The sequence below is a fragment of the Anas acuta genome, chromosome 5 (assembly GCF_963932015.1).
Source record: "Anas acuta chromosome 5, bAnaAcu1.1, whole genome shotgun sequence".
Lineage (NCBI taxonomy): Eukaryota > Metazoa > Chordata > Aves > Anseriformes > Anatidae > Anas > Anas acuta.
In genome coordinates this window covers 14,980,907-15,269,264 of record NC_088983.1, presented here as the reverse complement: position 1 = coordinate 15,269,264, position 288,358 = coordinate 14,980,907, and the positions used below count along the sequence as shown (strand labels likewise).

Here is a 288,358-nt window from a genome sequence, read left to right as displayed (position 1 = left end):
TTTTACTTCCTAAACACAACAGTTGCACCCATGCACTAGCTCTTCATGCAATGAGGTGGAGAACATCTCCTGCTAGTAACAGCCCAGGGAGAGAAATCACACAGCCTGAGCTCAGCTCTTTAAGACTTCAGAGAATCCACACAGGAAAGAGCCACACTAAATGCTTTAACGGCAGGAAAATGTAGATCACAGTTAATGTTCTATTAGACATAAAAATCCACCTATCATTCAAGTTGTCTTCCCTAAATGAGGTACATATCCTGTGTGTAATAAAAGGTAATTCTGATGAAGCTTTTTCCGGTGCTAAGGGCATTCATAAAGTCCTCTCTCCTCTCACAAACACATGCTGTAGCTTCAGCCTAACTTGGTTAAAAAAAATAAAATAAAATGACCTGCGAGATGCAGATTCACCTGAAATCAGGATTTGCTTCTTCTGCTGCTGAGAGACATCCTTGACTTGCTGGGCGATCTGACTGCACCATACCCAGGTCCAAAACAAGACTGGAAGGACACAGGAGTTACAGCTAGACACAGCTACTGGGACACCACCCGTTGGGGAAATGCTCTTTAAAAAAAAAAAATAATAAAATGTTTTCCTACTTTGAAAACAAGAAAAAAATTTGAACCAATCTGCAGAAACTAAAACAAGCTGGAAAAACCTATATTTTATCTGCTGTATTCAGATCAATGTTGGGAGCCTCATGATTAGTTGTTAGAGACTGCATGATCCAGTAAATCTGAGGCTCTTGAACATTTCCTCACAAGTCCTTTCCTGCAGAAGCAATGGGACTGCAGCTCGCTTCCTCCAAGTGAGCCCAAACCAAGCTTTTGCCTGCTGCTGGGAGAGCCACAGGCTCTGGCACAGCAGAGGAGGTGACCAGGAGCCATCCCGGGCACCTCTGTCCCTAGAGCATGATCTGCATGGCTCCCCGGGATGACGTTGGTTCAGGAGGGGTGCTGGGCTCAGGAAAAGCTCTCCCACCTTCAAAATTTGATTTCTTTTGAAGGAACCATCACATCAGCCTTGTCATGCTGATCCTTGAGCTACTGGGTAACTCCAGGCACTGCACGAGGTCGCTTCTTGTCCCTCTGTCAGTGAGGACAATGACACAAACCTTGAAGATCTTCTGTAGTGTTCCTTATTGTTTGGAGAACATGAAGTATCTAACATAAATTCACACAGAACAGAGTAAGCCCATCCTGCTTCAAGCTAGAGTTTGGGGAAACCACAAAATGACAAGGATAATGTGCCTTCCTCCAGGCTCCACAGACCATTAATAGTCCTGTGAATGTGGGACACCGAATATTTCAGCACAGCTGGGGAGGCTATCACAACTGATAGGTTCTAACAAGAAACATCTTTTAAAAATTATCAGAACTACTTTCTGCATTTCTGTGACTCTTTTGTTGCAAAGCTTTTAGTTTTCTTTCTTTTCTTTTTTTTTTTTTTTTTTCCCTCTTGTTGCAAATGTGCAGTTGGAAGATGCATCACACATCTTGGTGTGGTGTTTCATACCCCCGTGGGGCTGAAATGTCTGAATGTTTTACAGTAAAAATATCTCCCCCCCGTAACATTATAGTTGACTAAAATGTGGGACAAAATAACAATAGCAATTTTAATATTTGTTAAATGAAAGCGGGTAGCTATAATCTTAAGGGCTCAGCTCCCATTTATGAGTTATTTTAAGCAAACAAAAGGCTCACTCTCTAAGCCAAAAATAGTGGATATTTTTTTCCACTCTTAACAGAACTATAATCTTTTATTAACGTGGCACTTAATGTATCACGAAGCAAACTGCTCAAATCCAAATTTAGGTATCAGAGACCAACACATGTACCTGAACCTGGGACTCTGAACTGTGTTTATGTAACATCTTTCTGCAGTGACCATTCCCACCACTTGTTCTTTTGTGTCCAGAACATGTTGAGATGCCCTTAGGCACTGGGCTACAGCCACCTGCTTTCATGCTTGGCTGTGGCATTGGCCTCAGTGCCAGAGATCTGTCCTGCAGACATTTCATTTGCTTGTACAGACACAGTCAAAATGCTGAGAACGTTCAACTTTGAAACATGGGCATAAGACCTTTTGGGAACGATGGCTTCTAGTGGTTTTTTGTTTGTTTGTTTTTCTGAAATTACTGTTACCTGACTTCAGTCTAAACTTACTCCCTATCAGACACCAAAGTTTCATGATACACAAGTTGTGCAGTGGTACAGCCAGCTGGGATGATTCAATTATGTTAAAATTCTGCAGACACACTTTGTGAGCTGTTTCAACCTTTTTGAGGTGTTTTTCCTGGAGTTCAATTTTCTTTTTGCTGCTGATTTCTTGCAAAAAGACACTTCAGGTGGTGTGAATTAGCCTAGCTCCAGAGGGGCTTGGTCTCAAGACATGTTGTTTGGTGCCTTTGTGGCCTCCATGAAATCAATAGCAAACCTCAGATGTGTTTCAGAGAGGGAAGGAGCAAGTCCAACACCTCCATCACTGGGGAACAGGAAAGCAATTCTGAAAGAGCTCTAAGTTTTGCTTACTGAAGAAAATTTGACATGAACTACTGAATAGGCAGAGTCCCATGACTAAAGGCATCCTGAAATGTGATAAGGCAGTCGGAGGAGAACTTGCTGCTTTTCAAAAGAGCACACTGGAACTATACAAGCAGAAAATGTATTACTTGATAATGGATACGCTTTTTGGCAGAAATATCGTGCGAGTCTACAAGGTCATTTATGTTCTGCAATAGTCGCTTTATAACGAAGGGGAAAAAACAGTAATTAGATCCCCATGCTTCAGGAAGGCAACAGATCCCTCTTTACTGGCAGATTTCAGATTCCTTTATCCTCCTGTGAGTCTCCAAAATCCTCGCATTTCTGTTATATTGAGATTCTTCTTGTCCCTTCCTCCTTTTTGCTCACAGAAAAAGGCACACCGGACTTTTATCTGCTTTTGTCCGAGCTGAACCACTCCATTTCATTCTTGTGCAGCACCAGCAGCTGTGTGTGACATTGGGTGGTTTCAGAGTGCATGGGAAATGAGGAGTCCTTCCCACAGATTATCTGTGACACTCTCAAGAATTAAAGTAAACACTGCTATTTCAAACAAAAGAAGAAATAGCAGCTGGTTTGGGCTGGTTGAAGCAGAAGAAGTTTTGCAGGATGTGATGGAATTTAAACACAAGTGTTACAGGCCTTGGTGTGAGAGCGGTGAGGGAAACGGAGCATGTCCTTGTCTCCGTAGGAGCACTCTCAGCCCTGTGTGTATCCACGTGTGTGCCCCAAAGATCTTCCTGTAGCAATGGTACATGCTGGAGGTATGAACTGGGAAAGTGACTGCTTGCACAGTCAGCAGCCGGGCCCCTCCAAGGAGGTCTGACCAGCCAAGTCCTCTAAAAATAAATAAAGTAATAACATAAATTTGGATAGCCTCTTATTCCGCAGACTGTAGTTCAGTCCCAGCTGCTCCTTTTTACTGAGTGGATGGCCTCGTCACAAGGGTTCCTGAGGACCACAGCTGCCCCTGACCAGGCCATGGCTTGTGCGTCTCGTGGGCTTCTCTGCTTGTGAAGCTGCCCAGTTTTTATTCCTGTTGCTTGTGTGCCTGGGCTCCTTAATAAAATAAAGTGTTAACAGTGTATAAAGATACATAGAAAAACAGACATTAATCCATTACTCCTTGCATGAGTTTGAGCAGAGAGTGAGCAGCATGGCATGCACGCTAAAGTGTGATGTTGTTAGATGTTAGGTGGTTGTTAGATTCCAGAAAAAATGCTCTGGTTCTCTTCCCTCTCCAATACCAATGGATGTGCATGAATACAAGCAAGAGCTGCCTGTGCCCTAATGCAGTCTTGACTTTGTAACTTGACAGTTACAAAGCTGCCACTCCATTTGTCATTTACCCTTTTGCTATCCATGTAAATGCTATTATTTATTTATTTATTTATTTATATATATATATTTTTTTTTAACCTTGCTGCTGCATCTTTCATTTATTTCTATTTCCTCGTTTTCACATTGGCTAATTTGGGTTTGCACTGATTTTTGCTTTTCTTTTAATTTCCTGTAAGTTGTCTGGGATCAAATTGTCACCCTGTGTAGACAAAGTGAAAATCTGAATTGCTCATGGGTCTCATCAGCTGCTCCAGCTTTTTGAAGTGCAAGGAGCAGAGCCAAGACAGAGAGGGGCAAACCTACACGGCTTTTATCTAATAAAATAGCCTAGTGTCTGTGTACATCAGGAGTCTCATGGTATATATATATATAATATTATTATAATATATAAATAGTATGTATGTATATAGTATATATATAAATATATATAGGTATGTAAAAAAAAAAAAAGCTTGTTGCATAGATATGGTTGTCCCAGTAAAAACATATTTCTGCCAATATGTCTTAGTTCTCTACTGTAAAAATAAATGCTGTTGTTATAAAGATGCAGTTTTGCTGGTATAAACCGTCTCCTGTCACTGAAGATTTTGCCAGTAACGTATAATCTCAACCCAAAAGCTACACTCAGCACCATGGCACTGTGCAAGGCATTTTGCCTGCTATCTATCTGAAGTCATGAGCAAAAAAGCAATACAACCTGCAGCAACTCATCCCTAATGGGCTGAGATGCTGTTGTTGAAAGCAGCAATGTAGGGGTGTGAGCAGTATTAGGCTAACTTCTGCCCCCAAACAGGCCCACCCGGCTTTCTCTGTGTGGATGAAGAGCTGCGAACCCTCCTTTGGGGGCTGGGGGCTGCTGGCACTCGCCGTGCCTGATAGCCTCATGCTGCTCCCCAGTCTGTGCCCTGTGGCACCTGTGCAAGCTGTGGGGGCCTGATGCACTAGGAAGAAAGGGCTGGTGCCAGCAGGGATGTTTGCACCATTTTCCTCTTCTACATGATACCATTTTATGAAGGAGCCTGGTACCTAGTGCGAAACACAAAACCTCTCTGTGGGTACCTACCTCATGGTCAACATAAAGGCTGGCCCTGCAGGCTGAACTGACTCCTGCTGCAGCACGGCCACCTCCTGAAGCGGCCCGGGGAGGAAATCCGGCAGCCACAGAACTAACAGGCTGCTCCTGGGGCCTGTTGCTAATTACCATTACTGGATGTTAACAGCGCTGGAGAAATATCGAGAGTGCTCTATATATAAAAATATTTTTGTAGCGGCTAAGGTCATAAATGACTGTACTAATTTCAGCTAAAAAGCAGGAGCTGAGGACCTGTAGGTTTGCCTGGGGGCCCTGTGCAGTGCCACGCAGATTGGGCCAGGGCCGCTGGAGCCTCGAAGGCACCGTTTGGGGAAGAAAGGTAAGTGCTGGTCCCAGCCTGCCCGGCCTTCCCCTTGCACCTCCAAGTTATCTGCAGCAACCTTTCTTCCAAGCTAAACAAAATCAGGGGCTTTTAGGAACTTAGAAATGTCTGCTTAATTTCAGCGCCGATAAGCCCCTGCTCCATCTCATTCTTAATGTATCAAAATTAAATATTTTAAACATATTTATCTAGTTGCTATGGCTTTGCCCGGTGTGTCAGACACTTTATCCATCAAATACGACAATTGAATAATATTTTTATTTTTAGATACGGATCACAGATCCTTCTCATCATCCTGGTCCCTCCCCCACCTCAGCCTCAAGTTTTGAACTCACTGGAAAATCTGTTCCATAATATGGTGGGTAAATGAATTACAGTCACAGATGGCCTCTGGAGATTTTCATACATGCTGCAATTCATTTGTTCAGGAATGGAAAAAAAAAAGACCCCTGTCTTGTGAGGGTATTATCGGAGACAGCAGATCAGACGCTGTAATGCTGCCTTGCACTCTGGATTCTCCCCATTTCCTAGGCTTTTATGACTCGGCATTTGCTATTCTTGGGTTTGAAATTTTGTAAGTGGAAAGTCAAATTCCACAATGAAAATGATTGAATGCACAGGACTGCAGCATTTAGAAGTTAAAATTTATTTTTACAGTCCTGAGTGAAACTATTGTGTGCTATCGCAGAGAGATGCTCAAGAACTGCAGCCTTCTGCTGGGCAGTAGCAATTAGTAAAAAGCACTTAATTCACAGGTGACTGCTGAGAATTAGTCAAACTCTCAGCCTGCCTTGAGATCCCCAGGAAGAAAATGATAGAAAAAAAAATATAGAAAGCAGTATATAATTTTACTGCTTGAATGTCTTGTTCAGTGTAAGTCATGAAGTGTGTAAGTCATATAAGTCAGTGCACACTTTTGCCTCAGAATTGAGGCCAGCAGTAGCAGGAAGAAGGGATGGGATGTCCAATGCATCAGGCATAAGGAAAAAATTCACCCCACAATAACTCCAGAGAATTCAGCCCCAGAGTGAAATCAACAAAAAATTCTGTTTATGCAATGATAATATATATATATATATATATATATATTACCACAGTGTAAAATTTAGTATGTTTAAGTCTCTGTGCTGACACACTGTCACCCTCTTGCGGAGGCAGGCTGGGAGTGGGAACACTCACCTTTTCTGAGTATTTAGCCTTTTCTGAGTGACATTTTGTACCTTACAGCACCTCTCTCCCCCACCCCCTCCCACCCCCTGGGTAAGTCAGCCTGATGGGCAGCTGCGGGAAGCCTAATGAAGACATTTTACCAAACATCAGGTAAAACAGCTGATGCTGCCATTGACGCGGAGAAGTAGCTGAGAGGCCCCTCCCTGTGCCTGGGCTTGCTTTGGATTTGGAAAAAAACATCTAAGTCTTAACTTTGGTCTATGTATCTACAAGCAGGTGCCTATGGGGAGGCTGCGCACCCCAGAGGGGTTCCTGGCCCCCTGTGGACCCTGCACAGGGACGGACATGGGGACAAGCTGCCTATGTACTGCTCACCTTTGCTTAAACACCTCGTCCGGATTGGGCAAAATGGGAGGTTAAAATGCTGGCAGAGGTTAAAGCCACCGTGCTTCCAGCCAGAGACAGCTCCCTGGGCAGCTGACAAGCAGTCAGCGTCTGCTCCCCATCTCTGTTTGCACTTCATCGAGTTATCTCCTCACAAGCAAAGAAATCCCAGCTGATCGAACAGCATGTTCATCATCTGGATTTCCCCGGTATCTCTTTCTGTATTAATGGTGCCATAAAAAGCCCACCAGAAAAGCTGACGGAGATCTGCTCTATCTTCCACTAAAAGCTTTTGCAGAGCCACTTTTAGATCTGAAGTGAAAACCAAACCAAGCCAAACCCAAAACAAGCACAACAACGACATGCACAAACCCAAATCTTCCCTCCCCCCCCCCCACTCAAATGTCAATCAAGGAACATTAAACAAAAAGATTAGTTCTGCCCCTATTTGTTTGTAAAACACAGAGCATGAAATATTTAGCAGCATTGTAATGCAAACCAGATGGGAATAATGTAGGCTTTCAAGGCTGCAGCCGAGCACCCCTTTCATGCTGCTGCAGCAGCAGGACGGCGCAGGCAGCCCATTAGGACAATTTATGAACTGGACCGCCACAGAGGGAGTTCTAGCAAGAGGTCCACAGCTCGTACAGAGCAACCCTGATAACATCTGTTAGGGTTATTCATCGAAGAGGATTATATTACAATCCTTCTTAATACCACGAGTGCTACAGTAAAACCGGATGAAACTTCAGTTTCATTTGCCCCAGCAATATGTGTTTATCAGGGTGTTTGTCTGCAGCTGGGAACTGAGGCTGCATTCATGGTATGTCAAGGAATCAAGTATAGAAAGTTTGAAATATTAATCTGGAAAACAAACAAACAAACAAACAAACAACAAACCACAGCTTGTAATTTCTCATGACCGTAACACTCAGCTTGGACACACCATCAGCCCTTTTTCCATAGAAAGCCACTCCCTGTTAACTCTCCAGGGCTGAGATTGATTTTATTTAAATAGTTCTCACTCAGTAACCTTGCTCCATCCTCTTTTATTTAAGACATTGCTAATGATGTTTTTCTTTCTTTCTTTCTTTCTTTCTTTCTTTCTTTCTTTCTTTCTTTCTTTCTTTCTTTCTTTCTTTCTTTCTTTCTTTCTTTCTTTCTTTCTTTCTTTCTTTCTTTCTTTCTTTCTTTCTTTCTTTCCTTAATTTACCTAATCGTGTAATGAACGCTCACATCCTAAATGACCTCATTATACTGGTGGGGGCTTTTGTGAGGATACAATTTAATGCAGAGGCAGAAGGCAGAGGAGAGCTCTCTAAATGGAGAGGTTTTAAGCATTCAGTAAAATCCCTGCTGACCACAAGCCAGATTCTTACTGTTGTAAATTGACTTAGTTCCAACAGCTTTAATGCAGCTACCCTGATTTACTCCACTTAAGGGTCTTACCTTATTATTTTTATTTATTGAACTTGCCACCTTTTGCGGCTACAACCTAAACAGATATTTCTATCCTCCAGCAGTGGGGTTTCTATCTGAAACAGGTGTTTATCTAGTAATATATGACTTAGGAGATTTATAACTGCTCAGAGTATTTCACTGTCCTCTAAAAGTGTTTATAATAATTCTCATTGACTGTACCAGCTCCCGCTGATCAGCTGTAAAGTTGTTTGCAGCCTGAACCTGGTCAACAAAATATTCATTCACCATACAAGAATGAGTTATTTTATCTATTTTTAGGCATTTTTTTCCCCTCCCTGCTGGAAGACAGTCTTCCCTGGTCTATGTGCATTGTCTGGGGCAAAATCAAGTGATTCCAAGTTTCCTTACCGGTACCAGAAGAACTGGCCTAATGTACACAAAGAAACCTCCACAAAACAACAAAACAAAGCAAATCAAACAACAACAAAACCTGCAAGATGAAAATATATTTTGCAAAGGAAAAAAAAAAGAAAAGAAAAGAAATTCTGTTTGTGCACTGATTGCAGCCCTTAGAGCAATGTAACTGACCCCCCCCTTCACAGTTTTCACCTGTTTTACCCCACTTTCTTCTGGGAGGAATTTGAGCTGCTGGTCAGATCTTGACACAGCTATGGTCAGCTGAAGTGTTTGCATGTTTGCTTTTGGTGGCTTAATGGGAGACAGCTCATAGGAAGGCACAGGACCACATTGCACAAATACCTGAGAGACGTCACGAAGACCTGGATAAAGATCAGTGTGTTCATAAAAGCGACAGGAAACTGAGCCCATAGGTTAACCAAAAAATCGTAGCGGTTTCCCATTCCTCCAGAAGTAGCTGCTTGTGGAGCCCTTTCATGTCAGAGAACTTGGCAGACTCTGTCTCATAAAGATTCAGGAAAGAAAACAGCAATTACTCGGATGCTAATGAGAGCTGTGCATCCGCACACACACGTTGCGGTGATTAGCCTTCGGAGAAGTCAGCAGCAGCTAAAGTAACACACTGCTCGCTCACTGGAGGTAATTCCAGGTTTGAGGTCCTGAAAAAATTCCCCTTTGTCTTACCAGGTTTGGGACTGAGGGGAACACCATAGAGAGGAAATGTCAGATGCTAACTCTGTAAAAAATTATATTGAATCATAATATGATTTAGCAAATTCACTTTTTCTTTGGGTTCCGAAGAATTCTATTCAAGCAGCATCACAGTCTTATAGAAAAGGTGACATTTTCTATTAAATTTTAGAGGGCTAGAATGAAGCAGGTACTTTCAGCACAACCTTCCTTCAGTGGTACCTGAGCAGAGAGGCAGGCAGCAGCAAATTTTATGCTTGCTTCACTTGTTCTGGGTGTTTCTAGGTCAGTCCAAATACTCTGAAAATAAGAAATAAGCACAGTGAAAACGTAAAACTGCCCCCCAGAATGATTTAAAAGTCCTTACAAAGAAAAACGTATTTTTATTTATGGCATTATAACTGCAACACCTTTTTTTTTTTTTCTTTATTACAAAAAAGAATACATGCAATAAAATAAAATATTCTGATGTTATATCCAATGCAACATAGTTCACTGCAAACAGTGGAGTGTCACAGAAGTCACAAGGCGAAGGCTTGGGGTGATGAATTTCCAGTCTCTTTATCCCCCTTGCCAACAGCAAAGCCACGTCGTATTTTATTTGTCATCAAGGGATAAGCTTTCAGAATAATGTGGCCTGATCACAGGAGGTCGCAGCTGCCTTCCTATCCAAGAAGAGTACCGTGGTATCAGATTCTTTTACTGTTGAAAGTATGCTTCTAGCAAGGCAGAGGACTAGGCAGTGTTTTTGCAGGCAGCGTGCAGGAATCCTGCCATGTTACACCACGATCACAACACACACCACGGGTCTCTGCTTCACAGGTGCACAGAAGCCCTGGCTGCAGGTGACTTGAGCCCCCACTGCTGCCCTGAGGAATGAAATCAGGTCATTTTCCACAATATTGCACCGTAGGTTTCTATTATGTTCATCTACATGTGCAGTTTCAACTGATTTAATCTGGTGTTTCAGCTGTGGGGTAAGCCCAGAGCACACAGGAGGTGCCCACAGCCCAGGAGGGAACCCAAAGTGCTGTCCTGAGGTACTGAGAACTCAACCTCCTCCTGGTGAAAAGGCCCCATCCGTTGTTAGAAAAGGGCCTCGCTCTGCCACTGCTATTCACACATCATAGGCTCTTATTTTTAATATTTCCTGTGAAATTTCACGGGACTGCTTGTGAAATGAGGTTCTGAACGGTGTGAATGAACTACAGAGTCAGGCCCCGGACTGGCACCATTTCTAGGATAAACTCCCTTGACTTGCAGTCAAGGCTTTTTAGGAAGTGCTACATAACGCAGTCCAGGCTTTCGAAAAAATGACCTGATTTCTTTCCGCACATCTTGCGTGGAATAACACTAAAGACAACTTAGCTCCAGCAATTTAAACAAAAAATAAACTCAGTCTTTTTTATGCAGTTGCATTTTTATATGATTTCATAGAGAGTCAGCATACAGAAGCGTCCAGCTCCTTGAGATAATTCTAGCAAATAGGAGGACATGTATGAAAACAAAGAGCTTCAAAACTACATGGAAATCTGTAGAATAAAAAATATATTTATATATACTATTTTCCAACACAAGCAATAGGCAGTTTAGAAAAATATGAGTGTTACAGTCTTTCTGAGTCAACAGTTGTAAAAAGAAAGGATTTAAAAAATAAGTTTAGCTTTTCAAAAAGCCACATTTTTAATAAGAAAATAGACTGGTCCGCATTTCCCTGAATAAGCCAGAAAGGTTAAGGAAAGGTCCAAGCAAGACGAGGAGTCTGACTTGGACTTGATATCAGCTGTGATAACATGCACATGTACAGAGACAGCTGCTTGGCTCCAGTATTGTTTACCTTAGAAATGAGCCTAATTTATCACAAATGTATTTTAAAATCATAAATAACATGACAAAAGTGGAACTGGTCCCTGCAATGCAAATAATTGTATTCATACAAGCAAGAAGTGACATCAATCCAGTTATTTTTTTGTGACACTTAAAAGGTATTTTGCAGGCAGCGGTTACATTGAACAGCACATGTATAAACACAGATTATTATTGCAGACTCTGCTATCAGCTACTACACATAAACAAGAGGAGATGTTCGTGCTGTAATTGCCTCTAACATTTTTGTTCTACTTGGACATTAACATTTACAAGAAGCTGGGCTGGGAAGGGGGAGGCCTGAATTCAAGCCAGGGTTTCAGCAAGCAGAATGCACAGGGTTCACGGGAAGTTGTCTGGTCCTCTCCACTACCAGCCCTGGACCCATGGAGGAGCTCTGAAGAATTTAAAGCCATTCACAACTTGAGTTCCTCTTGTGAACAGCTTTGGTTTTCCTCAGGGCCCTGGGGCAGGTGATGTAAGATGGGACATAATGGTGTAATTCAGATCTGTATCAATAAGCCTCTAATTCTGGACAATTCCCATTTTAGTTCCATGTCACTTCTAACAGAATACAATATTTGCTGACTTTTATATTAAAAGCAGAGAATGGTTCAATTACAGAAAAGTTCACTGCAGGCTGTTCTTAATAATTTGAATACATTCATTAGAAGTTCTTATTAATTTTATTCAATGTGAGAGTAAATCCCTTCATTTTGCCATAATTTTTATGATGCACATGGGATATTAATGCACCCTAAAAGGGTGTCTCAGCACATTTCTTTAAATTTTCCTCTAGCTTAAGACTAAAAAAAAGCACAAAAACTGATGGAAGCAAGATTAATGGAGTGCTGGTGAAGGGATCCAAGAGTGTTTATAATCCAGCCTTGTTAATGAAATTGGGCCCAAGACAGCCAGCTGTTTTGAGAAGTGAGGACAGGTCCTCTGCAGAAGCACTGTACGTTGGTTATATTGCTAGTAAACAATAATGAGGTTTCTGGGTCTCCTACCACTTTTCAAAGTCAATGTGGTGTTACGTCTTACAAAAGCAATGACAGAAAAATGCAACACCCGCATTATTGCTTGTGTAATTGTTTCACAGTGGTCCAGCACAGCCTGGTAAACAGAGAAGAAGGTAGGAGGCTGGGAAGGTAGCTTGGAGGCTGGCGGGGTGGAGGCTTCCAGGATGCTCTCTTGGAATCACCCCATAAACTGGGTAAGCACTAATTACAAGGAAAACATTTAAATAATGACACTGATCAAAAGCAATACATCCACTGAGACAAAAACAGTCAGGGTCTCAGAGAAAGACAAAGAGGGGTCTTTCGATTTCCAGTAAACTATGTGTACAAAATGAGGGTAGGTGTTTGAGGTGTTTGTACGTTCAGTACCTCCAGCATCCAAATACCTTCAGAAACCCCAGTGCTCAGTCCATGACTCCCAGGTTAAACTCTTAGTGTCTGATCTGGGAAGTTGATGGGAAAATAATCTTGGGAGGTTTTCACCTCAGAGGCTGAAGCTCTAACTCAAAGCTTATTAAAGCTCATTAAAGCTTATTAAACACATACCTCTAAACTTTCCCAGCTTTCTTTCAAGACAGAATTTCTTTTAAAAGCTGCACTTGAGAGTTACATTGTGAAGTGGAACGTCACTTTTCTTTAAGCAGAAAAATAATTACACTTCCCATTCCATTCATACACAAATACATACGTGTATTTCTTAGCAATGGACAGTACCATACAGAGGTGTTCATAGCTATAGCGAAACCAAGCCTGTGGTGTTTGATGCTTGTTGGACTTGACAAAAGAAACAATTTGATTGTGAAGGTGGGGACCACTTTAGGAACAGTACCAGCTCCTAACTCCAGATTTGAACTGGAGGCCTCACTGCAAAGCCCAGATAATTGCGGGTGGCAACACAGCCTGCCCTCAGCTTCCAGCCTCTCCAAATTTCCCTCCCTTTTTTAACATACAGCTTTTGATTGAACTAAATGGAGCTAAAACAAATAGTTTGCTAGAGGGCTTGATGAATGAGTTGTGAAATCAGCTTGCTAGAAGTGACCATTTTCTTTTTTTTTTTTTCTTCAACTCAAAAAAAAAATAAAAAAAAATAAAATAAAACAGTGTCCTGGCTTATTTTGATGCCTAACAGCAACACTCAAGCATTCTGGGCAGCTCTGGGGCAGACACCAATGAGCACGCAGCCCTGGGCCCAGCGGCACATGGCAGTGTTCATAGAGGCAGTGGCAGCACAAGGGTAACAGATCCGAAAATACCAGCCCTCCACGCTGATTAAGGGGCACTTTTCTGCATGCAGTAATTGGATTACCCACCAAAACCTGCTTAGAGAGAAGGAGGAAAAAAGGGTCTGGGCAGGCTCTGAACAATGCTAATGGCAGGGCTTTCATCACTAATAACTGTTTGTTAAGCAACACCTTGCACTCTGATCTGCAGGTGTGAATATTAATGATGGTCCCCGAGTCAATACAGAAGGCAGGTAAGGGCAAGACATGGGCAGAAGACTCCAAAGAGAGAGCAGCAGGGGCCAGAGCTGCCTCAGATGGGTACAAGGAGCCAGATGGCTGTTTTGCTACAGGGTGTGGTAGAAAAAGGCAGAGCATCTGCAGGAGGAGCTGCAATGGGGGAATGACAGGGCTGGCTGTTGTGGGACCAAGACTCTGGCATGAAACTTTCCAACAACCCTTGGAAGGAGGGGCTGAGGACGAGCAGAGTTTGGCAGACAGAAAGACAAGCCTAAGTGCTGCAGCAGGACTGCTGCAGGGAGAGAGGGAAGCTGAACAGGATGGAGAAGTGGAGGAGTAAAAACCAAGAAAGGTGGCCAATAAGTTTTTCATTTCGTTGAAACTAGACCTTAATTTTTGCTATGTGTATCAATGAAGAATTGGCTTTGGAAACAGTTAAGAGAAAGGTGACAGGAATGATCAAGTTCATGGGTGCCTTATGAAAAGCAGAGAAGACTGGGTTCATTTACTTTGGAAAGTAAACAAAGAAAGAAGACATGATAAAAGAAGTGAAGATGACAAACGGTCTGGAGAGGGTAACAGTGGTCTGTCTCCTTCCTCAGATTCAACACACGGGCCAGAGAAGGAAAATCAAGCAACCCCCACCATTTTGAAACCTAATTCAGTGGAATACTTTTTTCATGTGGCAGAAAGATGTGGAACTCATTGCCCTGATTGCTTAGAGCCAGACAGTCCCTGGCATTCAATAAGGCATTGACTAGGCTCATCCCCAAACCCAGAAGACTGAAGGCCACACCTTGCATTTACTTGGAAAGGAACAAAAAATCTCGCCTACCTCAGATGTATAATGAACCCCTGATTCCCAAGGATGGAACAGAGACCCTCATTATCTTTCTCTCCACAATAGCATTTCCTGTGTCTTTTCCTGGCACATCAGCACCTACCACCTACAATTAATCTGTCACTGAGGCATTTGAATTAGCAGTTCCTTCTGTCTTTAGTGAGGAGAAAGAAGCACCCCCAAGGCTCAGATCTCAGCTAAAGTGAAGCACCCTGAAGGAAGCCTCTTTCACAGTCAGCAAGGTGAAGCTGGACAATGCTGATGGCCACTGTCACAATTTTGTCTGGCAGAGCAGTCTGGCAAACCCTTGTTCCTGTGTCATTAGTCAGGGGCTGCTCCCATTATGCCAATCCAACGTGTTCACTTCTTGCACTGAGATACCAGGTTGCCTTTTGAAGACTTCATGTCTCCTGCTGCTGCCATCATGACTTTGTACCTTCAGCACAGCAGCTTCAACTCACCCATGGTTTGACAGGAGGAGGGGGGATGGCTCACTGATACAACCAGCTCACACCTGGCACTTGCTGAAGTAGGATAGGTAACAGAGGTAGGTAACAGCTATTCAGGCTGCTGCTCAACTTGATATATTCCTGACGTCTTCATTTTCTTTTCAGATCTACTGATACCTATTAGATGCATTCATATTTTAGTTTGGATAGACAAATTAGAAAAGAATTAGAAAAAATAACTGTATGACAGACTATTCCATCCTGCTTTATAGATGTATATTTAAAAAAAATAAATAAAAAAAGCTATATTCAAGCATCTCGACTTTGTTTTGTTTTACCATTGATCAAATGCAAAATGAACCCCTAATTCTTATACATACTTCTGCCAGTCAAGTGACTAAAACCTTCTACACAGTTACCCAATATCTATGACTATCTATGATCTGAACCCAGTATAATCCATTTATAATTATGTTTAAAAATGGCAAAAATAATAAGATTGGTTTCTGAATGAATCACAATGTCTCTACCAACAATGTTATCTTTAGTATTTTAATAAACTGCCTTCTGAGAGCTGCTGAGCACTGACAGCTAGATTGATGCAATAAACTTGCAATGGCTCAGAACAGGTCAATGATCTGAGCACTACTAAGAATATCCTTGCCAGCCCCCAGCAACTCTGGAAGAAGCTGATATAGTTCATTGAGTAGAAGTGTTTTCAGCTGCAGGATAGCAAATGATACTATCCAATGGGCAGGAAAGATTCCAAAAGCAGCTTTTACAGCCAGCTGGGTACGTAACCTATGACTTGGGAGACAGCTGTAATGCCTGGTGAAGATATATTTGTTGGGATATTTATAATAATATTTCTTGAAAGGCAAAATACTGTATACTAGGGTGGATAATAAATCAGTTTCAGTCTGTAACCTTCTGTTGACATGCAGAGGCTACCATAAATGCATTTAGTGGTGGCCATTTTTTTGGAGACATTTGTTCTTTCTGAGGTGTTTGACTCCCAGTGAAAAAGACTATGGAGAAACAGAAATTCTAAGGGTATCCGGCAATCATTAGCTGTTTTTACTAGCTAGGTTAATATCTCAGTCAGGGCAAATAAGCTGGAGCTTGGTAGAAATGATTATCACTCTGCAGATTCTGTGCTAACAAGTGAATATGATGATTTTTATATGCATATAGAACTGAACACATTTTTCATAAAGAGATTTCTGGAGAGGGCATATATAAATAATATTTAGTATAATCTAAATTGCTAGTTGAAATCAGAGACATGTGGCACAATAGCAATTTTCTACTTCACTGTGTTGCAGTCATGGAAAATTTTGTTGAAAGCATCTGGCTACAAAATCAATTACAATTTATAAATTAGGCTTGCTTTCACTCTGAAGGCTGGGTTTGAAGTATGCCCTTGGGGCTGTGCAGAATTCTTACTTTAATGCTTTGGCATCAGACTGTAGGATTTTGCCTTCAGCACTGATGGGTCATTAATGTGGTTAATCACCTACTGGGTCCGATAGGGCAGGCAAGAAAGCTTGGACAGAAGCACAAAGACTCTGCTCTGAGAACAGGCTGCGGATCTACGTGCAGTGTAGGCTACATGGTCTGAGTCAGATGCACAAACAATTTAAAAGCTCAATCATTTTCAGTCTATTTTATAGGGCTTTCACACTCTCCGACAGTGGCTGGATCTGCATTAAAGCAGTGCAAGCACTCAGGTGTAGACACTTGTCTGTTTTGCACATCCCAGGTTTTTGGCAAGGGATGTTTTAAGACAGCAGCCCCAATATGAAGCTGAACTACAAAACATCACAGTTAAATAGATGTCAGAGGTGCATGAGCGTTTTATAGGCACTGAAATAGGATATAATCCCCAAATCATCTGTGATCAATGATTCAGACATGAAGAACAGTGCTCAAGATTTTAAGGACTGATTTAGAAACACTATGATTTATTTTGTGTTTTGAGCAATCTGGCCTTTGCTCTGTTCCCTGGAAATTGAACTGAGCATTTTGTTTTCATTGTTCCTACTACTGACTTAGTTAATATTTATGCACACCTCCAGCTATCGGTATCTTAAACTTTTCAGAAAAAAACAAGAGAATAAAAAAGAAAGTAAACTTTGAACTTACATTTCAAGCTTACTTTTGCTATTTCTAAAATTCCTTAGAGAAATAAAGGGAATAAAATTCCTTAGCAAAATTTTAATCTCATTGGACAGGTAAGGTCATTAAAAAGAAGTGAAATTGTCCTAAGTGAGATGGAAATCAAAGTCTTGTGCTTCAAGGGGATTCCATTGTAAAGATGTAGAAAGATATCTCACTTAAGTGAGATATTTAGATAACACACGTTAAGGAGAATAGATTTGCTGTGATTTAAAGCAAAAAAATGCAAGATAACAAAGGAGAAGAAGAAAATGAATGTAACCCAGCAGCACAAGAGTGTTTCTCTCTCTCTCTTTTTTTTTTTTTTCTTTAGATCCTGACACAACACTAAAACATCAGGGTGATGATGCAGTTTTCTGCTGTGGTCCTTCGTGTAAGTTTTCTTTATCCAGTTGCATGCTTACGTAAAAATCATCCATATTAGAAAGGCTGGGCAGAAAGAAATGCGATGTGAGATTATGTGCTTTCACAGTGGAAATTTGTATATGCCCCTTTTGATTTTCTCTTGTGGCTATATTTTCACTCATTATTTTAAATCTGTTTTTTACTGGCATTTATTTTCATCACATGGAGAGGCTCAGCAAAACTCAGAGAAGTGCAACGTAGCTACACCAGAGAAAAGTGTGTGCACAAGCACACGTATACACAACCCCATACAGCAGGTTTTGTCGCTGCTCCTCTTCCCTCACACTTCTTTTCTGTTGAAGCATTTCATTAGAAACTGAGCTGTGCCTGATGATGATTAGCTCCTTGCTGCACAGCCACTGGGTTCTTCCCCTGGGGCTGGCAGCAATGCTTAGAGAAGCGTTGCGGGACTGTGTATGGCTCCTGAGCAGCTAATCGGGGGAGAGGAGGAGGCATGCCCTCTGCCTCCAGAAAGAACAGTTGCAAAGAAGGAATTCATTCGCTCTGCTCTCTGATGAATTAGAGCTCCTCTCCATCTGGCTCCTCCATGGAAGAAATGACAGGCCTTGCCTTCCCTCGCTTCCTGTTTAGCTGTGAATAACTTTTAGTTATCTCTCAGCATACAGCCTGTCCCCTCACCTCTCTGCTGTCAGTGCCCCCTCTGCCTGCTCTCTTCCTCTCTTCTGCTGCCTCCTGACACTCAGGCTTTAATTTGCTTCAGTTCAGAACCTCCTCACACTCCCCTTGCACTCTACCTGAATACCTTCACCTTCCCTGCTATCCTTTGCTCTTTTTCACATCTGAAATCTGATGTTTTTATATAACTCTAGCAAAATCACTGCAGTTGGAAGCATTACAGTGCAAGAGTGCTGATGGCAAAAAAGCCTCCTCAGAATGCTGGCAGACTCCCTGTTACTTGCCCCATTTTAAATCTGACTGAAGAAAGGGTGTTTAATATGCAATAGTATCAATACTTGAGCAGGGAGAGGGAATCAAAGATTCAGAAATGTTTCTTCTTTAGAGACTGTATTCTTGTCCTTTCTGTTATTCAAAAGACTTCCTTTCTTAGGTTTTATAAGTTGTTGGACCCCTCTCTTCTCTATCTACTCTTCTTTGACATCTGCTTGTTCCCCTCCACTCTATGCCCATAATGAGCTCCTTGCTGCTCTGCCTTCCTACTCTACTCGAGTTATTTTTATTTAACAAAACATTCATGGGTTTGTTAAAGAAAAATGACTTCCTCCTCCAATTCCTCAGCTATTAAATAATTTACCTGTGCAACAGATTTAACATTATTTTGAAATATATTTGGAAAACACCAAGTACCACATGCTGGTATGGACAAGGCAAACTTCTCCTGCACCAAAGCCAGGATGGGAAAAATAATTGTTTCTTCTGTTATTTTTTTTCTTCTTCTCCCCCCTCCTCCCCATGACAATTACTGAGGCTAAAATAAAGGTTGCTCTCAGAAATGGCATAGAATTTTAGAAATTGCCCTTTCTTTCAGGAATCAATTAGGTAAAACACCACCAAGAATGGTTTCATCACACTAAAGCTGAGGTTTTGCATTAAAAGGCAATGTTAAAATGTACATTCAGAAATTTGATAAATCAGGCATAAAGCTAGGTAAATAAATGATAAGTTGTTATCATCTTGGCATTCAGCCTATATAAAAATCCATGCTTGCCTGCCTTTGATACAGTCAGTTCGCATCACAGCAAAACATTAAGACATTAACATAAAAATAGACTATGAAAGAAGTTTGTTTTCAAGGAGGTATTATTAAAGTAGTTCTGACTTTTGCAATGATGACATTGAAGCAGGTTGTATCCCACTGTTCAGGCTTTATAATCCATTCCCAAATGACTCTTTATAAAGTTATAACAATAATAATATTAATAATAAAATCTCCACCATTTTTTTCAAGACAAAATCACTAATATAAGGTTTTGTTCAGTGCTCACAAATTTGTTCAGAAAATTATGACCTGATTTTACAAATCCTCTATATAGATGTAACAAAAAAAGTCTTTTTTTTCCAGCTTTCCTCCTACTGTATTCTACCTCTCTTGATTCAAGTGGGCTGGAGAACACAGTAATTGGAAAAGAAATCTGGTAAAAAAAAAAAAAAAAAAAAAAAAAAGAGAGAGAACGAAAGAAGGCCCACCCCCACTTCTATTTAAGTCAGCGGAAAATTTTCCATTACCTTCTGCAATACCTGCATCCAGATACTGAAAAAACAGTTCAAGATTTTAAATAGAATTGTCCCAGTTTTCCTGAGGCTGAATGTCAACCACTGTCTTCCAACACAACTCTGTTCTACCTGCTCCCCAATTCACGCTCTGGTGCATGTTTGCATCTTTGCATACTTGCTGACTTTGGTTGCAAACATTAAAAATCTGATTAAAAAAAAAAAAAAAAAAAAAAAAAACAACCACAAGAACACCACCATTCAGTGTTCTTTGTTGAAAGATGATATAAACATAAACATTGCAGGATTATCTCCAAACAGTGGATGAGTGGATGGAGATGTTAGTTTGACCACAGATATGCATTTATACTTTTTGTATATATATACACACATATACAGAGTCTCTATATACACTTTATCAATGTTATAACAAAATATTGTAAAAATAATATTTTTGCTCAAATACTTGATTAATGTGGACTAATCTTATGCTGCATTTCTGTGATATACCCATTTGATAAGATGGCCTTGTTAGAAGCCCTAAAGTCTACAATACTTGCAGTTGTTAGGAAAAAAAGAAAGAAAGAAAGAAAAAAAATAATTTAAAAAAAGAGTCTGTATTTCTGAGTCACCTCTTGCCACGCCAAGAAGTCAGGTTGGAGGTGGGGCCTCGTATCTCAGCATCAGGTTGAAGGACCGAGCGAAGTTGTTTGCCAGCGTGCAGCTGCGCTTGTCCTTTGCCAGGGGCAGGAGGAAGGCCAGGAGCAGAAGCAACAGGAGGAGCAGTTGCAGTGGCAGTGCTGCCCAGCACACTCGATGCAGGAAGGAGCACACACCTCCAGAGCGCTTCTGAAAGACATAAAGCAAACAGTAACTCAGACTGCATTGCAGTCTGCCTCAGTTCTTCTTACACCTACCCAGGCACATCTTAAACTTTTATGTGATGCAGAAGAATTGGAGAAAACACAAAACATTTATTGCTGAGCAGCCACAGAAGAGATGCACACAAAAAAGTCAGATCACTTTTCCTTATGCTGATGCATGTCAGGAGTAGTTTGGTTAACCTCATCAATTTAATCTGGATTAGCACAAACAGGAGGGAACATATCTGGGGCTACAGAATTCCAGAAATATCAATGAAGAAGCAAGATCTCCACTGGCAGAATTCCTGGATCTCTCCTGTCAATAAGCAGAACTGTGTGTGCTTTGAAGAAAAAAAAAAAAAAAAAAAGCCCAAATATCAGCAATCTGTAAGAGAGTCCTGAAAAATATGACTCAATAACCCATTAATTTCATCAAACATGGATTTATGCTTAGACCACAGAAATAACACTTAGTGCTGCTACAGCATTAGGTATCAACCTACATCACAAGTATCAGCACAGAACATCCGCTGCAGTGGGATCTGTGTTTTCCACAAAAGGAAGTTAATTCGAAGGAGCTTAGGTTGTGTTCAAGCCACAGGGGATATCAGTACTACAGCAAAATCAGGGCTCCTGGCCTCTGCTGGATGTATTACTTAACAGGCAATGCCTTTGTCCCATTAAAACCCCATCAGGAACAGCCTGTGGGAACCATCAGCAGAGAAGATAAGGAGCAGGATGATGGTAAAGGAAAGCAATTACTCTTTGCTATTTTTAAGGGTCTCTTCTACTGCTTTTTAAATTTCCCAGTCTCTTGCAGCTCTATACAAATGTTTACAGAATTGATTATGAAGGCAAACGTATCATTGTGGTTCCAGGTCACAAGACACTTGTGTTGTGAAATCCTCCTTCAGATGCAGTTCGTTTGCTTCCATTGCATCAAATGGCTGATGAGATTTAGTTGCTGTATTAGGCAGAGGTAGAGGCAGCAAAGCAGGAGCTGCTTGCTCATTTCAGACCTGCACAGTGTCTCAGCTGGAACTTGCTCATTGAGGCCAATGAAAACTCAGGTCCCTGAGCACTGGAACCACCAGAAGGCAACAAGTAAGTGTCAGGGTGCAAGTGGGACTCTGACTGTAAGCACGCTTGGGAACCTTCCTGGGTCCAGCTAGCATTTACCCACCCAATCAAGGCTTCACCATCCTGTCTGGATCACAGGAGTCATCTGTTCCTACTGTGATCTGTTCTCAAAAACTAGCCAAAATACAAGGCATAACTACCTGTACTAGTGGCACTTTCCCTTTTTGAGTGCTGGAGCCCAGACCTGAAATCCTTCATCTTCTCTGGATTTTTTATTATTTATTTATTTATTTTTAATTAACAGTTGTAGTTCTGTTGATGTAAGATCAGACTGGAATTGCATCTGCTTTGGGACAATACAGACCACACTCCTTCTTCTACCACGAAGATGTAACAAAGTTTAATGCTGATGTTGTTAAACCCTGTGACTGACTGCTCCACAGCTCATTATGGCTAGGGGTCTCAGAAAGGTCCTCACAAACTCAACCTGGGAATTGGAAGCTCATCTCTAAATGACACTCAGCTGTGATGAAGATAGCCAATCTTCCTAACAACACCTAAAACTTTACAGCTGTCCATCCACTCAAGTTTGTCTTTGTCTCCCTACAATGGCCCCACTGCCAAGGCCACTCACGTTGTTCCTACCCCAGCTCTTTTCCTTATCCAGTGTTTGATTCAGAGCAGGTCACTGATTCCACCCTGGGCTCTGAAGCAAAGGCTGTTAATGCAACTCTGAAAAAATAAGATGAGATTGAAATGTTATTTGTCAAGTGTGCTGTTCTAAGATCTATGGGAAGGAGCTGTAAAATGATCCTGCCTTTCAAAGTTTATCCTGCAGAAAGAATTAATACGAAATGGCCTTATTAGCAAGCTATCATTTACTCCCCTTGGAGCTTTCTGCAGGGTAAGATACTCAGGCTAACCACAGCATATCCTAGCATTGGAAAAATCTGTGGAAAAACTTGTGCCTTGGGGCAGAACTTCAGAGAAGTAGAAATATATTGTCTTTATCTGCTGTTTCTCTCCCATCTCTTTGCTGGGGTTGTAGGCACTTGCGTTTGATGAACTTTTGTCTTTGCTGCCCAGCTTCTCTGTTTTGTTTGATCACACAGCAAGGTCAGAATCTGTATTTTTGATTCCATTTGTTGCCATGGAAATACCTCTCCTATCACACACATGGCATTATGATGGCTCTGCAGGGCTGAAGATGAGGCACACAAGAGCTGTGAGCGTTTGGTGGTTACAGCAAATTTGCAATGATAAGCCCTTAATATATGAGGGCCCCAACCTGCACACACCGAAATCCATGGGAGATTTACCATTAACGACAGTGTCTGCAGCAGGATTATGCACAGAGACAACTAAATAAAGTCGGGATTGAGAACTACTTATTCATAGAGTTCAAATGATACCCTTACAAATGGGTTCATTACTTACACATCTGGGTTCTGCTATTGTGCACATGAATCCTACAGTAATTCTGTTGCTTTGGGCTGGCTGGAACAGTTTGTTTATTTATTTATTTTTATTTTATTTTATTTATTTATTTTTTGTGATAGCACTGCTAGAGGTGTAATAATTTAAGGACAGAAAATTTTGAGAGACACAGTAACTTTGAAGAGGGGAGACGATACAGTTGGAAAAAGCTCAGAAGTTTTCAGGCACTGATTCCCTCTCCTGGGTGTGAACAAAGCAGCACTTCAGTTTGGCTAAGGCTTTTTAGTGCTATACTGTGAGAGAGATGCTTTCAGGCTGCAGTGACCTGAGAATATAGCACCAATGAGGAACTGAGGAGGCCAAAGTGGAAACCTCTGCTATGCTGGACTTGGAGTGATCAGGAATGTACAAGTCTACCTGGAGTCAGGACCACAGTCCCAACCCGTTAGCACATCATTCTGTGTTAGAAGAGGACAGTCTGCGCAGTTCCACCTTTGCAAAAGCCAGCTTGATCATTTCATTTCCATGTCAGATCAAAGGTGGGAACCACAAACCTTGCTACACAGTGGAATTCCCCTTCTCCCCTCATTTCAGCGACTGGCATCGGTACATCTTCTACCCAGCACCCACGGTGTCTGCAGAGTGTGTGTCAGATCTAGGCTTCACAAAATACCCTGAAACCAAATCCTCCTCTAAGCAAAACTGGCAGAACTCCACTGAAGTCAACAGAACTTTAATTTCCACCATCTTAGAATAACAGCTGGAATACCTGGGTACCGAGCCAAAGAGTTAAGACATTTTTGAAACACACATGGAAAAGGAATAGACCGATATGTAAAATGAAAATATACTTTTAAAGTTCACCATCAAAGATAAGTGCCTGTTCTCTGCCCCTTATCCCTTGACGTATCAGGAGAAGCACGGATTGTCAAGAGGCAGACAGCTGTGTTTTGTGTAATGCTAAATGCATGCTTGTTACCAAATGAACTGCACTGGCTGTGAACATTCACATTTGTACTTGATTCGTGCTGGGGTGTTTGAATGACAAGCACCGGTTTAGATCTAGGGAGTCCTCAGCACTTAAATCTGTTTGCAGTTAATAACTCTTTACCCAGCACACCATGAAAAATCGCTTGGATGGGAAACAGCAGAAAAACACTTTAGAACTTGCTACAGAATATTCCTCTATAAGTTGCTGAAGTGCTTTGCTGAAATTCAGTGCACTCTCTGGTTTGCTGTTGACCACATTCCAGGACGTGCAGAAACACACAGTTAATCTGGCTCTATGAGGAGCAGAGGAATACAGCATCTGATATCATTCTCATTAGTGGGTTTTTGCTGCTGCTTATATGTCACCAGCATGTCCGATAAAAGTCATACCCGCACCTCTGAATCACTGATTCAGTAGAGAAATAAAATCAGCTCTGCATTTCTTCCTCTGACCTTAGAGCATTTCACTCTGAGAGAATATCTGAGGAGATGTATTGCTATCTGAGAACTCCTGCTCTCCCCATAGATAAAGGAACCAACTCCTTCATATTCTCAGCCTCCAACTGCTTTCAGCTCTGGCACTCTCCTGAGCCTGTGTAGCTTGTCTACCTAGTTAACCCTCAGTAAATCTTCCAGGTACCTTACCCAGCTTCTCCTTGAACCTACACAGACTTTTAAAGTCCAATATCCTTTCACAAGGAGTTCCATGGGTCAACTATTAGGGACATGAAGAAGTCAGCCTTGAACCTAGCTCTTGGTTCTTTCCTGTGGAGAATCTGTCCCCATCTGTACTCTCTGCACCATGCACGACTTGAAAGCCCTGAACCCACTGCTCAGACAGGATGAATCCAGGCCTGTACCTCCCCAGTGGGCAGATCACAACACAATGGGCTTAATCTGCAGTAGCAACGGCAGAGGAAGAACACCTTAATAGGAAGAATAGACCTTGGAAGGGATTCACAGAATCACAGAATTTCACAGAATTTTCTAGGTTGGAAGAGACCTCAAGATCATCGAGTCCAACCTCTGACCTAAAACTAACAGTCCCCAATTGCCTACATGAGTGTCATTTCTGCCACCTCCTTATTCCTTTGAGTACAAGCAGAACAGCCAAGAAGGCAGGAACAGCAGTTTACCATACTTCTAAATAGAAACATGTCATCATCATGTTCAATTGTCTTTTTTTTTTTTTTTTTGGTAAAGCAGTTGCCTCTGGGAGGCCATGGCTTTCTGCCGCTTGAGATACCACTAGAAACAAATGTAGTTGCCACTTACAGAGGCAGGTTACTGCCAACCAGAATAGATCAGCTCCAGGGAGAGCAGAGGCTCCTCTCTCAAACCAAAGTAAAATGGACTTTTACCTCTGTGTGGGACCATTTATAGGTGGGCTCCTCATCAGTTCTCAGTTGAGAGCCATGAATATCCCTCTCTGAGATAAGCAATACTGCAAATCACAGCTTTTCTTTTCAAGAGGGGAGGACTTTTTGATTGCTTGTTTCCTTGCTGAGGTTCTAATGTGGGGGAGTGGGATGCCACTGCCCCTAGAGCTGAGCATCCAGCAAGCTGTAAGAAAAAGCGCTGGCTCACTCCCACACACCAGAGCAAAAATCAAGTGTTGAACACTGTCGATCAGGCCTCTGCAAAAGGACAGTGAGCCACTGGGTTCAGAACCATGCTTTCCTAAACATAAATACTGCCCAGGGTAGGAAACCAGCAGTGAGGAATGAGTGAGGATGGCTGGGACCCCTCAGAGTCCTGTGCTTATCATTCTCCATCTAACAAAGGTCTACCAGAACATATGTGCTGAAGGAGGTTAACTGAGGTCACACAAGCAATTTCAGTTCTGACATTTTCTATCTTCAGTTTGCTTGACTTCGTAACCTCAACGTTCTTCTCAGTTTTGAGGAGGATAAGTGTATGCATGTGAATAAATAAGTATACAGGCAAATTACAGGCTTTTGTTTTCTCCCTGAGGGGAAATGCTGAGTACCTCAACACGGATGGATGGTTAACTAGAATCTTTGATGAACATTTGATTTAAAAGGAATGAAAAACATGGAAAAGCCAGCAGTTCGGATCTGAGATTTCAGCAATCACACATGGCAGATATTTCAGATTTTCTCCTGCAAAGTTGCTTAGAACTAAGTCCTGTGCCATATGCCGCTGTGACACAAACAGATTTATAAAGGTTAGCTTCTGCATGCATAAACAACATGCCATGCTTTTAAGATAAGCATGTCACAGGACAATGGCTACAGCCTGATCCATTAAAGGAGCAGTCATTTCTATAATTCTCCAGACCTCAGCAAGCACAAAAATCTCAGTTTGGTCCCAGCAGTGGAAGCTGATTTCTCTTTACCCAGAAAATGTTTTATGTGGGATGAAAGACAGAAAGCACTACGGAAGACTAGTAAAGCAGTAGGTAGGATGGGTCATAAAAAATTTCTTTTCTATGTTATGAGAATATGGAGGGCCAAATTTCCAGCCGGGTAATTTTGAAGCACTTTTTCACACCCAAAAGCAAGGCAGTGAGTTACACCAAGTCCCTCAAGTATCACAAGGGAAGCATTTGCAAAAATTTCAGAACATGGTAACAGGTTTTTAAACCAGTGCTACACAAATCCGTGCTCTGGAAATCCAGTCAATATCAAGGAAGGATAGTGGTTCTTTACTTTCATTTCAATTGCTGACAAAAAAAGTACTTCAAAACAACTTTATTAAAAGGATATTTAAATCAAGGCTTTTAGCTTGCCATTTAACATCTTACTTAAGGTAACTATTCTAAAAATCAGCTAGCAAGATACTTGAGGTAATCAATTTCAACTTTTTAGAGCAAGCTTTTCCTGTTTTGCCAAGTAACATTGATTCACAGTGATTACTAACCTTTAAGATACATTTATTGTCATGGAAATAAAATCTTTGCAGTTTAATTGTTTTATTTTTCCTAATCTCAAAGGTCTTTGTTAAACTATCATTAAGCTAAGTTGTTTTTATTTGTATGCTTCTGCTTGTATCTATACAGAACATATATAGTCAGTTTTAACTTTGATGTATTAAGACGTTGGAAAATGGTGAACAGTAATTCATCTTTACTAGATGATACATATTTTAATCATGATTTGTGACAAGTAAATCATGAAGGGAAAATGGAATAATTAAAACCACAAATATACCACTAGCTTAAATACACTCATAAGCAACATGATTTATCCAAATATATCACAGCATCACAGAATTGTAGGGGTTGGAAGGGACCTCCAGGGATCATCAGGTCCAACCCCCCTGCCAAAGCAGGTTCCCTAGAGCAGGCTGCCCAGGTAGGTGTCCAGACGGGCCTTGAATATCTCCAGAGAAGAGACCCCACAACCTCCCTGGGCAGCCTGTCCCAGCGCTCCATCACCCTCACCATGAAGAAGTTCTTTCACGTGTTGGTGCAGAACTGCCTGGGCTCCATTTTGCGGCCATTGCCCCTTGTCCTGCCCCCACAAACCACTGAGAAGAAGTTGGCCAGATCCCTTCACAGATGACTTTAAGTTTAACAGGATCTTTGGCTGCGTCACGCTGCAGAAAACACAGGAGCACGCCTGGTTTGGTTTGTTACCTCCACATATTGAAACTGGAACGAGAATGTTGAGCAAAGAGCATTAAAGCAAGGCCATTTCTCACAGCTTGGCTTCCACCAGATGCTCCCTAGATAGATAAGCAGCCTTTAGGGCTCAGCACAGCCCTCAGAGCTACTCCCTGGCCAACCTACCTGCGGCCGGGCCCCTACGACTGCACTACCCACACCCACCCACACCCAGAGGCTGCTCGGGGGCCGTCTTCCCTGACTGGAACGCTGTCCCTCGCCCCTCAGCGAGCCCCCAGGTTGCCCTTAGAGTCTCCCCACGGGGTCTCAAGACAACAGGCCCCAGCCGCTCAGTGCAGCACTGCCCCCCGGCCGCCATCTTGCCCCTTCCCCATCCCCATAGCAACAGCGCCTGTATTTTGTACTTAAAAACAATTCTCTACTACTTTTGGAAGAAGAGTCTTAGACAGCTAGTAAACTGGATTACATTTTTGTTATTATGCCTGAAATTTAGTATTAGACATCAGTATCCTGCATTTATACAGGAAGGTAGATAAGTAAAACAACTCCTAGTTTGCAACTTCCACTCAGCCTTGCAATATAAAGTTAATTAAATTTGGCATAGAAAGAATAAAAACTGAAATAAAGACAGCATTTATCTGAAGCTGTAGAAGAGTTACTAAGGTCAGACATTGGTCTATCCCATCAACAATGCATGTTTCCAGATGCTTTACCAGTGACTTCCCTCAGTTCAAGATTAAATTTATCTTAAATTTCAGTCATCATACACAGCTTGAATATTATTTGCATTCTATTTAAATCACTTAACAATGTGATTGTTTGCTTTAAAAATTTGAGATGTTATTATAATTTCTCTTACTGTGCTTTTTACAGTAGTTTAAAAATATTTCTCATGTGTCTAGTGGAAACTGGTTTTATTCTGCTGTTGTCAATAAATCTCTCCCTTGATACCTTTGAATTAGTAAGTAAAATTATATCTGCTGAGAAAGAAAATCATTCTAGGATATTTGCTCAGTGAAAATCTGCAAATAGTCCACAAAGTGGTAGGACTCAACATTTTAACAAAGAAGGGGCCACCAATCACATATTCAGCTATATTAACGTTAACACAAGGTGAGAACTAGGCGTCCTAGGAAGAAAAATGTCTCCTCCATCTTGTACCAGCACCTCTTTAGAGGGAGAGCATCAGCATGGCACAATGGAAGAACCAGGCAAGAGGCAAACAAGGAGTCCCTCTTTTCCAGCTTTTATGAAAGTCTGCAATGTGGATTGTTGAAAAACCCAGAACCTACAGAAACAAGTGCAGGCAGGCAGTCTCAGTTACAGTAACCTGAAGGGAAGCTTGTGGACCTGTTGGAGAAAGCAGGTGATGATGTTGTTAGGCCAGCACACTGAGTAGCAGGTCAGAGTTAGGAAGAGGAATGGTCAGGATTCTTCAGTTTTTTGGTGGTATTTTTTTTTTTTTTTTTCCCTTTTTTTTTTCTTCCCCTTCTCCCTAAGAAGTTTCCTTTCTGAGCAAACACCACTGCTGAGTGATGTTAGTCCAACCGGAATTGTTAATCTGAATGGTGAGATGCTCCTCTCCCTGTGTTTGGGCCATATTATAATTCCTACAGCAGGCAGGTACAGCTGTATAGACACAGTGATGGAAAAAATATGGGCCATTTCTTCAGAGAACGAGAAAGCAAAGTGTCACAGCAAAGTTTCAGTGCCTGACTGACAAGCTGGGCTCTAGCTCTTGGCTCCGTCACAGCCCTGAATTTGAAGCATTTTGGCTTCATCTTGGCTGACACCTAACCTTTTTTTGTTCAGCACAAAAACATTTCCTTCGTCAAAAGAGATAAGAAAAGCTGAGGAAAAGATACTTTTTACCAAGTCTTTTCTATTTTACTAATAATGTACCTGCACTGAAGGTTTCGAGTGATTAAAACCCAGCAGGACTACAGGAAAATAAACAGTCCACATACTTTCAATAGAAAGGCACCATTAAGACAAGCATGTACATATGATGCTGAGCATTTTTGTAATATGAGTTTCTGCATGAAGAATTCCTGTTGTATCTGCACTTGGACAGAGCAGAATGCATTACTGTTTTCTTCCTGACAAGCTGTGGCAAGCTCTTGCTTTGCACAGTTTCCTGAATGGCTGCATTAATTTGATTGACTCCAGATCAATGGTGTTTCTAAATAAGATTAAATTACAGGCTCCTTCTGTCCATGTGTTATAGGAGATTATTCTTAGCAGAATCTCAAAGGAAGCAATTAGTTGACCACTGATGTAATGAATTCTAATTATTTTGTTTGTACAAACAATAAAGCCAGAATCATTTTGTGTAGCAAGGAAGTGTAATTACTCTGAGCACTTGAGAAAATAAATCAAGCAGTGCTACCTAGACCTGTAAATAACGAGCTTTTGACTTCCTATTTCTGTTAAGAATGTCCGTGGAATATTTTCAGTTAACTCAGAGCCAACCTTTGAATGTAACATTTATCATAGTTATTATTAAGCATTTGCTTGATTACGTCCTTGAATGTGCTAGGTGCCCTGCAGAAATATCCATCTACATTGCCCTGTCAATGGCACCTGCTAAAAATTCACTACAGCCAGTGCAATTTCCTGCAACTGTTTTTTGTTAATCAACAAGAAGCTGCTCACATCCCAGTCATTAGGCCATACTGTTCCTTAAGGGCACCGGTGGCTAGGGGCATGTCCTCAGCGAAGGATGAATGATCAGAAAAAAGCCCGTTAATAAATGTGGAGAAGACTCTATTCTGGCCAACATTTTGCTGTGCAGGCTAGAAAAGGAAATAAAACCAGAGGGCAATGGAATGAGACTAGCTGCATCTGGGTCTTCCCATTTTTCAGGTTGATCTTTTTCTGCTGCAAAATATTCTTAACTCAAACTTGGAAAACAAGCAGAGTCACTGGGGACCTCATGTTGTAGAAGCAGAGATCAGTCCAAAATACCTAAATATTTGCCACCTCCCACTGCATGCCAGCTCACTGGATATTTCAAGTACAGTGAAGCAGTCCCCAACCAGGTGTCCTTTCTGCAGATACCATATCCCAGGATCAGCCACTCCGAGCGGTTTCCTTCATCATGGATTTGAAAGGATAGTCAAAACATGCATGTACAAAAATACTTTGCTTTATCTTTCATTTCTAATCACACTTTGAGTGTTACATCGGATTTTAAAATAAACTGCAAAGCTCTCAGTTCTGCAATTGGTTTGCTTTTCCTCTTTTCTCAGCCTGAGCAGTGATGCACCTACAAGGGATCAACATTATCTTCTGGTTCTCCTAAATGGTATTCAACCACCTTATGTCAAAGCAGGCTCACATCCTGATAATAGCCTTAGCCTGAATGAAAGAGACACTTCTGCTTACAGCACTTGGATTCTGACTGTAGACACAGTTTAAATCCAGAATGAATGCTCTGAAGTCTGCAGAATCCCACTGAAGTGATTAAGGTGTAAGTTACAACAACATTTGTACTGGCTGGGGGAAAACTGCACATAATGGTGGTGCAATGGGAGCCATTTCCTTTGTGCTTATGGGTTATTTCAGTTCTACAATCCTTCTCACCCCGAGCTGTTTCTCTTTGTGTTCAGTAGCTATTAAAAACTCAGAGAATGTTTTTTTGTCCTCTTGCTGTAGACCTAATTGAAAAATGTTTGCTGTCTGCCATTGTTATTTCAGTATCCTTGAAAATTAATAGCAGATTTCAGTCTCTTTTAGAGAGGTTGGGGAGAAAATACCACCTACCCCAAGGCAGGTGGGACAGATGAATTACAAAATGACAGCTAATTGCTCAGTGAAGATGGGCTGATGCCCAAAGGGATTTTTTGTTTGTTTGCTCATTTGCTTTGGTTTGTTGTTGTTGTTGTTGTTTTTTTTTGTTTGTTTGTTTGTTTTTAACTGTTTATTATTATTATTATTATTATTATTATTATTATTATTATTATTATTATTATTATTATTATTATTATTATTTATTTTTTTATTTTTTTTATTCCTCACTCCACTCCTCCCCAGACAACTCTAGCCAACTGAATCATATGAAAGCAGAGAATTCCTTGGTCAGTCTTCTGGACTGTCCCTCTAGGGAAACGCAACACTACTAAGTGTTTGCTTCAGTCTACACCAAGTATTAAGATGTCACATTGGTTTTCCAACCTGCAAAATACTGTCAACTTTACTGCATTACTAACCAACTAATGCTGAGCCAGACAGGCAAAAATGGAAAGTCTTTGGGGGTTTTCGGGAAGGCTGAACTGTAGCCAAAACTATTCAGGTGATGTGTGAAAACTACCAGGAATAAGTCACTATTTCACCAGGGAAAAACATCAGAGTTGCTTCTCCACATCTGAGCATCAAAGGAATATCTCTGAATGAAGAAATCTCGACTTCTCACCATACTAGAGCTGCACTGTATTACACTTTAAATATTGGTCTTTTCAAAAGAGATGTTGCAACAGGGGAAATCAAGGGCTTGGGTTAGTTTAAGATAATTATGTGATTATGTTCATGCAACACATTATTCATCCAATTGACCGTGTATTGGGCAAATAGAGCCTTATTCTATTCCTTCTAAAAACACAGGGAAAGTGAGATAACAGTGCAAAGTAGAAGCTATCTCTCTGTAAACAGAGTAAGGTCTGACAGAGAGAAAGGACTGTTCAGCACTGTCCAGCTCAACAGAAACACTCCCCGACTTATGAAAAGTGGATCAGAAAAGCTTCTTAGGTTAAGTAAGAAGCTGGCAGTATTTTGTTTTCTTTAAGCTTGTCCTTATCATCTGCTGTACTGCTTCTGTTTCTTATGTCATCACTTCCAAAAGAAACTCTTCACAGGAGGAATTTTGCTGCTTAGAGTAAGGATTTAGTCTAATAATATTAGGCAAATCTCTTTACTTTCTGTTTTTCTGCATTAGTAAGAAAGTCAGCTCAATGATCCAAAGCAATTTTTCTGAAGTGTCTAAAGGAATCAGAAGTCCCAATTTCAAAATTATTTAGGCACTTAGTCCCTAAATCCTTTAAAGAAGGATATTAAGTCTTCCTTAGTATCTTTTGAAAAAATGAATAAAGTTCATATAGCATAGCATATAGGAGATGGATTCTATGGATAAAGAAAAAAAGAAGAAAAAGAAAAAAAAAAGGAGAGAAAATTTTTTAAGAGACATTCTTGAAATTATTTGGTTATTAAGAATCTTGAAAATAAAATTTAAAATAATTATCTGTGAAATGTCTGGTAAAATATACATACATATATATATATACACACACACGTATATATATTATTTTAATGAAAGGAAACTCTCATACCTTTCTGAATCTGTCTGGTTCTTCTGAAGATCTCATACTCTGTTAAAAAAAATAAAAATAAATAAAATAAAATGTGAACTTAAGATCCCAGTGGAGCCTATAAATGAGTATTCACCTCACATGGGATGTTTCTTTAAATTCATGGTCATCTGGATAAAGTGAACCAGCAGGTGATTTTTTTTAACGACTTTTTTAACACATATTAAGCAGAAGGCTAAAATGCTTTTAGGTTCTCAACTATGAATCAGATGAAATGTTCTCCTACCAATAAGTTTGATTTTACTGACACCTATTGACTATGCTTATACTTACATGAGGTTTTGGTCAAAAAAAAAAAAAACATTACTCGTTATAATCAGTGGCAATGAAATCTAAGAAATATGTTTTTGTTTAACAGAGGTCATGAATATCTTCTGTGAACTATAAAGGATTTGTGTTTTAAGTAATTTCTGGATTTGAAACCAAGGTTTCCTAAAGCAGAAAATTTGCTGGGGTTTCATTTTTTTCAGTTGTTCAAGTTCTGTATAGAAAGTGTCAAATGTACAACTGGAAAGTCAAGTCCTCTGATTAAGGTATTTTGAACAGACAACGTTAAGTTAGAAAAAACTCTTAATAATGATGTATGTTTATGCTAAGAACATAGGAATACCTTTAGCATGACTCAGAATATCTTACATATTGGGATGAATTTTGCCATCCTTAGTATATCTGAAATGTAATAACTCTATAAAGTCTTTAAACATTTATCTCACACATTAAAATATATTGCAGTTGTTCTTTAAAAATACCTGTCCTTATCCCATTCTACATCCTTAGCTCATGAAGACAGTTTCAAAAGGGACATACATAGCACAAGGTCCTCCTGTGCATTGTTACTTTCTGAGTTAGTTCAGTCAGTGGCTATTCTGATCACTGTCTTCTAGCAGGAAAGACACAAATAATGAATATATTCTTACCACAGGAACTGTTCAAAAAAATAATTCAAGAGAACATGTTGTATAGAGAAAGGGCAAAAAGCTAGAAACCCATTTGCCCAGAACAAGGTATATAACCAAAATACTCACATGCAAAAACCTCACCATCCCCAATTGTGTGCATTTTTGACAATGGCTAATTGTTGGGAATTGGCACAAAGGGTGTGGACATGAGTCCGTGGAACAGTTGTTCTATCTGAACTTGTTCTAAACAACCAGGAGTAGGCCTCAGCAAATACCATGGCTTGCTGTAGCTGAGCAAACCAAGCTACCAGGGTAACTATGAGAAGTTCCCATGACAGTGTTCCCACGACAGTGTTCCCACGTCGCCCAATCGAGAAACTCAGAAAAATATTGTTACCACCAGCTGGCTTCAAGGACAAGGTCTACGTGACTGCTAATCACAAGGGGGTTGTTTTCTTGCAGGTGGGGTTGTTTTCTTGTAGTTGTTTGTCTGAGTGCTTTTGACCAATAATCTTGTGTGAAACACTGTCCGCCCCTGTTAAGTTCACTATAAAAGTTAGACTATTCGGGCAATAAAAGAGAGCATGATCTGGCTCTGCTGGTGTCTGTCGTGCTTTTGGCCGTGCTCCTCTAACAGCTAATTATTGTTCTGTTTGGAACCTTCCACTTTAAGAAATATTCTGAGCATTGCTTATAAAGTGAAAAAACTAGTGTGCAACTTTTATTTTAATACAAGAAGGTTCATGCTTATGTTTACAAATACATAGCTATATTTGCTCTGTCTTATATGGCATTTACTAAGGAAGGTTTTAATTAAGCAAACATAACTGTGCTGGTGATTTGGGACTAGAAATTTGCAGCAAGCTGAATGAGCAAAGGCAGAGATCAGCAAATTGAGTGCTGTCACCTACCGGCAAACTCGTGTAATCTTTCAGGTGAGATTTGTAAAGCATCCATCGGTAACGCAGGTCCTCCAGACCTTCAGAGTCACCAATGACAGGATGAAGCTGAAGAAGGTCCTCAAAGCGATGCTGACCATCAGGCACACGAGCCTGCAGTTTCTGCAGGCAAAGTTACACCAGTAACTCGGAATTCAAGAAGATCTTACTTTTAAAGTCTAACACTTAAAAAAACAGTGGTACTAAATCAAACTACTGGGTATTCTGGAACAGCATATTTACTTCTATCCTTGGTTTTGTTTTTGTTTGTTTTTTTTTTTTGCTTGAATTAATGGTTCACTCATCTGCAGTACCCATGCAGCTTTGGATATCTTTGTTTCATTTCTTACAGCATGCTTTGTTAGTTCATTCAAACAAATCTAAAACAGTCATGTCAAATACCAAACACTGATTTTAAATCAGCTTATTTTAATGAACATCTTTGCTGTACCATGCTAGAAATGTTCCATCTAATATCTACAGGCCAGGCTGCTCCTTTCCTTTCTACCACTCTGGCTCTGGCAGATCTTTCTTATTATGAGCAAAATACTTGTCCTAAAGTCCTGAGCTTACTAGTTCCTCTGTAGCACTGGAGTCTCCTAATGCAGGAAGTGTACTTTTTTTAAATAACATTCTTTATGGAGATGCTTTTATTTCAATCTCTGTCTGGAAAACTAACCTCCAGTTTGTTACGGCGTGCCTTGATTTCCTCTGTGGAAGATGAAGTTGCAGCAAGAATTTTGAACAGTTTGATGTTTTCTCCTTGTAACCACTCTTCAAAGTCATGTAGGAGCGCAAGGTGGCTACTTGTATTTTGTCCTTCTCCTATCCTCTCCTACGTTACAGAACAACAGCAACAAAATAATCCATTACTGTTAAGTCAGATGTTTCTTCTGAAGGCCGGATTGCAAGATCTCAACCTCCAAGCTTATAACCCATAGTATCAAATGAAGTCAATTAAATTGTTCTTGTGAAACTGATAACAAAGGCAGACTCAAAGTCCCCCTCTCACCTGCTTATAGGTGGGATCTAAAAGACGGGATGCAGGTCCTGACATGTGTCTGCTGTCCACAGATGCTATTTTCTTCTTCTTCTTATCAGCCACTGGTCTATTTAACCGCCGCCTTTTGAGAATACTTGAAAACACAAAATCAAAGGTATCAGTTCAGTGAGACCTCTAACAGTGAGATGCACACATTTTGACTGGGGTGTGGGGGATGTCTGTAGTGAAATAAAACTATTACAATTTATTAATGTTACAGTTATTTCCATCATCTTTTTAACAAAATAAGATCAAGACAGAATTGTCTCAAAGCAGAACCAGTCAATTTTCATTGGACTGTTTTATTTTCCTTCACTGGGTGAAGTGAGTGTCCAAAAAATATACTTCCTCGACAATACACCTCCCAGTCTGGAAACAGCAAGAAGTACAAGTAGGCCTTCCTCAATTTAGGTCATTTTTATGCTTGTCCTGTCACTACATGTGAATACACACACACACACACTCACAAGTAGCACAGTATTCAATTTTAATACAGACTAACAGGCCTGAACAGCAGTTTGACATTGCACAGCGAGGACAAAACAAGTAAATCCACGTTTGCCAGCTAAGGGAGGGTTTTAGCTCTTCTTCGACTCCTGCAGGTTTGCAAAAGTCACAAGCTAGCACAGACATAGCCTCCTTTGAGATAGCTCTGGACCAGACAGCAAAGAGAATGGACAGGTGAGGAACAACAGCAGATATCACCCAGTCTATGTCCTATTTCCTCTGACATGGGCTGCTGCACAAGGGTGAGCCAGACCCTAGGGAGGCACTGCCTGCTCCAAGCACGGAAAAGGCAGCTTCAGAGACTACTCTGGTCCTTGGATTTTCTAAGATGATTTTCTTCAAAGTCATGATTTCCAAATTACAAACAATGAAATAAAATCTCATCTTGCTCCCCAGTGTTGCAACATAGTTGTTCACTTTTACAGCACAGAGCATAAAGCACCAAGTATTTCTGGTCATACAGCAGTAAGGAGCAGACCGTTGAAGGGACTTGAAGAAAACACACATGAACACTTACCCAGCTGTCATTTTTTTCAGTGATCTCCAAGACTCCTTCAGCTGATCCAGCTCAGCCTGGATATGGGCGGTTTCCTCTGGGGAAGAATTCTCCATGACCGGCTGGCCATGAGCTTCTACAAGGTACAGCTGGATCTCCTTATCTGGAAACTCTGCTATCCATCTCTGAAACGCACAGCCCTTACAGTTACTTCTAGGTATCCTGGGTAAAGCAGAGGCTATGTGAGACTGAAGGCCATGTTCAGTCCAGGACTATGCTGGTTCTGTTGGCACTAGCTAGAACATACCTAGCGGGGAAAAAAGATATGCTGAGGATTCTTGCAAAGAGCCAACATAAGTAAAAGAGCTGATGGCAAAACTTAAAGGGCCTAAGCTGTCAGTACATCCCTTCTCTAGCCTTCCCTTGAGATATTTTAGTTTCCCATATGAAGGCAAAAGCTGACAGCTGAGGTAAGCTGGCAGAGTGAATCTAGCATGCAAAATACTGCTACATAGGGGAAAAAAGAAAAAAAAAAAAAAGAAAAAAAAAACACTGTGGAATTGCTTGTTTCAACACAGTAGAAGGATAGCTAACATGGTAATGTTCAGTGTATTGATGCATACATACAGACAAAGACAGGTATAACATTTCAAAACCACTAGTCCTTTAATAAAATTTTATTCATTTCTACAGTTCTTTGTCTATTTCTCACTGTTCTTGTCTTGTACCTAGGTCCATATCCCACAGCACAGGGCAAAGCAGGGAGACAGCAGCAGCAAAAGTTATCTCAGGAAGAACAAACATCACCACTCCCCTCAGCTTGGAGCCCCTTGCTATAAAACCCCTTCTCATAATGTCTGAATGTTACTTATTCACTTTGCAGCATCTTACACTAAGACGCCTTTCTCACCTCGAGGTCTGCCATCCTGCTCTCAGTGCTCTGCTCTCCAGCAGCACCCTGGTAGGAGCTGATCTTCCCTGTGGTTGCTGTGATCCACTGCTGGAGGTCAGAGAGTTTGTCATTAAATGCCCAGTGCTTCTGAACATGGTCTTCAGTCTGCTGGATCATCATCTGCAAATGATAAAAATATGTCAGCAACTGAACACAGACAAAAAGCGCTTTTACTGCTAGATCTAACACTGTGACTGCTAAGACAGAATCTCACAGGCAGAAAGGAAACAAACAGCTGTTAACAAGACACAGAAATCTTTTACTATCAGTGGCATGACACCTACAAGCTCATGCAGACCTGAATTCAACCACATGGGGGCATTAATCACTAGAATAGCTCCCTTTTTTTTTTTAGCTGAAACAGAGTAAAGAATATGGCTTTTTTATACTTCAATCAATATGAAATACATCTTTTACTATGACTGTACAGAAATGACTGTAGAGATTTTTATTTTTTTTTCAAAAAGTCCGGTTCAATGATAAATGGGATTATCGAGATTGAAACTAAAATTCAACAGTGCATATTAGGGTAACACTTTATGATAAGTTATTTTATGGTGCTCTCCATAACTATAAGGTCATTTCATAAGCTCTTCCTCTGAGACTGTTTTGAAAGGTCGTTTTATAACTATGTTTACAAGCTACAGAAAGTCTCAGGTCAAAACTAGTACGTGTGAAGCTGCAACACATCAGTTTTCAGGTCACAAAGCTACACAAGAAAAAACTATTGGCTTGGTACGATAGCTCTATCAAAGAAAAAGTGAACAAGTCCAAGCACCGCTATAATAATGTAACTATCAGATCTATTTGTCAGAAATCTCAGGCCCTCTCCAGAAATAATTTATCTATATAAAAAAATACATGTGGAAGGTAATCCCTCCTGAAGGGAAATTACATTACAGATAACTAGAGAATCCTGGAAGAGTTATCAAAGTCATAAGAATTTAGTGCCTTCTTCACCTGAAATGAATATATCTGTCTTAGTTTATAATCTCATATGCTCAAAGATCTAAGTATTTATTTATCTATTTATTTTAAATGGGGCAACTGGTAACTCCTCCTGCAACCAAAAACTCTTCCATGTGTTACCTTCAGTGATCTTTCTATGGCTTGAGCATCAGATGAAAGTTGATCCATTTCATGCTTCTGTGTCGGGTTTGACTGAACCAGGTTCTCTACCTCTTCCATTTGAATTGCAAGCTCTGCCAAGTCATCTTGGATCATCTGCAGTGGAAAAGACAGACTGTGTAAAGGCTATGTGCTAGATGTGGTGTGCCCTTTACCAAATATTCACTAAAGAAAATTCCAGTTGAGTGTGAGGGCACAAAAACAAACAAACAAACAAACAAACAAAAACTGTCATTAAGAAAATTAATTGTTTGATGTCTAGAAGTAAATGGTTCTGAAATAAATGGCTGGATGTTCTTATGTGTCACCTGTTGATAACAAAGACAACAAGATGCTGAAAAGCTGCCAGAGGATACATAATACAGTTGGGTAAGTACTGACAACTGTGCAGTCACCAAAGGTGAAAACGCATAGTATCACCATACCTCACCATGGCCAAAAGGAACGTTGATGCCCCCCTCTCTCTTTCCTTTCATCCCTTCTCTCCCCTTTCCCAGCTACCTAGTCCCACTGAGCATGTTGGACCCTTTGCTGAACAAGTTCAAAACATTAAACATTGTAATTTACCCTATTTTAGCCAGCGGAATTAGGTCTTGGTGTAAATTGGGCAAGTGTCAAAGCTGAGAGAAGGTAAACAGCAGGAAGCAGGGATGTGAAGGGAGGTGGGACAATGGAAACTCCCTGCTTATGAAGGGAGGAAGGTACAGTTTATCTCATGCAGTTTCATTCTCAGTATGTAGCAGAAGGATACCTTTTTTTGGTGGAAAAACTAGCTCTATTTAGGGGACACAGTCCTGAGTTTCTAACACTAATTAAACAGGACCAGGAGCACATCAAGGTCAAGCATTGCTGTAATGTACCTGGAGTCTCTGGAGCTGTGTCTTTTTACCCAAGAGGTCTGGCTGTTGTTCATGCTCCAGATCTAATTTGGCTTTGATGGCAGATAATTTCATCTGCAAAGGTGCAAAATCAACATCAAAGTCCTCATGTTGTGATATCAAATTCTAGGAGAGAAAGAATAAAAAAAATCAGCATTCAGTATCCATCCCTTGGCACTATCTTTGTTAATGTCCATTTCAAACTCAGAACAAATACTATGCCACACTATGCAACAGGCCATACATTTATTTGAATATTTGATTAGCCTAGGAAAATAGATTGGGCCCAACTGATTCATACTACATTTATTTCTATAAAACTGGCTTAGTAAAAGATTGATCTTTGTCACAGGCAAAGTCTGCATATGTGTTTTGAAGCTCACCTGGAGTTTGCTTTTGGTTTGTAACAGACGTTTGTGTAGTATTTCTCTCTCCTTTGAAGCTTCAGCTACTTCTGACAGGAAAGATTTAGCATTTTCCTCACCAAAGATACTGTTTAGCAAATCTTTCTTCAACTGTAACGTCATCAACTTTTCTTTGAACTGGGAGCTTTCAGCTAGAGCAACCTAAAGGAAAACAATTCTTCCAGTGGAATCATAACAAACAAACAAACAAATCATAACATAAGCGTGTTATTCTCACACAAGTCACACAACCAAGGCAGTAGGACAAATTCAGGTAAAAACAGCATGCTGGGCCGACAAGGGGTAACAGAAGGTACCTGGACAGTGCCCAGTTAAAGGAAAAGTCTTCCTGATAATGTTAGAAGCACCAGGGCTGCATCCATTTTGTGAACAGAAATAGAGGAAAGCTGTGCTATGGAAAGAGTTGTCTGTGCAGAGGAGAGGCCTAAACAACCAACAGAAAGGACAGCTTGAATGCTCATCCCAAGGGTAAACTCCACCCCTGTTCACAGATACAGCTATTCTGGAGATTACAGGGATGACAAAGTAACAAACACACTTTCCTGGGTGCACGCAGAAATCATGCATTTTAATCCCACAACTACATCACTACACACATTACAGAGTCCACAGACTTCCCATCCAGGACGATTTGGGTTAAGGCTAAACAGTTTTATCAACATTGTTAAAGACACCTAGCATTTCAGCCTATTCAGCTGACAACTCCAATTAACCAGGTAAGGGCAGAAAATAAGATATTCTGCTACAGCTTGAGTTGAACTCTGTGCTGTGGGGTTTCATATCATACAGGAAAGGCCCTTCCAGCTGCTGCTGTTTGGCAGCTGTACACAGGCAGCTGCTGGCATAGCTTGGACAAACACATACCAAGTATTAGTTTCTGAATTTAGTAACAGGTTTGCTACCTCAATCTGAGCCAGCGATGGCTCTGGAGACTCCAGGAGCATCTGGACGGATGGCTTCCACTGTTCAAAATCTTGCAGGGGATTTTGGAAGACTTTCCTCAGTTGAGTTTCTACGTCAGTACTCAATTTAGATGTCTTCCTTCTAACACTGCAAGGATAAAGTGACAGCTGTGAGAAAAATTACAAAGAAATCCAAGTCCAAATATCCCATTCATTGAGGCATGAATTAACACAATCTTTGGGTGTAAACCATATCCAACACAAAAGCCTCAGTCTTTTTTACTGTCTGAGCCTGGTGTTACATACTGACAGCTGTTGTGTCAGTCAGAAAGGTCTGACAAAACTTCATTTAGATGTCCCACGACACATTTTTATTTTTGTACAACTGTGTATCAGGAACTTCTTTGTGTTTTTAGCAGTCATTTCCCCTTGCATGTCATCTTTCTTGGCTGATATCAGCAGCATGATTTACCAGATTATATTACCAGAGCAGTCTCATTGACTTTTGGGAGGAACAAGCCAAGGGTATCTAGAATTTAACTACAGTTGTCTGTAGTTTTACATATAAAAATTGTATTAAGAAAGCTATGATCACTCTAACTTACCTATAACAAAAGGAAAATATGTAATCATTTTTTGTCTTCAAATCTAGATTTTTAAAATTTTGAAGAACCACATTTGCAGAAGCTCTTGTATTTATATACATTTATATATATGATTCTGGAAAAATATAAATAAATATATATATGTATACACATACCTATCTACCTCTGTGTGTGTATATATATGTGTATACATATGTGTGTATGTGTGGATATATATAAAAAAATAAATCAGCACACATTTATTTAGTATCCAGGCTTCTCTTACAAAGGCTTATCCAAGACACAGCTGAGTAACAAGGCCTAGCAGAGACACACCCATGCATCTGCCTCCTGTTTTTCTAAGCTTTCCTGACAGTTTGCTGAGTCCTATCGAACATGGCAGAATGCAGCCCAAACTGCGGGTGCACATGGGAACTGTATCATGAGAATTCACGGGATAAGTAGTCAAGAACAATGCCACAGGCTTCCAAGGTAATCATGATTAATTCTGCCTGTCTATAAAGCCAGAAAGAATAATCTTATTTGTGTCACCGCGACATTACAAAGCTAAACAAATACAGGTTTGCAGAAGCTGAAAGCTCCGCAAAAGGAAAGCACTGACATTACTCGTACCTTGCCATTTCCTCTGCTGGCCCTTCCGGGCTCAGCATGAAGCTGCCAGAATTTGCGAAGAAGCTTTGGAAGAAAACTAGAGGGAAAAAACTCTCCCAGCTAGGAAGCATACTCTGCACTTCATAGAGGAAAATAATCTTGCGTACAGTTTAAAAAAACATGTAACCAAATATTTTTCCTAAAAAATAAAAACAAAACAAAACAAAAAAAACACACACAAAAAAACTTTTTCTAGTTGCAAAATTCGCTGCAGCTTCTTTACTTCCTGACTTCCTGATTCCAGACAACCTGGAAGTGGAAACACTGAAGTCTAGGAAGAGGCTAAACTTTCAGAATTTAACCCCATCCAAGGCAAGACAAAAACAGGAATTACGCATGCATGCAGTCAGAAGGGGAATAAACTCTGCCAAGTAATTGCTAAGGCCGATGAGTCATCACAGCAGCCTCAAAAAGGAAGGGCCATAATGGTTCTGAACTACTACAGCTCCTGTCCCGATTTTCTAGTTGCTGTCATGAAAGGCAAGCAAAGCACATGAATTATTATTATACAAGACTAAGAAGATCAAATTAGCTGCCAACAATCTAATTTTCTTCGAACCATACACGACATCAATGACACAAAATCACTGCATGAAAACTTCCAGAAACCTACAACTCCTAGCAAATGGCTAAAATTGCAGGCTTATTGAAATGTGGAGGCAGATTTAAGTAGGAAAAAAGAAAAAAAGAAAAAAGAAAAAAGAAAAAAGAAAAAAGAAAAAAGAAAAAAAAAACTTATTTTCCACCTGTACCCTACAATTGTATGGCTTCTCTCTTTTTTTACAAGGTCCCTCTCAATCCCTTCAATTCCTGAGAGATTGCTCCCCCCCTCCATAGTCAGACTTCTCTCTACCTTTGATAGTCCCGTATGGCAGAGACAACACTCTCAGCGTGTGGCTGCACATCTTGGGAAAACTGTAGCAGATCCTTAAGCTGAGCCTTCAGCCTCTCAATCTTCGATTCTTCTGCAGCCAGAACTGCTCTTGTTGCCTTAATCACAAAAATAACAAACAGGTCACACCATATGTACTGTCTGGAACATGAAACGAAGTGCTAAGGCTGTCTCTCAAGGTATTCATGTTGCTAACCAAAAGTCCCCTTTCCGATGCCTTTTTTCCCGGCTGTAATGAATATGAAATTTGATAAAGTGGAAAATATTCTCAGGAACTGTTTTGTTCCTGCAGGTGATCTCTGCTGTCCTCCCTCTCTGCCCGACTGCCTACCCTCTGGCATCTGATCGGTGGGGTTTGCTGTTTGAACAGTGAATCACAGCTAGACCCAGTTTCAGTTCACTGATTGCACTGTATAACAAGATGCATGTCTGGAATAATCTTAACCACCTCTGTTTACAGGAACACATCTTTCTGAAACATCCATAAATATAGAACGTTAATTCTATGCTGATGTAAGGAAACTAAACCAAGAAAAAAAAATGTAGCTGTAATTGGATCGAACCAATCTGTATTTAGTGGATTTTTTTTTTTTTTTACATATAATTTTCCCCATCTAGTCCTGCTGAGTTCTGGACATATGAATAGCTATGAAAAGTATTTTGGAAAGAGATGATAAATGCAAAACCAACCTTTTAAGATGAAACAACTGGTAAAGATTCTTACGTACTTTATGTGCAAATAACTTTGCACTCCTTTTTCCAACAGACTGATTTTGCTGTAAATGTTGGATTATTACAAATGTGGGACTTAAAAAAGATAGTTGTGTTTGATGGTAGGGGAATACACGTAATACACATAATACATGTACCCACCTTACACAGATGAAGGATGTAACATAAAAATGGCCTTCCAAAAACCCCCAAGGTATGTGTACTTATAAGGACACATTTGTATGTATGTGAATGTATGTATATATTTGTACATACAGTGAGGCATTATTTTTCCTACTTCTTTATAAATAGAGCAAATTATGTGTTTGTTCTGTATTGTTCTCCTTTTGCATATTTTCCCTATGGACTCAAAATACAAAACTCCAAATCATCTTCCAGTCCTCCTCCCTACTGTGCAGTGAGATAAAGGTTAGAGTATTTGATTCCATGGCTGGTATTCACACTTTCGTCCGTTTGTCTCATATATACTACTACTCTTTCCTTATCATCTGTAAACAATGGGGCAGGCAGCTGGATGTGACTCTGTGTGTTCAATCTATGACTACATTTGATACCTGCTATTGTTAAGCATTCAAAGGACAGCAACTTACATTGCATTTTCTCCACTGAGCTACAAACGCATCTTCAGTCTTTTCCCTTTCCCCAGAGTTCAGGTCATTTTCTAGTTTCTGTAGGTCTTTTTTGAATTCCTGGATATCTGCTTCTAATTGTCTGACCTGGGACTTGTAGGCACTTTCTGACTGTTGGATCTTGAGCAATCTTTCCTCCTCCTCACTGCTCAGCAGTTTCAACTTCTCCAGGGCTTTTTTCAGCTCTTCAAGTTCATCCTTCATTCTCTCAGCTCCCAGTGGGGAGGTATTCTGAATCACCTCTGCACATTGATTTTCAAGGTACTTCCATTTCTTCCCACCACTCCTGATGTCTTTGGTAATTTCCTGCAGAAAGAAGTTACATAAACATTATCTGTAGGAACTGGAAACTAGGAAAAAGGCAAAAGCAGTAGGAAAACAAGACCACCTCTCCTAGTTGTACATATATCATTCTTCACTTCTTATTTCAAGAATAAAATTCTTTTTTTTTTTTTTTTTTTTTTTCAAGTGACCAGAAGCCAGGGCTGGTCATCTGACTGCCTTCTGAGTAACTACCTGCCATAATTCTGAAAATATTGGCTCGATTTTCAGAAACGCTTGTCATCTGAGGTCCCTGATGGAGAAAACAGGAGCTGCAGACAAACAAATCTATGATATTTAAAGCTGAACAGTTTAAGACATAGTACTAAAATATTAAAAATTGTTCTCAAAACTGTTATTTTTATCACCAGCTCTATACACTCAAGACCTGTGTGCCTTCAGGCTCTATTTGGAACATATTTACCAAATATAACTTCACTTAAAAAGTTTAAAAGGGCAAGATGCTCGAAGAACCACATAACTGTAGAAGAGCTGGCTTTAAGGAAAACAAAATAAAAAACACCACCACAAAACAAAACAAACAAACAAAAACAACAAAAAACAGACTGAAACTCCTGATACCATCAGGAGAACCATATATACTAACGATTTCCAGATCTGCAATAACTCTTCACCAACATTACAACAACTACCGCCTTGTTTTGTTTGTGCAATTCTTGTCTTAAGTACATCCTTGTGTGGTTTGAGAAACATATAAAGGTATGGAGAACACACAGGCCTGCTTCATTGTCAGAATTATTTCATTTAAGGACCTTCAGTGCCTTTAGCTTGTCCTCTGCTGAAGACTTGGTTGCTTCCCCAATGCAGCAGTTTAATCTTTCTGTCACACCATTCAGCCACGATTGAAACTGGTTGACGTTAGCGCTGTACCGCTCGTGCTCGTTGGTTATCTTTTCAAGCAGTTTCACTCTGCTCTGTAACAAGAGACATCAGAAGCCGTGAGGACAGTGCTTATCTGACTCTTTTTCCTTTAAACTGTAACCCAGAACTTATAAACGAGAGCCCCTTTCCACGAGCCCCAGTAGCACTTGGGACTTCATGGTTCATCTCAGAAAGCAGGACATGAGGGTGCATGAAGGCTTGTCCCAGCTGTCCTGTAGGGTCTTTCAGTCCTGCAGGCTTGTACCCAAGGACACAAACTACAGGTTCCTCTCTGGTAGGAAAATAATCCCTGATCTTACAGTGGCCTGCACTTCAGGAATTGCTCCCCACTGATCCAGACTGGCACCACTCACAGGGCAAAATTACATTGCTTAGTCTATCCTTCTTTGTTAGCTGAGGTTTTGTGTTTGCTGAAGGATATTATACATGAATCATAAGCAATCTTGTTCTGTTGTTCCAGTAATTTAATATCCAACCAAGTACTATTTCCTACAAATCAGATTGATGTTTTTTTGCCCTTTACCAGGTGGCATGAAACGCAATTGTGTTACGCTAAGGTGGAAAAAAAAAAAAAAAGCCCTCTGTGGAATATACGTGGTGCTTGTAGCAGCACCCTTGACAGGCTGTGCTGTCATTGACAGTAGGGTGAGTTTCATTTTGTGTAATATGGAATTTGGAGTGGTGGTCCCACTGGGCCTTTGCCTTTAACCTTGGGACAGGTTATGCCCACGGCACAGTACAAAGCTGCCACTCTGCAGGTGGCAGCACAGCTCTCTCTTTTCCACGCTGACTTCTCATTTCTGCTGACAACGCAAGCACAGGTGTGGGCAACAGACCAAAAAGCAGAATTATTACTACAGACTTCTGTGGCCGAGATGTATCCAGCAGAACTCTGCACCCATTTGCTGTGTCCCCTTGCCTTGGTTCTCAAGTCTGCAGATGTGCGTGGAGGTGAAACTTTGACCTGAGTTAGGGACCTGAGGAGTGCAATCATTATAATGGTGTGCTGGATCCAAACATCAAACTGAAGCACATGAGCCCAAGTTTATTGTTTCCAGGGCATTAGGCTAATTTAGATAGAAGTCCGAAAGGGAATGAACCAGAATATCAAAGCAGAGCTATTATTAAAATCAAAGGCCTGTTTTTAACATATAGAGGGTTAAAAAGGAAGTAGAAATGACCCACCCTGGCACAGGCTATTCAGTCAAAACAAAGGAGTGCACAGTCTGAATACAGCTCGTCCATAAGGAAGAGATGACACATACCTGGATACACTGTGCTAGCTGTCAAGCAAAAGGCTGACAAAATACTGTCTGAATTTCCCCCACCAAGACATTAGGCAGGGAAAGGATGGGAAAAATGATGGGAAAAAAGACATCACTTGCTTCTGTTAGATTAGCTGTTTGGGAAGTAGGGCAGTGTTAAACTCCATCTCCACATGCACATGGTTAACATGAGGAGGTATATTCAGCAAGGATTTGGCCCTGGAAAAAATGAGAGCCTGGCAGGAAAAGAATGGGTCCACCATGGGCTGCAAGAGGAAGAAATGTGTCTGGGCAGGATCTGCTCAGCCCTGGGTACTCACAGAGGTTGAACGGAGGCATAGGAAACACTCTCCCCTAAGGTCCCCTAACAATCAGCAAATGCAAACAAACCTCTTTTGGAAGGCAATTTGGAGCATATAAAGGAAGTTCCTGCTCTAAATCCCTCCCCCAGGCCGAGTGCAGAAAGCTCCTGTAGCCTCTCCTGCTGCATTCAGTCTTAGTAGCTATGAGGTACAGGAGAGCTGGCATTATAAATATCTAGGCTTGAGTTAACAGAGACAACATGGATAAAAATCGGTGTGCTGAGGCATATCTGATATATTTGACTACCTACATTTTCTTATCATCTTCAGTCACAATTTATGCTAAATCCCACAACCATCTACATCTGCATATTGATATTTTATCAGGCAAGGGAAAGCATTTAGGGAATGGCTGCCACATCTAAAAATAACTCTATTGATGTAATTAAAAGAAAATTTTCTAAAATTTGAAAATAAGGGCACGTTAGCACTATGAGGAAAAAAAAAAAAAGGTTTCCGCATACCAGAGAAGCAAAGCAATGTCACAAGAAAACCATTAAACTGTTTAATAATCTCTGTCCAAGAGCTTGTACTCGATAGGGCTGGACAACTGCACGGGATCTAAAAATGCTCTTCAACACAAGTGTAATCTACAGAAAGCAGGATTCCTCCTGTGGCAGGCAGCTCAGGCATTCAGCTGGCGTCTGCAATTCACATTTAGCCTGGACTCTCATCATGTGAGGGGCTGGAGCAATCCCCTTACAACTCCTGTCTCTCTTTCATTCATTCCTCTCTCCTGGTGGGAGAGGTGGCAGGGCTTCCTTAACTATTTTTCTGCTTTCCAACATGTCTGCAATCTTGGCATTACCTAATGAACTCTGCATTTACCTCAGCTGCAAAATCCGAGTCTTCCCAACCCCCTTCTTTATTTCATACCTCCTGAAAGGGATTTCTTAGCTGGATTTTCTCACCCCATCTTTCTGTGAAATGTGGTATTTGTAACCAATGCCAAAGAAAAGCTTTTTCTGGCTTTACCAGCATACTTCCAAGTCAGTCAGAGAAATGAAACTGTGTAAAACCAGCCTAGAAAGGTCACATTCAGGTTCTGAGTACTTAAATCACTTGTTTGAAAGAGTGGCCTTATTAAAATGTCTAATGACTGTCTCCTGCTTCCAAACTAAACACAAATCTTGGTTAAAAGGGACTGAATGAGAATTTTAAATGGCAATCTAGATAGAGGGCATCTGAATTCCAAGAAACCATCTTATTCATAAAACCAGTTGCCTCATTATGAAGAGACATACCTTTACAAATAAATAATCAACATTGACTTGCAGTTCTGCTAGTGGTTTTACAGCCTCTCTGCAGCAGCTGCAGATACAAAATTTCTTAATATTCTGTTTTCTAGAGAGACTTATTGGTAGCAGTTTTAACATTTTTATTATATAAAAAAAATAAAAATATCATGTTCATGAAAGCTGCCAGCTGTTTTTTTTTTCTTTCTGTTTTTTTTTTTTTTTTTCTTTGTAAACAGAAGAAAGTATCTATAGAGCAAGCAGAGCAAATGGTGTGAGCACCCCAATGTTGTTCTTCCAGTGTGATCCGAAACTAACCTTTGTTACAACAGCACCTAGGGACGGATAGCATACATTGCTCCAGCTCTGAGTTGTGATGTGGGAACAAATAGAAGGCAACATTATGTCGGGGCCAGATAGAGCAAATGAGATGGAAATTATTTGTATTTGCATCACTTAAATCAAGCCTGAGGGTTTGTTGGAAGCCACTATGAGGCACAAATTAGATTTTAAGAAGCTCTATATCCTATATGAGTTTATATATATTTCAAATATTCTTTTGGGTGTTTCTATTAATACAAGTTAGTAAGCAACTGAACTTTTCAGCCCACTTGCAAGTTTCTACCCCTCAGCCATGCCACATGCTCCAATCCTGTCTTTATCCTACTTTCTTTACCCAGGAACAGGGTCAAAGGAAATCACTGGCACTGAAAGATAACTACAACATCTTATACCAGCCTAATAACTGGTTAAGCTGGAAGATTAGCATCAAGCACAAATTAATATCTGTGTTTAATGGAACTCGTACTGGGACTGGCCAGCTGAGTTCAGTGTCGGACTGCAGCTGACTCCATCCCAGTGCTTCCCAGTGCTACAGGTGGAGAGCACAGCTCTGGATCTGAAATTAATTTAACAACCACCAATTAGTGCGCAAGCTTGTGATATTCCCTGGCCCTGTGATTGGATGCTTTGCACCTGGCTATACAAAGATCATCAATGTTACAGCCAGCCCACTGACTGAAAGAAAAGGGATCCTCAGCTCTGCTTCTTTTTGCAGTCCTACCAGGTAAGCCCATCAGCCAAGAAACACGGATAGTAAACGATACTGCATATTGATGAAATCTGAACACCTCCCATTGTTAATCGGTGTACCTGGGCTTCTTCCTTGATTCCTTCATATTCCACCCTCATTTTCTTCTGAACATCCTCATCAACGCTGGGGTCACCTATCCTGTTGAACAAGGAAGCAGCTTCTTCTAGCAGTCTTTCCAGCAAAACTGACTGATTTAAGACATCATTCAGCAGAACCTGGGCATGGCTCAGCTGCCACTGCTTCTCCTTTAAGCCAAGCTGCAACTCAATGTCAGGCTCCAAGGTCACCCTCATGTTGTGAATCCATGCATAAAACTCATCCTGGGCTTTCAGGTACTCACTCCAGTGCAGCCAGACCCATTCAATGCGGCTGTTGGGAAGAGCAAGAGAGATGAGTTAAATGAAATCATGGTGGGACCAGTGGAAACTGGCAAGCTCAAAAGGCATTCAAAGAAAAAAATGCTGAGAGCCTTGTCCTTTAAGATGTTCTGATTTCAGAAGGTCACAATTTACTTCCCAGGTCCTTCCTACTCTGTGGAGGAAATATCCTGTAAAAGGAAGGTATCTATGCCAACAAAATTCATTGCTGAAGTCCATAAGATGGGCTGGCTATGAAGGGAGAGTGAGCTGAGCTTCCACCAACTCTCTCCCCACTACTGCTCTCCAAACCCCCAAATGTTCATGGATTAGCAGCAACTGTGGTTAGCAGCGACTGCTACGTGCAATCCAGGCAGAAGACAGAGACACAGTCACTTTACAAAAGCACTGGATGAAATAACTTGCGTCAACCCAAAAAGCAGCCTTGTGCAGAGTACACTCGTCTTACCTGTGACAATGAGTGATGTATATGGCTGTCTCTTCCCACAAGGCTTTAATGTGTCTCAATTTAGATAATACTTCATGCTTCTTATCCTCACTGATGCTACGAAGAGCAGCATCTGCCTTCACAAGAATCAGGTCTATTTTCAAGCTGCCTTCTGGTTCCAGAGCACATATTTTCTGTGGGAAAATCAAACGAGACTGAAAGTTTGAAAAGAAAGAAAGCATAACTGATGAAATTTAACTTTTGCTTTTTCTAGCAATCATATAGTCCCTGCTGCAAAGCTTTTCCTGAGTGGAAAGTAAGAAATTTTCTTCAGATTTGTTTTTTCTTAAACATCCTAAAGGACTGAATTGAATTGAAAACCGTGTAGGAATTGAAAAACATTTTGTTAGCTAAAAAGAAGCAATCTCCACATCTCCATTCTAAGCTGCACTATAAGAAACCATGCAGTGTATTTGAAAGGCCTCCTAATGCAAATAAAGGTTGGCTCCGAAAATAAACCAAGAGAAGCTAACTAATAGAATTTCCCGTCTGCTACCAAATTTTGCTTTGACCCTAAATTGCTAAGTTATGAATTGCTGAAAAAGTATATCTTGAACAAATCAGAAAGCCAAGAACTGAAAGTTAAGCCATCTAATCTGAGGCAAACTCTCTTTCTTTACCTGAACACAGAAAATCAGCACGACTTTGTACAGTATTGCAGAATAACTATATCCAAACTTGGATGCCAGCTTTTAGTGTTATTTTAGCCAATCCTCTGATACCATTGGATTGGCTTTTCCTGCTGTTCTTCCACAAACTCCTAACACACAGCAGGCTTTCAAGCTTGAGGGAAAAGGTTTCTGTTTTGAAAACATGGAGAGGTTCAAACTTAGCAACTACTTTTGGAAAGATAAGGCCCATGGGATTTGTTCAAAGGAAAAAAAAAATAAACCAAGTCAGTTATTGCAAAGGTGAGACCAAATCACAGGCCTTTGAACTTCCAGCCTCATATTCTGGGAAAAGACTGGTCTGGCATGAACAAAGCACATCTGCATGTTACTTACAAGCAGGTGTTTTGACCAACTATTTGATTAAAATAATCCAAGAAAGAAGGTCAAAGGATAGGGTAGGAAAAGAAAATAAAAGCCACATCTCTCACCCAACAGGAAAAATTTAGAGGAAAGCTGTGTTAAAAGCTTGACATTTTTCCAGCACTTGAAGTGAAAGTAAACAACAGCCAGAGAGAAAGCAGTGGCTGTACGGGCATTTTTCAAATCTGTTTAAATGATTGCTATCGTTGGCTGACATTTTCATTAATAAATTAACAGAAGGTAAACCACAGAAAGGAAGCATGAAAAAAAAAAAAAAAAAAAAAAAAAGCAATCCACATGCAAAAAAGGAACTGAAAAATGATGACAGGATTTAAAATCAGCCAATAGGTGAAGCAGTGAGCACATAGTGAGGAGACAGGCAAGCCAAGCCCATCAGGAAGGCGGGATGAGAGAGCAGGAGGTGGATAATGTACACACAAAGAGAAAATAGACACTTGTTTGTCTTTAGAATGATGCATTTCTGAAGTCTGAATTAACAAACTCTTCTAACCTGATTTTGTTCATGTTGCAAAACTGCTCCAAATCCCACAGAAGTCAACAGGCTTCAGTTCAGCCATAGTAAATCACCAAAAACCTCTAAACCTTATGTCTCTGCCATGATTACACCCCCTTTGCCAAACTACCACTCTCCTTACTCAAGTTCTTGTGCTTCCTGCATATTTCTAGAGACTGCAAATATCAGTTTCCCAGACAAAAAGAAAGAATGGAAATTATTTAAGGGCAGAAATAAATCCATAGCCCATGAGGAAATACTGCAGATTCTCATGACTGACATGTAAATCTAGCCATCATCCATCACTCCATGCAGAGTCTCTATATTAGTCCAGAGGCAAGATCCAGCCTTCAGTGAGCCACAGTTAGGAAAGAAGACATTGCTATGCTATGGTATAAGGTACCTCGCTCTCCGTGTATGCCTGCTAGGTTTCCTTAGAGCTGTTAAACTTCAGAAGATGCTGTCCAAACATTAGTAGATACAAAACCAAATACTGTTGGGTAAATAACGATGGAAAAGATATGGCTGATTGATTTAAAGAACAAACTAGTTAGAACTGAAGGTAAGTACAAAAATAGTTTCAGTGTTAATCATAGAAATACCACCACTCCCTCTAATCATGAATGCTATTGATGGGACAAACAGGAGTGTTTCATTTTTTGAGATTATAAGAGCAAGATAACATCTAATGAAACTGAACTTAATGAATGTGAAATCACAGTAAGAGAACAGGCACAATCTGCAATGGGATCTCTGTGAGGGAGTTATATAAGAGATTAAGTCAGAACAGAAAAAATGAAAACATTTGCCTTTTCATTAGACGGATTATGAAGAGGAGCTGTAAAGCCTCTTATTACCAGGTCTTATGGAAAAGGACAAGTAGATTACTCTAGAACAGCCATTGCTAGGACACTTGCAATCGTTCTTTACCAGTCCTGGAGGACATGGAACACTAATATCATCAAATTCTCTTGTATGATACCCAACTTTTGCAAGCGGCCACTCAGGTCTGAGCATGCTCACAGAAGCGTGCAGACATTTTAACCTGCCAAACCTGCCGCTCATCTTCCAAAATAATCTGAAAAGCTCAGAAGCCTGTGATAACAGATTGCTCTCCTCTTTTTCTACAGTGTCTGTAAACATTCTGCAGATGGAAAATTAGAAGCCCATCCACACAGGAACAATATTACAGCAGCCGCGGGTGGCTGAGAGTTTCTTAACAGAAAACTCCAGAGCTAGCAGCAATAACTGCAATTGATAGCACCTCTGACCCATTACATCACTCTTCCCTTACCTCTGTCTCTCTTAGTCTGGCTTCTAGGGCAGATCGAGGTCCCTTGGTGTTGTCATTGATCCTCAGTCTCTCTTGGATGGCCTTCATCCAAGCTTCTGCATTCTCCACGCTACTGTCAAATTCATCCTGTAGCTGCTGAGTCATTGCATTCGAAGAAACTGAAAGGATAAGAAGCAGGAAAGCTGTAAGTTTTTAGGTTAAAATCCAAACAGGATTGCATTCAAGGGAATCTAAGGAAGCAAAAGGAAAAAGCTAATGATCACGTGGCTTTCCTTTTTAATAATAATACAAAAAATTCACCCATGTAGCAGTATCGTGATTCAGGAGAGCACAAAGACGACATTTGCACTGCAACTTCCCCAAATGAAAATCTACCAGGAAACAAAAAGAGGGCAGGGAGTTGTGGGAGGCTCCATTACAGTAAACAGATTTAATTCAAAGCTTTCAAATGAGATGAATCTGGTATTTGTGGTATATTCCAGACTGGCTACAGAAATCACAACCACTGTGTCTCTTCGCAGAGCCTAGTCAGTACAAAACTCTCCTGATACCCTTCCTAGTTCGTGTATGGTGCAGCCGACAGACACCAGACTAGCACAGCACTTGGCACATGCTTAACTTGTATGCATATAAATCTTCTAAAGCTGGTGAAATCAGCATCAGACACTTAGATGAAATCAGCATCAGTTAACTTGTTCTGCTGAGACCACAGAGAGGTTATCTGAACGCATGCTCAGTGTCTGGGAAAGATCCATACATGGGGAATGAGTGAGCACCTGCAAAGCCAAACCACTAACAAGCCATCACCTGGGAATCTCAGCACTCAAGAACTTTTTGCCACCTCTCCTATTCTGTAACAGGTTCTCGTGTGCCGCACCGAGCTTCTCATTTTCCCCTCCCTCCCTTGTTCCTGTTCCCAAACAGCAACGAGATGCACAGATTGCTGGCTCTGTTGATGCATTCTCCTGTCTTCTCTGTTCAGCCTGCAAGATCTCTGCTGCCCAGATGGCTTACCTTGTGCCTGTGCAACAAGGGAGAGCCATCCTCAGCACAGCCATACTAAAACTTGACTAATAAGCACGAATCATAATGAAGCCCCCAAAAGTCAGCTCTACTGAAGTGAACAGAAAGATAACAATAGACAATAAATGGTTTTGGATTGCATCCTACAGCTACTGCTAGCCAAGCGTTCAATGTTTCTTGTAAATTAAAATGTTCTTCCTCTTTGTTATTCAACACTGAAATATTTTCTCAGCACAAATCATGAGGGTTAATTGTTGAATCAAGCTTGCTGCACAGAATTCAGTGCCAGAGCAGCCCCTTCTGTTTCCATGAGATGATTCATGTGGAAGAAACTACTCAGCGTGAGCTGCAGAGTATGGCTCTGGATGAAGCTGGACCAAGGGAGTTCTGTAACCATTTTAACTCTTAGCAGTTTCATCTTTACACAGGGAAGAGCCGTCCAGTTCTTGTCCACTTGCAGAAAGCTTCTCACCATCCTGCTGATGTTCTTGTCTGTGATGTAAAAGGACTCACACCATATTAGATGTCTTCCCCTGTAGCTCCCAATGTATTTTGTTCTATGCTAGAGTCGGGGAAATGAGCCATTTGTGAACACAACACTGAGGTCTGGCAACAGAAACAATCCAAATTGTTGCTCCACAGCCTTCAGTGGGCTTTATGCTCAACAGGTCACAGTAGAGAGAGAGAGAACTGTGCCTATGGACCAGGGCAGGTGCCCTACCTGCTACCCTACTCTTGGGTTTGCTGGAACAGAGGATGGTGCAGACAAGGGGAGCTGCACTGACATGAAGGAGGGAATTCCTCTTGGAAGGGGAGATGGCAGACAAGGCAAAATCCAAAGCTCTAACTCTCACAGCTAGAAGGCAATTTAAAAAAACAAAAACAAACAAACAAACAAGAGTGACCTCACGTTGAAAAGATTAAAGAATAGAACAGGATGTACTGGATTTAGTGAGGGTGGTGTGGTATGGGGCAGCTACTCCCTCTCTCAAATAAACCGTATGATAGGATATATAATTAAAGCTAAAATCATCGTCTTACGTCACAAGAGTCCTAAAGGATGAAGCAGGTTCATGGAGTAATGTTATTTTCAGAGGCTTGCTAGATTGCTGTGCCTTTCTCCAATGCCTGGTCCAGAGCTGCTGTTTCCCAGCTGTCTAACTCACAGACAAGATCGCACGTCTCTGCAGCTGACTGGTCAACTCATTTGCACATTAACATTTCCCATTATATCCAGTAGCCATACAGGGAACCGTCCCCTAACACTTTGTTAAATACATACGTTTCTGGGCAAATGGTGTCTGAATGCTGGAGTACAAGCGGTGCTGATTCCAGGTAGAATAGGTTGTGAAATGAAATCTCCCGGTGTGTTTGCTGGAGAGGCTCTGATGAGGACTGGCATTCATTCCCTAGGAGAGGATCTATTCTTGGTAACATCCATATCATATTTAAAATTGGCTTCAGGACTCCAGTCAGGGACTAGCCCATAGAGACCATTTTGTTATTCTAGTCCCACTCCTTACACAAAGCACAGAGCAACCAAATAGGCTTAAGAAGTGCTGGAAAACCTACTGTCGTCTTACATGAAGAAAACCCTACTCACACTTTCCCCTCGGGCTGCTGTCCTCTGAAAGCGAGGATTTTCTGGCCAAAACCCAGAGACACAGACCCCCATCCCACACGCAGGCATTCCTTGTACGTAGCCAACAGGAAGCCATGGAAAATGTTATTTCCATATTAAGATCACCAGTGTGCAAAGGAAGAGAAGCACTCCAGCTACTCCAGTTACTCCAGCTGCCTGCATAACATCATTTACTGATTTTTACCAACTAATTCATATAATACAGCACTGCAAAGACAATTAAATTTAGCATGAACTTTCACCCAGTCTGCAGGCAGATTTTATGGTGGTTATGAGCTGCAATAAGGGACAGGTCTGGGGAATGCCTGTGGAGATTGTGCCCTCCTGCTTCCTCCACACTGGGCGGTCTGAGCCCAGCTGAATCAATCGGCTGCAGTGTCCTGGGGACTTCTCTCTCGGAAGCCCTCACAGGCATGAAAGGCATGGATGAGTTTCTACAGAGAAAGTATGTTTTCTGACTTGGAAGGAAGAACAGCTACCTGAAATCTGGCAATGCCTGTAATTTTTTAAATTGTAATTATTTTTAATTGTAATTTAATTTTTTTTAATTGTAATTATTTTTGCAAGTAGTCCTAAAGTTGGATGATTACTGGATGTAATGGATCAAAAATATAGAAATCCATTTCTTCTGCATCATTATGACTAACTGATTGAGCAGTTCTGCAGATGAAATACAGGTCAGTGCAAATACTACAAAGCAGACATAGCAGCTCCTGAAGCAGTGGTGCCAAGCCAGCACTCGCAGACCAGCCTGCAGCAGCAGCAGGCCACTGGGGCTCCCTGCACTACAGCACAACAGCTCCTGCCCCAGGGCACAGGCACCTGGACCCGCTGTGCCAAGGAAAGCCTCCGCTTCAGCACAGGTGCAATCCCCTGAGCAATTTGTACAGGACTATTTTTATCACAGTCTTTTACAAACGCATGTAGTGGCTCAAAACAGCATTTAATTTTAATGCCACTTGAATCACTGTATTAATTCATACTGTGGAAGGCATATTTATACTGCAACAAGCATTTAGCGTCTCTATACATATGCTACTAAATGAGGGTAATAACTAAGCATAAGAAATTCTGGCATAGATAATGAGACACTGAGCAAAATCCAGTTTTATTTCTCCAAATGCAATAATGCAGTCACATAGTAGAAGTAGGGAAGAAGCACATTTCCAGGTGCTGAGCATAACTGCCTGACAACAGCTCCTACAGACATTACATAAAGCATGTTTGTGCTTCAGGAACAGGAAAATATAAGGCACAGATCAGCTCCAGAGTCCTTAAGCCCAACCTCTCCCACAACAGCAGGCTTCCTATTTTCTCTAATCTCCCTGCATGGCCCCAAAGCACAGCTTGGCAGTGCCCAGACAGGCACACGTGTTTTGGTGCTGCAGAAGGCACAATGCCTCAGCCCAAATATCCCAAAGCAAAGGCAAGTCGCCAATCTGCTCAGCTCCTGAGCTGTGGCCTGCCTGTGTTAGGCTCAGCTAATGGTGAGAGATATGGAGGCAGCCTTGCAACAACCACAATCCTCGAGCTGTCTTGGGGAGGACAAATTGATTAGCCAACTCCTCGGCATTTGTAGGTTCTTGAGCCTCAGGTACATGGAGATGCCTGGGTCTCCACAACAGACCTGAACCACTGAAAGGCACAAAGCATCCTCCGCGTGATCCATTTGGGGGGCCAAATTCCTCTGAGCACTTCCTCCTTAAGTGCTTTTACTTCAGCAGTCTTTCCAGTGCATCTAATCACTCTCACTAGGGTACCATGAGACTGACCTATTTAACATTTGTAATTCACCACCAAGAGCTGTTATTTTGCAAGAGCACTGCCTTTTTGGTGGTATTATCCTACTATTTTGCAATGTTTCATAGCGTACTTTTTCTCTCTGCCAAGTCATGAAGCATTTTTTTTTTTTTTTTTTTTTTTTTTAAGACTAGTTTCCAGAACCCAGTTCTTACAAAAATAAAAGAAACAAACAAGAATGCTGCAGGAAATTCAAATCACTCACCATTAGGGAGACCGTTTCCCAATTTTTGAAATACTTCAAATTTATTATAACCCTTTCCATTTGGTTCCGGGATTGCACGTGAAAAAGATTTGGAAAAAAAACATGTGGAGTGTGTTAGATTTTATACAAACGCATGAGTAGGGAAGCAATTGCTGTTCTGGGAATTGTTTGGATCCTGGGATAATTTAATAACTCTTCAGGTTCTCTGGATATTGTAAAAGGAGCTCTGAGAAGGCGCAGAGCTGGGACCTCTGGCTGGCCTTCCCAGAGCTGAATTACTGGTGGTCTGCTCCGGGAGGTGCTGTTTGGAAGCAGGACACCGGTAGCAGATGCCTTGCTAGGGGAGGCACACCCACGCGCAGCAGAATTAACCTGCCTGAGTAGGTGCGGATGTCCTCCAGGTTGTAAATAAAAGGTGTTGTTATTTCCAGCATAATCTTTTAGAGGCTCTAAACATTAATCCTATCACCTTGGCCATCTTCCAACACAGCCTTTTCCAGTGTTATTTGCCGCGAATGTTTATGACAGACAGCAATTGTTTGCCCTAATTAAAGAGCTAGAGAATAAATAAGGATTATTATTTTTTTGAATAAACAAAAACATACACAAGTTACAAGTATCCCCTTCAACCAAGGAATGTAAACATCATGAATGCATGCAGTGTTCAAGCATATCATAAGCATTTCTTTTCCATAGAAATCCTAAGGCTAATTCATAGAATTCAGCTTCAACATGATCACACCAGAAAATTTTCTATTTGATCAAAAATTAAAAAAAAAAAAAAAAAAAAAAAAGGAGAGGAAAAAAAAACACTGTTTGTCAGACATGTTGTGAACCAGGCTAACTCTGAAAAAGCCTATTTCTTTTCAACCATTTGTTTAGAAGATCAATTTCAGACTTTGGTGAGAGCCAGTGCAAATGGGATATATTTTTGCTTTACACAGCTCTTCTGGAAAGTATAGATTCCCAGATCTAAGAAGTTATTTCCTAAAAAAATGGATAAAAATTTTAAACTAGTTCTGTTTTTGAATAGAATCATCATGTGCAAGTCAGGCAGATCTAGGTGCTGGGGCTATCCTTCCACATCTGGTGCTTTCCTTGTTCACTAAGGGCATCTGCAAGAATGACCTGCAATAGATCTGACCAGGGCTCTTTTAATTTTGTTATTTCAATCTTCAAGTCATATGGGATGAAAGAGATGTCATAAGAGATGACTCAACTGCAACTCTTTGCCCTCTCCCTACACTCCATACCCATGCATTTCTGTATTCCCAGGTCAGTCTAGGAGACAGGCTGGTCTTCCATGACTCAACTAGATTAGAAAGATACAGCATTTATTCCTGGTCTAGAGTTTATTCTTATCACCACGGAGAGAGAGAGAGTATCTTTATGAGGTATCTGTCCATTTTAGATTTTGATCTCCTAGCCCCACATTACTGAGGTATTTAACCAACCAGTTGTTCAGTCGGTACTTCATGCCCTTTATGTTACACCTCAGGTTCAAAGGTTTCTTGCCTACAGGCAATAAGGAAATCCTTAACCAGACAACAATGAAAATAGTATTTCAGATACTAGGCCAGTGGTGTAAACACTGAAGAGAGTGGCTTCAAGCTTTTCTCATATATATCCCTAGAAGTTCATCTACAAAGAAGCAGATCTCTGTTTAGTGACTTCAGACCTCATGGCAATAGGCTTGCTTCTCCTGGTCATGTTTCACAGACTCTTTAGTCTGGAAAATCACAAGTTAAACACCTTCAGCAGAGATTCTTCAGATAAAGGGTACCTGCTTCTGAAATTGCCAACAGAGTGCATCTGCTGCTCCGCGAGTAATCTCCATCTTGTGAACCCCAACCCAGCTAGTGGAATAGGCTCAGTTTAAGCTTTGCTCAGCTCCTGAAGAGCTTTACCATCAGTCAGCCAAAGAAAAAGCACTACAAGCCAACAGCATTAGTCTCATGGTCTCTGGAGGCTGGAATTTATGTTTTTAATTATTTTCCATTTGTCTTCTACAGTCCACACGATCCCGAAATACCAGGTGCCAGTCACAGCACTGATATACCGACTAATAAACCTCTGCGATGTCTGGATCTTGGCTAGAGGTTGGTGAACAATTCAGAGTGAAAAATATACCTGATAAATTGTTCCTCTTTCACTGGTCATATACCGTGTACAGACAAAGTAGTTTTCTCAAAGCTATGGCTATTCTTTACCATTTGCCAAATAAACTGTAAATTAAGTTTGCTCTGTAGACTATTCCCAAGTAATTCTTCCTTGAGACTCTTCATACCCCAGCTACACTGCTAAGTTTTGGTTCCCCATCAGAACCCTACTGAGAAATTGTCATCTTCAGCTGGCTAGCGGTTGCTCATGTCACACAGAAACTCCCAAGGGTCATTTCCACCGTCAGGACCCAAGTGGGTCCTCAAGCCTGGGTTAAGTACAACCAGCATGCTTTCACAGCATCCTGCAGTGGCCAGAAACACCCCACAGTTAGAAGGATAGCACCTCTGTCCAAAAGAGATCACAGACGACATGTTAGAAAGGGATCAGCAATGAAAGCAGGGCATCAGCGTGTACTTCAACTGTAGTTCGTGGTTTGACTCAGCCTTCCCCTGAAGGCAGAGATCCTCAGAGATCCTCTGGCCTTGCTGGGGCAATCAGCCTCAGCAAGGGTCTGCAACATGCTGGGGCTCTGAAACGGTGCTCACACCACAAGAGAGGATTCATGGCACCGAACCTCAGGCTGTTTTATGGGACACCCTGAGCTAGGAGCGTCAGCCCTGCAATTCCCTGGGAAGCCAGGGTGAGAGGGGCACTTCCAGGCAAGGATCCATGCCAGAGATGGATGACTTCCTTCTGCAGGAATCCTGTGTCCTGAAGAGGCCTACAGTCATGATGTGGGTGCTCAGGGCTAGGGACTGTCAACCTGTCTCAGAGTCTACACCCTTTTCTGCCTCCTTCCCTCTTTCACATAACTGTTTCCACATTTGGCTCTAGGGGTTTGGTGCCTAGAATTTCACCCCTCAAACATGTTATACCTTATTCAACCATCTGTCAGATACCTCTGCTTCCGAGTGATCAATTGTGTCCAAACTGGGAGCACTAGGCATAAGACCTTAAAACTAATAAACCCTGTATGTCAAGTATTTAGTAGCAATATTTGTTAGAAATAAAGTTATTTGTAAATACTAAACAAATATAACTCTATGGGCATAATATCCATAATCCACTTCAGAAGAACAGCTGAAAGGCTAACCCCAAAACATAAAATTTGTCTGATCCACTTTTCAAATAGAGTTTGATTATTTTCAGGAGTTGGACTTGATGATCCGTATAGGTCCATTCCAACTCGGGATATTCTATGATGCTATGAAATCATTATCACCAGGATGATGTTAATGAGATATAAACACAGAAAATGTGAGATTCACTGGAATAATAATAATAAAAAGTAGACGAAAGTAATTAGGACAATCCTACTTTTAAATACTGAAGTTGATGACTAAAATAAATGTGTGATTTCCATAGGATCAAAGTAAATGACAATGTAAAAAACTTCCTATTTTAATTTTACCACACAAGAAGTGCTGTTTATATAAAGAAAGAGAAAAATGGTCACTGCAGGAGCTAAACCATTGAAATGCTGTCAAAGAAACACATCAGGGTAAGTAAAGTTAGACCCAGCCCGCCAGCATTTTGGACATAATTTGAAGTAACATTTGCACTAAGCTGATAATGCCAGGCTTTATACTGCAAAAAGACACCGGTTTGTGTTCAGACAAACCCCAGCTCTGGGGCAAACAAGGCCTGCCTCTGTTCCAAACAATACACTGTCAGAACTGCCAGCAACCTTATCCCCAAGCTTGTTACTCAGAAACAAAGTAGACCACTGCAGATCTGTGGCTCTAAATTAATTCGAAGTGGTTGAGAACATTTTGGGAATTGAATAAAACAGGCTGTTTTCCTGTGACTCATTTTTGCCTGAACTCTTGCAGTTTCCATGTCTTCGTCACCCTCCCACCGCACGCATTTGCCAGGCACTGTGGGTTACAGACCAAGAACGCATCTCTGCTTTCAGCTGCAGGGACCACTCCTAGAAGCTGCTGGAGCTTTTGTTGCTGTGAGGAGACCAGCACCTCGGCAGCACACGTGGAAACCAGGGTTTCACAACCAGGAGGAAGCATGCCTCCTAGATGAAGCAGCGCTGCTGTTTTAGCAGTCTTGTTAGCCTATAGGACTGAAGTCCTATATTTATAAACCTAAAGGGGATTTCAACCTCCTCCTACTGAGGTTAATTAAAAACCAAACTAAGTGTAAAGTGGCAGCAGTGCTCAGCAGAAAGCTGTGTTGGTCAGCAGTCCACCTCCGGTGAGAAGGACCTGTGCTTATGTAAAGCTGCAATCACAGGTAATTACCTTGCTGAGCAGTCAGGGTAAAGCCAGTGCTTATTAGCTTATTATTCTCACTCTTACATCACCCAAATTTAATCACCTTTTACAAATGTAATATTAAAAGAAATCAAGGCTTTTTTTTTTTTTTTTTTTTTATCCCCTTATGAACATCTGAAAAGATTAGGCAGCTCAGCTCTATTTAGACTCCACTGGGACCTCAGGGCCTACATCCTTGTGGCAACTTTGAAAATTTCACCCTAAGTACGATGGGACACATCTGTGGCTGTCACCACCAGACATCTAACGCAGATATACATTCAGAGCAAGTGGTCACATCAGCAGAGGATGTACACGCACACGCTGGCGCATTTGACACACACACGCTTCCTGAGTGATGTGTCAGAGCACTGATGATTCTCAAACACTTAAAATCAGGAAAAGAGTAAAGATATACATTTTTATAACCCAAGTAATTTATAATTCTTCTTCAAGGAGTAATATACATCATGACACAAACTCAACTTGGATCTAAAAGAGTGAATCTTTCCTCAGAAATCTCCAAGGCCATCTTTTAAAGATGCTATATTTTAAATACGTTCCTTGTCATTTAATTGTCTCCTCACACACACACACAGTTTGCCCTTTGAATGCATAGTTCATGGTGCAGCAGAGCATTACTAAAGGTTGTTTCAGGAAACATGGGGAGCAAGTTATCACCTTCCCTGAGGAAAATGCACACGACTGCAACGGGACCACAGCTAAGTTGCAGCCCAGCAGACTCACAACTATCAGAAGGTTTGCACAAAGAGCTCAATGAACATAACACAAGTGACCCTGCAAGATGGGAATTATACCTCCTACTTAAAAAATAACATTGAATTTCTTTAATCACTTTTTAATTTATCGCATACACCCAGGCCATGATTCAACATGCCAAATACTGTGGTCTTTAGTTCACAAATTTCAGGGAAGGGATCCCAGCAGTCCCAATGTTGGTGAACATTTTGAGGCTGTAAAACCTGATAACACGTCCTGCATGTCAGCAACAGTCCTAGCAGATATTCTCTATTAGCTCCACTGGCTTCCCCTTATCTCCAGCCCCTGGCCCTGTGGTAGGTCCCTGCCCTACACGAAGGAATTCCACATCCTGGTCTTAGAATATTATATTCAGGCACTCACAAAGCAGTTTATCTGGTTGAAGTTCATCACATGGTGCTCTTGTCCTCTCAGCCACCGCCCTAGGGCACTTCCACCCAGCAAAAGATGAAGCCTGGGCTTTCCCTGGAGACAAGTGCACAAATGGGCTGGGCTGCGTGAGTCACGGGCAACCATGCGGGTGTTGCCCAAGTGCTCGATCATCGCCCTCCCCTAGCAGAGTATTTCTATCTCCTTTTCATTGCAATCCACATCCAGGAAATGTCACGGCACTTAGTAACTTTGATGCTTCTATCTCTCTGGCAAATTTAATGGAAAGAAGAAGTCCAAGAAGTTACTAGGAATCAAAAGAGAAACACATAGGCAGCATGGGCTCAGCAGTCACACTTCCTTATGAAATAAAAGTAACAAATCCTACAAAAACCTTACCAAAATCCCGTGAGTTCTGCCAAAATGATGCGTAAAAGTCTGCGGAGATTTCCCCGGCATCCCCCTGCAGGTTTGCAGCACCTCAAGCTCAGCCTGTCTGCTGCTGGGCATTCAGTGAGAAGTTCAGCATGGCTGGCAACAACAGCGGGGCTGGTGCAAAGAGAAACCAGCGGCTTCCTCCTCACTCATTTGAGAAGCAGCGCAGGATTTCCTCTCTGCCTTCTGCCGCATGGTAGGAGTGAAAGAGGGGATGAAAATGTAGAGATAAAACAGTCCAGAAAAAATAAAATTAAAATAAAAAATAAAATAAAATAAAATAAAATAAAATAAAATAAAATAAAATAAAATAAAATAAAATAAAATAAAATAAAATAAAATAAAATAAAATAAAATAAAATAAGGGAGAAAACAAAAGAAAACCATCACGGTATGCTGCCACTGTTTCAAAGGTAATATTTAAATAGCAATAATCCCCAGAAACTATCAGGAGTTCAGATCATCAACTAATAAGCTGGTTAATTCTGGAGGATTAATGCTTGAAATTATTATGCCTGACAAATGTTTGCTGAACAGGAATGAGTCCGGAATACTTGGCATGAAAACAAAAAAACAAAGCAGCAAGAAGCAAATGTGCAGACAGGTACGGGTCAGCGCCAAGATTTTTTAGAAATCATTAGCTCAACCTCTGACATAATTATAACTTTGTCTTCCACTTCTTTTTTCCTCTTAGCTCCCCAGTCCCTTCACAGACTGACACTAATCTGGATTCTGCTCTCAGTTACAACCGTGCAATGTAAAGAAGAGGCCAGATGACATTTTCAGGCAATCCTGCTGCAGGCAAAATTTGGCTGAACTGAGTACATTTTGTATGCATTAACCATCATCTCTTGTGCTGGAGCACATAATGAATTCCCCATTCCTGATTCTTCCAAACTGTTGGAAAATATTAAGCAGCATTTTCCCTCAATTGATTATGATTCATCGGGGTATTCCCGCTGTTAGATATCATATGAATTAAAACCCACTGCTGTTTAACCATCCTAGTAGTGTCAATCTAGTTAATATATGACAATGCCAAAACAGATCTTGCTTACACTCAAGCTAGTGTAAATCCTAAACGAGTGCACGTGGCCAACAAATCTCTAGTTGTACAGTTGCTGTGCATCCAAATTTGTACTACATTGATCGGCATTCCTGGGAGTACAAGAAACATAAAGATGAAGGGTGGAGAAACTGGTGAAAATGAAATGCAAGAAAAAAAGTTGGTCCAAATTCTACTTCCAAACTACAAGCTAGTCACAATTATGACCCTCTCCATCCATTTCTGTGGGCAGAATCAGTCACTTCACACATAGCATGGGGAAAAGCTGAAGACAGCAAAAAAGTTGGAACGAAAATCTAAGTAGAAGAATAAGAGTGGGATAGAAACTGTCCATCGGGCTCAGCCTGTGGAGTTGCTAATACAGAGGATTACCTGAGGACCAGGGGCCCAAGCTAGGCCACATCCATCTGCAATGGTGACCACAATGTAGCCAACTGAGACCAAAATTTTGCCACCAATGATAAAACATTACATGAGACACAAGTGGAGGAACATCGTAGGAATTAGTGATGATGCCAGTGTACTTCAGAGAGGAAACTGATACACCAGTGATTTTCCAACTGGCTTGTTAGCCTTTTGCTATACTAAATAATCCTCAAAAATTATAAGAACATCTAAAGCCATGTCAGCCTGCAGACTAAATGGTGTAATGGATGAATGTGAATTGAAGAGCAGGTCCACATATCTGAAAGTCAAATCAGCTGTACACAGTAGCTTCTAAAACGTAGTAAGAAGCCTTCTCTTCAGATGACTAACCTAGAAAGCAAAAGAGCCCAGCAGCTACCCTGGTGACTACAAATAGCCACAACCCGGAGGCAGCAATGAATGGATTAAACTAACAGTCCGAAATGCAGCACTCCCTATAAAACTTTCAGTAAGTTAGATCAAAACATAACATATTTTGAAAGGAAACTGCAGCTTCAGAAAAACACACCAAATGTTCCTACAGCAGCTAACTTACCATTCCCTTCCTTCCCATCTGAAGGATGCTACTTTCAGTTTAGCAAGGGGTGGAAGAGTCTTTCCCACCCCTCAGACCAACTATGGGTTTTGTTGTGTTAGGAAAAAGCATTTGAATGGCACCTTCTGTAGCGAGATGTCTCTGTCTTAGGTCATGAATTTACTCATATCATATTAAAAAAAAAAAAAAAGTTGGAAGACTTTAGACTACCTGACAGTCTGTACACACTGCAAGGAGAAGATTTTTGCAAATGTAGCATAACCCATGGAGTCAAAGGCCTGCACTGTCCCACTGATAAAGTGACAGTCCTTACATGATACTCCCTGAACACCGAGACTTTGCATCTTGGAACAGTCAGTGATGTACCAAGACCACCAACCAAGGATTACAAACTACCAAGTGTCATTAGAGACCTGACAAACCTATGAAACCCCTGAGGAAGGAAAAGGAGAAGCAGTGTGAAAGATTTTCTTCTAAGAAGACCAACATGACTGTGGCAGATGTTCCTACTATTCTACAGGGGCTGAGGTCCTGGCTGTAGGCAGCACACGTAGAACAACAGTGGGATCCCTGACCCACAGAATTTACCACCGAAGCAGAAGAGGCAGAGCTTGGGTACAGACAGAGGAAGGCACTGGAGCAACAAGGCAGAATTAGTTGGTGTGAAGAGTCACAGGCAGAGCAGCAGCAGCTTAAATGCTGTCAAATTTCCATAGACATGAGTTTTAAGGAAAGATCTCGGGGGTGGTCATGACATGATTTTAGGAATGATTACACATGAGGACAAGGATGTGAGAAAAAGCAGGGAAGTGCTCCAGTGAAAATCAAACGGCCATTAATTAGTTAGGCTGGCCAGAAGTGGAAGCTTGTCTCTCAGTAACAAATGGAAAGTAGCATGGGGACATATGGGAATGACAATTTCTGTCATGTGGGAACAGCCTCTTTTTAACCGTATTTTAATTCTGAATTACGGGAACGTTGGGATAAAAGGACTCTTCATGCAGTTGATAGTCCCCAAGGAATCTGTTTTGGAGATGCTGTGAAAGGACTTTTCAGAAAAGGAACACCTACACCGAATATTCAGGTTGTCCTAAGGGCTCGGAGGTCCTGGTGGGGTGGCACAGGCAGGTGTCGGGTTGTTGACCTCTTTCTGGTACAATTTCCCACTGTGTAAATAATGAATCACTAAGCAGAAGCTAATCACTAGGCAGTGCCTAATAATTCAGGTGTCCCACCTCCAAGCTGAGCAGCTGAAAGATGAGGTTAAGGGAGGCATTACACTTTGCCCCATTCAACAAGAAAAGAAGTATTTTGACTTTATTTCATGGCATAAAAGACAAAGAAACAAAATACAACAACCCTCCCTCCCCTTTCCCCCCCCCAATACACACACCAAACCAAACCCTGAAAAATGCCAGATCTGATCTGAGGAAGATGTGGGTTAGCTGTTGGTATAGTTGCTTAACTGAAAAACTCATCCATTAGCAAATCCCCAAATAATTAAGGTGTAACCTAAAAGAGCTTCACAAATACCACGGTGACAGACAGCACAGGAAAGGGACACTGCAGAAAACAATTCATCTGGAGCACCGAAGCTGCTTATTAGCATTCAGATAAATTCCAGAGCACTGACTAACTACAGCTATTCAACACAGGCAAGACTCAAAAAAAAAAAAAAAAAAAAAAAAAAAAAGGATGTGACTTTTAAAGTGTTGGGATTAAGAGGGTTTATGTAACTACTTATAGAAATGTTTATAAACATCTTCAGCTCTTTCATCAGGTATCAAATGCTTGCTCTGCAGCCCCAAACAACACTAACAGCTAGCCGCTGTAATTAAGTTTTCTCACAACACCCAACAGCCGGAAAAGCAAGCAGCAGAGGTGTGAAATAAAGTGATGCTGAAAGCAAGAGCATCTCTGGGGCTGCTGGTAGCCCCTGTCCCAGGCAGCCCCAGGTAAGTCGCATCAGGGTTAAGGGTTTACAAGCATTACAAGGGATGCCTCTAAGGGAACATCTGAAGAAGAGAGATTTTGCAAACAGACAGGTGTTCCTGCCCATCTTCTGTGGCTCTGGAGAAGGCACCTGGTGTTGCAAGTAAATCAGTGATGTGGGCAGTGAGGTCCAGGCTGATAGGAAGGTTGCAAAAGCCAGCCATGCTGCGGACAGCCAGAGAGGGCACAGCTATGACCACACTGCATGACCCTGCATGCAGGCAGCCTGCCAGGCAATGCCAGCGACACGCTCCTGCACATTACTTCGTATGGCCATAGTACCACAGAATATCCCGAGCTGGAAGGGGCCCACAAGGATCAGAGTCCAACTCCTGGCTCCACACAGGACTTCCCAAAAATCACACCATGTGCGTGAGAGCACTGTCCAAATGCTTCTTGAACTCCAGCAGGCTCAGTGCTGTGACCACTGCCCTGGGCAGCCTGTCCCAGTGCCTGACCACCCCCTCGGTGCAGAACCTTTCCCTAACACCCAGCCTGGCCCTCCCCTGTCCCAGCTCCATGCCCTTCCCGCAGGTCCTGTCGCTGGTCACCAGAGTCTACATTCCCATCATTCTCTTTTTTCTTTCCTCTTTGTCTCCCTACTCATTAAATTATTGATTCTACAATTATACATGAGCTTCTCCTCAGGCAGGGAGCAATCATTTTGGGGATCTCCCTACCAGGACCATTTTTCTGACAAGGACTTGCAGTACAGTACTAGGAGCTTGGTCCCATTGGCATTGCATTCTCACTGAAGTGAGAAGCAGTCATGCCTGGAGCAAGATTTGAAAAGCCAAACAATCTGGGTAAAGAAGGTATTTCTACACTGTAGAAAATATGCAGTAACTAAAGACCAAGGACACAAGGAGAGGGAGAAAGGTTCTGTAATAATTTGAAGCTTGAACAAATGAACAGAGAGGCTTGAATTTATTTTCCTTTCTATTAGGTCAAAGGTGTTTTCTGTAACCTAGTGTCTCACACCAATAGTACGCACCCACTGCCGTAACAACTAAGGCAGTCGGCATAATCTGCGAACACAGGGGAAAATTCAAAGCTCTGCTGAAGCCAATGGCAATATTGCCACAGAGCCAAGATTTCTCCTGTGAACTTAAAAGACAAGCTAGCAAGACTTTTTTTCTTTGGGTGTTCTCTTTATCTGGAGATCTAAATTAACGTGAGCATTTCTCTGGCATTTACTGAGCTAGCACTATTAGCTATGTATGTTACAAAGAGCCCGTGCTCAGCCTGCTCAGTTCCACCACTGCGGCTATAGAGCGTTCTTGCTGACTTAAACAGAGAAAATCACCCATATTTGTCATACTCTGTCATCTGCCATTCATATAACCGCTACCACATTCCCACAGGGCCTCGAGAGCACTTAAGCAGAGAGACATGCAACAGGAGAAATCAGTCATCTAAGTTACAGGAAACGTACAGCTTGGGGAAGAACCAACGGCTTCAAAGATTGGTTTCTTTCATTTACTCACAGAATTTCCTCACATGATGCTGCCTTTCCATATGACAGACTTGAAAATACAGTGAGTATATCGATGTCTGTTCACTTTCCATCTTCAGCTTCCCTGAGCTTCTTCAGGATGGGGTGCAAAGTCTGGATAATGACCAGATATTACGCCTCTTAAGCTCTTCCTCTATCAGAGACATGTGTTTCTGCTAGGATTGCCTCATTATAATGGTTGGAAAATAAATGACAAGCATGTAATGCTTTAACCATGTGTCACTGCTATATAAGGTGGAGGGAACAGTCAAAAGTAACCCTTATACTTTTTTATAGTTTAACTTTTTATTGCTGTTGTGTTCATCCAATGGAGTGAGTAGGTGAGTCACAGAATCCCAGAATGGTTTGGGTTGGAAGGGCCCTTAAAGACCACCTGGTGCCAAACCCCCTGCCATGGGCAGAGACACCTCCCACCAGACCAGGTTGCCCAAAGCACCTTCCAGCCTGGCCTTGAACACCTCCAGGGATGGGGCATCCACAGCTTCTCTGGGAAACTTGTTCCAGGGCCTCACCACCCTTTGAGTAAATAATTTCTTCATAATGTCTAATCTAAACCTACCCTCTTTTAGTTTAAAGCCATCACCCCTTGTCGTATCACTGCAGTCCCTGATAAAGAGCCCTTCCTCAGCTAGTTCCTCCCCAGAGTCAGTGTTCAATGATCTTGTAGAGTAAAAGCTTTCATTTGGGCTTTTAAATCCACTATGGGTCATTTACTCTGTCCTACCCAAGACACCTCTGACCTAGACCTAGCTCTCACAACACAGGTGCCACACGTGCTGGATGTGCCCTGTTAGATGTTAGCCTCCCCTTTCACAGATGAGGATACCAATGCTCTCAGTAGGGTCTGTCTTCCCAAAGTAGTCTCTAACAGGTGGTTCCAGACCCAGTGACACTTTAAGCACCCAACATCATCGGTCCCACTTCAAACCTGACTATATGTGCTCACCCAACACCACAAAGCAATCTGTGGCGTTTCTGAGTCAGTCCAATGTATTAAGAGGAGAAGGATGACTGTGTGCTCAGCAAAAGCCAACTCGTACATTTGGGAGTCATGAATTACAGCCTTGAGGTCTGCACTTCTCACTCAGCAGAACCACGCAAACGCTTTTAGGAGAATTCATGAGAATTCAAGTTGTATACGCCGGTCTGGATCAAAACGATACTTACAGGTAAACTTGTTCTCTAAAACCAAGTATTGTCAAGGAGTTTTGAAGAATATTTCTCACTTCACTAAAGATGACTTCCCAAATATTCTTTTAGTCCCAAGAGGCATGACAGTGAAGAAGATTATAAGCTGCTATTACTCAAGCAGTGGGAAGAATGTGTCTAGGAGAGCAAGCCAGCAAATTGGGCTACTGGTCAGACTTGTCACGGCTCCTGGTGAATTCCAGCATCCCTGGGCAAGCAACACAGCACTGCTCCAGTTTGCTCCGCTGCCCCCCAGATACAACAATACTCACCTGTCTCAGAGGAACCCAAAGGTGGGTCCGATCACTTTTCTACTAAAGCCAGTGTTATTAAAGCAAAATTATTATTATTAGCTAATATAATAGGGGTAGCAGCGTGAGGTCCTACATATAGTGTGTCTAGGATTCACTGGTGACAGGCACTATATTTGTATAACAGAGGTACTAGTGCTAAGTATAACCCAGCACAGGCTACCCCACACGGGCCTCTCATTCATCTTGTGCTCTCAAGTATTGCTGTCATCATTCTGAAAAGGCTTCCTGCATATGACAACAGTAAAAAATAGTTATTTCATCTTTTTAATACCACTAAAGAAGCACCAATCAAGAATAAAACAAGCAAGCCCCAACTCGGTATCTGATTTCCACACAAATTTCAACCTCATGGTTGTCCTTGTTTCTTGCGATCTCCTTCAATTTCTCCCAGCACATTATTCCATGCATCTGTTCAGTGAAATCCCAAGGCTGAGATGGCAACTTAATCCTCAGCCTTTTAAAGTCAAAGCATGAATCCCCCTGAAATCCCTTGCTACGAAGGACTTCATATCAAGCTCATGTCTTCAAATATAACATATAAAAGATCCCTGCATCAACAGACATGAAACCCGAGTCCTGCCAAAAGAAAGTAGCAAGTCCACATCACTTTTAAAATCACCACATTTTTCCCTTGTAATACAATTAAGCCACGTCCAGACAGATAGCGACATCAAAGATTGCTTATTAACCTGGCATATGGGGTCAATGTGAACGTCCTTCCCTATCAAACAAATTTACTATCTTTATCTTGACATTGAGGTGGGGCAACTTTGGGCAGCGCAAGTTAAACACCCCAGAACTCACAGCTCCGTGAGTCACTTCAGTTGCAGGTCAGTGTGTTGCTGAGTCATCAATTCTCATTGACGCCAATCACTTACAAGATGCACGTGCACGCAAATAGTAAAGGATAGATAAAAATCTTGTTTCCAATAGAAATTATGTTGAAAGTTGAAGGCCAGTTATCTTTATGGAAGATGTAGGTGCTAGGCCTAGAGCATCTCCCCAGGTAGGGGCACTGGTTTGCAAAGTCACATATGTGGAAGTGCAGCTGCATCCCAAGACTGAGCACCTACAAGTGTCCACAGAGGTTTTTCAGGATGATTTAGGAGACACAGAGAACTGGAGGGAAGAAAAATGGCTTACACAAAAACAAAGGGAAGGTGCTCCTTTCCATGTGGTCAGCGCATGAAGGCCAGACAGAGGACATATGTGCTGTGAACTAACAAACATAGTAAAAGTCTTGACCAGGATGGGAGGGAAGGAAGGAGCAGTGAAATACGAGACTAAAGGAAAGAATTGAAACTAACTTATGAAAGGGCAAACGCCATGGCCCTACACCCTGAAAAGCAGCAAGGTCTGCCTTCCTTGGGAGCTTGAGAAGGCCCAAGATCTGATACCTCATGAGGAACATGAAAACAGTGCCGTGTGTAAGGGAAAACTGTGGTTTTTTTTTTTTTGTTTGTTTCTTTGTTTTTTTCTCCTTTTATTTGTTTGTTTGTTTGTTTTTAATAGCGAGACCATCAGCTTAGTAAGGTTCCACTTCCCGACAGACAGTTTGCAGGGAACAATGCTCCCGTGACTCACTGCAAGTTTGCTTCTGCTTGAAATAAAAGCTGCCAGGGGACTGCAGCGGATTACATTTCTTTGCTTGCTCACACACTAGGCAACCAGAGACCATGCCAAGCCAGCGTATGTTTCAACGGCTCATGGATTTGAGACACTTTTAGAAAAAGAAAGCAAAAAAATGAAAAGCAACCAATCAGCTTTTAAAGCTTTGCTACATTTTTTAAAATTCCTTCCCCAAAACCCAGCCACTGCGTACAAAGGTTTTCAGATGGCACGCAGCGTGCCAAAGGCGAACAACATCCAGAAGTAGCAGCAAGGGGCTGGTAAGACTATAGCAGTGATACCGTTTTTCATTAATGATATAAGACAGCAAAGCTTAAATTGTAGGGAAAAGAGAGGGGAGGCATTCACTGCTTCGATAAACTTGTAGAAGGGAGCACAGCCCTGCAACCCTCGTTTGTGCAATTAATCCTTGTGTATACACGAGCGATTCCTGTCTGTGAACATGACATGAGCAAAGCTCTTCCCAGGAATTGAGTATTCCTGGACTAAGACCTGAGTTCATGCGGGTCGAACCAATAAACGTTTGGAAACAAAGTCGATGGCGGGAACAAGCCCATGAGGAACCGAAGCCTTACTGCACGTTGGGGCTCGGCGGTCATACTACATACTCCATGCTGTCATACTCCATGCTGCCATGCTACAGCGGTGCGGGGTCTAAAAGCAGGGTAGCAGCTCTCAGCCAACCCGGGATCCCTTCTGATCACCCAGGGAAAGGGAAGGGGGACGAGGGCAGACCTAGGGGGTCGGGGCAGACCTAGGGTACCTTTGACAGATGCGCAGAGCACAGACAGGCGGTCACAAACCGCACCGGCGTCCTGGCCGCGGCCACCGCACGCTGCCGAAATGTGTCAGCGCCCAGCCCGGGAAGGAGAGCCCGACATCTGCGGGGCAAAGTTGCGAGCCGCCGCCGGGCTGGCGCTCCTTTAGGGCCGTGGAAGCTGTTACCGGGGAAGCTGTTACCGGGGAAGCTGTTACCGGGGAGCCCTGTGCCGCCGGGGGGCCGTGCCTCCGGACCGTCACGGCCGCCCGGGGAGCCCCACGGAGCCCCGTCCCCCCGCTCCCCCCCGGTGTCCGGGCAGCGCCGCAGGCCCGCTCCCCGCTCCCCGCTCACCGCCGCGGCGCCCTCCGCGGGCAGCCCCCGAGCAGGGCCGGCGGGGCTGCTCCTCTCCACTCGTCCTGCGCCCGCTTCGCCCTCGGCCGGGCCGCCCGGCCCCGGCGGCCAGCGCGGAGAGAGCCCGCCCCCGGTACCGCCGCCACCAACACCGCCGCCTCGGCTCGCCTCGGCTCGGCCCGGCCCTCCCCGCCGCCGCGTTATATAATGCGGGCTGCGGGGAGCCCTGGCGGCGGCTCGGGCTCGGGGCTCGGCCCCGGGGGCAGCTCGGCGGCGCTGACAGGGCCCCCCCCGGCGGTGCGGGGGCCGGGGGAGCGGCGGCAGCCCGCCTCGGGGACCCTGAGGGGCCGCGACCCCGCGCCCACCCGGCGAAGTTTGACAAGTCGAGTAGTTGAAAAATCAAAGGAGATCGGACCCCTTCGCTCCCCTTCTTACCTTTTAAGCTGACAGGCTTCGTGCTGCTCGGCCAGCAATAGGTGAAAGGAAATGAGCGAGAAAATAAACAGGTGAATTTCTCACAAAATCGCATTTTGGAGCTATGAGAATCACCAGGCTCCCCAAGGCTCATCACACAAACGTGAACGTGCATTTCGGTGCAGGGCAACCCACTCCAGCTCCCCGAGAAGACCCCCGGAGAAGACCCTTTCTAGCGAAGGCAGCAGCACGGCCAGCACTTTGCCAGCTGCTCCTAACCGAAATAACCCCAGGCAGTGCAAACAGGGATTCACCTGGGTGCAAGGACAGCTACAGCTGGAATCCGAAAACGAAACAAAGCCCAGGGAGCAAAAACGTGTGGGAATCGGGCGATTCTGTCTTCTGTAACCAATCCAAGGAAAAAATCTACTGCATATGCCCAAGTTAGTCTGGAAAAATCAGTTAGAGCAGAAAGCAAGCAGTGGTGGTAGGCTGCCAGCCACGGAGCAGGCTCTGAAGCCAACCGCAGGCAGGGGAGTGAACGTTTTGTACTCAATCTACAGCAGCACAGCAGTCATCACATCAAGCATGCACTGAGCCACGGGGAGGGAGGAAGAAAGAATGAACAGCTTCTTCGTATTTGAACAATAATATAATGTAAACAAACTGAGCGCGAGGCTTTTCTCTACTTCACAAGGCACAAAAATGCACTCCTTGAGAGAGGCTATCTTACTGCCCTCTGCTGCCCACACCTCGCACAGTTATCTGCAGAACGAGCAGAAAAACAGGCCAGATAAACGGCTCTGAGCCACACACAGCGTCACTGCGGCCAGGAGCCTCTAGACACACGGTTCAGAAGTGAGAAGCGGCTGAGCTCCGGGAGTCAGCGGGAAGTAAAGGCTGAGAGCCCTGCCGTGCTGCCAGCCCTCCTGATGCCGCACAGGTTCAAGCAGGCCGGCTCACACCAGTAATGATCCCTGCCAGGGCAGCCTTCTGGGGCTTGCTTCTACCCACAGCCAGGGGTCTGGGAAGATCAGCCAGCCACGTGTCAACACAACCTTTCTTGGAATAACTCTGTATTTAGGTTGCTCCCAAGCCATCAGGAACCCCTGTCCCTCAGTGGAAGGGTTAATGGAAATTTTGTCAGAATTTTATGGTGAGACTTTTTTTTTTTTTTTTTTTTTTTTTTTTTTAATCTGGTTCTGACTTTGAAGCACTGAATCACTGAATGCCTGGGGTAGGTCCGGTAGTGGCATACTTTGGGGTTATTATTAATCTTTCAAATTGTCACTGAGGGGGAACTGAATGCTGTAATCGCCCTATGTTTGCAGACAAGCTTGTCACCCGATGTGGAAAATCTCATTTATTTTGACTTACTGTTTACTTGTAGGTTGTATCACCGGTGTGTAAAATTGCATCTGTGCAACCACTTGCCTCACAGTACATTCAAAGTTGATTATCTCTTAATAAACTTTAGAATACTGAGAGGGATTGCACACAGTCCAGAGGGCTGAACTCCACAAGTAGATGATACAGAATAGAAAATCTTATCTATGACTTTGCCTTGGGAAAACTGGCTGTCGCTAAAGTACATGAGCAATCCTTACTGGCAGCAATACACCTGTAACAAAAAAACACCCCCTAAGAAATGACTTTGTGCACCTAGATCTTTTGAGTCCAAACTAGAAACAGTCCCTTGTGTTCAGAGAGCCTGCCGATAGTGGACAATGCATCATTATACTTAAAAACACTGCTTGCATTAAACTCCCCTTTTGCATTTCCCCATGCGGAGGCTTTCATGGCTCTGATTTTACTACCTTGAAAAGCTTTGTACGTGCTGAGTTAGAGAGACCAATACACACAGGCAAACAGCAGGCATTAGGGAAATGAGCATTCAGTGCATTACCCAAACAACATAAAGCTGCCCACACACCTCACCTAAACAACAAAGGAGAGGTTAGAATGCCTGAAATTAGAATGGAAGGGTGGGGAAGCTTCTGAAAAGGAAAGAGCAGCAGCTCTTTTTCCTTAGAAGAAAGGACTATGCATTTAGAAGCCATTTGTTCAGCCTCAAAACCAAACCGCAAATGCTTGTCAGTGAATATGCAGCGTTTTCAGACATTTCCTGTGATGTGCAAAATGCCCATGAGACTGGGTGGGAAGCACCAAATACTGCTACTGACATGCAAAAGCAACAATGGTGTTGGCATGGTTTACTCTGCAGGAAGAACTGCACAATATCTAGGACAGCAGAGAAGCAATTATAATGCTGCAGGGTAACTGCTCTCTCATTACCGTAACACGCCCATTTATCCCTACTCATAACTGACGACAAACAAGTACTACAAGATATTAAGATGTTTCCCTTTATGCTTGCTTGGGTACAGCAACATAAACTTGTTATTCAAATAATGAGTCATTTGGCAGTCCTGTGGTGGGAGGAACAGCATTTGTTGGGAGAATAACATTCGTGTGCAGCATACCAGTGACATGTGTCTTTGGGATGAAAGGTTTTAACCCTAGTACTTCTCAGTTATTTTGTTTCTTAGTAGTTACTAGAAGTTGCACTTTGCTTGACAGAAAGCTTCACTAGGTGGTAGCTGCTACAGAAGATCTCTTTCCTCAGTGGGTGACGAATGAAGAGACATAATAAACTCCAAACGCTGACATCAAAGCAATGTATCTTCAGGAGCACCAGTGGAAGGATCCTATCAGTTAAATATGCTAACTTTGCACTCTGAATTCATGCAGACCGGGCATTTCATTCTCCCAGCTGAATATTATAAAGTTTATCTTTTGTAATGTAAACTGCAGGGAAGTGGGACCTCTGTGCCCCTCACTCCCTGTCCTGATCTTTTTTCTAAAAGTTGTCTGTAACATTTAGCCATGGGCAAGATTAGCAAATACAGTTTCTAAGTTTCCTGCTGGGACAAAATGTAGACGAGATTGAATATACTTTGTTTCTTTGAGACATCTTTGCAGTTGTCAACTACTTTCTTTGCAATACGTTTTGAGACACGCCATTCTGTGGTTGCTGGTTTTTCTCTTCCCCAAGTGTCTTTTCAGAGCTCGGTGACCTATTTAAGTTAGGAAGAAAAGTAAATATGGAAACAGGAGGCTGCAAACTGGAGGAAAGTATGAAAATGTATTTTGAGAAAGGAGGGGAAGTAGGGGGTGGAGGGAAGAGTGGTTTTCCATTTGTAAACAGAAAGAGAAGCTTGCTCAAAACATATGCCTTTCCAGGTGAGATAAGAGTGGGATGAAGAGGGAAGTGGGAAGCACCCACAGCTTACTGTGTACAAGCCAACTGCAGGGCTGCTCAGGCTTGTACGCTTTGGAGCGCTGCACTCAGGGAGCACATGCTATTTGTGAGTCCCATGCAATTCTCTAAAAGATGAGAAAGGATTTGGAAATCAAACAGATTAGTGTTGTTATATTTAAACCAGAAGCCATTTTTTACCTGTAAAACTTCACGTTCTTCATTTAAGAGAATTTGATTAATTCATCTCATTTAAGCAAACAACACAGGCTTGACATCCATGATAAACTAGTGTAGGAGTAAAGACTTCGACAAGTCCAAATGTCTTCCCACAGCTTGAAATGAAAAATATTCTCTATTTAGCATATGCTTCATACTTCATTTAGATAGGAAAAAAACAATACACAGATTTCTTCTAAACAAATGCATGAAAAATCATTAGGTTTATGATTAGTCCTATATAAAAACAGCATTCAAGGGACTGGAGCACCACTTCTATGAGGAGGGGCTGGGAGCTGGGATTGTTGAACCCAGAGGAGGATTGGGGAGGATCTCATCTATGGGTACAAACACCTAAAGGGAAAGTACAAAGAGGATGGAGCCAACCTCTTCTCAGTGGTGCCCAGTGCCAGGGCAACCAAGACAAGAGGCAGTGGGCAGATGCTGGGACACAAGAGGTTCTGTCTGAATGCCAGGAAGCACATTGTCATGTGGGTGGCTAAGCACTGGCACAGGCTGCCCAGAGACTGTGGAGTCTCCCTCCTTGGAGAACTCCTAAAGCCACCTACATGTAAGTGTGGTCCTAGGCAGCCTGCTCTGCATAGTCTTGCTTGAGGAGGGGGTTGGACCAGATGTCCTCCAGAGGTGTCTTCTCACCTCAACCATTCTCTGCATGTTTTTTTTTTAACCCTCAGATTTTATGTAATTACTGATTTATGTTGTGAAGTTGCTGCAGACCAAAAAATGTCTAGTGACAGTACTGTAGTACCCAAAGACCTTCAACCACAGCCAGATTCATGGTATGCTGAGGAATCTCAATGCACCTAGAAAATCAGGTGACCTGGAGAAGCATCAACCTAAACACATCAGAACGCAGAAGAGGGGTATGTTAACTTAGGTTTTGAAAGTGCAGAGAACACAGCACCAAAATGGAAGTTTATGTTTAGGAACATGCATCGTTAACTTCTTGCAGTTAACTAACAGCAATGACACTGACAAAGGAGACAAGCCACTGGGAAGAGTCAAGACCAGTCAGGGATGCAACAGGACTGATCTGAAGCCAAATCTCCTACATCCAACTCAAGTGTGATGGATTATTTCCTTGCTCCTCTCCCTGCTCTGTGTTTTTAAGTTAAATGGGGATGTCAGAAGCTGGTTTAAAACAAAAAATCTGAATTCCTCAGTATAAACAGCAAAGACAGTGGAAATATAACATTCCACAAACTTAATATTAAAATTCACCACAAGTAACTACATTTGGCTCTCCTTGCTTCCATTCAGACTACAAATGCAGTTCTGCTATTTTGATTTCCCTCTGACTCAGCGGTCTGGAGTTACACTTTCATCAGTTCTGGTCTCTTTGCTTCTAGACATGCCAGCTTTGTGAAGCAGTTTGTATCTGGTCTTTTAAGGGGCAGGAAACATGCTAGGCAAAATGATTCTTGTCTACCAGTGTTTAAAGTAGTTCTAGAAGTCCTTAATTTTACTTCCCTCCCTCGCACATGGACCTTATAGTAGCCTAGCATACAACTACAACAGAGCACAGATCAACTTTCTGCCATCAAGTGTCTTAAATTCAAGTACAGAGATAGAAAGTAGCTGCTCAGATGCACCTTCATCTCTTCAAGCTTCCCACAACTTGAAACAAAAGTGAGTATCGAAACCAATTTCTCGACGAAGAGCCAAAGGGCTACTGATCAGGAAGGGAGCCCAAGGATGACTCAGATGCATGCTCTACTGCATTCTGCAGAACTGCACTACCACAAAAAAAAGTGATTTTAAATATCAGGGCTTTTTCCAGGCTGTTACTCATAGGATGCAATGTAAAAAAAAAAAAAAAAAAAAGAAACGGCTCATTTCTGCTCAAAGAAAACAGGCCTCTATATAAGCCCAGTGAGTGCTACAATTAAATATCACATCTTTTCAGTGCACTTTTTAAATCCTGTAATTCCATAGTTATGTCCAAGGAAGCGGCTAAACAGTGTGCCACTCATGTTTAGCCCTTTCTGTCCTACTCCCCTCTAGCTTGTTCATGGAAGAGCCTTTTTTTTTTAAAAAAAAAATAAAGCTCTTCTACTCCTGATTTTACCCTGCACTGCTCCAGCAGTACCACCATAAACCCTCTACAGGGGTTTATGGAAGCAGACCCTAGCCCAGTCCACAAAAAAAATTCAAAACCCAGGGACAATACCACAGTGGGAAAAAGTAAGCTTGGTTTAGTTTGCACATATACAAGGAACGTTCCCAGAACAGCACATTGCAGGCAAACATGGGCAAGTTTCCAGGCACACTTCTTTCAGAGAGTTCTCAGGAAAGTCTCAAGCCTTCAAGTTCTGCACCACAGCTGTCTTCTGAGAATCACCGTATTTATCATTTACCTCATCCAAGTTTAGGTTCTTTAGTAGAACAAAGAATTGTTCAACACCCACACGAAACTTCAGTCAAATTAATTCAAGCTGACAAAAATTCAAATCCACATGCAGATGTACACAAGTGAGGGAGATTTTTTTTCTTCAGGTAATAGTGGAGCTAGATTTTTTATAATGCCATTGATCATATTGGTTCATTTTAGTTTCTCATTTAAGCCTCACTTTCTTCATTCCTGCAATGTCCCTTCTGCACTGCCACAAATGTATACAGCTGAGAAGTAGCCTCAGCATTTCCAGAGCTGAGAATTACCCTCAATTACAGAAGTGAGCTTATTTATGCTACATCTAACAAAGTTACATTGCTAACAGTAACAACTGAAGACAAATGTTTAAACAAAAAGCTTCCACACTCCTCAGAATACAGATTTGTCAAGCAAAGATTAAACAGCAATTCACATGATTTAGGCTCACAACACGGATTAGACTGCAGTTTTTCAAAAGGGAAGTTATAAGAACTCAAATCTGTTAGAACATGTAAACACATTCCTAGGAAAAAAAGAGACTGAAGGGTGTGTAATAAAAAACAAATCTTTATTGAAATACCATAGCATCAAGTTTACATTGCTAAGAAAAACATACTTGAGATTCTCTATAAGAATTCCATGCAAGCTGCAGAGTTGCACACAAATGTGCTGATGTGTGCAAAACACTTGAATTTTTATTTGGAGAAATTTCTCATACAGTTGAGATCCCCATGTGATGACAGTTTTGGTAGCATCTGTCCTCTCCCATTGAAAAGATCATTTACCCACTGCAGTTGAGACATGTTTTTCTAACAGATACAACATTTTTTACAAGACAGAAAAGTACCTTGTTGTATTTTTTTTTAAATTTGTATAGAAAGATTTTTATAGGAATTGAAAAACAGATTTAAACACCCCAGGGGGCAACAGGCATCCAGTTACTACAGCCTGCCACTTTAGTGAAGTAACTCAGTTGAGGACCTTGGGCATTCAGCCCCGACCTGCCAGAGCCCCCTCGTGGACAGTAAAGACACGCACATCAGAGCTTTCCTTGCCTCTCTGCAGCTGCACATTCTCAAACCAAACCAAGCCAACAAAAGCACTCCTATCACAGTAGCTGTGCCATGAACATGCTCTAGGACTTTACTAGGGAACAAGAATTCCTTACAGGCAAAAGATGTCCTAGGGTTTTCCCATGCTTAGGAAAGACCAGAAGCCACTTCCAGCATTTTAAGTACATCACAATTTGTAAAGATTACCATACGTAGTTAAGCCTGATGCTCAGGGCCCAGGACCCCGTTCTTCAACACTGGTCAAAAGTGAACACAAAGAACAGGAGATACATGTATTAGAATCCCAGTCTCTAGCTTTCTATTGCTCAATTCCAAAAGCAGACTTAGCAGGAACTGACATATCTTCATAAGGAGATGATCCATGTGGGCCCCTTCCAACTTGGGATGTTCTATGACTATCACTCTGTATCTAGCTTCAAGGTCTGCATTTAAGCTTGAACATTTTTCATCATTAAATGCCAGGCTCAAAGGTTTTTGCTTTGATTACCAGCATGACTTCTCCCTGCTAAAGGCATTCTTACCTTGATCCAAATCAACTCACCCAGATCACATAGATCATCCATTAAAACTGACTTATGCAACTTCATGTATATTCTTTGCCTCTGTCAATTATGAAATGGACTGATAAATTTTAAAGCTAATGCAAACACCCTCTTTGGACTATCCTATGAATGCATAAATATGATTCAATTATTCATCTAGTTCAGAAACAAACTTGCTTATAGGTCTCTTGGTTAGATCCAGGACAAGTTAGATACACCTCAGATTCTAAAGTGTCCATTTCCCATGGAGCTTGAGTTTCTACAAGAAAAAAACATAGTATTTCAACAGTTCTGCTTGTTAATAATCAGGAACTGTTCACAGCTGCTTCTTCAGCATTCACAATTTAAGCACGCCACACAGATTTTAACTGTGCAGGCCAGAACTGTAGGTACATTTTAAACATTCTTAATGCTCTCAGAATTTAGGATATGTTAATGCTGCCAGATGCTGCCCTGATTGTATGCCTCAAATTATTTACCTGACATGCAGAACAGGAGCTCAAACCATCCCAGTTAAAAAGCTTCAAAAGAAAAAAAACTTAAGCAGAGCTCAACTATTTACACACATAAGGGGCTTCATTTCCAGCCCCTGCCACAAGTCAGGAAGACAAGTATCTAACTTGGACATGAAGAAAAAGCTCTCTAATAATATTTTTAGATGTGTGCTTGCATACTACATAAGCACATCAAACCACTGACTCATAACTACTGTTTTTGCTCAGCTGCAGAATGCCTGGAAGTAACCTTATTTGTGGCTGACCATTTAAGCCCTGTAATTTGAATATCAACTCCTATTGCTCTTCTCAAAATGAGGTGATAATACATCTTCTAACAGGAAGATCAACCGTCCTAGTTTCAGTTAGAACAGAATTAATTTTCTTCCTAGTAGCTGCTGGAATGCTGTGTTTTGGCTTAGGATGAGAAGAGTGCTGATAACACCCCGATGTTTTAATTGTTGCAGAGCAGTGCTTATACTAAGCCAAGGACATCTCAGTTTCTTGCTCTGTCCTGCCAACGAGCAGGCTGGGGGTGCAGTAAAAGCTGGGAGGGGACAGACCCAGCTTACAGGTGACCCAAACTAGCCAAAGAGGTATTGCATACCATCTGACATCATGCTAAACAATATATAGGGATGGCTAGCCGGGGGAGGGGGCCGGACTGCTCAGGGGTTAGGCTGAGCATCAGTCAGCAGGTGGTGAGCAATTGCATTGTGCATCACTTGTTTGTACATTGCTGTCAATGGAAGGAAGACACAGACGCTCAATAAGAGTGATCAGTGAACTTCAATTTATTGGATAGCTCAGCCGTTTTTTATATGATTAAATATAATTAGCTCATACATGTTGCAAAAGCTAAGCTCACTATTGGTTAGTGCAACTTTCCCTATCTTATCAGCTAGCTCCTCATTCCCTCAACCGTTATCCTGTCTTAGGTACTTTCCCATCCACACACTGACACAATGCCTTTGTCCCTTGATTGGCTTCCCGCCATCTGCCAGACTCATATGAGCTGCGTTCGATACTTTTTTAGCTCGCGACCTCCAAGTAGGTTATTCACATGACCTACTTCACTTAACCATTCCTCCACAGTACATATTATCAGTGGTAATACTATTGTCATCATCATATTATTATTGTTATTATTATTTTCCTGTCTTATTAAACTGTCTTTATCTCAACTCACAGGCTTCACTTTCCATTTCTCTCCCCCATCCTAGAGAGGGAGGGGGGAGGGTGAGCGAACAGCTGTGTGGTGTTTAGCTGCCAGCCGGGTTAAACCACAACATCAACAAAACATCAGCAGTCTCAAGGAAGTCCCATTAATATTTCTTCTGAACAGGTGATTTAAATCATTATCTGGAAAATATAAGAAGTTTCACTTAGACCAACAGCAAACTGAACCAGATAACAAATAGTTATTTCTGTTAGTACAGAGTACACAGGCTAATTGTTCAAGTCTTATCAGCAGCGAGAACTGTTTATTCCCTTACACAATGCTGCATATTTTGCAATATAAGAACATTTGACAGTGCTAAATGTTTTCTTTAAAATGCATTCTGTTAAGCTTAGCATCACCTCACATCACTACAACAAATAACTACGAGTTCAGGTACTTCTGTTTAACCAAGCACACAGACATTGCAGAAGCTTTTCAAAATTTATAGCAGTTTTTAAGTGTTCAGCAGAAGTTGCTCTATTTGCTAAACAATATCAGACTGCAAAATTGCTCTTACTGTTGATAGATCGATAATGACATGGGATGAGCCATTATCTCCGTGACAACAGAATGCGAGCTGTTAGAGGAACATTGCACATGTTGCTGCCACTACTCTTACAGGCATGCCTCGGCTTCCTCCCATCAGTGCTCTCTCTGCAAGCCTGGTCTGCCCAGAGTACCAGCAACCAAGGGCATCTCTTCGACTACAGAGGATTAAGCTGCAACTTAGAACTGGCTATGTCATTCCCAGGGGAACACGTCCTCACAAAGTTTTATGACACATGAGTTTGATGTCCTTATTCTACATTCTATTTATTAACCATCTGCTTGGAGAAACAGCTAAAATAGTATACAGGAATGCAGATAGTATCAAGTTCCTTCAACTTATTATTTTTAATTGAAAGCTTTTAGTTAGCTTTAAGAGTAGAAGCTTTTTCTTTTCAATCAATTTTTATTTATTTCCCTCTGGAATCTCCAGAAACAGAGTGGCAGGAGTGTTTCAGCTAGACTAAAGGTGTGAAAGTATACCACTAAGCCTCTTACACTTAAGACTTAAGGCTCTGATTCTGTATAACATAACCATATGACAAAAACCTTTGTGGAATTTACTAGTTTTATCCAGCTCACACTGGATAGTAACACATACATAGTAAACAACCCTTCTGTGTTTTATGCATTACGATTAACAGGCAAGCATTGACTTCTCTGTCTAGATCAGAAGAAAATAAGGTGGCTGAAAAACATACTGCCATATATACAATATACTCCCAATATACAATGCTCCTTTGCAGTGCAATATGTGAACTTTGCCTTCAGATCCCTGTTAAGGATTTTTTCATAGCTTCACACACATCTGAAAGCTGCAGCAGTGCTCCATACAACGCAGGCACAGAACCCGCTGCCTTCTGCGCTGCAGCTGGCACTCCCGGAGGAGCTGAACAGCACGAGTTACTTGGGGAACTCCTTTTCTTAAGGCCTACGAGTGGCCGTTAATACACCAAAAGTACAGGTGCCAGATCCATACCGTAAATTAACGGGAGATTAAAGGTGCATTTAGGCCTGCTATTTGCGAGCCGTGCTAATTCATTTCCCAGTAGCGAGGAAGGTTTCGCTGTACCTCTTCCACTCACCGCCCGGCCGCCGCTGAACTCTCCTGCACTGCGCTCCCAGCCCTCGGAGAGGCCTCAGGGCCTGCCCCGAGGCTCCTCGCAGACCGAGCTGCTGCCGGGCGCAGCCCCGAGCCGGCCCCGAGCACCCGCAGCACAACCAGCGCCATGCCCGCCCCCACTCACAGCCCGCCCACCGCCAGCACCGGAAGCGGAAGAAGCTCCCCCTTCCGCCCTGCCCCTCTTAAGGCAGCGCGCCGGGGGAGCCTGGCCAATGGTGGCAGGGAGTAGGCGGGGTTAACCCTCCGGGCGCGGATTGACGGGTGATTCTACCAATGGAGTTGCGGCAGCGCCGTCCGCTCCACAAATAGCCGCACAGAGCTGGTGGGCGGGACAAAGCTAGCTGGAGCTTCACGCTACTGGCTGTCAGCGTTGATTGACAGCTGTTTTGCCTATGAAAAGGCGTAGATCCCGCGCGACCTCTCGTTGTCTCTACCAATCAGCGAGTAACGGTGACTCTAGGCCGGCGCAGCGGGGCAGGGGCGGGCAGTTGGCGCGGGCGGTGGGGGCCGAGGCAGGATGAGCGGCTCGCTGCGCGCCGGCCTGCGCCTGGCCGGGGGCGGCTGGGCAGCGCGGGGCTGGGCCGGGCGGCGGCGGCTGAGCCAGGCGGCGGCCGAGGGCGGCGGGGCCGAGGGGGGCGGCTCGGGGTCGGGCACGGGGTCGCGGGAGGCGGTGGAGCGGCTGGTGCGGGCGCACCCGGTGGTGGTGTTCATGAAGGGCAGCCCCGAGCAGCCTCTCTGCGGCTTCAGCAACGCCGTGGTGCAGATCCTGCGGCTGCACGGCGTCGAGGACTACCGCGCACACGACGTGCTGCAGGACCCCGACCTCCGCCAAGGTCAGCGGGGCAGGCCGCGGGGGGGGGGCTTTCAGGCTCTGTTGCGTGCTTAAACTTATTTGTCTTAAGGTTTACTAAAGCTATTTAAAAAGGAGAAAAATTAATCTGAAATTCTACTGAAACAGACTAAAATCCTCGAAGTTGAGCCATGTGTGTTTCTCTTGGTTCCATGAGCCCTCAGGCAGTGCTTCTGTCAGTGTGAATTTATTGGGATTTGTGTGCACAACCAGCGCTGTTTGTTAGCAGGGTTGCAGCTGGGCCTGGCTTGTTGTGTGGTGAGGTGGGTGCCAGAGCCAGCAGCAGGGATGGACCTTGGTGTGAGCAGCTAGGGAAGGACACATTGATCCCAGAGCTGGTGGGCTGTTACCTTGCTTCACTTACATTACCTGCTGCCCCCTAACCGGCCAGCCCATGCTTGTTCCTGTGGCTGGCGGCCTCTGACAGGAGAGGGCTGGGCTGCTGGAAGCTGTAGTTTGGTGGGTTGCCAAACGTGATCCAACAGCAACTGTCTGAAGGCCGTCTTCATCTCTCCTGGCCTCAGGTGCTGAAAAGTCAGGTACCCAGCCTGTCACACTTCCCTGAGCAAGGCGAATATGGCACGTGAGCTGGTCACCAGCGATGTACTTAGCTGAGGATAACGTAAATGTTTGCGTATATTCCTCTTCACAGCACTGGTACTAAGAGTTGGCTGCTAGCAGAGATGGTCCTTCAGGCGTATTTGAAGTGCTGGTTGGTTTTCCTGGACCTAGTGGAACGTGGTATTTTGAGGTTGATATAATTCAGCTGAACTATAACTGACCTTGCTGAAGCTTGCCCTTTGCTATAATAGGGCAAGCTGTAAAAACAGTTCCATACCCTTACTTTTCACCTAACAGCACTGTCAGTTCTGTAAAACTAGTTACTAGTGCTGCTGTTAAGTGATTTATTTACCTAAATGCAAGCTGAGGATATGTTTCTCTGACACAAATCCTTCATTACCAAAGCTCGTTTAAGAGACCTTAATGTTCTCTCTTGGGCTGTGGTTCCACAACAATTCAGAGTTCTCTGAGTTGTTTCTGCCATAAGTGATCCTACTCTCAGCTGATACACGTGCTTGGGCTGGTTCAGATCTCTAAGGTGGTAGAGAAGTTTGGGAGTATGTATGGGGAAAGTGGTGGTTTAAACCAGTTAGAACTGCTGTAGTTCACTCTCAGATTATACATTACCTAAGTACTGGATTCTGCCATGAGGATGGGCTTGATCTTTCCTCTCACTCTTGGGCTAACTCTTCTCCAGCCATGCTTGCACCAGTGCTAATGATGTCCATGAAAATGTGTTGCTTTTCTGGAGACAGTGTGGTAGGAGTGAGACTGGTTGCTTGAATCATCTCCCTGATGTGGTTCCTTGCTCATTAGTGCTAGTGCTGGCAAGAGAGGCTGAGATATGGCCACTGGAGTTGGGGAAATAGGGGGAGTGCTCTTGGTACCTCTTTCAGTAGTAGTTTGCACAGGTTGTGGCTTCACAGTCACCTTATGATGTGCTAGTTCAGCTGTCAAGCTTTTAACTGGAGTAAGGTTTCACAGAAGTGTTTGAAAAGAGAAGCCTGCAGCTTCTGAAGTGCAGAGGGAAGCCATAACCTCCAGGGAATGGGAAGGAAGCTCCTTGCAGTGTCTGCACTTCTGAAGGGTTCATCGCTGAAGTGCATCCTCAGTGCAGTAGGCATAGACCAGGCTGACTTGCGTTAATGGTACTGAAGCAGTTTTGGTAAATGTCGTGTTGAACTAAGGGTTTATTTAACAGATCCAGTTTGTAACCTGGTTGAGCTCCAGCACACAGACAGTTAAAGCAGCTTGTCTCATATGTGAAGGGCAGCACACAGGGCAGTCCAGCTAGACTGTGTTCATGTTTTTATCTGTAGTTGAGTAGAGCCTTGAAAGTGCTATCAGTGCCTGGTCCTTGAAGAAGATATTTCTGTAAAAGAATAATGTTACCCTGGAGTGTTTATTAGCAATAGACATTATATAGTGCCCTTGGGTCTCAATTCATGTTTAGCATTGCAATATCTTAACAGAAACAAACCTTGTTTCATATCTACAGTGGCTCTTTTGAGAAGGGTTATCCCTGAGTGTGACTTTGTGTTGGGACTCAGTTCTTTATTGCAGCTGTTATGGGTTAAAAGGTTTTTAGGGTAAAAAGATTTGGGGGATAGTTTGAGCACTTCGGAGTGCTCAAAGGCCAAGGAATGTTTGAGAGAAGTACTACTTTTCTTGAACATTGAAACACAAGTTCACACCAAAACTTCCAATTTCTGCAAACTGTATCTGAACAAACAAGAAAGGTATTTGTGAAGTGCTAAGGAAGAAGTTATAGGTGGTGATGCCAGAGATAGGGTTAGATGGTTATGGATTAGCTGATTCCTTTTGCCATTGATATGCCAAACTTGCTATTTGGGGCTTTTTAAGCATTAGATGTCCATGCACAAAATATTAAGTCAAAATAAAATCTTTTAGCTGATGTTGCACTTTATAGTTAGAGACACTTTGTCATAGCAAATATTTTTCTAGATTACTGTTATTTTTTTAGAACGCTTATGTTACTTACCATCTTTTTAATCTTTTATGAAATAGTGTAGAAAACCTTTACACAACCTTTGTGTAAAAGGTTGTTTTAAAAGTGGCAAACTAGGTATACTGATTCTTCTGTATATTTTTTCCTGATGTCTTTCAGTACAATTTGGGATTTGATTTATATCATCTGATCAGTTAATATTTTTTGGATGACTTTGTCTTTTATGAAGTATGGTTTTTAACTTCAGTTCTGTACTTCATAACTGTGACTGTAGCTAGCTCTGTTTGATATAGTGAGTTCTGAGAGACTTCAACCTTTGTGCCCCTCCCTTGGGCTGTAAGGTCTGGCACTGCAAGATAAAGCAATTTAAAATTTCTTAGGCTTCCAGAGGAGTGAATGCATCTTCTTATTACTGCAATTTAAATTATAGCTGTATGAATTCAGTAAAACATGAATGCTTTAAAGTTCCTTAGAGAAATGTAAAAGGTAAAGGGATATAAACATTTCTCAGTGGTTCTCAAGATTTCCCACCTCTTTGATTGAATGAAAACAGTACTGCTTGTTTCCTGGGTGGGAAGGGAGACACCATGTTTTTCCAGCATGTTTGAAGTCGCTGTAGGAGCTGACTTCATATCTTTCAACCCATGTCTAGAGTTGGAATGGGAACAAAAGCTAAATTTAACGTAGTTTTTCTTTTAGCATTACTGTTATTTGTATGAGTTACTGCCACAGTGGGGAAGAAATGAAAATATTAATAGTTCTGTCAGCTTGAAGCAATTGTATTCCATTTAAAATTCCATTGTATTTGGAGGGAGAGGGGAAACATTTAACGCCTTTGTTTTTCTTAATGCAGGAATAAAAAACTACTCAAACTGGCCCACCATCCCACAAGTGTACCTCAATGGTGAATTCGTTGGCGGCTGTGATATACTCCTCCAGATGCATCAGAATGGAGATCTTGTAGAAGAGCTGAAGAAGTTAGGAATCCGCTCAGCACTTCTGGATGCAGAAAAAGACCAAGACAAAAAGTAAAACAAGCAAAAAAAAGATGCTGTGATAGGAATAAGGAAAAACTTCAATAAGAACTTGTTACCAGTAAAGCCTTATGTACTTCAGCTCAAAGAAGGCATCTTCTTTGGCATTTTTTCACTAAGGCATCTTTTCACTAAGATTTATCAGTGGCTGTCTCTTAGCTCATGGTAAATGTAGTGATCTCAGTATTTTGGTTTATGGATATTGTTGTGAAAATGAGTATAACCACTGCACTGTAAAGCATACATTTGTGGAAATCATGTTTAAAAACAAGTACACTTCTGAAAACATTCTTTTGATTGAGGGCAGGAGTAAACCAAAAGAATTAATAATTTTATTTTTATGAATTCTGAGTTTGTTTCTTTGTTCTTTGTTACATGAATCTATGCAAACACTGTTTGCATTTCCTTGTTCCTTTTAAAAAAAAAGTGCAAAGTAGTATTGCATCTTCTTTTGTATAACTCCTGATAAGACTTCCTGAGAGCTTGTAAAATTTCTCATATGATATAGGAGAAAACAGTCTTCAAATAATATAGAAGAAAAGACGATATGAGAGTGCATGAAATATACTTTTATTCTAAAGGGTAAAAATAAACACACTAGTATGAATAAGTGTATAATGGTCATTATTACTTTGTAACTTTGTTAGCTTTTAAAGGGTTGCTAAGAATTGTGCCTAAAGATTTTATAAAAAACATTTTCTACCTCTTGTGAAATGGCTTTCCCCCCTGGTTATGTGTGTTGGAGTTCTTCTGTGTCACAGCAAAAATGTGGGATTTTTTTTAAGACTTCAGTATTCTAGTTTACATCATTACAGCAGAATACTTTAGTAACTACTGCAGTATTTGGTAGCTACTAAGTTATCTTTTTAGATTTGTTGTAATTCCAAGTGTTCCCTCTGGAGTGCTGTTCTTCAGGGATTATGGTCTTCAAACATAGGATAAATAGGCAACATGTTTCATGGAGATCAGATAAAAAGTGCAGCAGAAAGGCTACTGAATAGATAAGTATTTGTTGGAAGCTCTCTGAAGTCTTCATATAACTGTATAACCCTGTAGTAAAAAAAGTAAAAAAAGTAAAAAATTGTCATAAGTAAAAAGAAATTGTCTTAAACAGTGTAGCTTCATCTGTATAGCAATACTGCTAAGGTTAAAAGCTAACAAAGCTTTAAAATAATAAAATGCAAAATAAAATTTACTTTAAAATAGCAAAATGCAATTTACTTTTCTTAATACAGAGCACTAAATGGTTTGCATGTGAATTAGGCAAGTGATTGGAAAAACTATTATGTAGAGTGTCTCCAATAATTCTTTTTTATTTTAAGTGACTAGTGAAGCTGGTACTGCTTTTGATGTGAAACCTAAAATGCAAGTAAGGAAAAACTATCAGTGGAGGAGGTTCAGACTGGAACTGGTAGATGAGATTTAATGCAAGTTCCAGTTTTCTCTCTTGTTCACTTGAGCAAGCGGTCTAGTAGGCAAGCTATACTTGTACAGCCTTCACAGAAATTTTGAAATGTGCTGGTTGCAGTAAATGCTGTGTATAGTGCAGTCACTGTCTCCTGGATTAAATGCAGCGTGTATGTTCTCTGTATTCTCTTGTTTATGAAAAAGCTGCTCAGCTCCAGTACCAGTAGAACTGACTTGAGAATGAACTCTGATTATGAATAACCTATGCTCAGAGGCAGTCATTTGTGATTGTTAGTTATGTGTATGAGTGCAACAGGTTTTTTGTTCATACACAGTATCACATTCATGAAATGCATATCTCAAATTCAGCTTTGTCTCTTGGAAATCTGGTTAAATGAGCTTTCTTACAGCTAATCTTTCATGTTTTTTTTGGCCATTCTGAATGTAAAATAAGGTTTGGAAAAATAAATGAATTTCAAAAGCTTCTGTTTTTTCATGTCAAAAGACCAAATGAAATGGACATACACTGTAGACAAAGAATAAGGTAACTTGAAGAAAAGCCACTTATTTTCTACTTCAATGTTTAATTATTAGTCTGGCTACTAAATCTATTAAAAAAAAAAAAAGGACCCCCCAGTCTGCTGTTTTGTGGAGCTTTGTTCTTTATTATTCTGTGAAAGTTCAATATTTCCAGTATTATCTGGTACTAGTTTAAGATAAAGGTAATTCTAGCTTTGTCAGGTCTTCTTTCTCCTCTGAAGAGCATTTCCCCTCCTATCCGCCACAGGCTTCTGCTGTTATTGAAATTATGAATAGTTTTTCTCCCTTTTTGTTCTTAATTACTCAGTTTAAAATTTGTATAATGTGCAGTACTGTTTATATCAATCCTTTGCTTAATTAGCATGTCTTGTAATTAGCAAGTAGAAGGAAGAGCAATGCCAAAATGTGTGTGTAACGAAACCATAGGAGTAGGTACATAAAATATGGCTTCTGCCTGCATTCCTTTATGTGCCAGGCTCTGTGTGCATGAGCACTTTTTACATGTTGCATCTTATCTATGTAAATATTCACGTTAATCTCATTGCAATAAAAAAATCAACATCAGTAAAGCTTCAGATGCTCACAAAGACACTTATTTTGGGAGTTGATTGAGAATTTCCCCTAACAAGCTAGTTCTCAGGTTGATCATTTTAGAAAATTGGCACTAGTTTGTTCTCCGCTTAATCAGATGGTGATTTCAATCAGTGGGTGCCCTAAGCTTGTAGTGGGGGTCTTGTGCATGAGGAGTTCATAGCTGGGAGGATGTGATGGTGACCTCCCTACAGGAGGAGTGATTCCTCACAGGAGGCAGCAGCTGGCAGAGCACCACTGGGCATCGCTGCTTGTGCTTCCCTGATTGTGGAAGAGGTGATAGTGCTCAGGAGCATGTCTTGGGAAGGCTGGCTGGGAAGTTGCTGAGAAGACAGCTGAGAGCAGGCAGGGTGCTGACCTTGCCATCTGTCTCTGGTGAAGAAAAGCAAGTCTGCCTTTTCCTGAGGTTGCCAATGTATGACTGCATCTCAGCACAGCAGGCATCAAGGCGTGAACGAGCATTACCACCTGAACGGCGTCTCCTGATCAAGGTAGGTCATACTGAGCTGCCAGCTCTAGCAACACCCCGTGAGCCCCATTACTTCTCTCTCCTGTGTCATACCAGGTGGGTGTCCTGGCTGAGTGCTCCTAAGGTGAGATGCTTGTGGACCCAGTTTGGCTGTGTTGAGCTACTGAGGGCTTGCGATGAGATGGATGCATGTAAACCATTATCTGTTATTATCATTCTATTAGTATGGGACTGTAGTATGAATGATTGACATGCTGGAGTTCTCTACTATGATTGTAATTACTTGTATGGTCCTCTGAGGATGCCTGTGATACTGCTGTTGGGGTAAAAGGCTGAGCTAAGTGAACCAAGCTGTTCACCAGATCATTAATTAAGGTAATCCTTTGCATCTTGTAACACTTCTCACCTGCTGCATATACAGCAAAGTGGTTTGATTAAAGCAAATGAGAACAGTTATATAATACAAGCAGTCTGATTTCAGAAAGGTTAGGCCTCCACCAAAGAGGGGTGGGTTTCTTTGCTCTTGTTGAACTGATGGGGCAGACAGAAGCCAGTTACAGATGTTATTTTATTACCTTGCTAATTTTTATTTGGAAGAACTCAAATCAGTTAAGCCAAGAGTTGTTTCCCAGAGAAAACAAGTTGCTACTGGCTCCCAACACCCTAATGGGTTACGTGGTAAGTGAATTTTCTGGCATCAGTGTCCTTTTCCTTGCTTTAACAGTGTGGTCAATGTTTTGTTTTTCTTGTCTATCATGAAAAGAGAAGTGTAAAATGTCCTGAGGTGTTTCAAGTGCCTTTATTTGGGTCTGTTAATATAGAGCCTTATTTTCTCAGTGTATTCTTCAGAAAGGTGGGCTAGAAATTTATTTTTTATTTTTTTTAACTTCCCAGGAGACTGTTAATGATAACAAAACGCATAGAAAAAGTGTGGGAATGTGAAATCAGAGAATCATACTAAGGGAAACCTCTCCCAAACTGGCACTAGTAATCTAGTCAAGGCCTTTTCAGTGCCGGCATCTAAGAATGGTAATATTAAAATGTAAACCTGGCAGACTGAACAGTAAATCCTTGTCTAATCTGGTTTGTGTCCTTACCCCCAACCTCCCCCCCCCCTACCCCCCAGGAGAAAAACAGATCTCCTTACAACAGGTTTTTCAACATTCATAATACAGGACTATGTAAGCAAAAAATGCTCACCTATTACGAGACAGGCAGCACTTGTTTATGTCTCTGTAAGCAAAGGTGGAAAGACAATGAGTTAAAGAGGGTTTGAAGTTTTGGAATTGTCTATAGTGCTGCTTGCTTTTTTTGTGTGTTACATCTTTTTGCTGGGAGGCTGCTTATTCCATTGAACAGCGCTGTCTTAGTGCACCGAGATCAATTATGTGGCGTGCTCCTGGATACAGAAGCTGCTAATTGATTTAACTGCTTGGGGCCTATCCCCATATATCATTTATGGAAAACAGATTTTAGTTAGAAAAAAAGGATTAAGGTAGTGAAGGGTTCAGTTTCTATTTTCAATAATTTGCCTTGAAAGGTATGTACAAAAATTCACATTGTAGATTCAGGCTTTATTTGATTTAAGCTAAAATAAAAACAAGATCTGCATTGTTGGCACAGAACCTGTGCTGTTTCGCCTGTGTGTGTAATTTCCAGGTAGTCTTTACTGCTTTTTTAAAAAAATGTTCCTTCTTGGAAAACATCTGAGTTCTTGTACTAGAAGTATCAAAAACAGAACTATGAATTTATATCCTAATTGATTTAGGATTGGGGGAAGATCTTTGGATTTATAAACTCTGCCTTACTGTCTAGCTTCTCACAAGTGTCTAGTTTCCCTGGAGGTAAGGGAGTTGGCTAGGAGCAAAGACAGTTTTGGTTAGAAAGACCATTCTGTTGTATAAAACTTTTAGGGTGTGACTACAAGTTTGTTTTATAAAACTTGTAGAGTGTGAGAAAGGTGTGGTGTTGTATATAAAGAGCAAAATTCATGTCTTCCTGGTTTTGAAGATTTGAAGTTTTTTTCTGATTACTCAGACACTGAAAATGCTTGCAGGATTGCTACTGACTTGTGCTCCCCTATAAAGAAGAAAACCTCATAAAGGCAACTTTTTTCCCCTCAAATATTGGAATGTTTAAAGGCCTTTCAAATCAGAGTATAGTAAATAAACACACTGTAGACTTCTTTAAAGACAGAGGGAGTCACTTGAAACTAGTTTCTCTAACATTTGAAATATGTGCCATAACTTCTAAAGTATTTTGTGTAACTGAAATACATGCAGGTGATGATTATTTATGGGGCCTAAGAAGAATCCAAGGGCAGAGTTCAATATTCATATTGAAATAGCTTTGTAAATTAAATAAGTTAACTGTAACAAGTCATGGATGGGTCACTTTTTTGCACAGTTGCAATTGTTCTACACAAACAAACAAACAAAAAAACCACATGAGACTTCTCCTGCACATACACTGAGACACTGGTATGTATGTTTTTGTAGTTAGACTTCTTTCTAATGTGAAGCTTGCACATAGGGGACTGATTGACTATTTTATAAAGATTAATAAAATGTCAAATAAAATCCTTTAAAATTTTACTTGACATTTCATGGTAAATTGAGTCAGAAAGGCTTTGGAGGAGGATTGAATTAGGAAGAATCATTGAATTACACTTTTTATTTGTTATATAATCCCATTCTTCAAAGCCCAAAGGATTCTTACATGCAATTTAGCCTCAGAGCAGTGAAGTAGGGCACTCAAATGTTCATTTAACAGGCCATTATAAGCTGCAGTACAGAGAAGTGATTTGCTAGTCATACTATGATAACTACAGAGCTGAGAATAAAGTTTTGGAGTCTTTTGTCTTAAATCTATGATCCGGTGAGTGAAAATGCATGCTATTAAAGGGTATATTAACAAGCGTTTTAGAGCTTTCATGTCAAATCCACACTACAATAAGTATTTTTGAAATACTACTTGTTAGCCAAGTTCTTCTGGTTGAACGGTAATACTATGAAACCTAATGTTTCAGGTCTTACTCACTATTTCATTTGTCTGAAATCTAAATAGCTTTTCAAGTAATTTTAGTGTTTTTTTGTTTGTTTGTTTTTTCTTAAAGCAAATGTAAGTAACCTTTGACAAATGGCATGTCTTTATTACTGCAAAGAGAACGTGGTCCCCACAGACTGGGTACATGTTTAGACCTTCAGAGCTTAGAGGAGACCACTTTTAGGGCTAGTTTTCAGGAACACCTGGTGCTGGTGGTTTAAGGAGAGGCAGGGTTTGGGATGTGCTCTCCTGCAGTGCTCTGTGCGTTGAAGAACCCGGCTCTGGGCTGGACTCCCATCAGCCGAGCACCGAGGCCACCCAGGAGATGGTGCTCTTGAACCAGCAAACGGCACAGCCCTGACCCAGAAGCATCCTTCAACGCAGCCCTCCCTGTTTTCTTTTTGTGTTGCACGTTATTCTTTGGGATTCCCGTTTTCTTTGGGGAGAAGAATGTGCTGGTGTTGAGCCCGGAGTGTATTCCCCTCCGATCCATAATGCGATTCCCAGGCAGGTGATCCTATGCCCGCGTCTGAAATGACGCTGGTGCTCGAAGGAGGCGTTTTTTCCCTGGACTGCGTGGCTGGCAAGATGCTAGAGCCGAGCAGGGAGCAGCTTCGTGGCTGATTGCCCTGACCGGAGCCTGGGACGTGCTGCACCCAAGCCAAACATCTGCTGGGTGCCGGCTCCATCGCTACCAAGGGTGGTGAACAGCAAGACTGGGTGCAGGGGCTCCCCACGGCCTCCCTGCCATCCCACGGGACAGCCTGTTCCTGCAGACACGTGTCTCGGAAAGGTAAGGGTGGCTCTGTTTTGGCAAGGACCCAGGTAGGGGGATGTGGTGCCATTTGGCTGCTGACTGCCTCTGACGCGTGATGTGCACGGGGACACGAGGGGCTGAGCTGCTGCCGATGCCACGCGGGGGTGCTCAGCTGTGGAGCTCACCCTCCCACCCAGGCTGGTGAGGTGGGAAGAGGGGATTTGGATGGTCTGTTGAGCCCAGAGTAGCAAGAGGTCAGGTGGTTGCGGTGGAGTTTTCTGTTTTGCCATCCTCTCATTGCGTCCAGAAGCTATGGATTTGGCCAGAAAAGACCAGAAGGAGCTGGATGAGAGCAGCAGTGGTCACTGGGCCTTGGCAGAATATTTAATAGAAAAGTTCAGTAAAAGCCTCTTCCCCCACTACAGGAGGGCAGGGTCTCAGTTTTCTTTTTTGCATATGTAGCCATTGGCCTGGGGTTTCATGCAATATAAATCCACCAAGACTTCTACCTGTTTTCTGTCTGGAGTTACCAAAAACAGGTCTCTGTGCATTCAGGCAGGCAGCAAGCTGGTTGCTGGTATGTGTATGGTTTATGAAGCCTGGCTAAATGCTGCTGTGTCCTGCTACAACAGCATTTTGAGTTTGCTGCACCCACAGCTTCGTGGCTGAAGGGAGCATGATGGTGGAGGAGGATCATGCCACCTGTGTGGGATGGCTGCCCCAATGGGGAGTATAGGCTGGGGTGTGAGGATTGCCTGTGCTGCATGCCATCTCCTCTTGCTAAATTGTTAACAATTCAGTGTTTGGCTTTAGCAGCGGCAGGCAGAGCAGTGTTAATTCTCATTGTCTTTTCCATGGAGTTAGGCTGATTTCTTTTTTTATTCCAACCACTTGCTAATAATAAATGATTTAAAGCTCTGCTGACACATCTTGGTCTCTTGCTGCCTGAGCGATCATTTGGCAACTTGTGGAGGGGGAGCTGGGCAGGGGTGTGGTGGCCAGGCTCTCATGCCCAGCAGTAATGAGGTGTGGCAGCAGCAGGGAACCAAAAGAAAACTATAAAGAAGCATCTACCCATTTAGGAATAAGCATAACAGAAATAAAGTAGACTGAAGCAAGTCTGATCAGACACCTTTACTTCTCATGTGGGCTTGAGGTACAGTTCAGCATGCTTTGCTGAAGAGCTGTCAAGTTTTATGGCTGGGACTGGGTGTTGCTCAAGACCAGGCCTTAGGATTGAGTGCAGGAGAGGGTCCAGGCCTCAGACCACAACTTTAGCTCTATCAGCATGGTCCTGTGCATCTCTATGTCAGAAAAATAACCTCTTCCTATGTATTACAGGGGTGTCTTGGCAGGAACTAGGCTGTAACAAGTTTTGTTTTAGGGACTGTGCGTCTTGCACTAAACTCTCTTGGATAAAATAAAGCACTGAGGATCAGCACAGTGACTCAAACCTACGTGACCTCTCTACTCTGAGACTCCAAATCATCAAGCTATAATGTTTCACCCCAAAAACATTGCCATTCTTCCTGATCCAGGAACCCTGCTCCAACAAGAAGGGAGATTGTGTGCCCTCTTTCCTGGTGTCTCAGTGCTTCCTGCATAGTGGGCAATACTGGCTTGGTCTCCCTCATATGCAGCCTCTCCATGTCTAGAAGCAAGTAAGGCAGCTTCTATCACAGGCTTGTTGCTGGTGTGGGTTATGTGCTCCAGGTCTGCCTAGTTGTTGCTTTTGGCAGACCTAAGAAAGGTGTAGGTACCTACCTACTCAGCCTGGATCAGTGTCATAAGCAGATATGAGATTTCAGATGAAAGTTCCCTTTTTAGGTGCTTAAATACTGACATCCTGAATTTTTTGGTCCTTGATCTTAAGCAGTGTGCAGGAAGGAATTCAAGACAAAATTGTATCTGAAGCTGCTAGCAGTCATATTAACATAATATGGTCCAGTAACTCAGTGAGAGATAAGGCACTGAAAAGCGATGGTGAAATTTGAACTTCAGAATATTAATATTTTGATAATGTTGACAGGGTTTGTCAAGAAAGATCCTGATGGAAGAAAAGTACCAGAAGAAAAACCCTTAAAGATGCCATGAATTGAACTTCAGAACAACAATAGAGTCTGGAGGGCACATACATTGCTAACAAAAAATAATACTAGGCAGGCAAGGAGTAAACCAGTACAGCTGAATGGCAGGCTTGAGAGGTTTTATTGTTGTTTCTCTCTTTTCTTTTTTTTGTCTGATGGGAATCCTTTCAAATTTGAAAACGTAAGCTTAGATTTCCTATACATCGGTGCATTAATTAGCGTAAATACTAGATGAGGGAATTAAAAGGAAATACAAGTACACTGCAAAATGCTAGAGGTATGAAATAAAAATGCTTTAGGTTTATTATTCTGTCAAGAGATAATTAATTAGTAGTTCAGAAACTGGATCACTGAAGATTAAAGATAGAAATTAAAGAAGATAAAGACATTGCTAAGAATCTAAATGATTTCTTTGCATCAGTCTCCAGCGCAGAGAATATTAGAGCCATTCCTACTGGGACTTGCTCTTTTCCAGTAATCAGGATGTGTCAGAAGAAGAGTTGGAACAAATCAATAATTTAAGAAGCAGTAAGTCACCAGCTCCAGATGGTACTTTGAAGAGTTCTGGAGGAACACAGTATGAAATAGCTGATCTTTTGCAAAAAACATGCCCTCCCTAATAAAAATAGCTATTGTGTTGGAGGAGTGGGAGGTAACAATTACACCTGTGGTTACAATCAGGATTGAGATAATCTGAGGAAGCATACCCTCTTTACCCAGCCATACGTTTATACTTTATAAACTGGATGAAAAGAGAGTGGGAAGTGGGGAAAAAAATAGTAAAAGAAAAGGGAAGATGTTAACATGTTAGGATCTAAAGAGAAATATTTCTGTAAATTAAAATTGTGCCTCACCCATTATCTATTATAATTTCAATCAGTCTAATCTAGTTACGGATGTGAAAGAAGCAATTGCTGAGGAGCATCAGGTACCGTGGCTACTCTGCAAGATGTCAATGTGCTTGGGGGATTGGAACCCCCCAGGCTGGGTGACAGCACTGCGTGGTGACCCTTCCTGCAGGTAGCACCAACACAGCAGCTTTTTGGTGAACAAATGCATGGGGCAAGAAAAACTTCAACAAAACTATCACCTCCAATTTGTTGGGTAAAGCCTGGGTCTGGTCACTGAATCCTCCTTACCTCTGTCAGTTGCACCTGATGGAAGTGTGTGTGTATATATATATATTTAAAGACAGATTCAATTAGCTGTGTAAAAGGAGGCATTTGGTGCTAGGGAAGCAAAAAATGAACATGTCAAAATAACTTCAGGGAAAAAAAGACGAGAGACAAAATACAATGACTTTCAAATTCCAGACATGAATGAATTAAATAAGTTTTAATGTCAAGGCTTTGTAACAGTACCCTCATGTTTACAAGGGATGATTGGGATGAACTGAGAGGAAAATGTCATCAGAATTCTTACATTTACCCTTAATCACATGTGTTGTTCTTTTTTTGTATTTTAATTTTATGCAATTTGTGATGATCTGTGGCCTCCTCACTGTGTTCTTAGATCCCATACACTGGTGTAAAGGCACCCCCCTACTTTCATGCTGTCAGAAGGTTGACTAACTGCCCATGTTACTTGGGGAAAAAAAAAAAAAAGCGAGTTAGTGGAAAACAAGCATCTTTTTACAATATAGAAATGATGCTTTTACTGCGTGATAGAATGGTTTGGGTTGGAAGGAACCTTAAAGATTGTCCAGTCCAGGCCTCGTGATGGCAGAACAGAAGGGGACAACCGCCTTCTTCAACCTGCTGGCTCTGCCTGTAGGATGGGATGTTTTTCTGCTGTCTTTTTCTGCTGTGGTTCCTACCTGTCCCTCCAACAGGATAGATCACAGGACTGTTATGTCCTTGTTTTTAATTCTTGTCCTTTGCTTTTGCCCATGTGAGTTCTCCTACTCCTATTTCTTCCGATTTCTGTTTCCATGTATCCCTCCTGTACTCATAGGATCTCTCCTTCCTTTCCTCCCTGTCCCAGTGTGTGAAGCTGCTGCTGCTGCCCCCCATAGCACTACCAGCTCACAGCTGTACTGACTCTGGTGTAGATCCAGAGTCAATCAGGACAGCACTGCTAATTAGAAGGCATAGGATGATATGCCTTGCTTTTGAGATCTGTGCATCTCAATTGATGTGTGCTCTGTCATTTGGGAAATGCTGATTTATAGTAACACTAAATGATACATACTAAAAAAAAAAATGGATTTACAGGCTTCTGGAATAGCCCTGCTGCTTTCTCTGCTCTGTTCTGTACAATTATTTTCACATCAGTAGGCTCCAATCTACAGCATTTCTAGTGTTTCATTGGGCATTTGGTAGGGAACAGTGTCAGCCACAAGATGCCAGGAGAAGCATTATATTTATAGGTGATAAACTAGGCTGTAGATTTTAAGAAGTATGTGTTTCACCCTTTCATTTAAATTTTCTGTGCAGAGTCACAGAAGGGAGGAAAGGATGGTGCAGAGGTGCTCAGAACACCTTTAAATTAGCTAATTTAGATGCAAGATCAGTCTAGCCATGGTAGCACAGAGCAGAGCTGGCTGATTCACTCAGCCTCCCAAGTCCCGAGGGTCCTGCTGCTCAGCTGTTCCAGGGCTCTTCTGTTGGAAAAGTCTCCCTTCTGTTACCACAGGATGCTGGGGCTGGTGTTGTCACACAGTAATTCAGCTGCTTGGCACAGCAGAAAAGGTGCAGGCTTGTGAGCTTTTTCCAGATTCAAGATCTGCAGTAGAGTTAAATTGCTAACCCTTCAGGCTTGTTAAGTTTGGGTCACTCCTTTTCATTTATGAAACACCCATAACTGTCATGAGCTTGAAAGAACTAAAACCTTGCAAATATGATCTGCTTGTGTATCAATACCATCATCTAGTGCTTTTCTCGAGCTGGTTTCCATGTTGAAGTCTCAGACGAACCTGCAGTCATCTTGTTCCCTCTGCATCAGCAAAACAGCAGGTAGCTCTGACATCTCTGCCCACAGCCAAAACTGCTCTGGGCTGGGTAACACAATAAGGTGTCAGAAATTGTGATGATCGAGTGATCCTCAAAACCACTTTATTGATCAGTAAGACAAAGAAAAATTTCCTCCTTAGTAGGAAATGACAATTATAGCTATAGTCTTGGGGGAAATCTTTGTGTTTGTTTTATTATCAATAACATCTGAACTCTCTTGAAATGTCTAAGTTGTGAATATTTGGCTTTGCTCCAGCTAGCAGAAAAACACAAATGTTTTCTGATAATCCTTACTAGAATACGGCAAATGGTAATGATGTATGTAGTGATTTCCCACCCTTTTCACACCCATAGTGGAAGTTTGGGTCTTTGAGTTGGTGGAAGGAAGCTGCAGCTATTTTTTTTTTTTTGCATGGTCAATTTGATTTCCAGAACTGCTGAGTTCAACAGCAACTGTAGGTGCTTGATTGATTTTAAAAATCAAGCTCAGTTTCAAAATTCAGACAAAGGGCAACAATGGTTTACGTTGTAATTTTAGCACTGAAGATGAAAGTTGTTCCACCCTTTAGAGGGAACCTCTTATTTTAGGGGTTATTAATATCAAAATTTTGCTGCTTGAAGTCCTTTCCACTTTGAGGTAAACTAAACTCCACCAAGAATCACAGTGCCTAAGTTCAGCATGAAATGAGACTGAATAGGTGTCTCAATCTCTAGAGATTATTTTTTCATGCTTTTTTTTTTTTTTTCATATGGAGATCATAAACAGCACACAATGGAGCTCTACAACATCCTACCTAAAGAGTACTGGGAACTAGTGTTCAGAGAGGACAACACAAACTGATCTGAATTTTACTTGGTAGGCAAATCTTTGTTTCGTGATGTGAGTAGTTGGGTTAATGCTTTCCTTAGTTCACTGTCTTGCTTTGATTAGTGTTTGAAATTCAGAAGTCAAACTGATCATAATTTTACTTTTTTATTTATTTTATACTTCTACTACCCATTGACCTTGTTCAGTTGCCATCTTTTTTTTTTTTTTTTTTTTTTTCAATCTGGATGTCTTCATTTAGGTTGGAAAATAAGTTTATCCTATGCTGGTATACAGAATAGTTCTAATACAGAATAGTTCTAGGGAGTCCTGGAGACTGATTTCTGGGGACTTACTTGACTTTGAAATCAAATCCTGGAGGATGGATGTATAGAACTATAAGTGGTTTCTCAGAGTTGTTGTTGTTGTTTTTTTTTTTTTTTTTCTCCCCCCTCCTATTAGTTGACTGCAGCTGAGCGATTCACTCAGTTAACTTTAGATTGGCTCATGAGATTTAAGAGCCTTCAATACACTTATATTTTAAATGTCTCTTTTTATTCCTTTATAAACAGACAGTTGAATGGTAATGAGTTTGAACCCGAAGTACCTATTTGCTTTACCACATTGAAGTACAACTGAAAATATCCAAAGTTTTGTGTAGCTGTTAGAAAGTGTTTTACTGTTTTTCAAGCAGTGCTGCTGCTTTGGATTATATATTCCATCGGAGCTCAACAAATGTGCATTACTTTTATAATAATAATAATAAAAGCCTGTATACGTTTTCTGATTAAAATCAAAACGAGTCTTGCATTCTTTTGTAATTAGGGTAGAGTGAGCAGTTCGGGAGGAGACCCTGACCTCCTACAGCAGTTTATTGTGGCTGCAATTGTGATGCCAGAGCAGGAATTGGGAGACCCTTTAGACTCCATTACAGATTCTGTTGGAAATAATTCCTTGAGCTCCAAGGCTCAGGTTCTGTATCCTGTTGCATCAACAATTTAATGTGTGTGTTTGTTTTTAAATCAATGAACTAACACTGATTAACCAACTGAGTAGGGTTTGTCCTTGATTGTGTTTCATCCACTGTGCTCCAATTAGAGTGAGCAGTGTCATTTGGTTTGTTTTTGCTGTCTGTGGGTCCTCCTTGAGAAAAGAGGCTGTAAGCGGTGGGATTCAAGGTAGAATGTTCTTTTGGTGTGCTTCTGTGTCACAGCTGGCAATGGTCCCCTGAGAGGAGAATTGGGAAAACCTTGGTGTCTTCATGGAGGGGTCTACATGTGAAACAGCATTCTGTGCTTTGATTTTAGTCAGTGATAATTAATCAGTACTGCCAGTGGGGTTCAAAGAGGTGTGCAGGCACCTGGGGAGCTTGGTTCAATTGCTTAAGCAATTGTGCCTGGTGCCATTTGAGATACCTTGGAGTAAGTGGGACATTCATAGAGCATTGCAGTGTTGGCATAGGACTTCTGTTGTTTTGGAGTGGCAGCTATGGGCTCTAGCAGATGCCTTCAGATGTCAATTTACATGTCCTGTACCTACATGACACCTTAATCAAGGCTAGGTGTCTGCTTGAGGGAAAGAGGTTCTCAAGGATCTGCATATGGTACTGGTAAAATCTTACAGCAGTAGGAACCTGAACATATCACTCACTTATAGACACCTGGGTGAACACATCTTCACCTACAAATGAATGTGGTCCCTTATGGCTACAGACACAGATCTAGTTCCTGGAGACATTTGGAGATGAATATCTAGGTAAGCAGATCCAGAGGGCAATCTATTCAGCCTATTTTTAATATCTATTACAGGATGAAATGAATTACCTTCCGAAAGTGACTTTCAATCAAATTGACTACAGAGAGACACCAGGCATTTTAGCTGTTTAACTCACAGGTGGCTGAAAGACAATAAAGAGTATCCCACCTTTAGTTCAAATGTAATCTTTTTAACTCACTAATTCAGAAAAAAGTGTTATTCAGAACAGCACAGGATAGGCTGTATGGGAAACCCATTAATGATACTCTGAATCTCAAGAGCATTTTAATTATTTCTAACTTTTCAAAATGAAATTGGCTTCAAGTCAGTTGGAATGGAGATGAGCATATGATAAAGGCTGTTTTCCCTTCTCCTGATAAAACTTTACACCTCAGCACAGAAAAACTGTGAAAATAAGAATGCTTCCTTGCTCTAATCCTCTGGACAATTCTAGTCTTCACAGCTCTGGGTGGTGATATCTTATCTTCTTCCTCTATATTTCTCCTTTCTGAAAAAATGAAAATACCACAGCTTCACTAAGGTTGGTCTGGGAGACGTACAAACTATGAGGGCTGCCATGGGATTGACTGGAGAACTTTAGTGTGGGAGTAATGACATTTTCAAATTAAGGCTGGCTGGCTCAACACTCTTTATAGGCTTGTATCTCATTTAGAAGCTTCTGTGAATTATATGGTCAAAGTTTTAAAAGGAGGTGGGAAGGAAAAAACTGGGACAACTGAAAAAGTGCAACGATAAAGGTCTGAAAAGTGCCACAGTGACAGTATATATCCACATGTATATCCACCCAGGGGACATGGGGAAGTCATAGCAGCAAACAGGTAAATACTTAGTGGCTGTGAACTGAGTTAACTCCAGTGGGATGAATTTTACTTATACCAATGAGAATCCAGTTCTCCCTAGTGTAGGCTGGTGGATTTTGCTGAGATGGCAATGGTGTCCATCTTTAAACAATATTATTTTACCTCCCTAGTCCGGAATGTAACATTCCACAGGTGCTTGGATTAGTTTGTCTATATACAGATAAAAAGATAAAGAGAAGGATTTGAACTTTAAATGGACCTCAGTTATTTATTCTTGATTTGCGTATACATAGAAAAATGCACATTTATTTGTCACGTAGTGTACTTAGAGCTGTTGGGATGAATGAGCCAAGCAGATCCTGGCAGCCAGCAATTTCCTGATGGTCACTGTTCTACGCTTCACAGAATCACAGAATCTCTAGGTTGGAAGAGACCTCAAGATCATCGAGTCCAACCTCTGACCTAACACTAACAGTCCCCACTAAACCATATCCCTAAGCTCTACATCTAAACGTCTTTTGAAGACTTCCAGGGATGGTGACTCCACCACCTCCCTGGGCAGCCCGTTCCAGTGCCTAACAACCCTTTCAGTAAAGAAATTCTTCCTAACATCTAACCTAAAACTCCCCTGGAGCAACTTTAGCCCATTCCCCCTCGTCCTGTCACCAGGCACGTGGGAGAACAGGCCAACCCCCACCTCACTACAGCCTCCTTTAATGTACTTATACGCTTAGCCATGTGGAGGGGCATGTGCTTATAAGCTTATCTGTATGGACTTCTAAGGGAACTGAGCAACAACATGATACTACCAATTTGCTCTCTGTATTACTGTGGTGCCTTGTTTATAAAGGTCCTAAGTGGTTCACAGCTTGTAATGAAAAGAGGGTCACGACAAACATGATGCCAGGAACTGTGCCAGGCTGCTGAAGCCCAGCACTGGCAAGGGATTCGTACAGCAGCTCTCTGGCAAAATCAAGAACAGAATCCAGATTCCTTGGTCACAGCTCTACACTGCAAAAACAAAGCTCTGTAACAGTCTTGCATGTACACAGGAGTAGGTAGTCATCTAGGCAGTCCAGGTTTACCACTATACTTGCTGGTGGTTATTGTAGCCAAGAGTGCAGTCTACTAAAGCTATTATCAAGGTTCACTCTGCAAATAACTGTGATGCCAGCATTTCTAGTTGCTCTGGAGATCTGCTAGGCTGTGGTATGACTTCAGCACAAGCACACAGCAGAACTCCTCTTTTCTGGGGCCACCTAGGTACTGCATTCATGCCCAGTTCAAGGAAACGATATAATCTGATACCTCGTGTTGTGGGGAGCTACCCTGGCATCTAGTGGTCAGCCACAAGTGGTGGTTTTTGATCAGCTCTGTTCCCTTTATCTAGCTTCTTATCAGGGCCTGGAGCCTGGAATAGAGCAGAAATCATGGTACTGGCAGAACGCTTCTCAAGGTCCCCTGGGGGAACAATGGGGATGATGGGTCTGTTAAGGACAATATTTCACATCAACAGCCTGTATCTCAAGCTTGAAATACTTTGATCTCAAATCCAAATTTGCCTCCTGTATGAATGCAGGAGAAGGCTGCGTCCAGCTGTAATTTTGAGATGATCTGTGGCCCACTTGAAAGGGTTCATCAATTTTCAGATGCATTTTTCAGTGTAATTTTCAAATAGGTTTTTAGTCAGTTCAAGTTTTACTACTTCATTTTTATGTTTTTAGTTTAAGATTGAACCCATTCCCTTAAATTGCTGAGATCTTCAGTCCATATTCAGTTGCAAATGTCCTTAACATGTAAATGCTCATAGGAGCCTGCTTTCATTTTCTTCCTTCCCACTGAAAACAGCATTTTCTTCTGCTAGAGTAATGTAAACGTAGCTAGCAGGGTTTTGTTGAGACTTAAGTTTTGCACTATCATAAACAAAATCAAAGAACTTTCTGACAAACTCTGGATGATGAAGTGTCAGGATTAGCCCAGGATTAGTGAGGACATGCAGTGCAATGACCTTGTTGTTTGTCCCAGCACCATCCCCACTGGATGCTTTCCTGGTGGGCTTTGGCATCCCTTGCAGTCTTGCTGAGCCTCTCCTCTAGACTCGTGCAGCTGTATTGAGTTTTTTTCAATATTCTCTTGAATATTAGGAAGTTTTGTCCTGTTTAATTCCTTCCTCCTGAGGGAAGGTGACCTTAATTTTCCTCCCCCCCTTTTTTTTTCCTTACTCTGAGTATTATTAGATGTTAGCACAGATGTGTCAATCTTACCAGCTTATTTAGCCTTCCATTTAGTTCTTCCAAATCTTTAAGGTGCCTTTCTTCCTATTTCCACTCTTCTCTATCCGTATATTATGTTAAGCTTCATGATTCTTCAGGGTACAGTGACATAAACATAGCTTAAATTGTAATAATGAGTTGAACGACATTCCTGTGGCCCCAGGTTTTAGAGAGAACAAGTTCTGCATCTGAAAATAGACAGATTATGGCTTTGGTTTTGCCTTAAAACATTCAAACCTATTTAATTTTTGCAGTTATTTTCAATTTTCAAAGTTCATTGCACTCTTTCAGATTATTAGAATCTGGAAGGCAAAACTCCTAGAATTTCATTCTTCATTTATTTATTTTTCACTGAAAAGACGCATCTTCCAGTAAAATAATTTACTGTTGTTGTATGTTACTAGTGAAGCACGTGCTGCTGTTGCTGAAACAGCTAGAAGAGAAGGTCTGGTGAGCACTGTGAGAGGGGAGCCCCAAGTCTCCCTGGGTCTGTGCTGCCTTCACTGTCCTGTGGGATGTGACATGGGTGTCTGCCATGTGTGACAAGCAGGGCAGAACAGGCACATGATAGGATGTGAACTCTTTTGGTCTTCTCTTGTCTGCAGATTTTTTTTTCCTGTCCTAGAGAAGCTGTTGAAGGTAAGCATGCAGAAGGAAGGTGATGATGTTTTTGGCATCCTGAAGTGGGGGAAGATGATGTGACAGGATTGTGCAGTGTAGCTGAAGGTGTGATGCTTTCTGATACTCCTGATGAATTCACAGCAGTGGTTTCCCTTCTGTACCTCTGTGTCGGTGCCTTTGTCAGCTCAGCCCTCCAAGCACTTTTTTTTTTTTTTTTTTAAACCATTACAGAAATCTCTTGCTTGTAAAATTCCATGGGCAGAATTAGATTGAAGCTGCCCAGAAATAAAGCGCCTCTGCCTTCACATCTGCTTTTACTGCTTCCTGTAATTCTTTGAGTTGATTTTTGCCATCCCTTCACTCCTCCAGGTGCTGTCACAGCTTTCATACATCAGCACAAAGCTCAGGCAGCCTCATCAATCATCCGGCCTGCTGCAGGGCAGCAGGTTCCTCGGCAGGCACTCCTTGCTGGAAGGGGAGATTTCACTCAGTTTGGGCTGGTGAGAAGAGCAGTTGATGTTGGCAGTGGAAATAAAGGAAAATCACAGTCCTGTGCACACTAGGGGTGGCCAGCTCTGTCACTAGAAAACACTATCGCTCTTTTTGGAAAAATACTTCTAACAAGTGAGCCCATTCTTACTATTAGTTTGGATCATGACAGGAAAATAAACTCTCCTGTGCAGAAGATGCTGGTTGTCCTTCAGTTATGTAAGTTAAGGCTTTGGCTTCTGGGCTCTCACTGATTGCTGAAAGCCTCCTTTTCTCTGTACTTTTCCAGCTCATTTGATAGAGGTATATATTTTTTAATATACCTTCTATTAAAAAAAAAAAAAAGTATTAATTACACAAATACTTTGTGCAGAGGAAGGTCCATGTCAAAAGGTTTAAGCTTTGGGTTCAATTTGGATGAGTGCCTGAAATACAGTTCTGAACCAGTGACAGCCTTTGAATTTATAAATATTAATGCCCATCTGGGATTCTGGTCCGAAGCAAGAGCAAGACTTTTATTCTGTTCAGGTTTCTGCCTCTCTGCTTGTCACCACAGCAAATCAGTCCTCTCCAGGCAAGCAGCAAGTGGCTTGACTAACAACCATGTAGCCTTTATTCTTTCTTCCCAGTGGTTTTGGTGAGCACGGCCAACGTCTGTCATTCAAGCCGATGACTTGAAAAGGCATTTGATGTTTTTGAGGACACTTGCAAAATTTAATACAAGTCATAATTCTTTGGAAATCTGTCTGTTCCAAGCTGGCCCAGGTTAATCAAGGTGGGGTGAAATTTCAGCATCTGCCAAAAAACTACACAGGGGCAAGTGTCCAGCCATACCCAAGCATTTATCCAAAGAAACCAATGCCCAGGATCCAAGTTCTCAAATTGGACAAATTACAGTCTGCAAACAGCTGAAGGTATGACAGCAGGACAGGAATAATGCTATAGTTACAATAAAAAATGTGGAAAAAGGCTAATGTATTAAAATATTCAGAATTTATTTTTTTCTTGACATCTCCCTAGAAAAACGCTATAGGATTTAGAACTGATATTGAGCAGATGAGTAAAGCACTGGATTTGGGGCTGAATATGTTATGAAGGTATGAAATGAAAAGGGGATTTTATTTCTGAAAAATTGGAAGGATTCTAGGTGGAAGTGTCTGTGCCATGTGCAGTGTAAACAGGTGTGTCCTTTCTGTTTGCTGTGTGCATGCTTTTGTGTGAACTTGCCAGTTCCTGCTCCAACACAGATAGCTGTGCTGTAATCTCATGCTACCAGGCTGTCTGGGTGGTTTGGGGAATTTTCAGCTTCTGCTAAGGCTGGAAATATCAACAGAACAGGGCATTTTGTGCTAGTTGGGGATTTCTGTTTCTGGTGTCATGAAAGACAAGACAGACAAAACATCATTCTGATTCCTCTATACACTTGCTATGGTTTTAAGCAAAGGACTGAGGGCATTCAGCTATATTTTATGCTGAAGAAACTCTACTTTTATCTGCAAAAAGGTGAGCAGAAGTAGGAGCTTCTTTTCTTAACCACCTATGATTGAATACTGTTAGTATTTAATACTGTGTTCAATCTCAGATAATTGCTAAAGTGTGCTGAACTACTCTCTCAACTTATCCACAGGCAATTAATAATATTGATCACCTTACATTGACCTTGTGAGTTAATAACTGTTTTTTTTTTTTTTTTTTTTTTTTTTCCCCTGATTTCCCTTGATGAATAGTGCTTTCTAAATGCCAACATATAATTTTGTCAAGTTGTCAGATCACAGGGGCTGATGCTGCAGACACTGAAATGTACCTCAGTGCTTGCTGCTATGGCTGCTCTTAAGGATTTCTGTTGATCCTAATGTCCAGAATGAGGGCTGGGGGGAAGGAGAAAATCTTTTTACAGGGTTTGGCATGGGGAAAGCCTTTGAAACGCTTTGAAGTCTACAGAAATTAGTGTGTATGAATCAAATTACCTTAGAACTGTGTAGGATACATGTGCAGGGGGCTTGGGGTTTGTTGCTCTAGGTGATCTCTCTGGTACAAGGGAGCAGCCGCACAGTTTGCAGTCCTCATTATTCATTCTGATAGTGAGCTTAGAACAGAGATCTCATTCAGATTTCCTGCCAAGTTCAATTTGTTGTTAATTTTGTTTTTCTTAAATGGGTTGAGGAAAATGAACTTTTGTTTTCAGAATATGAATCACAGGAATTAGTGCACTAAGACCATCTTCACCATATAGTTGCTTGGAAAGAAATAGGTTAAAGGAGGAAGATTCTAATTTTAGAAGTAATGAAGGTCTAAAGTCATGACACTGATCAAAGAATCATAGAACAGCACAGATTGGAAGGGACCTTGATATATCATCAGGTCCAATATTTCACATGAAAATGAAACCCAGATGACATACAGCACCCTATCCAATTGCACCTTGATACCATACACTTCACTCTTCCTCTTTTGGACTTTTTTTTTTTAAGTGTGTGTTTGGTATAAAAACTGCTAGATGCAAGGGTTATGTGGTGGCGCTCTCATGAATCTTCACTCAGAGGAGGAATCCATGCTATTCTTGACAAATGAGAGGGACCCAAAAGTCACCATCATAGGGTTAAAATGAGCCAGAGACATCTTGCTCGAGCATGGCATTACTCTCAGTTCCTTTTAAACTAGGCCTTATTTTCTCCCTCTAATAATAAAGCTTTTTTTCCAAAGTCTTTTCAAACACATTGGTTGAGACATAAATTGTTCTAATTATCTATGTTATCACTTCTCATTTGGAGGGACCCTGAGAAGTCTTTTTGCTCTAGGTATTCTAGACAGCACTGTGACTGGCCATGAACAAACTGTTCAGTTCTGGTTACCTTTTATTTATAGGCTGCCCTGCTTTACCTAATCCTCACCTTGTTAACTTTGTCTTATAAACAGTGTTCTTGTTTTTTAGGATATTCCTCTAAAATCTCTGTAGCACTGTGCCTCTTCACTCACATGCATTCCTCTACAACAAAATTTTCTGTTGAAATCCCTACCAGAACAATCACAACAGCTGCAGGAGTGGAAAGCAGTGAATTTGGGAAAAGACATTCCATTAATCTTTTTTTTTTTTTTTTTTTTTTTTTTTTTTTTCTGTAGCAGAGAATGAGAACAAATCTTGAATGTCTTGAAATGGTACTACCAACCCAGTGCCTGGTATCAATAAGAGAAGCTTTGCAGAACTGTATTATCCAAGAGATGTGTAGCAAGGGAGGTTGGGGGGAAGAAATATCCCTCCTCGCATCAGTTTTCTTACACTAGTATTGAAACCCATTGACAGAGTTGTCTGTAGGAACAATGTGCTGATAATCTTACTGCTGTAGATGAAGCAGGGCATGTTGTCCTGTGATGGCAACAGCCCAGCACTGGTCTCTAGCTCTGATTTGTTTCCCCCCTAGACATGTATATCCGCCCCCCTCCTCTTACACAATTGGCAGCACAATCTCTATATCTTTGCAAAAAGTATCTTGACAAACCATTCAAACGCCAACTCCTCTGTGCCTCTGTACTTATTTATCCCCTCCCCGTTGCGTCTTTAGCTAAAGCAGATTATTGCAAAATCCATTTAAAAAGCACAGCACTTTTATTCTGAAAGATATCTAGAGGGCAGCAAATCCAGAGGGAAATCTCATCCTTCAGTGAAAACAAAACCTCCTCTTTTATTTTATTTCTGAAAAAAAATCAAGTGCAGTGTTACATAAAACCTTTTATTTCTCTACACAAAGCAGCAATAATATCTCTATAAGGCTGAGATATAATCATACCTGGGAGCAAATTTTTAATTTGATTAATGCTTACTGTAGTGGGCAAAGATTCTGAAGTTCAGGTGTGAGTTATGAAGAAACTGCTCGGCCATCTAAAATCGTATCTGAAAGCAAATGTATTTTTAGAATACTGCTGTGTAACGTGGAATGCTCTGAGTTATTTGTTCATAACTGTAGATGATGTGGAAGATATATTTAATTCAATATTAAGATGGTACTTCTGATTGCAGTTCTGTCATTCTTCACTTTTGGTTCAAGCTGTAGCTGGCTGAGCAGTAACTGGGATCCAATTAACTGTCAGCAATGAAAACCAAGGCTCCTGTCCATCTTGTTTTATTGTTTGCTGCATTCTTCAGTACATTTTGAAACCCTTTGAGAAGTGTTTCTAGAATTACACCTACTGAATTTCATCACCAATACTTGGTGCATACAGAAACAGGACTGTCAGAAATGTCTCTCATCTTCCTTACATTTTAAGTTTGGTGCTTGGGGTTTGGTGTGTGGCTGCAGAATCATAGAATGGTTTGGGTTGGAAGGAACCTTAAAGACTGTCTAATGCTGATGCCACCACCATGGGCAGTGACACCTCTCAGCAGACCAGGCTGTCCAAAGCCCCATCCAGCCTGGCTTTGAACACTCCCAGGAATGGGGCATCCACAGCTTCTCTGGGCAACCTGTGCCAGTATCTCACCAACCATCCAGCAAAGAATTTCTTCCTAATATCTAATCTAGATCTACCCTCTTATAGTTTAAAGATGTTCTTTCTTGTTCTATCACCACACTGCCCGAAAAAGAGTCCCCTCAAGCTTTTCTGTAGCCCCCATTAGGTACTGGATGGCTGTTATAAGGTCTCCCCTGAAGCCTTCTGTTCTCCAGACTGAACAACCCCACCTCAGACTGTTTGCATAGAAAAGCCATCACAAAATTATCAAAATGCTGAAACAAAAACAATTAACATTTTAAAATATCTATGCAATTAGTTTGGCTTCTTACGCTGCACACATTTTCACTTTAATTATGGTTGGCAAATTGGCATTTGTGTGTTGAGAGGTCCAAGTAGAGTCAAATTAGTGCTACTTTGTGTGGCCCCTGGCAGTAGCCAGAAGGAAAACCAGACAGGTTCCTCTGAATGCACTTGGAAATGCTTATACCTACTCAAGGAAGCTATGCAGGGTGTGTCTCTTGAACGTGCATAATGCAACAATGTTATTCGAGTGCGACCTTGTGTACGATATGGGCTGCAAGTGGAGGCTGCCCCAGGTCTAAGGGATCTGGGGGAGTATTGCTGGGCACCAAAGCCCCGTGTGTGTCTCAGCATGCCGGGAAGCCTTGTTCATCTTGGTTTCTGAAGCTGCAAAATGGGATTGACGAACTGAACTCTGTATCTGATGTTTGCTTTTGCATCTCATCTACTGAAAAGTGTGATGTGAGATTGGCGTGCAATCATTATTATCAAGGGGAAATACTTGCATTGAAATAAGACGGAGTATATACAACAGGGAAGAGGATCGGGTCTGCATGATAAGTTTTTTGTTTTGGTTTGTTGATTTTTTTTTTTTTTTTTTTAGCTGGAGATTGTGCCTGAAATAGGAAGGATTTATGTGGTACCCTGCCAGCACCTATGGCAAAGGCTACCTTAGAGCACAGACAATTTCTTTCTAGCTGCGTTTGTTTTGATGTGCAAACTCATTTTCCTGTCTCATATGTGGAGATTTTGCATAACAATACATTGTCACTAAAATAGTTGTTAGTGAATGTGCAAACAGCAGCAACTTCCTTAAATGCCTCCTATCTCTGAACAGCCATAGGTTTCTTCTGCAGAAATGGAAGATTCCCTCTCTTCCTGCATTTTTACTACATTTTTCCTTTTGTCTCAGCTGTTCACCACGTGACCACTCAGTGGTTTTATAACGCAGCTGCAAGTTGTGAGGCACTGGTTCAGAATGAAGCATTGCAGGAACTAGCTGGCCTGCTACTATTTAATGACAATATAACTGCTTTTTTTTCTACCTTTCATTCTTTTTGTGTGTGTGAGAGAGAGAAGTCAGGAATCCAGAACAGCATTGCTGTGCCACATACAGGCTGCAGTTGATGCAGGAACCAGCTCAGGTCATTCTGAAGTCTGAAAGAGGCTTTCAAGACGCTCATCAGGGCTGTAAAAGGGTTGCTCTGCCTCCCACTTGCAGACGCATCTCAGCCCTGTGAAGTTAATCTGTTCTGGGATCCTGTGGTGTTTGCTCAGAAACATTGCACTGCCTTGGGCTTCAAAGATTAAATATAAACACCATTTACATCTGCTTAAAATCTGAACTGAACTTGAAATTTATGTTCAGTCCAGTGATGGCTGTAGCTGCTGTTAAATTGCTCCATTAACTATAAAGCAAAGTTTAATCTGCTGTGTTTTACTTCCATGGAGTGCTTCTAAGCACTGGTAATGTTCCCTTTATTGAGTTCCTTTAACTTCACAGGAAACTGAAGGCTTTCTTCTGGGGGAAGAAAAAAAAAAGTGCAAGTCTTAGAATTAAAACACCCATGAAAGCAATGAAAAGACGGGGAGAAATAGAGAAGTAAGGATTAGCACTACCAGGAAGAATTAAGAGGAAACAGAGCAACTTTCTGTTTGCCTTTTCCTTTCCAAATATCTAGCATGGTCAAAAAACTCTACTAAGTGGAACATCTTGAGTGCTCATGGAAAAGAGTACAAGTGCAATCCCAAAAGGCAATTACTTTTTTTGTTCACGTAGGATTTTTCAGTTTATAACATGGAGTTAATTACCTACTTTTTCTCCCTTTTTTCCTGTGGTAGTCCTTTGCGCAGGTTTAGTCATCCTTGATGACAGCTGTTCCATCTATATAGCAATTGCCAGATGATTACCTCTTTAATGTTTTCACTGAGTACTTTGCTGGTTAACCTCCTTAACTGGAGAGCTGCTTATTGATATTTATGTCTTGTCAGCATAGAGGTTCATTAAGCATCGGTAAATGACATGTTTTCATATCTGCTGACACTAGAAATGCAATATGATCAATTGCAAATTGACTTTAGTGCAGCAATAGAGTGCATTTAACACACATCAGTGGATCATTCATACAAGCAGAGCTGGAATTGTTATGGCTGTTTATGTCTGCCTAATATCTAAGTATAAATTCTCCCAAGTCAAGGAAAAAGCCAAGTAAAAATACAAAACTCAGTGCAAGAAACGCACGTATCCCAGGTCAGTTATTGACATAGGTGGATTTTGAATGGCAGGAGGCTGAAGGTGGCGAAATGGTCCTTGTCACACCTCTGGTCTCCTCTCTAGAGTGAGATCCAACCCCAGAGCCAAAGGCCAGCAAAACAGCAAGTGTCCCCAAAGGGTGCCTGTACCCAAAGCCGGGGATATGGATAAGAGTTTTGTTAGGTGTTCAGACTTTATTGAGCAAAAGCGTTTGTTAAAAAATACCATTGGGTTCCATTTTAAAAAAATACTATAAAATCAAAGAAAAGTGTGAATGCTGAATGCAGGCAGTAGCCCTGTGAACATTCCGTGCTTACTTCCTGTGCCAGGATGTATCTTCTGTACTGCTCTGCCACACATTATTACATGTCTGAGATTCCTTACCAGAAGCTGAGAAAACACAGTATTTACTTGCCTTGTCAATTATTTTATGTACTGGGGAAAAAACATAATGGCTTCTGGTAAAGTCTCTAGAAAGTAAGATCTTTACATACTTTTAATGGGGCAGATTTGGCAACCAGAAAGGTATACGTAATTCTAAACATTCTGAAGCACCCTGATCCTTAGCTTATGCTTTTCTTCAGCTGGAGGACTTGGAATGTGTTCTGTGCTTTGTGCTGTGTTAAGCTCTTTGTTTTTTCTTATAAAAATGGATCTAAACTTCAGATTGTCTCTCTGGATAGAAAAAGCATGAGCTTCTGATCTGATTTGTTTGGCTGGTGAGCTTTCTGATGAAAATCAGAAAGAGGTGTGCGTAATCCTCCTGGTTATAATCACTCCTAGTGAACGTACAGAATGGTGCTCTCTCATTTGCAGTTTGAATTTGAACTGCTGCTTGTGTTCACCTCTTCTCTGTGGATCAAACCCTGTAAAATAGCATTGCTTCAGCACAGTAGAGAACAGAATGCTAAATTAATATTATGGCTCTATAACAAAATGGTTTTGATGTAAGATTCCAATATCCTTACTTTGTTATGGAGCTATAATACTGATTTAACATTCATGGTGCTGAACCGAGAGCGACGGATTTCCTAGGAGTGGAGCTGTGGGATTCATGCTGAGGTACAGAGTCAGGTAGATGAAGGTAAATGCCAACTCAAGTTTAAGATTATGAGCTGCAACAGGTGTAAGAGCCAGTGACTTCAGAATATCCTGAATACTTCTGCATTTCTTTTTCATCTCCATAATTGATTATTTTTTTTAGCACAGTGTAAAGATAGATCCTGCCCCAGGGGAAACCTCAGTGCTCTGACAGCACGTGCTGGTCTGTCAAATGGTCCTGTCGTGGGAGTTGGCACAGGAGGAGCTGTGACCAGGGCTGGCTGAGAAAAGGCAGATCCCTGTGCTCTGGAGCATCCCCCTCACTCGGTGTCTCCCAGACGGTTTATTTAGCTGAGGATGCTGTAGTTCCTCGGAATTATGAATCTCTCTCTTATTATCATTTTAATAAATAATAGCAAGTTCAAATCAGGTGTGCAACCAGCTGCTTGGAGCATCCTCACTAGCAGACCCATTCACCAGCACCACAGCACCAGCAGCATCACCACTGCTGCCAGGGCTTGCCATACTTGCTGTATGTAACCCCCATTTTCAGGTTTTATAAGTTAGTTATAAAATGTCACCCAGGGTGCAACAAGACATATGACTGTTTCTTCCTGGAAGAGGTTCTTTGTTTGAAAATGAGTTTAAATAGACTTGGCCAGTAGAAAAACTCTTGAATGTGAGGAATAAAGGACAAGAAAATGCAGGGGTAAACACCTTTGGTAGCTGAGGTTGTCAGGATGGTGCCAGGCACTTCACTTTCACAAAAGCTCAAAAAAATGATTCATCCTCATATATCAGCATGGGAATTGCTAAGACTTTAGTGACACATCACTTGTGAACTTGAATGTGTGCAAGGAACACAGAATGAAGCTGTTGTGAGTGTGTTGTTTTGGATCCATGTAAGGTCCTGGCATATCAGGTGTGGAGACTTAAGTGCCTGTTTTCGGCAGATGATTTATTGCTCCTAGGGATGAAGCCCTGATCCCTGAAAAATCACAATTTTCCCCCTCTTTGCCCTCAACCCAATATAATGACAACAGAGTTTCACTTAAAAACAAACAAACAAAATACTTCAATTCAGCAGAAAAGTTAGTGTTGGGTGGCTACATGAGCGTTTCCTGGTGAGCACCAGATTTCAGTTATGCTGATATTTTTCCATAATTGTCATTTTCTGGGTTGAATATTTTATGACTGTGTTTGCCTGCAAACAGTGTGTCTGAGCCAGGCATTTTCTGAAAGAGAAAAAATAGTACTTATTGGTCCCCAGATTGCTATGTCTCTCATTATTTTCTTTAAACAAAAAATCCAAAGGTCGGTAAGGTGAAGAACAAAGGGGCTGTCCAAGGGATGTTTGAATGTTCATGCAAAAAGTGTTTTGGTTCCAACAAACCCTTAGCCATTTAACCAAACTCTACTTGTGTATGCAAATGAATGCAACATTTGGAAATAAGAAAGGAAGAGAGGAAAACTGGGGTGTGTTTTCAAAGCACACATACATTCCATTTAACATTCACCAGAAGGGATAGTATGTAAAATATGTGATGTACTGAGCCCACCAAGCTGAGATTATGGGGAATTCTTACTTTTTGCTGTTTCTTTCTTACAATCAGTTAAAAAGCAGTTTTTGTTTTTCAAGAACAAAATTGGAAAATGCCTAAATAGATCATTTATATGTAGCACTGATGTTGGAGGATGATGCCCACTGTCAATGAAATGCAAGAAAACTCAATTCCAGAGGTCATTAAACTGATTTCTGAACATCTGCCAGAGATCTTCCAGGGCCAGTCACTCTGAGACACCACAGACTCTGTTTCTGCTGTCTCTGGCAATCTCATTAGCAGAGCCCCTGCTGGGCCATAACTACAAGGATGTCCCTTTCCTCCAGATGTCTCTGGAGCCCCCGGAGTGTCATTGTGCTTTGTGTGAGATGATGATGCAATGTGTGGGAGATGATGCAACCACCCATGAAATGCTGTACAGAAACCACAGTGGCCAACTAGGGTTGGGCACAGAGATGTCATGTGTGCCTCCTCCCTGGCTTGATGTGGATACTACAGGTCTCCCAGCTGTAATCTGGCTGGGGGCAAGATTGCTGGTCCAGCCAGATGTGCAGGATGGTTCTGAGCAGGAACTGCAGCAGGCTGTGGTCCTGTTCATCACAGCTCTCTTGACTTTTACAGATAGGAATTTGAGTTTCAAAGGTATGTATTGCTACAAGGATGAGGAAAAAAAATGACTAGAAATACCAATATGACTGTTTTTTCATTAAGAACGATAGATTTATTGACTGTCTAGACTGAAGTTAGTTTTGTATTCACACTTTAAAAGTTTTAATTAAGTTGAAAGTTTACACTCTTGCCATCTAGCCATTCCCTGGTTAGTTTTATGAAAACATTAACCTTGACATTTTGACAACTTTTTTTATTTTTTATTTTTTTTCCTTTTATTTAGTCTCATTTAAAATTGTTTTCATTGTCTATGGTTTAGTGATTCCCTTGGTCTGCTTACACAATCAAAGCCCTTTGAAGAGCGACAGCTCAACGTGCCTGGCGGCAGCTCCCAGTACAGCACTTGATTCTCAGTTTGAGCCAAGACGAGCTCCTATTTTAGTGATACTGCACCAACCTGACACCAGGTTTTGCAGGCAGCAGTGTAAAATTTGCCTTCTTGCTTGCACAAGGCACTTGTGAGGACATGCTGATGCCTTCACAGCTTGCAGGGCTGAGGGATCAGCAGGAGGTGTGGTGTCCTCCCTGACTATGGTGCCCGAGGCAAGCTACTCCTCTTGTCCCTCCTGCCATTGGGTACATACACACACATATGCACATGAGTCCTGTGCTCCCAGTTCAGTCTGTCTCTCTGATGCTGGCAGCTCCAGGGCTGGAGGCCCTGTGCTGGGACAGAACTGTGCAGGGCATGAGGATACTCTGGAGCTTCCATGTATTGACTTGGAAAATCTGAGCTCAGCACCACTGTAGCAGAGAAATCACTGAGGAACTTAGTGCAAGATTTAACTCCTTTCTGCTCCAGCTTTCTGAAGATATTTAGTCAGAAACACATACTATTTAGGTTTTTAAGGATGCAGTGGATGCTGTGAAAGTTGCACCGACACCTTTCCACAGCTCAGGCCACATAAATGCCTCTTGAAAGTCTGAGCCTTTCTGGCTTACAAATCTACTTCTGTTCAAGTGTTTTTCTCTGCAAAGCTGCTGTGGTTACTAATTCATTGGAGTTCACAAGGTGTTGAGGCAGGGCATTTGGGTGGCAGCAGCAGCAATTTGATAGACAAGCAGGGAGAGAGAAATTATAAATATGTTTCCAGGGAAACAGGGGAACTTGCTGCTGCTGTCTGAAGGAAGGAGTAACCCTCACCTCTGCATCCTTGCACAGCCTGCCTTAAGGCTGTGTTATGTCAAGGAATTGTTCCAGTCCCACAAGCTGCAAGAAACTGATCTTTGAATTTTGCTGGAAAGGGTCTTCATTTTAGGAGAAAGCAGAGAAAAAGCAGTAACACTCCCATGGAACAGACTCCCTTGGGTGCTTGGAAATGTTGCTGGTAAGAGCTGCTGGGAGACAGAAATGGCTTCACAGAAGCCAGGGACTTAAACTGTGGTCATACCTGTAGAGGATTAACCTTTCCTGTAAAAGCTGCCAGTGTGTCCTGCCACTTCTATTTCAAATATTGCCCACCACATCAAGGGCCGGGTGAAGGGAGTGCACTGACTGGTGCCAGCTCTGGGAGGTCAGGATGGGGGTGCGAGATCACTCACCCTTGCTGAAGGTGACTTTCTAACTCAAGTGTGAATCAGGAGCTAAGAACAGCAATGAAATTTTACGCAGTTAGGGCTACCCAAAAATGTAAAAGGTTCTGCCTCATTTAAGGTGAGGGGAAAAGAAGGTTGGGACTGAATTTTTAATAATATTTGGGACTCCAGATCCCTCAGACAAGCTATGTGCATCCTTGTGAGCATGAGGGAGAGCCGGGAAGAGTGCATGACCCGGTGTCACCAGCTCCCTCCTGGAGATGGTGACATGTTTATGGCTGGGACATGGCCCTGGTCCCAGGGTGGGGAGAGACAATGAGAATCTGAGGAACCAAACAAACGCTGCTTTTGAAAATCTTCCCTCTTGAAGAGCAAATATGTCTTTTTCTTGGTATAAAGTGGGAAGCTGAGAAGCAATACAAAATGTGGTGTGTTGGCACTGGAATTAGGATTTAGAGGAATCTGATGAAGCAAATAACACATAGATCTCAAGAAAAGATGAGCATGACAAAGAAATTGATGATTAAAGCAACACCCGTGGGAATTCCCAAGCAGAAATCCTGCCATTGATTCATTGATTTCTTCTGACACTGAGAAAGAAAAAGCCAGGTCAACATACTGAGAAGCACTGTGGAGGGAGAGAAAAAATAGTTGCAGTCAGGCAATAATCCCAAATCAAAAGGAGTTTAGAAGAAACAGAAGTATCTAGGCTTGTTTATTTGTAACTGATCTTTGTAAACATGGATGTTATTCCCTGAGGATGTAACTGTATTGATAACTTCAACAATAAAAGTTAAAAGGGGGATGAAGGGGGGAGCAGGCTACACTTAGTTCTAATAAATTATTTGCTTTGCCATATGAAAGAAGGGGAAGTCTGCCCATAAGCACCTTGATAATTTCTGCAGCATCCTGAAGTAACGCCCTGTATCAGAAATGCAAATTTATTTATTTTTTAATGAGAATCTCTTTTTAATCCATCTGAAGATTAGTGGTAAGGATTTACTATTAACAGTCAATAACAGTGTATTAATATTATAAAAATCTAATGTTTTCTTGTATTGGTTTCCTTTTCTCACATCACCTATATTGGATTACAAAATTTGGCCAGCAAACCATCTTTTCAATGTATTTGGTCCTCATTGTTCAGAACATTGACTTTATTTTTTGAGACTTGGATGGGTATTTAAGTCTCTGATATCTGATTCCCATCCTTCCCAGAAACTTGATGCTTGATCTTGAATAGATGGCTTTTTTTTTTTTTTTCTCATTTGCCTTTACATTTGGGAAGACGTTTACCAAATTTTATTCTCCTAATTGCTAGAATCCCTCTTCTAGTTTTGAGAATGTTTGTGGCAAGTTTACATCCAATATCTTTATGTCAATTTTTGTTAAATTAGTTACTTTCCTTTCCTGTTTTTTACTTCTTGGATAACTTACAGGCTTCAATTCTATCTTCCTTTGACGTGTTTTACTGTGCAAGACAAGTCTTCTAGCCTTCTCTTGTATAAGTGCTCCTGTGATCACCTCCATAAGCCCAGCTATGCTCCTGTTTCAAACTGAGTTAAGTGCAGTATGTATATGTGAATTTCTCTTGTGTTTTATATACAAAGTTCCAGCAGGAAGTTCTGCAGTCTTGTCCCCTCAAAAATGCAGAAATTTTTCTGAGCCTGTTGATTTATGAAAATGCATCAGACACACAGGCATGAACTAGTGGTACCCTAAGGCTATGTCCATCAGATTGTCCCCCACCTTGCATAAACAAGGAAGGTCCAGCTGAAAGGTCAGCATTTCACTGGGGGAAAGATTGCCCAAATGAAATAGAAAATCAAACACTATGGTGATGCCAAAAAAAAACACACAACAACAACAAAAAAGTTTCTGTATAGTTATGTTTTAATAAGAAACACCCTTGTTAAGCAGTAAAATCTTGAGACCACTGTTGGGTGTGGAGCACCCTGACTATGCTACTGTCCCCTGGATCTCCAGTCCTTGCTCTGTCCTCTTGCAGCTGCTGGCAGCAAGAAGAGTGCCTGTGGAAGGCCCACCTCACCCAGTCTAGGGCCCTGAAGTCAGCAGGAGCACCCTTTGTGGTGTCCCAGCAGCCAAAATGGATGAGTGAGTGACAGGAGGTCTCTGCAGGCAAAGAGGAAGGAGCTGGGGTGGAGATTCAGCAGATGCAAAGTATGCACCATCTGTGTGTGTTGAGGAGGTTCTGCAGTGCTGCTGCATGCACTGAATTACTTGGGCTGAGTGATGGTGCTGTGTCATCAGGGGAAGCCCCAGGTGATGCATTTAAAAGCAGTTAATGGGGCAGCATGTAGCAGGGCTGGCCTGGAGCAAGCAATTGTTCTTTGGTCTCTGTGAGGCAGGTATAGCTCTTGATGTGGTCTGGAGTGGGCTAAAGGGAAGGTGTGAGGGATGCAAGTTGTCCAGTGGACACTTAGATATGGTTGGCATTTCTGGGACTTAACTGATGATGGCTTTTAATTACAAAATGCAATGTCAGGAAGTGTCTTCCCTTGTACAAAATTGTTTCATTAGAATACTCTCTGCTGCATTTGCAGCTTTTTATTTAGGTTATAGGCTACTCCTTGAAAGCATTATGAAGGCTGTGCTCTCATATAAGCTATTCCCTTCTTCCTGTGCATAAATTTCACTGAAAGGTTATGAATAAAAGACATTTACATTTATAGGTCTTGAACTGATCTTCGGACTTTGATTTAAGCATTATTGCCCCACACAAGTATTCTGTTGTTGCTCTGTTTCTAGTGGTCACAGTCAAAAAGGGTCTTCAATGAAGATTTGTCTGTACAGCTGAGCAAACTGCTCATGAAGAAAGCTCTAAATGAAATGGGTAAATTGTGTTTGCACAGGTTTGTTCTCTAGATGTAGGAGACAATTTATTTGTGAAATAATAAAGAGTTTTTTTTTTTTTTTTAGAAATTAATTGTAGAAAATGTTATCTAAAAATAAGGTTTTCCTGAAGTTGGCCAGCAAAAAAATGGATCCAGATGTTCTTAAGCTAGAACAAAATGTAACATGAACAGTGTGAGGTTGTGGAATACCTCGGCTGGTTTCCACCAAACTTTAGAGGTACATAAAGCTGCTCTTGGGGAGCACATATAAAGTGCAGTTCCAAGCTACCTGCTGAAAGTTTTCTCCAGTTTTTAACATGTCTCTGTACATCTCATCTCTGTTAGAGCAACTAGTTCTCTTTCAGACTGCATGCATAGAGCTAGGCAGTGTCTCTCAGAGTGGCTTGAGTATTTTGCAGTATTGTTTGCTAATAGATTGCAAACAACTCTGAATAGCTCAGTGTTCTAGAGAAGTTTCTTGGGTTGGTGTAGTGCTGCCTAGAAAGGAAGTCTCGGGTGCACTCAGATTGCTGCCTTGTGGCTGCTGTTTCAGGCTCAGTAGTGCCTTTTCTTGATTTATGTAATCAACTGACACAAGCAGCGTTGAAAACATGCATGGGTAGAAGTGTATGTTTCCAGAGTATTCAAGTTCCTGCTTTTTTTTCTCAAATATTAAAAAACAAATAATGTCTATATGTGCTGGTACAGTATGCCCTTTATTAGGGTCTGATCCTAAAAGTTCCCATGGGGGTTGGATCAGACCTAGCAATGTGTTAGGACAAATCATATTTTGATTCATCAGAGTCAATGGAATTACCCTGGGATTATTTTTTTAACCACGTCTCTAGCTTAAATATTGTTTCTTTCTAAGGGAGAGGAAACTTTAAATTTTATCAGCTTGTTGACGAATGTCCTGCCAGGTGTAATTCTCTTCCTTGGACTGTTTCTTCAGGAGTACTTTATTATTGTTACTTTAATTCCTAATCAGATTGCTCTTCAGTGCTTAGAGAGAGGTGCATCGTTATGCTGACATTGAGTAAACAAAAAACAAACCCGAACCACAGGACAATATTCTGCCTCCTGGAGCCTGCTGGGTTCCCATGTATTTGTGCTCCCAAGTGCCTAATACCAGCACACAGTATCTCAGGATGAAACTCTCTGGCCACAACTAGCATAAAATCGTACTTTGCCCTTGAATAGGAAAACTATTCTCCTGTGGCAGTACTTTATATAAATTATGTTGCTAGGCTCTCTTTTCACCCCATCAGCTATTTCTTCTCCCTCTAACAGAATAAAGGTCAGAAGTGCTGATTCTGAATAGTAATTGCAAATATGAAAACTTGAACTCTTTTTGTGTGACTTTTTTATTTTCCAGAAACCTCTCCTCACAAAGTCAACATTGAGGCCAAAATCTCTTAGAAAAGAACAACTACCCAAAGTCTTGTCCCCTATGTTTAGCTCTCTTCCAGGCCAAGCCATTCTTTCCTACTGAATAATTTACTTAGGATGAGTGTTATCTTTAATAGAGGAACATTAGAATCCAACAGAACTGTGAATTCATATTTTAAAATGTTTACTAGTGTGTGAGCATATTCATTTAATGCCTTTAGATATTAAGGTTTTCATTACAACTTCAGATGATATTTATCCTCATTGTTTTTAACTTTTCAGATTGTAAAACACTCGTCTCAGCTTTTTTGTTGTGGAGGTCATGGTAGTGAGACATAAAGTTTCCTTGTATGCAAATCTTGTGTATTGGTGGTTTTGGTTCTAATTTACGCGAGTTTCAGAGTGGGGCATGGGTGGAACTTCCACTGAAGCAGTGCTCTTTCCACTGATGACTATAGTATGAGAGCTGCAGTGTCTTTGTGGTTATGAGTATTTTTTCTTGTTGTTTATTTTTTATTTGCTTGTTTGGAACATTACCCTATTATGCTTGAGAAGCATTTAATAGCACTATACTGGACATCTTGCTCATTAAATCCCTCTCAGAGCTATTCCACTTCTGATGCAATCAAAGCTAAGCTGCACTAATGCTTCCTCATAGCTATAAAATTTTCAAAAACTTACTTTAAATGATTTCTTCATATTTCTTTAAACGATTTCTTCATATTTCCTCAGGATTTTGAGTCCTTTTTTTTGGATTCCATCTCAGAATGAAAGACAATGAAATATTTATTAAGCTTGCTGGAAAAACTCTGGAGGCAGGATTTATTAATAGTGAAAATTCATTATTGATGCTGTTGTTCTCAATTGATGGGCAGCTTTTATATTTTTATAAGCCTGCTGATTTTTTTTTTTCTTATTTTTATTCTTTTAAAGAAGGCATAGCTGGCATCTGCTCTGTATGAAAAATCCTACTCTGTCTCCTGAACTGGCAGGTGACTGCATCCTTTGTGTTTAGAAGCTGAGCCTCATAACCTGTGCCTGTAAACTCAGTTCCACTTGCATCAACTAAGGCGAAACAATTTCTTGTTCCTGTTGTCTATTTTTCACACACTTCTCCCAAGGCTGCTGCAGGCTGACCGGAATGGACTTTTCTTTCTGATGTCTACCCTCTCTGTACTAACATTTCACAGATGTATTTCCATCTCTTCTGCCCTGACATTGACTTCTCTCTGTCCCAGTACAGCTGTCTGTGGTCCAGTGCTTCCATGAATCTGTGAAGTGAATGAGGTCAGGGGTATTATGATTATGCTCGGGGTGGAAATAGATGTTTTCTAGTTACTGTTGTGGTGATGGCAAAGTTCCCAGTACATGTATTACATGAGTTTCTAGGTGTTTCTGCTTTATAGCTGCACTCATAGGAAAACTTTCAGTTTATTTTCAAAGGTTTTCTGAGCTGCTAGTCTTAACTTCAGTCTTAGCCCGCACCTAAAGAATGTGTGGCTGAAGTGGTGGCTTTAGCAATGAAGTGATGCAAACCCAATCCTTTCTGATGGCAAGAAACTTCATAAAAGTTTTCAAATTCTCTTTCTCAGGACCATGTGGCTCAGAATACCTTGATGTGGTAGGGATAAAGGCATTTGTGTTTAACGTTCTTATCATTCATGAATAATGCAGTCCTCAAATGTTGTTCTATACTTTGTTGCCACTGCTACATACTTGATATTTCAATACAAATATGTTGTATTGAAATACCACAAGTAATCCCATACAAAACTCAATGCTCTGAATTCAGTATGTTTCAAAACAATGTTCCTAAAACCTGCCCATACCCAGTGCTCCACCAAAAGCATGTTCTGAGCAGGTTGCATTTTCCTATACCGTGCAGAGGGATGGGGGAGTGAATGAAGACCTGAACTCCACCTATGCCTTCTGGAAAAGAAAAAGAAAACCAGCACAGTTTGTCTGGTATTATTACTTGTATTTCAGGTCCTTATTCTGTCTTGATGTTTGGTACCTGGCTAACTTTAAATAGTTGGACATCTGAGAGCTAGATGGTTGGTTATACTCTGGAGGTCCCTGTTCACCTTCCTGCCTCAGGGAGGGGATGAGCCATCCCCTAGTAACTCTGAAATTGCAAAAGAGCAAAGCCTTTATTTCTCATTAATGTCTAGATCTGATTCGGCCTTTTTTCTCTTTACACTTAACCAGAATTTTATAGGAAATATACCCTTGTAGTAACCATCCTGGAAAAATTTTTGAGCCTTGCTGTAAAATACTGCTGATCCTCGCTCAGCAACAGCTCTTTCCAACCTGCTGCAGTAACTCTCCCCTTCCTTAGGAAAATAAATAGCTCTGAAAACATTTTCGTGTCAAATATGCACAAAACTACAAAGGGTTAAGTTACATTCATAATGACAAGACGTTCCTGCAGCATTGCTTGACCTGGCTCATTGGCAAGTTAAATTGGCGCTCTGAGCCCAGTGTGGGCCTTCCACCCACATCAGGCTTCAGTCAGCTAGAGCACTTGAGGAGCTGTTCTGTGTAGCTGCTATCTCTGCTTGTTGAGTTGACATGTGACAAGTTATTACCATATAAATGAGATAAGGTCTTAGATAATTGTGGACTGGAAGTAAAACTGAACTGGATTGCTTGTGGCTTGAAATTTAAGTGTACCTTTCCCTCTTCTTTTTTTTTTTTTTTTTCTTTAAAGCCTGTATACTTTTTCCTTCCACCCCTTAGCCTACACTATAAATGATATAAAGAGCCCTTATGCTTTCCATCAGGCTACCAGATGTGAATCGATTTTTAGAGCTAGAAGTTTCATTCTGGTTCCTTTCTGTTTCTCCCATGTTGGTTATTATGAAACCTGGAAGCAGAGGTAATAAAATTGCTTTGAGGAAAATATGGATGTCAATCACTGACATAATCCACTGCAGTTATTTTATTCCATTTTCTTTCTTTCTTTCTTTCTTTATATATACATATAAAAATATAAAAGCTGATTCTTTCATTGTTCCTGCGTGGTCTGGCAATACTAGAATATGGTAGCTGAATTCAGATACTCCTCCGGTCCTCTTTGTGATCTTGTGGTTGTATTGATTTACTTTACACGTGTGAATTATCTTTTTTCCCCTAGCACAGAGGTTCCCAAAGAATGAGACAACTAAGTGGTCAGGAGAGGTGTCTGGGTCCCCCAGGCTTGGCAATAATGGGTGTGAGAAAGAAGTAGTGGTGGTAGGTGTTGCCTTACGTGTTTTGCCCTGGTTTGCCAGTTTGCTCATGTGCACTTCTAGTGAAGACTACAATTATTGATAACATAGTTGCAGGTTTAAGGAGGAAAAAAAAAATCTTCTTAAAAAAGTAATTATTAAGCTATGGAATATTATTCTTGAGGAAACTCTTGTTTTTGTCTCACTTAAACATGTATTAGGAGCACAGGGTGACAGCTATGTATAACAGGGCCACATATTATTGCTTCTATTGGCTATGCAGTACATGCTGAATGTAGGAACAGGGCAACCAGGAGCACAAGAGCTCTTCTGCTCCCCAAACTAGGGTTCTTCTGATGGAGGCAACTGTCATTCCCTTTGACAAGTGTCTTTGCCTTTAAGTTAGTTACTACAAGTTTTTCCTCCTGTTCCTTCAGATGTGAAGTTGTTCCAGATAGAATTATTCAAACCATCCAAGGAGAAACTAATTTCTAGCCTTAATACATTCATGGGCAATTTATAACCCTTTGATTAAATCAAGTAAATGACATAAAACCGTAGTTAGAAAAATGATTTTTGTGCTGCATACATAACAATTCCATGCACCGAATAATTGCATATAATATATAAATAGCTAAATTAAAGTTCAATCTGAATGCTATTTCATTCTTGGGATATAATGTAAAACTCTCACAAAAAAAAATGCTGAAACAGAGTCCCGCTTTAAGCAGCATCTTTCTTCATTTACAATGCTATTGTCCAGTACTACTGCTTATGCTTGCTTCTCCATTTCAATATGTCTTTCACTTCAGTTTGATGTCTTGCCTGCAGCAAAGGAATTGCTTGAGGGGTTGGCTATTTTTATTTTTTATTTTTTGGTGACTTGGCAGAACAACTAGAGGAATACTAAGCCCAAGGAGAAAAGATAAAGCTACACTTTGATCAACTAAGGTCCCTGCAGTATTATGAACTTTAATATAAATAGATCTTTAAACTTGAAGAGATTTTGCAAGATGGGTCAGATACTTCAAAGATAACTGTTTCCCTGTGAAGAATAAGGAATTTGTTCTTCTGGAATACAGTGAGCCTTAAAATACACAGGTCTCCAAGCACATGAGTCATCCTATGGATGTGAAACCATCCAGAGAATACAGAAGCACAGACAGAACATCTGATGGCATCAGAAGAAACGCCAAACAATTGAGGCAGAGTGAGAGAATAATGAATGCTAAGATTAATATTTTAGCAGCCTATTTAAAATCACGTTATTACAGTGCTTGAGGCATTAAATTTGCTGGGCTGACTAGTGTGGGGAATCAGTTTATTTTAAACATTCTGCAGTCTTAGAGAACTTGTAAAAGTTTTCAACCAAGCTAATGCATTATGCATCTGAACTGGGCAGAAAAAATGTGTAAATACTGAACACAACAAAAATTGATAGAGGAGTAGAAAAGATTGGAGTTGAAAAATGGATGCTCTTCATATTTCAAGGAGACGGAATCATGTTGATTTTTTTTTTTTTGCTTTTGCTATTATTTCTTTGCAAATAAAACACTTGGGAATTTCATCATGAGATTTCTCAAGGTTATTCAGGAAACATTTCCCACTGGTTAATGTTAATCTGCAAGGCAAAGACTAAATCATCAGTTTGTAGGAGGCCAGAAACAGCAAGAGGCAGTGGCTCGGTAATTCCAGTTCATGCTATTGATAAGCAATGAGGTGTACATCATGGCTTCTGAAATGGAGCAAGAGCAATAATACCCTCCACATGGGGTTACCTGCTGTGGATTCCCAGCTGGAAGAGACTTGTGGAAGCATAATCATAGAATAATTTAGGTTGGAAAAGACCTTTAAGATCATCAGGTCAACCACAAGCTACAGTCTACTCCAGGTCCCAGCAAAAACAGCTCTCCCATCTTCCATGTTCCCGGTGTGAGAGGAAACAGAAGGGGGCAATCATTAAAAGGCAGCCTGACCAGCATTCTTATAGGGCTTATTTGTGCTACCTCAAGGGCTGGAGCAGAGACCTGTTGTATTTCTTAAACATAGGGAACAACCTCTTGCTGTTGCTACAAAATGGTTCTTAATGATGAACCAAAAGGAGCTAGTCTCCATTTTATTTCTTATCTAGTAATGGCATGCTTTGGCTTTTTCAGCCTCTAGGCTGTTGTGTATGAGTATAGAGCCCTATGGTTTGGGTGACCTCACAACAGAAAACTTTGGGCTTTAATCCTTTCTTCGGCTCCTTCTGTCCTCCTTGCCCCCTGGATGAAAGAACAAAACCTTCCCTTTTCCAGCTAAATAAAACAGCATCCTCAAAAATCAGCCTAACAAACAGCTAAAACTTGGGTATATGCTATACGTGGTGTTTCATGTGTTCTGTAAGAAACTTTTGCTTGCAAAAGCTCAACTTTAACCTATTTGCAGTGTTTACACTAGAGGTTTAAGTTTGGTTGCTAGACATCACAGTTGGAAAGAAACAGGGGGTGAGGGGAAATCCATGTTAATTATTGAAGATCCTGAGTGTGTCTGATGTCAAGAAATCTTCAGTGTAGCAGAGCATGTGTGCTGGAAGTTTTAGATAACTATGTTTTAATGCTTTCCCTGTGTAAATAATGAAGTGAATTCTGTAAGAGACATGGCCTTGAGGTCACAGAATGTTTTCCTTCCAGCTTCCCTCTGTAGCATGAAAGGGGATGTGGAGGTGAAAGAAGAAACAGTGAAAATGTTAGCTGTGAACCAAAGCTTTGGTAACCATCTGTAAGTACTGAGTTCAGTTAGGAGGGATGAAGGAGCTTCTGACACAGAAATACCCATGCAGCAAGTAGCAGATGCTTTCTCCAACATTGCAATGCTGGTGCCTGGAACCCCACTCTGGCTCCAAGCTGGTGGGAGGACTGTGGTAGCAGCAGGCAGAGCCCCATTATGTCTGTCCTGTGATAGCTGCCTCCTTTATGTTGCAATATCTTACCCTGCTGGGAAATGGTGCAGGAAGCTGAAAACAGGATCTTCATAGATTCACATCAAATGGAAGTATTCAGTAGGCTCTGTATCTATGGCAAGCTTGCTCAAGCAAAGCTTGAAATAGTCATAGTCTTGGTTGTTAAGTACTATAATGAGGTGTTTTCAGGTTTTCCAATTGCCACACCTGTTTCTCTGTTGTCCAGGTGGCCCATTTGAAACCATCTCATCCGAGTTATACCTCTTTACTGTCAGCACGCGTTTTGTCTGAACATCTTAAATACAGCCCTAGAGTCATATCCAACCTTTAATGCCTGAACACAGCATAGTTATTATTCACCTTGCTGTTAATTCTCTGACACAGACAGAATTTCTTCAGTGTGAGATTTTTTTCTGAGTCTTTCTTATGTAGTTCTTCAAAGCTTCTTGTCTAATCTTTTTCTTTCTGTATTGGGGGACTTTTTTTCACAAACTTGTTAAGATCTGATTGTGGAACAAAACACTAGCAGTCAAACCACTGAGCTACTGAAGTCTTTGTAGCCTAATTAAAAGTAAGCTCTAACTGGAGCCTGTTTGGGTCAAACACCCCGGTGTAATCTCATAGCAAAACAACTGCTTTGTTAGTGGATATCTGGAGTGTTTCAGTGACAAAGTAGATCAGGTTGTCCCATGTTAGATCAGCCCATATAAAGTCAACACAGGGATTGCAGTCAGGATGGGTTGGTATGTGGGCAGTCATCCCATCTGTCCACCAAAACTGTGGGTAGGACATCACAAATGTGCATGCATGTCGTGGTTCCGCTCGAGTGGGCAGCCGAGCTCCACCACAGCCGCTCTCTCACTCCCCCTCCTCAAAGAGGAATGGGGAGAAAATATGTGAAAGGGGCTCAAGGATTGAGATAAGGACGAGAAAATCACGCAATAATTAATGTAACGGGCAAACCAGACTCAGCATAAGAAGACAGATAGTAAGATTTATTGCTCATTACTAACAAGCTAGAGAAGTGAGAAACAAAGGAAAGAAACCAAAAGCGCCTCCCCCCCCATCCACCCTCTTCCACCTCCTCCCCCCGAGCGGCGCAGGGGAACGGGGGAATGGGGGTTATGGTCAGTCTACAGCACTTCTTCTCTGCCGCTCCTTCTCGGTCACTCTCGTCCCCTGTGCTGTGGGGTCCCACCCACGGGATGCAGTCCTTGACGAACTGATCCGGCGTGGGCTTCCCACAGGCAGCAGCTCCTGCCAGATCACCTGCTCCTGCGTGGTCTCCTCTCCACGGGCTACAGGTCCGGCCCGGAATCTGCTCCGGCAGGGGTCTTCCACAGGCGGCAGCCTCCGTCGGTGCAGGGCCACCTGCTCCACCGTGGTCTCCTCCACGGGCTGCAGCGTGAAACCCTGCTCCACCGTGGTACTCCATGGGCTGCAGGGGGACATCCTGCTTCACCATGGTCCTCACCACAGGCCGCAGGGGACTTCTGCTCCGGCGCCTGGAGCACCTCTCCCCCTCCTTCTACACTGACCTTGGCACCTGCAAGGCTGTTTCTCACTCCCTTGACTCTCCCGGCTGCTGTGTGGCGCAGCGTTTTTTTCCCTGTCTTAAATATGCTCTCACAGAGGCGCAAAACAACATCGCTTATTGGCTCAGATCTGGAAAACAACGGGGCCCTTCCCAAACATGGGGCGGCTTCTAGATCTTTCTCACAGAAACCACCCCTATGGCCCCCTGCTACCAAACCTTGCCACGTAAACCCACTACAATGCACCTGGGGACCAGGCTAACAGGATAAACCTATCTCATGCAGAAGCTATACAACCACCTCTTTTCACGGTATGCATAATGCCTTCAGTTAGAATAAAGCATGTAACTGCATAAGTATTTATGTTGTACCAATGCCTAATTCTGGAGGTTTAAAGCTGCAATGGTAGAAATATTCACAAGTCTTCCTTTCTTGCTTTTAGCCATCTTTTTGCCTTACTTGTACTTCTTGGTGTAATGATCCAAGGAGTTGAGACAATGTATAGGTCTAGAACAGAGCAGCCCGTGGCTTTCAATGTTCCTGTGATGTATTGCCACTTGCAGAAACTGCAGCCTGGATTAAGAGAAGAGAGAAACTGTTGAGTGTGACAGGTCAGGTGTAGTCTTGGCATTTGCAAAGAATAGTACATTGGGATTTGAATTGAGCCATGAATCCTCTTTGGTTGCCTTTATGAAATCTTATTTCTGCTTGAAGAGCTCTCTGTTTAAAAATAACAGAAGACCGTGAGTATCTACCCCTCACCCCCAACAAAACAAAAAGTCAAACAAATAACCTCAAACCCACAACCCAGGGCAGTTGTGAGCATTTCTGAAAATACCTGAAGTCTATCTTCTTTCTTAAATACCTGTTTACCCATTGAAGTAGTTGAGATTTCTCCAGTCATTGGGTTGAATGTCCAGGGGTCTAGGTAAAAGAGATGGAAAAAATGAAAATGCCCAAGAGAGTTTGCTGTGTGGGAAGTTTATCTACACACATAGATGAGGTTCAAGGTTTTACATAGGCAATTTGAGATGGGCTATGTACTACTGGCTATCAATACACCTTTTCCATCCCTTTACATAGTGCCCATGCCTTTAGCATGTGGGATCTTTCCCCCTGTACTCGGCATGTGGGATCTTTCCCCCTGTACTCGGCTCTGGTGAGGCCGCACCTCGAGTACTGTGTTCAGTTTTGGGCCCCTCGCTACAAGAAGGACATCGAGGTGCTTGAGCGGGTCCAAAGAAGGGCGACGAAGCTGGTGAGGGGCCTGGAGAGCAAGTCCTACGAGGAGCGGCTGAAGGAGCTGGGCTTGTTCAGCCTAGAGAAGAGGAGGCTCAGGGGTGACCTTATTGCTCTGTATAAGTACATTAAAGGAGGCTGTAGCGAGGTGGGGGTTGGCCTGTTCTCCCATGTGCCTGGTGACAGGACGAGGGGGAATGGGCTAAAGTTACGCCAGGGGAGTTTTAGGTTAGATGTTAGGAAGAATTTCTTTACTGAAAGGGTTGTGAGGCATTGGAACGGGCTGCCCAGGGAGGTGGTGGAGTCACCATCCCTGGAAGTCTTCAAAAGACGTTTAGATGTAGAGCTTAGGGATATGGTTTAGTGGGGACTGTTAGCGTTAGGTCAGAGGTTGGACTCGATGATCTTGGAGGTCTCTTCCAACCTAGTAAATTCTGTGAAATTCTGTAAATTCTGTAAATCTTGCTTCCTGACCCTACACTGCATGGTTTATTATGCACTGTTGAATGCTTTCTGTGGTATCTACATTCACATCAATGTTTCAGGAAATAAAATAATCCAGGATATTCCCTCTTCCCCCCCCCCCCCCTTTTTTTTTTAAGTGGTGATAAACCAATAAAGGAGGAATAAAGGAGGTTTGAATGGGACATGGTAAGGTGGCAAGTGTTTCGTCAGAGGTAGCAGAGCTAAACTGTTACACATCCTAAATGTAACACATAGCAGGGAACAAACGTGCTTCTTATGCTTACAATAGGATTAAATCTAAACCAAGTGCGCTAAAATTAAACATAAAACTAATAAAATGCTTTTATTTCCCCAAAGTCTCCAAATATATCCAATACTTGTCAAAACACAGTATTACAATATCAATAAGAAAAAGCTTATGGAATATCTGGATTGTGATAGACTACTTAAAACAGTATTAGGCATCTATAGCTTTATGTGTCAATAAATACTTATGCTTTTAAGAGACCTTAAAAGCTGTTGTAGGCTATGAAAACATTAGTTGCTGTCCAGAACACCAGTATTGGAAGCACTGATTCAGTAAAATGTGTAACATAAAGCCCTCAGAGTAATAAACAATATAATAAAAACCGTCAGTGTCGTAATAGTTTAAAAAGTGCCTTCAAGCCTGAAGCCAAGACCATGTAGTTAGAATAATGACTTAAGATGTGAGAAATTTATTTCAATTCTTTGTTTGCTTGTGGATTTTCTGCGTGACCTGTGTCTGTTTCTGTGACTCTTAGCTCCCTGCACACTGATGCAGATGACTGGTTGAATCTCTGCTTTGTGAGGCTGCTGCCTGTCTGCTAAACCTGGGTCACTAAGTGCATGTGTGCTTCTCACTTTTTCACTTCACTCTTGCAGGATGTTAGTGGTATCAGCTTCAACTAAAAAGTTTTGGATTTATGTATTTAATTTTGCAAGTGTGATGGGCATGGACAGTGACAAATAGACCTTGTTAAGTAATGGTAACTCAACTGGACTCCAAAATGGGGGTGATATTCTCTTCCAACTTCCCACTGCAAAGTGGTTGTGGTCTGTAATGGGAGCTATATTATACCAGAGATGATTTTTCTTGGTGGTTCTGAATATAGGTTTATTTTCCTATTGAAGTGGTACTTAGTCATGCGAAATATCTTTTTGCTTGAGTTCAGCTGGCTATTAGTCACCTCTCCTTGCAGCTCGCTGGCTTTATGTCTACGTCTGCATCTCTGGAGGTGAAAGATGCTGCTGCCATGGCTGGGGAATCTCTCTGTCAGCTCATGCCTTTGCTGGGGTGCCATTCTCACTGAACATTCAGGGCTTGCTCTCTGTCAGTCACATCACGCACAAGATGAAGCTAGAGTTGGTAGGAGGTTGTTGAAAATGAGCTGCCTGAAATGGAGAGTTGGGATTAAATATGTATTTAGGTACAGGAGTTGCAGGAAAAAATATTTCCACTGACAGAGGTTTCTGGGCTTGATCAGGGGTTCTTGATCACCAATAACTCAATGTGTTCTCTAACCTTGATGTTCACAGAATGGCAAGGAAAGAATATACCAAATGGTTTAACACTTTAACACCAGCCAGTCATGGATGACATCTAGAAAAACTTAAAATCCCATTTGCCTCGATGATTTCCCCAAGATTTTTTTTCCATTTAAAAACTTCCACAGTAATTGTAACAACTCAAAATTCTGTAAGTTTTTACATATTATTATGACTTAAATTGTGGCCAGTGAGAAGCTTCTAAGCAGATTTAGTTGCACAGGAACAATATGGACAAAAGCAAGTTTTCATCTGCGTTTTAGAACTGTGGTTTCAAGTTAAGGCTGGAGATAATTCTTTCACATTTTTTTTTTCATTCGTGACTCATTTTCACTTGAAAGCTGCCTGAAACTTGCACTGTGTTTAAGCATATACAGTAGTAAACTACTTGCATCAAAATAGTAATTAAATACTTTCTGCCAATAATATCTGCTAAGACAGACATGGTAGTATAAAAACTCTACCAATTATTCAAGAAACTTGTGATCTGTTGTTCCCCATCAGGCTGCCAAATTTTAATATCGTCCTTCACTCTTGGGGAAGGAGCACCAACAGTTTTTTGGTCATTCATCACACCTAGGTATGAGGGTGAAAGTAGAGGTTGCCTTAGGCTTGCCTACAAGGATGCTTGTCAAGAGCCCTCTCATGAGGCATATTTCAGTTCCTTACCCCAATTTGTGAATTGTGTCGGTGAACTTGGGTTCATTACTTCTCTCCTCCATTTGGAAAGATACACAGTACTTTTTCCTTCTTCAGACAGCTTTATTGTCTGTGTATTTGGAGGATGGGGATGAATGCAAATGGTACGAAGTATCCGAGCCATGTTCATACCTGGTGAATCAGGCTAAAAGCAAAATTCCGTCTTTAGATCCCACCACAAACCCCAGGGGAGGGAGGCCAAGGAGCTGGCAGACTGGAAATGGCTATTTTGGGTATGTGGGTTTTGTGATGCTTAAGTTATTCTGGCTTCTTAAAAAGAGCGAACTATAATGTGGAGAGTTGTTTCAATGTAATTGTGAAGTCTGGACTAGCTGGGCTCATATGTTTGGGGTGACTTTATCACTTTAATGTACAGCAGTAGTTGCTGGTGTTGGAGTGAAAAAATTTGTGAAGTGAAAGAAAATAGAGATAGGACACAGTGTAGAAATCTTGCATTGTGGAGACCATTTGGGGATTTCCTCTGTGGAAGACTGTGCTACTCACAGAATCACAGAATTTCTAGGTTGGAAGAGACCTCAAGATCATCGAGTCCAACCTCTGACCTAACGCTAACAGTCCCCACTAAACCATATCCCTAAGCTCTACATCTAAATGTCTTTTAAAGACTTCCAGGGATGGTGACTCCACCACTTCCCTGGGCAGCCTGTTCCAATGCCTAACAACCCTTTCGGTAAAGTTCTTCCTAACATCTAACCTAAAACTCCCCTGGCGCAACTTAAGCCTATTCCCCCTCGTCCTGTCACCAGGCACGTGGGAGAACAGGCCAACCCCCACCTCACTACAGCCTCCTTTAAGGTATCTGTAAAGAGCAATAAGGTCGCCCCTGAGCCTCCTCTTCTCCAGGCTGAACAAGCCCAGCTCCTTCAGCCTCTCCTCGTAGGACTTGTTCTCCAGGCCCCTCACCAGCTTCATCGCCCTTCTCTGGACCCGCTCAAGCACCTCGATGTCCTTCTTGTAGCGAGGGGCCCAAAACTCACAATGCTGCAGCCTCCTGCTGCCAGCCACAACAGAGGCTGCTACTGAACTGGGAATGAACAGTGGGGCAGGAGCAGCTCCTGTCCCCAGGCTAGTGGCAGTGTGCATGGGACATTGCCACCCAGCAAGACTTGACAGACTAAAACTCAGCTCAGTGTGACTGTAAAAAGGTTAAAATGAAACTAGTGGACTAAACTAGTGACTAACTGTCTAGATGAAAGGATTATGAAACAATATTATGTTTTTAGAATGCAAATATTATATTTTAGTTTATGTCTCTTTTATTTATTATTATTTTTTATTTTTTATTTCCACATGTGTTTGTTTAAGTACTTGCTGGCAGGTTAATTTTTTGTGTTTGAAATTGGTGTTTCTTGATTTGGGGCTTTGACCACTGTTTTGGAGGCAGCCCAACATCTAGTTAAGCCTTCATTGCTGCTAGTGGAAGGGACTGAAGGATATGAACTTGTAGGATATCTTACTTCAAATTAAGTGATGGTGTCTTTTTTTTCTTAGTCATGAATAAGGCAAGCTAATAGGGAACTGTGGTGTGTTCTGAACACTTTTTTTTGTTAAATATTGAGATCAAGGAAGCTCCCTCAACAGTTTATAAGCCCTTTGTACTTTTCACTGTCTTCCTCTCTGGATGTTAGCATTATTATTAGCAGATCACAAATTTCAGCAGTGAGTTAGCATGACAGTGACTTAGTTTGCAGGAAATAGGTCAGGGATGCTCAGCAGTCTGAAGGACCCTTTTTCACTCCTACTCAGGCAGAGAAAAATCTGAGCATGCAAGAAGCTAGAGGGATAATGAATCTGTCTGGAAACAACACTCTCACTGGTTTGTACTCTCTGACTGGTCCATCAGTGTGGTATAAAGTGTGTGATTTGGGTGAAATTTGGTATTGGGGGAGACAGGAAGAGGTAGTTCTGCTTGCATCCTTAGTCTGTGTCCATCCACCTATTAGTTATGTAACAGGGTGGATTTGAAAATGCAACAGACACCCATGATCTGTTTGTGTATGTTTGGAGGCTATAGATTTATTTTGTGAAAAGGCTTTTCTCAGTTTGAGAAGCTGATGTGCATGCAAACAGAGGCATCAATTTGGAGTCCTGAATATCATCTCCAGTGGCATCAAATTGCTGCAGCTTTTGCTGCACAAGCAATGGGAGGCATACAGCCTTAGGTTCAAATATCATCCTTCAGCAGAGAGTATTCCTGGAACTCTTCTGTCATCTTCCAAAAATACTAATAAAATATAGGGAACAAGAGAAAGCAAAGGCATGATTCTTTACTTGGTACACTTCTCTAAATTTCCACTACTGTCTAACACTTTATCCAGCAATGGATCATCCCTTGCTTGGGGCCCTTCCACTCCAGTGGACTTGTAGTTTGAAGCCCCGTGCAATGGAAATGTCTGGGCAATTGGCACTGAGTCAGGGCATCTCCTCATAAAAGCTGTCATGAAGCCTCTCGGTTTATCTGTCACCATGGGGACACCACTTATTTCCTTTGGAGAAGTTTTTGGGCAACATGCAATGTAAGCAGGTATAGCTTTAGATGGCTAAAATTTAAAATAAACTGATTACAAAGCTATTTTATCGTGCTCTGCTCAGCAATCTAAGGCATTATTTATTCTTCTGTAATACAAGCTCCTGGCAAAAACTATCTAGAACTGTGACTTCAAAATCTGGAGACTAACCAATTACTTCAGGAAAGATTTCAGTGTGCCATTTGACACAGCACAAATTGCTCAGTGTATTTAATCCTATTAACGGAAGCGGAGAGATGTGATCCTTTTATGCTTAGAATCAACAAATGTTGCAGCTCAAACCATGCTTATCTCAAACAGCTAACTAAACAGGCACTGATGGTTGGCTCCTTGACTTGCCAAAATAAATATAGGTAATGCCATGTGTTCGGAAATTGCCAGAGTAAAATCTGGCTTCTGTTTTTTTTTTTTGTTGTTTTTTTTTTTTTTTTTTTTTTTTTCCTCAAAGAATCACTAAAACGTTTGTTTTTTCTTGTACAACTCTAGGCTTGTTTGTGGCTTCTCACTATTTTTTTTCATTTTTATTTTTTAGGCTGCTGAATTAGCAACAGTATCACTTGCTTAATTAATGCAAAAACTTCCACTTTTTTTTCTAAGTAAGATGAAGACCCTACTATGGGATGAGCTCTAATATTTTAAAGAAAATATTAAATACTAACAAGGTTAAAATGACAAACATTCAGAATTTAAGGAATAAAGTTATTATTCTTTAGGTGTCCAGGTCATTTTGTTTTCAGCACCGCTGGGCACTCTTGCTGGGAAGCAATCTTCAATTAACTGCGTGTGTACATTAATAGTTTTCCCAAAACTTGATAGTACTCCTTTAATAAAAGTTTTAATGTATAACCTCTTAAGGATTTCAAAATGATTAATTTCTTGTTCTTCAACTGTACAATATCTTCCATTTCAGCTAAGGGCGTAAAAAACAGAAATGAGAAATTCTCTGTGGAAGAGCTGTAGAAAGAGATGGCACACCTCCCTGCTTGGATACAGCAGAGGAACAGTGAGAGGCAGAGATCTTGGCTTCCCCTGGCTCGAACAGGCATGGGCACTGGTGTTTTCACCCCAGCTCCTCAGACGTGTTCTTGTCTCCTTGGCCTGTACTTTTCATCCTGACTTTCATGACTTTTCTCCTTTAACTCCTTTAGACATTGATCACAGTCTTGCCTCACTTCTATACCAAACCAGATCTCCTAAAGTTTCTTTTAGGATATGTTTTGTGCTATGTGCCCCTGCCTCCATGTGATTCCAGATCTTGTTGTTTTACAATTGATATTTGCAGGTTTCAGAAGTTAAAACGAGCCTTTGGACTCGTTTTCAATTGAGTGATATCACCCTACTCTAAGAAATAAATATCTGTAGAAGTCAAACTTAACTAGTGTTGCTTCTTCTACTTTGAAATCTCCAACCCTAATCAATGAAAGTAAAACAAACACTATAAACAATTTGGGTGATACACTTGGTTGTTACCTTCGTGTTCTTTTTTTTTTTTTTTTTTTTTTTAAGGCATATGTTATCTACATAATTAGGGAATATTTTAAGAAACATAGTTCAGGTTGGAAAGGACCTCCAGAGGTCAAGCACTCCAATGCTCTGATCAGAAGCAGGCCACACTGGATTAGGTTGCTCTAGGCTATGGCCAGTCAGGATGTTGCATTCCTGGAAGCCTTCAGAATTTCTGGGACACCCTAGGCCTGATGAAGACTTAACTGTGACTCTGCTTTAATGGGATGAAACAGGTTGCCTGAATGAGTTTTGGAGTAGGTGGAGGGGGAAAAACCATGGGTAAGCATAGGAAAACATACTGCAGTTTGTTCTCAGAGAAAAGACAAGAATAAACCCTAAATAAATGAAAAAAGTGGGGATAGAAGCCTGTGGTTTTTTTGTTTGTTTGTTTGTTTTTTTCTTTTTTTTGGTAAGGGCTATGATTTTTCAGGTGAAAGTACCTGACTGTAGGTCACATATCATTGCCAAGGAATTTCATACCCTTCCCAGAAAATTTATCCTAAGCCACTACTGCAAGCGTTGAGTATTTCCTGAAGAGAACCCACAGTGTTTCTAATGCCTTTTGTTGCATGTGCTGCAGGTCTCCCATGGAGTGATGTAATGCAACATGGCATGTGGTGTTATAAATAGAAGGATGAGATCTTGCAAAAACCTGCCTGGCAGGCAAACTCACTTTTTATTTTTTCCTATTTTTCTTTGAAGGATTTTCTAAGCTCTCAACTACACTCCCTTTTTCCAAAAGGTACCTTTTGCTCTTGCACCCTCCTGCTCAGGTTCCTGGGTTGGGTTAGAATGGCTTTTTCTCCCAGTTTCTTTCTGTTGGTCAACAGCACAACAAAGCCTTCGTAAGGGTAATGTCTTGCTTCTCTCAGCTCCTGCCTCTCCTTTAATCCGTGTCTATGCATTTCTAATTCGCTTGTTGCTATGGGCAAGATGTTAATTTTAGTAACCTTCTGTAATTACTCTGAAGTCACTGGAGTTAATACTCATGTACAGTATATCACCAATCACAATTTGTCCTTGTGTTGTCTTCATGCATTTTTTTTGCTTGTTTTCTAACACCCTGCCAGTAAATTCAGTCTCTGTGGCTTTAACAGCAATGCTACTGGTAGAATAATATTCAGATGATATTTAAATAGGCTGTGGAGTCATAGTTACTGACATGACGATGTGTGAGCAGATCCCCAGGCTTTCTGGCAGTGATGCTGCACTGCAATTTCATGGTCTCCAACTTATTCTGTGCTCTCCAGAAGAGTGCTGGGTTACTATATTTATACTGGTCAGTTACAAATACTGCTTACCAGCATTTATTTCTATAACTGTTTGGGTTTACAGGCAGGCTTCTCCTCTGTGTGCCTGACTAAGAACTGTGCCTTTCATCTGTATCTTGTATAAGAACTGAAGGTCATATATCAATTGCCTGTTAGTAGTCATCAGTCTAAAACATCAGCTGTAGAGCAGGACTAATTGGGACACCCTCTTTTATCTATTTCGTGTTCTAGTTTGGGACAGAAAGGGACTTTTTTTTCTTTTTTTTTTTTCCACACAAGCAACTATTAGCAGTTCACTCTTTTCCTTTCTTGTAGGATAAAGTGATATATTCTTCTGTGCTTCTTTCAACACGGTGTCAGAAATACAGTGTCTTACCTGTAGTAATTCAAATTCATTTATAACATGCCTGCAGCTTTGACATGGTGTGACTGTCTGTTGCAAAGCATGTTGTGTCTTTTGAATAATGATAATAAATCAAAGAAAACAACAAGACAAAAATCAAAATATATCATAGTATCTCTTCCTGAAGTCTCAACAATTTTAGCCAACAAATGGCATGTTAATACAAGAAGACAGCACTTTGACATTTGCTACCTTTTGATTGAGCTATGCAGATATGTGCATGCAGAAGTGACTGAAGTATTTTACAGAGGTGTAGCTGTATCAGACAGCCTTATTGTTCCTGAAGTGTGAAGAGGAGCAGTCAAATGAACCAACAAGTAATTGGCTTGTTTAATAACTTTCCACTGATAGTGAATCCATACAAAGGAAAACATTAAGTGGGGAAAATGTTAGCACATGAATGCTGCGGTGAGTTGAATCTCCACACATTGTGTTTGGCTCAGTAATTTAGGCGAAAACAAAACAGATTCTGCCTAAAGCAACACAGCCCTTGTTAAATTTCACAACTCATGAAACATTTGAAGTGCTATAGTGTTACAAATTAAAAGCATGTTTATATGCGTGATTAGATGCAGATTAGAGAATAGTGAAGTCTTTTTTCTTTACTCTTGATCTTTCCACCTATGTTGAAACATGATCCTTTATTAAACCTTATCTGCTGTTGTGCTGTCTTGCCTCTGGTTTGGGGAGTTCCCATTTGGATCTGCTGCATGGAGTGTCATTTTCTTTTTGTCTGCTTTAAGAGATGTTCTTCAAATCAGAATTTCTTCTGTCTTAATTTGTTCTCTTCCCGTTGCAAGAATTTATTTCTGTCCATACTACAGAAAAGCAGTTTGATTAAATAACAAAAACAAACGTTGTTCTTCCAACACAGAATATTTTTTTTTCTAGATATAAACTAATGTGCTCCTAGAAGCACTAGGCTGCTTCTGAATATAAACATTGTGTACCTTATCAGAAACAAATGGATCTACTATAGGCTGCAATCCAACATGTTCTGGACTTCTGCAACTATTTAGTTGATAGCCAGGAAATAAGTGAGGGTGAGAACCAGGTGCTACAGTGTTGTGCTCTTTTTTTTTTTTTTTTTTGTCTTTAATTTCCCTTAATGGAATTAAAAACACCTCATAAAAGTACAAGTACTGCAAGAAAGTGTACTTTCTTGTAAAAACTACGTAAGTAAAGGACTCTTAATCACTGGTATGTTGTCTCGTTGTCTCTCATTGTTGATGGGTAAACGTGAAGAGGGGACTAAAAGTATGTACTTGTGGTATTTTTGAATCCTTAATATTTATAAAATATGAATTTTGTATTTGTGGCCACATTGAAGCCTGCCTTCTGCAATGCAATGGAATCTGAAATTAGGCATGGCTTTACCATTTTTTAGGCACAGCTCCTGGGGTGAAAGAATAATTCTGCTAATTGCCTTGCAATGTGACATAAAGAACAGTGGAAACACTTATTAGAAAGATGTGAAGAAACTGAACACCACACCTCTGATAGAATCCAATAGCAGAAAGTGTCTGAGATGTCTTAAGATTTCTCTAAGTTCTCCTGTCTTCTGAACTACACCACTGCTTGCCCTTAATCGTGCAAGAAGCTGGTACTGGAAAGAGAAGAAGATATATCTGCAGATGGTACAACGATTTTGGATCAGTCAACTATCTCGTAAACTATTAAGACGAATCTTGACGAAAAAAAAAATGTGTCTTTATAAAAAAATAAATCTGACACTTTCATAGGCTTGCTCTTCTACAACATTACTGAAGAATACCCTTGTACTGCAAATCCAAGCCTCAAAGCTTCACAGCACAACTGTTGTTTTTTTTTTTTGTTTTTTTTTTTTTTTTTTTTTTTTTGTGTGTGTGTGTGCATGTGTTTTTTTTTTGGTGGCTTAAAACACTTTATTTATTCCTTATGGTACGCTTGTTCTCTTCTAACATGTCTGGCTGTAGCCTGCAGTAAAGTGGCTTCATGACCCCTTTGAGAATGTTGGAAATCTACAGACGAATAAAAGAAAGGAATTACCTTAGAATCAAATGGTGTGTTTGGGACAATGCAAACTTGGGTAATCCATTCTCAGTCATCTAGGTTGCCACAGACTTCAATGCATACGTTTTCCTGAAGGAAAAACAATTATGTAGTGACAAAAAGTAAAATGAAGGAATTCAAGGCTGATTATACGTAATGGCTATTTCATGGTTTTACCTTTGAACCATGGAGGTAGTCAGAGGTTATCTTTCACAAAGAAACATATTATGGAAAGGGGGGTACAAGAATACTGTTAGAAGCTATCTCTTGCCAAGTGCTAGCAGTAAACCTGACTCTTCCGTCTTCTTTTTATTTTTCTTCTGTTTCTGTACTGAATTCCCTGTCATGCAGTGACAGCAGTGGTGGCAACTGCTGCAGGAACTCAGTATGCTTGTGTTTTAAGTGAGGCTGTTTGAGGTGTCAAGCATGACTGCCTGGCTGCCTGTGTCTTCATGGTAGTTTGCCTACATACAATTGTGCTGTGGTGTTGTTTTGTTTTTAAAGCTTTAATAATAGGGAAAGTCTCCATACTTGATCAAATGATAAATGTTAAGGACATATTCTACACCTTACTACAGTACACATGGTCAGCATCCTTGAAGTAAGTGATGAACCAGAAAATTTTTCATTTATTAAACCACAGTGTACATAGCAGCTGTGTAATGAAATTTATTCCTTACAAAGCTTGTTTGAAAGCTGTGTTCTGGAATTTGTGTGCAATTCTTTGACAGTTGTCCTTCAGCTTAATGGTCTTGCACTGCAGCTGAACTCAGCATGGAACAGACTTTCCTTTGCCTATATGTATCTTGAACACTGGAACAATTGAGATGTGAGCTTATGTATCTGTCTGTAAGCAGTGAGGTGGAGTGTGTCTCTGTTCCAACCTGCTCCACATGTGCCACACTTCTCCCCAGTGAAAGCTAGACTCCCAGTACCTTTGCACAAATGTTATAAATAGGCCAGCTATACTCAAAATAGTTCTGATATCAGAATAACCTTTCTATCAAGATTATTGGGTGTAACTGAATGAAACACACATTTTCTTTTTTTAACAGTTTCCTGAGTTTCTTTAGAAATTGTTACTAAATGAGCAGTTGTTTTATCATCCTGTAGATTCCTGATAGAAATAATTAGCTTCTCTCACCACGGAGAATCAATGCAATAAACTGTTCTTGAGACCTATCCTGCCAACGATAAGTGTTTAAAAATGTTCTCTACATGAGTAATTGTTTTCTATGTTATCTGGAGAGAGAAATAGATTTACATCTCAGAAACAATTGCAGATAAAATTGCCCACTTTCAAAAGCTTTTTTTTTTCTTTTTTTTTTCTTTTTTTTTTTTTTTTCCCTGTTTTCCACATAAGAGTTCAATTTTGATACAGAAGCTATCTTGAGTCACAGTGATATGGGGTTGAACTTATCAGAATATATTTTCTGGTCATTCATCATTGTGTTGAGTGGGTCTTGACTTCATTCCCCCCTGCCTCCCCTCACTAGAAACATGTCCTGCCTACTTATTTTCTTAGGCTTTGATTTTATTTATTTATTTATTTATTGCTTTTTGCTATAACTCTCACACCAAATTTGAATGAAATTTCTTTAGTTTTCCCTGCTTCTCCTCCCAGAGTATGTATGAAACTTCCTCTTAGGTCTGGCGGTGCTGGTCAGGGGTCCTGGGCTTTTAATGCTAGTCTGGGAATTACAGTTCACATTTGTACAGAAATCCAATGAACCTGCTAGAGGATCTGCCAGGGATTTACCCTGTTAATGAAAGCTAACAGGATGGTGGCTGGTCATCTGGATACTAATGTCTATTCCTGGTAACGAAATGGGCCAGTTCTTGTGCTTTTTACCAGTAAAGATGGGACTGTGCTTCCTTCAGGCTCTTTGCCTCTTTTGTAGTTTTTAAGCATGGGAAACTGAATGTTGAACTTGGCAGTTGATTGAATATCATGAATGTTTTGTTCAAAGGAAGACCTTACTAACGTTTGACTTAATGTAAAATTTATTTTGTGCCCATACACCTATAAGATATATAAAGTTGTTGTTTTGATCTGTGCGTATACTACCTATAAATAACTTTGAAAAAGAATGGTTAAATGCCTTAAATACTGCTTGGAATCACAAAACTGAGTACAACAGAAGTTCAAATGGCTTCTTCATCTCTTATGTACAACTCAGAACACAAACAAGTTCCCAGGCTTTGCTCACAAGAGACCAAAGAGTGGGTAAAAATAACAGAGGAGGAGAACGCAATACTTTTATGTTCTTTAGCTCTAGACAAACCAACCTTTGATGAACCCAACAGAGGAAAAATGAAACATTAACTTCAAGAGTGAGGTGGGAAAATCTGGAGGTAGATTTGTTTGAATAGTTTTAATGAGAGCGATCATTTATTAACAACAAAAACAAAAAAAAATGTTTTATTGTATTTTTGCTCCTTTATTTGTAACTATGTGCTTTTGATAGGTAGACCCTTTGCAGTAAATAAATAAAGTACACAAATGCCCATAAATATTAGTGCCGGATAATGATTTCCATTTGGTTAAAATAAAGGAGTATTTTTATCAACCTCTTCTGCTTTCAGTAAATATTTGCCTCCTGAAATGCCTACCATGGCATTTAATAATTTAAAAATATTATGCAGTTAAAGACTTCACTCAAGGCTGACATTCCAATAGTGAATACAGCAGTATAGAATAGATGATGATGTCTGCTGAGCTTTTCTCCAAAAAGCCAAGATAGACTAATAAAACCAGGCAGCGAATAGATAAATGATACAAATGAATTCCTGTTTGAAGCACAACCTGTGCCAGGAAAAGAGTAAAGTGTTCTTCTAAAGTATTTATTTCCCGCTTCATTAACTGCTAAGGGAATAGTCTTCATATGTGCAACTCCAGGGATTTTCTTCTAGACATTTCAAGTAAAAAATTCAGGGCTTTTTTATGCTTTTACTATGTGTCATATGTTAAATGTGATCAAATACAATTTTACGTTCATATTTAAAGTATTAGATAGAGACTGTTCTTCTCTTGTTTGTTTGTTTATTTATTGATCTAGAATATCTTTGCTCAACAGGTGTATTTGAGAGGACCTGTGTATGAGGGAACTTTCCTTAGTGTTGTTTTTTGAGGGGGGATGCAGCATTGACTTCAGTGGAGAGGAGGAGAATGTCCCAAATGGCCTAATAATTGCTTTTGAAATTCACTTGTTCCAATTTTTGATTTCATTTTTTTCTAGTATATCTCTAGTAGATGTGGACAATAGTGGAATTCATCTAGCAAGGCAGAATCCAATTGCTATATTTTTTTTCCTTCTTCTAATATATGTGCTGCTTCTGCAAAGAAAATGGTGAGTGAGTAAATTTTAGTGACTAAAGAGATCTGTATGTTTACAGTCGTAACACAGAGATGAAGTTTATGGAGCTATAAAAGAACCTTCTGAAGGAACAAATAATAGGAAAGGAATGCACAAACTGTCACGGCTTGTTATGAGTACAGCTGGGGAAATCTATCCCATGCATCATACATTATTTCAGAAAGTAGGTAAATCCAAAAACTAAAAAGCCAAACAAAAGCAAACAAAACAATAACATCAAAACCAAAACCCTTGCACATGTTCATTTCAAGCAGAACTCTCATTTCAAGCAGAACTTGGCTTCTAATATTTGTCATCATCATACCCCTCTGATGTTTGCTGAGCAATCAAGTAACATCACCTCCAAATCCTTTCAGAATTTTCTTTCCTCATCAGTGGAGTTTTCTTTCCTTGTCATTGTAGAATAAATTGTGTTTGCAAAAATGCTCTGGATCATGTATGTTGTATATTCCCTCAAACACACTTTGTGAAACTTGAACCTCATTCCACCTTGAGTTATCAAGCTTTGAATACACATCCCATTTAAATGATGATTTCTGGAGTGATTATGCCATCATGACATGAATTCTGGGCTGTGGGCACTTCCACATGTATGATGTTTTCTGGCAGTCATTATCTGAAAACTTTTTTCTTCATAGAAGTTTATTGTTATTAGGCATCCTGATTTAGCTTGGCTTACACTCCTAAATTTTTCATTCAGTGCACAGACGATGTCCGATGCCTTAATGTAAGGCATGAAGAGTCCCCATGTGTCAAGCAAAACACCTGTTGAATACACTCAGCTCTTGATATGACTATTTTACTGGTGCTAGACTTGTTGTAGTACAAGAATAAATGTGTGAAGTGATATGGTATGTCTGAAATAACTTTTTTTTTTTTTTTTTCTTTTTCTAAAGAATAATCCTCTGGGGCTTTTATGCATGTCTGGTTTCATCAGATTCAGGGGATATGTAAGTATCACAGTCCTTACAATACTTACAACACTATTTGATTTATAGTAGAAGTTTAAGTTCTACTGATTCTTAGTATATGCTAGTATAAATTTTCTAAATATTCACTGGGGGAGGGTTCAAACTCTAAATCTCTGTTTCAGTTCCATTGCAGCAAAAAATTATTAGTAAAATATAAATATTATAAACTTTCACCAACCCAGAAATGTTGAAGACAAATAGTTTGTTTTCAAGCATCTTAAAATAAATAAATGTAGAAGACGACGACAATTTTTCTTACTTCTATTTAATGCAAATGATTCTAAAAACAGATATATAATCAAGTGAGTTTCGTAAAGATGAGAATGATAATACAGACATCAATACATGGTTCTAAAATTCTGAAAATCAGGAAAATGTGTTTTAGATAAGCATATCCTTGCTCAGTGGATCTTTCGTGCTTACTAATAGGATATTGGTGAGATACCATCTCTGATATTGCCCAACTTTCATCCAGAGGCATCCCAGAGCACATGTCAGTCTTCCAACTCTTACCTGTTTATCACTTTTCAGACATTGATTAGCAACTGAGTTCACAGTCTCCAGATGTATACGTGCTCTTTTTGACCTACTAATCTAAGACGTTTCTGAAATATTAATCATGCTTTAGTAAGAATTTTCTTGTAGATATTGCTAATTTCACGTGTCCTTATTACAAACTCAAAAAAAAAACAAAACAAAACAAACAAAAAAATAAACAAAAAACCCACCAACTTGAAAATATGTGGGGTAAGCTATGAAACATGCATAAATTTTGTTATTCTAGGAGAATAAGGAAAAGAATATTTAAAAGGAAAGAAAGAGTGACCAATTCACACATTTTGAGGTGTGTCAGGAATTTTTAGGAGAATATTCAACAGCGTATTCCAGTAGATTTATTGCTAGAAGCTAGGATAAGCTAGAGGTGCAGAATGTTTGGTCATTATATTGAGGTTTTCAGAAATTTTTATGCTACTTTTAGCTGGGTCACTATAGGTTTTTTCTAAGATGAGGAGCTCAGCTAAAAGAGTTGAAATGGGAGGCCAGTTTCCCAGATACTGTAATATGAAGCTTACTCTGAGTTTTCCTATGTTATTAATAGAAATCTAAATATATGGTGTGCCAGCAGACTCACGCCTGATGTAGGTGAGTGGTGGTGGTTCCAGGTAAACTGGAAAATCCTCAACATAAATTTCTGAAATACTTTCCTTTGGATTTGGTACTTACATAGCTCTGTTTCTTTCCCTGAAGGAAACTTTGGGACACACTATATGGAAAAATTATAGAAAGTTTGAATGCTAAAAGATGTAAAGTTGATAACTGAGGGCTCTCTGTGGACTGGAATGTGCACTGTGTCTATCAGCATGGTCAAACAAAAATGTATTATATGCACCTCAAATTCTTAAGTCACCAAGACTAATTTCATTCGACTTTCTTAGTTTTGTGTTAAGATTGTCATTGATACTCCTCCTAGAGGTGGTGGAGAGAGAGAGGTATTTGACTGATTCTGATAGTGCCTATGAATTGAAACTGGAAGAGCTTATCATTCAGTGATTAGTTTCATTGTAAATTAAATTGTAAAATCTTTTTTTTTTTTTTTTAATTATCCTAATTGCAAAATGCATTCTACCCCAATACACCTTGCTTTAGTCAAACTCATTCCTGACCTTGTACATGAGGAACCCTTAAAATAAGAAGTGAGAGGGATTTACTCACAGGAGAAGACACCCGTTCCCTGCAGCACTGAGTGCTGGAGGGCGTACTCAGGGTTGGATGGTGGAGAGGAGCAGTGCTTCATGCAGCAATTTCATTCCATCATGGCCATATGTCAGACCTGATGACCAGAGTGCTCCTTGCCAGTAAGCACAACAAAGCATCTGTTCACTCAGATGATAGTCAGTCATGGTGGAGTGAATCATGATGAAAGTCAGACACGTACACACAGGTACAACAAACAAGCAAGTAATTGAAAAGTTTTAAAACAATCATTTGGTTGATTACAGCTTAAGTTATAAAGCTTCAAATTCTTTTGAAGGGAATTAATGTTGGGAAGGGGAAGAATATCAAATTACCAGTAAGAGGAATGATTATGTTAATACATTGTTGAGCTTCCAAGCATACCCTGTGGGATCTCAATGTTTACAGAACCCTGATTAAGGTCTTTCTCAGCTAGGTACTTATGTACTCAAAAATAATAATAATAATAAAAATAAATAAAAATCAACTATCTTCCCTGAGCCAAAGCTTCTCAGTGCTTGTTAAACAACACAGATGGAGAAATTTCTGGGAGGGGACTTCAACTGAGGAGGCTAAAGAGATGGAGGACAAGAGTGGGGGAAGTCTTGATCACTGAAGAGTTCTGTGTCAATACTTGTTCTTTTGATTAAATCATAGAATCATAGAATATCCTGTACTGGAAAGGAACTAGCAAGAATCATCAGGTCCAACTTCTTGCTCCACACAGGACCATCCGAAAAGCAGACCACACGTTTGAGAGACATGTCCAAATGCTTCTTGAACTCCAACAGGCTTGGTGCCATGACTACTGTCTTGGGGAGCCTGTTCCAGTAATTGACCACCCCCTCTATGGAGAACTTTTCCTGATATCCAGCCTGATACAATACCATAGGCTAATATTCTGCAATATTTTCTTCAACTTCCTTTCTGTGTATAATCTAACCCATGGATTCCTATTTTTGTGATCTGAATACCATAAAGGCCTTGTGGTATACAATTAAATAGCTCTAATTCCTGCTAGGCACAAAGACACTTGTGTTGCACAGCTTTAAAGTCACTCCTGGAAGCATGGCAATATGCATTAGTGTTATATCACCACATTCTTAGATCATACCTTCCCTTTTCAGAAAAAAAAAAAAAAAAGTGTACTGGATGCCTATAAGAACTCTGCCAGTGTTAAAAGTGACCCTGAGCAGCTGGTAAGGGAGTTTTTGGCAGAAGCTCTGCCAAACCTTTGTGGGTCTTTGTGGCTCTCAGTTCAGATGGAATCTGCAAAACATTCAGTTGCCAAACTCAAATAAGCCTTTAGTAAGCAGGCATAAAACAGGACTTTTCTAGGTTTGGAAACTGTGAAAATTTTGGCAGTTTTTCCTGGAAACAGGAAAACTCAGTTCCCTTCCAAAATCTAGTTGTTTCTTAAAAGTAAGCAGATTATTATTATTACTTTTTTTTTTTTTTTTTTTTTTTTTTTTTTTAACAGCTGAACTTTAAAGTGTGTCACCTTTAAGGAAAGTAGTTGATGTTTTTTTTGTTTGATTTCCTTACTCGTGCTCTTTCTATCTTTCTCTATTTAAACATAGGTAACAAACAGCCATATGATTTTTCTGAGAACTTGCCAAAGCAGAGATTCACTGGGGAAATTTCAGTGGCCCAAACAGATGCACAAAGTATGACACACAGGCAGCACAACAAGTAGTGCTTATATTGCATTGATATTGCCTCTGAAGATGAATGGATCATCTGTTATAATATTTACACAAATTAAGTAAGCTAAGCAGCCCTCTGTAAGATGTGAGTTCATATCCATGAAATGGGGCTTTTAGGACTTTCCTATATGTGCAGCCACTGCTAGGGACCTCATGCTCTGCATAAACGGTAGGTTCTCCCATTGGGATCTTCCAAACCAATCTTGATCTTTTAAAAATGTACAGGCCGTAAAAGCAGACAGGAATACCCCTAAAAGACTGATCTTCAGCAGATCCTGAGGCAGCTGGTATTCATAAATATTTTATGTTTCTCAGTGCACTGACAGACTACACTGCCATGTGCCATGTTGGCTGTGAAAGCTAGTTGTGTAATGTAGTTGCGTTGTCATCTTGCGTTAGGAAGATGGGAATTCCTGTGCCATGATAGTTGATTGCTCCCATGGGTGGGCAGCACCCAATGCAGAAGAGCTGTTCTGGGCTTGGGATGGGATCTGGGCAGCCAAAAGAGAGGCTTTATTGCGTGTCTTCTGAGATGCAACCATGTTTGTATGTGTGGTAACATGCATTGTGGGTCTGTGACCAGACCCCACAGTTGGCTGGCCCAGTGTAACAGGAATTGTGAACACCAGTGATGGTAAGGAAGTTTTGGAGACATGGTGAAGATCTTTTGTTAGGCTGGAGTAGGAGTCTTCTGAGGATATTTCCTTGAAGACAAGATACGGGCTCAGTCTGAACGTGCACTATGGAATTCAGCATAGTCAAAACCTGAGATTTCTCAGCATCTCTGCAGGGATGTGTGCTTACAATTACGGAATAGGGAGACCTTGTCTCTGAAGTGTGGGTATTATCCCTTCTCTGTCATAAAACCCATTTATTGAAGCAAAAAATACATGTTATAAATGTCTTCTGTGGCAGTATTGCTTATCTTTTATTTTTCTTGTGTGTGTACAATTGTACCAATTTCCTGTACTCATGAGACAGTGATCTGCCTGAAAATTACCTGATTGCTCAGGAGAGCTAGTCAGACCGTCTGATGTAGAAATAACACTGCTGCATAGAAGGAAAGGGTATGCCTATTTAATCTATACAATTACCAAATCCAGATTTCATCAGAAATAGCAAGTAGCAAGCTAAGCAGAGTTCTGCCTCCATGATCACTAAGTACAAATCCAAGCAGCCACCAGCCTGTGTGTGCTGGTGGAGAAACCCTAGGCTTTCCTCGAAGTGCTGTGTGCTTGGGAGCCCTTCTCCAGCAATTCCCTAGGCTGCTCTTGCAGATCTGTGCCCTCCAGTCTCTCAGTATATCTTAAGGGCCTCACTCAAATTCTGCACATACAGAGGCTCAGTGTGATCCATGTCCACTAACATCAATAGGAACACTCCAAAATCATTTATCCATTGATTCCTTACCCCCCTCACCTATTCAGTTTAAATTATTTTCTTATTTATTTTTATTAACTTAAAACCAGGTCAGTCTTTATCTACAGTTTGGTTGCTTTCAGGTTGGTATTGGCACCTGACTGTAAACAATCTTGTGTGTCCTGGGGGCAGGTTTGTGGTATATGTCACCCTGCTAAGCAGTCTCCAACAAGACTAGAAATTTTAAAAAGGCAATTGTGACTCGGAGCAAATATCAGCCTAATTATTTGTGATAACATCTGTCATGTATTTAAGGCAAGCCCCTGGAATAAGACAACGGTTTGACTTTTTTTTCCCTTCCATCTTTTCTTCCTTTTCTCATACTGTTCTTTTGATATTCTTGACTCCTGTGGTCAGAATCAATGAAGACATTGGAATTCAATGAAAAACACTGAAAGAAATGTGTAGTTAAAACTTCCTGTCATCACTGAGATTCTTCTGTAGATTGACTTTTTCCTTTAGGCTGATATAGTTAGGTTTTATGGTAAATCTCACCTGGATGGGTTCGTATCCATGCACACATCAAAGCATCATCCTGAAGTGGTATGTTTTTGGAAGCCTTTTATAATGAAAAGGAGGCCATGCAGTTTTATTGCCACTACCCAGCGAAGCGTGGATCCATCAGAGCCTTTTATCGGGAGTTTACAAGTGCAGCGTTACAAATGAGTTTGCTGGCAGGAAGCTGACCCCTCACTGTGGAAAGCAGAAACTAGTTGTATAATTCAAAACACTGATGTCTGGCCTGCTGGGATTTCCACCTGAAAAAAGGCTGTCTGAAAAGGGCTTGAAGCAGATAACAGTGGTACATGCAGAACGACAAACCCTGCCTGGCGAGAAAAGCTCAGTAAACACTCACTTCATCAGAGCATCCAGACCTCTGCATCGTGCTTGGAAGTTTTACCTAATAGGCTCTGCTTTTCAGCAAGGACTTGCTAATCATTTAAAAGTCAGCATAGAGCACTTGCCATCTGGGGAAGGGAATTGGCATAGCCACATCTGCATAATGGTCTGCCAGTGCTGATAAGCCTTGCTCAAAACTGGGGCTTTGGTAGCTCAGCAGAGTACTGTGGGGCTGCAGTGGTCCAGACCTTCACTGCCTCAGAAATGAGCAGTAGCTGGGGCAGAGAAGTTTGAAAAAGTCAAAATGAAATGTGCTGACTCTTAAAAGGGTTGTCCTTTATTTTTAAAGCAAGGCATTTGAGGACACAAATTGGATTTAAAGGTTCTGGGGACATTACTAAAATGATCCTTTCAGTGGGGAAAATACGGGGGTGAAAAACATCCACCAGCTCTGATGTAGAATTGTAAGAAGATAGAAAAGTATAGGAATTGAAGAGAAACTGGAACAGCAAACGTATTTCTGGGACATAATAAAGACACAAGAAAAGGAAAAAAATAAAACCAGGCAGAGTGAAAACAGTAGTGTAATGTGGGGACTAGTTTTCAGGAGTAATAGATGTAAACTGAGGGAAAAGGCTTCACAAATAATATTTTTCACCCACTTTGTGCTGACATAAAGGGTTACCAGGTACAGGAAAACTGAGAGGACCACCTTCACGTGTGGTAGAGCCAACATGTAAGTCTATCTGCTTGCAAGGCACATACCAGTGAGATACACAGAACTGGGGGGAAAGCTTTTTATCTTAGATCCAGAAAATGTTCTTCTAACAGCTAGGCCTCAGTTTTTCAAGGTTTCATAACAAATGATCAAAGTTGAATGAAGTTTTTGGCTGGGAGTCAGCTAGTAATTTCTAAGAAAAGATGATTAAATGATCAGGTGTTCCTGATCTTTTCCATCTGCCACCATACCTAGGCTCTGAATAAACTTGCTGCACCAGCAAGCCTTGGCACAGTAGCTCCTGTCTGCTTACAGCCAACCTGTGGATAAAGGCTCACTGGACCTTTGTCGTGCAGGGCTGTATGGCTGCAGTACAATGGCAGGTGTTCATGTCTAGCATCAGAAATAAAACTTTGATGTTGTTTCCTCACTGAAAAAGGACATGTGGGTCTGGGAGGAGTATGACAGCATCAAGTTATAATTATTTCTTTCCATAAGTAAGTTGTTTCACTCTATTTTTCCCTCTCTTTTTGTAAAGATTATCCTGAGGCAGCATATTTCTAGAGCTTTTAAATGCAGGATGGGTATTCTAAAAGAACAGCAAGAAAATGAGAAGGAATATAAAACTTGCTTTAAAATGTGTATTTATTGCTAATGCCTTCCAAAGATGATTCTTATTTTTGTCCACGTTCAGAGACCTCTGGGCAATGTGTATTTGTCTGCATGTCTCTACATCTCTATGTGCTGAACAGTACGTGTGATGCAAGCCCAAGTGTGGCACACCACTGACTGAATAGCAATGTCTGTATAATTCTCCTTGTGCATGAGGCAGGGATTTCTCATTTCATACATCAGTAGAAGCTTGCTGCTGTAAATCTGCGAATACAGATAACCAAATCCTGACTTAAATGTGCGTTAGTACAGAGAACTTGGGTGTTAAGTTTTGCTTTAAAAAGTTTCTTCACAGACCAGGCTGTGTGAGGTGCCAAGCATTTCTAGCCTGTGCATTCATGATGGGAGCAGCTTTGGATGCAGGCAAGGTGCTTGCTCAAACCAGCTGTCATGTTGTTTGTAGATGAACAGCAGCCCCCAGAGCCTCTGTGGCAGTTCTGCCTTCAACAAGGATTCCAGGTTGGGATTTGAGCAAGGAATTTGCTATTGTTAATTATATAAACTGGATCCTCATTAGCATTGCTTCAAAATTTACAGAATCTAATCTCATAGAAAACAAAAGCACCTCTTATTCACAGTTCAGTTTAGACCACACTACATGCTGTAGAAGTAGCCAACACAGATCATCCGTTCCTTCCCCGACTCCTGGAGCCTGGTGATGCTTTACATCGTTAAAGCTGCATTAAATCACACATTTCTACTCTGATCCTGCCATTTCTCATGGGAAAGTGGCATTTGACAGGTTTTCTGTTTCTAGTAACAAATACCTGTATACGTTTTGGTATTGTCAGATGAGCTGTTCCAGGACAAGGAGTTGTGTCTGCTGCTTGGAAGATGTCACAAAGTTTATATCCTGTTTTGCAGGTTAGATATGGGTTATGAGTAGCCTGCTATTCTAAGTGTTCTCAATTCAAATGAAGTGTATTTTTTTTTTTCCATAGTGAAAACTCCAGACTTTAAGCTGTGTCTTTCTATCAGACCGTCCTCTGCCACTGCTTGAGACCAAAGGCTCCCCTCATTTCTTTCTAGCTTTCTCTGACTTCAGCACCGCCAAACCTGACACAGTCCATCTTCCCAATAGCTCTTTTCTGGGGCAGTGACTGCTTCCCAGCCATGGCATTATAGCCATAGTACTACAGCTTTTCTTTTAAGCATCCTTTAACTATTCCTCCCTCTTTCGGCAATGCCTTCTCTTTTGTCTCCTAGTTCTGAATAAATTAGTTTGCCACACTGATTTCACTTATTTGAGCTGTCTCTCCTCTGAAACATCACTGTGTTTCTCTCCTAATAGTCCAGCTATGCTTTTGTCAGTTTATCTCATACTTACCAGGACTTCCATTCAGATACTTCTGGCTTATGATAAACAGGGAGTAAGGGAGCAGTAAGAAGTGATTTATTCATGCTGCAGGATGTGTGGTTGGACCCTTCTGGGATATATTTAGAGCATTGATTGCTTTTTGTCTGGGGAGGCAGGGTGATTATTCACCCCGAGGTGTGCAGAGGGGTGCTCTGCATCCCTTTCCACAGGTCAGCCATAAAGACCCTGTGGGAAGGAGTCGTGGAAGGGACTTCTACTGTCTTCTGCTGGGATCCAGTAAATACAATTGTACCATAATGAATAGCTGGGGCTGGTAGGACTGCTGTATTTTCCTTTTGTGTTCATTTCTGATATTCTTCAACTGCTTCTGAAAACTAATAATAATTACTTAAATTTACACAACCATACAGAAGTATCTTATGTACTGTGCCTCCTTCATATTGTATCATTGTGTAGGAGAACACTGACATTTTTATCCCCTTTGTATAATCACAAGATTAAATGACAGCTTGATCTTGAAGCTTTCTATATTTTGAAGGGTCGTATAAACATCCTTAAGAAACCAGCAACAGTGTTGTATTTGATTACCAGTCAAAATGGATCTCAACTAGTGAAAATGGATGCTTTTAAATAAATTCTTTTTTTTTTTTTCCCTAGCACTATGAGAACATTTTTTTTTTTTTTTAGTGCATTTGAAATTTCCAGTCCATCCTTCTTCTCTTATCATATGAAAGTAAACTGTTTTGATTACTTATGTCTTTCTAAAAATGTCAGGTTATTTTCTTAATTTAAAATGGGAGATGTAGCGCTGGGGACATTTGTAAACAGGAATACAGGGAATTGCATATTTCTCCCAAAGCTTGCATCTGCTATGCTTTTGGATGAAGTATCCTATGCTTCAGTTTCCCCTGTCTATAATCAGAGTTAGTATTTACCTTAATAAGAAACTTAAACTTCAAAATCTCAAATCACTATGTTATTACTTAGTGTAAAACAAGTTAATACACTTAAGAGGACTCATGTGCATGCAAGAGTTTACAAAAGGACTGTTCACATTGTTCAAATGAAACATGTTAAAATATATAACAACTTTTCCCACTAGTGTGGTAGAGTGCAGAGTTATCTGCACGATCAGTGTTTTATAATGAAAATTCCACTGAAATTAAAACACAACTTTACAGTTTACATTATGGCTAGAAAGTTTTCACTCTGCTATGTATGATATGGCTCAGGACACCAGACACTGAATGCCTGTTAAAAGTTAAATGACTAAAGGGAATGATAAGAGAATGCATTGTTATTACTTGGAAAAGAGCCATCAGCTCACATGATGCCTTGCAATTAGCAAAAAAGTTAAACTCCTGCCCTTGAGATCATGCAATGTGGGACATCAGTTCAAACACAAAGAAGAGAGATGACTTCTATCAGGATGGTGGGCAGAGGGCTGCTTCACAGCAGAAATGAGCTTTAAAGATTTCAGGAAAAGTCATGACGTGTCTGAGGGATAGGGGTATCTGAGGGATAAGAAAAAAATGCAATGGGTTTTGATTGTATGAAGTTTAATTTGAATTAGCCGTTGGGAGAGACCTTCAAATGCAAGGACAGTGAAGTAGGTGGCTGAGCACAGCAGTCTCCATCTCTGGCAAGCTTCAGGTACAAAGCAGAAAAAACGGTGTTTTTTTTTTAATCTAATAGGTGTATTACATCCTGTCCTTGTGTGTGCTTGGCAACCTCTTGAGGGCTTTGCCTGCCTTTTTTTTTTAATGATCTTATAAAATGTGAGTACTTACTTCATATATGTTTCTTTGGGTTTTATTCCTCTCTGATTCTATGAAGATTTTGTACTAGTTTTCCTTATACAGCCAGAGACAGCTTTCAGATACATGCACTTACTAAAATCTCAGTTTGATGGTATTGTCAGTGCTTGGTGGAGTTTTAAACACTGCGTGACCACCAAAAAAAACCACTTCACTAAAGTGGGTGACACTTGGCTTTAGATATGCAATGTAGGGCTGCTTTAGTGAAGATTCACATTTTTTATATCATGTTATATCAAAAATTGCACAACAAATATATTTAATATATTAAAGAATATTTTAGTGTGATGATGTATGCTATATGACTGATAGAGACAAGGAGAACAGAAACTCTTCCCTGACACAAGCTACTCTGTTCTGTCAGATTTTATTGTGCTACAACAGAGGGATTCCTGTGCAGCCATTGATGGATAAGAATATCCTTTAGAGATGTTGGCAAGTAACAACATTACTTGCAGCAACTGCACTCCAGCCTCACTGGAGCTTCAGCTGGTCCTGCCTCACCCAGGTTCCCATCCCTGTTAAATTTCATTAAATAGAAGTTCTTATGTAAATGACGTGAACCTAGTTAGCAAGGCAACATGGGCTCAGTTCTAGGGCTAGTCCTTTTTAACATCATTATCAATGATCTGGATGTGGAACTGGAGTGTACCCTTACAAGTTTGCCTATGGTACTAAACTGGAAGGTGCTACTGGCTCTGAAGGGGTGAGAGGCTTTGCAGGGGGACCTAGATTGATGGGAGCACTGACTGATTAGCAACAGAGTGACATTCACCAGAGGAAAATGCTGGGTGCTGAACCTGTGATGTAGCAGTGCCAAACCTAGGCATAGACTGGAGACAAGTGACTGGGGAGCAGCTTGGCAGAAAGGGACCTGGGGGTGCTGCTGGGCAGCAGGCACAGCACCAGCCAGCAGTGTGCCCTGGCAGCTGAGGGGGCAACCTCCATTTTGGAGTGTGTTAAACCCAGCATACTGAGCTGGTCCAAGGAGGTGATTCTCCTGCTATACTTAGCATTGGTGCAGTCTTACCTTCAGTATTGTGTGTGGTTCTGGGCTCTGCAACATAAAAAAGATGTTAAGGTCCTTGAAAGTGTCCTGGACAGAGATATCCTGTGGGAAGAGGCTGAGGACACTTGGGCTGTCCATCTGCAGAAGAGGAGGCTCAGAGTTGGTCTTGTTGCTTCCTGCAGCTCCCCGAAGGAGGGAAGCGCAGAGGGAGGTGCCGCTCTCTGCTCCCAGCACGTGATGGCAGGGTGGCAGGGAGCGACATGAAGCTGCACCAGAGGAGGGTTAGACTGGGCATTAGGGAAAATGTCTTTACAATGAGGGTGGTCAAACACTGGGACAAGCTTCCTAGGGAGGTGGTTGGTGCCTCGTGCCTGTCAATGTTCAAGAGGCATTTGGACAGTGCTCTCAGTACTGTGCTTGAACTTGAAGTGGTCAGGCAGTTGGACTCGGTGATCTTTGGAGGTCTCTTCCAACTGAACTATTCTATTCTGTAGAATTAGTCTTCCTCTTTAACTTTGCCTTAGGTACAGATTTCCGTCCCAAGATTGCTTCTGTACATAGAGTGAGCAGCACATTACAATCATTACTCTGCGTTTGCTCATCTTCTAATGCCAATGCCAATTTAGACAGCCACTCTAAAAGTGGTGGTACTACTCTTTGGATACTGCTCACTGAACAACCAGCAAAACTGGGATATTTTAACCCTCTGCTTGACATGTGCATGAATGCATGGGAGGACTCAGATCAGGATCATATGCTGACTTGTGCTGCACAGGATTAGTAGATGGCTTAATCTTTCATTCTTTTGCCTTAGTGGTGTTTGTTTGTTCATTTGTTTTAATGCTAAGATGTTGGATAAATAACATCTTTCAAATGTATTTTCCTATTAATAACAACATTTTGGGTGGTATGCCTTATTTCAGGGCTGATGTGGCATAATGGTTGAAAATAACTCCTGCAGAATATTGAGGAAGAGGTCTTTTTGGAAAAGGTTGCTACAAATAGTTGTGATGAGAAAAACAACACAGAAGTTTCCTAAATACTGTGGCTGAAGCAGTCACCTAATATTTGCATGAAACCACGATGAATCTCTTCTGTCAGAGCTATCCTAGGTTTACCATTTAAAAGTTTTCTCTGTATTATAACAAAGCCACTTCCATCGGTTACAGGTCCTTTTTTATTCATATCCTGTTTTATGCTAGTGAAAGGCTGTTTTTTCTCTTTCTTTCAGAGCTGGGTAAAATGTGATTTTTATTATTTATTTTTGACTAAATCTTACTCATATTTTAATTGTACTTAATTCATTTATCCCCAATTCTTAAGTTATTTCTCACTTTCTAAAAAAGTTTTGTCAGTGTGCATGTCTATTTCTAAAGCTCTATACATTGTGAAATACTCCCAGGTATTTTGGAATGGAAACTGCTCCATAGAAAATAAAAGTAGATACTCTTAGTTCACCCCTTTCAATCCATGATGGGAATAACCCAATTCTGTTCACAATTACTTTTTATTTTTTGCTTTAGGAACTCACTTGCATCATGCCATTAACTGACAAAGTTGTTATATAATAAATGTATTCAAGGACAACTGTTCTAGAATACCTTTTCTGTATATGTTTTTATTGTGTGCTGGTGGGAGACATTCTGCAGTAGCTATTGTGCTATGCACCCTTCTTCTCCTTTAATCTGGATTAACTCTCTCTTGTATATCAGTCACAAGCATGACCTGGATGTTCAGGCTGAATTCAATTGGTTCCATTGATTTCAAAGCTAGTTGATGCCTTTGAAACATCTTTTCATAGTTTTAAATGCAAAAGGTATGGAAACAAGTCAAAATACTCAGTTTGGATAGTTCAGGTCTTCAGGTGTCTGACTTTTGAAATTTAAATGCAATTCAACAGCCACATTTCAAAATTGCTCTTTCATTCCTCATGAAGTGAAGCAGAACTCCCCAAGGTCCTCTGATCAAGACTTTAGCTATACAAATGAGCTATGTGCTAGAAAGCTAAATATCAACCCTGTGTCTTGGGCTTTCTCCCAGAACTCCTCTTATGACAAACCTCTTTGGGCTTTCTTCAATGTAATAGCCCTGAACTGATGAAAGGAAAATCTAGGCATAATCCTGTTCCTTTATCTTGTCTATCTCTCTCGTAGCTAGCCGTTATAGACACTTAATTGACCCTTTTTCCATTTGGCCTTTGGTGTACATTTGCAATTGTTTAGCCTTTACAAGTTGTGAGCACCTTAGTCTTAAAGGCAGTTTGTTGATTGGTGACCATTTTGCTTCCATCTGTGCTGTGGATAGACAGAAATGTGCATAAACGCATATGCAACAATTCCATCTCTCCACTTTTTGCTATGCTCTTGCTCCGTTTCACCACCTTGCTCAAAAACAACCAACCAATCAAACCCTACTCAAACCAAAACCTAATAAAACAGTCAGAATAGAAGCATTTGTGCTTTCCCATTAAAGGAAGATGAAGAACCACCCAATGAAATCTCCAAGGGTTCTAAATCCCTAGTGAAAGACAAAGGGTTGTGATATGTATTAGAGAAACATAGCTCCAAATATTGTCCAGTTAATGCATGAAGGTGTACAGGGCTTAAGCCAAGTTCAGTATTATTGACAAGAATGACAAAGACAGCCTGATTTCAAAGCTGACATCTTGATTTAAAATCAACTTAAGAATGCTTAAGGCTCCTCTTGATAGTGCTGCCGGGAGGAAGGCAAATCCTGGAGCTATTCTAAATGTCAGCCTTGTATACTTGGGTTGCTTCAGCTGCCAAAACCTTGATGGCCACTTGGCAAATTGACATGATAGAAAACACAGGAAAGGATACAACCACAACTCAATTAAACCCACCCAATGTTTCCTGACATGGTTGTTGTCTTCCTTTGTGCTAATACAAAAAAGAATGGAACAACAACAACAAAAAAAATCCTGGCTTTTGTATTCACTAAACTACTGGTTCATCTGTAGCACTGGAAATAATCCAAGAAGGCATGGCAGTGGGGCTTTTCTGTTCTCAGAAACAAATTACCCATGAAAAACTTCCAGACTACTTGTTTGTCTCCCTGCCTTGTTCTCCTCCCCCTTAGAAACTGCAAAGTTTTTATCATCTCTCAACTGTCATTGTGTAGAGGTCATTTTAATTTTTTTCTCTCTTCCTCTTTCCTATGTTCTCTTCAATTTAGAAAGTTCCTCTGGTACAATTTGTACCTCTCAATTGCTTTCAGCCAGAATTAAACACACAGCTTTGTACTGCTAATTTGTCTGGTACAAACACCTCACGCACTTGTCAGAGGGAATTCACTCCTTTGTTAGCTGCATTTATAAAACCTGTCTTGACTCATGCTGGCCCTTTACCCTTCAGCAGAAAATGACATGAAGTCCTGGTTGAAGCGTTTTATCCTACACCAGAAGTTTATGCTTATCTGTGCATGCTGGAGAGCTGGAGTGGTAGAACAAATCCTCACCCACAGAAAATGAAAAAAACCTGCAAAGTATGGCAAAGAGGGTGTTTCTGAAGTTGCTTCTCTAAGTGCTCTCTTGTCCTCTCCTTGAGCCAAACCCTTACAGAGGACTTGGCTCTATGCTCTGACACCACCGCTGTGTGTTCTGATAACCAGTTTGAAGTAGACCTCTAGACCTTCCATAACTGAAGTTAGGTTACTAGGGAATCCCATCCATAACAGTTAAATATGCAGTTAGCTAAATAGCTAAGCTGCATTATCAGGCAATTTGGTCTACATCTGCTCTTAAGATCCTACACTAAACAAATGCTATTTACTCACTATAAAGTGAGAAAAGGATCTAAGCTAGATGGACCAGTTGCCTTGCCACTCTTTTGTAAATCCATCATGTAAATATATTAAGATCTTAGGAAATCAAAATGTATACCTAGCAATGGGAAGGGAGAGTGTGAATTGACTTTCTGCACTCTGTTTTAGCCACAGAAATCCACCGTATGCATAACAAACTACTGGAGAACTCAGCCACATGCTGAACTGTTTCACTGATTGATTTTGTTTCCTGTATCTTCTCTTTATGTGCCTGTGTGTGAAGAGTGGAGCATAAATACATCCTCATGTGATGTCTGCCTTTTTAAGGTAGTGAAATTCTAAGTGGGAGATGCTAACTCCAGAAGGAAATGAAATATTTACATAGCCACTCAGCGAGCTTTGACTTGGGGTGGAGAAGTTCAGCTGTCTCCTTGTTTTCAAAATCTCTTGAATCAAGTTTAACTAGAATAGAACTCATGTTTTTGAGCCGACTTACACTCTTATAACGTTAGCATAATCTTGTTGATTTTATGCAGTCTGTCACTAGTGCAATTATAACTTTTGAGTGCTCAGTGCATTGCTGGAAGTTGTATCCAGTGTGAATTCTGGAAAAGATAGTCTCTTAAAATATTGACAGGAAGTGGCCAATACTTACTTTCTACTTTTGCAGAAATTAAACTTCAAAACTTTCAAAAAATCATGGATATTTTCATGTACTGACAGTCAGAAAGGACTGTTTGATTATCTAATGGTCATCTGAAAACAGTAATACAAATATCCCTGTCAAGCCAAAACACCACAGTTGGCCTGAACTGTTTCAGCAGACTAATCATTAGAAAAAACAATCTGCTACCATTGTGTCAGAAGCCCAGATAATGTCACAAAACAAGATGTTCTGAAATAATCTTGGCAAGAAAACAAGGGTGGAAAGGGGGAGGGAGGGTGGTGGTGGTGCTGTTCACCATGGTTCTTATGTAGCCCCAAGTCTGATGACTGCTAAAACAAAGAACATGTAATCTGAATATTAAGCTATAAATAAATAAAATTGAAAAAATATTCTCTTTATTGCGGCAGATTTCTGATATAGTCATGAATGATTGAGGAGTAGTTGAAAGCTGGTGCAATCTGCTTGGCCATCTAACACAGATTGAGTTAGGCTGTTTCATCTGGTTCAAATAAATTTGTCTATGCAGCTAAGCTATTGCCATGGAATACTAGTTATTTCTTCAATTTAAAGCTTAGTCTAAAAGTTACTCTGGCAAGCTCAGGATCCTGTGATATAATGACATAACTCAAGCTGAACCTGAATTGGAGTGCACCTCAACTTCTCTTGTTGTACAATGGGATGTTTGGGAATTGTCTTCTGAGACAGCTTTCTCCACCACCCCTGTGAGCTGTCAATCTACTCTGAGCAGGAAAATGGGGTTGAGGGACAAAGCTTCAAAAAAAAAGACAAAGAACTTTTGTTAATTGTTTCTCAAATATATTTGCTAGTGTGCGTTAATGCAAATTCATGATTGCCAAAAGATGAAATTGTGTTGATGAAAGAGATTTCAAAGAGTTTATTTTAAGGAGATATGTTTCTTTGTTTATGTAGATGAACATTTACATTCGTGATCTGAAAGTGATTAATAATCTTATGCTAAAAACACATAAAAGAATAACAGAATGTTTTGTGGCAATGGTGTGCAAGCTCCAAGGGAAAGACTTGGTTATAACAAACGTAGTCCATTAAGTATCTATCTACTACTTCTCTTGAACCTGTGTGACCTGTAGCCCCATCATGATGTACCTTCTCATACCTTACTGCTTCAGTAGGAGATTGGTCTTATTGATCTGTTTCTGCCATGTACAGAAATAATATACAATCGTTTACTTTATGGTGATTCTAAGATCTTCAAATGGAGTGGCTATTTGCAAGGTTATGAGTCCAGTCTTTGGGTGCAAAGCTATATTTATGACAGTTGTTTACTTACCAAGACCCACATTTATGTCTAAACACTCTGCAATACATATTTTCTCTGCATCAGTGATTTAACATGCTAATTATCTTAGAAGGATGAATGAAAAATAAGCTTTTGGTCAGCTTAATCCTTGACTCATCATTGACTTCAGTAGTGTTATGGTAGGGACTAATTTATCCTTTTCAGTCCCACTGCATCCTTAGAGCCCTCAGACACTGCAGTTGTCTCTCTTCCTCCGGTAAGCTACAGAATAACAGATAGAAATGTATCTTTAGTATTCTCAAGTAACTTATGTAAAGCCTTACCATAAGGGATTGAGACCTATTAGGTATTTGCTACATGCTATTTTGTATGAAGGTGTAATCTTATTTTCTCGAGAGAAAAAAATTTTGCCTTTTCTCAGGCAGAATGACCAGTCCCCTTTAGCTGTTTAGCTGCATAAGCAGTCTTCTCGGCTCTTTCTAGGAAGACTTATGGGGCAGGGAAGAATCATGGGAAGTGAAAAGACTCCACTCCTCTCCCTGCTTTTCTACCACATAGAAGCCAGGGAAGTCTAGCCAGCTCAGCATCAGCAACGGGATATGATTAATCTGAAAGTGTTTCATCTCTCTCAATCAAGAAGCTTCTCTTATTGTTTCGTGGCTTCCACTTCTTCAATGCAGCCACTGAAATCCCCTAAGACAGGGCTGTCTCTTCAAATAAGTATAATCTCATAACGGCTGCTTTTCCAAGTGAAATTGGATTAAGCGTAGATTTTTCAAGGGATACGCTTACTGACAGTCCCTCATACTACAACTGCTGATTCAGTCTGGTTTGCCATGAAAGTAGTTACACTTAATCTTGGAAGCTTGGAGGCTGGTGTCTTTATGGCTGGACTGATCTGTGGCATTCAGTCAGGCTTGGACAGCACTCACCTGGTCTCCTCTCATTTCATTTTGCTGCCTTCTTCGGGATCCCATTTAAAACACATGGCTGATTTGGTCTCTCAAGCATTGCAGAGGGAAAATCAGTAGAGAGCTAAAGTCTGGTGGCCCCATTTTGAAGCACATGAATGTGTTTGAGACTATAGCAAAGCGCAGGCAGTTGTGAACTTACAGGGATCAAGTCTGGAGACAACACGCTGTGGCTGCATTAGTGAGGTACATTGGATAAAGCATACTCACCGCAGTCACACTGGTTTGGGTTGGTCAGAGTACAGACGGAACAAGGACGTCTTTACAGCTCAAATGGAGACAGACCCATAATCATTGCAACACTTCGATCTTGCAGTGCTGAGCTATAGTGCATCTACCACTTAGCTCCTCTGCAAAACCCTGAAAAGCACATTTCTATTTCACACTTCTTCAGAGATGCAACATCCGCCAAAAACATCTATTTTTTCATATGTAGGAACTTGATGTGCATTTCAAAGGCAAACATCAGTGTTACATCCCAGTGTTATTTATTTCCAAACTCCTTAAAGTTTTAATTAGAATGTACAATTACTCTAACTTACAGTGCACATTACTTTAATTCTTCTTCATTATGAATGTTATTAATATTGCATCAATTACACTGCTTATTCTAATAACAGTAACTATTAAAGTGGCATGGCATCAATTACGCTGGCTTACAACCAGTCACAACCATTAAGGTAACAATGTCAAACAGGTGGCCATTTTTAACAGGGTTATCTCACCATGCCAATCAGGAGCTGATTATCATCAATTGTCTTGCAAGCATAATTTCAGACAATCCTATCTGACAGAAAAGAATTTCTGAGTGCCTGAAAAGAGCTATTAAATTATATCCTGCTAGGAGCCTAAATTTCCCCTTGCCTGGAGCAGTGAAGCTAAAGCTGGGCTTTGTAGATGTCCATAGATGTAAATTCAGGCTGTGGCTCAGAGTCAGAGCCTGGCTCCTTCCCTTTGGTTAATTGCATTTTAGCACTGCTTTGCTGTCTTCTGTGGAAATACAAATTGACAGTGTTCACCGAAGATGTTTTCACAAGTTTTCTGTGAGTAAGAACCCGGATGTTTTTATATCAGCCATGCTATTGTTTTCCTAGTTCCTTAAATCCAAGTAGAAAAATGTCATGCTTAGCTGTGGATTTCAGTCCCCTGCTATTGTACTAAAGAGACGCTCTTTCTAATACCTGTTTTCATACAACTTTGAAGTACATGCTACTAAAATGTTACCTTTTTTTGCAGAATTTATAGCTTCTATACTTTTGTCTAAAGCCTCTCGATAACAAATAGCTTTTGGAAAATCCCAGTTCTTGAATGAGAAATTAAAGGTCTCAGTGTCCATATGTTAAAGAGTAAGAATGTAGTATGTAGTCAGGGAAGAGAAGTATTAAAAGAGTATGATTTCTTTTTCTCAAACAAAACAAAACCAGCTAAGCAAACAAAAAATAGAAGGCAAATAAGAAACCTCAAAACTTTTAGGCAATGTTCTGGTTTATTCTGAGTCTGATCCATGGATTTTGAGTGGGTTGTTGTAGTGCTTCTCATGCAACTATTTTCAGTTGCAGAAGTTGAGCTGAAACATAGCTCAAGTATTACATATAATATCCCATGTGAAATGAATCAGTGCCTTTCTAGAGGTTAAGAGTACAGAACAACACTTACCAAAGCTACTTGCTGTTCCCATAGAATGTTAAGGAATTATCCCACACCAGTAGAGCTACACAACCTACTAATGTCTTCTTCCTGGCCTGATGCGGTCACAAAAGAAGTGGTGGGTTAAGCTGATGCACTTTGATTCACAGTTAGTGTGCACATAAGATTACATGCATAGTCAGGTGCCAGCTCGACTGACAAGTGGCAAGCCATTAAGTCATCACAATAGATTTGATTTGTAGATGGGGTGAATAAGATGTATTCAGAAGGGCGGTAACCAAGATTTGCTGATACATTAAGTAGCTGTTAGGAAGTGGTAAAGTGATTACTTGTGATCGCTGTCTGTAATTGCAAACAGTAGAGTATATCACCCCTGACCCTGAGTGCAACCTTGATCAGCAAAGGCAGCACTTTCTTTCCAAACAAACAAAACTTGTACTTATTTTTGCCTTAAAAAGTTTTGTTTGTGATGCAGGAAATGAAGACAGCTCTAGCAGTAACATGTTTTGTCACATATTGTTTCTTTTGTTATTGCTGCTGCTATGAATTTTTATTGACATCTCCAGGAAAATATATTACTTTCAAGTGCTACCTTTTGAAAGCTGCTTCAGAAATAGGAAACAAAATCATCAGCAGCCTTTGCAAATGTTCAGTAGGAAGTCAGGTCTTAGCTTCTTTCTGTAAATGCCTCAAACAAAGCTTGGTGTTTCCCAAGGAAATAAATATCCCTTAGTTCTCAGATCCTTGAACTTGCTGGCAATGTGGAAAATGTTTGAGAGTCTACATTCGTGGTTCAGGAAACAGGACTTAAAACCATAAGGTATGCTTTGAAATGCAGCAGCAAGCACAAAGTTACTCAAAGCCTCAGCAAAGTAAAGTAATAAACATGATGACTCTGGCTTTCTTGTACAACATTTTTGGAGCTAATTTGAAATTGTGCATTCCCAATGCAACCAAGGGCTTCAAGATCTTAGCCAGCATATTTTAAATGAGGCCCTTCCAATTGGGATGGTCCCAGTGTTGCACTGAACTGCAAAATGATTGACTGCATTTACATCATTAACTTGCAGAGAACACAGATAGCCAACTTAATAAATACAGTAATAAAAGGTCCACAATTCTTGCTACTGTAGTGATCTTGTTATTCCACTGGGGTCACTCCTTACTACTCTGGTTTGCTTAGTATGAGTTAGACCAGTACGTGTCCAAAGACCAGAATAGTGTCAGTCTTGGATGGGATTTGGTGATCTTCTTCTGGTCTTCTTTTGAAGGCGAGTGGGATAATTTTGCTTCCAGCTTTCAGTGCATTGAATGCAAAGGCAAAGTTCTCTCTCTCTCTCTCTTTTTTTTTTTCTTTTTTTTTTTTTCCCCCTTCTTTGCTTCTGCACATCATCCCCATTGGGCTGCTCACAGTACAAGCATAATGAATGCAGTCTCTATCCCTTGCTATTTCCAGCAATGCATGCTCCCCACCCCCACTTAAAAAACATCTTTTCATGTGTGTAGTGCTGTATTTGACAACCTGTCAAATAATCCTCTTGTTCAAAAGTGCCCTTTGTGGGGGGAGACAGGAAAAAAGGAAGATGGAAACTTTTTTTCTTTTTTAATGTTATTAAGAGTTCCAGAAATACCCTAAGCACTTTCGCAGCCTGCCAAAGGCACGCTGAAGCCTGAAGTGTGTGTATTGCCTGCCCTTGCAAGTAGCATGAAAGTGCCTGGAGATTCAAATGTGGAAGATGTCCAAAGGACCCTTTAGGGTAGAGAAACCCCAGCTGAGCACTGTCCTGTTCACCCTGCCTGGAGGAAAACATCTCTGGAGTGAAACAGTCCCAAACTCACACTTGGGTTTCATCTTGGAGGGACTTAGTTGGTTCCCACTCCTAATCCTTGACTAAATTAATGGAATAAAGCATGGTGATCAGGCAGACACCTGGGAATGAGTAGTGAAGCTATTTTCTTTGAGACAGTAGAAAACTTATCAGCCTTTCCCTCCATCCCTCTGTGTCTGTTTCCAGCAGTAAGAATGAAGTGATATGTAAAATACAAGGGGTTACATCAGTTAATTATTTATACACAAATATCTGGAGATTATTTAAGTTACACAAGAAATCAACTCAAAAAAGGAATGTTTTGTGAATGTTTTGTTTGCCTGGAAATAGAGTTGTATGAATGATATTTTAAATTATCTTCAGCTTTTGTTCTTTTAAGAGCACAATAGGATTTGCCTAGTACATTCCTTGCACTGCTCACTTTTGGTTTTGCATTCTAGTAGATGTAAAACAGCAGCCGTGGACTGTCACTTCATCCTCAACTCCATAAATCTCAAAGGAGACTTTATGAATGATTGGTTCTAGTGTCCTGATGCATTAGGAAGACAAAGATGTCAAATTTAGGATATCACCACTACTTCAACATGTCAGTTTTACTATTGCTCTAGCTGTGTTTGCCAGATATATTCAGGAATGCGTTTACGTTTTTATTACTGTGAAATACAAGAAAGTCTATCTCTGTAAGAAATTGTTTGGGCTTATTTGGTTTCACACACATACCCTGTTAAAAAGAGTAATATAAAATAACCTCTTTTTTTTTTTTTCCTGAGCAAAATGATGCTACAGGTAGCACACAACACATATCGTTCATTAATGAAGTCATTTGCTTTAATTACACATGAAAGCTAGCACTCTGGTGCCTCAGCCAGAAAAAGGGAAAGGAAAAACCGGGAGTGGTGGAGACACACTCTAGGCTGTGGCCCGCTATATCATCCTTTGCTTTCTGACAGAGGGTAGTGCAGATGATATGGAATAAAGTTGGTGTCCATGTTTTGTAGGGCAGCCACCTTAAAAGACACCTCTCCACAATAAGTTTTGACCTCAAAGGTTGGTTATTTCTCAGCATTACTTGCAGAGAAGCAGGGGAAGTGCAGGAGAATGTGAAGGCCACGTCTGAAAAAGATGAAGGGAAAGAGAACGAATTCAAGAAGAGAAGGACAAAGGAAGACAAAATGGAAGAGTGAAAGAGGCAGTAGAGGTCTGGGAGGTGGTTTCTCCATTGAGCTGGTCAGACTCTGGAAGCCACAAGCCCATGAGGCTCTATTTTTTTCCCTGGCAGTAAGAATCTGCTCCACATTGTTGAGAGGATGAAATAATGTTTATTTAATTGCATGGCCTCAGTAGGTAAACATTTTTTGGAAGAAGGAATTTATGCAGGGTGGGATTCCAGTTCCCTATTAATGCAGGTGCTGGTATCTGTTTCTATGGTTACAGCTGCAAAGCACAGCTCTCTGCCTCTAAGTTGTTTGTAAGTGTATGAAACTATCTTCTGGGGAGCAGAAATTTCCTGAACTTGCTACCTTCCCTGAGGTAATACCTCTCCTTTAAGAACTGTTCTGAAATAAAGCTAGGGAAAGGCTATTCTTCCATTTTGACAGCGATGGGGGAAAGCATAATTTTCTTACCTGCTGAGTAGATGTATGTGGTATAAATGAGGCATAATGCAGGCAAACAGAAGTGTGTAAGAGCAGGCTTGCTTGTTTGAGTACTCAGCATACCTCATTTTCCCAGGAGTGTTTCTCAGTTAAACTCTTCTGGCCTCCCTCTTACTGTCATTCCTATTCACCTCAAAGTGAAGTGCTGTGGACTGTCTGTGCTGTTCCCTTCCATCCAAGGGATGGTTCAGAGACATGTGGGGTACAGAAATCTGTGAATAAATTCCTTGGATTACCAGAGAGAGGGAAACATAAAAACATAAATATTGGTAGAATTGGTGACAAAGTGATGAAAGCAGCTCACTGAGCCTAGCTTGTTTGTCCAGTGTTTTGGGAACTATACTTTTTCTTTCCAAGTAACTGGTTCCCTGTATATTGGATTAATGGTTCTCTTGTCCTACAACTTTTTTCCAGATCAAACTGGCTTCCAAAAGGAATTCTGTTCCTTTTCAAAGACCTTCTCTGAATGTTGACTTAGAAGTCAGTCACTGAATATCTAGCTTTTGCTTAGGCAAAATATCTAGGCAATTTGCCAACAAGCACAGAAGCTGAAACACTTTCTAAACTGAATTTGAATTGAAAATGCTAGCACACTAAGGCAGTGGGGTTTGGGGTATTTATTTATTTTTTAAATTTATTTATTTTATGGATAAATATACCTTGATATGTGTCTCCAAGTTTCAGAGACTTTCTTGTCTCTGTATTTGCACTAAATCACCAGTAAATAATTATCTGATGTGCTCTTGTATATATAAATTATATATAATTATATAAGTATATATTATATTACATAAATTAAGTTTAATTATCTTGTTTTCAAATCTAATATGGGAATTTGTCATTGTTAGAAGGGGATACGACTATCTAGTCCTCTCCTAATAAGGGTTGTACAGAGTAATCATTAATTCTGTGACTCTAATGATTAAGCTTAGCAAGCAGACACATACGTGCACAATTCCAGCTTAGATGTTTATTGAATGTATATTCTGTAATGTATAGCTGTAATGTATGTAATGTATATCTGTATGTAATGTATATCTGTAATGTATAGCTTAATATGAAAATGTGTACAGAAGAATTTATCTGAACTCAAAGACGGTTAAAAAAAAAAAAAGACAGAGGGAATAGGATTCCAAGATATGAATTAGAATGCGGAAAGACTAAGGTGTGGATTTGAGGGAAACAGAAAATGTGGAGCAAGGAGCCCAGAAAGACAAGCAATTCTGTGCTGTTTGTTACCAAACCATATTTCAACAGCATATTTTTGTAACTTTTGCATCTAAGCCCTTCTCTCCCTTTGTACTTCCAGAGATTTTGAGGTGCACCTGAAATTTCAGACTCATAAAACAGTTTTCTGAGCTTCTACCTCAGAAATCTTTCTGCACAAGAGAGAAGGAGCTTTTGACTGCTGCCTGTATGCTCAGTCTCTTTGATGTCTGCATATCAATGCACGGTAAATGAAGCAATAAGAATATTATCTGAAAGTTTCAACTCTGCTCTCTTCTGCAGTGATGAGAAGACTGTATCCAAATATTTAAGAAAGGGCTTTCTTTTTCTTAAATGCCCTGGAAATTATTACAAAATATATCTGTGTATGTGACACTTGCCAATTGTGCTACTAGCTTATTTCAGTGAAGTTGCAAGAGGAAAAGACAACGTCATTTGAGAGGCAGGTTCATTCTTCTATCTGCCAAAGAGAGTCTTTGGGACCTGGAAAATATTCTTTATCTTCCAAAATTCTGTTTGCCATTATGAAATGGGAGAAGAAAAAGCAATAACTACAACAAAAAATACTTTTCTTGTCCTATTCTTGTTTTATTTTGTATTTTTGAAGATTTTTGCATGTTGGCTTCTTTTAGCTCTGTCTGTCTGTATACAACGTTTAGCATAGGAGGACTGTTATTTATGTGTATCTGGAAGTACTTCCATGAATATTGATGTAGTACTAGGTTCAATAATAGAGATCTCCTCTTGTTTTTTGTTTTTTTTTTTTTTTTTTTTTTTTTTACAAAAGTTAACTAGATTAGATTTATGTTTGCTAAAAACCAAAAACTTTCAAAGTTTATTGTAAATAATCTCTAATGAAAACAAACTGAATGATTATAGTCTAGATTCCCTTCAGAGTGATTTCTTGTGTGTTTGAAACAAATTACAGTGTATTCCCCCCCCCCCCCCCCAAAAAAAAAAGCTGCTTTGCTGCTTCCATTTGTGTAGAATATATCATGATTTAATGAAGACAGCCATCTGCTCCTGAGTAAAATCTTAATTAAGCAATATAGGAATCAGTATAAAATCAGCTATAAAACAGTATTTTATAAGTGTTGCTAGCAATGTATAGCAGTTACTATGTAAAAAGTTTTTTTAAATATGAACAGCTTTCATCATACTTCAATGTACCAATAGGGTTATAAGGCTTCCATTGTGTGTAGCTGATACTGATACCGCAATGTCTCCTTGGTAGAATTTTAGATTTCACAGCCGCAGCTAAAGCCTTGAATTGAGAACTGGTACATCCATCGTATTTTAAACTTATTAGTAGTGTTTTTTGTTTTTTGTTTTTCTGTTTTGTTTTTGTTTCTTTTCTTTCTGTTTTGTTTGTTTTCCTTAGAATCACATTTAACAAATTCTACTGCAATTCAAAGAGCTGAGGTGTTCAACCACTCCCAGGAAAGTAGGGCTCATCACATGTAATGGTTTCTTGGGAAGACAGACACTATCACTCCAAATGCCACCCCCTTCCTCCTTCTTTACCCCAAATTTTGTTCCTGAGCATGATGCCACATGTTATGGTGTGATCATCTCTGTGGTCAGTTTAGGACACCTGTCCTGGCTGTGTCCCCTCCCAACTTCTTGTGCACCCCCAGGCTCCTTGCTGGTAGGGCAGCATAAGAAGCAGAAAAGTCCTTGGCACTTTGTAAGTACTGCTCTGCAACAACTAAAAACATGGGGGTGTTATCATCACTATTTTCATCAAAAGTCCAAAACAATGCATTGTGTGAACATCTATGAAGAAAATTAACTTTATCCCAGCCAAAACCAATGGACGCACAGTTTAATGAAAATAAAAAACCCAATAAGCAGCACCACTGTGCATAAACACCTTTTCACCCCTTTCTGACAAATTTCTTTCTTCCATGTGTGATTCATTTCTTTGCAGTGCTTCTAAAAATTATTAAAAGATAATATGCAAAACAGCAACTACAGCTTGCTTGGCAAAGATATAAAATTTAATATCCATGAGAACTTTGTCTTGCCTTGAAGTTGAAGTAACTGTCCAGATTAAAATAAATAATAATAACAGAAAAATGAAAGAATAGTTACACCTTGGAATTTAGGTAGTCCGCTTATAGATCAACTCCTTGCTTTTTTCAGACCCTACAAAAGGGACACAATGAGACTAAAACCATGAGACATACACTTCTCTTGTTACTTCCCAGTGTCTGCTGAGTGAAAGAGAGACTTGGAATTTCAGAGCTATGGCACCAAGGTTTTTATCTTTTTCTGCCTGTACAGCCTCTGACTTGCAGTGGATGTGGCCATTCCCACTATGGGAAAGCTTCGTGCACCACCTACGTGCTGCCTAAGGCTGTCACAAAACAGCCAGCAGCCAAGACTGGGCATGATAAGGGATCAGGGCATACACACACTTCACATCTTCCATCTTTGTTATCTGAAGTACTTCATCTATGACTCAGATCAAAAGGACTTCTAATATTACTTTTTTTTTTTTTTTTTTTTTTTTTTTTTTTTCCCTGAGCAAGAAATCAGCTACTTCAGTTTAGCCCCTGAATAAAATGTTCCAGTGCTGTGCTCAGATGTGTTGTAAACACTGCAGGGGAATGCTTTTCAAATCAAATGTGAAACTGCTCTTTTCGCTTATACTCTTCAAATTAAACTTCATAGAATATTGGTGGGCTTTATCATTTCAGATATAGACTATGTAACAGCACCTCTTTTAAGGTGAAATCCTCTGGGAAAAGAACTCAATAGATATCCCTTGAGGATGCTATTCTGCTGTCTGTAGAGAGCAGTTGCAGTAAATCTAAGAATCCCTCAATAACTCTCAGCTCAAATTGACTCATTAGATAGATCCCCATCCTCTGTGTTTTGTGCACAGCTGCTTGGCTATGTATGAGAATTTTGAAAGGTAATCAAACCTCTTTCTTTAGGCATTCAGCTGCAGTGGAGGTCAAAAGAGCAGAGTTGCCCATGCTGTTTTCCATGCAGGTGATGAATGGAAGCAGCTGCTTTTGGGGAAGACATTTGCAAGGCCAGAAACAGTGGTCCAAACCAGAATTTCCTATTAATAACTTTTCTCCTGTATTGTTTCCACTGAAGTAATCTGTTCTGCTGATGCAGATACCCTGAATTTCTATTTTTTTTTTCCTTTCTTCTTTCTAGTCCTCAAAATCAGACAAAATATAGGTAGTCATGTTTACCTGGCCCATCCAGCTCTCACTTTGTGACCTCTTTCCATCATATTCCTAGACCTCTACCATCCTGTCCTGAGGCTGTGACTGCTTGATTCCTTGGATATTCTCCTTTACTGATTTAAGATAGTCTTGGCAGCTCTGAAGAAGCTCTTTAGTTTGCTGTTGCTCCATGTTCATATTTATAAAGATGTTGGGTGTATTTCAGGTATCACTTTATAGAAATTTAGTATGCATCTGACTCTTTTCCTTCGTAAATAACTTTCAGTGTGGTTAATAGAACTGTGTCTTTCTACTATAATGCAGGCCTGTCTCTGGTCAGTTGACTCTGTCCATTCGTTCTCCTCTCTGAACAGAGTTTCCAAATTTCCAAGGTATTTTTAAACAAAGGGGTTTAGATGCATCCATAGTAGAATAGAAGAGATATCAAGGTCACTTCTTTGAACAGCTGAGGACCTTCTCATTACCTCAGCAGCTGTACTTATGACCAACAGAGGGACATCCCTTTGTGATGGGAAACAACTCCAGAAGGGCAGGAGGTCCCCAGGGCTCCTCAAGGTGCTATCTGAGCTTGTACCTGTTGAGGAAGCCACTGTCCCCTGGTTTTACCAGGCTGTGCTGGGCCAGGGCCTGCTAGGCTCTTAGGCTGCCTGCCCTCTCTGCCTTTCCTCAGCAAGTCCATGCCTCCACTCACTCCCTCCTCCCTTGTTTTTGCTATGTGCGCCCACTTTGTGTGAAAGGCTACCATCGTGTACTGGCAGGCTGCAGAGGTCTAGCAGTCAAATTTCACTACCGACATGTCTTGCTTGATAGGTCTCTATTAGGGATGGGATATGGTTTTGTTAAGGACAGACCTAGTGGGCATTACAGTAGTGTCCTCATAATCTGCTGCTGGCAGACCCTCTTTTGTCTTCTCTTTCTTAGTCATGGGGAAGGACTTTGTATCTTCAGGGCTTTATTAGGACTTCTGTGGTCTTTGCAATTTAGTTAGGTCTGTTCCTATAATTACAATTTAGTCGTCAGATTTGAACTGTTTTATCGTAGCACTAGAGAAATACAAAAATTATCTAAATGATACTTCCCTTGTTGCTATCATTTCTTTGTTCAATGTTAACAGTGAAGTTTTGTTACATAGAGCTCCTGACCTGAAAAGTCTGTGTCTGAGTGATGGAAGAACCAAGTGATATCCTAAAAGGAGTGCTAACAGGATGTGATGTGGCTGTTTCTCTGAGAAGAATTAGTCCTTGGTTTGGGCAGATGGTGCAGAGGCTGGTTTTATATATGAGGAAGCAGGGGCAGGTACTGATGGTGGAATGGAACTGTAACTTGGGCAAGCCTTGGATCCTGGGAAAAAGAAATTGTTTAGACATGGCTAGCAAGAATGAGAGATACTGGGAAATGTGGTGAGAGAAGATTGCTGCAGAAGTCAGTTATCTGTGAAAGCCATAATGCAAATTTTAGACTTGATGCTTTAAAGATCAAACTTTTTTTCTTTTTGCCTGCCATTCCCCTAATAGCATTCCTCTGAGAGTATGTTCTGTTTTCAGTGGGACTACCAACATGTATTGCTTCAGGCAAAATCTAAACCTCATAGTTGAGGTTCCATATCAATGACTTCTGCAGTTGAACTTGTACAGATTAGTGATTATTCTAGTTCTTATCTATATTTGTTGCAATTAGATCACTCTGCTATGAGTCTATAAAAATAACATAATTTAAAACTGGATCAAGTGGCTATTTGCAGTATACATCTTTTGAAGGAGACATCTTTATTGTGTATGTCTTTTATTTGCAAATGATGAGAAGGTTTTTGAGACATGAAAGACAGCCTAAATGTCAATTTTTGCAGCTCAAAATATGAGGAAATGTATATTTATTGAGCAATTTTACCTGACATCTGCTGGACTGTGATTGATAATTTGTGCTGAGATCAATAGAAATGTCCTGTAATTATAGTGTTAGTTTGCCTGTGAAACCAGGTCTGGCTTCAGGACTGAAGAGAGAAAGAAGGTGCCCACATATCACTCTTGGCATTTTCTCAGAAGTATTGCTGCCTCACTAGCTCACCTATCAAGCATGGTGAATTGCATTTCTTCTCATTGATTACTAGCTTTTCCGTGCAGCTGAAGGCATTGCCAGCTATTCCCTGACATGATGTAAAATCTGCTGAATGCTTTGGCAGGTACATTGTGTTAAGAAATTGTATCTTTAAAGTGCCATTAAGCAGATGTTATTAATGTAGATTTTTTATCTCATCTCTGAACTGGCAATATCTGTGTTTTAATATGTACATATGCATCAAAGTAGACATGTCTTTATACCAATATTTTTCTATATTGTAATGATACGCAGTTTTGGACAGAGTATTTGTAAATGATTTTGAAAAGAGTTGGCTGAGAGAATGATTTTATTTATCACTGTCACGAATCTTTAAAATCCACAGGGAGGGTGTTTCAGCCAATAGCGTTATAATTTTGAACACCTCTTTTGACCGGGCTTTGAAAATCACGCTCTCTCCCTGAATACCCTGAGGGTTACATGTCCCCTTGTCAAAGATGGCATGGTCGTTATTCACTCATATAGTGCCAGTAGCATTCAGAGGCAGTAATGGTCTTGTAGTGATCCATGTTATTAGATTTCAGTGGAATGACAACAGTTTACCAAATGCCACTTCCTATATCAGGAAGGGCAAGCAAATTAACTTGTCCTGTCAGCCTCAGCACCAGCATGCATACATGCTTCCTGGAACATCAGAGGCATGAAAATTATCAGGGCTATTTCTGATTCATCTCCCCTTGAAATCAAAACAGGTATTTATGGAGAAAATACTTGGGTATTCACTGGTTCATTCATATCACACAAGGGCTTCTGTATGGGACTCAGCTCGTGAGGCATACACATGAAACCAGTCCAGAGATTCCCTTCTCTAGAGCATTGGGGCATTTGTTACATGCTGGCTGATTGATTCACTCAGGTCACTGGACATGTTCGTTTTCTCTTGCAGGTGATAAGTCCTGGCGCAAAGCGCGGCTGGTTGGATCTGGGCAGTGGTTGGAACCCGCAACGGGGGTCTATGTAGAAAAGGGCCGGGTGCCCTCTCTTGGTCAACTTCACAATAGCATCCAAAACCGAGACTGAAGTAGCATATGGGAATGAAACAACCCGATTGCTTCAGTAATGGAACGAGGCTTAAATGCTTGTGACCAAATTAAGAAAAATGTTTATTTAAATGCAGGCCTAGGAGCTACAGATAAGAATCTAATCCCACAGTGCTTCTCTAGCTTTGGGTGAGAAATGGTATCCCACCCCAACAGCGGGACTAATAGACCTCTCTACTGTTCCTTAGGTACTGATAATAGCTACAAGTGAACAAGGCAACATTCCTTAGCTTGGTGTTGTTACAGTCTTTCCTGTTTGTCTTATGTCATTTATCACAGCTGTGTTTTGTCATGTAATTTGCATTTTGATGAAACACTGCGACTAGTTATTTCAACATGTTAGCAGTTGAGTGAAAGATGTGGCATTGAAGCATCATTCATGCATGCCAATGTGAGTGCTTTAGTAAGGCTCATTGGAGACCCCCTTAAATTTGTAAGGTTATTCATTTTATCAGCAACCCAACATGCCAGTTCAGAAAATACAATATGGAAATCTTTTAGTAGAAGAGCATGTTCTGATAGTAAACAGTCATTTATCTATGTGTAAGATAAATGGTCACTGAGACTGTATTTAACTTTTGAATGAAAATACCGATTAAATAAAAAGAATGTTTGATCAACCTTTTGTTGGTCAGATAAGAATGCCTGTGATAACTAGCAAAGCTGCAGTGTAGCGAAGGAGACTTCATCTACAGAAAGTCCTTGTCATACTAATAAATGAAGGCATTCTACAAAGGATTTAAAATATGTTTATGGGACTCATAGAAAAATGGATTTTTTTTTTTTTTATTTTTGCTGAAGACCAGCCCTAGCTATTGACTGTGATTGAACTCAGCTTTTTTAAACTTGCCAAGGTTGTAGCCCTATCCTTTTCCTGAGCAAGTTATCTTGGCAATTTATTGATGGGTAAAGGGAACATGGGCTGGAGCAAAACTGGTTCTGTGTACTGAAGTTGTAACCTGCTGCTGTTCCAGGCAAGTTACCTCCTGGTGAGATAAGAAAACAGAAAGTTAAGTAGCAAACAGAATGTTAGAAGTTGAACTTATGCGCTCTATTTCTAGCTCTGCTATGGGCTTGCTATGCGACTTTAAAGATATCATCAAATCTCCTAACTAATATAGTTGTTATCTGAAAATAAAAAACTCTCTCAGGGATGTTTCTACATTCATACGTAAGCTGAGTTTTATCAAACACCCTTAAATGCCTACTAAAAGGGCACTATTTAAAGCTTTGTTACTGCTTTGCTGGCAAATTGTTGTGCGGCACTGATAAAGATATAGGGCTTGCCATCACAGGATATCCCATACTAGTGGGATGATGTTTGCATTTACATGGGTATGATTCATATTAAATTATTCACTATAGGTGAAACTCTGGTGCTCTGTTAGGGATGAAACACAAAGCACCTGTATGCGAGTCTTTTGAAGAAGTGCATGACTTTGGGTGAATTTCCCCAGGATGAGAAGACAGAAGGATTCAGAACAATCTTTAGGCTGAACAGAACATATCTGGAGGCAGAATGCAGAACTTGTAGCTTTGGACAGCCATGTGAATGAAGACAGAAGAGAAAGATGGGCCACAGTGATAAAAGGGGAGATAACACCTGAGATATCTGAAGGGTCCAGGGAGGAGTGGTAAGCCATGGATCAGAATCAGTTGTAGTGCTTCACTTTTAATATGAGCTTAACTCAGAGCCCTTGACATTCTTTGCAGATGGTGCTGCAAGTGGTTTAGTGGACCTTATTGTAAACCAATTCTTGTTCTTCTACTAATTAAAACCAGAATGCATTTAATATTGAAATGCAAAATACTCCTATCATTTACTTGCATTCTTCTACTTGAGTTAGCAAGTCAAAACATCCGTACGTGAAATGGGACTGCAATATGCTCAGGCAGTATATATACAACAGTCATCGATCAGACAAAATATTTCCTGAGACGCATGATAAAAAGCAAGCCATTAAAAGCCTTAGTGCCCAGAACAGACTGTGCAGATTACCCACCCAGGCTATCTACTGCCATTCCGTATGGAGCTTTTTAGTTTATAAACAACAGTGGACACAGTGTTAGGTTTTCATGTGCTTTTATTACTAATTAACAAAAACAGGACCGACATTTGAACATCCGCCCTATGTTTCCAAATGTAGGTGCTTTTGAGGCACGTAGAATTGACTCTCCTCAAGGCTATACCTCATTAGTTTACTGATGTTGCATATCTGTGTATCTCCTGGAATGGAGTAGGTGTTTTACACACAAATGAAAGATGTGGGTGGAGGAGGGAAGAGGGCTGAATTGTTCACTTTCCTGCACTGCAGCTACTGTAATCTTGTGAGCCATGTCCAAGTGAATGTAAAAGACCATAAGCAAAGTTTGGAGCTGGTATAAATTAGTTAAGTCCTGTTGAAGTTGACAAATGTATCCTGGGCAGCTTCTGTGAAGAGTTAGTCCTGCCTTATATTTGCTGTTGTGAACAAATGTAAAGAATCAGGCCTGAGGTCTCAGGTCTTGTTTACACATACTAAAAAGCCATAGGAAAACAGGGGAAAATGACATGTAAGTAGAAGTCTTAAAATATTTTGAGATGAACAGATTCGTAGAGAAGTATACAGGTAACTTAACTGCACTGAGGCAGACAGATTTCAGATGTCCTCTTGGTGAGGACAGAAAATCAGGGGCACAGAAGGATTCCTGTTCCAAGCTGTTAACTGCCTCTTTTCTTTTTTTTTTTTTTTTTTTTTGATATTTCATGGGAAACCTAGGTTGGGAATAAAACTCTCAGTCTATTTGACAACTCCATGGGTTAAAGCACAGTGCAAATGCTAGGAAAATACCACATGGAAAAACGAAATGCAGTTTCTGAGTAATTAATCGCTCAGCACTGGTAAAGCAATGTAACCATTTATTAAAATAGACAAGGCTTTGTGTGCGATTCACAGCTGAATTGTCTGCTAATTAAGAAAGCACTAATATTCATTTAGATAATAGTCTTGTCAATAGTTGTGGGTAAAAGGAAGCAAAATTTTATAAACTGAAAGAAAATGGGATGGATGGCTTCTGGATATTGAAATCTGAAAAAAAAAAAAAAAATCTGAGGTTGAGAGATATTGTTACTGAATGGTACCAGACGCTTCCTGTCGAGTGATTACATTCTATTAGACACCTGCCAGGACACTTTTCTCTCATCACTCATCATTATAATCAGTCATGGTTTTATATTGTATCTAATAACATGCTCTAGGGAATACTTAAGCATGTTGTGAGGGAATAAAGACAATGGGAATAAAAATATGACTGTATTATGTTGCTTGTTTACCTACTGCAAGAAATTTCTGTATCTATAATGTGGTATAAAAATAATTTTCAAATGTCTGTGGGAATCTCATTTTCATAAAAATCAGTGAGGGACAGTCCAAATGCCAGATGGGGTTTGGGCTATATCCAGTAAAGGGCTTGGGTGTTGCAGACAATACCTGGTGAATTATATGGCTGGCAGAGTGGGACTCAGAGAGGTTTGCCTGGGGAGATAGGGCAATCCAAAATGAAATACAGAGTTGGGATGCCCTACTAGTAACAGTAAGTGCAGGGACGTTCTGTAATACATCCTAATTTATAGGGCATCCTAATGTCTTATGTCTTAGGGATGCCTGTGTGCCTAAAACATCTGGGCTTTGCCTAGTACGTCTGAGTTCTTCAGGTCTAACAGGTACATTGCACAACCTTAGCCAGATATCACCTTGATCTGAGGATATCAGACAGAAAATTATTTTTATTTAGGGTGGCTTTTTTTTTTTTTTTTTTTTTCCCCTGACATACCCCACAGTGTTTTCTGACAAAGATTTCCCTTTTCTCTGTGCCAGAAAAGTCTACACACTTTTTCTGTGAACCTTAGGGGTAACCTTTTGCATATCTAATCTTAGAGATCTATGATGTAAAGTTCTGCTTCTCAGTCAATCATTAATAGTCCCTGTATGATCAATGTAGATGAACAGGACTCTTTTGAGTGAAGTTTTACTGTACTGTAAAACAGAAGGGCAAAATAGAAGAATCACAGAACTGTAGGGGTTGGAAGGGACCTCGAAAGATCATCGGGTCCAACCCCCCTGCCAGAGCAGGCTGTCCAGACAGGCCTTGAATATCTCCAGAGAAGGAGACTCTACAACCTCCCTAGGCAGCTTGTTCCAATGCTCTGTCACCCTCACCGTGAAGATGTTCTTTCGCATGTCAGTGCGGAACTTCCTGTGCTCTAACTTGCAGCCATTGCCCCTTGTCCTATCCCCACAAACCACTGAGAAGAGGTTGGCTACATCCTTCTGTCCCCTACCCCTCAGATATTTATGTACATTGAGGAGATCCCCTCTCAGTCTTTTCTTCTCCAGGCTGAACAGACCCAGGTCTCTGCCTTTCTTCATAGGGAAGATGCTCCAGGCCCCATATCATCTTTGTGGCCCTCCACTGGACTCTTTCCAGGAGATCCATGTCTTTCTTGTACCTGGGAGCCCAGAACTGGATACAGTACTCCAGGTGAGGCCTGAGCAGGGCAGAGTAGAGGGGCAGGATCACCTCCCTTGACCTGCTGGCCACGTTCCTTTTAATGCACGCCAGGATCCCATTAGCCCTCTTGGCCACAAGGACACAGTGCTGGCTCATGGTCAACCTGTTGTCCACCAGGACCCCCAGGTCCTTCTCCTCAGAGCTCCTCTCCAGCAGGTCGTCCCCCAGCCTGTACTGATACTTCGGGTTGTTCCTTCCCAGGTGCAGGACTCTGCACTTGCTCTTATTAAATCTCACAGAATCACAGAATTTCTAGGTTGGAAGAGACCTCAAGATCATCGAGTCCAACCTCTGACCTAACACTAACAGTCCCCACTAAACCATATCCCTAAGCTCTACATCTAAATGTCTTTTGAAGACTTCCAGGGATGGTGACTCCACCACCTCCCTGGGCAGCCTGTTCCAGTGCCTAACAACCCTTTCAGTAAAGAAGTTCTTCCTAACATCTAACCTAAAACTCCCCTGGCACAACTTAAGCCCATTCCCCCTCGTTCTGTCACCAGGCATGTGGGAGAACAGGCCAACCCCCACCTCACTACAGCCTCCTTTAAGGTATCTGTAGAGAGCGATAAGGTCGCCCCTGAGCCTCCTCTTCTCCAGGCTGAACAAGCCCAGCTCCTTCAGCCGCTCCTCATAGGGCTTGTTCTCCAGGCCCCTCACCAGCTTCATCGCCCTTCTCTGGACCCGCTCAAGCACCTCGATGTCCTTCTTGTAGCGAGGGGCCCAAATTTTGTTTGGTTTCTTCCTGCCCATGTAGAATCCTGCCTAAAAATATTAATTCCTCTCCTGCACGAATCTTAAGGTAACTAGCTCAAGGTACACTTTTAGAGAGATGTGTAGATATCAGTGACCTTCAAACTCTACATTCCATTGTAAATTTCAAAGTCTCCCACAATAGAAAGTCAGTGGAGGAATTAGTATAGAGTGAGAAATGGTCATGTCTCCTTCTTTCCTCCTACTTCTCCATCTCAGACTTCTCCTTCCAAAATTACAGGAATTGTACTTAGTTGTAATCTGTTGTGTTTTTATGATCAGAAAATCAGTTGTGTTTTGTTACTGGACTTTTTGCAAGTCTCAGTCTGGAGGCTTACATATCTTCTGTTTTGCTTTCTTGAAAGTCTTGTGCTGAGAGCAAGGATCATTGTATCTCACATTGAATTACAGTGCCTTTTCTGGGAAGCTTTTTGTATGTTTGCAGTATTTCCCTTCTCTGAAGTTTGTTGTTGTGTTACTTGTATTTGGAGTATTTTTGCTCTTGAAAATAATGAGCATAGTTAGTATGATGGTGGAGGAGCTGGTATTCACGTAGTTTGCAGTCCTTCTTTGCTGCTTCTCCATATCTGCTTTCAGTCTGCATTCAGAATTTTCCGGATTCAGGGAGTTGTTCCTTGTGGGCTGAGTGAACTTAGTTCATTGAGTGTGATACTGATTGGTAAGATGTGACTTTTACAAATGCAATTACGAGTTAACTTGGCTCTAAAACATTTTAGCTGGTAGCTAAGGGTTTTAATTTTCAGTTTTCTTAATAGAGAGCTGTAATGATTTGTTAAGAAATGCTGGAACTCTTGGAAACCCATAAGGTTTATGAAGTAAACCCCCCAATGAAAGGAAATAAACTAGTTGCTGAAAAGCTGGGTCAAAGAGGGGACTTGATCTAACTTTAATTCAAATAGTATTTTGAATTAATATGTTGCCTTTATCATCAAAATGTTATATGTACTGGTAGAGAGATTTCAGTCTGGAATGCCTATTAATACTACATAGCTTTAGATTGTGTTACTTCAGGTCTAAGCAACTTTTCAAGCTGAAACAGTTTTGTATTTGGTAGTTATATATAGTAGATAGTTGTGTTTTATAAATAGTAAAACACCTTAAAACCAAAATAACTTGTGTGCCCAATCCAATCTTTATGATATAGTTCTAAAGAGTATAACGTGAACCAAATCCCAGGATGTGCTGTTTATGGACTGGACCTTTTGGAGGATCAATATACATCTACATATATATATATATATATCTCACAGTTTTCATTTTCAGGTCCTTTCCAATGACCACCTACATAATCACCTGTTGTCAATCTGTTAACAATTTCTATGTAATATAGTACATTATTAATGAGATATAACAGATAACAACAGGTAACTTGCAGATATCCCTTTGGTGAGAAACTGCTATTTGCCATGTTTATTCCAATAAAAAGTCACTCATTTTGTTTTTGTTTGCAATGTTGAAGCTGAGGAATGAAATTTCTCCTGATTGTTTATTTTTCAACTTTATACTAAATCAGGAGGGAGAAGCTGAGTCCTCTCAACCTTGTAGTGATAACTACAAGGACGTCTGAATCCAGAGATGAAGTCTGCTTATCTATAACTGCCCTGGATGATTTTTGATTACTAATGCTGGTGATTTTGACAGCCATGTGAATTATACATTGCATAACTGATGGCCCTAGACTAAACACAAAGGAGGTAATTTGCTCAAGGTGATTAACATCGACATCTTAAAGAGAGAGTCCTTAGAATGAATTCAGCCATGGATTCATGTAAGGGCTATCTATTGCTATTTATTATATGTAATTTCAATCTCTCTCTTACACACACATGTCTTTTAAATGTTTTAACAGTCTTTGTCTTAAACATTACAGAGGACCTATCTAAACATTGTCATGACATTCAAGATCTTGCTAGGGAAAATGTACTATCCAAAGACAGAAAGAATCAGACTGATGATGATATTATGATTGTTCATAACAGTAAAATTGTCAGGCATAGGTTTACCAAAGTCATGGGGACAAAGTTTAGGCCAATAAAAAGTGCACTGGATTAAGGCATTCTTGTGTTCAAATCATTCTCTTCATCTTATACTTGATCATGTTTATGTTAGATTTGGAAGTTCTTGGATCTTTCTATGCCTCTCTATAGTGATATATCTCTCTGTAGTTCTTATAATAAACCTTAGTGATACTAATGCACCATAAAAGTCTGATTTTATGACATTCTGAAATTTACTTTGATTAGTGACATGAATGAGCATCTAATTTATAGCAAAACTCAACCAAATTTCCTAACAGTTTATTCTGTGAAAGAACAAAACTTTACTAAGTCTTTGAGACTCACTTGGTTCCTTTCCCAACCTTTAACTCTAGTTAGGTTCATCAAAGTTTTTAGGAAATATGGTGACATTCTGATGAAACAGGTCAGAGCTGCAATATGACATGAAGTTTGACCTTGTTTTATTTTATAACTTAGGACATTCTTAATCAATAGCCCAGTCACTTTTAAAAGTAAGAGGAATGACTGCAGATGATTTAAAGATGAGCATTAAGACAAAAATAAATAAACAAATAAATTTCATTACCCTGACTCTGAAAATATTCTGGAAACTGATGAAGCTTTCAGTAGCAGGGGAGTAAGATATTAATGTTAAACTGAAAATGTCATGTCAGTGTCAGATTTATTCTCTTTTGAGAGATCTCACAATGGTGTGGAAAAGCAGAATAAGGAAGGGGTGAGAGGAAGACATCTTCATCCAGAAAGAAGTTTCTAGCCAGTAGACTTTTGTCTAGGATGTTGTTGAACACAGAACAACTGAATCAGTGGAAGTTGCACAGAAACTTGGGTGTCTCTGAACATTAGATGAACACGTACATTGAACACAATCCAAACATATTAATGGAGGAAACAGGCTTGGTGAGGTGGGAATGGGAAGCTGCTATTTAATAGATCAATTCACTGGACTGGAATCTTAATTTTATGGTCTTTATTTTCATTGAAGCACAATTCAGTGGTGGATGATGATGATCCTTATGACACTGAGAAAGTCCTCCTCTATTTACCAGTCATAACCCCTTGAAAAAGAAAGAGAGAGGGGAAAAAAAAAAAAAAAAAGGAGGGGGAGGGAGAAATATAAAAAAGAAGATAGAGAAAAACAAAAGCTTCCCAAAGAACCCATCTCAAAACCAAACTGGTTTAAGAGCAGGGTTGAAGGCTGACTTTCTTTTTGTCTTTTTTTTTGCTTGTTTTTACCACTTGTTAATTCCTTGGCCCAGAGTTGACTGTTACGATACTACATATACAAACGGCTAAACTCTCCACAGAAACCGCAGCTTTTACCTCCCCTCTGGCTTAGCCTTTTTTCATGAGGTTATTATGGGTATGAAAGGTATGAATGTTTTTATTTCTATTACTAAGAACTTTTCCTCTTGTTCACACCTAAAGTAGAAAATAAAGACAAGGAAAACTAGCCAAGCAGTTGTCTCTCTCCCTCTTAAATCACCTTGATGTTTGCTGTACCAAACAGGCTTATTCCCCAGCTTTGCCTGGCTGTTTGGTAGGCTGGTAAAAAGATGAATGATGCTTTAAAAAATGATTTATACAGAGTGAGTTTTCTGAAGAAAATGCTGAAAATGTCTTCTAGTCTGTTTCCTCTTGGATTGCTTAAATTCTTTCTGCTCAGTCCAGCTATTTGGACTGCTGCTCAATCAAGCTCTTTCTTAGAATCCATTTACTTGCAGTATTAAGGCTCTTCCAGGGTCACCTCACTCTATTTTCATGTTCATCCTAAAGGTTTCACCATCTTTTTCTATTTTACTGCAGCTCAAATCTCCATCTAGGCTCCCCATAATTACCTATCCCTTGCTCTTGTGCCTTAGGCTTTGCCTGTTCAACAAAGATCCTCTGCACTACTTCATTCCTGGCTCTTTCTGTTTTCTTTTCTGGTTCTTGACATTACATTGACTTTTTTGGGCTGCCTTGTGTCTGCTGGCAACCCACCCCTGGCTGTCTGACGTGTTGTGATATTAACAACTAGGCCGTCAGTTCTGTCTTTAATTGCTGGCACCAACAGCTGATACTAGACTTTAGATCTCTCCCATCTGCGAACTTTGATCTGATTTTTGGAGTTAATACTCCAGCCTCCTGGTGATTCAGAAAGGTGCTGTTAAAACTGCATACAAGTAAATCATCTTCATGACTATGAAAATAAATTTCAAGTCCAACTGTGTGATAGTGCAGAAGTAATAGAAGGTATTAGGCCCTTTCTTGTATTTGATGCTCACTGCATGATATACTCACCCTTATTGTGAGTAGCACAGCAGCAGCTGTTCTCAGGTGACAGTCAGACACTGCTGAAACAGAGCTGGTGAAATACTAACTCTAGTATGTTGAATGACTACAGAGACAGGAGTTGGACTTGATGATCCTTGTGGGTCCCTTCCTACCTGAGATATTCTATGATTCTATAACAGAAGAATCATAGAATCAGCTGGAAAAACTCTGCCATCAAAGTGCATTAGAAGCTATAATGGCACTTAAGAATCTTGGGAGTATATTGAAAGCCTGGCATGTAATAATCTATATATATTTAACATGTAAAATGTCAACAGTGGAGCACTGTAGCAGCATGGACATCGATGGGCAAGAGTGCAACAGGAGTGACAAAGGAGATACTAGCTGCCAAAAGCCACTGTCAAAGTGGTAAGAAGATGCTCTTAAAGCTGTCTCTTGATCTACACAATGGATTGCTATGTCCTAAAGCAGAAACAAAATGCCAAAAGATAATGCCTGGAGAGTTTCTGCTTTTGGGAGCTGGTTCCATCCCCAGTGGAGGCTGGTTGTTTTTGTTTGTTTGTTTGCTTTTCTTTTTTTGACTCCTCTAGGCACTGTCACCCTGGAAATGATGCAAGAGCTGGGCCTCTCATGGCATTCCAGTGCATTTGATGCAGGTCTGACAGCAGAGACCTGCTGGTCCTCAGCAAATTCTCTGACATCCTCTTACTGCTAGATGGAGACGTTTTCTTTCATGAAGACTACTGATCATCCTACTTCAGTCTAGTGGCCTTCATGAAAAGGATGCATTTCAGGCTAGTGGTTTGAGAAACCTCTTCATTTTTTCATCATTTTCTGCATTCAGTGCAGGAGGGCAGCAATGTCTTGATAAAGCTGTCACCTTTCTTTTGTAAAGAAGACAGCTAGCTGGCTATGGCTTTGACTACAAGCTCTTAAATAGTAATGTCCAAACATAATAAACAGGCTGAAATTATAAAATCTTTACTGTCACAGTTTACAAGTTGTTAGTTGTTTGTGCTTTGCTGGTTGCTTTCATTCTTCATAGGAATATGTAATTAAAATATTCATATACAGATTGTGGCCAATTTAGGGTTGAATCCTACTAGATGCTGAGCAAAATTCTGATAGTGCTGAGAGATCTCAGCTGTCAAGGAAGTAAGAGTCTTCTGCATCTGGCAGACTGCCTTAACATTGATTTGTTCTTATGTTGGGATAAAACTGGCAAGGAATAGGGAAGCAGTTTAGGGCTCAATTAACAAACAGCCTTTAAAAATGTATTTCACTTTCTGCCTTAGGCTTTGCCTAGGGCTAGCCCTGTTCACAGAGCTAAGACTTAAAAGAGCAAAACTGCTTGTATACATAATATCCTGTAAACAGTCATTCTGCTCTAAAGTACAGGCAAGTCAAAACATCTAAGAGACAGAAATTAATGTCACAAACACCTTTGGAAAGGGAGTCAGTCAGGCTGCTATTAGGTCAAATTATTCAGTGCAATATCTAAGTTTTTTGTTTGTTTGTTTGTTTGTTTGTTTGTTTGTTTGTTTTTAAAGTGTTTGCCAACCAGAGCAAAATAAATTCATTTTGGACTTGGGCATGAAACAAACTGGGCTGAAGAAGTCATGTGGCTATTGTCTGAAGAGACTCTCGTCTTGTTCTGGTTAGGGAGAATTTTGTGCATGGAGTAGTGCAGAGATTGAGCTCTCCTGCAGCTGGAAAATACGTTAGATCCATCTATTAACTATGACGATGGCCACTTCTTTCCTGTGGCACTTTACAAAAGTCCAGAGGGCCTATGCTGTACCTATGGGGAGTTTTGTTTAATTCTCTTGTGTATTCTTACCAAAGGTTATGTTATGACACAGAGGAATGTTGTTGGAGAGGTGTTTTAGAAGAAGCAATAGAAGTCATCTCTGCAGAATGATGGTGGCTGGGTCTGTGGCCCTGTGACCCTTGTTCTAGGAGGAGCTAATTCCTAGAAGAGGTAAGCACCACTGACCCCTTCCCTGTCTGCAAATCATCTAGGAAGTTGGGGAATTGAGAGTCTTCAACACATTGCAATCCTTGTATTTCCTTAATATGGTCAACTGCTATAACACCTTTGGGTGATTTTCTTCTGAGGTTTTCTAGAGGCCTTTGTGGGCAAGACATGCACTCATTCGCTTTATCTTGCTAACTTTATTTCTGATTATCTGATTTTATGAGATCTTTATTTGCTCCTCTTTCCATTCAAGATTAATTCAGCTGGTATCAAGAGAGAATAAATCCTTCCACAGCAAAGTGGTTCACTTTGAATCTACATTCAGTTTGTCTATACAGCCTTTCTAAGTTATTTTGACAGTGCCAAATGTGAGATCTACTTAATATTTTTGTTTTGTTTTGTGTAAATAGAGGAAGACTGTCTGATCACACACTTTCTTGGCTCCCTTTGGAGAAAGGTACAGTATAATCTTCCTGAATGAAGTTAATTCAGAGTTTCTCAGCACTGCAAGCAAAACTGAATTTTGCTGCACCAAAGACGGAGTTTGGATCTGCTCTTTCAATTGGGAAGAGAGAGAGAAGCCACAAGGATATGAAGATTTGGCACAGGGAAAGAGTGTCCCCTGGGGAACTGTGCTTTCTGCTCTTGCTTTTTCAGGAGCAGGGTGCAAGGCTGACCTTTAGGAAGGACTCACACCACTTTGTCTCTTCAGCAAAATAAGTCACAGCAGCTAGTACACGGGGGGCTTATACCGGCTACAATAATTTTGAGCAACCCAATCAAATGGTCTCTAAGAAATGCAATAATATCTTTGCATTCTTTCTTAATGAGAGCTTCTGCACCAAGCTTATATGAAAGACAGAGCAAAGGATGTAGAGTGAGGAATGGAAGGCATTCCTGTGCAGGTCTCTGCCATCTCACTGTGGTCTTTGTGTTTGAGTCTGTAACAGAAGGAGCTGTTCTATCAGTAGCAGTAAGAGGAAAGAACATTCTACTAGGCTCTTACAAAAGTTAGACAATGTATATGTGGAAATTACATTTCAGTTGCACAAACTAAGGATTAAAATATAAGGCTTATAGGCTCTTTTTGTAAATCCATAGTCCCTTTGAAAGTTAATTGATTGTAAGCATCTGAATAACATGCATCTTTTATGAAAGGTTGATTAATGACTATATACAAACTCAGGATCACTTAAATCTATCCAAATGGTAGTAACAGATCTAAATACGTAAAATGCTATAATAACTATCACAAGTGACAAATTCTTAAAGCAAACTTATTTTGTGATCATAGTTGCACTTTCTGGCAATTATTCTTGACAGGGAATTGAAACTGCAGTTATCTAGATTATGTAAATTCAGTTTTGCACTAGAAATTTCATTTTATTCTTTAAGACATGATATTTAAAAATGCTACAGTGTTTCAAATTTCCACTTGAGAAGTTATCAGAATTTTAAGGAGGAGTCACAGTTAAACGTTACTATCAGTTAATGATGGATAGTAATTTTTTATCTTTGCTGAGACAGGATTTTCTCCTGCAGTCCAGGATACTTGAATGTTTTGGCTTCTATGGAGGTGAAGTCCTTCATTTTCTTCCTGTGATATGTTTTGATGTAGCACCTGCTGATACTCCTGATAGAATGAATTATAACCTGGTTTCATGCGTAGATCTCATAACAGTGGCATTGACTGATTTTCTTTTGCTCAGTTTTATTCCATTGTCTACCCATATCATTTCATATTTTAAACTGATAAGGCATGAAATTGTCTACTAATTTGCTTGTGCAGTGCCTGCTAGACCTGAATTCAAGCAGGATCTCTCAATTTTATGTCTATCATAATTAGCTGTTCATGTTGCATCCGCAGGAACAACTCCTCTGAATTTGAGCTGAACTTTCAAACACTCTCACTTTATATGGCCTTTTCAGTCATAGCTATTTTATATGTTGCTAATCATGCAGAATCATGCAGAAATGTTGCATGTCTTTATCTGTGATGCTCTTCTCAGCTTTCTCAGATCTTCTCATATTATCTGCTCCTTTCACTTATCTCATTTCCTCTATCATTATGCTGTGAGTGTTCCTTTATTCCCTTCTCAGTCAAATGGATTACCAGTTTCTGTGGTATATCCCACAAAGTCCCAGTGGACAGCTTTGCTTGTTTTTTGTTGCTTGTCTGTTTTGTGTGTGTGTGTGCTTATTTGACTGGACCCTGTGCAAATTGACAAAATTCTGATTGGATTTAGTAGAGTTGATTGTGGTATGGATTAGGTCAGAGTTGTTTTGTTAATAATGTAAAGTGTCCAAAAAACACATCATGAAAATGAAAGGAATGATTAAAAGGAAGTCTCCTGGCTCTCTTGCAAAAGTTCCAGCAGGTTATTTCCAGTTCAGATCAGAATTCCTTCAATGATCTCTTCCCTGGTGTCTTGATATTTCCAAATACTGTCTCATTTAGAAACCAGAAGGGTAAAGATACTTGCAAATGAGACTGAGTCTGGTAAAGAAAAGAATTATTCCGACATTTCAGCTCCTCAGGAAATGATGGCTGCTGAGTGTGTGGGGAAGGCTGAGCTTACAGTTAAAAAGCACAGTTTGTTATAAAGACCTGTGATCCTTTTCTACCTACATGACAAATTTCTTGTAAATCCCTTAATTTCTTTTCCCACCTTCAGTGCCTGTAGAAAAAGAAGCAACACAACTTCCTTACCTTGCAAAGAAAATCACGAGGCATGTTTTTGTTTCTTTTGCAAAGCAGCTTTGTGTCTATCTGTTGAGAAGCTGTTTGGGATTCATGGACTGAAGGTACCTTTATTCTTTTTTTTTTTTTTTTCCTGTGCAAAATATCTGCACCTCTTGACCCCTCTTTCATCCACTTCATGTTCTAGTTGCTTGTCTTAATATAAGCAGTCTCTGAGTTGGCAACATTTCATGCAGGGGCACTGCACTACCCTCAGCTTCTCTGCAATTAATATTCTGTCCTGTCTCTTAAGCCCGGCCCTGTGTTCCTAATGTCAGGCTGGCTTTGTTTAATATGACCAGCAAGGTAGCATGTGTTTCCAAGCTGAGTCCTGCTGCCATTTCTGGAGGTATCTCCCATTAATCAAGAAGGCTACTTTGTCATAGTGCAGCTAATGTTATCACCAAACTTTAAGTACAGAGGTGGAATAATAATGGCTCCTGTTTCACTAAATGGGGTTAACACAGCTGAATAGCTTCCCTGATGGTTTATTATGTTAGTCTTTCAGAACATTGACTGATTTGTTTTTATTACCAAGAAAGCTTTTGTCTTATGAAAATGACTTGGGACCACAGGTCAATGTTTTTCACGTCACATCTCCATAAGAAATACATTGCTTCATTATATTTTGTATTCTGCCACTGCAATCTGTATGTCACTTAAATTTATTTGTCATGATACCATTGCCAGGCTGCCATTAAATTGTTAAAGGATATTCAGGAAATGTTTTTGAAGTAACCTTTAGAGGAAGACATATGGAAATGGACTATATCTGTTAATTGACTTTTTGATATGCAAACCTTCCAAAGTGTAAGGCCTGGTATGGATCACTCCACGTGAGCAGAATATTTAGTGTGATGATGTTCATAAATTTTTCTGTGAGGCAAAAGAAAACATGCACTAATTACCTACTTAAATTAAGAGATTAAAATGTTAAAGAACAAGAATGAATTCCATAGAAAGACCATAATATATCCCCCTCTTCTGTTCCTTCATGCTCATCTTCAAAAATAAAATGGTCTGTAATATCTTCTTGCCTGAATGTTTAAAAATTGCAGCTCACCGAAGATGAACAGACATTATGAGGGATACGTGGAAAATGAAAATCCCTGATCAGTCTGAGAACACATGGGCAAAGCTTCCGAGGTGTTTCAGGTTCATCTAAACCAGGGATCCTGGTTTTTGGACATGGCACCCTCCCATTTGGAGAAGGAGCTGTCAGAGAAAAGGCCACTACCTCTGAGCTAACGGGAAGTGATGGTTCTCAGACATGTCCTGGAGAACAAAAATCAGACTGCAGGCTGGTAGCTGGAAAGATTATGCATTCCTGCTTCAGACACTATGATCTCTAACAAGATCACTAAGTTGAGAGGTATTTAAAGTATTAATTGTTCATACTTTGTGCCTGCTCAGACTATCTGAAGTTCTGAATACTGATTCCATAGTAATACAAATACTTGAAGGTAGAATAATGCAGCACTGTTGAAGAAAGGTGCTCACTTTTTCACTAGCTAACCTTTAGCTTGCCCCAGTTCCCTGATATGATTTGGTGTGGGGCTTCACAAATGTTTGTGGCAGCATAAAGTAGCATAGGGACATGCTATCTTCTGCCAGGCTAGCTGGCTTTCTGAAGGTGGCAGAAGGGATGAGGTTTGTGTAGCAAATCAGGTTTGGAGTTAGTGAGAGCAGTAACTCCAGGAGGCACGTGCTGACAACATGAAATAGGGATGAAGGTAGGGTGAGGTTGATCAGACATGTACCTGTTGCCCAGACAAGTACGCTTAAGTGAAAATGTACATAGGTCTGTGTGAGATATGTGAAGAGCATAGTGACAGACAATAAAAAGGAAATCCACAACCTAGGAAAAACAGAATTTTTTGCTTTAAAGGAATTATGTCATCCAACAAATCTTGAAAAACAGCAACAACCACCACCTAAACAAAACAACAATTTTGCAAAGTTTAACCTTGTTAGTTAGGCAAGAACTGCAGCATAGTCTGAGCAGCCTTAAAAAAAAAAAAAAAAAAAAAAAAAAAAGATGAGAGGGAGCAACATCCAGGTATCTAGGTATCTAGAAGAAACAGAAGAAACAGAAAGTTTGGTAAATTCAGTTGTGGTGGATGTGTGAACCCAACACATCAGTCAAAAGACTGATGACTAAAACAAGCTTTTTGTACCTTCTCAAGCATCAGATTAGCAGGAGAATTCGTAGATAGCACTGAGAAGCCTGCTTATGTGCATGCAGTTTGAAAGTTCTGCTCACACACGCTCTCTCTCCAAATGTTAGCCTATTTTCGTTCATTTGGGTTATTGTCTGGCATAGACAGTATAGAACAGCCCAAAGGAGCTCTATAATAAAAAATTATGTGAAAAGAAAATACATGGAATATATTGCTGTGGCATTGCATTTTTAAGAGAGAAACTATTGAGAGACCAGAAATAAAGGAAGCCAATATAATTATTATTTCTATGTTCATTGCAGTCTCACTAGGTGAAAACCAAAGCAAAGACATTAGAAAAAACTGCAGTGTACCTTTCACAGAGCTTAGCTTCTCACTGTAGTGTAGTTCAGTATCCAAAATTACATTTCTGGAAAAAGTTCTACCTATTGAATTTGCTGTTTTCATTAGAGTTGCTCTTCTGCATTATTGCTTATAAGCTTAGTGCTAAGCAGTGATTCTGTGATTCTCAAAATTTCTTGCTTTTCTAAAATCAGTTTGCTCTATGAAGCACAAGCTTATAGGTAAGCACCTAGAAGTTTTGCTTGAATTTTGGGATAGCAGTAAGCCCCTAACCTGTTTAACTATTTGTGGTTTTCACAAGGCTTGTGTGAAATAAAATACATTGTAACAAAGATACAGAAGAGGAATTGCTTTAAGGAACATTCCAATTTAGTTCACTAACCATTAAGTATTGTTCTACTTTTGTGAACTTAAATCTCTAGTGACACGAATCTTATATCCTGCAGTGTGATTTGTAATACTTAGATAACTAACGCAGTTAGAACAGTTTTCATTAGACTGAGAAAGTTTGGAATTGCTCGTTATCTTTGAACAACTGAGTGCCCATTTTCTGCAATTGGAAAGTTGTTATGTTTTAATAAATAAATATTCTTGAATATATTCCTGAGCTCAATTTTATCTATCATTGTTTAAAAGATAACATCGAGGTCATTTAGGATACGTTTTTGAGACCAGTAATAACTGTCACATGGACAAAAAGTTATAGCAAAACCATGGCCTGAAATCTTATACATGTATAATCTTGTGCCAAATCCAGGAGCTGGTTATGAAAATTATGTATAAAGAAATTATGGCATATTTAACTAAAGCAGGTCAAAATAAAAGTGTTGAACATCTTTCTTCAATAACAACAAATAAATAAATAAATAAATAAAATGGGGTTATCCTAAAATCAACCATGTTTTTAAGCTCTAATGGGCTGAAAAAATATGCACTTATTTTGCTTAGAAACGTAGGTGGGTACCACTCTTTCCAGTCGATGTCTGTGTGATTGGTTTGACATCTGAGATGTCTTGGAGTGCAGATTTTCTCCTGCCAAAAAGATCTTTGAGCCCCTTTCATCTGCCAGGTTGAGCTGGGGGCCCATTTTCCCTTCGTGATGTGGTGGCAGCATGGCCAAGAGCAAACACTGAGGACTTTCCAGTGGCTGTCCACACTGCAGCCTCAGCCACCCACAGTCCAAATGAATGTGAAATGCTTCTAACTTCTGTCTTTCTTACCAAGTTATACACACCAGCTGTACTATGGCAGTTGCGTTCCTAGGAAAGTAACCTAGCTCAAACTGCAAGGTAAACCACCAAAATTATCAAATTTTCATCAAATTGATCTGTATTATTCTGAAGATGCTGGGGGTCATAGTCCACATGTGGGCAGTAAACAAACAATAGTTGAAACTGCAGTGACTGTGCCTCACTGATTTCGCTTAGGCTCTTACCTTCTGGGGACAATCTGGTGGTCAGAGTCTCCTTTTAAGAGAATTTTAATTTTTCTCTAAATGTGCCATGTAACTAAAAATCTTCCCTAAGGCACCAGGACAGGTAGTACTTTAGATGAGGAACTGAAACTTGGCCAAAAACAAGAGGCATTTATTCTTTCTAGTGCTATTCCCAACTAGCTTATCTCTTCCATCAAACAAATCACCCACATTTTCCCTAAACTTCCTTTTGCAGGCTTGGGGACCTGTAGAATCCCTCCTTGTGTGAGCCTCCATAATTTAAGTTTCCTCCATAATTCAAGTTTTGGAGGGTTTGGTCTTCCTGATTTTATCCCAAACCATGCATTTATACTTTTATTTCATTGCCTCTCCTTACTTTCTTGTCTTGTACGCTCATTTTGGCATTTCAGGGAGCAACACAGTTCTTCCGAAAACAGATGACACATCTGTTCGTATCTGTTTCTGAGACCCAGTTAACTTGCCATCCTATTAAAAATACCTTACAAATAACATCTTCTCTAGCTTTTTTTTTTTTTAATTTTCTTCAGAAATGGATGAATCTGAAAACAGAAAAGAGTCTGAAAGAGAAAACTTCAGTAAAAGCAATCTGTTTGACAAAAATCAAAATCAAATGAACAAATGTATAGGAGAAAATGTAGGGCTACAATCTTTACCAAAATTGTTATTGATAAGCTAAAATGTATTTTCTTATTCATTTTTTTTTTTCTTCATTAATGTATTCTATCCCCACATCATCATATAACCAGACAGCAGCAAACCTCCAGCTGCAGACCCCCAGGAGTCTATAGATGATCAGCTTGGGAAACCTCTGCCCTAGGCTTATAAATGATTCAACATTTGTGTAAGTCAGGCTCATTCTTCACTAAAAAAAAAAAAAAAAAGGTATTATATAGCTAAATAATTTTTTAGTCATGTTCACTGTAATGTTAAGAGGTGCAGACATTATTTGAACTATTCACTAATGCATTTTGTCTCTCTAATAATTAGGTAATAAAAAAAAAAAAATGAAAGTGTTTGTCACCTATAAATATGTGCCCAAACTGTGCGTGAAAAGCTGTGTACTGTTTGTGATCTGCTGAAAAAATCCTTGCCATGATAATGCATAACTCTTATATAAGTATTGTAGAGGCTATGGGGTTTGGGATAGGAAACTTTGGCTTAAAGCAGTATTGCTAAATGCTTAAACCCCCACTACACTGGGATTTAAGATGAGGCTCAGATATTCTTGTTTAATAATACAAAGGACATGTAGAAAATACTACACTGACAAATAATGAGATGTTATATTTTCTTGACAAACCTGAGTGTTTGAGGCAAAGATAAATCTTAGTATCTGGCCTTTTAAAATCTTCATTGTGATACTTTAGAATGAGGGATGTTATGTAAATGCTAACATATTACAGGGGGGAAAACAATTTGACTAAAATAGTTTAAGAGGTCTTATGAATCAAAACTAAAACAACAGTAGAGAAATCACTTAAGTTACTGCTGAGATGCATCCGTTTCTGGTAATGCATAAAAGCTAATTAACAGTGCAGTGAACTGGAGGTAATTCAGAAAGAAACATTATTAGAAGAGAAAGTGCAAAAGAAAGTGAAATGTATTTCATCTTACTGACAGAGAACAGGTAAATATCTACAAACATCCAGAAGCAACCTTGATAACAAGGAGGAAGAGTGTTTCTGGAGATGTTCTCTGGGGTGCTGTGTCTGTAGGAATAATAGAATGAAAGAACAAGTGGCCTGGTTGTAATGTAAAAGATTAAGGGCTTTTCTGTGCCAGTGTCTGGCAGCTAGTGAGGCTGCATCCATATAGCCCCTTAACACAAATAAGAAAATATTTTTACTGATGAGGTAGAAGCAGACAGAAATACTTTCTTGAAAATATGAGTGAGGATTACCTTCTAGTTATACTGGAATAAACAATAAAAACAATTAAATTAAAAAATAAAATAAAATAAAATAAAATAAAATAAAATAAAATAAAATAAAATAAAATAAAATAAAATAAAATATATGGGCATAATTTAGAGAAGGACTGGCAGTGCATAGAGGCTGCACTGTTACCTGGACTTTGCAGCAGTATGACAGATTATCACCAAATCTATGACACCCAAGAGGGACCATCCCAGCTATTTTCCCCATTGCCTTAGACATTAGGAACTTCCCTTTGCCAAGTTTGGCTGGTTCACTTGGTAGGAAGTGCCCAAGTGGGACTCCCCATGGGAGTTCCCATCCTGGTGCTAATCTAGAAGTAACCAGGAAACAGAGAAACAGGAGGAAAGACAGGATCAATAAAGTAAATGAGCAACATGAAAGCAACAGAGACAAACCAATTAAAATAAAAAAAGGAGGGCTAAATCTGCTCCCTGGACAAATGGAGCCTCACCAGTGCAGTCTTAACCACAATGGACAACCTGGTGGAGTTAAGGCATTCCCTGAAACACAATATTTCTAGACAGGACATTTCAGCAGCATGGTGATGTCTTCCAAAAAATCAGCTGGGTGCCGTGTGTTATCCAGCCTCCCCTGAAAAACTGGTACCTTAGTGTTGGTATGGGTCACCATGAGGCTAAAGATCTTAAGTGCTAAGTCACGCATATACCCTTGCAATTATTTTGACTACAGTGTACCAAAACCTAATTTATTTTCTTATCATCTCACAACCATTAAATTGCTAGGGTTGAGCTGTATAAATGCTTTAAAGAAAGGCAGCTTCTAGTCACTAAGGGATATGGCAGAAAATTTCCCTTTCAAGCTTCGTTATGTAACGCCAACTTATTTTAATTAGAATTTTGCTCTCAAAGTCCCACTTTACCTAAGTAGCATGATCCCTGAAACACAGTGGAGATCTCTGATAGCACAGGCAATCTATCTGCTTCTCTCAGCAGGTGCTTGGCCTTTGGTGTTATGTCTCTCAGGCATGTGAGGCCCCAACAGCTCCTTGCAGCATTGTCTATTATTCGTGCTTACTCAGAACAGGTCTTGTTCTCTGCTATCAGAAGTGCAAGAAATGTCTGTGTAAGCATTGCACAGCTTTAATTCTCCTACAGAAGAGTGGTCCTCTGGGAGGAAAGTCAAATAAACAGCAGCCTAAACTGTACTCCAGATAGCTGAAAACCAGGAACAGGACCAAACCCAATTATTTACAAGATGATGCTGATGTTAGTCTTTTCTCAGTAAGAAAAAACAAGCAGAGATTTTTTATTTTATTTATTTATTTTTTTTTAAGTAAGTAAATTCCAGCTAATTAAAGGTTTCCCTTTCCTCCAGTCTTGCGTGAGAGTTATTGCTGTATTAAAGTCTTTGGCAAGCATCAGAAAGGTGTTGGGGTTTAATCCCTCAACATCTGTAGCCAACTGCATCATCTTCCTGTGTTTTCTGTGACACGTCCTGTTGCAGAATATGGAGAGTTACTTGGGCAGGCATTGAAAGTAATTTCAGTGCGAAACCCCCAAAGAAAATGTACATTTGTCATATCATAAAAGGGTGATTTGTGTATGTAGGTGACAACAATCCTGTTCTATTTTTTGTCCCAGTATTCTCGCATTTCAAACAGAGCAGACCAAACAATTTGTTTCCATGTAATTGTGTTAAGACTACAGGCAGCTGAAATTCCTGATAATTGTGCTATGCTTTGTTATGATGATGAATTACAGGGTATATTTCTGCTGTGCTCATTAGTCTTTCTTTGCAGTCCTCACCCTGCATGTGCACTAAGATAAATTATGCATTGACCCTTAAAGGCAGTGTTCTGATGAGCCATATTGTTTTAAAGTACCTGTTTTGTTTTGGTTTGTTTTTTAATTTTGCTTTTTGACATCAGTTGCTCTTTTGATTCTGAAAATGGGAGATATAATTTCTTCTTCACCCTGTTTTAGAGATTGGAAACTTTATTGAACATGTCATCCTTTAGGCAAAAAACAGGAACTAATCTCAAGAATAAGTGCCTTACAAAAACAATATAACAATCTTACATATAGACATTGAGAACTGTTTTAGAAAAGAAGGAAAACAATCTTGGAGCAAAACAGAAGTGTTGTCTCTGTCTGGAGGCAGAAGATATCACTGATAAATATTCAGGATTATATACATGTAGATTGCTAGGTAAATTTGAAGCTATTTAGGGAAAAAGGACAAGCAAGGTAATAATTGAGTAATTCAACCTATTTTGAGCATTTGCAGTAGTTTACTGCATGAAATGCTTTCTTCAGAGAGCAGACACTGCAGTCAAGTAAGAAAAAAAAATGTAATCAAGCATCTGCAGCACGTCTTCTTTCTCTCGGTGGACACTACAGTTTTTGCCAGATATGGCGCACTCACAAGATGTAGAATGGGAAGAAGCTCAAAGACCTTACTCATTTGTCTAAGAAAATCTAATCCAATAGAATAGCTAACCACTTGGTGGATAAATTACATTGTATACCTATGTATATTTACTACATCCGTAATCATATATACTATGGTCAATGCCTATGAAAATGCTGTGGTGGTGATCTTTTTAGGGAAATTGGTTTAGGGAGTTGATTTTTACACAATATTAGGTTATTGGTATTTTTTTTCTTTATTCTTAAATTCTCTTTTAAACAATACATCATTGTTTTGTTTTGTTTTTTTCTCCCCCTAATATGACATTGTGCTTCTGTCTGGATACAGTGCCTCAGTGCTTCATGTCATTTTGATGCCTGAAGTCTCAATTTGCCAATATGCTGTCAATTTATCAGTAAGGGCATTAGCACCAAAGTATTTGAAAACATTTGAACAATCAGAGGTTACTGGCTAACTCTATACATGCTCCAAGTTTCTCCATATTTGCCATCTACTAAGTTTGAATGAAGAAGCTGAGGTGTGAATTTTTAGCTTAAATGTTATCTTGCGATAACACATGTAGATGTCTTGCAAATGAGAGCTGATATGAAATATGGAGTGAGTTAACTCATGACTGTCTAAAGCTGACTGTATAGATATTCTTTAAAGTTACTCTTAAGCCCTGAAATCACTTTTCTGTAACCCTTTTCAAAGTGTTTACTAGTGCTTTCTGCTTGACCAGTTCTGAAGACAGCAGATGCTGTCTTCATCCTTATACTCTTGAGGGACATATATGAGTGTGCCTGTGATGTGATTTTCTCCTGTTAGCCTCCTTCTGAATTGCAGGATGGAAACCATCATAAGCCACTTCTTACCAGTGATGCATATACTATGGCAATAACAATGCCTTTCTAGTTAAAGCTCCTGTTCAAGTACACAAATTCCAGATATTTAGATAGCAACAGAAATACCTAAATTTGTTATGCCTACCTGTAGGATTTTGTTTGTGGGCTAGAGTGTTGTTTCAGTCACCCACACAGAAGGAACTGCTGCCATTTCTGATGTCCTGGAGTATATGAAACATCCTGATGGGGCTAGGACACCCATTGCCAACTGGAGAACAGGCAGGTTACTCTCTCTAGTCTCATATAGTACTGCCTCCCTCTGTGTGGGCCCATATTAGAGTCAATAAAAATCTAGTGTGTAGTCACTGGAGCTGAGCAAGTGATTCAGCTAAGCAGCTGCTGGTTCCCTGAGTCAGTGTAAACTGAATTGTGCTCTGGGCCACATTGGCTAGATATCTGCAGAGCATAACAGAGTATGAACAAGTGATGCATGTGTAGACACTTACATGTATATAGCTGTAGCTAGATACCCTAAGTACAAAATATTTTGAACAGTTAATAAATTATTATTTTTTTTTTAAATTTGAAGGTATCATTATAAAAGCTTTCTCTCAGTACTAATGCAAAGCAATCAGAGCATCTCTAAAGTATAAAGATCGCATGGGGAAGTATCTGTCCTATGGAAAGTAGTAACTGGATATTGAGGTATTTACCTTCTACACAAACACTAACATATAAGGCAGACCTACCAACAAATGACCTATCAGGTTTCCAAAGGAGTCTATTGCTTTAAAATGAGATTTAAGAAAAAAAAATTCTAGAAGACACACTAATGATTGGTGACATATTGGCAGGAGCTAAGCAGGAACTAGACAGTGTTACCACAGTTTTTGATAGCTCTGATTCCAGTAGCTTTGTGAGAATGATTTCCCATTCCTTGTTAATGAAGACCTAACAGAAAAGGTGCACCATTTCCTTCAGTAATAGATTTTTCAGGGACTAAAGGGCTGAGCTTTATGTACTGTTTCTGTGCTACAGGGCTGGCCTTATTGCACTGAAGACTGAGGTGCAGTAGCGTTCATATGTGCAAAATTTAATTACTCTGATTTATCAAGCAATTATTTTTCCTACTAGTTTTATTCAACTGTGGGAGATCACATCCTTTCTTTGAGCAAAATGAGTGCATTTGCTCTAGGAGGCAATTTGCCATTCACAGATGAATTCTCTTTAATAGTGACTTTGTCTTTATTTTTCATTTTCAAATAAAATTACATTCTCAATTTGTTAGTAAATTTTAGTTAATTTGTTAGTATAAGACAACAGTAAGTTCTTTACTGCACAATGACATGGCTTCTGTGGGAAAGTGATTCCCACCCAAGCCTACCTTTTAGACCATCATGTTAAGCCATGATGGTGGAAGATGGAAATTTTGTGTTTAAAACAGAAGCCTGGAGAAGGCCTTGTATCTAGAGTTTTCAGTTCCTGCATGAAAGCTCTTAATTCCTAATCTATAAAATAAATTACAATGCTCACTTCTACTTCTCATTCATTTAAATGAATAAAGGAGCTTTCTGTTTCCAAAGTAGTTAATATAAATGCTGATTTCCAAGAGACAGTTTGTAAGTGTGTGTTGAACATGCACAAGCTTTTAGTGCATAGTTTTAATGAAGGGGACAGTTTGTTGTCTTGTATATTTTCTGATGATTGTCTCCCACTCAGAAGCACCTAGCTTCTGAATGGGAGAAATGCTTCTGAATGAAAAACCATTAAGCCATTAAGGATGAACCCTCAATTACAGAATGACTAAGTTTGTATCAGTCACAAGATGCATATTGTAAAAGATCTTGGGGATGAGAACTTGACAGCATCCTTCACTCCTTGTCTTTCCATGTACACTGAATATTCTCCAGTATTTTGATCATTTCACTTTTAACATTTTTCCATTGCCAACCTCTGTTTTCCTCATTTGTAGTTTCATGTTATCTGTTCTAAAGTGTTGTGCTAAATTGCTGCTTATAACTTCCAGTTTATGTGGAGCATCTCATCATGTTTCTTTTTTTTACCAAATTTCCTTTTACTTTTTTGCGTTGCTGCTTATTTGCATTGCTGCATACATATAAGGTGACATCTAACAAACCCAGTAACTTTGCTTTCACTGGATCTTTTTCACACATTCTGAGGGCAGAAAACAGCCTAATTTTCATTAGAAAAACCATCCAGTTGGAACAAAAGTAATTAGGATGCAGCAGAATATAATCCATGTGGACCACAACAGGAGAGAAATGTTCTTCGTGTGTTATTTTTATTATTATTTTTCCTTTTCTCTTTCATTTTTAAATTCTTCAGAGCTTTCATTTTACTAATCTGTATGAGATGCATGTGAATCTCCCAGAATCACAGGAGGCTGAGGTTGGAAGGAGCTTCTGGAGACTGTGCAGTCCAAATCCCTGGTCAAAGTAGGGTCAGCTACAGCTGGTTGCTCAGGGTTTTGAATATCTCCAAAGATAGAGAGTCTATAACATCTCTGGGCAATGTGTTGCAGTATTCAGCCAATATAGTACAGTACAGCAATACTGCAATGTGTTGCAGTATCGTATTTCACTTTGAGCCAACTGCCTCTTGTCCTTTCAGGGACTCATGTTCAGTATTGTGGCACAACATTGTGAGAGAAAGATTCAGTAGTATCTTTGATAACACACTAAACAAATATTTATATTATCTGTTTATAGTGTCACAAAAGGTCATAAGAAGCCATTAGAGCCATCTAGTCAAATCTCCTCCAGAAGAAAAATCTTAAAGTCAGTAATTTCTACATAAAGTCAAATAATTATCAAATAATAATTGTTTCAAAACAGTATATTTCACAGGTACAACTCATATCTTTGAGTATTATTAAAAGAGAACCTGATACATCCATTGGTGATTTGTTCTGGTAGTAATTTGCCTTTAGCTAAAAATGTAGAGAAAAACAAATGATGAATTCACAGAAAATGAATCAGGAAGAAACCCAGGATACAGTCCCCCTTATCTGCCACTGAATCATTTAAGCAATTTTGATATATATTGTCTGAATTTTTCTCTGAAAAACCCCAGGGGTGGAAACTGAGCTGCTTCTGTGGACAGTTCTGGTTGTTCAAAGTTTTTGCAGTGCCTGGTTTAAATTTCCCTTGTTGGTATTTAAGTGTGAAACTTCTTGCTTTATCTCCAGTGGTCATGGAGAATTGCTTAGTGTCTTCCTTTAGTCTACACAGCTATCCTTTTTATATATAAAAACTGTTAAATCTCCTTTCATATTTCTTTCCGTTAGATAAAATCACCCCTTTAGCCTTTCTTGAACAAAGTGGTCTTGAATTATATCATTCTTATTGCTCTCTTAACTTCTTCCAGATGGCCTGGCTTATTCTTGAGGAGTAGTGCTTGTAACAGAAAACATACTCCAGTGAATCCTGTACCAACTCTTGCAGACAGCCTTTCATTTAGGCAGTATGTTTGTATTTGGCAGTGCTATTGGCACATGCTCAGATCCAATCCGCTTTAATCCTCAGATCTATTACAGAAGAATAGGTCTGTCATTCCCTAACCTTTATTTGTGTAGTGTAATCCAAGTATATAGCCTTTTTTTTTTTTTTTTAAATTTCTTCCTTTATATATATATATATATATATATATATATATTTTTTTTTTTTTTTTTTTTTTTTTTTCCCCAAAAAAACTAATCCTGTTTATTCAGGAGAATTCTCTAACCTCACAAGATTATTTGGTGTTTTAGTTCTAGCCCTTAGAGTGCTTGAAACTTCTATTTTGGTATGATCTCCATATTTAATAAATGTATTATATTTATTATATGTCTATACTGTCGTGCAAGCTATTTATGAAAATACAGTGTAACAGCAGATTTAGAATGAATTTCTTTAGAATTTTATTCAAAAAAAATCTTTTTCTTGAATGGAATGTTCAATAAATATTTAGATAAAACTTTCCCCATGGATAGTCAGTAAGCTGCAGTTTTGTTGAAGCCAGGATGGCCTACCACAGGAAATATAAGTGTATAGTTATCATATATTTTAAAGTTCTTCCTTGAAACTTGCTAGTGACTACTATCACAGAAAGGATACTCAGTTGACTGAATTTTAATTTTGTCTTCTTATGAACATTTTTGTCTACTTATTTTCTACTGTTACATGCCAATAGTGAAATTTGACCATTTTCCTAAAAAATATAATTAGGTTTATTTAACATGATTTGTTCTTGAAAGGTCTGTGTTGGCATCCACCTATTTATTTGTTGTCTTTTAGATATTTGAGGATTACTTGTTTGACAATTTCTTACAGGATTTTTCTGGAACTGAAATTAACTAAGTTTTGTTTTCTCCTTTATAATGTCTCCTCCATTTTTTAGAATAGGGGTAGGATTTGATTTTTCCCATTTCTGTGAAAACTGACTAATATAATCATTTGTCAGCTCTGAAAACAAAACAAAACAAAAATAACTAGCAGAAGTAAAATACCCACAGAGTTTTCAGCAAGCCAAACTTTTTTTGAAACCTCTATTTTACCTATTTTCCTGACAGTGTTCCGGTTTTTTACTCATCTCTCTGCCTCTGATGCTAATTTTGTTAGCTGTAAGCTCACAATTGGCCTTTTTAGTGAAGACAGAAGCAAAGATGTCATTAACGGTGACATTTTAATGACTCTTGTTGAATATCAGACTAACATTTTTCTTAAACTTATACTACTAATAATGTAAATATAGAGTATTTTCTCCATTTTATTTTCTCACAAGTTATATTTTACCTTTCTGATTTTATCCCTGGACTGACGATACTCTAGTTCGGGATAATTTGTGCCCATGATTTGTGGGGTTTTCATCTATTTATTTATTTATTTTAAATAATGGCACTACCAGCTCTCGGCAATTCCTTTTTTCATTTTTACTGACATTGTGTAAAAATCTAATACTTCCATCTCCCAGAGTTTGTTGCACTCTGATGTACTAATCCCTGTGATTTATTATGCTTCTGTTCTCCTTGCTAACTGACTGAGGATGTTCAATTCTGTAATCTATTTCCTGGTCACTCTCAGATAAGTTACTTTTCTTCTGTTTGTTCTCAAGTTCTTCCATAATGGCCAGAAGTGCAGTCAGAAGACCTCTTTCTTTATTTAGTTTCTTCACCTTTTACAGAAACAAAAATATCACTATGACATTTCAAGACTTTGTTGCCAATGAGCTCCTGTTACCTTCCTTCCCCTGTGGTTGTCTGGGTGATGAAAGAGTTCCACCACAAACCAAAGCTGTCCTGTCCTCTTCAGGGATTTTCTGGTTTCCCAGAATATGGTTCATCCATCTGGTCTTGGACTAGACCTAAAACATAACAGTATTATTTTCTAACTATCTTCCACATTTCAGCTGGTTTCTATTTGCAAATATCCTACAATTCAGAAAAAAATCAATATACCCTTGAAACAGAGAAACATCTCCTTTGTTTTCCTTTTCTGTAAGAGCTGAACAAGATACGTATTTAGTCTGCTAAATAATTGGACAACATTACAGCATTAAAATACTGATCACTTCTGAGTCAAATTATCTGTTGGTATAACTCTGATGAACTTCAACAAAATTTCTCCAGGACAGAATATGACCTTTTGTGCCCACTGAAAAGGAGGAAAGATATGCAAATCTTTTTTTTTTTTTTTTTTTTTTTTTTTGTAAAAAATACGAAGTTGTTTAAATTTGAATTTAAGAGCTCTCAAAACATTTGTGACATCTTTTCTGATCTCTGTAATTGTTACTCTAAACATTATATTCAGGATATTTCATATTTCAAAATAATAACATTTGAAAACAAAAAAGGTTTATGGACAGGAAATGGAAAATCTAGAACTAAGACAAGTACTTCTCAGATCTTGTGGGTTCTACATTAAAAGACAATGAGGATTTCTCCTTTGTACGATTAAATCCAATTTTAATAACTAGGTTCTTCTGCACGACTGCAGTTAATTTTTCATCACTAATGTAGAAGTTAAAAAAAAAAGTTCTTTCTAAAGATGAATGGAGAAAAAAAAATATTATTATTGATTTCCTTAAGCTTGTCTCATATGATGGATATATAAAATGGAAATAATATAGAAATTCCTTAGGCTGTGACAAGAAATACAAATCATGTGAATGGAAAGGAAGTTGTACTGGAATAAAGACATTTCAGAAGATAATGAGTTCACTACAAAATGGTCTTTATTAATTATTTTCCTATAACTCTGATGCCAGTGGAGCACCTGGTAAGACAGGGAAAGACACGTGTGGGTACGTCACTTTTTTTTCCACTAGTAACTGAAGATGTAATCAGGCTGTTGGCAAACTGAATGCAGTGAAAGAAGGAAGAACAGAAAATCCTGTGTTCAACCTGGAGTTAGTTTTCTGATTAGTACAAATGGGGAAGAAACAAAACAAAACAAAACAAAAAGAAAGAAAAAGAAAAAAAAAAGTCAACCATAAAAGGACCCATGTAACTGGCTTGCTGTGATACTTCAGTTCTGAATTTTCTGTTCTGAATTAACATGTTTAGCTAAGGGTGACGACTTAAGCTAAAGTGACTGTAGGCATTATTATGTACAATGCCATTGTACATTATTATGTACAATGACCTTATGGATCTCAAACGTGATCAAGGAAAGTCTAATACATTGAGTGAAGGACAGTTTATATCTGTGGTGTTTCAAAAAAAATAAAATCTTGAAAGGTACATAGGAAGAATTTTTTAGGGCTGAGAGTGACCTGATAACTGGAGTGACCTGTTGCATTCATCTGTTGATCTCAAAGAGTGTATTCACAGTGCAGCAGATACCAAAACTAAAAACATCTTTGGAAATTTCATCACAGAACATGTGAATACATTCTGTATCTGTGTTTTTCATCTTTGTCCCTGTTCTTTTTTCCTAAAGTGCATCTTGTACCTCATGTGCACTGGAAATCAAATTTAGGAATTACATAATTGTCTACAAGGGGATGGAGTGACTGCCTTATGGGGTCATCTCCTGCTGTGCTACTTCACAGTAAATCCGAATTGTTTCCTATTTCAATGAAAGAAATCACTAGAGGAAAATAGAACAGACTTTCTTTCCTACTTTTTAATGTTGAAACTGGAAAATATGAAGTCAATTCTCAGGTGAGTCAGGAAAATATCCCAAAAGAACTTTTTGATGTGTTTACCCTGATTTACTGTAAAATAGATTTATTTTTTTTTTTAATTTCCCTAAGTTAAGCAATTTGTATTCCTTCTACTTCTTCTTCTTCTTCTTTTTTTTTTTTTTTTTTTTGCCTTTCTTCTTTTTTTTCATACAGAAGCCAGGTATAATAATTATAGAAGGCATGGGAAATATCAGACTTAAGGAACAAATATAAGGTACTGGTTATAATTTTTTTTCAGGTTAGACTAACAAAATTGCTAAACTGATATTTACTTATTGCTTTATTCTTTCTAACATCCCCTTCCTATGGAAAACCACACAGCTTTCAAGCTTCTGATGCGTAAAATATTCTGTGTTGAGTTGCACTATGCATAATATGAGCTCTAAAAGTGTTAGATTGATAGAAGGGATTCTTTTGCCTACGAAAGTCATATCAACATTTTTAGCTTTCCACAACTTTTCTTGCTTTATATCTAAAAGATATTCTCTTATGATTTATTAAAAGCTATAGAACATGTATTTTGTTAAAACAATAGAGAAATCAAGTACTGTAACAATGAGATATTTTATAAAAGGATAGAGTAATATTTATGCAGATTCCTGTGGAACTTTTATGTGTTTGCTGCATATAAATTAGCCCTATAACTTCAGCGAGGACAGGCAAGAATAAATATGTTCTGAGAACATAAAAAGTTAAAGTTTTAAATAACTTGGTGAAGGACAAAGCCAAAAAACTGGTAACAAAAAATATATTTTTTTCGTTTCTTCATCAGTTTAGTTATAAATACCCCAATAGTTTATGAGATATACATACTTGAAAGTGTGAAAACGGTGAGATTAAAAGCTTTCTAAGTAGACATGCCTCTCTGGACAAAATCTCTCTGTAAATTCAGTTTGACTGAGAGCTCTCTCTTTGTTCTGGATTTCATTACAAAAGCTTTGCAGAATTCCAGTAAATAATAATTTATGACATAAATTTTATATCAAAGTACAAATGAGAACAGAATTGGCTTTATTGTATTCATCTTGAAACTATTTATATCAGAAATATAACTCTTTGTAACGATCATCCAGGCAATGATGTTGTACTTAATGAGGATCAGTTGAGAGAAGTTTGTAGAGAAGATGTTTAGAAAGAGAAATGCAATGTAATAAATTAAATATACTGCAGAACTAAGTAATTTCTCCTGGTATCTGTGCATACTTGCTGAATTTACTTACAGTCTACGACATAAAATACATTCTTATGAAAAAATTGCTAGTGGTTCTCTTCAAGAGAATGTATATAACATTACATTTTAAAAATGTTGGATGAACATTAAAGTTGCAAAAGCCAAGAAAGAAAAAAAAAAAGCAAAGCTGGAAAATTTATGATTAGTGAAAGAACATGCACATCGTATACTGCATGCATATATTATGAGAAGGGGACTGTTTTGTTTGCAGATTACTGCATATCATATTTAAAACAAAACAACAACAGAAAAACTATTTAAAAAACTATTATTTTTTATAAAAAAAAAAAAATCAAGTTCTTCTCCTGCCCCCACCATCAAACCTGAAATCACCGGTCAGTATTGGAAGTTGTAATTTATTAAATACCCGGAATTTTAGAAATGCATGGATAAAGCTTTATTATCTTTTCTGCCTGTGAAAACTGCATGTATTTTTAAGACCATAAGGAGATAGTATATGGAGAAAATAGTATATGAAAATGATATGCAAAATGGCATTATGTCCATGGTTATATATGCAATAATAATACTGTCACTGACTTTGGGGATCTTAATCTTCCATCTTATAACTATTTTGTGGCAACACTTCGATAGAATAAGTACTGGATATATCACTTGAAATACTTAGCAAAATATAATATTATTACCTAAAACTAACTGCAGACTTAAATATGCTCAGTTAGAAGGAAATGAGCCTAGGCAGACCCAAGGAACCATAATGGCTTTGCCTTCACAGGAGGTGATATTTTCTTCACAGGATGTAGAGATCTTTTCCATCCAATATTAGATGTTGTAACACAGAGAAAAACTCAGACATCATGAATGCAAAGAGATTTATTATCATTAAAAAAAAAAAAAAAAGTGCAACTTTTAAAACTTGTATTCTTTAGTAAAAATCATTCGATGTTTATGGAACTGTTTTAGATTTCCAATAGGTCTAGGCATGTATCTGTAAAAAAAAAAAAAAAAAATCTATTAAAAAGGAGCATGACACTCCTTGTGCAGGCAGTCAGGTGTCCAAACTCCCTGTCGCTGGCAAGAAGCATCACTGAGAACAGAGCTGCCTGAGATGAGGGGCCACCTCAGGAGGAGGGGTCACTGCCCAGGATCTGCTGATGGAGAGAGGCAGACGAAGAACAGCTGTGAAACTGGATGGTGCTCTCTGGTGGCTTTGCTGAGTTAAGTCTTTCCAAAGCCTTCAGTCAAAGCATTCACAGAAGTTTGGCTCTAATGTTTCCCATAAATTTCAGTCTCAGAACTGCATAACAAGTTAATTCATTGGTTCCACTTAATTTTTAAGCAGCTGAAAATATCCAGATTTTGACCATTGTCTGTCTCAAAATACTTTTTTTTTAAAAAAAAAAAAAACATTTTACTGGTAATCAAGTAACAGCACATTGTCCATTACATCTTCTGTGTTAAAACAACAACAGAGAAACAGGTCCTTTTTCTTTTCTCCTGAAAAAAAAATTGAGAGTATACTCTAACAAGATAGCTAAAAGAAGAAATTATTTGTCATCATTTGTAGCAGAAATATAAAAATGAATAATAAACTACCAGTTATGAAGTTAGGTACAGAATTTAGAAAAATGCTGTGTTCACACAACAAGTTATTACTTTAACATAGGTGGAAAATAGAAAAGCTTGAGCTTTTATGTCTCCTTTGAAACTGGTACTGCTAAAGTACTTTGCAAAATTTAACTATTTAGGAGTGTTTGGAATTCTAAACTACCCCTGAGTAAAGTGTTTACATTACTGAAAGCTGTGCAGCCACTGGAGTTTAAAATGGAGAGTGGAGAAAAACATATTACTTGTTTGAATCTGTAGAAATTATTTGATTTAGTTAGGGGGTAATTTCCCAAGCTGGATTTTATCTAAAATTCTGCAGTTGTCACCTGAAGCTTATGGGAAGAGACACAGGATATTTCATGAGAACAAGTTATTGTGACCCTTGCATAATGCCTCAGGACAGATGATTCAGGATGGTCTCTTTTGACAAAGTGGTGGTACAGTATAAGTGTAGGTAAGAATGCTATTTATTGCAAACTTGCCAATCTGAAGTTTCTATATTTTGTTGTTCTTGGCATTCTTAAAAAATAAACTGTACAAGTCTGGTAGACTAAAGACAAGGAGAGTTATTCTTCAATGGGGATTGTTAAGGAATGAACAGCTAAGATTGCAAAAAGTTGTTTTGTAATGTTTGAAATTTTACTTCCTGATGACTTCATACAATGGTGGAGTTCTCTGATATGTAGTAGGGTAGTTGAGCAAAGCATTATGTCAGAACCTTGTGTAATCTTCTTCTGAACATGAGGATAAAAGCACAAGCTAAAACCACACAGTGGTAAATTCTGGTGGAATAAGAAAGAGTAAAGCGTATAAATGCCTACTATATGAGACTATAATGTCTACAAGGGGACTAAAAAGATAAAACTTTCTTATGAATAAGAATTTTTTGACTTTAGACAATGTTTTCCATCTGTGGATTGAAAAGCATTTTACTAATCCTAATGAAAGCATCACGTCTCTTTGTGGGAAATACATATTATGTCTGGTTTGCATATGGGTAATGATGATAATACTAGCTCTCAGTTTTCAATACTGCTCTCAAGTGCTCCCTTCAAAAGCTGCAAGTTGAAATAAAACTGAGCTGTGTTGATGAAAAGGAGGTAAAAATAATGGATTTTGGACAGAAGTCCTTTTAACCTTTCCAGATTGTTTTTTCCATGACAGTCACAAGAGTGTGCTTACACAGTGAGAATTCTCATTGTGTCTAGTTAAGTCATGTTAATTAGAAACAGAACTATGGACTCATTATGTTATTATATTCTTCTTTGTATGTAGCTTGGTTGATATATGGTGGCTCTGTTGAGTTAATGAGTCATGCGAGATGCAAATACACTTTCTTTTTTTGTTCAAACTCTTTGAAGTACATTACCATCCTTGCTGTGGACGTGCTCAGAAGAGGGCTGTGGTCACAGGCTGTCTCTAATGCAAATGTTGTTATGTATTGATGCTGGAACTGAATCTTTCATGTCTTTTTATCACAAACCCCAAAAATCTTTCCCATGCAATGCATGTATCAAAGCAGCTACTAATACAAAATACCTGCTAATGATATCTATCATTAGTTTATCAAGCAATAAAGGCTAGCATATGTTGAGAATGATCATAATATATTCATAATAATTAAGCACTGTCTATTCTTGAAGGGTATAAAGTTAGAGAAAAAATTAAAAGAAAGAACAACAAAATCCTTCACATCTGTTCAAGATGTACACTAATAAAAGCCTGCTCCTACAGCCATGCTTGAGAGAAAGCTGGGTGCTTCAGGCAAGCAGACAAAACCGGGTCAGAGCTGGCAGTTGGCTAGATGGCCTCCTGAGGTCCAACCTGAATTATTCTATGAGTTCATGATTTAAAAAAAAAAAAAATTTTTTTTTCTTTTTTTTTTTTTTCACCCCAGTGGTTGCTACCATTCCTTCCCAAGTTCAACTGGGTCTTGAATGAGCAGTGCTATGTGGAAAATAATGCACAACATTGAAACTGAAGCATGGAAACATAAATTAAAATGTTCTCATAAATCAGAAGATGTTCTAGCTTTTACTTACCAGCTATGAGCTGGAAGTTGCCATTTTGGTCCACTAAGACACAGTAACTGCCATTAAGAGTATATCTAATTCACACTGATGCAATGAAAAATTGCTGAGCTTAAATTGTTCATTCAACAGCTTATTGGTGGTGACTTTTCATTTATGAATGATATGGAAAGGGTGGAGCAGTAATTTCTGAAATTGCTCCAGCCAAGTTTGTAACAGGCCTTTGTCCTCAGTGAGAAATCCATTTGCTTCTATGTGTCCAGATTCCAGGTACCTATATATCATGTAGCAAAAAAAATAATAACTTAAAGAAATGTTTTCAGATAAATTCGTCAGTTGAACCTTAGTCCTGAAAAGTTAGCTAGAACTGTTTAAGAAGACAAATGACAAAATTGAAATAATGTTCGTTTTTTCACAATTATTGCCAATTATTTGATCCCGGAGAATAAATCAGGGGAGAATTTGATCCAGGTAGTTAATTACATGACATGAGCAAACTGCAGTTCACAATTTTCTTCCTTCTTATCCAATTCCAGGTAGCTCCTGCCAGGATTCCAGCCTATTTGCCTAACACCTTTGCCCTTTTCCATGTGTTTCAATGTTATCACATATTGCCCTCGTCAGTCTACACCTCTCTTCTCTCTATCACTTTTCCTACATAATTTTTTTTCCTCTGATGTTTCCATTTCTTCTTTGCCCTAAGCCTTTGCACCACTACTTTGATCCCTGACCTGAGCTTTGATTAACTCTTTCTTCTTTCTGGGTCTGAGTGCATTGTATAATTTATCTTTTATCTTTTGGGGGATGAAATGTGATTGAGCACTTTAGAGTTTTTTCAAGAGCTGATTGACCTAGCTCATTTCTGAGTATGATTCATGCTTGGACCTTATACAGTTCATAAAAACCTGAGGAAAAAAAATGGCTCTACCTCCATGTATCCTGATGTCTTACTATAGTATCCCTCCATTCATCAAGGATGATGTCTACAACTGTATTACAGCCTTCTCTTAATGCAGCTGAAGGATCAAAGTCATTTTCCTTTGATGAAGGTGCTGTAGTGCAGCTTCTTTCTCTTCCTGGACAAGAAAAATGCTGCCTCTTTCTCAAGTTTGGCTTAGATTTTAGAGCACTTGTATAATGTAATCACAAGACTATTAAATATAAAGTTGTTTGTCACTTTAGATTGATGTTGATACATGCATTGGCATGATCTAGATGTGTTCATGTACAAGTACTACTCTTCTTGCAGGGAACATGATCTGCTTAGATGTTGAGGGGACTGTCTGAAGGTAGTCCAATGGCAGCCAGTCCAACTCTGCAGCATTAGAACTGATTTTGTATCTGACGAAAGAGAAGTGCTTTAGCAGACAGTCAAGCTTAATCAAAACCAAACACAGTTCTTGAATTTCTTGATGTTGTTGGTACAGTTAGATGTAATCATGAACATTTATTTTAAAATATTGCTGAACTGAAGCCAAAGATGCATCTTAAACGTGCTGAGTCAGCTTCCTCATTCCTATGTACAGGGACTTGTTTTTTAAGCATAAATAAATTTATTCTGCATATTAATACAGATATGCACAGAGTACATCAGGATTTTTGGTTAAAAATAAAAGTAGCATAATTATTAAAAACGCCCATTTCCACTCCTGTTTTATTCTGTATTCCAGATTTGTTATTCTTAGAAGATTCTGTACTCTGGGCAATGATAACTTTTAGTAGTAGGAGGAGTTTTTTTTAGAATTTTCTTTAGGTCTTCGGATTATTTTACCATTTGATTATATTTCACCAAAGAAAATGGGCAGGATATATTATTTAGTGCAAACAACTTGCCAAGATGCATAGAGGGAGTTGGTTAAGCTAGGATTCTCTGAGCAAGACACAAAGAAAAAGTACATTTGAATGTCTCTGGTGCTCAGGGATGTGCATGTAATATTTAAAATGAATTGATCCTCATCTGTCAAAGCCTTTTTCATGCTAGAATAGTATGTGTGAAAACCTAAATAACAGTGTAAAACTTGTATGCTTGCTAGCATCCTGGCTCTTTGAGGGGTTGCATTCAGCTCTTGCTGACTTTCAAGGGGAGCTAAAGATTCTGAGTACTTCCTGGGACACACAGACTCTCCCAGGACTAGAGAGAGTTACCCATAAGACCTCTGCAATGGTAGTGTCACCTTCCGATGTGAAATGACCCTTGTGAACTGAAAACAGAATGGGCATTGAGAATTCTGCCACAAAACACCACAAGCTCTGTTGCACTGACAGTGCTGGGGTTGGTATCAGCCTGACAGTGAAAAATATGTGTTAGTGTGCAGAAAGCACTACATACTTTGTCAGTGGTTGTTTCTTTCCATGTAGAGGTGCTGTTCTTTACTTATGTGTACTGTGATAGATGATGCAATGGTTTTAGTGTTCTTTTTTCACAGGGGTACTGCATGTAATGCTCTGTCAGTGGTTTGACTGGAAAGCAGCTCTTTATTAGCGGGAAGGCCCCTGAAAGGAGAAGATACACAGCCAGGTTGCAGTTCACACAAGAGGGAGATTTTCCTAAGGACCCAGATGGGGTGCAGGAGTAAATCTGGGGCGACTCAAGATGCCCCTGAAACTTACTGGACTGAGTAGTGGGCTGAGATTTCCTCCATAACACTTAAAAACCTATGTTTTCACCTTCCTATCTGCAACTTTTGCAGAGGGAGTGGAGCTGCTGAGTGTCTGGAAAGAGAACTTACCTTTCCACCCAGCCATCAGAGACAAAGGGAATCGCCAGCCTGTTAGTGTCTAGGGACATGCGAATGCTTCTTCTACACGATCAGCAGCCATAGCATTATCAAAGGGCAGGCAGTTTTCCATGCACATATAAGCTTTGGATACTTGGATACAGCAAAATACAGAGTTGTGAATATGGCAAAGGAAAGAGTATGCAAATTAAACTTAGTGCTACAGCTTTTTCAGGCAAAGCCCTGAGCTATCAGAGATTTCTTAGGCAAGGATTTGGGATTTGCTGTATCTTATGTGTGACTCAGAGCTCAAATGTGAAATGTAGTCTTTTTTTTCTTCTTTTTTTTTTTTTTCCACATTTCATATTGTCAGTATATCACACAGACGCGCATTGGATCCAGCCTCTCTAATAACTTGATTAATGGAAATAAGGGTTTATTTTTTATTTTTTATTTTTTCCGGAATGCAATATTTCCACTAATTAGAAAGAGCTAGGTCGAGCCCTGCTATGGAAAAAAAGAAGCAACTGACAGTATTGAAGTGTTAATAATTAGAAAGCTTTAAATTCTTGTAGAACGCTGGGTTCTAAAAGATTTGGTGGCATTGAAAGTGGGCAGTATGAAAGGTGACAGCTGGACTGTAAATTTTTGCAGCTGGGGAATTTCTTTGTTTTATGCTTGACTAACACTTAGCTCAGTGGCATTTTGGTCTACGGCTGGACTCATTGTACAAATAAATGGGATGTTTTCTTTTTTGGCCCTGAAGGGAACAGGCATGTGCTTGTGCGGCATGCATTATCTGAGCAAATTCAGACCCAGAATCAAACTGTTACATCTGTGAGAGCTCCAGGTCACAACAGGCTTTCAAACAGCTCCTTCCAAGATGTTTTTGGTGAGTTTGTGGTCTTATTCTGCACAGATGCCCAGGGGCACCAAAACCAGCTGGCAAAAGCCCTCATCATCAGCCTCTCAGAATATATTTTCATGGGCTTCAGTGGGACTTGAATTAGGCTTCTTAGGCTGAAGTTTCCATCACTTGGTGCCAGTAATTGAGTCAGCTATTCAAAAGTGTTCAGCACTTATGATTCTTGCAACGACCTTCATAGTCATGTTTTCCAGCAAGTCCAAAGACCTGATGTGTTTTAGGCTAATGAAAGAGCAGCCACAAATGTGTTTATTTCTATCTAGGGGATGCAGCAATATTAAAAGTCCATTCTCCATGTATGCCCCTAATAATACTGGTAATGATAAAATGTTCTGTGGTACTGGTAAATGCAGCTTTCACATACATATCCTTGATAGATTTTGGAGTTTTCAAATACGTTTCTGAGGGAAGTAGAAACAATTACAGTAGACAAATATACCAAATTTTCTTTCTCTCTTCCTACCTGTTTGTTTCTAATCAGCGGAAAGCTTCTAATTTCCTTTCATCTTTGGCATGCTAGAAATTAACAGAGGAAGTGCACATGCTATTTCACTTTGCCAGAGACTGGCTTATACAACAGATTTTTACTCTGTAAGACAGATTTTGCTGTATTTGTGCTTTTTTCATCTCCCCCTGAGGAGTATTAACTCAAAGCAATCACAAGACACCCATCCTTGACTGCTGCTTCTTGAACAGTTATATCTTCTTTGCTTCTTGCTTCTCTATTTGAAGCATTTTTAAAATATATTTATGGAGAAAAGCAACAATCAAAACAACAAAAAAATATAAAGGCTATCTCCTATCCAAAAATCCTAACTATTTGATGTGAGAAAGCTTGAATATACAAAATACTTTTGTTCCTGTAGAATTTGCTTTCAAAAACTGCATCCTTTCTACTGAAATGAAGAAAGGTAGAATGCTCTGCAAAGTGCAGCATTGAAAAAGGAAGATGTGTACCCACTTGGAAAATGCTGAGCTGCTTGGGAAGCTATAGACAGTGCATGTTTATGGACCTTGTTTTTTAAGCAATCTCCAGAGCTTGAACGGATTACAGTGATATTTTAACAAGGCTGCTGGCATCCATCACCAGCTTTCACTTACTGAGAAGGCTGAAAGATGGAAGAATGTAATTATTTCCGAGTAAGCTAAATGCTAGTGGCTGATTGTCACAAGAACTTCGGTGCTTTAAACTTCTTAATCTCCTGCCAGGCAGACAGGTAAGTCTCACGGGCTTCTCTGCCAGCCTCTGTTTTGGTAAGGGGAAGGGGCTCGCAGGGGACTGGGATCAAAGGCAAACCGTATTTCTTAAACGTTAAATATGCAGTATCACACCTTGTCATTTTCTGTCTGTCAAGTTACAAATTCACTACCTATAGGCTGAAATATTTCTGTGAAGATATTATTGCTTTATTTAGCCAGGATCTGCCTATCATTCCAGACTAATCCCTAACATATGCAATTTTTGTATACATTTATATGCTACTGGATACGGACACGTACATAAATCATCCCTACCTAGTGAAGTAACTCTGTTTAAACCTCTTTCTGTCATCCTATAATTACTTCTAGATTGATTACTATGGTTAAAGCAATGTTATTCCATATGATAGATGTGATAATATGTATAGGACTAACCTTCTAAAGATGATTTTTGTTGAAGAGCTTTCTCCTGAAAGTACAATTTCCTGAACTCAGATCTTCGGGCAGCTTATGTTACAGATAAGGTCTGCAGCACTGTAGAAGTACAGTGGTAAACAAGGGGTTTCCAAGCTCACAAGTGGGAATCAACAGCATCAAAAATAGATATTCCTTTCTCTTTCACCCTTGAAAGAACTGTTATCCTCTCTAAGTAATGACACTGCTGTGCCTCTAGAGGTGAGACTTCCTATTTGAAGACTTTTAGCATAAAAGACCTCATTACCATTTAGAAAAAACAGAAGACATTTTAAACATAAATAGGTTTTGTCTTAATGAAACTTTTTTTTTGTTGTCTTCTGAGAATGCTTACCAGCTTTAGGAATTACTATGATTATTGAAAGGCAAAGATTTTACATGTTTTTCTAAGTTTGTTGTTGTTGTTGTTTACAGGAATGATAGTCAGAGAAGAGAGTATTTTAGGCTAAAATATAAATATGCATTTTTTTAAATTATTTAAAATATGGTTGTTTACAGAAAGCAATTAATTTAGGTTCTATTTTCAATCTGGCTATGATAAATGAATCAAAGCCTGCTGGCAGACACAATTCTAAATAAATTTCTAAGAATAATTAGATGTGTAATTAACAGAAGACTGAGTTATTATCACTTTCTCCTCTGTATAATAATTCTGCATAAAAACATGAGAAATGGCTCTCATTAAAATCTCACAGCAGATCAATCTGCAAAAGGGAGTGAAACATTAACACAAAGCATTCAAGATGTGCAAACACGGTGATTAATTAATTAAACAGAGACTGGCACAGGAAAAAAAAAAAGTCTAAAACCAAAGGGAACAATTAAGAAATATACACCTCTTGAAAGCTATGTTTTTACACCCCACCTTTTCTTTTATTTTTTTCCCCCAAGGGACTCTTCAAAGTCCCTTGTGAATCTATATTTGTATATTTTGTTTTTATCTTTTTGCTCTGAAGAATCAATCTATACCTGTGCTTTATTCAACTGTAAAATTTTCAAAATATTAATCACTGGAGTGAGTGATTACTTAGGAAGGATTCAGAAGTGTATGGCAGAGGGCAGCTGATGGGATTTGCTTTCCCCAGGTATGGGCAATTCTCTGAAGTTTAGGGACTTGCTGCTCTGTTTCCAATTACTTTCAGCAAAAGGCTGCTTATGAAGGTACCTCTGCTGGTGGCAAAAAGAAGCAAAGCAAAGAGCTGAAAAGTCTTTTGTGAAATACAGAATAATTAGGAATGCTTTGAAAGGCTCTACCAGCCTTTCTGGTACTGAGATTCTGGAGAACAATGGTATCCAGAGTAGAAATGCCAGCAGTTACTTAAATCTTCGCTTGTGTCAAATTCCTCAAAATGCATTTACTCAAGTACTGTGCAATATTATGCCAATACTCATTCTCTGCTTTTTAGAGTATTTAATATTTTTAGGGATTCTTTGGCTGCTGTGCAGTGTTCAGTCCAGCAAGGTTTCCTGTTTGTAGTGCAGTAGTTAAGAGCTCCAAGTGAATCCTATGAATATTCAGTATGTTACTTTTCCTAATGTTTGGAAGTCTCTACCTTGTCTTACCCAGATAAAAAAAATAAAAATAATAATATTAAAAAAATATTCTATGGTCTTAAATAGTAATGTCATGTAATACACACCCAAGAGCTTAACAGAACTGTAGTAAGACTTTAGTCAGTGCCTTGCTAATCCTTCATTAGCATACTATTATGTATTTTTGCTCAGTGGGTATATTGCCTGTTGAGAAATAATGTGAATATTTATTCAGCAGTAAAAGTGTTGCTGCTTAACTTACTCAAGAGCTTTTTTTTTACCATGAGTGGACATTTTTATCTAGAAAAGGATTTCAGGCAGATGATCACACTTGGGATTCAATGAATTCATGCATTGCATGTCCTATCTTACTACACGGCTGTACAGAAGGATTGCTGTTCTAACCAGATTCCAGTTTCAACAGAGGCACTGCAAACATGCAGCCGCCTCTCGGAAAACCCTGCCTGTCTTTCAGAATGGGTTAATGTACATGCAGTTTCTTTAAGCAAAATCACAGGTACAGGTCCATCTTCATTTGGTGCAGTAGACTAAGCAGTTTTTATGAGACAATGCCAATCTCCTAGGAACAGAGTGCTTTGCTACCCAAGTCAGAGGAGTTGGATCAGACCACTCATTTTGACATGTAACTTGTGCTTGGTATTGATGATCCAGAAAGTATCTGTTGCTGTTTCTTCTTTACAGAAAATGGTGCTTTTGGTCGAGATGTCACTTTTTAAATCCGTTGAGATTATTCATTTATATTCCACAGGAAAAAAAATTATTTAGTGCATGCATTTTCTGCAGTGAATATGGCTGCACTACTAGCCAGGTATTCATATTTTTGATACATTTTTGATAAAGATATATTGAAATCCACTTCTCAGTTCTAGAGTGACATAAAGAAAGTAGTATGAGATTACCAGTATATATCGATTTTAAACTGGAGCTAGCAGTTTTGATGAACAGTTATTACTGTGTATCTGCTGTTACTAGCTTCAAAGATGTAAAATGTCACTGTAATTGGCAAATGTAGGTTTACTTTCCTGTAAGTGAAATTAGAATCAGATCATTTATTTCAGACTAACCTGTGAAAGCATGAGCAAACCCAACAATTAGTAACCACAAGCAGTTACCTTTTATCTTTCCTTATTCAGTTAGAGGTTAAATTGGAGTAAAGTAGCATTTATTTAAAAATAAAGACAACCACAATTCTAAAATGTTTTCCATTTCACTGGCTTTACTTACCACTGGCTGTACAAATTTCTTACTGATGCAAATTTTTTCCAATTGTGATATCCTAGTCAGATTTGCACTGATGAAAACTAGAAAAAAAAATAAATTAAAATGTTTTTCAATATAGAATATTGAATATTATTTATATATATTTTCAATATAGAATATTGAAAATAATTATTATAGTAATATTGTATTAAAAATACATTAAAAATAGTTGCTAAATATACTAAAAGTAGATGTAACTGTTTGTCTATGCTCTGCCATGCTTTTGGATATTTTCTTGATTGAAGGTATATTTTTTATGGTTAAATTTTCCAATTAATTGTTGATGATGATCTGAAAATGCATTCACTGAAGCTCAAATTCTTATGAATGTATTATATGACATTTAAACTAAAAAGGCAAGAAATCAATTCAGTTGTTTGTGTTGCAATTGACTGAATAGTAATTGAGACACAGAATATTGAAAGGTCACAATGAGAAACATTTCCAGAAAAATTCTTTGCAAACCATTTTCACGGGCTCTTAATTAAAATTTAACACATAATTGAATTATGCCTTTTGTTTCATGCTTAATAATTTACAAGATCTGTTAATATCTTTGCATATATGTTAAAATTATTGTATCTTTTATATTTAACACTGCTTTTAAAAATGTAAATCAGTTCTCAAATGACAGTGAGTGGAGAAGGCACAGCTTACAATCAATGAAGGAATGGTCTCTATCAGGTATTTGAATATGACTGGGATGAAGGCCAATGTTTTGGTAAGAAAGGAAAGAAGGAAGAACAAAAGAAAGAGAGAGGGAGAGGGAGAGAGAGCTATTTCATTTGTTTCCAGTGGTAGGCAATTGTGTGTACTGACGTGTTCCCCCGTAATTCAGTTGAGAGCCCACAAGGGTGCCCAGGAAGGGCACCTTCTGATGGCACCTCCATCAATTTGAAGTGCAAGGTCTTGCACTACAGGCCCTAGTTATCTGCAGCCCTGAACACCAAGGGATGCTGCCGGTCTGATTCACCTGCAGGAGCTCACGGTTTTGGTAGGACACCAGGTGTCCCTTTGCAGGAAAATGGAGGCTGACCAAGTCCCGGTTTGCTCTGGTCCTTAGGCTCACAGGACAGTCATTTTCTCAAAGAGGATGATAGTACTACTGAAAGGATGGAAAGGTGGGAAGAAGAAAGATAAATAGAGAATGTAATAGAAACAGAACATGTGCTTTGAATGCATAATAAAAAGCATTTATATGAGGTGAAATTCAAGCTTGTGAAAGTGAAAGAGAGATGCTGTACTTGCTTTCTCTAAGGGACTGAATTTTACCTAAAGAGCTTTGTTTTTTCCAAAATTAAAAAACAAACAAACAAACAAAAAAACACTACATGAATGTTGACACCTCGAAACCTACGGTTGCTGCAATTAAAAATCTGATGGTTCCTCCCTATATGGCAAACAGCTTGGTTTCTTTTCGAAATCAACACTTGTTGACTCATTTCCTTTTATTGGTGGTTATATATCATTGTTTTGTTCTTCAACGGCCCTTGCCTAGTACTTTTTATGAAATTTTCTCCAATAAAGCACTTCAACACTGTTTGGTGTTCCTCCTTGTAAAAATAAAGTATAAAACATAGTACATTAAAATATCAATAACTTGTTTTCACACTTTTTAAAAATGTCACTGTTGAGGATAAAAGCAGGCACTGACATGAAAGTAATGGGCTAAAAGGGAAAAAGATTACACAATTGCAGCTTATGCCAAAAGAAGACTTATTTTACTATGCTTATGGAGAAAAATGTTCATATTGACTCAGTAATTTCTTTGTAAGAATTTGGAAAATCTTTCCACCTTTCTCTGTCACCTTAGTCTAAACATTCCAACTTTTCCAGCCTTTCATTCCTCCCAGGTACATACTCACCTCTGATCTTTTCTTTATATATTTCTCCATTTTGCCATACTACTTACCTGAGATCTTGTGCTAGAGTCACTATTCTATCTAGTATTTCATAAATAATTATACAAATTCAAAGGATTTTTTTTCTTATGCTCTTAAATGGGGCCATCTTTTTCCATGGGTTGGCAAGACTCATCAGTCACAACAGTCACGATACCCAGCTGTATTTCACCTCCTCCTTTCTGTCACACCATTTTGTTCAGAAAAGAAAAAAGGAATAGTGAGACAGTCCGTAACCCTACCATAGCAGACAGAGGAAGTTCTCCCTTGTTTCCCTACTCCTACATTGTGCAACTCATTTTTCTAAGCCAAACACACTCTTTGGTTCTGTTTCCTTTTACAGGCATTACTATATGTCTCTATAAACCCATAATTTCACATTTACAACCCAATGGTCATTGTGTGACGAACTTTTCCTTAACAAAAAAAAAAAAAAAAAAAAAAAGTGAAAGCAAATATAAGGTTTTAATCTATAAAGGGAAGAGACTGATAAAAAAAGATAATTAATTTTAAACACATAAGAGGCAGTTGCAAAGAGAAGCTCTTTTTCTTTATTGTAGTGAAAAAGACAAGAAATATTATGTTTAACTTTGCATCAATGGAGCTTAGAAATACCCTTTTTATAGTCATGGTAGTGAGGCATTGGAATAAATTGCCTTTCAAAAGCATGGAGACCCCAGAAAAAAGACTTGTAAATGGAGACTCCAGAAAAGAGACTTGTAAGCACTGGTTAGAAAGTCGTTTCCTAAGACTAGCATGTGGCTGTGAGACAGAGGTGGGTTAACTCTCTTTCAATCCTGATTTTTATTATTTCTCAGCACTTTGTTGCAAGCATGTAAACTTGTGGGCTGAAGGGAGTAATGTCAGATAAAAGCAGTGACACATAACAAAAATACATTATTTACATCAACCATTGTTAAGGAAACCTTTCTGGATTCATAACAAAATACATTATTTACATCAACTATTACTACAGGAAGCCTTTCTGGATTTATTCCTACTCAGGAACAAAGATGGGGTGCTATGAGAGATGGTCAGAATAAATATCCAAATTGGCAGAAGAGATTAAGGGATAGTGAATAGTACTGATTTTATTTTACTACATAAATCGATGACCATATAAATCAGGAACAGCCTACGTGTATTATATTATCTTAGTTTTAGTGTGTTTAACCTATGGTTAGTAGGCTAAGAGAACTTAGCAAAAAAAAGCATTTACATGGAGGTAGTTCAACTATAGTGTTTGTTTGTTGGTTTTTTTTGTTTGTTTCTTTGTTTTTTCTTAGAAATACCCTGCAGTATCTTGTTGATAGGAGTCTAAATGACCTTCACTTACTAAATCAATATTGAAATTCCCATATTCCTCTCTAAGCTGTACCAGGAGGATGAAGTAAACACTTGTATACATAGTCATATTGGATGAATTGAAAATGTTCTGTGATCTGTGTCAAACAGCAGCTCTACTAACTGATCTAATGGTCCTTGCTGAAGTTTAAATATACATAAAGCATCTAACTCTGCTAAGAAAATGAAGCTACAGTGTAGATCTTGCTTTATAAAGCATGAAAGCAGAGTGTGGTGGGGCTAAACTACTGTCAGAAAAGTTACTTTTACTTAAGATAACCTGTCCCCTTTTCACTGAGGCCCAGTGCTTGCCATTTAGATAGCACACGTGACCTATAGGTTGGAGTTTTTCAAGGGGAGAATTATCTGTCTATTTATGTGACTGCAAGCTAAGGCATTTCACATGGCCTTGCCCTTTAGCTTGTCCTATCACTATAACAGAAATAAAGAACTGATGTAGCTTGGGTCTTTGACAGTAATCACATGTGAGCAGTTTGGCCAAGATCTGATATTACACCTAGTACCGGATCCCAGGGGGAGAAATCCTGAGGCCTTTTCATTTCTTACATCTTACCTGGTCAATGGGAACACAGCTTAGTCAGTGTTGAGCAAATGCCATGATCTGACTAAGGATTTATCCAACACAAGAATATCTTGTTTTGGATACAGTTTGAGAAGTACTGTTTATGTTATGAAACTTATTTTGGGAACAAGGTATTTGGAAATGTCTTGTTTTTCAGTTTATTGAGCCACAGGAGTCAGCAGAAACCCTGCCACAAGCTGCAGTGGTCAGGTCCTGCTCAGGGTCTGTCCACTTGGCATCAACCTTGCAGAAGTCCTCTGCCGTTCCTCTGGGGCCATTAGCTGAGGCACTCTGGGATGAATCTCTCAGGGTCAGCTCCAGTTATCCACTTTTATGGGTCAAAACTAAATGGCGTCATTGTTGCTTTTCTCCTGTGAGTGAGTTAAATGAGACATCGGTGAAAACAATGGCAAGGTTATGTCAGAGAACTCCATTTTGCAGTCTCAGAGAAATACTTCCAGGCAATTCCTCTGGATGGTAGCTCTGGCTTACTGCATACCTTTTCAGTCAGAGAAGTATTTGCTCTGTCTGAAATGCAACATGATAAAGAGGTCAGAAATAAGTAGTACATTTGCACTATTATCATAGGAACAGAGCTTACGTGTATGAAAGTAGCTTCAGCTGGAAGTTCAATTTTGAACCCATGCATTGGCATAACTAAGGGAGTCACCCATCATTTTAATGACATCTTTGCCTGGAGAACCAGAGGGTTAACCCATCTTTGGTTTTAAGCAGGGAACAGCACCTCCCCACTGCTTCACCCTGCTCCTGCTGTGTCTGGGTGGGTTTCCCAGGGTGGGGACTGCTGCTGGGGGCTTCAGCCATGCCACATAAAAGGGGGCAGCCCTCCTCTTTTCCCTGCTGCATTAGCAGTGGTTTCACCCTTTCCTTGCAAAGCTTCCCTATGGGATGGCTGAGGGCATCCTGGGGAGGGGAGCAAGCCCAGGGAGGAGGAGGAGGCAGGCAGCGAGAGCATCCCCTCTCAGCTGCTGCTGCTGCTGAAGCCGTGCTGGAGCCGTCGATGTGGCTCCCCAGAGTTAGTTGCTCAGCAACCAGAATCAATTAATATGCTTTGCAGAAAGTGCAGGGGAAGCCCGTGCTGCTGTCAGTGAGAAGGCAGGAGGCTGAGGGTGACTCAGGATCCCACCCCAGCCTGACACCCATTCAGTCCCACCCCATCCTCTCCAAACCCTGTATTAGCTACCATTCTTTATCTCTTTTTCTTTCCTTACGATGATTTAGAGACTGTATCCCCAAATCCTTCAGGAAAGGCAGCTGCTTGCTTAAGAACTCCCCTGCTTCGAGGGTTTTGCTTTTAGATCTCATTTAGGGTTATTTCTCAAGCTTCCTCCAATGCTTTTCTAGAAATTCTAATGTTCATGTTAATTGGGAAGAGAAAGGGACAGCTGCTGCTTTGATCAGATCGTTTAAAAGATTCCTCAGCATGAGAAGGGTTGTTTGGTAGCACACAGTTGAGCAGCAGTAATGAAAATGCATCATGTGTGAACTGGGAAAGTTTTTGTCTCTTCCTTTATTACAGGTAATCAGCACTGCACATATGAGACCAAAGAGGTAGTACTGATTGTTGTGAAACACATAGGCAATAGAATAAATGAGGGGTTATTATTTTTTCCCCCTTTCTCTGCACAGAAATTTCAGGGCTTCAGTAAGGTATTCTTTTCTTTTTTTCTTTTTCTTTCTTTGATTTTCTTTGGAGTCCCTCTGATGACACCACGAATCTGGGAATGAAGAACTTCTTCATGCTGATTGGAAATGGCATTGCGGAGCTGAAACTTAACTGGAGGAAATATATCTCCTGAAGAAGAAAATATAATGCACTTTAAGGATCTGGCTTCTGGTGAAAAATTCAAGCCTAGAGAAAACTTGTCCGCTTTGTTAGGAAGAATGGGTTGGACAATTTTCTTCAATTCCACAGGATATCTGAGTGCCATGCTGAGCTTAATCTCTGCAGCATGCTCTGTGCTTCTCATCTCTTCCTGATGCACTGCATGGTAAGGCCTTTTTCTTTCCTTAATAATGATATTTCTGTTATGGTGAGAGCTAAAGATACTACCAATAATCACCTGAAAATTGAAAAAAATGTAAAATGCTAACAAAAAAACATTTGTCAGTATGGCTGTTTTCCAGGAGCAAGTGTTCTGATTACTGCAGCAGCTTTATAAGACCATTTCTGTCTTTTTCCCTTGCTTTTTGGCTGTATGTGTTTGCGTGTGTGCACACCTGTGTTATCAGCTGCAGTTGGACTGGAAGTTTGGTAGCTATATTGTAGATATTTCCAGGTTAAAGGGGATATTTAAGAATTTTCTCTGAAATTTCTATCTCTTTTTCCCTCCCTCCATTCCTTTCCTCCTGCCTCCTCTTCCTCTCTCTGTCTCTGTCTCTCTGGGGTCATGGTGCTACACCTTCCCTGCACCTCAGTTGTGTACTGACCACTAGAAGGCAAAAATAGTAGGGGAAATAAATCCTGTATGAACATAAGAATAGTTACAAATCCGTATTATCTGGATAAACAAAAGCTACAGAACAGTTTTCTGTGTCTGCTAGCTAATGCAAGATCTGCAGGTACAAAAGATTTATTTTTTTTTTCCTCACGGGAAACAAGTATCAAATGCAGAAACAGATCCTGGTTTTTGTACAGTGTGAGGCAGATCCTTTTACATGTCAGAAAGTCAAGAAAAAAAAAAAGACCAATGTGAATTATGACAGTTACTTTTAATGACCTAAGTCATAGCAAAAGTAAGCAAACACAGTATGAGATGTTCTCATATCAAGTAATTTCTGTCATGTACTAGTGGGGTGTTAGGAATAATTGTAAATGAATTCAGTGAATGTTGCAAGATTTTGTTCATTAACAGCTGTAATTTGCCTTCATCTTCCTGGATGAAAGGTACTAGAAGAGTGCTAGGTGATGTTATTAGCTAAATTACCGACTTACCACAATTTAGGGTCATTATCAGGAAATTGCCAAGCAGATCAGGAATTATGAAGTGAATGAACTGAGACAGAACAGCTTAGCTTTCCAGAAAACCTAGTTTACTTGGATTCCTGTTTCGGTAACATAGGGTAGAACTAAAAGTTGTAAGTGTGCCAATGGTAAATATATATTTTCTTCTCTGTTCTGGTTGATCAGTGAATTTGGAAGAGGGAAAGGTGACTGCCCCTTGAGGAGCAAACCATGATAAGGGCCTGCCCCACTCTGAGGGTGAGTCCTACAGGGCTTTACAGGGTTTGAGATGGGCCAGAAGTGGGCCTGTGTGGCAGGTGTCACAGGCACTCCAGCTGGGTATGGAGGTGATGGAGTCCTTGCAGCAGGTTCTGAGAGTGGGGAGGATGCAAAGAGCCAAAGCAAAACACCAAGCCAGGCCGGGCCAAAACACCTCTCATGAACTGAGTTTAAAAGCTTAAAACCTATTCAAAAAAAATCAAATTTTGTATCAGTTCCCAACACGCCTTCTCCTTTTGCAGCGAAGGACTTCATAAGGTAGTTTTTAGAGAGAGAATGGAAATGCAGCTTTTTAAAATCAGTGCAGCAGGAGGAAACTGAGATGATACAAGGATATTCCGGTAGCGTGGTAGTTTTTCAGAATGGAGGAACCAGTCTGGATTGTGGGAGTAAAGGTTCAAAATATGTATACATGTACATTGAAGTACATTTTACTATCTAAAATGCACAAATGTTTTAAGAATTGATAAGGAAGACTGAGGAAGGATAAGAGAACTCAAAAATGTCATCTTCCAAACTCCATTGTTTAAAGAAGCTCTCACTTGTGGAAGTAGTCCTCTGAGCTTTTTATGTGAACAAGGACTGCATGCTAAATTTAAATTTCCTACTGCAAATCTCCCCTCACATCAACAGGTCTATTTCAATCAATGGGACAACTCATATGAGTAAGAACTACTCATGTGAATAAATTAGAAAGGGTTTTGTAAGACCTGTCTCTTTGATTGTCATGGCAACAGATTTATTAGGCTTCTGGCATAATTTGTAATTCCTTTCTAAACAGAATCATTTTTCCTTTTACTCATATGAATCCTTTTGCCTTGCAATTAGGACAAGAAAAATAGGTCAACTGCATTCTGAAAGATCGTACAACTGTACAGACATGTTAGTGAAGAATTATCTGAGTATGCAAAGTTTACTTTTATTAGTGGTCTCCAAATCCAAGAGGAGTGTATTCTTATTGGAATCATTCATTGTTTTATTTATTTCTGTGACTGTATTAACATTGTTACTAGGTATTATTATCAACTTCCCTGAAAATTCATTAAAAAGAAAAATTTATATATCATTGAACCCATAAAAATATTCACTATTATTAAGTAAAAGGGGACTTACCACACTGTCTTCTACATTAAATATGTTCATTCTTTTAGTTAACACATGACATTTAGCTCTTTTCTAGATCTAGAAACATGTTTATATGCAATAAAAGCCCAATTTGAAGTCATAATCATAGCAAACTTCCTAGAGAATATATATAGTCATATTAAAACATCTGGATTTTCTTCCCCCATGCAATTTTGTGTGCTTATAGATGTCCATATTATTAGGATATATATTACATAAGTAATATTTCCTTTATTGTACATTGTAGAGAACAGTTCATTTTCAGAATACAATATAATAGAAATTCTTTTGCATTCTTTTGGGTTATGCATTATGGAAGAAAGAAAAATACTAGAAAATGCAAACATAGCAGCCTTTAAAATGTGTCCAATACACTAATGCAGCAATAGGTTGTTTGTTTTTTTTTCATTTATCCCTGTAATAACAACATACATATAGCAAGAACATTGATTATTTTCAAAGTACATGATTCTGAGAAATAAGATTTTGCTCTTTGTCTTTAGCAGACATTTCTATCAATGATTTACAGAGACAGACCTCTTTCTTTTGTGTCATTTTTCATCATTTACTTTAAACAGATGAATAACAGCTGTATTTGGCTTTCTGTGAATTCTAAAGCAAGTGAAAATAATTTTGTTTTCTTTTGGATACTATTCAATAATGGTCTGATGCTTAAAACACGTTTAATTTCAATCCATTGAACTGTTTCATTGGATAAACTATGTGAATTAGAGCTTGAATCATCTGCATGATCAGGACAGTTATACTAAGAAATGGAAATACTTTCCGTACTTACAACAACTACTTCTAATCAAGAAAAATATTTTTAATAATCCAACACACAAGAAATTCCTATACCTGGAATGCCTTGAGAGGTCTTGATACAAGACCCAGAAAAATCTGATTTTTTGCAAGGCCCACTAAAATAAAACAAACAAACAAAACAATAACAACAATAAAACGGAGTCTTAAGGTTTTATTGCTTAAACATAAATAGCCATGGAAAGAGCATTATTCTTTTAAGAAATTTCTGTTGATCAGCACCTGTGTTTTCCATAAACCAGGATAAAAAATTGAAAAGGCAAAGTTTTTTAAAAACTGAAAGATCTAAAAACTCAAATGTAAGGAAATACTGATTTTGAAATGACCTGTTTCATTTTAACATTATTATTCAGACTCTCATTTTTGTAACAAGAAATTGCATATATGTGTGTTTCTTTCAGTGAAAGTTTACAACACTTAAAATCTCTCTCTCTCTTTTTGGTCAGGGATTTTTTATTATTTATTTACTTATCTTAACTGGATTTGTCATAGTTTCCCAATATTTATTGTCTCTTACAGGTCAGCTCTTTAATTGCAAGCTCCCTGAAGGGCCATCTTCAGCACTTCACATTGTATATCCCTATATTGCTGATACTGAACATCAGTTCCTACCAGCTCTATGGTAGATGTAAGTTCTGATTGCAATTCCCTCTTTTAATTACTTTTGTATCTCCAGTAAAAAACAAGCCTTTATTTGCTGTGAGTTTTACAGATACCAGAGGAGGTAGCTTCTCAAAAACCTTTGAGAGGTCTTCAAAAGGCATACAAGCAAGGGGTAGAATTAATGAAGTATTAATATCCTTATTAAATAGGCAAGGAACTGAGGAACAAAAAAGAAAGAAATAAAAAAATGCCCAAAGCTATACTGGCAAGGAAGAGTTCTGAATTGAACCCAAATGTCCTCATTTTCAGTTCATCGTTGTCCCTGCAAGGTTGTTCTTCATTTTCTTCATTTTTGCTTAATGACTTGCATTTGGACTTTTAAGTTAATACTAGTTCAAGTGTCAAATGTGAAATTACTGATGCGTACTTCCTTTCCAGTGTGACACAGTTGTCCTAAAAATTCTTTTTTCTCTCCTGAGCTGTTCCGTTTGAATGTAACCATTAATTATGCAATTGATTTGCTACACAGGGGAAATATATCCTAAGTTGAAGAGAAAATTCAAAATATAAATATACTAAACATCCCATGCAGATTCAGACATGTACATGTGTATGTATCTGTTTATCCTGTCAGAATTTAAGGATAGCTGTGAGGGCTCTGTAATAGCTTTGAGGGCAGAAACAGATTTAAACAGAAAAAAAAATATATACAGTTAAAACATAAAAAGGCTGATGATTTGTTTTCTAGAATTCACAGAGATCATTATGAAAACAACACTTGTTTACAGAAAGATGACACAGCGAATATGATACCTAACAGAAATTCTTATTAATGATGGTCTGACTTCTCTTTCCAAGCTAATCTTTCACCTTTTTTTTTTTTTTTTAGCATATATGAGTATTTTAAGTTCAAACATATAGATACTTAAGAACTTATCATAACTTATCAATTCTTTCTTTCTTTCTTTCTTTTTTTCTTTCTTTCTTTCTTTTTTTCTTTCTTTCTTTCTTTCTTAAATGACAGCGACTAAGGGATCCAAATACCTATAAGGATATGAGCATGGGATTTATAACATTTGTATATTTCCTACAATATTAATAGATCAAGAAAGTAAATCTAATTATTATAATAAGGTAATCATTGAACCTCAAAAGGTAAGGTGTATTTTAGTTGGCTAAGGAAAATTGAAAAATAACCACAGAAGTCCATGAACATGAATAAAGAATTTGGTAATGGCCTCAGAAACAAGAGACATAGGGAAAAATACTTGATGAGCTTTGATGAGTAGGCTTTGATGAAACAAAAGCAAAATAGATAAACAATGTCTGGTGCAACTCTTTATGAGAAAAAGAATGGGAGAATGCCTATTGTTGCATTAGTTTTAAACCAAGGTAGATAGAAAACAGTGGTGTGACTAGAAAGCAGCATGGTCTTTGTGATTATAGATCATATCTTAACTGTTTGTTACCTGTTTAATGTGGAAATTAATGTGTTACATATCTTTAATATCTGACCCGAAAAATTGGGATTAATCTCTTTATAATATATGACCATCTGATAATATGACTCTAGATATTGAAAAGCATCATTTTCTCCTTAAGGTGAAAGTGTGACAAATTTGATAAGAAAATTTAGGACTTCACTTTGACACATGCTGAAACTTAGCAATAGTGTCTGTAAAGTGAGGTGCTACTGAACCAAGTTAAGAGTATCAGAAACTTCCCTTAAGGAATGCAAATTTGATGCTTGAAAACAAAGCTGTTTAACCTGTTGGACTCAGAAAGCAGATGGCAAGAATATTTATTGAGATCTGTAGCCTGTGTATTGGGATTTCTTTTTTACTTTATGCTTAAAACAAAAACTGCTTGAAAGGATTTTGTTCAGGTATTCATAGCAAATGTAACTTTTCACTGACTATAGAAGCAATAAAATACTTAACAGAAGAAGACAAGATTTTGGAAGAGCTTTTAAAGTATTCTTGAAAGTGCTTTTTAATGGATAACCACAATGACCCTTAGGATAGTACTGTTTCTCTGCTGCCAAATATAATACTTGTTCTCTACCGGCATTAAACAATGCTGGAAATCCAAGCTTTCCTTAGGAAGAGACTTCCTTTTCACTGATGTAATTTCTATTTGTGTTAGATTCCTGTGTTTTCATTCCACAACAAATGCTTTACATTGCATCAAAGTGCTTTGAAGCTTGGCACAGCTGGATGTGTTCAAAAAACGCTGCTACAAAAATGTATGGCAATCTACGTTGTACCTGCTCCTCTGGAGCCATTCTGAGATATTGCATATTATAAAGGGAACTGTGTTGTTGACGTGACTTTCTGTAACTCACAAGGTGTTTCAATGTATCATGTCACTGGAAGCATCCTAAGAGTGAAATGCAATGTACTTGGTAATATTTTTTTTAATAGCACTAGCATATATGAGCCTGTTGAGGAGGGCTGGTCCATTACTTCTGCTCCTGATTGTGATCTCTCAATTCCTGCATCTGCTTCTGCATTTTCTTAATGAATTGTAAGGCATCATTGGTATCTTTGGCTCTAGTTGTCCCCACCCCAACACCAAAACCATGCAATGGATGTTTAATGCAGAAGGGCTCACAAAGCATCTGCTCCATCTGTTCATGCTTACCACAGAATAATTCCTGTCCTCCTCATTGAATTTTAGAAAGCTAGTAAGGAAAACTAGTGAAAACATATCTTCAGTGTTTCACAAGTGATAGACGAAAAGCATCACTAAAGCCTTATATTCCTAAAAATAAAAGAAAGAAGAAAGTGGATAGATATTACAAACAAAATCCTACAACCATATACCTTTCTGATCTCTCACATGGCTTTCAGTGTATTTATGAGCACATGCAGAAGGCACACTAAGTGGACATCAGGGAGATTTTACCATCCGAAACACTAATGCTCCATACCTCACATCCTGTTCCTACCCACAGCCCTTCTCTGGAGCCTCTCCTGGAGGTGCACCATATCCCTGCAGAAGTCAAGTTAAGCATGAAGAGAGAAAGTCTTCATCCCTGCAGGTTAAGCAAGGGATTAGTACATGATGCAAATAGACAGAATCGATAAGCAATTTGTGTTATAAAACAAGGGAGACCTTCCTAACACCCATTCTTTAGCGGTAATCCCAAATATTTTTAACAAATTTCATGGATTATGTCTGATTCTTCCTCAGCCTTTCAGTGGCACCACCAAGAACAGGTCCCTCAGCTGTATAAATGTGTGCATAAATGGTGTCTCTCAGGTGGTTAAACAAAACAGACAGTACTCCTCATCAACCACTGCCATGTCTTACTTTCTGTCTTGGTCTGTGAGCTCTGACAGCATGGTCTCATAGCTTCCAACTGTCATAGATCCTCTCTACTCCTCACTGGTAAGCCAAGTCCTTGTGCATGAAATTCAACTTTCATCTGTGTGCTAGCACAGGATAACTGCTACTGTTTTTAGAAATATAATCCATTGAAATGCAATGAGATGAGATGCTTTGGATATCTGCTTTTTTAAGGAAATTGCGACCAGGTAGAGTTTTCCACTTCAGCTGCTTTGATTTGCTTTACACTTTGGGTATGAAATACAGAGCATGAACACATATCCTCTGTGCTGGGGTAAGCACTACCATCCTACTTGGTACTGTCACAGTTGGGCTGAATTGAAGAAGAGCCAGAAAATCTCCACTTCGGGTAGTCCCAGTTCCCCACAGACATGTGGCTGGGCTGAAGCTGCTATCTGCTTCACACCTACATTTCCCAGCTGTGGAGGTACGAAGTCTCATCCCTTCTTCCATTTATATAAGATGTACAGATGCTGAGTTCTTCTAGAAACTAGGTTACAGAGTGATTCAACTTCCAGATCTGTTCAGCAGAGTGACTGAACCTTGCTTGTGTGTCCCAATGTGAGGATTAATCTGTTAATGTTTGTAAAAAGCTATGTAAATGCTCTGTATCATGCTGACAGGTCAAGTACTGCATTGCTCACTGACTGCTTCTCCTGACAGTTTAAGATATATGGCAAACAATGTCTATGCTTTCAGCTGATGTTCACTGATGTATCTTGACTGGCTTAACTCTCTCAGGATTTGGCCCTCCTTCTTTAGCTCACTGATGGGTGATACAACACAGATATGCAAGGCTGCTTTCCACATAACCTTGGATACAATAAATATGTCGATTTATGTTTGTGCAGGACTGTTAACTCAAAAGAAACCTCATGATTTTCCTGTAGCATGAGTGCAGTGCAGGTCCTGAAGGACACATGGAAAGCAAAGAGGGGAGCTAGAGCTCAGTTCCCTGCTTGGCTGCAGGCAAGGAGGCAACAGCAGAAGTTGCTTCTGCAAAACATTGACAAGGATGAGTAGCTAGTTTCACTGACTGCATTACCATGTACTTGGTCCTGTTATCAACATTACATATGGATTTTTTATGTTGATTTTTAGTATGAATGAATAATATTTTCATTATCTTTAATGATTTTTGTGGTTAGGGTAATTTTTCACTGATCTTTTCTTATGTCTCTATGGGTTTATCTGTATTTTCCTAAGCTGGAAAAAAATGCTGTAGCACACACAGGGTAGGGACTGTTCTCAGCACAAGCTATTACTAAATGAAAGCAAGACATCTAAAGGGAAGGGACTTTCTGTGAATCTTTGTTGTCATGCGATCCTCTTCTTTGAGGCTACTAATTCAGAGCTAATAATTCACTATGTGGGTCTTTTTCTGGGACTAGCAGGGATATGGGCTTGAAGCATACGCTAGCAGATTGGGTGATTAAGTTATGAAAAAGTATTTTTTGTTTCTGCCATGATTGCATGTCTGGGCAGCTTTTGTTTTTAAAGCCTGATCCAATTCCTGGTGGAGTCTGTGAGAATCATGCCACTGGTTTCTTTCACAGCTAGATCACACTACTGGCTGGTTCCACCATTGCCATCAGTATATGGTTGTCATGGTAGAACAAACTTTAGTTTTGTACCTTCTTTCTTTACCTGATTTTTAATTTAATTTTATATGTATATATATATGTATATATATATATACAGTTTCAGAATAACAACAGCCTGTATAAATATACCCAGCCTCCATTGATTTGGCTTAAATAACAGGCAGAGGAAAGATGGTAGGACACGGGCTTCGGGTGCATCTAATGGGTGTGGCAGGATGGTGGCAGAGGTTTCTGTTCTACAAGGATAGTACTTAGTAGCTGGTTGTACTTTTTGGGAGACTTCTGAGCCACCTGGCTGCGGTGGAGCCAGCTTGGGCATGGCTAAGTGCACAGCAGTCCCATGACTGCAGCAGAGATATAGCCCATGTCAGTTATAAATGACTGCAAGTTTGAGCAGGAATAATTTATAAGCCAGGTTTGGAAGATTTCAAATACCTTGTTTACTGCATTGTTAAAAAAATAAAAAAGGGTAAAATTATAACAAAACAATGAAGACCAAATAGCTGTAAATCTTCCTTAGATGAGATGTCTAGTAATATTCTAGCATTATAGTTTTGACAGCAAAATAACATAGAAAAACAAAAATTAGCATTTACAAGAAATCAGGAAATGAGAAAAACAGAAGAAAGGCAATAGAGATTTGTACTAGGAAAGGGATTGTGGCTCTTGAGAGCAGGCAATGTGCCATCTATGAAGAGCAGTCATTTTTGCAAATCCCTGTTTTCCTAGTTAGCAATTACCACCTGGCAACAATGATGGAGAGGTAGCCCATACAGTGCTTTGCTAGGGTGGAAATCTGGTGCTTTAATAAAATGTTTGGTAGCTCTGCACAGTGTCCTCCTGCAACATATACCTCGGGAGAGAGTGCTAATGAACGAGGAGGTGGGAGATTTTGTTTCTCTGAGCCAGAATCTTTCATGATGACCATGCTCATGGCGGGTCCTACTGGGACCTCAGAGGCCCTACACTCTAATCTCCACCTGGTGCTTTGGCCATCCAGCCATCCTGCCTGTGAGAGTATGTTTGCAGATATAAAAATGTTATCACAAGCATGGTGTGGAATTATTTGTCCTTAACTGGATGTGAAGAGCGTTGAGGGTGACACAGTCATCACGCTGGTGGAGCAGTTATCTTTGAAAAAGCTATTCTGTTCTTATTTATTTGCAAATACCTGTGTTTGGTGAAGTGTTGTGCATTTGTAAGTCGTGCACATTTTCGCCTCGGTAATGTATACTTTAGCCCAGGGGTTTAGCCTTCCAGTGAAGAAAGGACTGGAAAAAGGATGAAGGAATTGGAAGTAACTGGGAGAAAAAGAGTAATGAGCTTGGGAAGGCAGGCTCAGGAGTCCTTAGAATGTTTGTTTTCAGAAATAAAACAAAAAATGTTCCTGGCTACAGCAGGCTTCCTGAAAAATTGACAAAAGTAATCTCTTATCCATAAAATAGATTATTCTTATAACTGGAGTCTCTCTTACTAACCTATACAAAATGGAATGTGCAGGTTTAAAATCTGGATGCTAGCATAGGTTCTGCTCTGATTATAGTCAAAAAATGTAGGCAAGAGTAATTAGGATGCAGGCAGATTTGCATCCCCTAGACAGATTTTCAAATAACAAAATGAATATAAATATTGAATCTATGGAAAGAAAATGTCCATTATTAAAATCAAGCCACAAGTTTGCACCATGAAAAAGCTTTCTTCTTTGACACAGCTGTCAACCCCACTGAGATTTTAAATTGGAGTTTGTCTAGTGTAAATCTCAGTTTCTATTTAAAAGGCAAAGTCAGAAACATTAAACTTTTGTCTTGGGTTTTTAAAATACAGGAAAGCTAATATAATTGCTGTACTAATGTAGAGTTATGAGCTTTTAGGCTCTCCAGTTTTTGGCAAAGAACAGTTACGTCTTTTGATTCATGGGATAAGATATTTTGTTATATAAATTTGCCATACACTTCCTCTTCAAAAAAAAAATAAAAAAAAATCATCCTTTCCTCTTGCCTGGACCATTTGGCATGTCTATATGGTTTGTAACTCACTCTAGAGCTGGCTGCATTTCAGTAACCAGTCACTTTTCAGAGTTTCTGTATGAATTACTGGAGTGTGTATAGCATCTGGAGGTCTAAGGAGTTGAAAGTATGTTTCAAATATCCAACTGTAACTTGAAAGGGTTCCTAAGACCCGGAGTCAGGTGTAACAATGAACTGTCTATGAATAAGGCAGTGACTACACCAAGCTCTACAGAAAAAGTCTCTGGTTGACAAAAGGATGTCCCCTGTCAGACCCATGGCATAGGCAACCCGGATTCCAGATTCAACATAAAAGAGTGGTTTTAGCAGGTGACATGAAGTACAACCCTGTGAGAAAAACAATGTTCAGCTATGTTAGCTGTATCAATGACATTTGGGAGAAGCTAGGGTGTGATAGAATATGCAAAATAGAACTTAGAACTGAGTTCTTAAGTTAGACAGGCTTGTATGAATGCTGTTAGCCAGCTGGGAAGTCTTTGGAGAAAAATGATTTCATCAAATGAAAATCTTTGGAAGGTTTCTTCTGTATCTGGAGCAAATGGGGAGGAATTTAGTTTAAGGATGTTTTTCTGAGTTTTGTTAATTTATTTTCATTCATCAATGACATTGATTAACACTGCATTGACAGAACAATGTCATTCTTAATGCTTTATTCATCTCCTTTAGCAAAACAATATGAATAATAGCTAACAAAGGAAATCTGCATGTTATTATTATTATTATTTTATTTATTTATTTATTTATTTATTTATTTATTTATTTATTTATGGTCTTGGCATCTCTAGAGCCACAGATTAAATACAAGTGCTTAGTGACCTCCTGCCCAAGAGTGTAGGGTTTATGGGTGGATCTTCTTCCATGGCTGGCGCTTGTACAGTGTGTAATCTAAGATGACAGTGACCCTGGCAGCCTTATGGGAATAATATTTTCAGCAGAATGAATTGTTCTTGAGTGGTTTCTTCAACGTACTATGCTACATGCCTGAACATTTTTTTCATCATCTTGAGCATATGTTCTAAATTTCCTCTCTGCTCTTTTTATTGTATGGTTTTGATTGTAGCCAACAGCAAAGGTCAAAAGACATTTTACTGTTTCTATTTCTGTGTTTCTGTTAAGCTGAATTAAATTGTTGGTGCTGTAAGTGACTTGTTAAAAAGCTTATGCTGCAAGACTTCAACTGGTATAAACTGAAGCTGAGCTGCATCAGTTTAAACCAGATGGTCCAGAGAGACAATGCGGTCCAAAGGATAGGGTACTTACTGATCTGGAAACTGAGAAAAATATTTTGGCTCCCTGGAGCTTCAGTGGGCAGCTTCAGGAATTTAAATATTGTGTTGTATATTACTCTGTCTATTTTTGTTTGCTTTGTTTTGTTTCATTTTGTTTTTCTGGATGTGTGGTAGAATGACCTTGAGTTTTAAGGTACATTGAACTTTCGATTTCTCAATCATGTGGTCTTATTTCTTTTCCATCTAATATTAATCAGTAAAGTTGTAAGTTCAATTTAAATTATAGATAGGTTCTGATATCATAATATCTAGGTGATCAGATCAATTAATTATGTTTGCCACTGTTTATGAGTTGTAGAAGTTATGATTTCTTAGTTCACAGTTGAACCAGCACTGAGTTGTGTACTTCCAGCAGGGTTCCATTACGTTCCTACATGGAATACATGTAGGAAATATATGTTTCCTACAGTGAATCCAAGAGAATTTCTTGGACAATAAGTGATTCAAATCACAATTTTCAGGTTGACCTAATATATATTTATTTGTTTGTTTGTTTGTTTATTTATTTTAATTAGTTCTCAAATGGCTTTTGGAGATATTTGACCCAATGTTTTTTTTTGTTTGTTTTGTTTTGTTTGTTTGTTTGTTTGTTTGGGTGGTGGTGGTATTTTTGTTTGGTTTGGTTTTAGTCCAGATATGTGATTCATGAAGTCTTGTCTTTTTCTATCCCTAGAATTTACTTAAATGGCATGAAACAGCAGTATCTGAATAACACTTCTGTGATTAGTGCTCATTTCCCAGTTTTGTTTTGTGATTGAATCTCTTTCCTCTCACCAGAGCCTGAAGAATGTTGCCCTAATGTAGGGCTGCCATCTTCCTTGGGTTTTAGCTGGCCACAAGCTTCTTTTTTTACTGGTATGCCCATTGCTCCAGTTACCCCAGCATACCCTGGCACTTCTTTACAGCATGAAATAGGAAGAAATGGGTAAACATCTCCCTAGAGAACCATTTGGCTTTAAAAATATGAGCAGAGCCAAACAGATACTTTACAAATGTGAGTAAAGTATCTTAACTGAGAAAGCATCAGTCCTATAGGGATGGCATAACAGATGTTAGAATAGAAAACAGGTCTAGAAAACAGGTCTGTGTGAACAAGTAGAATATTTTGGACAACAATTCATAAAAAGAATAACTCTTTGTTTTGAAAACTAAGTTGAAAGAATCATTACCAACTTACTGTTTATAGACATGTTGCTATTTATCTACTTATTACGCCAGTTTGATGAGATAGTGCTCTCACTATGTGTTATAAAGACTCTACGACTTACACACAATCATTTCCAATGACCAATTTTGTATAATTCAGGTATTATGAATATTTCAATTATTGTTACCAGACTATTTATTGCGAGCAATATTTTTAAAGAATCTATTATATGTTTAAAAAAATTCATGGCTAAATTTGGCTCTCAATTCTAGAGGTATAAATCTGGATTATCTTTCCTTTTAAAAATAATTTTATTCAATTTCATGAACAGAATTTGGCTTGGTGCTCATCAAAGAAAAATATAGAAGAATATACATTTATCTTCCTAAATCCTTAAGAAGAGTTACCAATATGCTACTGAATACTCTTAATGCAAGAAAACAATGAAATATTTTCAGTTTTCTGTATGAGGTTATGTTTTTGGTTTTATTCACATTTATATAGACATTGTTTTAAATTACTGGCACTACATTAGGGTATGTCAAGATGCATCATATAAATAAATACAACTTGCCATGACCTTGAGGCAACATGATGTGTACGTTGCATTATATAAGCTATCCAAACATGTTCCTTATATAATACAGTATCCACTTCAGAGAAATAGCATGGGTGGTTATACATACTGTACAGAAGACTTAAGCAAATCTATAGCCAGGCCATCATATAGCCACCTTCGGCTACTCACTTCAACCTTTCAGTATTTTTCCCCCCACTTTCAAATACATTGTTCTGTTTCAATTTTGTAAGCTTCTTGGGCTAGGTATAATTCTTGCTGTCTGTATCTGGTTTCTAGCCCAGACATCAGCAGGGGTTGCCGCATGCTGCTGCAATATAAATGACTAATGATGATGATAAAAGGTGTGGGAGTTGGTTGCCTGCAGTATTATCCTACTTTGCTAACTTTGTTTTAGAAACTAGTTACTTCCTCTAATTATCTGCTTTTTTATCAAAATTAAGTCTAACATTTTTAAAAAGTCAAGGCATTTTCAGCCACCTCACTTTTGGAATGTCCAACCCAAGACTTAGAAAAAAGCTTTGAAATTTTAGAGTTTGGATAGTGCTGCTGCCATGGTGTCAGTAGCCAGTAGCTGCACAGTAGCCAGTGCCAGGTGCCTGAGAGGCAGGCTATTGGCACCTTTAAGTGTCAGCTGCAAATGTGTCCTAAAAAAGGCATTCAATAGGGAAGTGCTCTATTTTAAAATTTGGGCTGATATAGGTAATAATTACACACAAAACAGCATGTGAAGAGAACATTATCAAGGTTGCACAGCTCAGCAATTGAATCTAAGAAATGCTGCAAGTAAAACCATCTCTACTCCATAAATTAGCCACCTTGCACAGGTGCATCGGTCACAGACTATTTTTGCACAGGATCAGAGACTCGCTTGGTGCGCAGAATAGATGACACTGTTTGTGAATTCAGTACTTGCTTTTCTTTTCACTGTTCGATGCATAGGTCAAACTTTGCTGTGAAGGCAAAATTATTTCTCACTGGCGTATTCCATGGTGTTCCACAGTACAGGTCCTTGCTGTGTGCAGGTGTTGACTTACTTACCTTTACAGTGCCTTACTAACAGTACTGGGTGTCATTACTCCCTTGTTCTGGTGGTAACCTGAGGCAAAAAAGAGCAAGTTTACAAGCATCCACAATTGTGGTTGCTTAATTTATTTGTTTGTTTGTTTGTTTTGTTTGTTGTTTTTTTTTTTTGAGTAACTAGCAGTACATACTGCAGTTTCCTTGTTTCTACTGCAATCGCCAGTGCTCACCACTCCACATATTTAAGCCTCCAGGCCTTATAAGTATACAGAACAGGGTTGCAGCACTGAAAAGTGTGGTGTCAATGAGCTGTCCCCTTCCTCAGGGCAGCATCTCACTTCTGTAGACAAAAGTCTGTTGATCCTTTTTGCACTCTCCTGCCACTTTTATATTCAGCATTAAAAAAAAAAAAAAAAAAAAAAAAAAAGCCTACAAACAAAATCTTTTTTCTTTCCTCTCCTATGGGAAATGCACTGTGTACTTAGTGAAGCTGGAATTTGGTGAACAAAATAGTGTTTAGCTATAACCTACCTGATAACACATAAACAGAAAGAGGCTGAATTCATACTGGATCACCTTTAATTGTGGCATTTTTGAATGGTCTCTGCAAATTAATTACACAGAGAATTTATTTATTTTTGAAAAGCAAACTGAAAATATTGTGCTATTCAAATTGTCATGTTGAAAACCATCAATGTGTCATTTCAACCTATTAAATTGCTGCATGGATCATTTAAGCAAAGAGAGTAATTAAACACACACACACAAAAAAACAATATAGGTAATTTCTTTTGTAAAATCTATCAATTAAAAACAAACATGTTTTCAGATGCACTAGACCTTCTCCAGTATTTATACCAGGCCATCTCAGCTATAACAAAATTACCAATGCAGTTTTTGCTTCAAAAGTGAAGATACTTGAGTATTTTACAGAAACAGTTAGTAGGTTTATATATGGCTAAAACAATAAGTTTCCAAGCATCATCCCTGTAAACAGCAAAACTAGATGAATTTTTTCCCCCAATATTTCCTCTGTAACAAAAATAAATTCATACCAGATGGTTACAATTTTAAAAGTTTTATATATGTAATATATATATGTATAATGTATTATATATATTTTTATATATTGTATATATCTATTGTATATATATAAATGAATGTAACTTTCCTAAATCAGAAAGTGTTAGCTAGAATTTTTTTCCCTTAATCTAGCTGTAACTAATTTTTAGAATAAACATAACTGGAAGTAAAAATGAGATATTAGACTTCCTAGATAGTTCTTGTACACACAAACTAGCAGCTCCTTTCCAAAGAATCTCAAGTGTTATACTCCTCAAGGTTTTGGATGATGTTGCAGTACATTCTTGTTTTTTAAGGAGAGGTCACTTCCGAGCTCTGTTTTGAGGAACTAATTTTAAGGGCAGTTCAATCCACTACGGGCCAAATGATCATCTGGTCTTGGCTGAATTTAGAGATATTAAATAGACAAAGAAAGACAAATTTGTGTAACTTTTCCTCCTTGTAATATTTCTTAAATGTCTTCTGAAGCAGCTCAGTTTTCATTCCAACAAGCTGTGGTGTGAGGGCAGCTCTTCAAATTGCTTATGACAGAGGTTATGTGCCTTTTGGCAGACAGTGGAGACCTGTCCTTTACTGATGTTTGAGTATTGTATTTTACCTTTTACAGGGCTACAGCTTATTTTTGCTCCTAAAAGAGAGCCCTGGATATGCCCTTGAAATAGAAAATGAAGTGTTGAGATCTGAAATGATAGGAGATACTTTAACATTTCATTCCTTCATCTAGCTGTTTCAGCTAATGCTACATTTGTCTGGACAAAGATTTAAATTTGAGGGCTTTTAACAGTTTTTTTTTTTTCTTTTTTCTTTTTCTTTTTTTCTTTTTTTCTTTTTTTTCTTTCTCAGAATGGACAATAATATGAATGGACTCTGCAAAACAACACTTTATAAGTTAGGACTCAAAGATTCCTCTGTATTGATCTATGAATTGATATCCATAAGATATATGCAGGGTAGATATCAGAACGTGTTAGCTTCCGGGGATGGTCACCTGATCATTATGATATTCTTCTTTTTTAAGCTCAGGAAAGATGGGCAAACAACTAAGAGAGAGCTCTGACTTTTAACTTCAAATCTTTACTCCCTTCCCTTCCCTTCCCTTCCCTTCCCTTCCCTTCCCTTCCCTTCCCTTCCCTTCCCTTCCCTTCCCTTCCCTTCCCTTCCCTTCCCTTCCCTTCCCTTCCCTTCCCTTCCCTTCCCTTCCCTTCCCTTCCCTTCCCTTCCCTTCCCTTCCCTTCCCTTCCCTTCCCTTCCCTTCCCTTCCCTTCCCTTCCCTTCCCTTCCCTTCCCTTCCCTTCCCTTCCCTTCCCTTGTCCTCTGTTGGTCCAAAACCCCTTAGCATAACTACAGAAGGCACAGAAAAGGGCAAGAAAGATAATCAAGAGCATGGAATGGATTTTGTGTAAGAAACAAATACACAGACAAGGATTTTTTAGCCTTGAAAAAAGATGACTACAGGGATATTGTAGGAGATTTACTGTATTCTAGGTGGCCTGCAGAATAAAAAACAATTATGCACTGTGTCTCAAATTACATAATTAGGAATCAAGTAGCAGGTTTAAATAACAAGTGGGTGCTTTTGCAGATATTCCTTAATTATCTTCTGAGCTCATTGCTAGAGGATACTGTATAGAAAAATAGAAGTTGACATGAGTTCATAAAGAAATTAGACAAATTTAGAGAAAACAGATCTATGAAGTGGCATTAAACCCAAAGATGTTCCCTTGGGCAGAGGAAGTCCTTGACCTGCAGATTTTTGGACTCTTGTTAGGTACGGGGGTGAGCATTACTGCATGCTCACACTGTGCACATTTGGCATCAGTTAATGGCAAAGGGACACTTGGTTAGCCAGACCTTGGTCTGGCTCCATTTGGCTACTTCTATTCCCATTAGCACCACAGCAGGTTTGACCAGCATGTAGTGGACATCTTACAAGGCAGTCCTGGGAAATCTGCACTGTGGCTAGCTCTGTCTGTCTCTTCCCCAATGACGGAAGAAGAAGTGGTGAGACACAAAAGACCAGCTTGGGCCTGGTGTTTGGTTGCTCTTCTCCTTCCCCATTGCAGCTGCCGCTTCTGGGGAAGGAGCCCCTTGGGCTCTGCAGGACAGGGCTCAGCAGATGGTAAATGAAGGTGAAACCTATGGGATCTCTTCCCACCATTGTGTCCATGATATGTAACTATTATATTTCAGCTCTGTTGCTGTCCTGGAGCTTCTATCTCCTGGCTTTTATCTCCAGCTCCATGTTGAGGTCAGCTGCACCAGCAGCCTAAGTGCAGTCATGCATCCATATGCCAGCCATGAACATAGTCCCTCATCCTCAGGAGTTAAACTGTCTGCAAACAGCAGAGCAGTAAATTGTCTGAAAATTGAGCACAGGCATTGTCAGTTGCTTTTTTAGAGCTGGTGCATTTGCACTCATTGCAGATGGATTCATGCAAACAAAAGAAACATAGACCCTGTCGTTGTCCCTCTCTTCTTGCTGATAGAGGGTACCAAGGATTGACCTCAGGAATGGTGGGAAGGCAGGAATACTTTTCTGACTCAAAAGGTCTGAAAAGAAATACCGAGTATTTAAGAGGATGAAAATAGCAAGAGTGTGCTGCAGTACCAGCTGAGAGTCAAACACTTCTGCTTCTGAGCATTATCACCAAGCAACCAAGCACAGTGCTGTGTATCAGGAAAACGGATTGTGAACATGCAATAGGCCAGTCTAAATCAATGAGAATTACACTGAAATTTCACCACTGTTTGGGCCAACCCAGAAAATTCATCATCTCTGGCTTCACGAAATGTGGAGTTTGAGTCATAGATGCTTCCAGTACTGTTTAAATAATTTTAAATGTTAGTTTTGATTCAAAGAAACTTTGTTCTTCATAGTGCATCTTACATCAAGAGGGAGAAGGATGGGTTAAAGGGCGATCTTTGTTCAGGTTTGTTTCTTTCACAAACTGCAACTCTTGAAGCTTTATGAATACTACTATGGGAGACCTTGCTGCAGGTGGAGCTGAAGGCTATTTGTGCATCTGTGGATAGCACTCTGCTCACAGGCAGTAAAGGAGAGTCTCCAGCAGTAGCTCGGTATTTATGAATCATTATTCTGCTACAAATTATAGCTTTGTTTGTAAGATAGATATGCTAATATTCAAAATATCCAGTATCTTTATGATAGAGCTTAGGTATCCTCAGCATGTCAGGATTGCCCATGGTCCCAGAGACCAAGGAGAAGGAAGGAGAGGAAAGGCAAGTCCTTCATCTCTACTGTGTCCTGAGCCACCTGGGGAATAAAACTCACTGCCAGACTGACCAGAATGAGCTCTGTTAATGCATTGCCTATTTGAATTCTGTCCTCTCTGAATAACCTCATTGCTGCTGGGTGCCCTCCTTTATTCCAGAGGAGGTCTCACATTGCTGAGACCTTTGGAGATATCCTGGCTGTGGTGCTATAAATAGAATGTGTTTCCCACTGACTAAAACCTGCCAGCATAGCAGCAGTCTGACGTGGATTTGCTTTTTTGCTTGAAGGCTACGTAAGTGCTTGTGTCCTCTCTCTGCTGAGACGTCTCAGCTTCTGGCACTGGTTTCTCTGCTCACTACTGGGGATATATTTTTGAACTTGGCTCACATTTCTGATTTTTTTTTTTTTTTCTCTATAAGGAACACCTCTCCCTGGGCATTTTTCCATGCCTCCCCTCCCCTCCCTTTGCTTTTATTGCAGGTCTCTGTTTTTCTCAGGTATTCTGACTGTTACTCTGTAATAGTTTCTACTCATCCCATTCGTCTGCCATTATACATACTGCATGCTGTCTGTGCAAGCTGCTTTGGCTGAATGGACTTTTAGTGAAGCTTTTTTATGGTCTCAAAGCTGCTGCCTTGCTTTTCCTTCTCTTGGCCTTATCTTGCATTCACATGATGCCTTTCAGTTCTCTGAAACCCAGCTCTACAAATAAACACAGACGGGTGTCCCTGCACCTGCTGATACTTCTCTGAGCAGGTCTCGACTGGTAGCTAATAGCACGATGTGTAAGTGGGGATTAGGAGGGGACTTATCCAGTCAAAATGGTACAAGGATTGTACATGGGTACAAAGTCATCACAGAAGTGAAAAAATGACAATGTAATCCTTAGAAAAGGACCCTGGGGCTGCTAACACACTTAAATGTGTCTGCTACCTTTGCCTTCCTCCCACAGACCACTAGCAGCAATGCAGTATCTGTTCAGATGCCCTGCTCAGCATCCTGCCTAGGGGCTGTCTAAGATCTGAGCTGAGCCCGCAGCTTTCCTATGCCTGCCCTTGGAGGGAAATGAGGTTAAAAAACCTTGTTAAGAGGAAAGGAACAAACCCTCAGGAACAAACCCCCACTTGCTGTGATGTACATGTGGGATTGAACCCTTGAGGAGCCTCTCCTCCCTCCTAGGTAACTCAAGCACTTCTGTGTGAGATAAGGGAAAGTGTCAGCTCCAGCAGCAGCTGAACTCACGTTCTGCTTTGTATGATTTCTGTGCCCCATTCAGTTTGCTAATCAAAACAAGTTTCTGCTGTGTTTCTTATCCCTGGAGGGTGGAACTATCCCCAGAAAATTAAAGCTCTCTTATCTGTTAATGTGTCATCACAACTAATAGCCTGGGGACTGTAAACAAGTTTAAATATCAAAACAATTTGGCTGGTGATTGTCTGTGATTATGTATTAAGAATACAAAATTCGTGCCTGCTGATATTCAAGCTAGATTGAAGATGAGGAACCAGATCCTCAGCTGCTGTAAATGGAAGTGGCTGAGCCGAATGCAGGAGAGAGGCTGCTCTGTGCCAGCTCAGCACTGAACCCTGGTAGCTTTGCAGATTTCCTTCTTGCCTGTCAAAGCACGAGGTCATGCACACCAGCATGGGGCTGGTAAGGAACACTGAGGGCCCCCTGGACTATCCTCCTTACATGTTGGGAGCTCTGCTTCTGCTGCCTGTGCCCTCAACTCCCAGCCTCCTGGGAAGCTTTTGAATAATGACTGAGAACTGAAAGGATTTCAGATTACAAAACTTTTTCAAGAGCAAGTCAAGGTGCCAGCATGTTCAAAAGCTGTCAAATATATCAGGGCAGGTACTTCACGAGGGACATGTTTTGTATCTTCGATGTGACAAACATACAGCAGTACGACAACAAACGTGAGCTTGCTGCTGCCTTTTCCAAAGCCCTGCCAGTACCCCATCACCTTCAGCTGGCTTACTGCTCATGCTGAGAGTGAGGAGACAAGGAAGGATTATTTCCTCTTGCTAGAAATGTTTTGTCTAGTCCACTGGGCTGCTTGCAATGACAGGGGTGTGTAACAGGTCCTGCAGATTTGTGGAGATGTAGAGGGTGTATTTTATAGGACTGTTAGATTTGAATTATTTCATGTTAACATGAAAACTCTTTTGAAAGTACCTGTATGGTGTCACTATTGCTATGGTTCATTTTCTGGTGTAGACTGGATAATTCTTCAAGGCATCCTACAGATGAGAAACTGAGGAAGGGGGAAACAAAGTGGATTTCCCCTAGATACGTAAGTCAGCAGTAGCTCAAGAAGATGAATATCAGAGATCTGTTCTAACCACTGAGCTGTTCTTTTTTTTCCCCCCATGCAATGAAGAATACATGGAATACATAACTTTTCAGGTATATTTTTTCAGAATATACATCTTTTCAAAAGACCGATATCAGGTTAATGACGAATCTTGCAAAATGAAATAGGAAGCGCATTAATTTTGATATGACAGGAGAGCACTTACCTAATCAAATAGTACTTGAATTAGAAGAATAGTTATTACAGAACTGGTAATTCTAGTGCTCACTATCATTCCTATCTCTATCAGCAGTTCTGGTAAGGAGAAAGAGTGTTTCTGACAAGCCTGAAGTCCCATCAGAAAAGCTATTAAAGGAGCAATGTGTCGAAAGAATCTTAAAACATGAAACAATGTCAAATAAATTAAATCAATTTTCAGAAGAGAATAATAAAGGCTGGGAAAAAAAAAATAAATCTTAATTAGGGTAATTAAACTGAAACCACCAACAACTATTTTCCCATTAGCAAAAAATACCCACAAAACCCAGTCAGCCAAAATTCCCCTCTGAGCACAAGATCTGTGAAGGTGAAAGGCTTGAGTCTGGTATCAGGAGAGTGTGCCTTTTCTCCAAGGTCAGCCCATAAATGTAGAGAAGTAATTTTGATTCTGATCTCCTCACAGTTCAAAGTCAAAGCTCACCTTGATTTCAGTGGTGCTATATTTGGCAAAGTACTCATATAATAGTATTTGGTCCCAGTCTTTTCCTGTTTGAATGCTAAGCACCTGTTACTCACGCCTGTTGTGGTCTCTGTTGTAGTTTAGGGGAGGTATAAAACAGCAAGTAATGTGGTCCCACTGGAGCAACCCATCCACTAATGGTGCCAGCATCCACATTACAGCTGTTTTGGGGCTTATACTTCAGACCAGCATTTGCCTGGGTTTGTGTTCCCATGGATTGAAATTCCCACTGTTTTTTGTAGCATATGGGGAGCACATCTTTGGGTATAGTTTCATCCAATAAAGATGCAGTTCATGCAGTTTCCAGGCTGCATTGTGGAGAGAGACAAATACAGCATGTAGGCATGGCAGGAGCAATCTGTCAGAGGCTGTTGGAGACACAACCTTCAGTAGATCGTGCTGTGCATCAGCCCACTCTGCGTTTGTTGCCACCTCATTGCTTTCCTGCTCCTCCATATTCATCATGCCCCAGTCGTCTGCTTCTCCACGCACACTTCACTGAATCACACCAAAGACCTTTCCCCTTGGTTAAGACCCCTTATTGTAATAATCTGAGTTGCATTGGTGGTGTTCAGATTTTAAACTACTCAATATCTCCTTGTTGGTAATCACAACCTGAAAAGAATAGGAAAGTGATTGCATGACCTCAGATCAGAAACTGTGCACCCTGGGGACCACTCTCTCATAGAAGCCAGCAGTGGGTGTCTGGAAAGATTTTAATATCAAGGTGAGGAGGTAGTGATACCTCCACACAATACTTACACAGCTTCTAAAAAAAAATAATAAAATCATCACTCAAGGACTTACTAAGCCAGAGGGTTTTTCTTTATATTTATTAGCCTTTGATATGATTTTACTTTTGTGAATTATTCAGCTACTTTTTAGATCTATGTTAATTTTACAGTCTATGGTGTCCTGCAGGAAAGAGTTTTACACTGTAATTGTGTGATGCAAACTTTGAATGTATCAGGAAAAGACTTGGGATGTTAATAGTAGGGGTTAAGATGTCCTTAACCTGCCTCTGCTCACTTTAATCCAAGAAACAGGATCACTGAGCATGTGTGGTGCAGAGATGCTGTGCCCAAGATGAGTGAGTTGGTGGGTGCAGTGTGTGTGCAAATCTGCTCCAGCTGAGGTTCTAGACATTGATGTGAGTGGGAAACTCTGCCCAAACAATTTATGCAGAGAGACCCATGCTTTAATCAATGTTTCTTCTCTGGCCTTTTTCAGAGCCAGAAGGGCTCGACCCACAAAATTCTTGGGGGTTTGTTTCAGTGGGATCCAGAAATGCTGAATCAAGAGTGCTCAGCTCTGAGGGAATGAGCCTGCAGAGACTTCAGATGCAACCTTTGCACCCTCCCCTCAAATCTTTGTGTTCCAGGCCTGGGATTTTATCTGACTGTATTTGTGGTTCCACTCGATTTTTCAAATGAACAGTGAAGTACAGACATTAAGCCAGAGGGACAACCTCTCAGTTACTGAAGGGGAAGAGAACATGATATCCAAATGACTCACAGCTTTGTGGGTGAAGCAAGAGCTGCATGTCACAGCGTGGGATGTGGGCTTGTGGTCCGATGCTATGTAGAAGGCAAATACGCCAAAGCCTTTCTGTTGCTGGAAGAGGTCCTTCAGGAGGAGTTGCTGGTGACAGTGTCTAGAGGAAACTAGGGACCTGAAAGTTTCAGAGGGATGGAAGGGATCCAGGAGCCAGTGTGCTCTGGGAGGTGCCCAGTGCCTCTGAAGTGTTGATCTCCTGGGACAGGTTACCAGAGGACCTCCTGGATTACCATGCTCTGATTGATGCAGCATCCCTCTCCTCATTGCCCCCTGCTCCCGTTGACTCGTGTTTGCCATGAATACCCTCAGGTCACCATCTGATTCCTTGTTTTCTGCTGAATCCCTTGGTGACAACAAGGCAAGCACATAAATGCTAATGCAAGCATAAGAGTAAAGGCTGTTGGCACCTCCTGCTTCTGCCTTACTCCCTGCTAATCACCTGTACATCACTTGTACCTGCTGGAGCTGCACCACAAAGCCCTTCGTAGAGTGGTGCTAGCAGTTGCTGTCTTATATAAGAACATCTTGCAGATGTAAAAAATACAGATTGTTTCGTCTAGACCCTTTCTTCTTCCTCCCAGTCTCTCTGATGGAAGATTTCCTCCCCTCTTCCAGTTCTTTCTTTTGGTATTCCAGTTGCTGTGCCATGGCTGTGTGGCCCAGGACCTCAATGGAGCTGCAGGTCTAGGCTGCCCGTTGGGAATCCTGCTGGGGGACGTGTGCCTCAGCAGGTGGTGGCCTCCCCTCACTGTGCATCCAAGCTGCTGGGGTCTGGTATGTTTGCTCCATGAGTTAGGAGTAAATTCCTCATGAGGGAGAAATTTGGGAAGTGCCTGTCCTTCCTTTCTTCTCCAACCAACCCTTCCTGTGAGCAGGAGCAGTTCGGGGGGCATTTTTTGCTAACTCCTGCCATGATTTCCAGCAGCAGGAAGGTCACAGGACACAGTGGGCAGCTGGGGAGACAACAGCAGGGCACAGCCTGAACCCAGATCCTGGCAGATCAGTTTGCTGTGGGAAACCAGCCAGTCTTTTCCAGTTTTCTGGGGCAGTCTGTTTTGCCTGTTTTGTCCAATTTTATAGCATGAGATGAAGGTAGGCATGGATAAATAGAACTTATCCTTTTCTAATTTGAACAATCAAATGTTTACCCAGGTCTCAGCACCTGGCTGGAACACCAAGGGAGCTCTAGCAGCACCTGGAGACAGGGCTGGTCCCAGACTGGTAGGATTTTCTGTCTTAAGCAGTTCAGATGCTGGAGCTGCTGCTTAGGAAATGGCTGAATCCTCCCTGCAGGCAGATCAATACCTCAGCTCACTGCACTGCAAGGAACTTTTCATTGTACATTAAGAATGAGGAAAAGAAAAGCCAAGATGGATGTTATTCTGTTTTTGCTTTTGTTTTGAATTATTTAGTGGGAAGTCACTGCTGTCTTCCCTCTTGTCAGGAAACAAAATGTCTTTGTCTTTGGTTGTTTTTCTTGTTAAAAAGGAATGAGGGCTTCCCAGATTTATTTTTTTTTTTCTCTCACCGACTCACTCCCTGGTACTGAAATGTAAATCTAGGCTCTCTGCAAGTTTCCAAGATTGTCTTCTGCAGTCCTAATGCAGACCAAGACCCCCCTAATATTGGAGGGAATCACACCTCAGTGGTACATTTCTAACCAGCTTATAACAACAGTGCAGACAACTTATATGTGCTAGAAATGGTGGCTGGCACATAAACAGAGGTGTTACAGAGAGTTACAAGAAATCTTCAGGCTAGCTGAACTATAATTTTAATTAAGCAATTACTAAATAGCTAATAAAAATGTTAAACATTTTAAAAGTGAATTCTTAATGTAAATTAAATTATTAGTATAAAGTATTTAGGGGCATAAATTCTACAGTTTGTTCCACTGTTAATATGAGCTTGGAAAATCAACCTAATGATCTGTTTTGATATTTTTCTTCCTAATTCTAGATTATCCTGAAGGGGAGGATAAAGAAACTGACCACCAAGATGGTAATCACTAGTGGAAATGAAGAAGATAAAGGCAGTCAAGAAAAGGAAAGCAAAGAAGAAACCATCTTGGCAATGCTTGGAATTATTGGGACAATTCTGAACCTCATTGTGATCATTTTTGTGTACATTTACACAACGTTGTAAACTAGCAGGCATGCAAATAGAACAGATAAAATGGCCATTAAGAGTGACGACAAACATTGCTGACTATTGACAAGTTCTTTAATCAGAATTGACTCTGTATTATATTAACACATCATAAAAGCACTGCCTGCAGGCAGTGAAGGCTGAAGCACAATTAATTTAACAAGACTTCTTCACACAGTAACAAGCTAAACTCTTCTGTCCTGCCCTCTTCCTTTCGCTTTGGTTTTCAGTTTTGGGGAAAAAATGACTGCAATTATGTAAGTTGTAGCTTTGAAGAAATCCACTGGGGTTATGTTGTTTTAACACAATTAAAAAAAAAAAAAAAAAAGAAAGAAAGAAAATAAACTGTACACAATATCAATTAAAAATGTATACTGTATACCTGCAAGGATTGAACTCAAAGATAGCTACATAGCACACATCACATGTCCATTAGGTCAAATTATTTTTTCTCTTGGTTTTTCCTTTTACTTACATTGAATCTGACAAGCTTTTTGTTTAGAATGAACATATGGTGCAATCATGAAAAAAAAAAAAAAAAAAAAAAAAAAAAAAAACAATTCTATTGAGCAAGATCTGCCTAAAACTGATAAAATGTTGGGAGAAATACAGTATGTGGTTATTTTTCCTTTCTCATTTGCTTAACATCTGTGTCTGTTCATACCAATGTTTATAAATATATATTTTTAATAAATGTGCTATATTTTTAGCATGAACCAAACATTTGGAGACACTTGTATTCATGCAGCTAGATTTTGTTTGATGAAGTGCCCTTTTTGACAATGGATGTTGTTCTTCTCAGCAATTATATAGCAGTCTTGTTTGCAGCCCTCTCACTGTAGTCTGCAGCAAGCTCACATCATGCTCATATGCATGACTTGAAGTTGGAATGTCAGCTGAAAAGCATTGCTGCTTAATACGGGAAATAGCAAAACATCGTAAGGTGACCTTTGGAGACTGGTTGCAGAAAGAAGGCTCTATTTATAGTTTAAAACAAAAAGCAAATGAAAGGAATTTTGAGCCATCTCTCAGGATACTACAAAATTCACAGAATTTACAGCTTTCAGAATCTGTCACACTCTCTAAGGGCTTATAGTGAGAGAAGCAAACAAAGATTTATATTGTTGAAAAGAGAAATGTAAAGAGCTGGTAGAGAGGGGCTTATGAGAAATCTAGGCTGTAAATACAGAGTACATTTTAAATGTGAGGTTGATTAACCCTTCACACTTATCTGACTTATGCTTTAACTGAGGTTGGTGAAGTGAAATTCTCTGACTTGTGTTTTTGGCAGGAATGTACAATAGATGGTCACCATTTTGCTTCAGAGTTCTGTACCTGTAAGTGTATGAAGCATTAAAAATGAGAGACCTCAATTTTGCCTCAAGCTGCCTAAGTAGTTGCCCGTTAACTCTGACATATCTTCTGGAAAAAAAAAAAAAAAAATTCAGTTACTTGTTTGCTGAGTTGTGGCTTGAATAGTACCCTCAGATGAACAATGGAGATTGCTGTTGAAGTCAACCGGAGCTGTAGAAAGTCTCACCCTAAAGTCTCAGTAATTTCAGTGATAAGTCATGTGCCTCTGGAACCAGGAATGAGCCTCTTACTGGTCTCCAGGTGGCTAGGACCAGTCTCAAAAGTACAGAAGTTCACTTAAAATATAATAAGAGCAAGCCTGGGAAACCCTCAGGGAGACCTCTCATAAAAGAGGTATGTAGTCTCTTGTGGTATCACAGTCAATAATAAAACCATTAGGAGGGAAAAGGTCAGTGAATAAATTAAAATGAAATCCAATATGAAAACTGAAGGAAAACAGAGCAAAAATAATCTTATACTTATGAAAATATGACAGGGTGACAGAGGAGAAAAAAAGTGCAGAGTTTTGAACAAACACAGAACTGTGCAGAAAGAGGGAGCCAAGCATGCCAGGGTGGTTGGAGAAACATTTGTTGTGTCTGAGCACTGCTGGTAGAGCCACAGGTCTTGGGAAGAGTAAGAAACATTAGTGGTACAGTTCAGTGGAGCAGAATGAGAGCAGAATGAGGCTGATCATGCTTTTTTTTTTTTTTTTTGGTTTTGGTAGTTCTTGACAATTAGAAAATTCTTCTTTTTGTTTATCCTGACTGAAATGTAAATGGCTAAAACATCTTTGCCTCCATCCTGTAGCAATAGCATTGTCACCAAGCCCCAGAGCACACCTGCATATTCTGCAGGCATCTGGGCATGCTCCTCTGCAGATGTTTCTCTCAAGCATCTCCTCCTCCTTTTCCAGCAAACACCAAAGCAATCTGTTTGAGGCTTATACCCATCTTCTAGGGGGGAAGCTTGGGAAAGGGCAGAGCCAGGGCTGAGAGATGAGCTCTGATGCCTGCTATTTCTTTGCCTGTCTGCCTCAAGTGATAATACCTATCATCTTCTTGTGGGCATGAAGGCATTTAATGAATGAATGTTCACTAAGTACTTCTTTTAATATTGTAAATAAAACTCTACATTGTAAAACAACAAATAACACCCCCCAAACTCCAAGTAGAAACTTCTGCTGTTCATTGCCTTGTGCGCCTTCATACATGGACCAGCATTTTCGCTAAGGCAGACATGGCAAATAGCCTAAACATGCTCAAGCTGAACTGGTAGACTTAAAACCCTAAGGAAACTATGTTTATCCTTCCTTTCATAAGACCAGTTAGAGGAAGAGTTTCCTGCTGTGGATGTGCTGTACTTTGCCTTAGAGTAAAGGATCCTCTTTGCCTTAGCATCCACAGCACAAGCAGGTGTCTGCCACCTTTCACCAGCAGTGTGCTGCATGCCTGGCCACAGTGTTTTTATTGCACACTGCAATAGGAAGAAAGCTTTATCCCATACCATAAAATGTTCAGCACTTAATATTTTAATTTTACAGGTTTCTGTTCACAGATAGTTCTAGAAATATCCTGGGGCAAGTACTTTTTAAGTAGATTCATTAAGTATTCATTTAAATAAAAATGAAGAGTTTCCTTTGAGGGCAATTTCTTTGCCTTTTATTTAGTATTCATGAACACTGATATGGGAAAAGTATGCTTTCAAGAATGACTGTGGAAGGAAAATATTTTATACAAGAACCTGAACAAGTGTCTACCCAGGCAGACGCACACAGGCCTGATTTCGGCTGGATGCCAGCTGGAGCCAAATTACCCTAATGCTTTTTTATATGAGTAGTTGTCAGCATGCACCTGTAAGAAATATTCAACTAGGTAACGCGTATATCATGGATTCCTTATAGTCAGTAACTGCAGTATAAATAGTTGAATAAAACTTCTCATTACAAGTGCTGAATGGTATAGCTGCTTTGGCAAGGAAAAAGCTGATAGTCTCATTCCTGGCTTGACTTGTAGGTGATGCAAATAGTTTCCAAAGTATTTTTTTATATATATAAAATATTATTATATTAGTGACAGTAACCTTCATGTTTCAATTTCAGTAGAAGAAAATGAATATCCAATATCTTAATAAAATATGAAAACAACATCTTTAGCTTTTGTAAACTGAGGATATCCTTGCATTTTAAATATGTCTTACTTAGTTTGATGGTTTGAATTACGGGAATGAAAAATGTTTTCCTGAGGTGAAATGAAGGTGTCATTCTCCCTGCTAGTGTCTGCTGCAGCATTAGCACAGCATGGTGGGTACAGAAGAATTCTGAGGAAGAAAACTGTTTAAAGGCCATAATGAATACAGCACAGTGAGGAGAAGGAAGAAAGATAGGCTACTGCTCTCATCTCTAGTTCCTGTAGCTGCTACTAAAAAAATCATAATCTCAGGAATCAGGTGTTCCATGTGGGAATATATCTTCCCAAATGGTAGGGCACCTTTTACCCCTTCCCCATGCAGCATGTGGCTGCTTGCAGGTGGGGAAGGGATTTCCACGGGCTGGGAGCCTTTTGGGGGTTCTGGAATCTGCTGGTTTGGTTTATTGTGTATAGGAGTCTAGTGTGGGGCAAAGTTTTATTATTTTAAGGATAATCAGTAATCATCTTCATTTTATTTTCTGATAATCTAGGGGATCCTTGGTTAAGGATGAATTTCTCTACACAGCTCTCTTCTGTTCCACAGGTAAAATTTTGATTCTGTAGACATCTAAATACTAAAAAAGGTACAGTCACGTCTTTACAAAACTTTAGTATGAAGCATTGTTAAAGTCCTTATATTTCCACTTAATCCATATCTTGGAGTTTATTATGAATACCCCAAGGTCTCATCCATGAATGTCAGAACGTGTCATCATTCCTAAGTGAGAAGTTGACATTTCAGAACACATTGTGGGATATGCAAAGAATTTGATCCATAGCAGGGGATGGGGATAAAAATAAATAATAAAAATAAATAAAAATAAAAATCCAGGGAAGCAGTGCTGCAGAATTTACTAATTAAATGTCTTACAGTTTGGTTGGAATGCTTACTTTCTAGGTAGCCAGTGTTTCAGAGGGAAAAAATATATTTTTTTCTTTCTTGGAAAGTTTTTGGAAGAAGTATATGTAAGTGAGAGAAAAAAACTCAGTAAAAAAAGTTTCAGCAGCAATTTCCAGCAGCAGCCTTCCAAAGCAAACACTGACCAGACCTCCAAGTGCCTCTGGATTGCTTCCCAAGAGTAGTTTTTGGCAGCCCAGGAGCACGCCGCACATAGATGTAAGCACCTCTTGTGTACAGAGAGGATTTGCCTTCTTTGGAGCAGCATGCACATGTTTACAAAGATTTATAAGGATGTAAGGAACAGTATGAAGTCAACAAAAACAAATACTGTTCACCTTGAGTTGCAGTAGATGCCCTGCACTGCTTCCACAAGCATTTTGGAGGCTCTTCCCAGAGGCTTTTATAAACTGACTGTAGATTTCCTTCTCTACCAACGATCTGAGAGAAATAAAACCCACACAGCACAGAACCCACACACCAGGCTTAAGACCTGTGTGCATCCATATACATTTATCTACATCCAAACCATCTGGTATCCAATAAGGCTCTCCTTGTCTTAAGCATTAGGTTTGCTTATTTCCATTTCACCTGGGGGCTCAGATGGTGAACGGCAATTTGTAGGGCTGAAAGCACCCAACTGTTTCCAAGGAGGAAACTTTACATAATGTTGCTGTTAACTTGAAAGGTACCTATTCATCCTGAAATATGCTTGTGTGTTGCCATGCTCAGAGCACACAGTCCTCCATGGGCAGTATCTATCTGACAGATTGTACATCATGGCACAAGGCTTGGGTTTGGGCTGTAGCTGGCCACCGCGGCAGGGTTTTATACAAAAGCTTGGATCCCAAGTCAATCTCTGTAGCATGACAGAAGCTCCTGTCTTGTTCACTGAAGGTGCTTAGCTGCATTCACAACACTGGGATCTCTTCATCTACGACCAGTACAAATTTAGGCTCTATATGCACCACTCCTGGCTCTCTTTTTGGAAGTAACAGATTTCCCTTCTCATGTCTGAGGAAATCACATTTGGGTATCCCTAATCTCATAGAATAGGGAGCAAAGTCCCTCCTGCAAGGCAGAGATAGCAGCATACTTTTCACGCTGACAACATTCATGCTCGCCTGCAGTGGTAATGGAGGCCCTTGTCCCTCCCATCATCCTACATTAGTGAAATACAAGGGCAAATGCAAGTATATTGCCTGTTTTCTGGATTCTCTGCAAGCTCAGTCATCAGCTACACTCAGGCAGAATTGTTTTATGATGCTGAGACTCTGAAATACTCACATGCCTCCAGGAGCCAGCTCCTAAGGAATAGATAAAAAGCCCTGAGATCTTAATCTGGCCCTGATACCATGAAGGTCTCACCATGACAAAAGCATCAGTCAGTGTCAATCTCTGGCAGCAAAATGTTAATAGACTAGCCCTAGGAAAGGACACCAGATGGGAGATTCCATGAGCTAGAGTTTGTGCAGAGGAGACGGGCTGCTTTCCACAGGTACTTACTTTCTTGGAGCAATGGTGTTACCATGGATTGATATTGGTGGTGAGCTATTGTAATAAAATGGTTGTGTAGCAGGGGAATGATTTCTCTACTTTTATTTCCTGCAAAGAGTGGGAAAAGCTTTATAAATAATTCTGGCTTTGTCAATTTAAGATATGAATTAAAAATTACTATATATGTTTTCAAATTTTTAATGTGCTGCCTTTTTTCCCCTATTGAGTAATTCAATTCTAGTTCTGCAGATACTATTTTTATTTCCATAATAAAGATGTCTAATGTTAAAATGTTGGTATTGAATGCAAAAGGAAAGAATGAAGACAACATTGTGAATGTTTTATCAATTTGTTATCATGGACAGAAAATGTAGTGTGTTTTTTTTTTTGGTTTGTTTGTTTGTTTTGTCCATCCAGTTCACATTAGTAGCAGTATATTTATACTAATTTCATACCATTATTTCTGGAGCCTAAAGAAACTGTGTGGGACAAAGATTCATCATTTAGAGCTGTGCATTTCTGAACAGCTGTCAGCAAACAGAGAAGCATATGAAATGTTTACATTAAGGTAAAAGAAAACAATGCCATACACATGTATTTTTTAACAGTTTCCAACTCAGAAGTGAGCTCATACAACTATCATTCTTACACCCCTGCTGACACTGCGTAGTACATAGTAGGGCATAATTTAGATGCTTACTCTGCTAACACTTACACATGTGCGTAACTCAGCCTAAAGGGTTTAATTTCTTTACAGTCAATATGCATATGTATTTACAGTTTCGGGGTACTGGCTGGCATTTAGCTGACAATTTAGCTATAGCAGCAATGCAACTAATCAGACAGGGAAAATATGAATTTTCCTATACAATGATCTCATTGCCTCATTGACTTTATTTTCAACTGATCTGTTTGAGACTGTATGATTGATGAAAGTGATGTTATACCCTATCTAATATAACCAATGAAGGAATCAAGGCAATGGAGGAACATTCAATCTACACCTCCCATCAGAAACTAGGCATCTAAATTCACTAAACTGCTTTGAAAAATTTCAGTGCTGAATGTTTTGCATTTTCCTTCACATGATTCATCATCAGTCAACAAACTAACTCATTAGTGGGTTTATATTTCTATTTGATTATATACTAATGTTTACGTACAGTTTCACTGAACTGTGCAAACACTAGCAAAACGGATTTTGCATCCTTTGATGCTTTTTGTTTTATAAACCTATTGTTAGTAAATATTGATCTCCTGTTTTAAAGATCAAGAAGAGAAAAGTAATTACACCCTTAGATCCACATACAATTCTTAAAACCTTACTACAAGTTTAGGTAGAAAGTGTGTGTCCTTTTACACCAAACAGGCATCTTATTTCTTGAGCCTGTTCTTATGGTCAGTCCCAAGTGACTCCAGTACTATTCTGAGTATAGCAGACCTACAAAACTAAGTTCTTTTGATTTTAGAAAAAAAAAAAAAAGGTTGACTAATCAAACTCCTTGAAGCAGTGCATCACTTGGTCTTTGTAATGTTACAGAGCAAGCCAAAAAATCTGATGACCATAGAGGGTGCTCAGTTCCCATCTGACCTTCCCCGGTGTGGCAGCAGCTTTCGGTGCAGCTTGGCAGACCTCATGCCTGGTGCCCTTCAGAACCGAAGAAAGTAAATAATAGCTGTGCTATAACTTTCTAAATTTTGAAATATCACCAGTGTTAACATGCCTGCTTCCACTGGTGCAAACACGTAAAATATCAGAGCTATTGGTGCGACTATGGCCAAACACTGGCATGACTCAACACAGAACTCCAGCTGTTGTATTTGGACAACACCCAACTTGGAGCGTTGACCTCCAGTCACTGGAGAGTCACTGAGAAAACATTATTTGGACCCATTGTGTATTTGTTATTTTTTGAGATGCTTTTAGACCTGAGCTGACGCAAAACCCTCAGAAATTCTGAGATTTTTGATAGAATGGGATTTTGAAACAATTAGTTGTTGCAATGTAGTTTTATTTGTTTAAAATATATTTTGTTGTCTGAATTCCTTTTTTGAAGAGAAAATTAATTTCCAACTGAAAAGTTGTTTTTGATTTAAATGAAAACTCCATTCCAAAATACTAAAATATTTTTCCCACCTTTTTTCTGAATTAATTTTCATTGACATCAAAATAATTCTGTGGAGAAAAAAAATAATAAATAAATAAATAGAAGAAAAGGGAGGAAGGGAGGAAGGAAAGGAGAGAGAGAGGGAGGAAGGAAAGGAGAGAGAGAGAGAAGAGAAGAGAAGAGAAGAGAAGAGAAGAGAAGAGAAGAGAAGAGAAGAGAAGAGAAGAGAAGAGAAGAGAAGAGAAGAGAAGAGAAGAGAAGAGAAGAGAAGAGAAGAGAAGAGAAGAGAAGAGAAGAGAAGAGAAGAGAAGAGAAGAGATCTAACAACTTTCTTGTTGAATTATCACCTTTTCACTGAAAACTACTCGTATTACAATGTTCAGAACATCTCTCTCAATCACTGATAGTCCTTGTATGTGTAGCAGAAGTTACCAGATAAGATTCCTAGCGCTCTTTGATTTATTCAGTTTTGTCTTCCCATTTTTCCACTTTCACAAAGACAAAAAGAAAGTACCTCTCAGGGACAGCAACCCCACAACTGTTGTGCCTTCATGCCAGCTTCATGCTGTGCTCCCTGATACAGCTGCCCCCAGATGAGGCACCCCAAGCACAGCGTGTTCCCCGGCAGGCAGAGTCCCCACTAGAGCACCCTGCACTGCTCCACCCTGGGGATACCGTCCCATGAGAAACCATCACTGCTCAGCAATAGGGCTGTGCCTGGCTCATAAAGCTTGCTATATAATTCAGCACAGTGTTCAGCGATTAATGCCTTTTTTTTTTTTTTTTGGTTTATTTTTGACATGCATAAAACTTTCATAAACTGAGATCACCCCTCACCATATAACTCCTGTGCATCAGACCACTTCTCCCATGAGTTCAGGAGCACTCGAGTAGGTTGGAGAGAGAGAGGCCATGAGATATCTAGTTGCTGTCAACAACTCTGTAGGAAATCTTCAGAGGCACAGATTTCAGCATGTCGGCACACAGCCGCTTCCTCCCCGGACCTGGCTGCCTCATCCCTCATGCTCCTGGGGGCAGTGAGGGGAGCATGCACATTTTTTCCCATCCTAATTGTGTTACATGCTCAAGTAGCTTTGTTGTGGTAAGAGTGACTGTGGCAGAGGCCAGGACATCAAGGGAACACAGCTGCTGTGTCTCTGGGCTTTGAAAGGCTTCTGTTCAGCATCCAACTCCTGCTGCAGGCAGTGGCCACCTTGTGCTTCCATGGAGCTCATCTATCACCCAGTGGTATCAGAGCTCCCTGTTTCATGGCTGTGGTTTCAGGTTTCAGGTTCCGGGGTATTTTTATGGGTTTTGTTCCAGGTTATGATTTCAGAGGGAAAAGTTGTCACATCTTTGTTTTTCAGTGTTTTTAAATGTTATACCGAAAAAGCAAAAATAAAGCAGTGACTAATGTAAAACAGAAAAGTAGTCACTGATTTTTTTAAGCTGTCCCAGATGTCCCCACTCAAACACACCTTTTTAGACAAGTGGCTCTCAGGAGATTTGAAGGACCCTCGTCGGCTCCTGGTACATCCTTCATCCCTAGCAGTCACCACTGACTCAAGTGGACTGAAAAGGTGTCGTCCTGAACAGGATCATGCCTTCTCTTCCAAGGACATTATGTGATGCCACACTCTCTATTTAACTGCACATGCATTTTCTTGTACATGCTATCTCATTCCTTGGCAGAGTCTGAAAAAGAACCAGGTTTCTGCATCCTTGTGTTACCCCAGAGTTCTGCCACCTCCATTTGGCAGTGTGGATGTGGAGACCACAATGTAAAGGCCTGAGAATCCAGCTGAGATTTCTAAAATTTGTTTCTACTTCGCTTTAAGTACACAGATCATTTAGGGAGAACATGTGAGCCCAGCCCAGTTTTTAAGAGTCATTTAAACAATTCTTATTGGACATGTGAACATTTACATGGCATGGTATCATAAGAAATATGATAGTAATGTGTTTTACCCACAGTGCCTGGAGTGCTCACAAAACCTTGATGTAAATGCTGGAACACTTCCACCATCTCAAATCACAATGAAATATGAAAAGAATGACCAGAATCAATGAGGCTGGTCATTTAAATTGATTTAGACATTGCTACTTGTACTAAAAATAAAAGGTTCTAATGTAACCAATGGCAAAGGTAGGGTTGCTTTGGTGCCAGAAGTCCTGAAGAGGATCAAAATCTCACATTATTAACATACCACCATTCTGCTTACTTTAAAAAGAGGGGAGCCAGCTAATCATTCTGGATCTGATACATCTGAGCTCCAAAATTCCACAATTCACCATTTGGTTCCAAACTCAAATGTACTAAAGAGTCTGAAAACAATGATTCTTGTGCTGAAATTCCACTGCCTGAAACCTAAATAAAGGAAAAAAAAATCAATAAGCATGTGGACTGTTTCTCCATCAGTCTGCGCTGTGTTTGCAGGAGGATGTACTGAAGTGTGGCTAACAGTAAAACAGTCTGACCAGTACATTCAAATATCCTTTCAGATCAGTAGGTTTTTATTTATAGTCCTGATCCCCTGGACAGAAGATGGATATTTTTTCTTTCTACCAGATGGTTTCTTCCTTCTGTGTGTCTTTTTATTCATCAAGTCCTAGATGATAATGTTGTTTTTGATATGTCATTGCAGAGGAGTAGTGTTAAGAAAAGAAATGAAATAGTCCAGATGTAAAAATAAAATGTCAGTTTGTGTCAATCAATTCAGGTTACATGGAGTAAAATGTATAGAACCCTGCAAGCAACTCACACATTTTAGAAACCATAATTTCCTAAGGAGTGGTAGAAGCAGAAGGATGTACAGTGTGTATTGAGGGGCTCTTTGAAAACTACTGTGGAATATTTTTATTATGCAAGAGTTAAATATATTAATTCACTCGAGTGGCTTCCCTTTGGTAAGTAATCGCTTCTTTACATTTATTACAACACATGCAGGGTGGTGCTTCTTAGCTGTCAGTCCAGCCACTACTAAAGCTATGTGACTTGAGCTGAAGGCAGCATCTGGCTCCCAGATCTGAATCCAACCCGGCACTAACGTTCGTATTTCCCTCAAAGAAAGTGTGTGAGCCTGTTAGCTTTCTGGGCTGCCCACAAGCTCAGAAGTAAGAATGTGCTTAAGTGCTTCACTGGCACTGGGCAATATCCTGCAGCTGCCCTAAAGCACTCAGACCAATTTGCTTTGCAGGAAAGTTATTATTCTCTCAAAGAAGTATTTTACTCAAATAGAAGAAGGGAAGAAATGTCACAGGGCACTCATTTCCCTTTCAGTCCCTTTCTTTTCCTTCTTTCTGCAACTCCCTTCTCCTGGCTTGTGACATCAGCCCTGTCAATTCCTTACAAAACATCACTTCTGAATAGACTTGCTTGACATTGCTATATATCTCAGATTTAAACTGAAAACCTCTTCCTTGCCCAGGGCCCTATTTTCTCTGCTGATCCCTTTTCTGCCCCCAATGACACCAGCTGTTGAGCATCGTTTCCCACAGCCAAAACAGCTGCAGGGTGTTTTCTATCACATACCTGGTATGATTGCCCTTTCTAACAGCCCTGCTTCTTCCTTTAGTTACAGTTTACCAGAGATACAACCATAGCTTGCAGTAGCAACGCATTTGCTAACAAGCAGGTTTGTTGGGTTTTTGTCCCCTCCCCCCCTTTTTTTTTCTATTTTGGTTGGGAAGAAAAAAAAATAAAAATGAGGCCTCTAAAGTTTTTGATAAAGCTGCTTAGAAAATGTCAATAACTTTGGTCTACTGTCAGGTGTAATCCAATTCTTCCTGCAGTTTTTATCTTTATTTACAGAGCTAATGACGGTGATCATGCTGCTTTCATGCTTATAAACTCACAGCTGATCTAATCAAACACTTGCATCATCTGTAATGATGATGCTCACCAATAAACCTGCCCATTGTGGTTCTGCATTTTTAAGATGTTTTTGTCTGTTTGTTTGTTTTTATTTTAGGGGATTAGAAAAGCTCTGGAAAACACAAGCACGTCTAGCAAAATATCCTGGTGATCTTATGTGTTCCATCACAGTGGATGTGAACACGCTGGTTGTGAAATCCCTGATCGGGAGCTCCAAACAAAGGTAGTGTGGCTCTCTGAGCAGATTCTCTCCCCTTAACATGACTAAAAGTAGGCTTCAAAGAAATGTTGAAAAAAAGCAGGAAAGTATGAGTCATCTGTAAAATGTCAGTTTGCATGCATCTTTCTGCAGCATGTAATTATTTTTATACACATGTTTAATTAATTTTTCTTTGTATTTCATCTGGGTCTGCATTTGTTTGTCATTCTCTTTGCTGGGTATAGCATCAGGCTGTTAAAATGTCCATAGCTGTTGTAGCAGTGGGAAGCCCTTGAAGCACTCTGTGACAAAATGGCTGCCCTGAAAAGTGTCTCAAGGAGGAGACTGCAGTCTGAAGGGTTTCTGCTGTGAAGATGGTATGTCCTATAACACAGATCTCTCCTGTGTTCATAACCAAAGCTCCTCACTGGGACAAATATGGAGCTTTGTTAGCTGCCTTGCTGGGCCTGCTACTCCAATAGCCACATCACCAGTGGGAGCCCCTGTCCCCACCACCCTGGGAGCAGGAGCACCCCTTGTACAAACACAGAAAAATGGTCCCAGAGCAGGAGGGTTGGGATTTTGGTTTGCAGCTGGGGGTTACTGGAGGTAGCTGAGTGAGCAAGGACAATTCCCCTGCTCCTCCGTGTTCCTTCATCTCAACAGGGGTAAATCTTTGAGCTGTCTGGGTTAGGAGGAAAGCAAATTATTTTGGCTTGAAGAAGAAATAATTGATAGTTTACCCTTGTCATCAGGGAAAAAAAAAAAAAAAGTTGTGTCTTAGACAAGGCTTTAGATATTTTTTTCCTTTTCTTCCCCATTACCAAAGAGACAAGGACTCTGACTCCTCTGGAAAGGTAAGTTGTTAAACTGTACCCTGAAGATATAGTTTGCTCATGAAGGGTAAAAGCAGCCCATGGCTCCCCTGTGTAGTAGAGCCTGAGACATGCAGGAGAGAAAAAAAATTCCTTTGCTAAATCACAGCGTTACTTTCAGCTATGAAAGAACTTATTGCTGTTGCAGATGAGCTGAAGTCATGAAAATCTGTGGCTTTTTCTCATCTAAATAAGCATGTGCCATTGGGGTCTCCTATAGCTGCAGCCCCATGAGCACATGGTGGCTGGCATACTGGGAGGGAGTCTGATCTGCCCACTGAAGCCAAGAACATGAGGGCATCTCTGGCCAAGCATGTAAAACACCTGCTAGTGACCACTCACGGTTAACTGGTATCTTTAGTTATGTTTTCTGCCTGCCATTTGCGATAAGAGATTCATTTTCTGAATCCTGGCATCTGATTTAACTCTTTTAAGAGTTTGATTCTTAAATAGCTTAATCCAGTGGCATTAAACTAGTAACAAAGCTGATAAAAATATTCTGATTAAGTAATATCAGTTTTCTGTAAGATGCTTAAAAAGTATTGAGAATGCCTCTCTTTACACTCAGTTCTAAATTGAAAATTACCCACTTCAGCCTATCAGGTTCTCAAGGAATGAAACTGGTTTAAGCAGGATAAAAATCTTGTCTGTCATTTATTTCTGCATTTTCCCAGCATGTTTTATGAGCACAGGATGTTAACTGCTGGACAGCTACCCCTTGCCTTCTCTGCCTTCTCCACAACCCCATTTCAAAGTTTTCTTTGCTACTCTCCACCCTTGTTTGCTGGCTGATATAACCTTTCCTTTACAAGAAATGTAGAATTCTGCCTTCCTCTTCAGTGGTTTTGCTATTTGGTGTGCATTTGACTTGGACATAACCTACGTGTTTTGGGGCATATAATTCATTCTTGTACAGTTTCATTTTCTAAAATATTTGGCTTATTAAGGAGATATTGTGCCTATCTTTACTCAGGATGTTTTTTCTCTCCATTCTCTATTGTTGTGTGGTAACAGGAGTCTGACCCTTTATGTGTGAAGTCCTTTCTAGTATTCCACTTGTTCTAGATTTTAAAAAGCCATAAATAATACTTCCTCATTCTAAGAGTGAAAATGCATTGGAAAAAATCATGTTTCCTGTCCTTTGACAAGGTGGAAGAAGCACAGTCGTTATCTCACTTGAGTATCCCTGTACTTACAGCTACGGAGTTCAGTTTGAGGTGCTGCATCACTGCTAACAGAGCAATTTATATTCCTTTCATAGTGACTTCAGCTGGCCCATCTCTACCTATTTGCAGGATGAATGGTGTGCTTGGATCTCTTTTCTTTGAATTTACACAAAGTATCACAAGTAATGACTTCATCTTTCCTGGAAGAAGCCAACAAGCCTCTGGCAACCTGTGGTCTGTGCAGAAAGATCCTTACTCTGGGTTATATGAAAGTAAATCAGGAGTTTCATAACTGCAGGATCCAGACAAGAGAAATTGAAAGCAGTCTTGAACTTACCAAGATACAAAGCAAAAATAAAATCTTATCCTGACTGTAGCCACAAGAGAAATGATCAAATTAGTATCAGAAAAGTTTTCTGATTAGTCAAACGTATTAAGATGTTACTTATGCATCTGTGTTTTTCCATATATACATCTTATCTTTTTAGGAAAAAAAAAGAATATATATATATATTTCCCATATTTAACAGTCTTTGATTCCAACTGTCGGTTTCTGAAAGGTGCTTGCACAATGCATGGAGCACCATTGCAATTCAGTAGAGATCAGACACCATTATAGAGCTGAGTTTGACAAACTGGAGGAAAGTTAAGGTCCTGCCATTCCCCACAGAGATAGCTAAAAGCCTTGGTGTGAAATTTAGTTATTATATGTAATAGAAACTTCTGAACAATATTTTGCATTTGACTCCATCTTCCATATATTTAACCAAATAGACAGAAATTGTTCCACAGTTCCCAGGATATATTTGACAATGGAGGGAGCCCACACTGTACAGCTAGTGCATGTTTAATGAGGAAAAATCCGTCTGGTCTTTAAGACTTAGCCTCTTTGGCAGTGGTTCTTTTAAATCAGATGAATACACTGGTGGTTTCTCAAAAATGTTATGCTGAGCATTAACAATATGCAAGCCTCAAAAGTGCCAGACAACATTTATTTTCAAGAGACCTGCTGCTGCTTCCTGTGATGGTGCTTCCTATTCCAGTGACGCTGATGGCTCTTCCTGGACAAAAGAAGTATTTGTGAAGCTGAGGGATTTGTCAGGCCAGCTTTATGCTTCCCATTCTTTGTGACTGCTGTCTTCATCGCTGGTCTGAATGTCCTTCATGGAGTCACAGGGAGGAGAGAGAGAGGGCATCTCCTAGGTTGGTTGACTGGCTGGTACAGAGCCTGCATTTAAACTGTCCTTCCAGACACAGCCAACATAATTCTCCAGGGGCCCATCAAGAGTATGAAAAGTTAGAAATAATAATTGTGTTTCTCCTTTCTCTGCACCTGTTTTGATTTGGGTGCCTGGGGATCATTTCTGTGAGATGTGAAGGACTGAGCTCCTTAGGCTTACACTCTTCTCCCCAAGCACAGAGGAACAGAGCAAACAAGCAGGATCCATCCCAGCAGAGCTGCTTGCAAAGTAAGGTGCCAGCCAGCTGTAGAGTGCTTTCCCCCATGGCATGAAATATTGTTTGAGGAAGAATCTGTAGAGGATTGCTTGTCATCTGATTGCATTATTTTTCAACTACATGAGCAATAAATATTTAAAGTCTGGTTGTAGGCAATGTAACACTCTGTTAATATGCAGTTCTGAATACAGAAGTGAGAGGCTGTTCTTTTCTTTTAAGAGGAAACAAATACATCTGTTTGGCATAAACTATCCTCCTCTCCATTCTATAAGGAGGAATATGTTGAGGCAACTTTGAATGAATGAAGGTGGAAACTAAAGGGAGAAAAGTATTGCTGCATATTTATTTCTACCTGCTGGCTATCCCCTGTTCTTTTCCATTTGTCAGATTGAAGTGTTAGATCAAAACCCAGGCAGGAAAGACCAAGACTGAGAGAGGGAGCTGAGAAAACTGAAGAGCTTCACTTCTACTTCTGTGATTCTGTGATTCTTCTTTTCTCTCTCTGCTCATCACCACCTTATTCTCTCCCATGGCAGAGAAACAGCAGTCAGAAATGGAGATAGCAGTAAAGGAGTTCCTATGAGGTTTCCTGTGTTCTCTACAGCATCACGTGATCTTCTATGCTGAGTCTTACGTGAATTCTTGCAACTGGTGTATGGAAACTGATACTGACAATCGGTGTGGTCCTGGAGATGTTTGGCCCATAGCTGCAGTGAGAATAACCCATGGAGAAGGTTGAATGATAAGGTTGAAATGCAGTTTAAGTATCATTGAATTTTGACTACAAACAGACTTTCAAGTGCAGAAATAAATCCAGACATCTTCTGGTGTCTTGCGTTATGATTAAACTGGATTTATTGCATTTGAAAGAACTTTGAAAGGAAAAAATAGTACTTTGACCAAATATCTATTCTCTCAACTGATTTAAATGGAGCAGTGAGAAGTTATGGCAGTGGGGGGAGGATCTCATTCTGCATATTGTCCTCACCAGCTTTTCTGTTTCTTTTCAAAAGAGTTTTCTATATTTTTGAAGTGTTTTTATGAAGTGCTTTCAGTTGAGAAGTAACTTGATTTGACTCATGTGGCTTGTTTCCACTCTGAGGCATAGTTGGCAAAGATTGTCAAATGTAGAAATAATTAGTAAAATGTGATGGTGTGTACTTCATCTCTCACTCCTGCTGATTCTAAAATCCATTTAGAGAACAAAAACCCTAGTGGTCATCTCAGAATAAGCCATTATCAAATAACTGCTATCTACCAAGAGAAGTTTCCTTTTCAAAAAGCCCTGCTGAGGCATAGTAGAATATTTATTATGTGGCTGGCAGTATCCTTCTGCCTGAGGGATGGACTGCAATTACAGCATGGTAAATATTTCATTAGAACAAAGCAAAACTGCATGGGAAGTAGCCTTCTCTTTATTTAAAACATTTATTAAAATACAATGTTAGAATCTACATGGGAATAATTCTTTCTGCCCAATCTACCAACTAAGCTGCAATTTTAGGTGAGACATTTTGTTATTACAAAACCTTGCATATTAGAGTAATCTATCTTTCCCTCTGAGAAAGATGGACATCTTAAAACGGACAGGTTAAATTTAGTGCACGTTGACGCCCATTATATAATTTTCTCTGCATTCAGGAAGTAAGAGTGGGTGCAAGCAGAGTTTAGTCCCCTTACAAAGTCCTTTCTCTGAGGATAATGGTGTAAAAGTAATTTAAGTGCCAGTCCTAAACAAAAATGAATGTTAAAGTCTTCATACAAGAGGTCATGTCAATACTGCCTAATGATACATGCAAAGAATAATGTTGGAGAACAATGTTCTGTATTAAATACCTTCTGATTTCTGCCTGTTTTTAAGGATGTCCACTTCTCTGGACACTGAAAAAGGACACAAAAACAACCACTTTTTTTAAGCACTTCTCTGTTTACTAAGAGAATTGCTGCAGTAGGGTAAGACATCTAAGACGATATAAGAAGAAGGAGATCCTATTGAACACTAATCTAGCAATAGCTCTTTTTCAGGAGAAGTATCTTTCTACTAGAGGACTAGATTATATAATGTCTGTAACACTCTACTTTATCTGCCAGAGGGCTGCGGTGAGGCTCCAGGTCTGGAGCCAGGTCCTACAGCACTAAAAGCCTTCTTGCCCCTCCTCAAAGGCTTAGAGGCTAAAAGAAAATGATTATCTCCTTGCTGTACCGGTCACAGAGAGTTCAGGTTTTGTTGTTTTGGTTTGGTGTTTTTTTTTTTTGTTTTGTTTTGTTGGTTTTTTTTTGTAATTGTGTTGTTTTGTTTTCTTTTGTTTTGCTTCTGTTTTCTTTGGTTATTTGAGAGGTGCTGCTTCCAGTTCAGTCTTTCAGGCAACTGAGAGCCTTTCCCATGGTATATTTTCTTTGAGTAGCAGGAGTTTTCTCAATGTCTTTCTCTCTCTAGGCTCCTGGTCATTCCTTCCCTACCAACAACAAGAGCACTAACGACTTTGTTTTGAAGAATTTGTAGGCTAGATGTGCAATTTCAGGGTACAAATCACTATCCCTCCGCTGAGTGCCATGGTCACATAGAGTGGTGAGGCAGACCTCTCTGCTGAGAGGTCCAAGCCAGCCTACCCTCCCTCCTGCATCAGGAGCACAATTTCACTCTTGATCTCTTCCCTAATGCTTTACAAAGTTTCAGAACTACTTGATTAGACCTCTAAATGTACAAAACTTTTTCTCACAGTTAGTGTTACATCAATGCTAACCATATAGCACACCTTCCTATCAGTACCGGCTGCTGTCTCTGCTGCTCTGTAATGAAATTCTATAGGGAACCACCCACTTGCCACTGGGCTTTGGCATGTCCATGTGAGTGGTCATCAATTCCTTTTAAGTTGTGACCTGAAAAGAAGTAAAATGATATTAGCAAAGAAGAGTGAACCAGTAAGATTCCTGGCCTCAGTTACTTAGTCCAGGATATTTCTTTGTCTCATTCACGAGTTTTGTCCTAATATCCTGAGCTGTGATAGGGACTTCTCCAACAATACTGGAAAGCTGACACTACAAAAGTTAACATACAGTGAAACCTGTCCCTACAGAGCCCTTACCATTCTTGATATTACATATGTACAAATACTGAAGAGCTGTGTCGTCTTGTTTAAAAACCATGGCTGTTTGTCACCTTGACAAAGAGATCCTTCTGTAAATCTGCTCTGGGGCATAAAATCACCATTCATTGCATATGGCACGAGCTAGCTCCCCAAATGCAGCATCAGCTCCAACATCCAACATGCATTTAGATTAGATGCTTGTTTCCTTTGGGTGGCCTTCAGACTCCGAGGATGTGACTTCAAAGTGTTCTGGCGAGACTCATAAAAATAAGCAAACCTATCTCAAATGAGTCTCCAAAATGTACTCCCAGGACAGTGCTCTCATACAGCATGGCACCAGCCACAGCAAATAGAGACTTAATCCAACACATTGCCATTGGACTGTGCCCTGTGCCCATCTTTCTACTTAATACTAATACATCTCATGCTCCACATGAAAATAGCTATGCCAGGGTTTGTGTAGAGTCCTGTGCCAGAAGACAAACTGTACAGTTCTGTCTTTCTAATGCTGATTTCTTCCAATAAGATAGCAAAGCAATAAAATCCTACAGAAATACATTAAAACAATATTATTGTATTTAAGAGCAATGACAGATAACTACAGATATGTAATATCAACAACAAAATAACTAAAGTAGTATTATACCTTTAAGTTAGCAAAACATACTAAAGATACAAGAAAGTTTAGGTACTTTACCAAAATGCAGATGGGAAGATGCATTCTTCCCAGAGAGTGCTGTCCTTGTGGGACAATTGGTGTATCTCTGGCAACATCCCTTAATGCTGTCTCTCACAAACTGTATATTTTTCCACTGTGGTGAGGTGCCACGACTAAAACAGAATTTGCACCTGGACACAATGAAGGGCATGTTCTGCACATTCACAAGGGGTAGATCTCATTTTCAGTCTATCTGCCTTCTATCATCGGTATAGTAGAGGAGGCCTGGGTTTGTGTTATGCTTGGCGGCAGAGAAGCTGCTGAATAGAAAGATATGTGGATGTTAAGAACCCCAAACACCCCTAACACTCACAGTTTACAGTAATGCTTATTATATGAGTGGTTATTGAAGATATGCATTTGTCGCCCTTTTGTGTTGTGGTACTCTTAAATTTTATAAACTAAAATCTTTCCGGTAAAACAAGGCATGTGAACAGCTGGCTTCTGGAACAGTTCCCTGCTTTGCCTTCTTGATTGTGAATTTCTACATCTTTGTACTTGTCTGGATTTTGTTAGAAAATTTTTTAAATCCAAACTCATGTGAAAGTCATCTGTCAACCAATTACTGGAGGTTATTCAAAGGTTATATTTGAAGTACTCATTTGAGATATAAAGCAAGCATTTAATTCATTGATAATGGCTGCTGGAAAGAGGCTTGAAAATCCTAAAGGAACCATCAGAATAGATTTGAACTTCTGTACTGTGGGAACAGCATTGTGAATTCAAAGAGTGACTTTGACAGAAACAGCAGGTAGTTGCACTCATACCTTCTGAAGTATGAAGGACGTGTTTCCGTAATTGACTGAAGTTGCTTTTCACGTGACTGACATGTTGACAGCAATTAATTATCTTAATATGCACTTGGAGTTCTGAGCCTGCACAAAGTGATTAAAGATATTTCTGGAAATTAGGGGATTTGTTTACACTCCTTCCTCTAATTGTTTGCTAAATAATTTACCATCATTGTGTTTCAAATATCTGAGTACTGTAAATAGTACTTAAATAATTTGGATTAACACAGAGGGAAGTAAATGTAAAATGTGTAAGGAGTGTTTAGAATAGCAGAGGAAGGAGTGAGCACCCCTGGGCTTTAGAGGCAGGTTAAGAGGACTGTAAGCATCTTCCTAACCTAAGTTGGAGGCAACAGTCTACAGCTGGTGGTGCAAAAGAACTGTAATGCTTCAGGCAGACCTGCAGAATCTATCTTTATTATGTGAATGTTAAGTGGACTATTACAAAATTAAAGTCTGTTGCAACTTTTCCAACTGCTTGCATTTCTGAACATGAAGTAGTAAAGCAAACTAGGTCCCTTCAGAAAGCAAACTAGCCCCTTCCTATCTGATATATCATCTATTGCATCCATTTATTCCCAGTGGCCTTAATCTGAAGCTCACTGGATCTCATTCCATGTATTTCACTGTTTTCTTGAAGGTCATATTAATGTCTGCATTACTACTAGGTTGTTCTGTAAATATGATAGATATCCTTTCACCATGGATTCAACTAACCATATTTTTCACCTCTTTGTGTCCTACCAAAAGAATGGCTCCAGTTTGTAAGCATGTCATGCATTGCTGCTGTCTTTTCTATTGAAAAGAAATAAAATAAATGATGCAGTAAGGATATTTAAACAGAAATTGAAATTCTGAGAAAGAAGAAATGATGGAGAAGTTCTGGCTTTGTGATTTCTGATCTGATTTTAGAGCTGGGAGTTGGGAGGAAACTCTGAGTCCCTGACAATTGTGTCATCATCTTGCTTAATCCACCAGAACCTTGGTGACTTAGATAGCCATGTGTGCTCAGGCAAAGGCTGTGGCTGGACTTGCACACTCATCAGAGCTTCAAATTGTCCTATACATACCACTTTTTTTTGTAATTACTGTTTTCCTTCCCTTTTCATGGGAAGAATTAAAACCATAATTTCATATTGAAAAACACAGTGATAAAGTCTCCTGGTAAAAACAGACCAGCACAGGCAGAACTGAGTCACTCAGAACAGCACTGATTCATCTTAAAATGAAATGCATGCTCTCTCAGGCAAATTTCTTACCCTTTAAGCACATGAAGGTTGGTACACAACAGTGTTCACACAACCATATTAATAATGCCTTCCCTCTAGTTACATTTACAGGTGCCCTTGAAAACTCTGTCCTTCTCCCTCCCTCAAAAGAGAGCCAATGCACATACCTTCCCTTATGAAAGGCATATACTGAAGTGTTGGTTAGTTGCACATCTCTTCTTGCATATTCTGCTCCTACTCTTCCAAATGGCTTTGTCTCTCAAATGGCTTTCCCAAAATATTGTGTGAATGTTCCAGCAACTTGTTTATGATGGATATTAAAGAAAAGACATGATTACCTACATTTGGCTCCATAAACATGAGATAAATCCAAGCCACAACGTTGGACTCAATAATCTGGCACCTCTTGTGCAAGCTTTGGAAGCTGTCACGTCTCCATATGCCTCCACATCAACACTGTTGCATGCAACAGGAGAATGCAAACTGTGCTTCTATGTGCTGGGAATTCACCTAAGTACTTTTTCAGTAGAGAGCTCCTCTTTGCATAGAGCTCCCAACCTTTACCACTTGGCAGGTGATATAGCAAAAACCCTCAATTCATAATGATTTACAGTCTCTGAGATGCTGGTATTGCCCAAGGTGTAGTCACACATAGATCAGCACATTCCTAGTTTGCACAGGTGGAAAGCAAAGGGCAAGCAGTACATGATAACTTGTGTCACAGCTGATTGTCATGTGTTATCTGAATAGGGGAGGAGAGTGCAGTGGTTTTAATAAAGATATTTAGCTTCAATGTCAAGCAATTGTGTCATTACATCCGTACTCATGTTATTAACAATGCTACCCAAACCTGCTAAACAACAACAACAAAAAAGCCCACTGCTTTCAGCCAGAGTAATACAGACATATCTTTCCAGTTATCTTTTGGCTACTCTGCATACTTGGCCATCATTTGTTCCCCTCTGCTGCACATAGTAAGGTTGACAGCTGGGGACAAGAGTCAGGGCTTCAGTTGTCCAAACTGAAAGAGAAACAGCAGTCAGGCTTCCAGCACTGAAAGGCTACTGGGAATTTCTAATTTCCTGACACTATTAAAGCAGAAGAAGAATTCTCACAGTTAGTAGTGCCAACCTTTGGAGACAGAAGAGCAAGACAAGTTCTCAGCTCCGGTTGAATAAATATTCTGCCACAGAAACCTGCCAAATATACATATTGATGGGCAATGCACAGTTTTGTGTTTGCTAGCCCTGTACTTACCCTTGATGTAAGCAAAACTATGTACAATAATGGAAATGAAAGACCACATATACTGCAGCCTGATTATTGTCTCTACTTTATAAGCAAGCACTGTATGTGTTCTTGACTTAGTACAGATTCTGAATGGTCAGGATATGGCAGACCTGAGGCTAAATTCATTCTTTTTATGTGCAGAAAATAATGAAGCCCTGGAAGAACAAAATAGGGTTTTTATGGATGTTTGATTAAATACTGAATAGCAATATTCTGATTCCTTGAGCAGAGTTTGCTAGATGAACTACACTTATTCTCTCCTTTGCCTCCAGCTGCCTTCTCCAGAACAGGAGCTGCACACTTTGCTGTCCCCCATCACAAAAGCATGCTTCAGAATATTTATGCAGAGAGTAGTACTGCTGCCATCTGCTTGCTGAAGGAAGTATCAGCACCGTCTTGTTATGAACACAGTTCTGCTTGTGTCCCAAATCACCTTTGTTTTCCCCAAGTCTAAATATTTAATCAGAATTTTTATCTCACTTGCGCTGTGCATCCACCAGACAACCCACCTACACTTTCTCTTTTCCCTTAGCTACAGCAACACAAAACAAATAGCATGAACACTATAGTTTCCTATTTCAGGATGGGATTAGAGCTACCTAATAAGATGCCAGCTCTGGCAGAAACATCGCCTGCAGCTGTGGCATTAATAATGCCTCTCTCTCGCATGGATTCCCTGACTTCTACTAGGACTGAGCTCTTGCTGCAATAGGGACCTTCTCTTGGCAGAATGTTTTTGCAAAAAAAAAATGTTTTTATCATCTCTGCTGCATTTGCCAAATTTGATTGCTCTTTTTTCAGCCAGTTGCCATCAGGGGCTATACAATAACATATATTTATTGTAAACCCTTTTTTACTGTAATTCCTTTTTTTTTTTTTTTTTTTTTTTTAATGTGCATTTGAGGGATCATTATTTCATAGAAGTGCCCTTCCTGAGATTAATAGCAAGTTTTGGTCCCTTATGTGCAAATCACTGTGACTCAAAGTTAAACTAAAATCAGAAGACTCCGTAAAGGGCTGTTGCTTGCTCAGGACTTCCCAAGATCGCCATTCCCTTTGATATGTGTTGAGGTTTCTTATGCTTAGGACTTGCCTTCACAGATATGGCTCTTTGATCAATGCTTCTGTGATTTACATGTTGTTGTGTGTATTTTGCTGTCTGTGCCTCTACCAGGGGAATTCTACTGTGAAAAATTTCTCTAGAATAATTTCAGCAATTTGTTCCTTATATTAATTTTCAGTTTTGATGCCTCAGTGGTACCCTACACAAATAAATAAATAAATATTTTAAAAATCTGGATACCAGCTTAACTGCATTATTAGAGCACAAACATGTCTGTATGATTCCGTCATAGAGTGGGTATTGAGGACATGCTTAAAACATTTAAGAGATGTCGTTTACAAAGTGTCTCATTGCTGAGCCTTTATCTGTCTGGGGATTTGCTACATGTCAAAATTAATACTAAACAGCAACCTGTATCCTGGAATTATAGGAAAAGCCAGTTTACATACACTTTGGTTCTGGCACTATTTGCACAATATATAGTTGTAAAAAAATCTGGCATTTTCTAATTTACGTTTAGCAGCCTTTAGCAAAATGCCTTGATCTTTCATATGATACTCTTTTAAAATAGCACAAATTCTCTCTGTGTTTTAAAACACTCATGCTGAAAGTTTTATACATTGTAGCTTCCTTTTGGCTGCTATAAATGCCATTACAGCACCCAAAGGAACAGTGTGGTCTGGAAGCACTTCTAAAAGCATAACAACATAAGAAATATGTTAGATCATGAAGAAGAATGAAATAATGAAAACATCCCTAATGCTCTCTTTCTTCTCTGCCTCTTTTTTGAAACCTTGAAATGTTTACCTTCAGGACATGGGTTCCAAATGAATTACAAACCCATCTGACTGCTTATTCTCTTGGAGCTGTGCAAAGAGATGCAAACAAAACCAGGTGCCGTGGAGGAGCCCCTGGCCCAGTTTCATTTCTCAGAGTGACTTTGGGTTAGTCAAGGGAAGAGATGATGCACTGTGGGGCATCTAATTCACTCAGGGAATTATTGCCCACTTAAACATGAAGGGTGGCTGGGTGACATCCAGATAGGCTTGTTATGATAAGTGCATCCACAAGCTGAGCACATCAAGTTTTCCATTAACTCGTTTGTCACTGAAAAGAAACAGTGTGTAGCATCAAATCATGCCTCCAGTTCTGCCTCTATTTGTGCCCCAGTCAAAATTTCAACAGAGCTAAAGCTATCCTTCACTACAGGATCCTCAGGCAGAAAACAATATAGAAGTTGAAATAATCATTTCAGAGAATATGACTTTTTAGTATGGTTTAATTCTAAATGTCTCTACTTCACTTGTATGCTGTTAAACTAAAGGATTGCTTTCTTTCTAAGCTCTCATATGTGTAAAGCTTTTTTTTATTGTGTTTTTTTTTTTTTTTTCTTTCTTTTTTTTTTTTTTTTTTTCCCCTGCTAGATTCAATGATCTAATGCATCTTTCACATCTATAAATGCTATATATAGCAACTCTGCTCCAGGGTCTTTCTAACTACAAGTATTTTGGCATGTACACTGGAGAAAGCTCTGCTAATAAAATTGTAAACAATTTAATAGCAAGATTTGTGCTCACAACAAGAAGTGCTAAATCACATCCAAATTTCAAAATGAATCTCGGTAGTTTTTGCTTTGTGTTAGGAATTAATTTTATCAATGGTTTTGAAAAAGGAGTTTGAGATAGGCATCTAGAAAAGCATTTTAAATGAAACCAGGAATAGAAAAATAAACCTTTGAAGGAACATGAAGAAGAAATTATATTCCACAGACATCTTAGTGCTTCAAAAGTCTGCTAAGTCTTTTTTTGTACTAGAAAAAGCTGATGCTTCTGTCACATCACTAAGAGTGCTGATATTTTAACAGTTGAGCCACAGAGCCAGCAAGGAGAGGGGATGAGCAGATGGGGCCTGGCATGGACACAGGGAGATGGGTGTCTGGCAGGAAAAATCTACCCTTGCCACAGAGCTGCTGTTTGATGTAGCAAATGAACCAGGTGAGAAAATCCTGGCTGTTCCCACTCTTTTCTTTGCACTCTCTTCTCTAGATCTTCACCTGAACTGCTGAATACACTTGGTGCAACTGTGCTCTCACAAGGATCAGAAAAGAGAAGCAGAGAAATGGAAAACCTAATGAAACCATCCCATGCTAAACATTGGCTATTTCACAAAGCATTGTCTGTTGACATTGAAACCAGTCAGATTTTTCAGCTGCAGCTCCTGTTGTTCTGTGTGGTGTGGTACTTTACAGTCTGTTAAAGACAGTTTCATTTTTATTTCGCTATTATTTTGTTCTAATGGAAACACATTGAAACCAGTCAGATTTTTCAGCTGCAGCTCCTGTTGTTCTGTGTGGTGTGGTACTGTACAGTCTGTTAAAGACAGTTTCATTTTTATTTCGCTATTATTTTGTTCTAATGGAAACACGTTTAAATGCACAGAAAGGGTACCTCTGAAGGTATGTGGGGAAAAAAAAATAATCCTGAGACTATCCTGTCAGAATATTTCCCCATATTTTCTGTTCAAATACATGTCATGAAAACTGTAGTAGTAAGCTGTATAATGTATATTCTGGAAAGCTGCATATAACCTGTCTGCTCATGCACACAAAACATCTCAATTACATTACAGACTGTACCTGGGGAAGGAGCAACGATGCACTTTCCATTCCAGAATCAGTGCTCAAACAGAACACAAAAGTATGGTATTCTAGATGCAATTTCTTACATGGCAGGGACATCTGCTGGTGCTAAGGTAACCCTGCAGAGCACCCACCTCACAGTCATCCCAGCACATGGTCGAGTGGGATGTGGAAGCCCATGCTGGAGCGGGAGCTTCCCAAATGGGGCCTTGGGCTCTATGAGGAGATATTTTTTAGGCGGGTAATCCAAAAAAGCTGGGCTTGCTTTTGCAGAAGTGTCATTCAGTCCTAGGTCCCATTCTATGTGATTTTATCCACTTTTGCCACTTACAAAGGCCAAACATGAATTATAGCCCATTCAGCCCAGCACAGATGAGTGGTGAAGAAGTCTGGCTGTACTCTTCAATAGACTGTGACATTTCCCAAAGGAAATGTGAGAGGAGATAAGTCAATAAATAGCTGGTTGGGAAAATGTGCAACTACTCAGTGCCAGACAGAATTAACTTGTTTCTGTCATGTTAAAGTTAGAGGCTCAAAAGCAGATTAAGCATGATGAAAAATTGACTAGAAATAAAAAAGTTTTTTTTTTTTTTTTCTACATTCAGGAGTTTCCATGGAAGAAAGCAGAGCTTCTAAAAGAAGCAGGGTTTACATTAGCTTTTCAGGTGTACCCAGGATTGTCCAATAGTCTCCAATTGCCACAATTTCATTCCTATCATGGAGTCATCTCTGACCGCACAATTTTTTTATTTTTTATTTTTTTTTCAAATTAAATTAGACAGTTATGCTGCATGAGTGCACCTAAAACACTCCAGCACCTGATGGGACCAACTTGTGGTTAGTCTACAACAAGAGTCCCAAAACACATATGATATGGATTTGGGGTCTTTACCATCAGCCATTTCACTCGCAGATACAGTCCTGCCATCTGCAATACATCCTAAAGTAGCTACACCCAGTGAACTTTGTTAAGGTCTGCTTAGTGCCTGATATATGGATGGCAATATGTGTTGTTACAGCTCTTTGAAAGACAGCCCTCATTCTACAGGTTTTGTAAGCTTCTTACATACCAATGGCCCCATGGTGCTCATTAGAAATATCTCAGAGTGCGTTTGGTTTGTTTTACTTATGTTCCTTTGAAATCCACAGAATTTTTACCAGTGACTTCAGGGGGAACAAATTTTAGGTCATTTCCTTGCTGTTTTCCACACAAGCAGCACCAAAAACCACTTTCCTCTTATCTAATTCCATGGTAATTATTTGGATGTTGAAACATGAGGCATGGGCTATGGGTGAATAATTCCTAAGCCTGAATTTGAGGCTCATGCCCAAAAGGCAGGACAGAGACACCCAGACTCTCAGCTGCACCCTCTGTTTGCAAGAGCCATAATAATGCTCATTTAGAGTGCAATTTGTTATGTAGATGACCCTATATAAATATTACATGTGATCTAATCCTACTTTTTTTAAGGCACCATGAAAATATAAATTGTATGCTTACCCAGCTGCATTGAATTGTGCTACAATAATAAAACAGTTACAACACAACTCATGTATGGACAGTATATAATACCACTGGGATTTCAAACTCAAAGCAAAATCCTTTGCATTAATATCTTCAATAATTCATCACAGTAGGGGGAAAAATGAAACAAGGCTACTGTTCATGTACCTGCAGAAGTCCCAAATGGAAAGATGTTTGTAACATGATGAACATAACTAATCTGTTCCTGCAAATACAGCTTCTTTAATGGTCCTTTGAATGTTCCCACACAGCTAAAGATGTCTGATTATGTGGCTGAGTTTTTTGCTTCCCATTCTTCACCCTCATTCACCACAGTTTTCTCATGCACAAGAACACACAGACACATATTCAAAAATGGTAATGGAAGTTCAGAGGCATGAGTCACAACAGAGTGGGTTAGCTAGGCTCAGTATTTATGTGAGCTTTGTGGCATTTAGGGGCATGTCTGTTAAAACTCACTGTGTTTGAAAGTTGCTGTGACTATAAATTCTACAGTTAAAGTGAGGATACCCTGCATAGCCTCATGTTCCCATGTCTGTGTAAAGAGTCATTTTATATTATATATTATATGATATATATTTATTACATATGTTGTACAGACAGATATGCAAATATAATATATTTATATATTTCTTGTATTATACTATATTACATTATTATAATATATTGCAAATGCCCCCTCCTTTTATAGCTGAGCAAACAGAAAATTTCCAGATTAGATCAGAAACCTCTTTTATGTGATATTTTTTTTTTTCATTTTTCTTTTTTTTTTTGTTTGGTTTTGGTGAGGTAGGGATGTGGTTGGTAATTTGGTATTTTTTTCCCCTCTTCCTACATAAGTAAACCTCCTGGACCATAGTGTCATGCCTACCTCTAGCCAGAGAGTCCAGCCATGGGGAATGGGCCCTGCTTGTGTCACCACAGTCACCTCCTGGGACACTGAGAGCCTGTTTTGCAAGGCTTGAGGATGCGAACAAGAATATGTTTGATATATTTCCACACATACACGCAAACTGCAGAAAGCACGTCGCAGTTGTCACAAGGGGGCAGAAGAAGCCCAAGGTTAGGTCTGCCGCTCTGCTGCAACTTTCCCTACCCTGGATTCCTGCTTTTACGATCAAACTCGTAAAATCCTCTTTGAACTAAAATGTAATCAAAGGACTTGATATAATTATAGCCAGCTCCGCTGTTATCTCAGTCTTGAAAAATGATGTTTGAAACGAGAATTGTTTATAGTTTGATGAAGAGATGAAGTTTGAAGAAGCTTTATTGGGAGAAGAAATTAGCTACATCTTGGGAACAAGGAGCTCTGGCAATTGTGTGATTAATACTGTCCTTAATCACTTTTCATTGCTCCTTTAAAATCTAGTTGCAAGACAAGTTCTGTTACTGAGGAAAAAAAAAATGCAAAAAGAACATGAAAAACAAACAAACAAACAAAAACAATACACTAACTTATTCAGGTGAAATACATGTAAAACATGATTACCTCTCTGTAGCCCATCTTTGTATGTTCATCTTTTGGTTCTGACAATGAGAAGTCATTTACATACATTCAGTTTTAACTATATACCTATCCTTGTTAGTTCCCATGAGACCACAGTAACCATACAAGGCTCATGTCCCTGTAGTGTAATATTTTTAATGCATAGATAATACCTGACCTTACACAGGTGGTAGTTCTGGAAATCTCTCCATGCACAAAAATTAGTTCCAAAACTATTTCAAATGACCTCAAAGAAGCATCATGAGACTGGTCTTCTCACTTTAAATTATATAAATTCATGTTTTTAAAGCTAAAATCCAAATCAGAGCCTGTTTCTTCCTGCCACCATCTCTGAATGTGATGGGCATACAGCATCCCTGACTGCTTCCAGCAGCCAATGCAGGAGAGCATGGGCGCTGTTGGGTGGAGTGCAGGATCTGACCAGTTCCAAACTGATCCAGAACTTCTGTAGTAGACAAGGATAACTGTTTAATTTGGAGCTCTGAGCTGTGACTCCTTTTTTACACATAGCTGAATAACTTTAATACTGAAATATGCATTACAGACGTAATGAGCATTTTTAGAAACAAATACATTTATCACATAAAGAAAAGGACAGAGAGAACCCTTACAGAACTTAGCTGAATCCTCTGGTTAATGTAATACATGCCTACCAAATCAAATCAATTTATTAACAGGAAACTTAATTTACTGGGGAATGGAATAGCATAAGTAATAATATAATAAAATATGTGAAACAGACAACAGTGTCAGTAGGGATAAATGAATCATTTAAAATAGACTCAGCAACCAAAGCCTCTTGTTTGGTGTCATTCACAGGCTATGATGTGATAAAGCCACACATTGGGCCTTTGATTATAGACCTTTAAAGTAGGATGAAATCTAAAAGAAATCAAAATGAAAATTAAAAGAAGACAAAGAAAAGATTTGTAAGTGGGTTTAATTATCCCCTTTAATGAAGGATGGGGAACAACTGGGAATGTTTTCTGAAGAAGAGAATCTGGAGTGGTATGGGTCATAAACTAGTCTTTCATCAGCCATGTCATGTCATTGAACAAATGGTTAAAGTCATCCTGGGATGTATTACCAAGGGTAAAATTTGCGAGATACATGAAATAATTCATTCCAGCGTACCTTTCTTTGGTAAAGCTTCAGCTGGAATTCATTAGATAATTTTAAGTGCTAATGAGGAATAGACCAATGGGATCTACTCAGTTTAAAGAAGTGAGGACGAAGAATATTGACTCTTCAGCATAAGAAGAGAAGCAAAAGAAGGAATCCAAGTCTCAGATCTGGGCTTTTACAACTGGTAAGAGTTTAACAAGCAAAACAAAAAAAAGTTCATCTTAAAATCTAGATCAGAAACTCTAGCAGGAAAGAGGGAAGAATAATATGATAAAATAAATTAACAAATGTGTGTAAATTATGAAGATAGAAAGAAACTAAAATTTAGCAACTTAGCTTTCAACTGTAGTTTAGAAACCAGGTGATGGCACATTAGAGATGAAAATCTTGCTAACTTCCCTGATGTTCAAAAACTAAAGCTTTTAGGAAGACGCAACAGTTTCTGTAGCTGGCCTGTGGGAGTATGAACTCAGCCCATGCGGAATGCTGTTTTAGAGTAAAGCTCTTCCTGCTTACCATACTACTGACTTAAAACTACTCTAGTTTATGTATGATAAGTGGGCATAATTATGTTGTTATTGTCAATTAAATTCATTTTATAAACTGTGCTGCTGGAAAGTTCTAGGTCATCTCTTGCTTCTGAAGTTGTTGTTTTTGTGTTTTCATTTGTTTCGTTTTGTTTTCCTGATGTTATCTTTCTGTTTAGCTTTACTTTGTTAAATTATACTAAGGAAAGTCTTAGGTGATCTATAGCTCTTACTGCTTATGGTTTTCTAAGTACTTGTCTATATTTTTAGAGCTGATCAGTTAAAATTTGTTTTATTTACAGACTAAAAAGACTAGATACTGTTAAGACAGGTCTACAAAGTGATGTAAAAATATTCTCTAAATTGCTGAAAGGAAGTGTGAAGGGTTGACCTTGGCTGGCTGTCAGGTGCCCACCATGCCACTCTCTTGCTCCCCCTACTCAACAGGATGGGGGGAGGGGAGGGGGAACAAGATGGAAAAAAATTATGTATTGAAATAAAGACAGGGAGATCTCTCACCAATTACCATCATAGGCAAAATCGACTTGACTTGAGGAAGATTAGTTTATTGACAATTAAAAAGAGAATAACAGTGAAAAACAAAGTAAAAGCTAAAAGCAACTTCCCCCACAGCGCCTGAACAACTGTCCTACAAAAGTGATCCTGTTGTGAGTAGGGGTTGAAGAGACCCATTCCTGATTCTGTGATCATGACAGGCTGAAAGAATTAGTTAACCAGTGTCACTTAAGGTGGCTTTGCTATGGGGGCAAAACCCTGACCTGGGACTTTATTTGACTGATTTGTTGCATGTATCTGTTTAGTATTTTGTGATGGTGTCTTAGTTATTATTTATTTATTTTGTCTATTTCTTACTTTAAGATTAAGCTTTTGCAGTTGTATCATCCCATACTGTAAACCATTACCTGTTTTTCTGTCTTGAAGTTTTATAGTACTAACCACGTATCATTCCAGTTCAGTATTTACAGCATGTAATCGACAGCAATAGTAGTCTCTAGCAGGCTTCATAAAGTGTTTTGCTTTTTTTGCTTTCTGGCTTAAAGTTTCTGCTTTGGGGTTTTCCCTTTAAAATGTAGAACATATTTGTTTATGTTTTGTTTGTGCCATCAGCGTGGCTTCTGTTAACAAACGGACTGTTTCTAAGAGTGGCTATTTTCTAGCTACTGCATTTTTCCTCAGGTACAGAAGTCATGTATTCCAATGTTCTCTGTTGACCTCTTTCTTCTGGGCTGTCTACACAGGCAGTTAATGAGCTTGAATAGTGCATTAAAGGCTTGTTGACTGTTCTCTAGAGAAGAGTAGTCTTCTGTGGATGGAGTAATAGCAAGCAAATATTAAAGTCTCATCCCAAGATGTTCAGACTGTGAGCTTTGCAAATTAGAGAAGGAAAACTATTCTTCATGTCGTGTTATAATGGTAGATAAGGGAGCACTGCAGGTTCCCAGCAACTTGGTGAGTCTCTGTGGAATCTCACCTCCAAGATAGGACAAACCTCATTCAGCCAGATAACACCTTCTTCTCTCTTTTTCCACAGGGAAAAATATGCTGAGCACAGGGACTGGGAGAGTTCCCAGCCTGCATAACCAGGAAAAACAGGAATGCTGAATGTGATATGGGAAACACTAACCTAGCAATCTATATACAGCCTGTGTGAACCAGACTTAGCCCAGTGGAGCCCTAGCTCATGACTAGGACTCACAGGTGCTGCAGTTGTATGCAGAAACCCAGCCATAAACAGGTCCCTTAATAGATACATTTGTCTGGGAATTACATTCACATTAAAAAGAATATTTAAGGCAATTAACTTTATTGCATTCCTGCATTAGAGACACTAAACTCCCCAAGGCCAGTAAATTTAGATAAGCTATAAACTTTTCTGAACTAAGTTCAGTTTTACTTCTCATTTCCTGCCCTTTTCATAAACACTAAAAACCTTCTTAATGCACTATCATGCAATCAAGATGATGACATGCTTTAGAAAACAACCTGGGTTTTAGAAAGTAAATATTACCATGCTGAAGTGGTGCAATATAAAACCACAGCTGGCCTTATTGGGGTAGAAGGTTAACTGGAAGCAGCTGTAGTAAATTAATGACCACCCCAATCAGTTCAGGAGGAGAAGGTAATACACTGTATATCTATGTGTTTGTTGATATTAGGGAATGAAACCTCTTTATTGGAATAGGAAGGAAGAAGTTATTTTCTGCAAAAACTCTCGGCTCTCTGCTTTTAGACAATTTAAGAAGTCTTTTACATTTCAATTTTAATACTGTTTGGCAAACTTTTGGTGTTTGGAAAGCTAAACACATCTGTCACTTGATATTTCTTTTGGAGGAAGCAGAATGTGTCAGGACTTGGTCACCGAAGAATGAAGAATTCCTACTCCTTAGGCACTCCCACAATTCCTGATCCCAAATGCAGTTTGCTAAGCTCTATGCATGCAGAAATACAAGAAAGTCAACATTAAGACCACCAAAGTATCTTAGCATGTTGGCAGTATTCTGCATTACATTTTAGACATGATACTTGAAAAGACTGTGACAAAAATGTGAGCATTTGTAACTGTCTGAGAAATGGAGATGAAGAAGTATGAAACAGCTGCCTTAAATCCTGCTACTAATAACCTGCTATGGTGCACTAAGCTGTCTTTCCAATTTAATTAATACTATCAGAGGAAGTAGAAGAGTTGAGTTTATATGTGGCCATGCTATTATTCAAACCATATACCCAGGAGAATGCTGGCAACATCTAGGGCAGAAATGGTGTGAGTTGGAATGAAGTCAGTTGAAATGACTTGAAGTGAGTTGAATGAAGTCCAGAAATTGAGTCAGTTGTGAGGCTAAGTACCTGACAGTACTGAAAATGATAATTTTTCTATATGTCTCATGGAAAAATATGAAATGTAATCTGAATCAGACTGGCTAAATGATGACTATTGAGACATGCCAGGTCAGACAAGAATGTACGCTCATGCCACTTTTTCTTTTGCATACTGATTTTTCA

General features: G+C 39.8%; 3 protein-coding genes, 2 long non-coding RNA genes and 1 other non-coding gene across 32 annotated transcripts; 3 read left to right on the top strand and 3 right to left on the bottom strand.

Moving 5' to 3' along the window:
* Window positions 1–8,762: 8,762 nt before the first annotated feature.
* Window positions 8,763–74,270, bottom strand: SYNE3 (spectrin repeat containing nuclear envelope family member 3). Of its 11 annotated transcripts, XR_011096891.1 has the most exons (20): window positions 69,862–69,986; window positions 53,675–53,832; window positions 50,797–50,969; window positions 50,031–50,340; window positions 45,887–46,048; window positions 44,754–45,098; window positions 43,393–43,529; window positions 41,284–41,431; window positions 40,340–40,522; window positions 39,939–40,082; window positions 39,040–39,174; window positions 37,909–38,070; window positions 37,020–37,183; window positions 35,966–36,089; window positions 35,633–35,788; window positions 34,927–35,076; window positions 33,078–33,116; window positions 20,427–20,643; window positions 9,606–9,683; window positions 8,763–9,191 (listed from the first exon to the last, which is right to left on the bottom strand). XR_011096891.1 is itself a non-coding variant. In XM_068682842.1 (19 exons), exons 2-18 carry the CDS (start codon window positions 53,816–53,818, stop codon window positions 20,446–20,448), a joined length of 2,874 nt encoding a protein of 957 aa, XP_068538943.1. In that variant the 5' UTR covers window positions 53,819–53,832; window positions 74,133–74,270; the 3' UTR covers window positions 8,763–9,683; window positions 20,427–20,445. The 11 variants fall into 11 exon arrangements, 10 of the variants coding, with proteins under 10 accessions (XP_068538943.1, XP_068538945.1, XP_068538941.1 ...); XM_068682842.1 differs by lacking the exon at window positions 69,862–69,986 and adding an exon at window positions 74,133–74,270 and having other exon boundaries at window positions 8,763–9,683; XM_068682844.1 differs by lacking the exon at window positions 69,862–69,986 and adding an exon at window positions 73,785–73,933 and having other exon boundaries at window positions 8,763–9,683.
* Window positions 21,427–22,910, top strand: LOC137856937 (uncharacterized). The gene is made up of 2 exons (XR_011096892.1): window positions 21,427–21,761; window positions 22,042–22,910. It is a non-coding gene; the product is annotated as an uncharacterized lncRNA (long non-coding RNA).
* Window positions 74,271–80,963: 6,693 nt separating the features above from the next.
* Window positions 80,964–82,870, bottom strand: LOC137856929 (uncharacterized). Its single transcript, XR_011096890.1, has 2 exons — window positions 82,511–82,870; window positions 80,964–82,290 (listed from the first exon to the last, which is right to left on the bottom strand). It is a non-coding gene; the product is annotated as an uncharacterized lncRNA (long non-coding RNA).
* Window positions 82,871–84,187: 1,317 nt separating this feature from the next.
* On the bottom strand, window positions 84,188–84,460 carry LOC137858199 (small Cajal body-specific RNA 13). Its single transcript, XR_011097569.1, has one exon. It is a non-coding gene; the product is annotated as a small Cajal body-specific RNA 13 (non-coding RNA).
* Window positions 84,461–85,892: 1,432 nt separating this feature from the next.
* GLRX5 (glutaredoxin 5) lies at window positions 85,893–90,960 on the top strand. The gene is made up of 2 exons (XM_068682835.1): window positions 85,893–86,249; window positions 89,650–90,960. The coding sequence occupies exons 1-2, from the start codon at window positions 85,934–85,936 to the stop codon at window positions 89,826–89,828; spliced, it is 495 nt and encodes a 164-aa protein (XP_068538936.1). The 5' UTR covers window positions 85,893–85,933; the 3' UTR covers window positions 89,829–90,960.
* Window positions 90,961–93,179: 2,219 nt separating this feature from the next.
* On the top strand, window positions 93,180–254,563 carry TUNAR (TCL1 upstream neural differentiation-associated RNA). Of its 17 annotated transcripts, XM_068682834.1 has the most exons (6): window positions 93,307–93,515; window positions 148,184–148,237; window positions 190,373–190,508; window positions 228,066–228,360; window positions 232,059–232,167; window positions 254,030–254,563. In XM_068682834.1, exons 5-6 carry the CDS (start codon window positions 232,159–232,161, stop codon window positions 254,213–254,215), a joined length of 195 nt encoding a protein of 64 aa, XP_068538935.1. In that variant the 5' UTR covers window positions 93,307–93,515; window positions 148,184–148,237; window positions 190,373–190,508; window positions 228,066–228,360; window positions 232,059–232,158; the 3' UTR covers window positions 254,216–254,563. The 17 variants fall into 17 exon arrangements, 9 of the variants coding, with proteins under 9 accessions (XP_068538934.1, XP_068538926.1, XP_068538930.1 ...); XM_068682829.1 differs by lacking the exons at window positions 190,373–190,508; window positions 232,059–232,167 and adding an exon at window positions 102,433–102,533 and having other exon boundaries at window positions 93,269–93,515; XR_011096884.1 differs by lacking the exons at window positions 93,307–93,515; window positions 254,030–254,563 and adding an exon at window positions 96,660–96,675.
* Window positions 254,564–288,358: the final 33,795 nt, after the last annotated feature.

Bases quoted from the DNA above. Each gene is read 5' to 3' on its own strand.
- SYNE3 (XM_068682840.1), bottom strand. From the start codon at position 69,943: ATGGAAAGTGAACAGACATCGATATACTCACTGTATTTTCAAGTCTGT. The intron at 46,049-50,030 runs GTACACCGATTA...CTCTTGTTACAG, and splicing joins GAATCAAGGAAGAAGCCCAG to AGCAGAGTGAAACTGCTTGA. The intron at 20,644-33,077 runs GTATGAGAGTTT...TATGTCTTTCAG, and splicing joins AACCAGACAGATTCAGAAAG to AAGCGCTCTGGAGGTGTGTG.
- GLRX5 (XM_068682835.1), top strand. From the start codon at position 85,934: ATGAGCGGCTCGCTGCGCGCCGGCCTGCGCCTGGCCGGGGGCGGCTGG. The intron at 86,250-89,649 runs GTCAGCGGGGCA...TTCTTAATGCAG, and splicing joins GGACCCCGACCTCCGCCAAG to GAATAAAAAACTACTCAAAC.
- TUNAR (XM_068682825.1), top strand. From the start codon at position 93,372: ATGGGGCAGACAGAAGCCAGTTACAGATGTTATTTTATTACCTTGCTA. The intron at 93,516-148,183 runs GTAAGTGAATTT...CTTTTTCTAAAG, and splicing joins ACACCCTAATGGGTTACGTG to AATAATCCTCTGGGGCTTTT. The intron at 148,238-254,029 runs GTAAGTATCACA...TCCTAATTCTAG, and splicing joins TCATCAGATTCAGGGGATAT to ATTATCCTGAAGGGGAGGAT.